The 229,037-nt window shown below is 43.0% G+C and overlaps 3 protein-coding genes across 10 annotated transcripts; all 3 read left to right on the top strand.

Annotated features, from left to right (window-relative positions):
- Positions 1 to 60,885: 60,885 nt before the first annotated feature.
- INF2 (inverted formin 2) lies at positions 60,886 to 142,349 on the top strand. 4 transcript variants are annotated; one of them, XM_043517743.1, is made up of 24 exons: positions 60,905 to 61,190; positions 104,251 to 104,659; positions 106,150 to 106,265; positions 106,914 to 107,073; positions 108,546 to 108,579; positions 111,765 to 111,906; positions 112,043 to 112,184; positions 113,254 to 114,138; positions 115,649 to 115,794; positions 115,883 to 115,944; positions 117,202 to 117,304; positions 117,394 to 117,479; positions 118,631 to 118,731; positions 120,544 to 120,614; positions 120,769 to 120,876; positions 122,713 to 122,783; positions 124,052 to 124,172; positions 124,564 to 124,728; positions 125,909 to 126,011; positions 129,462 to 129,623; positions 130,741 to 131,553; positions 132,898 to 132,957; positions 138,753 to 138,860; positions 139,003 to 142,349. In XM_043517743.1, the coding sequence occupies exons 2-22, from the start codon at positions 104,263 to 104,265 to the stop codon at positions 132,954 to 132,956; spliced, it is 4,047 nt and encodes a 1,348-aa protein (XP_043373678.1). In that variant the 5' UTR covers positions 60,905 to 61,190; positions 104,251 to 104,262; the 3' UTR covers position 132,957; positions 138,753 to 138,860; positions 139,003 to 142,349. The 4 variants fall into 4 exon arrangements, with proteins under 4 accessions (XP_038261608.1, XP_043373678.1, XP_043373679.1 ...); XM_043517744.1 differs by having other exon boundaries at positions 60,907 to 61,190; positions 132,901 to 132,957; XM_043517746.1 differs by lacking the exon at positions 132,898 to 132,957 and having other exon boundaries at positions 60,907 to 61,190.
- An 8,342-nt stretch (positions 142,350 to 150,691) lies between these two features.
- LOC119857161 (inverted formin-2-like) lies at positions 150,692 to 173,409 on the top strand. Of its 5 annotated transcripts, XM_038405672.2 has the most exons (17): positions 150,692 to 150,850; positions 153,056 to 153,169; positions 154,841 to 154,896; positions 155,252 to 155,767; positions 156,705 to 156,847; positions 157,398 to 157,459; positions 159,442 to 159,544; positions 160,395 to 160,477; positions 161,569 to 161,669; positions 162,436 to 162,506; positions 162,667 to 162,774; positions 165,463 to 165,533; positions 167,032 to 167,149; positions 168,060 to 168,224; positions 168,853 to 168,955; positions 170,855 to 170,995; positions 172,636 to 173,379. In XM_038405672.2, the coding sequence occupies exons 4-17, from the start codon at positions 155,278 to 155,280 to the stop codon at positions 172,689 to 172,691; spliced, it is 1,815 nt and encodes a 604-aa protein (XP_038261600.1). In that variant the 5' UTR covers positions 150,692 to 150,850; positions 153,056 to 153,169; positions 154,841 to 154,896; positions 155,252 to 155,277; the 3' UTR covers positions 172,692 to 173,379. The 5 variants fall into 5 exon arrangements, with proteins under 5 accessions (XP_038261600.1, XP_038261604.1, XP_043373682.1 ...); XM_038405676.2 differs by lacking the exons at positions 150,692 to 150,850; positions 154,841 to 154,896 and adding an exon at positions 152,310 to 152,771 and having other exon boundaries at positions 172,636 to 173,380; XM_038405678.2 differs by lacking the exons at positions 150,692 to 150,850; positions 153,056 to 153,169 and having other exon boundaries at positions 154,732 to 155,157; positions 172,636 to 173,380.
- A 3,519-nt stretch (positions 173,410 to 176,928) lies between these two features.
- ADSS1 (adenylosuccinate synthase 1) lies at positions 176,929 to 216,452 on the top strand. Its single transcript, XM_038404851.2, has 13 exons — positions 176,929 to 177,193; positions 191,755 to 191,857; positions 194,270 to 194,332; positions 195,124 to 195,174; positions 195,564 to 195,630; positions 195,952 to 196,059; positions 196,410 to 196,491; positions 197,340 to 197,466; positions 201,395 to 201,549; positions 203,839 to 203,963; positions 207,400 to 207,497; positions 211,028 to 211,177; positions 212,951 to 216,452. The coding sequence occupies exons 1-13, from the start codon at positions 177,011 to 177,013 to the stop codon at positions 213,001 to 213,003; spliced, it is 1,365 nt and encodes a 454-aa protein (XP_038260779.1). The 5' UTR covers positions 176,929 to 177,010; the 3' UTR covers positions 213,004 to 216,452.
- Positions 216,453 to 229,037: the final 12,585 nt, after the last annotated feature.

The following is a 229,037-nucleotide window of genomic DNA, read 5'->3' on the forward strand; positions in this document are numbered from 1 at the left end:
GGATACATAACATCAGCAAGCTGCTACATATATAACCCCCCACATTCCCACACCATAAGGGTCCCCATGCCCCCAAACTATCTAAACTATCCAAGATTGGCTGTTACATTCCCCATCACAGGATCTGACCACCATTCAGAGAGGGCCACAGGGCAACAGAGTTGGCAAGATTACACAGACAAAAACCTTTAATCTGTGCAATTGTCACTTCTTTGCACAAACTGACACACCTCCTTATTCCACATGGGAAGAGCATTCTATTAACTGGCTCCAACTGGCTATTGGAAACATTTTACAGCCAAGTTCTTCTCAAACCCACACCCTTGCTAAGCATCAGGTGGGCACTACTGTACTTGTGGCACGTACCACAAGTGAAGAATGGAAAGTGGCACGCAGAGCATCACAGGATTGCATTTGAATTAGCACCAATCTACTGTATTTGGCACTGTCATTTCAATCCAGAGATATAGATCTGCTCTTTTTGCTGTCAAGATTACTAGCCTACATTTCAACAGCCCATCATCTTTTGTAGGCACCTGAATAAAGCAACAGCACTGGTCAAAGTGGCTACCCCTTCCCATATTAAAATAAGGAAAGCTGCAGTCCCCTGGACATATTTTTTGTCACCCAGTCTGAAGGGAGAGAGATACAGATCTCCACCTCAAGAGAGGGGACAGCCGGGAAACCTAAAACTTTAAGTGGGTGCCCTCAAGGAAGACCAGGAGGGGTGTCAGATGCAGTTAACACTGAAACTGTGACAGTTCATTTTCTGTCTACTTGCCCACAGACTGAGTCTCTAGGAGTATGGAAAGCACCCGGCACACAGTGGATGTTACTGAGAGTAAATAATAAAATAAATAATGTGGTCCTAATGACAGTCAGATAGAATGGACAGCTATGGAGTTCACCAGTCCCTCCTCAGGCATGTTTTAACTTTTCCTCTCTACATGTTGATTACTAATGTTGGAAAGAGGGGAAAAAAATCACTTTGGGGATGGAAGAAGAAATTGACAATTATCTGCATGTATTTTACCAGTTTCAGTGGAGTCTTGCCAGGGTCCTTATTGCCAGAGATGCTCACTAATCTGTCCTCACCACAGTGACTTGGCAAGTGATATGTGGTATGCTTTGAATGGTACCAACCGTTTCGTGTGAAACCAGAAGTCCATGAGCTACCCACTCCCTTTGACCTCCCTGAGCCTAGGGGGAATCTCTAGGGTGGATGTGTTGGATGCCCTCTTCACTAGCTCTGCCAATTACGCTAGACAGACTGGTGCTTTTACTTTACTAATTGACCCAGCAAGTCCATAATTAAATGAGGCTCCCTGCTGCTTTGCAGTCTTGCCTAGCAGTGTGGCCACATGGGGCCCTATCGTGTACCCTTACTCTCACCCTATGATCTCACTTTTACACCTCCAATTCACCCAATGCCCCCTTCCTCCAGTATTCAGATGATGACTGCTCTGCATAACAAAAATTGAAAGGTCAGACTCATCCTCTGCAAAATTTTCCAGGTTCATCTGATTCAGCAGCTAGATCCCTAGTTGTTGCTGCCTGCTCTGACCTACTTCCCCCCTCTTGTCATCTGTCAGATGAATCTCAGGGGCTTCTGCCTTAACAAGACAGTAGGAATGGTATTCCTGTCCACACACACCTCCTCCTCCTTAACCCCTTCTTTTCTGGAAGCTGGAACAGCCAGCACTGGGTCAACAGAACACAGGAGGTTCTTCCCTACAAAAAGCTTGTGGTCTATGCTAGAATTGCTACCACAGCACACCTGTACCAATGTAGCTGCGCCACTGTAGCGCTGCTAATGCAGATGCTCTATGCCGATGAGAGGGAGCTCTCCTGTCAGAATACTTACTCCACCTCCCCGAGCAGCGATAGCTATGTTAGTGAGAGAGCAAGGATTGCTGATGTCAGTTCATTCCTTTGTCACCTCCAGCTGAGGCATGTACAGATTGCAGCAGCCCACCTCTATAGGGACATGATGTGGTTATCATGAACACATTGCATCCATGCTACATTCCCAACTGCTTCCAGGGGCAATTCAAGATGCTTCACTAAGCCCTATAAGATTCAGGAGTTGGCTGCATAAGAGAACCCCTCTGTCTGATTGAGCCAATGCAATGGTGGAGATCAGCTAAGCTTCTCCTGAGGCTAGTCACTAGAACAATGAAAGCAGCACATCTCTAGGCCAATGATCCCAAGCCATGGAGTTCAGTCCATTCTGGAAAGCCCAAGCTTCTAGGCTTTCACAGCACAATATTTTTGGCCAGCCTTTCAGTCATTTTGACATGGTCAGGCGAAGTATTTTTCGTTTCGGTTTTGCTGGAGAGTGGATAGTTAAAATGGTGTTTGTTGACCTGGGTTCATCTTCTCACACACAGAGAACAAAAATAAATGATCAAATAATTAACATGCATTTCTAGATAGTCTGGGGACTTTTGCCTTTGCCAGTTGATCCATATGGCCTATAACTATGGGCTGCTACTGTGCACCCTCCTCCAAGTCCCGACGGAGTCGGCCCCTAGCACAGAAGCCATAAGACGCCAAAAGCCTGATCGCATTTTCTCAGCCACTGCTCAGATTTTTTTTTTCCACTTTTCAAAATGAAAATTGGAAAGAAAAAAAAAAGTGGTAATTTTCAAAAAAAATAAAAATCTGTTTTTTGTCAAAAAGTCCAGACTTTTATGGAGGAAAAAAAAATCCAGCCAGCCTGAGCATTAGGTTGAATTGCTGAGACAAGAGAAAGGTGTCAAGATAACAGTACAGGATAATAGTAATCTGCTACTTCCACCCTTTTGACATACAGCTTCATTTTTAGGCTAAAGAAGCAAAGTTCATGCCCTCATTTCATCATCCCTGGTTTGAATCAACCTACACTTATTATTGACTCCATCAGAAGAGCTGAGCAAACTATCATTCTGCATATTAGCCCCTTTTTTCTGATTGAAAATTTATCCATGGAAAGACTTAGATTTCCATTATACGGATTCCCAAACTTCAGCCTAACGAGAGCTCCCTAACTAGTCACTGCTTTGAGCCAAACCCCTAAGGCTATGCTGGGACCATTCTGCTTACCTAGAGCTCCTAGCAGCAGTAAAGCCCAATCTATTGTTTCATATCATCTGTTGAGCAGAATGATCCAGTCTGTTCAGTTCCTTTTAGCTGCAAACTTCTACTCCTGTGATCCTTCAGACTAACCCTAGAGGCTGGTGCCTAATGTCTGCCATACACCCACAAGGGTGGAGTGGCCTATATCCTCAAAGGTATTGAGACTCCTAACTTCCATTGAAATCAGTGGGATCTGGGCCCTTGACAATGGCAAAGTACCATTCACATATCAGCAAGGCTGAAGTGACTTTAAAATTAAAATCTTCATGGTCTAGGGAATGAATCTTCCCCCTTCAGAAGTTTCACCACATGGAAGTCCCAGCAAAAATACAAATTGGCTGACAGCCCCCTGGACTGGCCTGGAGAATTCCTCCTGGCAATTCTGCCCAGGACTAAAGAGGACAAAAGGTAAAAGCAAACTGCATTCGCTTGAAAGTGCAAATCATCCTTCACAGCCATCGAAGAGTCCAGGGCAGAATTTGGACAAGGAAACTTACTTTGATTTCTGGAATGTAGTTTTCTATGCTAAAAGTGAAAGAGCTCTCTAGTTCTGTTGCTTTCAGTGCAGCCTCTAGAAGCGGTTGACTTGTAAATTTATCCTCCTGCTCCAAATCGATAATTAGCAGTCCTTGAATGGAAAGTAGCACGTAATACACTGCATAAGGATCCCATGGATATCACTTTTGTGAGCGCTCCATGAAGGCCTCTACTGACCCACATCAGAGCATGAGCAGAACCCCTGAAGGTCATTGTGATGTTTGAATGTACCCACTATTGCATGGAGTGACAGAGTTAATAACCGGCAAGCTGTTGCTACCAGGTTATTGCCACAGCTGTGTGTTAACTGTGGATCTGGCATAAAAGATCTTTGCTAAGTCTCCTGAGCTCACCAGGTGCTTTTAAAGAGCCTCAGCTGGCGATAGGAAGTGACTGAGGAAGGTAATAATTAAAGGCTGGCCTCAGTCCATACCAGATGGTTATTTTAAAAGAAGCATCAAAGGCACTAAAGAGCTAGGGAAGTAATAGTTGCTACATCTCATACACCATAAACATGCATACTATCCTATACATCTATTGTTTTATAAAGCACTGACCTAGCCATGTCTGTTTTGCCCAGTTTATGCACTGGATGTATTGCTGTGGAGAGAGTGGCATAGAAGCCAGCTGTGCCAGCCTCTCCCTCCCATGGACTATCCCATGCCACGACTGTTGCCAGCAGCATATTTACGGCTGGATTATGTGCCCTTTGCCCCATTAAGGGATGCACCAGGCCAGAAAAACTAATCCATTGCATTGATCCAAACGTTCTCAGCTGGGCAGGTTGACTGAATATGGTCTCAATGTCTGTGGGATGGGGAGTGTTTGCGTTGCCCATCTGTCCACCTAGAGACATCTTGTAAAAAGCAATTGTGTGCTCACAACCTTACCACAGGGGTACAGCTACATGGAAAGTACACTAAGGGATAATAATGTTGATTAATTATATTTATGAACTTGCCAGTGTGGTGGCTGAAATGCTTGCTTCAAGCTTTGCAGGGAGGCTATGGGGGAATATTTTACACAGCTGACTAGCTTCAAAGCGAGGCACATTTGCTGTTGGTTAGTGTTCAGTGCAATGTTCATGAATGGGCATGACAATCAAAAACATCTTTTCACTTTCTAAGGCAGTGAACTTGATCAGGGATAAAAAGAAGCTTCCCCACAACACTAGCTAGTTCAAATGTAAACAGAGAGCATACGCAGCCCCTTTAAAAGCCTGCATATTTTATAAAGCCTCCTTTCATTAATAAGTTTAAAAGGGAAATTTTATGCCCTCCCCCCCAAAAAAAAATCAGAGGCACAATCAGCCTTGAGACAGAAATGCAAGGCTGCAGATGCAAAAAACTAAATGTATGTAGGTATTTTAAAGGCAAACGTTTTCATCTTGTCACAAGTGTTTTGTTTGCATCTTACCCAGAACTGCAAGGAATCATAACCACAAATACTTCACATGGTACTTTCAATTTAATAGCTCCCATGGTCTGTCTGAATTACTGCCTTTTATTTTATGACTAAATTAATATTATATACACAAGAGCACATTTAAAACACCCAATAGGGTAAAAGAAATGATTGTGGTGTGGAAAAATAAATTTTTATGCACAGGAGTTATTAGTAAAGCCACATTCCCTTGTCTGTTTATGTGCATATATTTACATTTCCCTTTTTTTTTTTCCTTTTGACCTTTATTTTCAGACATCCTGGCTGTTATCTTAAAGCTTTAATAAAACAGTAATTCACTCACACTTCTTATGCCCTACTAATTTGTCTGTGTTCCCATATACTGGGTTTCATAACTTTTATATGTAAATCAATACAAAAACCCTTTCATATCTCATTTAGATTATTGAATCCCAACCCCCAACTCTGCTCAAATGTGGAAGCAGAAGCTCACCACTCACCCGAGTTAAACTAATCATGATAAGGAAACCAAATGCACCTTAGAAAGAAAATAAGACTCAAAAAAAATCCACCTTATTTACAAGAAGCTAGTTAGGAAAAATCACACCAATAAGAAGGAGAAAATCTTGCACTTGGAAAAAGGAATTCTAGAATTCGTATGCAGCAATTCTAAAAGGTAGGGAAAAAAATTAATTTGAAGCCCAAATTAATTTGAATGTGATACTAATTTTCTAATAAAAGGAAAGAAATTCAAGTTAAATCTCTCAGCTCCATCCTGAACTCAATCTACAATATTTGGGTCTTGGAAAGAACACAGAAAGAGAATGACTAGAGTATACAGTGGTGAGCAGCATATTATTACGTCCATGATGAGCTCTCTGACACCTTGTGACAGGCTTTGTTATCCGTCAAACAAAGCCATGAGATTTGCAACAGAATCCACCTCTTCATGCATTACTGTGCTGCAAGCTCTCTCTCTCTTTTTTTTTTTTAAATTATGTCTCTAGCCCTTGGGATTGTGAAGCATTGATAACATGAACCAACTTTAACCAGTGTAGTGATGTCTTAGTCTGCAGACAGCCTGAAACAATAGCTCTGGAGGATGAAAACTGCTCTATTCCTCTTGCCAGGATTGTTTGAGAATCTCTCTTAGTCCCTGCCATTGCAACAGGCCTTGGAGACTGGTGTACCTCAGTCCCTCCTATTCTCTGTCTGTGATACATAATAGTCTAGTCTCCTGTGGGTTGTAATACTTTGATCTAATTTTGGCTGTGGGGTTTAGTGTGGATGTGGGTGGTGCTGGTGGGCTGTGATACCCAGGAGATCAGACTAGATGATCTAGTGGTCTTAAATTCTATGACTATCTGCTGGTAGCACACTACAGAGTGAAGCAGTCTGTCACAGTCAAGTCTGAACAAATCCTGTGTTAGCTTAAGGTACCCAATGTGGCACAGAGCCACTACTATTGCTGCAAGCCCTGAAACACGGCAGCACACAGTGTTACCAATACTTGAAACATTTAGTGTTTTTCTTAAAACCTCAGCTCCTGGAGTCATGTGATTGGGTAAGAATCTTGGCTTTCATTTAAAAAAAAATAGTTCCTTTTTAGCCTTTGAGGTTGGAAATAAATATTTGAAAAAGTAACTTGAGTGCACTCTGAAGCAAAACACAGAAGTCAAATAAAAAGATCCAAAATGTATATTTAAAAAAAAAGAGGAAAAATAAAACCAAAGCTCATGATTTTGGAGGGAGCAAGTTGTGATTTTTGGCATTTGATTCTAAGCCATTCAAAAATGTGTCTTTGTCCCTTGCCACAGACACCCATCCTAGCCCCTCTTTTAGGGGGGAAAGGGGCATTTCTCTACCTTTTTTTGTTGTTTGAAAAATACTCTGTGTGTGTATGTGTATAAATAATTTTAATACTTTCAGAAGAATAAGGCCAACAAAAATTAAACTTAGGAAAAAGGAACTATAATTTAACGACTATGCTTCATCACTGCAGCTTCCCTTTTTTATCTTCTGCTCTGCTGTGAGGCTTCATAAGGTTTCTAGAGGCACAGAATCTCCAAATGCTTCGATACAACCTAAGGCAGGCCAAAATGTTTTCCCTCCCCTGAGGGCCACATCGGGTTTCCAAAATTGTATGGAGGGCTGGTTGGGGAGGCTGTGCCTCCCCAAACAGCCAGGGGTGGCCCAGCCCCCAACCCCATCCGACCCCCCCTGCTTCTTGCCCTCTGATGGCCCCCCTGGGACTCCTGCCTCATCCAACCCCCCCGTTCCCTGTCCCCTGACGACCCTCTGACCCATCCACTCCTCCCTGTCCTCTGACCCACCATCTCTGATTGCCCCCCCCACCCTATCCAACCCCTCCTCTCCTTCCTGACTGCCCCCCAAGACCCCGACTCCATTCAAAGCCCCTGTTCCCCACCCTCTGGCCACCCCAACCCCTATCCATACCCTACCCCCCGACTACCACCCTGAACTTCCCTGCTCTCTATCCAACCCCCCTCTGCTCCCTGCCCCCTTACTGCACTGCCTGGAGCACTGGCGGCAGGCAGCGCTACAGCCGCGCTGCCCAGAGCACCGGGACAGGCATCCATGCTACCTGGCTGGAGCCAGCCACATCACCGTGCAGCACAGAGCACCGGGTCAGGCTGTAGATCTGAAGCTGTGCTGCCCAGCCCAGCAAGAGCTCACAGCCCCACCACCCAGAGCATTGCGCTGGTGGCGCAGTGAGCTGAGGCTGCAGGGGAGGGAGGACAGCAGGGGAGGGCCAGGGGGCTAGCCTCCTGGGCCAGGAGTTCAGGGGCCGGGTAGGAGGGTCCCGTGGGCCGTAGTTTGCCCACCTCTGACCTAAGGTATCTTTGAAACACCATACATGGACTGAAATGCAGTGATAATACACAGCACTTATATGCTTATATGATGCCTCATTGTGTCAGTCCACAGTACACAGACCTTAATAAGTAGGTCTTTGAAACATACATTGGGCTAATCCAAAAATCAGTAAGTGGAATCTTGATGCCATGCATGACTATACTGTCAGCTTGTATGAACAGCATGATTAGAAAGTGTTCTCTGCAGGTACTGGACAGGATTTGGTGTGTAAGAAAGCCATATTCTAAAGAAGAAAAGAGACCATCAAAGGACCAGATCAAAGGAAGTAGGGCGATATTGTCCCCTCCACTAGCCAGACTTCAAACGCTCCAGTATAAGAGGAATCTCAGGTGGCACAGAGCTATCCTAGCTGCTCAGATGTCAGCCTCTTCCCCAGCAGCTGATGCAGTGGCCAGGGAAGAGGGGGCCTGGCTGGGGGCCCCCTGCACTCTGCTAATGACAATTAGCTGGGTGTAGAGTGGCCTCAGTCTGGGGGGAGCACAAAAGTCTGAAAGATCTAGGGCCCTGATCCTGCAGGCACTTCTGCACACGCTTAACTTTACTCCTGAGGGAATTGTGTGTCACTCCACTTGGGCAGAATTCATGTCTCCTGCAGATTTCTTTGCCTCCCCACAGAAAAATGTCTTCTGAAGGGGAAGCAAAGGGAAGCCTCAGGAGTGCCCCTCCCCAGCAGCACAGGCCGGTCAATTTGGAGCAGCTAGCAGAGATGCAAATTACCACCATGGGAGTGGGGGCTGGGCAGTCTTGCGCATGAGAGAGAAAGACCCTCTGTCCCTTTCACATTCTATTGTGGCATGCTCAGCATGGAGGGGCAGGGATTTGAGTTGTTTCTGAGGCGGTAGATGTGGGCAGAGAGAATGTAGCAGCCTACCTGCTTAGTGAATTGTTCCCTTTGTCTTTGTGAATCCCCCAGGAGTGTAAAACAGGTGTAAAAGTTTTAAGGCTCCTTTACATTGCCAGAGTCGTGTAAAGGAGTCTTATTTTATGGGACAGTATGGCTTATATATGCTTATGGTGCTTTAACGATTAGAACTGGTCTAAACGTTTGCACTGAAAACTTCCTATCAAAATATGCTCCATGAACCGTTTGCTACTGATCTTTCTGGAGATGGTCAGTAGCCAGTATAAATTGTAAGTTTAATTCCCAAGCCCTCATTTGCTCTTCAGTTACCTATGATGTAACAGTGAGCAAATGGCTGCATATATTTGTTAACTAATAACTAGAAATAAAATGTCAAACCTAGCTACATTATTATTAGACAAAGGAGATTTGGGGATTTCTTCCAATGCTCTTCTCTCCCATTCTCCATCCACTGCATTGTAGTTTAAATAAATTACCAAAATAATTGAAAGCAGAATGATTTTATTGTGTTATTTTGACAAATAAAATATGCAGAATTTTAAAATACTGTGTGCTTCATTTTTAATTTTTTGGCTCAGAATTCCCTCAGGAGTAATTTTATAGCCTATGTGCAGTCACTGAGTCCCAATGACATGGGAATGAAAGGAATTCCATAACATAGAATAAGTTAGCATTACAAAGACAAGATGGATGAGGTAATATCTTTTATTGGATCAACTTCTGTTGGTGAGAGAAATAAGCTTACACAGACCTGAAGAAAAGCTCTGTGTGAGTTCAAAATCTTGTCTCTCACCAAGAGAAGTTGGCCCAACAAAAGCTATTACCTCACCTACCTTGTCTTCCTAGAATCCTGGGATCTACATGGTTATATCACTGAATTCACATTACTACACATTTTAGGGTTTCAAGTTCTTGCTATTTAATCTGGTGCCATGTGTTCCAGGCTACACATGGTCTTGACTATATTATGTGAACTTGTAGTCCACTAATCAGTTATGCTCTAGGTACCAGGATACAATTTTGAATCAATAAGTGATCATCAAGGATACTGAGACCTTGTAAATTCTCTACATTTTGAGCCCAATTCTCTGCTTTTTAACTGACTTAACTTTCTAACTTAGCTGTAGAGTGAAGGAATAATTGACAGAAAAATATATGTAGAAAGTAGCAAAGGTTGTTTAAATTATTCAAGACCTGAAAAACTACATTAAATTGTCATCCTTTCATATGCTGAAACAATTGTTTGGAGCACCAGACTAATAATTATAATACTAAAGAATTTTCTGTATATTTATGCTAATTTAAACAAATGATAGAAATAACCATAAGCTAAAAGATGAGTTGTATATTGAGTGAGATTTTCAAAAGCACTCAATGTTGGCCTCTCTCTATTCCCATTGAACATGAGAGCTTTACCATTGATTTCAATGGGAGTAGAGGTAGACCAACACGTCGTGAAGATCTCACCCAGAGAATATTATCTATAGTTTCACTCAACTGTGAATTACAAAATCAGACAGCAATTTTAAGGACCTGATCCAATTCCCACTGAAATCAAAAGGAGTCTTTCTATTGATGTCAATGCACTTTCGTTCAGACCTTAAATCATTAAGCACACATGCCTGAGGTTGAGAGTCTATTATGGTGTCTACCTGCATATTCATGTGTGTGTAAGAAGTGAGATTGTCTGTGTTTATCATTACATGGTGAAAGGATTTTGAATAGCTGACATTTATGCAATTCAAATAAGCATTTCTAACTATTTTACAGTTCTAACTTCTAAATTAATGTTGCTTAAACTGTCACATAAACCATTCAACTAGGCTCTGTATTGAAAGAGCCATAATTTCAATACTAATTTAAAAAAAAAATCTTCATTGCATTCAATTAGTTAAGACTGCCACTTTGACTTTGATTACTTTATAATAGATTCTTTAGGCTTTATTATTCCTGATGAATTCTCATAATTTCATATTAAATTCATACATTTAACTTTATTGTGCTCAAAACCATCTTAATTTATTTTCTGCATCTACTTATTTATTCTGTGTTTTAGTTAAAACATAAATTGAAAGACAGTCTGCTGTTTGACCAAAGTAATACCTTCAGTCAAATGAATCTATTGGGTTTGGGGCCTGTGTTATGCAGATGATCTGGGGAAAGCTTGTTATGGTTGACTTTAATTAAACGTGTTTTACACCCTATCATTCTCAAAACAGGTAAGAATTCTTTGTGTTTAAGATATGGTTTTTAATCTGACGGTGTCCCTTTAATTAGGCACAGGTTCAAGTGAGAATCTTAGTCACAGTAGTGTATCAGCTTTTGTCAGTTCCCAGGCACTTTAAAGCCTGGATCCTTCAAACATTTACACACGTGTTTCCCTGTAAGCCCAGTAACTAGTCTCGGTGACTTCAAGCTGGTAGGAACAGCAGACCATGGGGCCAGATACATCACCGGTGTAACTCATCAATTGAAGTCAAGGATTTATAGCAGAGATGAAGTTGGCCCATTGTGTTTTAACAGGTGCCTCCAATAATTAACCCTATAATTGCTGTTATGTGTTTTTAAAGCAGTAAAGCACATATCTAAGAACAAAAGCAAAAATCATACTTCTGTTGTGCACTGTGGTAATAATGCTTGAACTTTTACAGAGTCCCCAAAACACCTCATGAACATGCTTTGTAAATGCTAATGGATTAAGGCTGTGGGGGAGGGGATGGGCTCCCTGGGTTCCCCTGTCCTTTGGTTACACTCTCTTCTCCCGCCAGTTGGCAGTCTTTCCGGGAACCTCTCTGCAGGCCACCACCCACAGGCCAGGGTTTGGCTTTTGTTCCTTCCCATTCCTTTGCAAGGGGAGGAAGGAGATCTGGATGGAACAAGGACCAGTCTCTCAGGCAGCCCCTAGAGTCATCTCTAAGGTCTCAGATCTACCGAGTCTATTGCCCCTTCACAGGATTTACTTTCTATCCTCTTCCTGGGGCATATTGTTTACCGTCAGTCAGGATGGCTTCGAGAGCAGCATGTCTCACATTTATCTCCTTTCTGGGTTGGATTCCTTCTATTATCAGCAGTCCCTAAACAGAGTAACCTTTCTCCTATTCACCACCCCCTTCCTGTGGTAACTTTCCCCCTTTTAAGCTCTTCCCCCTCCTGGGTGAGCAAGCCTTGCAGGTGTGTCTCATTGGCTCGGAACAGGCCCAGAGGAGCTCGTTAGCCTCCTTCACACCAGAGTTAGGGTGTGTCCTTCACAAGGCTCAACACCTTTACAGATGAGGAGAACTGAGGTGCAGAGAAGCTAAGGCCAACACTTGCAGACATGGCCACTGATTTTTGGGAGCCTACTTGAGACACCTTGGGCCTGATCATCAGAAAGCACTGAACTTCCACAGCTCCACATTAAAAGCGTGGGAGTAGTTTGTATTCATGAGTTCTGAAAGTCAGATGCAACAGGCCACAAGTTGGGAACCCCAAAACAGTGACAACTTCTGAAAATTGGAGCCTAAGCCCCAGATCTTCAGAGGTGTTTAGATGCCTAACTCCCATGGGAGTTAAATTCCTTTGAGGCTCTGGGCTTTAAGTGACACCAAAAACTGGGCAGCAAAGTCTCTTGCTGAACCCAGAATAGAGCTGGGATTGTCAAAGAAGCCTACTGAAGCAAGGTACTCAAATCCCATTGAAACTGGACACCTAACCTCGGTCTCCTCTGACTACCCTAGCCAGACACTGTATGGCCTGATTCTAACTCCTTCACACAAGGTTTCCTCTCTAGTGATGACTGGTTCTATTTTTTTTGTATTTGAAGCTAAAAGTTTATGGATCCTCAGCTCTTCCCTCCGTCCTATTTTATTCTCACCTGCTCCCTCCCTTACACAGCCATTGTCGCACTGTTTACAGCAGTCAGTACTAGACTGACACACAACAGAAGCATGTCAGGCAGTGCCCATTGTTTCTTTCAGCACACTCTTCTCGCTGGCTGCCCTGACTAGAAAGATCACCAGCTCTCTGCAAAGGTTTGAAATTAGTCACAAAATAACAAACAGCTATCCATTTACATACCTCTGCCTTCATGGAAGCTTTGCAGACATGTGCACTTAAGCCATTAAATATCAAGTAACCACTAAATTATCAGCTACACCGGCCAAATCAGCTGATCTAAATGATTGTTGCTATTGAAGTCAATGGAGCTATGCCAATCCACACCAGCTGAGAAACTGGCCTGCTATCTTTTCTTGTTGGAAATCAGTCAAAACTATGAGCAATAATGTACAATTAGACATTGCTATAGGCCCCCACTTTACTCCCCCCCATCCATCACCAAGCTTAGCCTACAGGTCTTCTTTCATGGGGGGAGGGGGAATAATTCACAACCACTAAGGACAACGGGGATCAAAACAAATGCCAGATTAACCCAGGGTCCCATTCTAAAATATTTTGTAAATCCCTTTTGATCAGAGTCCCAAACTGAGCCAGTTCTCCATCTAAATGAAACAGTTTCTATATATCTATATCAAAAATAAAAAGCATTTTGAATTTCTATTAAGCTTTAATTAGTAATTAATATTTATGAAGCCATTGGATGGAATTGCTACAAGCTTAATAAATAAATATTAACCCATGAATATGATTTTGTTTTTTTATAAAAAGCCTTGCATCTTAATAAACATATTTGTGTAACTATTATTTATTCATTAATTCATGTCTAATTCCAATTCCTCTTTGCTCCAGATGGAGGGGGCATGTGGGAAGGGCCGTCAAGGGACTGACACACATCGTTTTAATTCTCATTTTAGTCTCTATCACTACAAATTAAACGTTTACAAATCCTAAACAGTGTGTCTAGCAAATCTGACATGTTGGCTAGATTAATTGGTCCATTAGAATCAGTGTTTCTTTGGTAAGTAAAGGGACAGGTTTGAAACCCAACTGTCCTGTGCGCCTGCCTATTATACATGCTGTCGGACAGCACATAGGTCACAGTCCTGTAGTCCTTGTGGACCTAACACTCCCATTGACTTCATTCACTAAATATGGCAGGCGATCAGCTTGGCTTAACAGTGAAATCCTTGTTGATCTTAAACACAAAAAAGAAGCTTACAAGAAGTGGAAGATTGGACAAATGACCAGGGAAGAGTATAAAAATATTGCTCGGGCATTCAGGAGTGAAATCAGGAAGGTCAAATCACATCTGGAGTTGCAGCTAGCAAGAGATGTTAAGAGTAACAAAAAGGGTTTCTTCAGGTATGTTAGCACAAGAAGAAAGTCAAGGAAAGTGTCGGCCCCTTACTGAATGAGGGAGGCAACCTAGTGACAGCGGATGTGGAAAAAGCTAATGTACTCAATGCTTTTTTTGCCTCTGTCTTCACGAACAAGGTCAGCTCCCAGACTGCTGCACTGGGCAGCACAGCATGGGGAGGAGGTGACCAGCCCTCTGTGGAGAAAGAAGTGGTTATTTAGAAAAAGCTGGACAAGCACAAGTCCATGGGGCCGGATGCACTACATCCAAGAGTGCTAAAGAAGTTGGCGGATGTGATTGCAGAGCCATTGGCCATTATCTTTGAAAACTCATGGCGATCGGGGGAAGTCCCGGATGACTGGAAAAAGGCTAATGTAGTGCCCATCTTTAAAAAAGGGAAGAAGGAGGATCCTGGGAACTATAGGCCAGTCAGCCTCACCTCAGTCCCTGGAAAAATCATGGAGCAGGTCCTCAAGGAATCAATTCTGAAGCACTTAGAGGAGAGGAAAGTGATCAGGAACAGTCAGCATGGATTCACTAAGGGCAAATCATGCCTGACTAATCTAATTGCCTTCTATGACAAGATAACTGGCTCTGTGGATGAGGGGAAAGAGGTGGAAGTGTTGTTCCTTGACTTTAGCAAAGCTTTTGACATGGTCTCCCACAGTATTCTTGCCAGCAAGTTAAAGAAGTATGGGCTGGATGAATGGACTATAAGGTGGATAGAAAGCTGGCTAGATCATCAGTCTCAATGGGTAGTGATCAATGGCTCCATGTCTAGGTAGCAGCCAGTATCAAGTGGAGTGCCCCAAGGGTCAGTCCTCGGGCCGTTTTTGTTCAATATCTTCATAAATGGTCTGGAGGATGGTGTGGACTGCACCCTCAGCAAGTTTGCAGATGACACTAAACTGGGAGGAGAGGTAGATACGCTGGAGAGTAGGGATAGGATTCAGAAGGACCTAGAAAAATTAGAGGATTGGGCCAAAAGAAATCTGATGAAGTTCAACAAGGACAAGTGCAGAATCCTGCACTTAGGATGGAAGAATCCCATGCACCGCTACAGACTAGGGACCGAATGGCTAGGCAGCAGTTCTGCAGAAAAGGACCTAGGGGTTACAGTGGATGAGAAGCTGGATATGAGTCAACAGTGTGCCCTGGTTGCCAAGAAGGCCAATGGCATTTTGGGATGTATAAGTAGGGGCATTGCCAGCAGATCAAGGGATGTGATTGTTCCCCTCTATTCGACATTGGTGAGGCCTCATCTGGAATACTGTGTCCAGTTTTGGGCCCCACACTACAAGAAGGATGTGGAAAAATTGGAAAACATCCAGCGGAGGGCAACAAAAATGATTAGGGGACTGGAACACATGACTTATGAGGAGAGACTGAGAGAACTGGAATTGCGGAAGAGAAGAATGAGGAGGGATTTGATAGCTGCTTTCAACTATCTGAAAGGGGGTTCCAAAGAGGATGGATCTAGACTGTTCTCAGTGGTAGCATATGACAGAACAGGGAGTAATGGTCTCAAGTTGCAGTGGGGGAGGTTTAGGTTGGATATTAGGAAAAACTTTTTCACTAGGAGGGTGGTGAAACACTGGAATGCGTTACCTAGGGAGGTGGTGGAATCTCCTTCCTTAGAAGTTTGTAAAGTCCGGCTTGACAAAGCCATGGCTGGGATGATTTAGTTGGGGATTGGTCCTGCTTTGAGCAGGGGATTGGATTAGATGACCTCCTGAGGTCCCTTCCAACCCTGATATTCTATGATTCTATGATTGGATCAATAGTGCACTGTGGATAGTGTATGCCCAGTGAATCTGAGCAGCTTATGTTCAAATAAATTTGTTAGTCTCTAAGGTGCCACAAGTACTCCTTTTCTTTTTACAAATACAGACTTACACGGCTGCTACTCTGAAACTTGAGCAGTCATGGTTCCACTGACCCTGTCAATCCCACAGGGTGTTCTCAGTACCCATGCATACATCTTCTATAGCAGCTCAGAAGTAGCCTGTGCTCTGTACCATGCAGACGCTCTGTACCAGCCTATCCAAGCTATCTGCGGCCAGCCCCCTAACATATATGTGGAACCACCCCAGTTCTGCTGCGCTCATTGCCTCATAGAAGAGGAAGGGAGAGACTTGCCTCTTAGGGGATGTCTACACTGGGAGAAAAAAAAACATGGCTGGCCCAGGCCAGCTGACTTGGGCTTGGACTGGAGCCCAAGCTCTGGGACCCTGCAGAGGTGGAGGGTCCCAGAGCTCAGGCTCCAGCCCAAGCCCGAAAGTCTACAAAGCAATTTTTAGCCCTGAAGCCCAAGCCCTGTGAGTCCAAGGCAGCTGACCAGAGGTCTTTTATCCCTGTGTAGATATACCCTTACAGGGTCCTGGTCTATTTCCTAGAGGCTCCATTGCTATACAGAGAGAGAATCTCTTTCATTGCAGCACCATTCCTGCAAGCCTGTTTCAGCGTGTTTGGGTTGTGGATGCACTGAACTTGATGGTAGTATAGTCATAGACTCTAATAAGAGTAGGATTTAGCCCTTAATGAGAAGAGAAGAGAAGAGAAGAGAAGAGAAGAGAAGAGAAGAGAAGAGAAGAGAAGAGAAGAGAAGAGAAGAGGCCCCATAAATGGGGCGTGCTAATAATATTGTTTAAATGGAAAGCAGACACCAGGACTGCAGAAAGTGTCTGAGTTTGCTAAGCACATTCAAGGATTTTATTGGGCTTTTAATTTAACATCACACCAAGCTCTTCCATGACTTCCCATCCCAGTAGCGTAAGCAGCCTGACCTGAAAATGCAAGGTCACGAAGGCCAGTGCATTCCTGTGCACAGCCACTCTGTGTGCAATGCCCTGGGAGCCCGGCGAGCACACATGCACAAGTCCCTGATTTGTGCACACTCTTTAGCCATCACATGAGTTCTCCAGATCTATTTAATTGCCCACTGATGTAAGTATAAAGATTCCAGTGGGCTTTGGATCAGACCCTCCATGAATATTTGGCCTTGAATCAACTTAAACCTAAATTACAGAGGTGGATCACCGGTCAACTCTCCCCATAATCTGGATGACTCCCCGTTCTCCCTCAAATCGTGGCTGAACGGATTAATCTGCTACTCTCTTAAATGTGGGGTGGAGAAAATCTGGTGGGTGTCTGAAATTTATTCAGTGGAGAAATTTTCACAAAGCATTTCTCCATTAAACAACTGTCTCCCTGGAAAATGTAATCTTTTACAATCCCACACTGTATGTAACTGCAGACAGGGGAAGCTGGCACCGTTCAAACAATAAGGACACATGTTTGACACATGCTAGAAGTATGGGGAGTGCTGTTGTTGATGAATCATGCAGGAGGTCCATAACTCACGTTTTGCCACTTGAACTTCAGTTATTTCAGGCTCTGCTCTAAATGTAACTTTCAAGAGGGTTCAAATGTGGGGACATTCCAGACTCAGGCTCTGACTAAGCTGTGAAGTTGCTACGTCATGGCTTGAACCCTGGCGACTTTGTTCTCTGACTGGGATGGGATTGTCCTGTGGGACTGGCACACAAAGGGGGCTCTCGGCATCTGGATTCCCTCCCCCCAGGCAGGTGGAAGGAAGGAGGCAACAGTCTTTGCGCTACCATCACCCCACCCTCAAACTCCACAGAGAGCCCCCAAGGGGTCGGAGATCCACGGACGGGTGTGTACACGTCATCCCACCCAAACCCACAGGGAATTATCTACGGTCATTTGAATTTTCCCACAGAGCCCCTCCCATGTCAGGACATTCCTCCTTTAAGGGAGCTTCCAGGGGCAGGGATGGCCTTGGTAGCTCATCTCAGTTGGCAATTCATGGTCAGGGAGCTGGAGATGGCGAGAGCGAACCACAAAGTCCGTGAGAAGCTACAGGGCCTTCATGTTACTGACCCTGGCCTCTGCAGATCCCCCCACCCAAAACCTAACCCACAGAGAAGAAACCACATTTCTATGTACCCTATAAAAGGTAGAAACTGAAGCAGAGGGAGCACTACCTGAGCCTGCTGGGAGTTTCCTGCTGCAGTGATTATAATCCTGGGACACGTCTGAGCAACTAGAGCTATTCTCAACTAACAACAACAGTTCCAGATGTAGCGCCCACCTCCACGTAAGGCCTGCAAGGTTGCCGGGACACTTCAGGAATGTCAGGCAAAGCAATCTGGCAGCCTCTCTAATGCCACATTTTTAAGTTTGGCGGGGAAGGGTTCTCCTTGGGCGTTGCCTCAAGCAGGTTTGCTCACCACCCTCTCTACCTTGCAGCTTTACACAGGCATTGGTAATTTCTTCCTCTTAGCAGTTTCCATAATATCCAGAGTATGCCACATGTCCAAGCTCCCCCTAATGGTTGTGGAATAAATCATATGCATTAGAAAGAAGAATGAATGGTTAATTGTGACAACGATTAATTAAATATAGGGCACCTGCTTGTGGTGCAAAGGGGCTTATAAAGTTGACTTACTGGGCTCTGTAACCATCCTAATAGGTCTGTGTCACTGGCATGGCTGAAATGCTGCAGGCACCCTGGTGATCCCTAGCTAGCATAGCGTCCCGTTGGGTTGAACCCCAGCCATTGCAGGATAAGGAAGCTGTAACTTGCACCAGGAGGAGAGAGAATGGGGGAACCAGTCCCCAGCTATTTACAGGATCAAGAGAAGCAGAAAGGTGGCATTCGGCAGCCTTTCCCACCGCCCTTTGGTCCAGCATTAAATTCAGGTCAGCCAGACCCAAGGACTGGACTCTTTACAAATAAATAGCAAAGTCTATCATTCTTTTTGAATTACATTATGGGAGATACAGTTATTTCATGGCTCCTTGGAGAGTTATGGAGACTTCTCTGACCTCCAGACATCCATGAGCTGGGGTTGTACATTCATTATGAAAGGGAGTCTTCTTCTGATTTAATCTCCAGTGAGCAGGTTGCATGGTGATCATGCATCATCACTGTTTATAACATCAGACATGGGGACAGGGATTCAGCAGCCTTCATGGAATTAGCAGGCTGTCAGAGAGAACCCAAGAACATGTCTGAATTTTCAGACACATTCAGGATTGAATATTAACATTCAAGCTCAGGTATTATATAGCTTCTGGAGATCAAATCCTACAGCATCTAAGGCACAGTCTCCCCATGGCTTTGCACCTTGACACTTCCCTCTTCTCTAAAGGAAACAGAGAAATACATATGCTGATTTGCACCTGAGAAATCCAAAAACCATCAGTCACTATCTCCTCTCTGGTGACTACGAATGATCACAAGTCCCTAATTCTTGAGGCTTCTGTCTTCTGAGTTGATGTTTCAGAGCAAGATTTATTCAAAATAGTGGGAGGAAAGTCAGAAGAGTGTTAGTGGTAAAGAATATGAGCACCTGAAAGTGATTTATTTCAATTAATGGGTCACTGCCCAGCATACTTAGAATTTCCCATCTCATTGATTCACCCAGCATGTGTCTATGCACATGCTCATATTTTCAGATTTTCCATCCCATTTCATCGAGACCACTAATATCTGGAAAAACTTGTTAGCAGCACAATTTCTGTCTGGCACTACCTGAACTCCACTGATAAGATTAAGCTGTAGCCAAAGACCTTATTGCTTTATATTTCACAGTGACCAGATGGCTTCTAGAAAGCGACAGCAAAGCTATATGGATTCCTCTATTACAGCTGGCTGCCAAAAAAAATGCAAAGTTGTCTTAAAACAATGCAATTTGAGAGAGATGTCAAAGAAATTCCATCTAGGACCTAGAGAGGGTTTAAACATAAGGGGGGTGGGGGAGAAGCTAGCAAAGTAGCAGTATTATTGAGCCATTTTCAAGTAATATGTGCCTATTACTGCAGACAGGCCATATTAATTCTGAATTTCATGCTAGAAGATAGAGGCACTTTACCTTCGAACAAGACTTGACAGAGCAGCGCAGAGAGCTTGGAAGTACAATGAGGCTGGGGATGTATCAGCTGACCTTCCATCTCTACATTCCACAGAGTTTATGCACAGCGCTAAGCAAGGCTAAGATAGGAGTTGTCCCATCCTGCACTGCATCTCAGGGACACCCGTCCCTACTTTCTCCTTGCTCTGGAAGCAGGGAAGTAGTCATTTGCTACCAGTCTACACCAGTAGCATATTTCCACAGCTCCTCAGCTGTTCTGGCTGATGCACTCGGGGACTGAGACTCCTTCCACACGCTACTTCTTCCCACCCTCCTGCTTTGGGGGTGGGGGTAAGAATGATGGGTAGAAAGCCCATGCAGGAAGGTAAATAGGTTCTTACTTCCCAGACAGGAGTGTAGCCCAGTGGGGTTCTCTGAGTCTGTGTTCTTTCTCCTTTCTGCTGACAGTGCTGTGATCTCAAACTGGATATTGGAGTTTTGCTGAATATGTTTTTTTCCCCTTCAGAAATTCTCGGGATAAATGCTGTTCCTTCACATAGTGCAGTAGAATTTGGTTCGTCATCCACAAAGGATTTCAATAAGAAACATATGCAAAAGCCATGCCGTTATTTAAAGGCCAAGAACATGCTCAGCGCTGTGCAAGAGCCAAAATGACCCAGCATGCCAAGGAATTTACAGTCCAAGGAAACAACATTAGTCAAAAGGGCGATGAACTGGGAGCCAGAAGAGCTCAGTTCTGATTCTGCCACTGACCTGTGCTGTGTAACTTTAGGCAACTCAATCTCCTTCTTTGTGCCTCAGTTTCCCCATCTGCTTCTTTGTGCCTCAGTAAAATTGGGATGCTACCTACCGAACTGTGCAAAGGGCTTTGAGACTGACAGATGAAAAGGGCCCTGAATAAAGTAACTCACATGCGGGAGCATTTGCAAAACTGGGCCCTCGGAGACAGGGAGAAGCTGGGAAGCCCAGAGAAAGGGTTAATTTACAGTCTCTACAGTACATCAATTCACAGTGCCTAGAACATTGTCAGGAACAGGAAAAAGTATTTTTACCTCTAAATCACTTTTTAAAAGAGCATGGCAGCTAAGATGTGCCATTTGCAACCAAAATACCAAGGGTTCATTTAAGCACCGGATAGAGAGACAGCTTTGGTTCTGACATTGATGTGTCACAGAAGCTCCCCTTGTAGGCAAGCCAGCATACAACACTTCACCAATCATTTCCTTTAGACAAGCACAATCTTTGAAGTTTGCCCTTTGCAGAATATTTAAAGTCATTTCAGCAGTTCCTGTCACGCAGTCACATCAGCTTGTCTGTTGGTGGACCTTTGTCTCCCTCCTGTGTTCAAGGTGGGCTACTGCCATCACCCCACACTGAACAAGCCACTGGGCTCTGCTCAGGGGTAACTTACAAGAGAAGAAAGAGGCATCAGAGTAACAACGGGAGGAATATGTTTGGCAACAATAGCGTTCAGAGGCCAGATACATGATTCTGTTGAAGTCATCTGTACTGCCACAACCCCAAAGGATATTGCATACTCATTTGCAGTCCTGGACATTCAGGTGAAGAAAATACACATGCTATAAATTATTTTAAAGAAAATATTTGCAAGACATGCAAAGTGGGGGCTACATTCTGCTCTCACATGTACTCTCGCAATTCCACTGACTACAGGAACTTTCCATGGGTGTCTATGTGAACAACACTAATACTAGTAATATTTATTAGGATGCTCACCTCTTGCTGCATTAAACAGTCTGATCCTATAAGACATATTGCAGCATTCTGCCAAGCAGCAGCACAGTTTAGGGGATAATATAGTGGTCTGGGACTCAGGAGAACTGAGCTGTATTCCTGGCTCCAACACTGACCTGCTGTGCGGCCTTGGTCAAATCACGTCCCACCTCTGTTTCCTCTTCCCTGTCTATTTAGAGCTTTAGGGTCTTTGGGGTAGGGACTGTCTTACTATGTGTTTATTCAGCACCTAACATGGCAGGAGACTGTTCTGACTTGGGTCCACTCGTGTAGTAAAAATAATCTATAGTAATAATCTGCGCCAGTGCCAGACGAAGTAGTGCTTTAGATCATAAAATAATGCAGTATAATCTTATGCATCTTGTTTCACAGAGTTGCAAAGCTGATTCTAGCTGTAGGATTTGAATCATTCTTTCAATCATGCTCCTCTCCAAAATCAGAAAAGCTGCCCCATTGCCCAGCCGCTGATGCCCCATTGCTCATTAAGTAAGGGGCACTAGGTCAGGATGTTTGAACTTCTAGCACAGATCTGTGCTGCCCAAATTTCAATCTGCCCGGGTGCTCTCTCCATCAACCCAAACACCTTCTGCAGACATGAAATGCAGCAAAAGAAGATTCTATCATTCATAACACACAGTGAATTGAGTATGGATGAAATTAGCCTCGTTTCTTCCTTAGACAGATTGATATGATCTGAAATTACTTCCACATTTCAAAAGTCCCCAAAAAATTACTCTACAAATGCAGCTGTTTAGTTGTCATAAACTCTAGCTCTGCATTTAATTTCACAATGAGCTAAAGTTGTTTAGCTGAACACACTACTCCCCCCACCCCCCTAAGACTGATATATGCCATCATGTGCCAGCAATGCCCCTCTGCCATGTACATTGCTCAAACTGGACAGTCTCTACATAAAAGAATAAATGGACTCAAATCAGACGTCAAGAATTATAACATTCAAAAACCAGTCGGAGAATACTTCAGTCTCTCTGGTCACTCGATTGCAGACCTGAGAGTGGCTATCCTTCAACAAAAAAACTTCAAAAACAGACTCCAATGAGAGACTGCTGAATTGGAATTAATTTGCAAACTGGATACAATTAATTTAGGCTTGAACAGAGACTGGGAATGGATGAGTCATTACACAAAGTAAAACTATTTCCCTATGTTATTCCCCCCACCCACCCCCCACTGTTCCTCAGACATTCTTGTCAACTGCTGGAAATGGCCCACCTTGATTATCACCACAAAAGGTTTTCTTCCTCCCCCCCTTCCTGCTGGTAATAGCTGATCTTAAGTGATCACTCTCCTTACAGTGTGTATGATAAAACCCATTGTTTCATGTTCTCTGTGTGTGTATATATAAATCTCTCCACTGTATTTTCCACTGAATGCATCCGATGAGGTGAGCTGTAGCTCACGAAAGCTTATGCTCAAATAAATCTGTTAGTCACTAAGGTGCCACAAGTACTCCTTTTCTTTTTGCAAATACAGACTAACATGGCTGCAACTCTGAAACCCCCAAGACTTTATTAGCTTAAACATTTTCCACTATGATAGTTCCAAGTAAACCCAAAACCGTGGGCCAAATTGAAGATGATGGGAGCAGTCTGATCCAACAAAGAGAGCGCTGGGCCATGAGTTAGGAGTACAGCTGAGCTCATAATTAATTTTTAGGTTTGGTGGACAAACCAAAAAATAAAAAAAAATGTTTTTTTAAATCAGTTCATTTCAAACCAGAACTGAGTTTTGGGGAGTTTCAGAGGGAAGCAGTTTGTTTCTAAAATATCAGAACAAACCATTTAGACTTTTTTACTTGGCCAAATTCTACCAGAATTCAGGAAGAGTTTTGGTGGCCCTGAAACTGCATTTTGGGGGGAATTTACTAATTAAACCGAGAAATTTCACCCAACTCTCGTTAGGAGGCCTGGGCTGGGCTGCAAGGAGCTTCTGCTCTTAGTTGGGTAGTGACTGAGTCCCTGAACACTCTGGAGTGCCATCCAGCCCAAAAGAGATGTGCAGGGAGGCAAAACCATGGCCCTGAAGGGCTGTACAGCAGCACATGGGTGCATGCTCCCTGTGTGGATGCACAATGCCCCTAGTGCTCCCACTGGGGGGGTGCAGCTACGCATCACCCCAATGCAAGACTGAAGCAAAAAAAAAAAAAATACCACCCCACAACAGACTTCTATACTAGCAAATCAGAAGCAAAGCAAACAAATACATGCATGCCGTTAGAGAGAAAAGCAGTCTCTAAGCAAGTTATTCTTGTTCATTTATTTATTTTCTAGATTTACACAAAAGCAGTTGGGGAGGAGGAATTTGATCAAATAAAGTGAGCCTCTTTAGAGAAACTATCACTGCCTGAAATATGGTAATCCCCAAATTTTCCTGTGTGTACAACCTGCAGAGTGTGTTGGGATTTTCGTTATATTTCAAAGAGGCAACTCTCACCAAGGTCAGTGCAAGCAACATGCATAAACATCCATGTATTGGTCTGAAAACATAGGGATGTCTCCTAAGAACAGATTCGCATAATGTACCTCATTGTGGGGTATACAGTGCTGTGGACTGGATTAACAACAAGATGGGTGGCAAGGGTATATGAATATTATTCCATGTTTGTATCAGAGAGAATCTGTAAACCAAATCTTCAAAAATAATCTGTCAAACTCTGGTCCTTATCTGACCCCATTACCATAGTATCTGAGTGCTTCACTATCCTTAATGTATTTATCGGCTTAACAGCCCTGTGAAGTAGGGATGTACCATTATCCCAATTTTACAGCGGGGGAATGGAGGCACAGAGAGGCTAAGGTCAAGATTTTTAGAGTGATTAGTAGTTTTGAGTACATCAATTTTTGGGTGTCCAATTTGAGATATCTTAAAGGGGTCTCATTTTCAGAGTGTGGGTTGCTTTTCACTTTCTGAAAATCAGAGCCCTTCAAGGCACCTCAAGCTGAGCACCCAAAATTTGAAGCACTTAAAACCACTAGTCACTTTTGAAAAACTTGGCTTAAGTAACATGGCCAAGGTTACACAGAGGAAGTCTGTGGCAGAGCAGGGAATTGAAATGCTGCCTGAGTTCCAGGCTAGCACCGTAGCCATTGAACCATCCTTCCTACATGGTACAAGAGCACCCTGAAGGGCGCATTTGTGGTGTCAGAGATGCACTGAGCCATCAACCTCATTACTCACCACTAAATCTGGACTCTACCTGACTTCTGAATACAGCATGATGGTCTGAGCTATTGCATGGTTGGTTAATTTATCATTGGGCTGTGATTTTTCAAAAGGAACCCAAGAGCATTGGATCGCTGCCACCTTCCCTGAAAATCATATTTGTATTTTAACAGCTAGTAAATTTTGTCAATGTTTATGTACTAATTCTGTGTCATTATTTACACTAGCACTTTTGGGCCTCAGCTGAGATCAGGGACACGTTATGCAAGGTGCTGTACAGACATATTCAGAAACAGACCAGAGTTAACAATCTAAACAGACCGTAAGGGAGGGGGTAGAGTGAGGCAACATGACTTTTCTAAGGTATAGAATCCAAGTTTCCTGAATCCCAGTGCTCCACTATCATGCTGCCTACCTTAACAACAAGCATATCTGAGTTAAATAGCAGTTAAATTTCCAAAGAGTTTTAAACCCATTTGGACTGTATCTATCATGTAATTGTGTTAATACATTGAAGAGTCTGGGCCAAATCCTACCCTCCATTTTACTAGTACAACCCTGCGCAGACTTCAATAGCAATAAAGTCAATAAGGCTACACATCTGGAAACAGGAACAGAATTTGGCCCAGTTAAAAACATATTTATTCATGTTCGACAGCTGTCAGGACCAATTCTGCTCTGAGGCCTTGTGTGCATTAAGGATACTTGCATCAGCGTATCTACATAGAGTTAGACAGAAATCAGTGGACTCCATAAATTCATAGATTCCAAGGCCAGAAGGGATCAATGTGATCAGCTAGTCTGACCTCCTGTGAGCACAGGCCAATGTCAAAGCCAGTAGAACAACTTGAGGAACTGCTGAGGGTTGCAGACTCTGGCCCTTCATTAATTATATCCGCTAGTTGTTTTCTAATTAATTCATGCTTGGAGATGGAGATTAATTCTGGGCCACCATATGCCCTTTACAATCCCGTGGACCCCAGCTCAGCCCTCAGTGTGAGTGTGATGCTATGGAGGCCAAAGGGAGCTGCCCCCAGAGTCAGAATCCCCAGATCCAACTCAGATGTGGTGCAACTCAATGGTGATCAATTCTGCTCAAACTGACAAGGCTGAAATGCCATTGACTTCAGTAGGGGTTAAGTCTACACTTCTGCATATAGGTCTGTGTAGGCATGTGTGGCCCTCCCTTGCCACACCTCTTTGCTACAATCTGTCGGAGCCAATAGTATAAACCTCCATTTCTGTAAACTCTTGCATTTGGCACTCGTGAAGCAGGGACTGGAGTCAGGCACAGTACAAGTGACCATCATCACACAGCACTGCCATACCCAGTCCCAACTTTAAACAACCTGCCTATCCAGGCACAGCCTTCTTTTATGCACTGACATCAATGAAGTTGCATATGCATCTTGACACAATGTACAAGTACCTTCATGGGGAACAAATATTTGATAACTGGCTCTTCCATCAAGCAGAGAAAGGTATAACACGATCCAATAGCTGCAAATAGAAGCTAGACAAATTCAGCCTGGAAATAAGGACACATTTTTAACAGTGAGGGTAATTAACCACGCCAAGAGTCATGGCGGATTCTTTGTCACTGGCAATTTTTAAATCAAGTTTGGATGTTTTTCTAAAAGATCAGGTTCATAATGTATTTAGGAATTGCTCTTCCTTATTCTTTCTGCTGAATTCCAACACAAAGCTCCTATTCCCTTTCTTCTCTTTGCCTGTTTTAATTTTCTTAATGAATACTGATGCTCGAGTTATAGCTGAAAGTTATTGACTGAAGACTTCCTGTTATTGACTATCTCTTTGCTGTGTCATCCAAAGTTGACCTTGAGAAAGATACCTAATACATATTCATATCTCCATTTAGTTTAATCATTAGCTCATCTGTATACCTAATTTATCACCATAACCATGTCAACGTATGAAACCTGCAATTTTCCTTTCCACATACTGTTGATGTAGTAATAAGACATCAACTTCATGGTTACTAATATGCTATTCTAAATTAATACCTCCCAGTCTTAGCGGTGGATATAAAGGAGGATGGGTTTTGTCTTTATTTCACACACTGCCATACTGTTCTATTAGCCCAGCCATTATTCATAGCAAATTACTCCATTTGTTCCTTAAAAAAATTCATTAAAAAGAGGCAACAAAGCAATTTTTATCATAAATCCTATGAATTAGATAGGAAACGAAGCCAGAAAGGGCCTGATAGAAAGCTCATGAAGGACTTTCACAGACATCAACAGGGTTTGATTCTAAAAGCGCAATCCTGCATATAGTTATTAGTGGGTGTCGTTCTTACTGTCATGAGTAGCCCCACTGAAGTACAAGCAGTGATAGTAACAATGCCTAGCTGTTATATAGCACTTTTCATCACTACATCCTAATGCTACTTGCCTCCTTCGTAAAGTGCTTTATCTCCATTTTTTACAGATGGGGAAACTGAGGCAGACAGTGGTGCTATGACTTGACCAAAGTCATCAAGCAGGTGAGCGGCAGAGCTGGAAATAGAAATGAGGTCTTCTGAATCCCTGTACACTGCTCTGCCACTAGGCTGCACTGCATCCCAACAGCTATTATGCCCAGGAATATTTACAGGGCTGAGGCCTGAGTTGGATCTAAGCTCAAATATGTAAGTCATGAAGATGCTTTAAGGCTGCCTGCTTGACATTTGAGTCAGCAGGGATTTAAAGGAAGGTGTGTGTCCTTATTCTAGGGGCAGAGGTACAACGGGACAGGCCTCTGGGACCTTGCAGCTGGTGTTCATGAGGGGAGAGCTTTGTTCTGTGTTCCTTTGGGAGTCTGTGTTTGAATTAATAAAGCATGCCCTGAAGAAAGGGCCTGAAAGAGACTTGGGTGTGGCACTGGTGAGGGAGCTCACCAGCATACAGGGTCATATGCAATAATTGTGGCAAGAGAAATCATTGTCAAAGCTTGCCGACAAGGAAAGCAAAGAAATAAAAGCACCATACCGAGGAATGCTATAGCTTAAATATTCACTACAAGAAAGGAACAGAGATGTACATAGCTGCCAAACTGAGGCAACAAGCAGTAGCTCAGAAGATGATGCCTTTGCATGTATCTGATGTAAATGTAGAGCAAAAACCACAAACATAAATAGTTTGAAAGGCTCAGACTAGCACCAGATGCAACATCAAGGGAGCAGCACACAAGGTTACAATTACTTCCTCAGCATAGGCAAGAAGAAAGTGAAGTTGAAACCAAGCAAAGCCAAATTAAAATTATATGACAGCACAATCATAAGATCACTGGGACAACGTACAAGCAGAATACCAAGGAAAAGTACGCAGGATGAAATTTCAGTATTACAGACAACACAGAAGTCAGTGCTGTCAGCTAAAACGTGTGAATTCATGAACATAAAGACACTAGACGTGGAACAAACAATTCATACAATAGATCAGTGGTCCCCAAACTTTTGAGGGTTGCACCCCTCCTTACCCCTGTCTGTGTCTCCTCATTCCCCGAGCCAGGGCTTGGAGCAGGGCCGCGTCTCATGCAGGGGACCACGGACGGGGTAAAGGGGCCAAGGCTGGGGCTGCAGCTTGGGGTGGGTCTGGAGCCGCAGCTGGGGGCAAGGGCGGGAGTGGAGCTGCAGTGCAGGTGCAGCCCCACTCCGGCCTTGACCCCAGCCTCAGCCCCAGGCTGGGAACAGAGCTGCAGCCAGCAGCCGAAGCTGGGGACGGGGCCAGGAGCGCGCAGGGCCAGGAGCCGGGGACATAGTGAGGGGCCAGACCAGACCAGAGCTGGGGGGTGGGGAGGGGCTGGGTGGTGCTCCCTCCTCGCCCCCATGGGGGGTTGGCCCTGGTCTCATCACACCCCGCTGGATGGTCGTCCATGCCACCCTAGCGGGGTGCGCCACATACTTTGGGGACCTCTGCAATAGACACACAAGCAAAATAAAAACAGGGCTAGAGCAGACAACGCACTATGGTGTTCCTGCAGCAAAGCTGCTGAAAGATTAACAAGATGTTTCTGAAGGACTGTGGTGTCTTCCCAGGCACGTTGCGCCCAGAAATAAATAAAACAATTATGCCACTACGGCACCTGCCTCTCAGAGTATCCATTTCACGAAGAGAAAAAATACTGGAAGCAATAGAGCAAGGGAAGGGAAAGAAGGCATTACTGCTCAAGTCACAGAGCTTGCAAGCTGGAGAAGCAGCATGGTAGACCTTGAGAAGCCACACACTCTATGTATTTACATGGACCCAAGCAATTTAAATAAAGCACTTAAAAGGGCTCACTGCCAAATGCCTACAATTGAAGAAATATTACCTGACTTGGCAAAAGCAAAATAGTCTCAGTACTCAGTGCCAAAGATAGATATTGGCAAGAGCTACTGGATAAGGAAGCTGCTATTTCACCACAGTTTGGACAGCAGCATTTTGGCGGAGAGTGCCCACATTGAAAAGGAATGTCTTGCAATAGTGTTCCCATGTGAAAAGTCCAACCAGTATGTTTAAGGACAGGAAACCTTTGAGTAGAAAGTGACCAAAAATCACTATAGTGTTTTTTAAACTCAGCTGCTAGCAGCCCCAAAGCTGAACACCACTGAAATTGCAAAGTTGCAGCTTAAATGTACACCACAAGAAAGATACTGAGATGTACACGGAGATCTTCTTTATCCAAAGCAGCCTTGCAGTTTGAAAATATGGCAACAGAATAAGCATGAAATCTTCAGACTAATAGAAATACAGAAACACAGAAAGACATGGAAAGCATCCTCCATGGCAGTTATGTGCCAGTTTCAAGGCAAAGGCTGGAAAGAATCTGAGAACAAATCATGCAGGACAAAAGACTGACAAGTGCTAACATCTGTCATTCCATCAGAGTGGCCAGACCACAGAGAGAAGCCCACCTGCCTCTCAAGAATACTGGAACTATCAAGAAGAGAGGAGTGTATAAGTTACCATCTTATATAAAGGCAGTCCAAGCATAATACCCAGATAATTGAGACTAGAAACTTTCCCAAGAATACTTTGGAACCATTCTGAAATAGAAGCCTGTATCTAGAAAACCAGAGATGCCGTACACCGGCCAAACATGAACAAAGATATCCAAATCCTGGTGAGCCGCTTTCATACATGTGGGGAAATGCAGGCCAAGCAGCAAAAAGAGGCAATGAAAATACACAGCATTCCCAGCAGACCTTGGTGGAAAGTAGGAATGGATCTTTTCATAGAATCCTACAATCATAGAATATCAGGGTTGGAAGGGATCTCAGGAGGTCATCTAGTCCAACCCCCTACTCAAAGCAGGACCAATACCCAACTAAATCATCCCAGCCAGGGCTTTGTCAAGCCTGATCTTAAAAACTTCAAAGGAAGGACATTCCACCATCTCCCTAGGTAACGCATTCCAGTGCTTCACCACCCTCCTAGTGAAAAAGTTTTTCCTAATATCCAACCTAAACCTCCCCCACTGCAACTTGAGACCATTACTCCTCATTCTGTCATCTGCTACCACTGAGAACAGCTGAACTCCATCCTCTTTGGAACCCCCTTCAGGTAGTTGAAAGCAACAAACTACCTCATTATTGTAGACTAGTATTCAGACTTCTGGGAACTAGACATACTATTAGACACTATCGCAGGGACCATCCTAGACAAAGCAATGAAAGCATGTTATAACAGCAGGCATGTCATATAGACAACAGGACCCAAGTTCACTTGCAGTAGGTTTGTGCAATTTACCCAGGAATGGGAATTCACTCATACCCACATCATTACCAGTCAAGTAGCAAAGCTGTATCACAGTTAAATCTGCTAAAGTTCTAATAAAGAAAGCCACAACAAGCAAATAAAATATACGGCAAGCCATTCTTAAATGGAGAAGTGATTCCACAGAAATCCATACTAGCAGCCTCGGTACAATGTTTGATGTCAAGATGCACATATACCTGGGTGCCTATAGCCCGAGCATTGCTACAACTTGCAGTAGTGGAAGGAGTAACAGACAAAAAAGGAAGAGAGACACACAAAGGCTAAAACCTATTAGGCCTACAATCTAAAGTCCTCCCAAACTACAACTGGAAAACCTTGTCAGGATCAAATTATTTCCCTAGGACAAGTTATGCACTTGGAAGCAATCTATGTGTTGAACAACTAAATCCTCATTCATATAACATAGCAGCAGAAGGGCATCTCCAAAACCACAAATACATTCACCCGCTGCAAACACAAGACATAAGCGTGGACAGGAGGATGGTGAAATACTCACTCTGCTGAGACTTGATCAGCAGGACACCAAAGGAACATAGATCAATTAGCAACCAACAGATATTAGAAAACACTCTCAAAACACCATACCACCAAAAGAACCAAGTGCACAGCAGTCTCCTGTCATCACAGGAAAAACTTGCACTCACTCCAATATCAAGCTGTATGCAAGGTACACAAGGTATACATATATAACCGCGTCTTTTTGCATAATGCAGTAGTGTGAGAAGTATGTATAAAGCAGTAGCATAAAACTACAGGCTGTAGTTATTGGTGTTTAACAGGCTGCTGCAAAAATAGTAATTTGGAGAAGCAATACCCCTCCTCTCTTAGAAATTTATTCCTCATTAACTGTATTGCACTGAATGAGCCAACAGAGCTGGGCAGATGTTGCACCTGAACAGCCAATTCTTCAGAAAAATTGCTTGGCCCTAAAAAGCCCAGTTCTTCATTTTAAAACAGCTCACTGTCAAACGATGGAAAGCCAGAATATGGAGACCCAGTGATTGGCCTATGCTAATTCCCTCCTTCGTCCCACTGCCTTCTCTTACTAGAACAGGGCTTTCAGCTCCTGTATATGAGAGTTCTTTAGCTAACTGCTTACACTGAACCGTTCAGCGGAGGAGGGATAGTCCAGTGATAAGACAAAGAAATCACAGACCATGCTGATGTGATGGTTGCACATACAGTTCAGAATCCTCATTGGCTAATCAGATGACTTCATTTGGTTATCATGTTACACACAAGGGTCCCGATCCTGCAGGCAGTGAGTGCCTCCAGCAAAGTACCCGCAGTTCCTGGTAATCAGCTCTTTGCAAGAGGCGCTCACACTTTTTGAGCAATCAGCCCTGACATAATAGGATCTACTTCTCCCTCAGTGTACACCTATAACTGCTATTAATGGTAATCCTTTGCTAGTGCTACTGACACACATTAGCTCCCCAAAGAGAACTTTTAATTGTTACAACCTTTTTCCACACACGTAGTCCCAAATCACAGGCTTAGTCCCATTGATTTCAATGCAACACAAAGGGCCAAAAGCAATGGGAACTCTGTGTTGCTGCTGCCCAGGGAGCAGGGAAAGAACCTGCATCTTCTTGCATGCTGCAGCGTTCCATGAAACAGCTGCACTCTGGGAAATTCCACAGGGATAAGCAGAAGGAACCTGCAGGCCACAAAGCAGGAGTTATACCCCACTCCATCAGTGGGGTGGGGAGGTAGGCGGTGGACCCATGTAAATGACAGCTGCAATGGAATGGCCTTTGTACCTCCCCCAGTATGCTGAGGTGCACCCTCACAGAACACAGCTCTACAAGGGATGCCAGGCCCTTGTCTGAGGTCCCAGCAGACTACTCCTCTTCTTCCACAGTGGCACTGCACTGGCTATTCTCAGGCAGGCTCCTCCACAATGTTGGCATGTGCACAGGACTTGCAGCTCACCAAGAGGGAAGGAACACGGAACGATGTGGTCTGGAAAGTCAGTCTAAGATGGCTGCTTCCTAAAATGGATCCAGGTTGCAATTAAATGTGCAAACAGATTCTGGCTGGAGCCAAAAGAATCCCTGCTCCTAAATGGTGTCCCTGTGAATCTGCCAGCAGGAGATGCCGCCTTAGCAATGTTTCCCCATTAATTTTATTTCAAGGAGTGATCTCAAAGAAATTGTGGGGTTTTTTTTAAATTATAGGCAGCTGTTTAATGTCAGTGGGCCAGATTCTGAGCTTAGCTATGACAGCTTTACTCCCCGGAGCTCAGCAGTGCTACTCCTGTTTCACACAGATGGAACTGAGATCAACATTTGGCCCCCCTATCTCAGCAGCCATCTGCGCTCTTTGCTGGTGCTTTCACATGATTGGAAAGCCCAGAATCTCAGCTTTCTTGGGATGCCAGGGCAGAGCTGAAATCCAAGGTGGTCACAGAGATATACACACATTGAAATGGCACTCTATTGTTTGCAACTGAATTTAGTGCTCACAAAAGGGGCAAACCTGACAGGCCTGAAAGCTGAAATCCTCTGTCTATGCAAAGCAGGAACATACAAGCTCATCAACATTGCCTTGGAATCCTCCCTCCAAACTGTTCATATCTCCAGTGGGAAGGAAGAAATTCAGCTTCCCTAGCCACTGAATCTCTGGCCCCACTACTGAAACTGCAGGTGCCATCAATGCCAACTGTTGAGGGTTGGGTTGGGTTGGGTGGTGGATGCCAGTGCACCAGGCGTTGGACTGAGACTCACAGCGAAGATAGTAACAACCTTCAAACACCACCCAGTCTGGCTGGTACTGATATTTATAATAAATTGCTGTGTTTCTTTAGGAGTATAGGAATTGACCGAACTGATTAGATCAGTGATTTATCCTGCACAATCTCCTGCACAGCTGGTTGGGAAATGTGGGGTTTTTTTCTGTAGAAATGTTGTGGTAAAACCAAAACCTTCTGTTTTGGTGCCAGAAAACTGAATAATTTCCTCCCCAGATCACTGAAAACTGCAACATTTCTGGCTTTTGGTTTTCAGGTGAAAATGTGAACATTTTTGACAAGAGCAGTTACCCTCTGCAAAATCTTTCATTCTGTGGAAAATCTAATTTCCCTTTGAAAATAAAAGGTTTGATGGAAAATTTTCAAGCAGCCTTAGTCTCCTCTCTGTGAAAGTGGTCAGCAACGGGTCTGCAGGAAATAATTGTTCCATTTGATGCTGTCCCTAGCCTCTGTTTGCCAGAAGCTGGGAATGGGCAACGGGATGGATCACTTGATGATTACCTGTTCTGTTTATTCTTTTTGGGGCACCTGGCATTGGCCACTGTCAGAAGACAGGATACTGGGCTAGATGGACTTTTGGTTTGACCCATTATGGCAGTTCTTATGTTCATATGAATCATTCAAGTTTCCTTCTTTTTCTTTTCAGAGGAAGGATGATCTAGTGGTGAAAGCACTAGATTTGGAGTGCCACAGTCTTCCTCAGTTTCTCATCTGTAAAGTGGGAATAATACTGCTCCCTTTCTCCTGCCTTTTGCCTCTCCTGTCTCTATGTGGAGACTGTCTCTACCATGTATACAAAGCACACAGAGGGCCTTGATCCAAGCTGGATCTATGTGGTGCTACCACGATACAAATAACAATCATGATTTTTTTTTTTAATCAATCATTTGAGAGGAGGAAGGGAGTGTGGGATAGAGAGAAAGACTGGAGTGATCTAGAGTTTACCCTCACTTACACTTGGGCACACCCACTGGAATTGAATGGTATGTGCAAGGGCAGGATTTGGCCACGTGTATGTAACACCAATTCCTTATCTGCAACTGCCGTGCAGCTGCTGTCATTCATTGCTTCTGCTACATAATTACACATGGAGACACACAAATCCCTGATGTCTACATGTAATCAAGCTTCAGGGCAAAAGGGGTGATTCCCACCAACTTGCATACATAACCACAGTGTTCTCATGTCTAAATCCCTCTCACCTGCTGCTCCCTGCCAGTGTGAAACTTATACTAGGCATATGCCTGGGCAGGCCAACTCCCTTCTAAACATTCAGTAAGGAAACTGTATCATGTATCTGATACTTAAGAGTCAGATTATACCATGCTGATTAGCAGCATAAGCCAAGAAAGTCCCTGTGATTTCTCTGCGAGCAAGGGGATAAGAATACGGTAAACTGGCAATGTACAGTAATATATCAGCCTATTTTTCCCTCAGAACCAAGAAAATAGTTTCAAACTACCATCTATAGTATGATGATCCTATACGTGAGATTTATAGAACCAGATTAAGAACATCTTGGAAACAGCTAATTATTCAGATTCTAGAACATTTAGAGACTGAGCCAGAGTCTGACCTTGGGTACATCAGGGTATATCCATTACAATGGAGATCAGAATTGGCCCTGCCACATCAATAACATTCTTATTCACACCAGTGATGAGCTGCCAAAATCTCACCTCCGCCTCCCTGGGCCTGAGCGGGAAGCCACCACCTGCTTCTCAGACTGCCCCGGCTTCCCGCGTGAACAGCTGATTCGTGGGAAACCTGCGGGGGTAGAGAAGCGGGGCAGGGCGGTGCGTTCAGGGGAGGAGGCAGAGGCAGAGCGGAGGTGAGCTGGGGCCGGGGGTGGGGCGGGGAGCTGCCAGTGGGTGCTCTGCACCCACCAAATTTTCCCCTTGGGTGCTCCAGGGCTGGAGCACCCCTGGAGTCAGCACCTAAGACGCCACTTTTGGTCAGTTAAATTTAGATGCCCTTTTAGAACCGGCTGTCCCTCGCGGAACAACTGGTTCTAAAAGGTCTTCTAAATTTAACAACCAGTTCTAGCAAACCTGTGAAAACTGGCTCCAGCTCATCACTGATTCACACCAATGGAAATCTGGGGTAACTCCACCACACTCAATGGTGTTACGCTGGTGTGAAAGTGAGGTTAGAATCAGATCTTGCTCTGATATTCCGCCCCATATTCCATTTGTTTTTACATTATTATTCTATGTGTCAGTGTTAAAAACTGATTTCCTGTAGATGGAAACTGCATACTATACCAGTATGAAAGCAAACAGTCCTACCAGGGGCTTAGATTAAAATAGCAAAGCAATGCTGTCTTCGATATCTTCGAAATCCTAGAAATCAGCTACACGAGCTACCCCACTGTTGTACAGTCTCCAAAATGGTGATGCAAGAATCTGAGGCTAGATATACAGTGTAAATTTCTAACAAAGACCCACAAGTCGAAGAAGAGAAATCACTAAAATTGTAGAAATAAAATAATTATAATGGAGTGCTCAGAAGCACTGATGGGCTACAGCCCATCTGACAACAGAAGCTTCTCAGGGCAGCTAATACCTGCTACTCCAGTTGCATTCAGCTCTAAAAATCTGGACCTTCATTTTCAGCTTTGGCTACTTTCAAATGTCTTCAATTTTCTCTGCTGACAGCAAAGATAAGGACTAACCCCGTGTGGTTTGAAGGCTCAGTGTATCTCAGAATTAGGCCCATCAGTAAAGTTAATTTGACTTTTGGAACATTTCGTCTCAGTTGAGGAAACAGTCTCACCTGATCTTGAATACACACTGCAGGGCATGTTGGGTAAACATCTGGAACTGCTTTAACTCCCTTCCTCCCGGCAGCATTATGTTATCCAGGGGGTGAAAATTATCATTCAATCATCAGAGAAAAGCCAAACATCAGACCCTGGCCTGCTTCTGGGTCCCCTAAGCAGAAGTGTTGTTAGACCATGGCTGGACTGTAATGGCAAGTCACATATTAGTTCAGAGGAACAGGTCATCCTTAGGAAACTAAAACACTGAAGTAGTACTAAGTAGTACCAACCTTCCACACAAACTTCCTCGTGGCTGGACTTTACAAAAACTAGACAAGCCATTTACAAAACACACTTTGATTCTCTACAAAAGAAAAAGGACACTAAGCTATCTAAACTACTATATGCCACAAGGGGCCACAACAATGGTTCCAGTAACCCACCCAGCAATATTGTTAATCTATCCAACTATACTCTTAGCCCAGCGGAAGAATCTGTCCTATCTCGGGGCCTCTCCTTTTGCCCCTCCACCCCCACGAACATGATACAGTTCTGTGGTGACCTAGAATCCTATTTTCGACGTCTCAGACTCAAGGAATATTTCCAACACACCTCTGACCAACATATTAACCCACAGAGACCTTCCTGCCAACACTACAAAAAGAAGGATTCTGGGTGGACTCCTCCTGAAGGTCGAAACAGCAGCCTGGATTTCTACATAGACTGCTTCCGCCGACGTGCACGAGCTGAAATTGTGGAAAAGCAGCATCGCTTACCCCATAACCTCAGCCATGCAGAACACAGTGCCATCCACAGCCTCAGAAACAACTCTGACATCATAATCAAAAAGGCTGACAAAGGAGGTGCTGTCGTCATCATGAATAGGTCGGAGTATGAACAAGAGGCTACTAGGCAGCTCTCCAACACCACTTTCTACAAGCCATTACCCTCTGATCCCACTGAGAGTTACCAAAAGAAACTACAGCATTTGCTCAAGAAACTCCCTGAAAAAGCACAAGAACAAATCCGCACAGACACACCCCTGGAGCCCCGACCTGGGGTATTCTATCTGCTACCCAAGATCCATAAACCTGGAAATCCTGGACGCCCCATCATCTCAGGCATTGGCACCCTGACAGCAGGATTGTCTGGCTATGTAGACTCCCTCCTCAGGCCCTTCGTTACCAGCACTCCCAGCTATCTTCGAGACACCACCGATTTCCTGAGGAAACTACAGTCCATTGGTGATCTTCCTAAAAACACCATCCTAGCCACTATGGATGTAGAAGCCCTCTACACCAACATTCCACACAAAGATGGACTACAAGCCGTCAGGAACAGTATCCCCGATACTGTCACGGCTAATCTGGTGGCAGAACTTTGTGACTTTGTCCTGACCCATAACTATTTCACATTTGGTGACAATGTATACCTTCAAATCAGCGGCACTGCGATGGGTACCCGCATGGCCCCACAGTATGCCAACATTTTTATGGCTGACTTAGAACAACGCTTCCTCAGCTCTCGTCCCCTAATGCCCCTACTCTACTTGCGCTACATTGATGACATCTTCATCATCTGGACCCATGGAAAAGAAGCTCTTGAGGAATTCCACCATGATTTCAACAATTTCCATCCCACCATCAACCTCAGCCTGGACCAGTCCACACAAGAGATCCACTTCCTGGACACTACGGTGCTAATAAGCGATGGTCACATAAACACCACCCTATATCGGAAACCTACTGACCGCTATTCCTACCTACATGCCTCTAGCTTTCATCCAGATCATACCACTCGATCCATTGTCTACAGCCAAGCGCTACGATATAACCGCATTTGCTCCAACCCCTCAGACAGAGACAAACACCTACAAGATCTCTATCATGCATTCCTACAACTACAATACCCACCTGCTGAAGTGAAGAAACAGATTGACAGAGCCAGAAGAGTACCCAGAAGTCACCTACTACAGGACAGGCCCAACAAAGAAAACAACAGAACGCCACTAGCCATCACCTTCAGCCCCCAACTAAAACCTCTCCAACGCATCATCAAGGATCTACAACCTATCCTGAAGGACGAGCCATCGCTCTCTCAGATCTTGGGAGACAGACCAGTCCTTGCTTACAGACAGCCCCCCAATCTGAAGCAAATACTCACCAGCAACCACACACCACACAACAGAACCACTAACCCAGGAACCTATCCTTGCAACAAAGCCCGTTGCCAACTCTGTCCACATATCTATTCAGGGGATACCATCATAGGGCCTAATCACATCAGCCACACTATCAGAGGCTCGTTCACCTGCGCATCTACCAATGTGATATATGCCATCATGTGCCAGCAATGCCCCTCTGCCATGTACATTGGCCAAACTGGACAGTCTCTACGTAAAAGAATGAATGGACACAAATCAGACGTCAAGAATTATAACATTCAAAAACCAGTTGGAGAACACTTCAATCTCTCTGGTCACTCGATCACAGACCTAAGAGTGGCTATACTTCAACAAAAAAGCTTCAAAAACAGACTCCAACGAGAGACTGCTGAATTGGAATTAATTTGCAAACTGGATACAATTAACTTAGGCTTGAATAGAGACTGGGAATGGATGAGTCATTACACAAAGTAAAACTATTTCCCCATGGTATTTCTCCCTCCCACCCCACCCCCCACTGTTCCTCTGATATTCTTCTTAACTGCTGGAATTAGCCTACCTGCTTGTCACCATGAAAGGTTTTCCTCCTTCCCCCCGCCCTGCTGTTGGTGATGGCTTATCTTAAGTGATCACTCTCCTTACAGTGTGTATGATAAACCCATTGTTTCATGTTCTCTGTGTGTGTGTATATAAATCTCTCCTCTGTTTTTTCCACCAAATGCATCCGATGAAGTGAGCTGTAGCTCACGAAAGCTTATGCTCTAATAAATTTGTTAGTCTCTAAGGTGCCACAAGTACTCCTTTTCTTTTTTTGAAGTAGTACTAAGACTGCTAAATCATCTGTTATAGAACTAGAGAGAGAATGTGTTGTGATCAAAAAGAAAAGAAGTACTTGTGTCACTTTAGAGACTAACAAATTTATTTGAGCATAAGCTATCGTGAGCTACAGCTCACTTCATCGGATGCAGTCAGTGGAAAATACAGTGGGGAGATGATTTATATACACAGAGAAGATGAAACAACGCATGTGATCACTCTCCTTACAGTGTGTATGATAAAACCCATTGTTTCATGTTCTCTGTGTATATAAATCATCTCCCCACTGTATTTTCCACTGACTGCATCCGATGAAGTGAGCTGTAGCTCACGAAAGCTTATGCTCAAATAAATTTGTTAGTCTCTAAGGTGCCACAAGTACTCCTTTTCTTTTTGTGAATACAGACTAACACGGCTGCTACTCTGAAACCTGTGTTATGATCTGCGGTTATGCACTTATCTGTATTAAAACAACAATCAGATTAATTAACCCCATTGTCAGTTTAAACAATTTTTTTCATTAGGCCTATACACTTATAACTAAGAGTGAAATTCCCATCACATGTATAAAGATAAGATCAGAAAATAGTTGCCTCTAGCCATGGAAGGTTCAAAGATATAGGATCTTAAAATCACCACTTCATTACAGAATATCTATGGACAAGCTAATTCAGGCCAAAGACTTGATATTTGCTAGTTAGAATTTCTCTTTTCTTCAGTGATCTGAACAGATGGACTCATGCTATTGAGTAAAATATTGCAAAAAATTCAGCACAAACTTTCATTCAAAAAACCTCAGGGTGATAGTATTTACAGACTTGATTATTCACTATCACAGAACATTTGCACATGAGAAAGTGTTGCAAATCCTAGTGAGAATTTGAATTAATGGGAATGTTCTCAATGAAAGCATATTGGAGGTTTAGGAGTCATCCAGGCAAGAAGTAGAAACAGCACTTATTTTAATTCATTATTCATGATTAATCACTAACACATTCCCAAAGCAATAGGATGACCAATGTTAACAGGTAGCATGGTCCAGTTGTTACCAGTTTTGCCCGTTACTTTGGGCTACGCTCATTTATCAGGGTTACTCTTCTGGCAGGGGGGAGGGTTCTGTACTTCTATCAATGTACTATTTGTGTTTTCATATGGTTGCTCTACTTCTCCCTTCTGCAAGTTCCCGCGCAATGGAGCTATCCTGCAGGACCTGGGTTCCCCAGGGCTGGGTTCCTCCAGCCCCAGAATCAGATGAACACACACACATTAATAGAGCGCATCTGAGTGGACCAGGTCCATCAGCACTCCCAAGCTGACCCTTTATATGGCCCTGGACTCCGCAGGTTGGGTCAAGCAGCAGTTTCAAGCTGCCACTCTCCTATGCCACAGGTTCAGCATGTCCCTATCCCCACTTTCACATTACAATTGTTCTGGTAGTAACCCACTTGATGAGCAAACCCCACAGGATTTTTGGGTGCTACAGGGATCTTTAGCTTAGGTAAGAGGAGAGTTGCTGCAGAGCAAATGGGGAAGCCAAAAAACACAAAAGAGGGGGAGAGGGAGAGAAGCAACCAGTTTAACCATAAAAGTTATTTATTGCCAGGTAATAACCATACAACGAGAGAAAAACAGACAAAACAGTTACAATATTAAATCTAGCTTAAATTTGATTACAAAAGCCAGGTTTATAAAACTATACCTGATCACACAAGTCAGGGTTAGAAAGCTATACCTAGAGTAGAAAAAAAACAGAGAGAGTTGGGTTCTCACCACTCTGTGAAGCTTGAATCGAGGGTTCAGAGTGCTGGAGACAGGCAGAGCCCCCAGCATGATCAGTCAGGAGACAATGAAGTCCCAATAGAACAGATTCAGATTTTGGATCCAGGCATCAGAACACTTACTTGAGCATGAATAGGAGTACTTGTGTCACCTTAGAGACTAACAAATTTATTAGAGCATAAGCTTTCGTGAGCTACAGCTCACTTCATCGGATGCTGCTCTAATAAATTTGTTAGTCTCTAAGGTGCCACAAGTACTCCTTTTCTTTTTGCGAATACAGACTAACACGGCTGCTACTCTGAAACTTGAGCATGAGTAGGGGTTTTTTGTAGGGAACCAACAATAGTTCAAGGGAGAACACTAGATTTGTTTATGGGTAAACTGATGAATCAAAGGAGTATAGCAAAGTTCTTTTGTTCAGGCTAGACAATAGGAGCTGATCATTCCTGGCTATGGGCGGTGTTCCTTCGAGGGAGCTCACAATGCAATTAGGCAGCTTCAGTATTTTGGATACCAATAAAGGATTTATTACTAGAATTGGTCTGATAACTACTGAGATGGGTGTGTGCAGGCGTGGGTTCATTAACATCTGAAACAGAGATCACCCATCATGCAGTGCTTCCCTGCTTTTCTGGTCCCAGAGTTCAGTGCGGTTCTTACCTTGGAATCTCTGTTCTACATTCTGTATGCTAATAGAGATGCCTCCCTGTCCCATCTTCGATGCAAATGAGGCTAGGGGAGTTGCCTTAATCCTGTCACCCTTGTCCGGAGAGGTTTAGGTAGGTGTCCCACTGCCTTTTCATTGCCTTTTGTAAGTCTTTCTTCTGATCAGTTTTGGTTCAAGCAGAGGCTGGCGGGGGAGAGGGGGCGCATGTGTCCTTCGTGAGTCAGACAGGCTGGGTACTGCACCCTGGTTCCCTCAGAACACAGAGCTGACTGGTAACACAGTAGAGAGGGCACTGGATTAAGACTCATGAGAGTGGGATTCTAGCCCCAGCTCTGCTACTATGTGACCTTGGGCAAGTCATTTTCATCTCTGTTTTCCCTCCCAACTTTTGTCTCTCTTGTCTCATAAAATTATAAATTCTTTGGGGGCAGAGATGGTCCCTTTGTGTGTTTTGTACAGCACCTAGCACAATGAGGCCCTGATCTCAGTTGAGGCATCTGGGCATTGTTATATTATAAACAACAACAACGTAGGTCCTGAGCATCCATAAGCTAAAATATATTTGCATAAACCATTCATTGATAATTCCAAATAAAAACCAAATATGTAAAAATTAAAATCTGTTCACAGATAATTTATGAACAGAAAAGGGGACTTAAATATTTTAATAAATATATTGTTTGCTACATATTCATAGGTTTTAAGGCCAAACAGAACCAATGTGGTCATCTAGTCCAACCTGCTGCTCAAAACAGGACCAATCCTCAATTTTTAGCCCAGATCTCTAAATGGCCCCCTCAAGAATTGAACTCACAAGCCTGGGTTTAGCAGGCCAATGCTCAAACCACTGAGCTATCCCTTCCATCCTGTATCCTATATAGCTTTTGGGATCTGGGTCCGAGAGTTTAAGTGATTTTCTCAAAATCACACAGCAAGTCAGAAGCAGGACTAGAACTCAGATTTTCTGACACCAAAGCCAGGGCCCTATTTACTGGATCACATGGCCCTCTTGTATCGGGATACTCTGATAGCATCTGGCTGAAATGAAAGCCAAGCAGTCCAGCTCATGCATCTTTCTAGGAGAACTGTGTATCCTGGGACAGAGCATCCTGTATCACAGAGGCATATTGTTGACAATATTCCAAGACCAACTATGTCCCATGACCATCATCTGTCTGACTCTCTTGCTTCTGCCATTTGCTTCCCCTTTTCACAGGGGAATATGTTTATTTGTTTGTTTTTAAACAGGGCCTGAGTTTTCTCCTTCTCCTAATGTGTTTTATGCTTCGGGAAGTGGTCAAAATCACACATTGCTCTTGGATTTTGGGAGCCAGATTCTAATCTTATCTACAGCTGCATCAATCTAGAGTAATCTAATTAACATCCGTGGGACCCCTACAGATTTCCACAGTTGGGCCACATCAGAATCTGGCCCTTAACTTTCTGTGTTATGTTTCAGACACTTAAATAAGAGTCAGTAACTAAAATTTATTTTTAGTCACTTGACACAGATTAGAGCCTCTCCTTTTTATTACCTTGTATTTTTCCTTTAAGATTCAGTTTGGGGGTTCAGAGCACAAAAAAGCAGCATGTTCTCCTGTGGATTCTCTTCATTCCTTATATATTTATGTGTTTATCATCAATCCTTTCGGGTCTGTCAGACATGTGAGAATCTAGCAAATACATATTTTCTATAGTCTTTGTACATTGCAGTTGAATGACACATTGTCGCAGCACCGAGTATTCAGACCAACCACAGTACATGGGAAATGTTGTCAGCCTTGTCCATTGTTTTAAAATGTTTGCCAACATCTCCCTGCTCTGCACATTAAACGTCAGAAGCCCCAGTCAAACCTCAAAAGCAAACAAAGCTTTCCAAGGGCCTGATCAAACACCCATTTGTAGTCCGTGGAAAGACACCAATTGATTTGAACAGTCATTGACTCAGGCCCTACTTTTCCTGTGTCAACGAATTACAAGCATATCAGTTGCGCCAAGGTGCCAGCATTACACGTTGGTCAAACCACAAAGTTTGTGTGTTGGACACATTTTCACAGGTATCCATTCAAAGCTCAATTCCCAATTTACTACATTTGTTTAATAGTTTCATCCTAGCTGAGCTGAGAGTCAAGGAGGAGAACTGGGTGTTTCCCAGCTACAGCTGGACCAGTGCTGTGCACTGATATTTTCACCCAGGGGGTAACTGTGTGGTTCACTGTGTTGTGTGTTTAGCCAGTTCCATGTTTGCAGAGAAAGCTGAATATTTACATTTCACTCTGATCTTTATCTTTTGATCAGACACAAGAAAACTGATTTCTTTCTTCCATTCCTTTACTGCTGCCCTGAAAGAAGCACAGCTGAATACATGGCATAGATTTGGGGAAAGGGGAAGGTAAATTGTATTTTTGAGGGTATATGAGGTTGCACTGAAATAGATCACTCTGTTGAAATTTACAAAATAAATATCTCAGGGGCACTGAGTCTCTCATGACTCAAGTTATTCTTAGCTTTAGGTCACTTGGAAATGAAACTAAATGAAAATTATATGCTCATTTCCTATGGGAAACTGTATTGAAATGTCTGCAGTTATCATCCTGCTTCAGGAAGTGATAAAAGACTGCAAGTTTCATGGTATTTCTATAAGAAACAGTTTGGGTCATATTCTCCACTAGCTAGAGACTTCTGTAGTCATTTGCACTTGTGCGAAGTGGGTGTAAAACCATGCTTCTATTCTGATTTGGAAGCATTTTGCACAGGTGCAAGTGGCTACACAAGGCACAGCACAGCAGAGAATCAGGCTCTTTGTTTAACTGAATCAGTCACACTTAGGTGAGGGTCTAGCCAGTTCCAGTGCAATATTGCTCCTTTATGAACCTGAATAATGTCTCAACACCTACAACTCCCCCAGTGCTTAATTTGTAATGAAAGAGGTGCTGGGGCTCAAGCAATTTTTTTTACATTCATAACTGATGCAGCAAGCCCAGAGGTACCGGGGCTATGAACTGCCAAGCCTAGAGGTGCCGGGGCTAAGCCCTGGCAAGCCCTGGCACAAATTAAGCACTGAACTCTCCCTAGTTTTACAGGCTCTGAGCTAGTATCACCAAGGCTGTTTTGTGTCCTCTCTGGGTTGTGCTCATTATGAAGTCACTTAAGATTCTCAGATCTGAAATGAAAAATCAGGGCACCATATGGTTCTTACCTCTTTTTCTACTTCTTTGGCATAATTGTGTCATTCCATAGGAATAAAATGGAAATAATATTTATGATACATTTGAGGGCTAGATCACATGCCTCTCCTCCCCCCCGATTGTTTGTATTGGCAATACAAAAGGAGCTCATAACTACACCATCCCCAGAGAAGGACCCATAGTTCAGGGAGTCACAATTCCATCAACCCAGAGGTAGCAATTTGCTGTGTACGTATACCAGCAGCAAGCTATTACCCACCCCCCTTACACTGGTCATCTCAATTGACTAGTGAATTGGGGCAAGACTAAAGCTTTTCCCATTCCCCTGTGCCTGCTAGAGGAGGAATGAGTAACAGTCAGGGTGACCCAGCTGACCCCTGTGCACCCAGACTCAGGAGCAGGATATCCCATGCAGGGACATAAGGAAAATTAAGTACTGTCTTATGTCCCTGCACAAGGCCACTGTCCAAGGCACAATGTAGCCTAAATAATTATAGGACCCTGAGTGTTAGAAGCCAGAAGTTTGGTGGCTTGCCAGCACAAAGACACGGCAAGAACCCTTTTTGCTAAATTTAAATGACTGGCCCTGTAAGTTCTTCTCCTCAATCCACACTGTGGATCTCTTAGCTGAAGCACGGATCTGTACTACACACATGCCCTGAACTCCTTCCATGCATGAGACAGGAGTTCCCAGTCTTCAGTCATAGTGGGCCACTGAGGGGAAGTACAGGTGCAGTCTCGCTGAACTGTGACGCCATCTTTATTCATTATATTACTGTAGTGCCTGGAAGCTCCGGTCATTGACCGGGCCCCCTTGTGCTAGGGACTGTACAAACACAGAGCAAAAAGACTGTGCCAGCTCCAAAGAGCTGGTACAATAAATCTGACCGAGCATCTGATGAGCAAGCTCCCTTTCAAAAGGAGCTGAGTATGGCACAACCCTAAGCCTGTGGGAGGCGTGTTATCCTGTGGATAGGACCTTGGACTGGGAATCAAGAGACCTGGTTCTGGCATTGACCTCTGTGTGACCTTGGTAAGTCACTTCCCCTTGCTGTGCCATAATGTGTCTATACAGCAGCCAGCGTAATGGGGCGCTGATCTTATGTAGGTATATAATGGGAATCTTACAATCAGCAGGGTATCTCTGCAACAAAAGATGCTAGAAGCCATGGACTTGTTGTCATCAGGCGTGTGCAATGCCCATGTGTATCCAGGGATGTTTGGAATGCAGAAACGTTAGGCATGGATTGTGGGCTTCAGCCTCCACAGCATTATCTTGTGTCCTGTCTTTGTCAGGCCCTGATCCTTCTCCCAGTGAAATCAATCACAAAAGTCAGAGTTAGCCCCAGATCCTCAGAGGGATTGCGGTGCCTAACTCCCATTGATTTCAACAGAAAATCAATGGGTGTTAGATGCCTAAGTCCATTTGAGGAGCTGGGCCCCAGTCCTTCTAGTGCTCGGGAAGAAAGAATGTAACATTTGGCATCTACCTGTGCTTCTCTCCAGCCCACCCCTTCTCTCCCCGCTGGACTCAGTCCTGGTCTTTTCCATGCAGAGTGTGCACAAGCAAAACATTGCCATGCGATGATACACAGAGCAGAGGGTGGGCAGTTCTGACTTGCAACTCCTCCATTACGGCTGGCTGTGCTGAGTTCATCTGCATGTCAAGTACCCATCCTGTAACATGGTTTTGTAGCTGCAGATATGAACCCTCCCAGGAGAGACTAACCACTTCTGCTTCTGCAGTGTGCTAAAGTTGAACCTGGCCTTTTGAGATGAATGGCTAAGCAGTAAACAGAGGGCTAGCTTGTGACTTTAGACACTTCGTTGAGCAAGGGACAATACATAAACTGCCCCACTATAGGAGTAGCCCTGGGAGGCCTGGTGACTCAGAGATTCACCCCTGAGTCTCAGTTCCCTTCCATGCTTCCTCCTTGTTATAGGATGAGGGAAGGGAGCAATCATGCACTGCTGGCTTATATCTACAGTAAATTACAACACCCCCACATGGGTTGAGCTGGCCAGTGAAGGAGGCCAACGCTCATCCCACTCACTCTATGCTCACCTGCTCTGGACAGAGAGCAAGCAGGCATGTGGCCCTATGTACTCCTGAGTGCTGACTCACTTAAGCTGGCATGTGGTCTGAGTCACCATCTAGCCTTGAGTAAAGACCCTGCCATTCCAGTTTAATAGAGACCCCCAGACCCAGCCCTGAAACACTCTCAGACTGGGTCCAGCAAGTTTTTATCTGAGATTATTACATTAGTCAAGTCCTTTTTTTTTTTTTTTCTTTTCTTTTTCTTTCCTTTTGGAGCTGTGAAGTTCCAAGAGTCACTCACACCGGTAACTGAGTCAGAAGAAGCCCAGCAGTGTCTAGCCAGAGCATAGTTTCTACCTCACACATGGAAATTCCCAAAGCGCATCAGCTGCCATGACTGCAGCATTCTGTGTGGACAGGACCCACAGCATCACAGCTACACTACAATTAGCTCAGCAGCAGCCATAGGATAGGATAGGATACGTTGTTTTGACAATGTAAGAAAGCACTTAGAAAAAGCACTTAGTGTCATCTGATCAGGACCAGCCTTGTAGATGAGTGACCTGGGTGCTATGATTGGGGGGGACACTCTGGTCAATAGGCTTCAGAAGGGCCATGCCCACCCAGGAGGCAAGGAGGGGATAAAGGGGACTGCAGGGTAGGAGCCAGGCGCTCACACATGTCCCCTCTCCGTACTCCCAGCAGCATGACACCTGCAGCTCCGCTGCTCCTGCTCGGCTTGCTGAGCCATCACCCGCTGCTTGGGGAGCAGTACTTAATGGGCGCCAAGAAAGTTCACCCAGGACACCTGTCAGGGTTCCCTCCCCACTCTGAACTCTAGGGTACAGATGTGGGGACCTGCATGAAAAACCCCCTAATCTTATTTCTACCATCTTAGGTTAAAAACTTCCCCAAGGCACAAATCTCTATTTGTCCTTGGACTGAGGTGTGCTGCCACCCCCAAGTGATTTAACAAAGAACCAGGGAAAAGGACCATTTGGAGTTCCTCTTCCCTGAGCAATCCCCCCAAGCCCTTACACCCCCTTTCCTGGGGAGGCTTGAGAATAATATCCTAACTAATTGGTTACAAAATGATCAAAGACCCAAACCCCTGGGTCTTGGAACAATGGAAAATCAGTCAGGTTCTTAAAAGAAAGATCTTATTTAAAAAAAGAAAAGAAAAGAAAAGAAAGGTAAAAATCATCTCTGTAAAATCAGGATGAAAAATACTTTACAGGGTATTCAGATTCAAAACACAGAGGATTCCCCTCTGGGAAAAACCTTAAAGTTACAGAAAACAGGAATAAACCTCCCTCTTAACACAGGGAAAATTCACAAGCAAAACAAAGATAAACTAATCTGCCTTGCCTGCCTTACCTGCAATATTGGAGACTTGGATTAGGATGGGTTGGAGAAGATGGATTTCTGTCTGGCCCCTCTCAGTCCCAAGAGAGGACGGCCACAGAAACAAAGAACCCAAAACAAACCCTCTCTTCCCCCGCCCCAGATTTGAACGTATCTTTTGTCCTCATTGGTTCCTTTGGTCAGGTGCCGACCAGGTTATTTGAGCTTCTTAACCACTTACGGGTAAGGAGGAATTTTACGCTACCCTTATGGTTTTGACAGTATCATTTTCCCTAAGGCCGGTCCTGTGTATGGCACAGGAGCAGCGTATAACACCGCTGTAATAACCACTCATGGTCTTGGGTAAGGCCCTGGACAGGAACTCAAGAGATCTAGGCTCAGTTCCTTATTCTGCCAGACTTCCTGGGTCATCTTGAACAAGACACCAGGGTGCAGATTTTTGAGGGCTCAGCACCAAATCTGAAACTAGTTTTTTCAAAAGCGCTTGGCACCCAATACACTGAACTCTGCTGAAAATCTGGACATTTCATTTAGGTGTTTAATGGGGAGCAGAGCTCTGTTGAAAGCCTGGCGTCAATTGGAAGTGCCAAGTTCTTTTGAAAGCTAGCCTTTAAAAATCGCTCTGTGCCTGTTTCCCATCAGTACTTTTGAGATAATATCTTTCTCCTGCCCTTTATCTGTGTTTTCTATGTAGATTCTTCGAGTAGATCTTCAGGACAGGGGCTGTCTCTTCCTTTGTACAGTGCATAGCACGGGAGGCACTGACACCACTTGAGCCTTTTGGGCACTAGTGCAAAACAAATCAGTGATAATAATTAACTATAAGTTGAGTGATGGGAACTGCAGAAAGCTGCAAGGCAGGTGCTGATGAATTCTTGAGATACGCAGAGGATATTCCATACTCTGTAATATAAGCGATCGGCCATGCTTCTAGAATCATAGGACTGGAAGGGACCTCAAGAGGTCATCTAGTCCAGTCCCCTGTACTCATGGCAGGACTAAGTATTATCTAGACAATTCCTGACAGGTGTTTGTCTAACCTGCTCTTAAAAATCCCCAATGATGGAGATTCCACAACCTCCCTAGGCAATTTATTCCAGTGCTTAACCACCCTGACAGTAAGTTTTTCCTCCTGTCTAACCCAAACTTCCCTTGCTGCAATTTTAAGCCCATTGCTTCTTGCCCTAGCCTCCGAGGTTAAGAACAACAATTGTTCTCCCTCCTTCTTGTAACAACCTTTTATATACTTCAAATCTGTTATCATGTCCCCTCTCAGTCTTCTCTTTTCCAGACTAAACAAACCCAATTTTTTCAATCTTCCCTCATAAGTCATGTTTTCTAGACCTTTAATCATTTTTCAGAGTAGCAGCCGTGTTAGTCTGTATTCGCAAAAAGAAAAGGAGTACTTGTGGCACCTTAGAGACTAACAAATTTATTAGAGCATAAGCTTTCGTGAGTGAGCTGTAGCTCACGAAAGCTTATGCTCTAATAAATTTGTTAGTCTCTAAGGTGCCACAAGTACTCCTTTGCTTTTTAATCATTTTTGTTGCTCTTCTTTGGATTTTCTCCAGTTTGTCCACATCTTTCCCGAAATGTGGTGCCCAGAACTGGACACAATACTCCAGTTGAGGCCTAATCAGCGCGGAGTAGAGCGGAAGAATTACTTTGCATGTCTTGCTTAAAACACTCCTGCTAATGCATCCCAGAATGATGTTTGCTTTGTTTGCAAACAGTGTTACACTGCTGACTCATACTTAGCTTGTAATCCACTATGACCTCCAGATCCCTTTGCGCAGTACTCCTTCCTAGGCAGTCATTTCCCATTCTGTATGAATGTCCTCTTTGTTCCTCCTGCTTAAATGAGAAAATATGCACAAAGATTCTGTTGCAATAGGAATCGCTCTTCTTTTCTTTCCTGACACCTCCTCAGCATGAGAACATTGTTCCTCCACAGGACCTTCTGTGCCATACATGAGTCATATGATTATTTGACTCATGTCATACACTGATGGCCACAAAAAGAAGGCTGATTTTCACTTAGCCCCAATCAATTTACTGTCTGATCACAATTTTCACATAAAAAATGGTTTTACCCAATAAAACACCAGATAATTTTAAAAACACCAGTATTATTTGACTTTGTTCAGCAATCCAGATAACCATTGACATGAACAAGAATTCATGTGTATATGCTGCATATGTAACTATATATTAGGGATTTGTACAGATGCCATCACCATAACATCTGAGCTCCCCACAATCTAAAATGTAGTTATCCATATAACACCCCGTGAGGTGGGGAAGCTCTCTTAATCCCATTTTACAGGGAGAACTGAGGCACACAGAGACTAAGCAACTTGCCCATGGTAACACAGGACATTTGTGGCAGGGGGTGGGAATTGAACCTACATCTCCTGAGTACTGGGCTACTATCATAACAACTGGACCATCCTTCCTTTCCTGAGTGTTCATTTATAATCTATATACATCAATGTATATACTATAGATTAGCTCTAATGGAATCACTCATCAGGGCACCTGACCTTAGCTTGGCATACCTGAGGGATAGAGTGGAGACAGCAGAGATGGTATTACACCCTTTTTTGTCCCCTTGGGTTGTCAGGAGGCCAATGTAACCTCCAGTGTAAACTTAGAACAACCTCAGGACTGCTCTAAATTTACAAGAAACAGGAACAGTTCTGCTGTCTGAGGAGTTGCCAGAATGCTGTGAGTGTTCCAGCTATGCCCCTCCCACAGATCCCCTCCATTTCCCTTGTGATGAGGGATGAAGCAGGTGGTGTAAAAGCAGGCTTTGCACCTCCTTTATCTGGGGGAATCCACAGCTACTCATTTAGGGGATTTGGAATCCAGGGTCCTCTGCAACCCTAGCAAGACTAGGCATCAGCTGGGGGAGAGGGATGTAAAGACACAAGAACAGCCACCTTTTCTGAACACTTGTTTGCAGAAGTCTGAGTGTGATTAGGAAGTCTGACCCAGTTGTAGGCCTGTTCATTTACAATGAAACATGATGTATGCATGTAAAGCAGAGCCAAATTCATAAATATTCCAGGCTATTAGCCACTCCAGATGAGAAGCAAGGTCAGCCTTTGTTCTGATGAATGCATTAGCTTTGAAAGGGCAACCCTGTATGTGAAAAAGGATTGCTGTTTGTATCAGTTCCATCCCCAAAATGAGGGGGGGGGAAGGGTTACATTTTTCCCCAAATCACACACTAGGCCTAAGTACTGCACACACAAAGGGGTTCTGTTCAGTTGCCTTCATTTAAAACACTGACTCAATTTAGCAAAACTGGGCAAGAAATACAGTGACATGTTGATGGCTCAAAGTGCAGAATGTGCTGCTTCTGCTTCATCTCAGCAAACCGAGATGATGGGAACAGATAGCAATCTGAAAAAAGGGAGGCTGTTCCTTTATTTCAGATGATACTTTCTTCTTCTATCACCTTGGTTAAACTGGTTAAAGCCAACCATAGTCTGGCACAGATTTTTCATTGAAAACATTAGGTTTGGATCCAAGGCTTGTCCATACACCAATTGCTTTAACTACTCTGGTGTAGTTAAAGAGGTACAATCCTCGGTGTGGATGCAATTATACAGTCCAATTATACTTTCAGTAAAAAAGTGCTTTGCTGGATCAGAGTTGGGAGTGCTTAGAAATTTGCAGGATTGAGCCCTTGCAAAACGCTTTTCATGAAATATAATGCAGTTTACATTTGCCCATTTCTGCATCCCACAACATTTTGGGAAAGTTGTGTCACAAATATGGTATTTTGCCCGTAACCCTGTTTTTTTCACACCCCCAAACTACATAAATTATATCAACAAAAGTGATAGGGTAGACATGGCCCTAGTGACATCAAGGGTCTGGCTATGTGGAGATAGCCACTCTCAGGTTCCTGGGTTATCCTTCAACAAAAAAACAGACTCCAATGAGAGACTGCTGAATTGGAATTAATTTGCAAACTGGATACAATTAACTTAGGATTGAATAGAGACTGGGAGTGGATGAATCATTACATAAAGTAAAACTATTTCCCCATGTTATTTCTCCCCCCCCCCCACTGTTCCTCAGACGTTCTTGTTAACTGCTGGAAATGGCCCACCTTGATTATCACTACAGAAGGTTTTCCTCCTTCCCCCATCCTTCCTGCTGGTAATAGCTCATCTTAAGTGATCACTCTCCTTACAGTGTGTATGATAAAACCCATTGTTTCATGTTCTCTGTGTGTGTATATAAATCTCCCCACTGTATTTTCCACCGAATGCATCCGATGAAGTGAGCTGTAGCTCACGAAAGCTTATGCTCAAATAAATTTGTTAGTCTCTAAGGTGCCACAAGTACTCCTTTTCTTTTTTGCGACTACAAACTAACACGGTTGCTACTCTGAAACCTGTGGATATGATTGGAGCCTTAGTGTGACCATTTTGTAAAAACAGATCCAGTTTCAAATGTATCTGAAATTTGAAAGAGGAAGGCAGCTTAGGTGAAAATGATCATGAAGTGGTAGAGTGCATGATTCTAAGGAATGGTAGGAGGGAAAACAGCACAATAAAGATAATGTATTTCACCAAGTCAGACTTTAGCAAACTCAAGGAGTTGGTAAATAAGATCCCATGGAAAGCAAGTCTAAACAGTTCAAGAGAGCTGGCAGTTTTTCAAAGAGATGGGTAGTGCTGGGCAAGAAGGGTGACTGGCAGATGTGCATCCCCTCAGCAGCATTCATTAGCAGGGCCAGTGCTTAATTTGTAATGAAAGAGGTGCCAGGGCCCAACCAATTAAGTGCCGGGGCTCAAGCAATTTTTTTACATTCATAACTGATGCAGCAAGCCCAGAGGTGCTGGGGCTACGAACGGCCACAAATTAAGCACTGAGCAGGGCTCTTATGCAGGAACTAAAGATGCCATCCCAGGAATAGCAACACTGGAAATGCTGCCTGCCCTCTGGAGTGGCCTTTATTAGTACAAAATATCACAGTTTTCATCTTCTTGTGCCAGCGGTCATCAATATAGCCAAGGACTGATGACTATCACAACTGGCAAACCAGGTAAATATTAGCTTTTTGTCAGCTTTGCATAAATACAGCACGCGTCACTTTCCACCAGGCCGATTTCACAGAGCGTATCACCAATGCTACCACAAGGCGCTTTAAGTATTGCTTGAAAACTGAGTGCAAATATGGGCTCATAATCCTTGCCCCTGTGCTCTTTTCATACCAGAAGGATGGGACTGAATGGAGATGAAGCCAGGTGAGCATTGTCTATACTGGGAAAGGGCATCATGTTAGAAAAACATGTTAAATTGACCTATGTTGTTAAATAACACACTATAAAAACACACAGGCTGAAATTTTCATTGCTGCCTAGGAAATGTGGATGCTTAATTCCCATTAAAATTAATAGCTGAGTAACCAACTGAGGTGATTTTATACACAACCGTCCTGGTCTATGCCAAGTACTAAGTCATGTTTACATTGTGTTAATTAATGAGTTTTCTAAACCAATGGATTTTCCCAGGATAGGCTTGGTCTTTCATTACTAGGCTTATGCTTTCATAAACCTCTGGGGTGAAATCCTGGCCTGGGATAATGGGGCAAACTCTCATTTGAGTTCAATGAGACCAGGATTTCACCCCTAGTTTCAAACACAGGCTCTGGTTTCTTGGAGGGTCATTTAAGTGCAGATAAATGAATTGTCTGAAGCCAAAGAGTCACTGAATAATAAAGCTCAAACAGTGAATTATGAAAAAGAGAACAGGCAAGCCACAAAGCATGAGAACAAATGTATTAGCAGCGATGGGTGACCTTCAAAAGGATTAGAGTTCAGGTTTCTTTCAGATAAGCAGCCAAGAGTTTGGAGAATCCAATCTTGCCCCTATTTAACTCCGTGGAAGTTTTTCCATTGATTCCATTGCAGCAGAAGCAGAGCCTTGGTGCTTATTCAAACCCTATTAGTTTGTAAAATTGGGCTACCGATATTATGAGAACAAGATTTCAGGTCCCATGTTGGAACAGAGACAGTATCACTCTAGGGTCCAGATGTGGGGACCTGCATGAAAACACCCTAAGCTTATTTTTACCAGCTTAGGTTAAAACTTACCCAAGGTACAAACTATTTTCCTTTTTCCCTTGGACTTTATTGCTGCCACCACCAACAGATATATAACCAGGAAAGAGCCTGCTTGGAAACGTCTTTCCCCCAAAAATCCTCCCCAAACGCTACACCCCCTTTCCTGGGGAAGGCTTGATAAAAATCCTCACCGATTTGCATCAGTGAACACAGACCCAAACCTTTGGATCTTAAGAACAATGAAAAAGCAATCAGGTTCTTAAAAGAAAATTTTAATAGAAGAAAAAGTAAAAGAATCACCTCTGTAAAATCAGGATGGTAAATACCTTACAGGGTAATCAGATTCAAAACATAGAGAATCCCTCTAGGCAAAACCTTAAGTTACAAAAAGACACAAAAACAGGAATATACATTCCATTCAGTACAGCTTATTTTCGCAGCCATTTAAACAAAACAGAATCTAATGCATATCTAGCTAGATTACTTACTAAGTTCTAAGACTCCATTCCTGTTCTGTTCCCAGCAAAAGCATCACACAGACAGAAAGCCTTTGTTTCTTCCCCTCCCCCACCGTTTGAAAGTATCTTGTCTCCTCATTGGTCATTTTGGTCAGATGCCAGCAATGTTATCCTAGCTTCTTAACCCTTTACAGGTGAAAGGGTGTTTCCTCTGGCCAGGAGGGATTTTAAAGGTGTTTACCCTTCCCTTTATATTTATGACAGCATCCAATTGAAAAATATCATGTGACCTAGAAGCTAGTATTGCTAGCTGTGGTATGTCTTGAGTGGGGTTGCTCATGTGTAAGCATGGGAGAGTTTGGCCCATGTCATTTCATTCCATTTGCAAACATATGATGCAATCAGCAGTGATGTGTTTTGTGCTAGCAAACCAGGTTGTTTTGAATTCAAATCCTGTCCTCCAAAGTGCTTGCAACCCCTCACAATTTGGTGTCATCCTTAAATTTATTAGCCTGTTACTCCCCATTTGGTAGTCGTGCATTTGATTTTTCCTGCTTAAGTATAGTACTTTGCACTCATCATGATTGAATTTCATCTTGTTGATTTCAAAGCAGTTCTCTAATTTGTCAAGGTTGTTTTGAATTCAAATCCTGTCCTCCAAAGGTTGCTAGGTTGACAGCAAACCATAAATAACTAAAAGAAAAGGAGTACCCGTGGCACCTTAGAGACTAACAAATTTATTAGAGCATAAGCTTTCGTGAGCTACAGCTCACTTCATCGGATGCATCCGATGAAGTGAGCTGTAGCTCACGAAAGCTTATGCTCTAATAAATTTGTTAGTCTCTAAGGTGCCACGGGTACTCCTTTTCTTTTTGCGAATACAGACTAACACGGCTGCTACTCTGAAACCATAAATAACTACTCTTTGAGTATGGTCTTTCAACTAGTTGTGCACCCACTTTACACTCATTTCATTCATCATGATTGAATTTCATCTTGTTGATTTCAAAGCAGTTCTCTAATTTGTCAAGGTTGATTTGAATTCAAATCCTGTCCTCCAAAGGTTGCTAGGTTGACAGCAAACCATAAATAACTACTCTTTGAGTATGGTCTTTCAACTAGTTGTGCACCCACTTTACACTCAGCAGGGAGAGAGGGAGAGGTGCTGATCAGCGGGGCTGCCGGTGGGTGGGAGGTGCTGGGAGTGTGTGTTGGGGAGGGAGAGAGAAGCTGTTGGGGGGTTGCTGACATATTACTGTGGCTCTTTGGCAATGTACATTGGAAAATTCTGGCTCCTTCTCAGGTTCAGGTTGGCCACCCGTGGCATAGAATCATAGAAATATAGGGTTGGAAGGGATCTCAAGAGGTCAAGTTCAGTCCCCTCTGTGGAGGTAGGACCAAGTAAACCTAAACCACCCCAACAGGTGGTTTTCTAAGCTGTTCTTAGAAACTGTCAATGCTGGCGATTCCACAGCTTCGTTTGGAAGCCAATTCCAGAATTTAACTACCCTTCTAGTTAGAAAGCTTTTCCTAATGTAAAATCTAAATCTTTGTTGCTGCAGATTAAGCCCATTACTTCTTGTTCTTCCTTCAGTGGAGCTGGAGAACAGTTGATCACCATCATCTTTATAACAGCCCTTAACATATTTGAAGATTTTTATCAGGTCCCCACTACAGTCCACTTTTCTCAAGACTAAATATGTCCAATTTTAACTTTTTCCTGTAGGTCAAGTTTTCTAAAGCTTTTATAATTATTGTTTTCTCCTCTGGACTCTCGCTAATTTATCCACATCATCCTGATGTGTGGCACCCAGAACTGGACACAGTACTCCAGCAAAAGCCTCACCACTGCCGTGTAGAGTGTTTTACATATGACAATCCTGTTGTCACCCCAGATTGATATTACCCCTTTTTTTTTTTGCAAGTGCTTCACATTATTGACTCATATTCAGTTTATGAACCACTATTACCCCAAGAGCCTTTTCATCAGCACTACCAATTAGCCTGTTACTCCCCATTTGGTAGTCGTGCATTTGATTTTTCCTGCTTAAGTATAGTACTTTGCACTCATCATGATTGAATTTCATCTTGTTGATTTCAAAGCAGTTCTCTAATTTGTCAAGGTTGTTTTGAATTCAAATCCTGTCCTCCAAAGTGCTTGCAACCCCTCACAATTTGGTGTCATTCTTAAATTTTATAAGCCTATTCTCTGCTCCGTTATCCAAGGAGCCACATATTAACTTCTGAAGAGCCACATGTGGCTCCAGAGCCACAGGTTGGCCACCCCTCTTCTATGCTATTATTGAATGAACAATGCAGGACAGAAGTCAACTGCATAGTCATTCTAATTTGATCAACACTGAGAAAACAATAACAAAGGTATGGGAAGTAAACTGATTATGAGTGCTTCATAAACCTAGTGAATTGTGTTTGACAATGAAATGCAGAAATGAAAAACAAAAAAATGCACACAAGATCTACACCCTTCTATAGAGTCTTGTGCAGACTAATCGAGGCATAGGTGGAGATGAAAATATGACCCTGTACTCTTTTTGGGTGTAAAATAATAATAAGAAAGGCAAATGCTAAATAAAATTACAGAGGAGCCCAGAGCTCAAATAGTACATTTGCGTGTAAAAAGGAAACAACTTTTCCCCATCCTATTCACTCACTCTCTCTCCCTTTCTCATGCACACAGTACTTTATTTCAATAAATTAACATGGAAACCTGTGTTCTTTCCAGTTCCTCCTTCTATTTCACTTCAGTGGGACAGATTTTTGTAAGGTAATGGCCAAGGCTGTTGCAAAGAGACACAGCTCAACTTCATAATTGTCATAGTCCTTACGTCTTTTTCCATTGCCTGCTATTGGTGAGCCTTGCCCTTCATTTCTACATGACAGAGGTCCTCTCACAGCCCAGAAATTCTTCTGCATGGTGTCACTTTTCCTCTCATTCCTAACTGATGCACTGAGCTAACTGGTGTGCAATGTGCACCTCAAATCCCAGATGGGAAGCAGCGTTGCCAATATGAACTTTAGAGTAGGATGTGTGAATTAAGAGCAGCTGAGCAGGAAGCCAGGTGAGTCCCTGTTACAGCTCAGAGAAGCTCCAGATACACCACTTTATTCAAGGGCTCCAAAACAGCTAGGCCTCCCCTTGCCCCCTACTTCAGCGATTCCTAAACCCCAGGAAAATCCCCAAGAAGAGAAGAATAAGAGATCAAACAAAGGAGAATAAACATACTGAAGTATGAAATATCTGGGATTTGTCTTTCTTCAGCCACTGAAGCAGCCAATACCTGAGGACATAAAGCACTTCTATTTCCTGGGTAACAGTTAGCCCTTTAAAAATGAAGCTTAAAACCTATTCATTTCAGAAAAACATTCTTGGGGGCCCATCAGTTTCTTTTGGTGGGGTGTCTATGTTTATTGCATTGGGGTAGGCAAGGAAAGAACCACAGCAATTAAAAGGATTAATTTTTTAAAAATAACAATAGAACTGTGAAGGTTAAGAGCTGTTCCTAAGAGATGCAGTCTCTTTCTCCCCTATTCCCTCCCCACCAAGAACTAAAGTTCTCCCCTCCCACCCTCAAAAAACCCTTGTGTTTTACAAGCAAATAGTGACATCAACATCTCATAGGTCCACTTTTGCTAGTCAAGTTTTACAGATTTCCCAAAGTTGCATATTTATCCTGTAATCATCGCGTGACCTAAATCAAGTGTCAGAAGGCTTGGCTATCCCCAGCCCACAGCAATGGTATTACTGTTCAGGCATTGCAAAACAGCTTCATCCTGACTTTCAGTTCAGCTTTTATCCCTCTCCAAAGTCTGTTGGGTGATGTCACTGGCAGATTCGCTGAATAGAATAAAATGCTCATCAGCTCTTAGCCTGTGGCTAACAATGCTATTCACTGAGTGAGTCAGCCCCTCCATATCTCCACCGGTGAAAGGAGACAAAAGTCCTGATCCCCTGTGGCAAGCAGAAAAGGGCCATGCATACCCTTTCCTTCTTTTTCCCCCATCTTCCCCCCTTTGATGATGATAATAATGTTTAGAAGGTAAATGAATCCTTATTCCTATTTTACAGATGGAGAAACTGTGGCACTGAAGTAACTTGCCAAAGGTCATACAACAGGCCAGTGGCAGAATTGGCCTAAAATCCTAATCCATTGATCTACTCCAGGGTGGCCAACCTGAGCCTGAGAAGGAGCCAGAATTTACCAATGTACATTGCCAAAGAGCCACAGTAATACATCAGCAGCCCCGCCGATCAGCGCCTTCCCGATCAGGTGGGAAGGGATGGAGTGGGGGCAGGGCCTGTGGCAGAGCCAGGGGTTGAAAAGTGAGCACCCCCCAGCACATTGGAAAGTTGGCACCGGTAGCTCTAGCCCCAGAGTCGGTGCCTGTACAAGGAGCCGCATATAAACTTCTGATGAGCCGCATGTGACTCCGGAGCCACAGGTTGGCCACTCCTGTCCTACTCACTGGGCCTCACAGCATCTATTTAGCCTACTCCGATCTTCCCCAACTTCCCCCTCACCTCCTTTTTCCTCTCCTCCATAACCCCGCTCCAGCAACAGAATAAAGGACTTGGGCTCCAGGCCCCACAGTCAGAGAGAGCCCGATAGAAGAGAGAGTCAGTGCCAGGGTAGTGGGTAAGCACACAGATACAAGCCAGCTCCTCTCTGATGTGGGCAGTTTCACCTGGGCGGAAAATGAACTGAGCAGGCAGAGAAGAACAGATCATTGCAGTGGTCCCCTGTCACTAGGCTCCCATTCAGTAGTAGACCCAGGTTTAGGTCCTTCACCTTCAAGGCTCTCAATATGCTCAGGAGCAACTACTGGGGATCGCGTCTCCCTCTGCTCTATGTGATCAACAAGAATACTAGTATTGATGGCACAGAGATGAGCTTCCTGAGCAGGGGACAAGGTCTCTCCTCTTCAGTAGGATTCTCTGCTGCATGTCAAGCTGTGCTCAGGTTGTCTCCCCTCCTTCAGCTCAGAAGCAAGACACGACCCTTTCTCCCAATGGAGGCAATACACTGATCAGTACCAAAACTGCACCGGGGAAAAGGAGAGGCTTTATTCTAGACACCACTGCCAGAGGTGCACTAGACAACTGCATGGGACACGCAAAGAGGACTAGAAGAAATCCATCCTCCCGGCTTTGGCTCTTATGTTGTGTTTGCTTCCTAAAACATTGGGCATGTTGGGTTGTAAGTGAGGTGACATCTCTAGAGAGAAGCTAACAGCCAGAATTATCCTGGCTATGGCCAGGGAGGCAGAGACACTGGCTCCCCAGCTCGCACTCTGTGCACGCTACAAGTTCCACATCATTTTCTGCCACCTGTGGATAAGGTTTCCCCATCCTCCCTCACCCACCTCCCCTCCTCTTCCACCATCTCCCTTCCCCTTCATCAACTCTCCTCCTTCCCCCATCTCCCTTCACCCTCATGCACCCTCCCCTCCTCTTCCACATCTCCCTTCCCACCCTCTCCACCATCTCCCTTCCCCTTCACCCACCTGCCCCATCCCTTCCACCATCTCCCTGCACCCTCCCCTACTGTCCCCCTCACCCACCCACCCTTCCACCATCTCCTTTCCCCATCCCCCTCCCTCCCCATCTCCCTTCCCCCTCCTCTCCTCTTCCACCATCTCCCTTCCCCTTCATCAACTCTCCTCCTTCCCTCATCTCCCTTCACCCTCACCTACTTCCCCTCCTCTTCCACCATCTCCCTTCCCCTTCACCCCCGCCCCACCCCTTCCACCATCTCCCTGCACCCTCCCCTCCTCTTCCACCGTCCCCCTCACCCACCCTTCCACCATGTCCCTTCCCCATCCCCATCCCTTCCCTCCCTTCCACCATGTCCCTTCACCCTCATCCACCCTCCCTTCTCTTCCACCATCTCCCTTCACCCTCACCCTCCCTTCCCCTTCATCCACCCTCCTCCTTCCCCCATCTCCCTTCCCCATCCCTTCCCCCATCCACCCTCCTCTTCCCCCATCTCCCTTCCCCATCACCCTCCCTCCCCTTCCCTTCCTCTTCTAGCACCTCCCTTCCCCGTCACCCCCCATCCCAGATACGGGCCAGGGGGGTGGGGGCCGAGGTCTCTCCTCCCCCTGCTGCAGCGCCCCGCAGGGCAGGGAACGGCTGCCCCGGGGCTGCTGGGGAGCCGCGGCCCAGGCTGGGCGGTGCCTGGGACCCGGCGCTCCCTGCACACGAGTCTCCGGAGCTGCCCGGGCAGCAGGGACCCGCCCAGCGCGGGGCCGGATCGGCCGGGCGGGGTGCGGCTCCTCCACGTGGGACGCTGGCCAGTGGCTGCCTGTCCGGACCTGCCCCGCGCCCGCCGGCGGCTCCCTCCCGGGCACGCACTGGAAGCGGGGAGAGGCTGATCTTTGCTGCCTCGCCTGCCAGCAGCAGCTGCCTGTGAAGGAGAGAAAAACAAGCGCAGGAAGAGCTGAGTAAGACCGTCCTCTCTTTCCCACTGACCCTGGGGGGGCTGCTGCGGGAGACAGGGGGCGGCAAGAAAGTGTCACCGGTGGCTTTTGATTTCTCAAGAGCTCGGGGCTGCGGAATCGTTTCTGGGCAGAGGCAGGCGAGCTCCGCACGCGTTCGGTAGAGAACAGGGTCCCCTGCAGCAAAGCCCGCTGCGTTCAGCTGGAGGAATTTGTTTTCCCTTTAAAAGAATTGTGAAAGATCTGATTGTCTCCGACTCCGCTATGCAAAGAATTTCAGCGTGGAGGGTAACAAAATCTGGGCTGGCTCATCCACCTTAATTCACGGCGGTGCCCCCCCCCCAAAAAAAAGAAAAAGGAAAAAAATCGGATTGAGGGCTAGTCTGTACCTTCAGTCCTAGGCTGCTTTTTAGCAGAAATATGGGAAGAAAAAACAGTATTTTTAGACTTGTGTATGGCAGGGGTGTTTTTGTAGGTATGTTTTGTAAAATGTTACTATATAGAAGGCCAGATTCTGACACCCTACTCTTACTCTGCTGGGGTCCCATTGATTTCAGGTTAAAATCTCAGCATCTGCCCCTTACAAATGCCTTCATTAGCTGTGATGGGCTATAGTGTAATTACATGTTTTAAAATATGATCATAATTTACTTAGAATAACAGTTAAATTGACCTATAAACTGACTGATATGCTCTCTCTGAAAGATGCAGTCCTTCTGGATGAGGGAAAAAAAAGGAGTACTTGTGGCACCTTAAAGACTAACAAATTTATTTGAGCATAAGCTTTTGTGAGCTACAGCTCACTTAATCGGATTCATCTGTAGCTCACGAAAGCTTAAGTGAGCTGTAGCTCAAGAAAGCTTATGCTCAAATAAATTTGTTAGTCTCTAAGGTGCCACAAGTACTCCTTTTCTTTTTGCGAGTACAGACTAACACGGTTGCTACTCTTAAACCTTCTGGGTGAGGCATATTGGTGGTGAAGTCTGGGGAAGTTTCTACTTCTGCTTCCTGTGCTAGATCTAGAGACATACCACATCAACTATATGCTTTTAAAAATTGCTTTTGAAGGAAAGGTTCCAGAGTAGCAGCCGTGTTAGTCTGTATTCGCAAAAAGAAAAGGAGTACTTGTGGCACCTTAGAGACTAACAAATTTATTAGAGCATAAGCTTTCGTGAGCTACAGATGAATCCGATGAAGTGAGCTGTACCTCACGAAAGCTTATGCTCTAATAAATTTGTTAGTCTCTAAGGTGCCATGAGTACTTTTTTTTTTTTTTTTTTTTTTGAAGGAAAGTATCCTGTCTGGCATTTTTCAGCAAGACTTCCCCATATCTTACCCCACCCATTCCTGAGTGCACACAGGTGCACACACCCACTGCCATTTCTCAGAGAGCATTTTCACTGACATCCTAGCAATGCTGTGAAGGGATAACTTCATCAGCGCATCAACAACCTCAGATGAGTTCCAGAGCCATGAGGAAAACCTAGGAGCTCTTCTGGCATCCTGGCCATAGTCTCAGACAGGAGAAACTCTCCAAATCCCGCCCGAGGTTCTAATTCCCAGCACTGTACCCATTTTATGAGACACATAGTTCTTGCCACGGATTCCTTGGACTCAGCGTACATACATGCCAAATGATCTGATGTCGCAACTCCTCTGGGTGGGCAAACCCCAATCTGAGAAGCATATCAAACCAAATATTTTGTAGCTTGCACCGCACTGAGGGGTCAGACTGTTGGCCAAATTCAAGCCTGGTGTAAAGGAACTGAACTGAAGTGAGTAGAGTTACACTAAGGATGAATTTAGCCTACTGCATTTGCCTGGACTTTAACTTCTGTTTCTCAATAGTCAGACTCAACCCTATTTGATCCTTGACTTGATTTTCCATTATGCAGAGGGAATGTAGGTGCTGTCAAATAAGACCTAGAAACATATGGTATGCAGAAATTTATCAAAATATCTGAAAAGTTATTTCTGTCTTGTAATAAATGGATAGTTCTATCAGACTCTCATCAAAGGATCTCACTTTACAAATGTTAATTTTAAAGTCTCGCATGACCATTGTGTATAGGATAATAGATGAAGGATTTCTCCCACTGCTATATAATAGAGCCCTGTCTGCAGGAGAAGATGGAAGCTGTTGATGTAAAAAGAAAACGGTACAGAGTTTAGGCATAGAACTACACAATGGATCACATCAGGAATAAACAACTTATCCAGTTAAAGTTGGCCTGATGTTTTAGGAGGCAGAATGTAATTATCTGAGCTGCCGTTCAAGTCTGGGACCATGCTAGGGGGGAAAGTCCCAGAGCCCAACCTCCAGCCTGAGCCCAAATATCTACAGTGCAATTTTATAGCCCTGCAGATCAAGCCCCCCCCCATCCCCACCCACACCAGCCTAAGTTAGCTGACATGGGCCAGCCACAGGTGATTTATTGCAGTGTTGACATACCACAGAGCCCTAGGAATTATCCATGCTTTTTTACATTTATGATCTTGTTACTTTTTACTTGATTGAGTAAAAATGTTAAATGTATTGTAAATTCTAGCTGTAGTCTTACAATGTGATTTAACACTATTCTGACTTTGCCATGGCAAGGAGCTCACTACTTAACTCTTAAAACATTATCAAAGTATTTTCCTAGTCATTTTCACAGCACACTTTATTAGGAGTCTCTGATTCCCAGCTAGAACCAGAACTCAGGTTTATTTACCTGTTTTATGGAATCACATACATACAACAGATTATTATAGGGATGCTTATAAGTGCTGTGCTCCCAACATTGACTTTATCTTATAAGGTGAACAAATGAACACTGAAAGCACAAAGTACAACATGGATTTTGCAAACATTTATCTTTTTAAGATACTTGGGAGGCACTCATATACTACCGTGTAAAGGGCCATGCAAATACTTACATAAAACGATTAGATCAAATCAATAAGGCTGAGATTTAGACTATCATCCTTGATTATAGTTTTTAGCTGGCATTGTTTCTGTTAGTTCTGCTGTGGATTTGGTTTCAGAGTAGCAGCCGTGTTAGTCTGTATTCGCAAAAAGAAAAGGAGTACTTGTGGCACCTTAGAGACTAACAAATTTATTAGAGCATAAGCTTTCGTGAGCTACAGCTCACTTCATCGGATGGATTTGGGCGTGGGCTCTGACGCAATGTTCTAGTAGTTGTTCCAGTTTAGGAGCGTGCTGGAAGAATACTAAGGAAGGAACAATTAAAAGAATCTTGCAAAAGAAATGAACCAAATAGTTCTGTGCCTTAGCCAAGCAACTAAACTTTCTAATCAGAGGCAGGGCACTGTCTGTTTTCCCTGGGAAAGTGACTGCTGTATAACAGACAAATTTTGTAATTGCTTCCAGATGTCGACAGCTTGGATGAGTAGCCAATTTTATGGAACTGAATGTGAAAATAAGTACAAAGAGGGTGTATGTATTCATGTACTGTTGAGCCATAGCGTATGCATATAAAGAGTTATTGCAGTTGAAAGTAACTAGTTTTATAAATGTGACAGCTGAATATTGGTTGTGATTTGTCAGCATAGTCTTTTATTCCCACAGAAAGTTTAAAGTCAGAGGGGTCTTTGTTGATTAGCAGTACAATAACTTTTCCATTTGACATAATGATCAATATTGTTTCCAAGTTCAGCTATTTCCAACAGCCTGGCACCTTACCTGACATTTCAAAATGTTTCAAAATAATGAAGTCAGAAATAAATGAAAACATGGGATTTCATGATATACTTAAAGTGACCTTAGAAAAGCTGTGAATGAATAAAGGGCCTGACAAATAAAATCAATGGAATTATACTGGGCAGGAATTGGACCCAAATGATAAAATCCTGGCTCCATTGAAGTCAAATGGAGTTTTGTCATTGACTTCAGTGGGATCAGGATTTCATCCAAAATGTTAAAACCACCTTAAAAGTGAGAGCTGCCTTCAAAAGAGACATTAGACTAGGAATAATCTAGTTTAACAACAAGCAGCTGTAGATCTGTCAGATTTTGGAGTTGAAAGGGTCCCAAGTATGGTTCTGCTCACTATGGTTATAGTTATGGCAGTTGTCACCAGGTGGTGCTGTTAAACATCATCTCCCAAGTTCTTCCTCTTAGTGCAGTACTTGAGCACATTTTTAGACTGGGAAGACATGCTCATGGTGGTGTTAGTTTGGGGGTTTTATATATGAGGTTCTGTGCCAGGAGATGGAGAGTTTATTCTCTGCCTTGGTGTCCAATTAGAGTCATAGGCCTGGTCTACACTTAAAAGTTAGGTCAAAATAGGTATGGTGCTTTGGGGTGTGAAAAATTAACACCATTGAGTGCTGTCATTAAGCCAACCTACTCCCTGGCGGAGGCACGGTTAGGTCTATGGAAGAATTCTTCTGTCAACCTAGCTACTTCCGCTCAGGGAGGTGGAGTTCCTGCATTGACTGAAAAATTCCTTCTATCGCTGTAGAAAGAGACTACAGTAAGGTGCTACAGCGGTATACTTGCAGCATTGTAGCTGTGTGGCTGTAGCACCCATGATGTAGACATGGCCATGGAGTTTAAGGCCAGAAAGGATCACAAGACCACCTACTCTGACCTCCTGTACATCACAGACACTTAAGGCCCACTCATTCACCCTTGTACTGAGCCCAATAACCTGGATTAGACTCGAGTCCGTTCTTCAGGTAGAATTGCTCCCTGAGAAACTGGGCATTGGTGTTGGGATGAGATTCCTGAAAGAGAGGAATACAAGAAGGGAAAGTCTGATATATGTGTAAATAAAGCAGTTACAGTTACACTTAGAAGATATCCAGATGTCACTTCATTGATTTTCTCCTTCACTGGGAAGCCAACCTGAAAGGCCTTAGACATCTGCTACTGCCTAGCAAAGAGACAATGCTGTTATCAGAACAGGAGACTGGGGTCAGGAGAAGGGGCAACAATAAGTACCTCAAAGCATCTGAGCTCCACAGTGGTTTTGCTCACTTTAGTGTCTCTGGCTTGGAAAGCTGAACCATGTTTTAGTGAGCCAGGACATCAAAGCCCAAGGATAGAAGTCACGAGAGGAGAGTTGGGCAGAATGCAGTCCAGCTCCATTCCGTGCAATGCAGGATGCTCGATATACTGAGCAAGACTGTCCCCAGCCCTTGCACAGGTCACAGTGGGTAAGAAGGGATGGAAGTAGACTTCCTTCCTTGGTAGAACCTGTGGCCAGAGTAGCACAGGAACTAATCCCTTCCTGTACTGCCAGGAATATATGCCACTTCCAAAGGGCCAGGGAGGAGGTGGGGCCATCATACCCCCCTCTTTGTACTAACCTTCCTAGCACACTAGCAGAACAAGTGGCATCTTCCTAAAGGATGTTCACCAAGGTGAGCCCATGCCTGCTTGAAGCACATTCCTTCGCTGAGCTTCTGCGTCTACGTGCAGCCTTGTGTCTCTGCACCGTTACCAATACAAAGCTGTGCAGAGACGCCCCAACCTTCACAGCTGTCCAACAAAATGAATGAAGATGACATCGTTTTTAACTTAGCTGAGCCAGGTCTGTTTGTCTTGATATAGCTGGGACGTAACTTCATTACAGTCCAATCACTGGCAATTAAACTACATTATTTTTAACAAGGCAGCTCTCTCTGTGCTTCTTATTCCACATTGGTTTTATCTATCTGCAAGCTGTCTTCTGCTTATCCGTTTGGATGGCATTCTCTTCTGTTAAGTCATGCACATCCAGCCCAAAAAGGGATGTGTTGTATTTTCTTTCGAAGATGTTTGCACCATCCGTTCTTAGGGCCTCCAGATGGAAGCACAGGCTTATCTAATACAAGGTAGCTTAGTTTTGTAAATAGATTTTCTTCTATAGTTCAACACCCAAGGGCCTAATTTTCCATTGCCTTTGTGTGGTCGTGCACAGCAGCAATAAAAAGCCACCATTCTGAGGCCTTGTGTACACACCAACTTGCCCCTGTTTAATTCAACTGGATTAGTTAAACTGGTGCAAATCCCTGTGTGGACACTCTTATTTCAGGTTAAGAGTGTTTTATTTCAGTTCAGTTTAAACATCTTCATAATCAATTTAAGGTAAACCACAAAAATTCTGGATTACAGCAAAATTAGTGTCCACACAGCTTTTGCACTGGTTTAATTAAATTAATTTAAGATCATACCTTAAGTTGAATCAGTGCACCACTGTGTAAAGACAAACCCTGATTGGGTAGCATTTTACACCCGTTTTTCACAGGTGTAAATGACTACAGAAGGTGCAGGGCATTGGAGAATCAGGATTCTTTCCCTACCAGATCCAGACCAAAATTTTATCTTCCAGAAGGCCAGGATACGCCCAGATACTTTGCCTTGCATCTGCTTCCCAGATCACTACTTCATCTCTGTGAACTGTTATCTACTTGGTTCCACCCCCTGCCACTCCCAGTAAATTATGAGAAGCTATTTTGCTTTCAGTTGTCAGTAGCTTTCTCTCCTGTAAGCATGGCTCTCCCGTTCTCCAATGGCATGGAGAATCATTTAAGTTTCAGCCATAGCTAGAATGTAGACATAGTGGGAATAAAAAGCTTGTTGGGAGAAAGAAAAGTAGATTGCAATATTTATACAGGATATTAGTGATTCACACTAAGATATTGTGAAGCAAACATTGACTTGCCTTGTTCGTGTGAGCTAATGCACTGAATCAAACCTTCCCCGTGGCTAAACTGCAGGAATAAAGACACCTAATGTTATAGACTAGAAATAGCTAAATCTTTCTCTCCATTTTAATTAGTGAAGTGTGGCTTTTAGCTCATTCAGTTTCAGTTTCTATAAGTAGCAAGGTTGAATTACTCAATTTCTCTCTATTACATTGATTTCCTAAGGGCCAAAACCTGATCCCACTGAACAACAGGACTCCAAACTGCAGAACATAATGTCCAGTATTTGTGAGCTGTTTAGTGTTTATCCACCTCTGAAGAGCACTTGCTGCTTTTGAAAGCCTGGGGACAAATTCTACTCTTCTCCAATTTTACTATTATTCCTATCTAGATATTGGAGTTACATTGGATTTACACTACTGTAACTGAATGCTAAATGTGCCCCACGAGGTCTATAAAGGTATGTTTACACTGCAGTTAGACACCCATGGCTGGCCAGTGCCAGCTGACTCGGGCTTCCGGGCTCAGGCTGAAAGGTTACTTAATTGTGGTGTAGACTGTTGGGATGCAGCCTGGGTTCTGGGATCCTCCCACCTTGCAGGGTCCTAGATCCTGGGCTCCAGCGATTAAACAACCCCGTAACCCAAGCCCCACTAGCCTGAGTCAGCTGGCACGGGCCAGCCACGGGTGTTCAATTGCAGTGCAGACATACTCTAAGACAGTGGTTCTCAACCAGGGATCCGGGACCCCCTAGGGGACCTTGAGCAAGTTTCAGGAGGCCTCCACGCAGGGCCAGCATTAGACTTGCTGAGGCCCAGAGCAGAAAGCCAAAGCCCCACCACATGGGGCTGAAGCCCAAGTCCCTGAGCCCTGCCACCTGGGGCTGAAGCTGAAGTCTGACCAATGTAGCTTTGTGGGGGCCCCTGTGGCATGGGGCCCCAGGCAATTGCCCTGCTTGCTACCTCTTAATGCCAGCCCTGGCTTTTACATGCAATAACCCAGTTGCTATGGTACAGGTGGGCCATGGAGTTTTTATAGCATGTTGGGGGGGCCTCAGAAGACAAAGGTTGAGAATCCCTGCCCTAACAGCGTGAAAGGAGCTCTATCACTTGGCCAAATTGCTTAAACTTTCTCAGATTGGTTAGGAAGTATGCAAGCCCCAAACTGTTGTTCTGGGTGCACTCATAAGAAAGCATTGGAACAATTCATATGTGTAGAGCTGGACTGCTTTAATAAAAAATGTCATTATATTTATTCATTTAAAGATATTGGACAAGTCTAGTGTCTTCTATATATTAGGCCAGGCAGTGAGAGACAGCTCCTAAGCTGGTGTAAAGTGGTACAGCTTCTTAAACTTCAGTGGAGCTTTGCTTGTTTACAACAGCTGAGGCTCTGGCCAAGGTAACTTAACCCACTTTTCTGTTTATTTGGAAAGACAGAGTAAAATAAAACTTAATGCCAACAAACTGTTTATGAAGTTCTTGAGATCCTTGTATGGAAAGCATTATGGAAGAGCAAGACATTATTACTACTAATGGAAACACACCGTATATAACTTTAAACAATATTTATAGCAAAGGCGTTTTGCTACAAGCAGAAACATAAATATTACTCATAAAACAATTTGCTTTCAATCTACCCTGTATATCACTTCAATTACAAGACATTGACTAGATTTGAAAATAAAAGGTTTGAGAAACACAATTCTAGGCCCCCAAAACTGATGTCTGAAATAATTGATACCTCATTGATACAAATTCTGGAGCAGAGCAATGGAAAGATTAAAATTGGCCAAGATGTTTTAGAATTACAGAACTGCAACATGAATAAGTTTTTTAAACTGGCTTCAAACTTTTCTATAAAAAGAAAAGGAGGACTTGTGGCACCTTAGAGACTAACAAATTTATTTGAGCATAAGCTTTCGTGAGCTACAGCTCACTTCATCGAAAGCTTATGCTCAAATAAATTTGTTAGTCTCTAAGGTGCCACAAGTACTCCTTTTCTTTTTGTGAATACAGACTAACACGGCTGCTACTCTGAAACTTTTCTATATGGCTCTAGAGCAGTGGTTCCCAAACTTGTTCCGCCACTTGTGCAGAGAAAGCCCCTGGTGGGCCGGGCCGGTTTGTTTACCTGCCGCGTCCATAGGTTCGGCCGATTGCAGCTCCCAGTGGCCACGGTTCGCTGCTCCGCGAACCGCGGTCACTGGGAGCCGCAATCGGCCGAACCTGCGGCCGCAGCTTTCAGCAGCTCCCATTGGCCTGGAGCAGCGAACCACGGCCACTGGGAGCCGCAATCGGCCAAACCTATGGACACGGCAGGTAAACAAACCGTCCCGGCCCACCAAGGGCTTTCCCTGCACAAGTGACGGAACAAGTTTGGGAACCACTGCTCTAGAGAAAGTAATTGGATTAAATTTAAAAGCATTTCTGGAGGGGATTAGTTTCTAAAGCACACTAAGCCCCTTTTCTACTTTATACAATAAATGATTTTAAACAGCTCAGATGCTTAACTTTTAAAATTAGTGATTGAGTATGCTCAGTAGCAATTCCTCATGTTTATTGGAAGCTTTGTTTGCATACAAAGTACAATAGAGAGGCACAGCCACAGATTGTAAGGTGGGGGAGGTAAAAACTTTTATTGGACCAACTTCTGCTGACAAAAAAGAAAAGCTTTTGAGCTTACACAGAGCTGTTCTTCAGGTCTGTGGAAGCTCAATATCTTGTCTCTTTCGTCAGCAGAAGTTGGTCCAATAACAGATATTACCTCACCCACCTTGTTTCCCCAGTATCCTGGGACCAACCCGGCTACAACCCGGCTGCAAGCAATAAATTGTGTGGAAGAGAGAAAGGATCCAGTAACTTCAAAGAGTGGGTGTGTTCTGGAAATCCCAGCTAAGGTTAGTTTTGTTAGAATAGGGTGTGTGTACATATCGGGGGTGTGAAATTAGGCCGCTTGCTGTGTACGATAACCAACCAACCTGGTTCAATATAATGCCCATAAATATTCATTCAAATTGTGAGTGGCTCTTTGGTTGAGCCCTGTTTTTGCCTCATTCATTTGTGAACATCCATACAAATATTTTTTGTTCTCATGGATGTTTGGGAAGTGGCTATTCTATGTATGAATGTTCGTCTTCTTGTGTGAATATCCATCTTGTATTTGTGCACAGGACTGGTCCAAAAGTTTTGAATTAAACATTTTCCATCGAAAAATGCAGTTTCATTAACATCAAAACTTTCTGCTTGAGAAGATCAATTTTGGTGGAATTTTCTGTTGGTAAAATCAAAATGAATCTCTATCTTCCATGAGGCACAGCAGCAGTTCAGGCACAGGGAGAAACTTAGGTGCATCATGGGAGATGTAGTCCAGCCAAGAGTAGGGCCCATAGAGAAGAAGGTATATAGGAGGGGCCTAGAACTACATCTCCCATAAGGCACCATGGTGGCTGAGGCAGACTGAGAAATAAGTGTCAACCTAACTCAAAATGAAACATTTCAATATTTCTGAATCAAATTTTTTCTGAACAATGTTTTGATATTTAGACCTGTCATCCAGATTCAGGATGAAAACAAATGTCAAAATATCCCAATTTCCTGCAAGACAGAAATTTTATTTTATATTAGCTTTATATTCTTTATCCTCCACCTGCCATTCACTGTGTTTGAGAAGTTTCAGGCTTCCAGTCAGGGGGCAAGAATAATACCATGTGATTTAGGTTTCAAATCACACACCAAAAGCAGTATGAAAAACAAAGTGAACGGTCTGTAAACAACCCGTAGCCTGAAAATTTTTCCACCAGACTCTTTGGTGAATACTCATGCCCACGTTAGCAAGAAAGCTGGATTGGCTTGCAAACAAGTTGTAAACACAACGAAGGGATACCTTGGATAATTTATTCACAGTAAATAATTTGGCCAGCTCTAACAGAAAAACCCATTTTGTTACGCCAAAGTAACATTATTATTAATTGTTCATGTTACAGCAGCACCCAGAATGCCCTAGCAGGATCAGGGGCCCATTTTGTTAGGTTCTATATAAACACATAGTAAGACAAGAAAGTGAAAGTGTGGGACTCTTACTGAATGGGGGAGGCAACCTAGTGACAGGTGACGTGGAAAAAGCTGACATACTCGGTGCTTTTATTGCTTCAGTCTTCACAGACAATGTCACCTCCCAGACTGCTGCACTGGGCAGCACAGTATGGGGAGGAGGAGAGCAGCGGTGGTGAAAGAACAGGTTAAGGACTCTTTAGAAAAGCTGGACATGCACAAGTCCATGGGACCGGATACAATATATCCAACAGTGCTGAGGGAGTTGGCTGATGTGATTCCAGAGCCATTGGCCATTATCTTTGAAAACTCGTTGGTGATCGGGGGAGGTCCTGGACGATTGGAAAAAGGCAAATATAGTGCCCATCTTTAAAAAAGGGAAGAAGGAGAATCCGGGGAACTACAGACCGGTCAGTCTTAACTCAGTCACTGGAAAAATCATGGAGCAGGTCCTCAAGGAATCCATTTTGAAGCTCTTGGACACGAGGAAGGTGATCAGGAACAGTCAAGATGGATTCACCAAGGGCAAGTCATGGCTGACAAACCTGATTGCCTTCTATGATGAGAAAACTGGCTCCTATGATGAGATAACTGTATATGGGGAAAGTGGTGGACGGGATATACCTTGACTTTAGCAAAGATTTTGTTATGGACTCCCACAGTATTCTTGCCAGCAAGTTAAAGTATGGATTGGATGAATGGACTATAAGATGGATAGAAATCTGGTTCAATGGGTAGTTATCAACGGCTCGATGTCTTGTTAGCAGCCAGTATCAAGTGTAGTGCCCCAGGGGTCAATCCTGGGGCCGGTTTTGTTCAACAACTTCATTAATGATTTGGATGATGGGATGGATTGCACCCTCAGCAAGTTTGGAGATGACACTAAAATGGGGGGAGAGGTAAATATGTTGAAGGGTAGGGATAGGGTTCAGAGTGACCTAGACAAATTGGAGGATTGGGCACAACAAAAAAATCTGATGAGGTTCAGCAGGGACAATTGAAGAGTCCTACACATAGGACGGAAGAATCCCATTCACTGCTACAGGCTGGGGACCGACTGGCTAAGTGAGAGTTCTCAGAAAAGGACCTGCGGATTACAGTGGATGAGAAGCTGGATATGAGTCAACAGTTTGTCCTTGTAGTTAAGAAGGCTAACAGCATATTGGGGTGCATTAGTAGGAATGTTGCCAGCAGATCGAGGGAAGTGATTATTCCCCTCTATTTGGCACTGGCAAGGCCACATCTGGAGGCCACATCTGCATCCAGTTTTGGGCCCCCCACTACAGAAAGGATGTGAACAAATAGGAGAGAGTCCAGTGGAGGGCAATGAAAATGATTAGGGGGTTGGGGCACATGACTTATGAGGAGAGGCTGAGGGAACTGGGCTTATTTAGTCTGCAGAAGAGAAGAGTGAAGGGGGATTTGATAGCAGCCTTCAACTACCTGAAGGGGGATTCCAAAGAGGATGGAGTTCAGCTGTTCTCAGTGGTGGCAGATGACAGAACAAGGAGCAATGGTCTCAAGTTGCAGTGGGGGAAATCTAGGTTGGATATTAGGAAAAACTATTTCACTAGGAGGGTGGTGAAGCACTGGAATGGGTTACCTAGGGAGGTGGTGGAATCTCATCCTTAGAGGTTTTTAAGGCCTGGCTTGACAAAGCCCTGGCTGGGATGATTTAGATGGGATTGGTTCTGCTTTGAGCAGGGGGTTGGACAAGATGACCTCCTGAGGTCTCTTTCAACCCTAATCTTCTCTGATTCTAAGATCCTTCACCTAAAGAGCTTACAATCTGTGGCTTTGGTCTTGGAAAGATGTACACACGTGCTTAGAGTTAAAGAATGTAAAAAGTCTTTGCAGGATCATGGCCTAATTTTAGGACACAATAAAAGCATGTTACAAACATTAGGCAGGAAGGTGGGTAGGAGGATGAGTGTAACAGAAATACAATCAAAGGGTTAATTAGGCAAGTAATATGTACAGTTTGATGGCTCAAAAATCTCATTATTTATATATGATAATAAAAGCTGGTTGAAATTTCTGAATATATTTATGAATTTTTTATTGATATTTCAAATTTTGATGAAATAAAGACTGAAAAATCATTGTAGAAATGTACACAAACATTTTTATGCTGTTTTGACCAGCTCTTTCTTTCTCTCCTTATAGGAGGAGCCAATAGCTCCATCTAAAGTTAAGCTTGCCTCACACTTTCAGTTATAAGACCTAATTTTCAGTTGTTTATAACTTTGCAAAGCTTCAACTATTCAGGCTGAAATTTTCCATGCCGGGTGTCTGCCTCAGGCTGTACTTTTTTTAAGGTTAAGTAAAAGTGATTCAATTCCTTCCAAGATTAGGGGGAAATCCATTGTTTTGCCCATGTTAAAAGAATTGTATAGCTGTTTCTTTGAGAAGCTTTAGCCCCTTCATGGGTTTGAGCAGAGGCTTGAAATCTGGCAGGACTATTGCTTGGTGCCAAGCATGTGCCTTTTATAGATCCCAGGAAAAGGGACCAAATTTGGCCAAGCTATAAGCCTTTGCAAATCTCAGATTGCACACGCTCATTAGACACTAGTTAGAGCTTCGAAGCTTAGATCTCTGGAGATTCAGTCTGCACTGAGCATTCACCAACCTAGGGCTGCAGGACCAAGCAGGACTTCCCTTGCAATTTGCACCTCCCAGTTGCTGTGGTGTTGGGCACTGGAACTGTAAGCAGAGAGACTGCTTTTCCTGTGCTCACAATAACTCCCATGCTGGGCCCAGACTATGTGGTGGAGGAAGAATAGCATGACTCAGATGCAGAGGGAAAAGACCTGGACCATAAGGAGTGATGAGAAGCTAAGATCAGATGAGGAACTGAGATAGGGAAAGACTGGAACTGGCTGGACATGGAGACTGGACCTGGGAGTTGAGGGTGAAGGGGACTGAGATCTGAGGAGGAACCTGAAGGAAGGGACTTGAAGGCCAGGAGACTGGTACAAGGAGGACAGACCGGGATGAGTTGCCCAGAGATGGAAAGTAGGACAGAGCACTGGGTGAGAGGAAGACTGGGACTCAAATGGGCAGCCCAGAGTGGGAGACAGACTGGCTAGGCAAGGAGAATGGGACAAGGAGCCCAGGGGTCGGGGAAGTGACAGGAGTAGGACAAGGATAGGCCAGAGGTGGCAGGGGCAGAAGGATCTGTGACCACTAGCGAATAATCTCTTCCCGAACCTAGGGTGACCAGATGTCCCAATTTCATAGGGATATTTGAGGCTTTTTTTATATGGGTTGCTGTTACCACCCACCCCATCCCAATTTTTCACACTTGCTATCTGTCACCCTACCTGGAATAGAACCCAAGACTGCTGAGCTCAATGGTTCCTCTGCTGTCAGCACATGCCTATGAAATGCCAGAATTAAGGTTGCCTGTGCATTGTGATACAGTCTTTAATTACATGATCACATACCTTTTTTCCAGAAGTTCCCTGCCTCATTTAGTGCACAGGGTGGACATGCCTGGGGATGAATCAGGATTGTGCAATGAAGGAGGCTGTGGTCTGTAGGACCCCGTCTCGTTTCTTGGAGTAGTTGGAAAGTGTGTAGTGAGTGAGAAAGGGGACTGAAAGAACAGAAAAGAGGATGGCCTCATGGTTTATTTAAGCAGTTGAATGCTGTCCTGCAGAATTAGATTCTGTCACTACCTCAGCCACTCCTGTGTAATGCTGGGCAGCTCACTTGAAACAAACTTTTCACAGGTAGCCACTAATAGCATGTTCTTCATTTCCTGGGTACCTAACTTGAGACTCCAGGGGTCTGATGTACAGAAGTGCCTAGTCCTCACAATTGCAACTGAAGTCAGTGGAAGCTGTTTTTTGAACATTTAAAGTGCCTTATAATGCTAAGTACTTTGAAAAATCAGGACTGAGGCTTCTCAAATTGGGCACAGAAAATTTTGGATGTAACATATATGTATTCAGAATAAATAAATAATAAATATCAGTACTACCCCACTGGTTCTCTGTATTGGCATTAGTAGTTGGCATAAGCACATCTGTTTGAAAATAATTTGTAAATGTTTCCCATCTATATTAGTATTACTGTGTTCATCACTCAATATGACAGGTTTCAGAGTAGCAGCCGTGTTAGTCTGTATTCGCAAAAAGAAAAGGAGTACTTGTGGCACCTTAGAGACTAACAAATTTATTAGATGCTGTTTTTTATTTTGTAATCTCCGTTCCAAGCTGAACAAAGCCCAAAGTGTTGCGCTGAAGCAGAAGATCCTTCTGTACAGCTGCATGTACCCTCCTGAAAATAGGATGTCTTATCTCACTATGTTTTCCTAGTTAAAAAAAATGCTGATATTTTTAACTATGTATCACATTTAAAGAAGACATTAAATAGAAAACCTCTGCCAAGAAGCAGGCACGTTCTGGCAGCAGTAAAGCCACTGCAGCTAGTCCTAATTATCCATCAGATAAAGAATTTTCCCAATTTGTTCTTATAACGTTCCATACATACAGAGTATATTTTATGCAAAGGTGGTAGGAGAAATAGTTGTGAGGAGGAGAGGGCTGTAGTGTTACCAAGGTACAAACACATCCAGAGGTCGGAATCTCCTTGCTTTCCATGGTTTTCATCTCCAAGGGAACTAGGGAAGTGAAAGTAGGTAGAGAGATTCAGGAGGTGGCACAGAAAAGAATTGGCTTTCAGCCCTATGTGTTCCTCCTTGAGGCTTCCTATTCCTTATGTGTTCAGAATGCATTGTTAAGACTATGGTTATGTCATGAAGGTTGCGGGAAGTCATGGAATTCGTCACTTCCAGAGACCTCTGTGACATTGGGTCCCGCAGCAGCCCAGCCACCGGATCCTCCCCCAGCTCCCAGGGGACCCAAGAGCTTTCCAGTTGCCACGGGCAGCAGGTGCTTTCCCCGCAGCTCCTATCTGCCGCAGGGGGATCCTGGAGCTCCCCAGCCACTGTGGGCGGCAGGCTCCCCCGCCAGCTCCCGCGGGCGGTGGGCCATCCCCCCAGCTCCCAACCACTTGGCAAGGTCGAGGAAGGGGCTGTAGCTCTCAGCTGCTGCATCAGTGGGGCAGGGTGCTGTACCGCATTTTGTCAGGGATGTTTTTAGTAAAAGTCTGAGACAGGTCACGGCATCCGTAAATTTTTGCCCATGACATATCCCTGACTTTTACTAAAAAATATTGATGACAAAATCATAGCCTTATGCATTGTTCATAAATGAAGAAACAAACCAGACTGATTTTAGATAGCCAGATATCAAACCTAGAAAATACTTCATCTTCACTATTGCCTCATAGGCCATTCCCCATCTATCACCCAACCAACTACTCTAAGGAGTTTCCTGCCTTTTTGCCAAGTAGGTACTGTGCCAAGAAAACCATGTTCCTTCCCTTCTTTGCAGTTAGCAGGAGTTATACCCCCTCAGTTTCCTCTCCATGCACATTTGGAGAGAGGACACTTAATTTAAATAGCTCCTCTTGTACCACGGCTGGCCCTGATTGCTGAGGCATTGGTTCAGTGCTCAGTCAGAGGGAAGACCTGACCATCTCCTGAAGCGCCAAGATTACTTCTTGCAACACCCTACAGCTTTTCCCTAGAACTCTCTTAAACAAGTACTGACTCAGTCTGACCTGGCTTCCAGCTTAAGAGACAATGATTAACATTCCTGTGCCATTACTAAAGACTGGGTAGCTTACCACAGAGAGGGTTATGGAGATATATATTGTAACTCTCTGGTGCTAGTCTGTTCCAGTATTTCACAGCAAGTCAGTCTTCTGCCTAGATCACCCAAACAGAACACTGCTGTTGCATTTGCCGAGTTATTGGCCTGGGCCAGCTGGAAATGTGTTGTGCATCTAGTTTCTAAAATTCTTAACACTCAACCTACAAGAGCAATCTGAACCACTTGGATGGTGCTGATTAGTCACATAAATCTACAGTTGCAAGACGACACTGATTGCTAGAATTCAGAATAATCCAATTTTTAAAGGCAAAATTGGCTTATTTATATTTAAATAGTTTATTTCATTTCATGTATCCATTGTGTAACCAGAGAATACAGTAAATTATGGAGGCAGCAGTGAAGATGCCATAGTTCAGTGGTTCTCAAAGCCGGTCCGCCACTTGTTCAGGGAAAACCCCTGATGGGCTGGGCCGGTTTGTTTACCTTCCGCGTCCGCAGGTTTGGCCGATCATGGCTCCCACTGGCCATGGTTCGCCGCTCCAGGCCAATGGGGGCTGTGGGAAGGGCGGCCAGCACATCCTTCGGCCCATGCCACTTTCTGCAGCCCCCATTGCCTGGAGTGGCGAACCGCGGCCAGTGGGAGCCGCGATCAGCCGAACCTGCAGAAGGTAAACAAACCGGCCCGGCCCACCAGGGGCTTTCCCTGAACAAGCAGCGGACCGGCTTTGAAAATCACTGCCATAGTTAAGGATGCACTGGGCTTTTTGCTTAAAGCAAGATTAAAATCTCTCCAGTTCACACAGCAGTGAATGAATTCAAATTACCAAAACTTACCATAATTATTGCTCAGAGAAAGTACATTTTCTGCAAGAGATTTTGGAAAAAATATTTGCTAATTATTCCTGAGACAACAATTAGAAATGAGTCACTCTTGAAATTTAGCCTTGATCATCTCACATTTTTGGCTAAACAACCTCAAGCTCAAAAACTTCACACACACACACAGACACAGGTCCATCCTCATCATCATACATTGGAAGAGACATCTGTAGCAGGCAAATTTGCCTGACAAACAGTTTGAGCAGCTTGCAATCAGGCCTGGTCTACACCTAAAACTTAGATTGACTTATTTATGTAACTTAAGGCTGTGAAAAGTTCATGTCTGAGCACTGTACTTAGGTTGACCTAACCCCTGGAGTAGGCAAAAGAATTCTTCTGTCGATCCAGCTGCTGCCTCTTGAAGAGGTGGATTAACAACATCAACAGAAAATCTCCTTTCCATCAATGTAGGAAGTGTCTACATTACAGTGCTATAGACTGACTATGGGAGAACTGAAAGCACTAGGGCAGGGGTGGCGAACCTGAGCCTGAGAAGGAGTCAGAATTGACCAATGTATATTGCCAAAGAGCCACAGTAATATGTCAGCAGCCTCTCATCAGCTCCCCCACACATACACTCCCAGTACCTCATGCACACCGGCAGCCCGGCTGATCAGTGCCTCCCCCCTCCCTTCCTGCACCTCCCGATCAGCTGTTTCATGGCATGCAGAAGGCTGGGGGGGGGGAGGTAAAGGAGCGAAGGCACCGCAGGCTCAGGGGAGGGGATGGGAAGCGGTGGAGTGGGGGCAGGGCCTGTGGCAGAGCCAGGGGTTGAGCAGTGAGCACCCCCTGGCACAGTGGAAAGTTGGCACCTATAGCTCCAGCCCCGGAGTTGGTGCCTGTACAACGAGCCGCATATTAACCTATGAAGAGCTGCATGTGGCTCCGAAGCCGCAGGTTGGCCACCCCTGTACTAGGGGTATGTCTACATGTATGTCTATACTACAAGCCGTACTGTGGCACAGCTAGACCACTGTAGTGATGCAGTGTCGACACGTACTATTGCAACAGCAGGGCTTTTCCATCACTGTAGTAAATCCACCTGCTGGAGAGGCGGTAACTAGCGCGATGGAAGAATTCTTCCATCGACCTAGCTGCATCTACAGTGGAGGTTAGGTTGACCTAACTGCATCACACAGGGTGCTGCTTCCAGCCCAGCTACCTCATTCGCAGGGTCAGGGTGTGGATGGAGTTCTACGCAACCAGTGGAGTTGGAGAACCAAGGCAGCAGCAATTTAATGTTGAGCTGAGGTTTTCTTCAGCAGCCGGAACATGTCATAGAATTTACCAGTAGGAGTGGGCCCCTTTGTAAGCAATGTTAATCTTGATGAGGTCATGGCTTCAGTGTGATTTTGAGCAACGGGATCAGTGCACTGTGGGAGACTATTGCCTATCATTCTGACCAGTATTGTCTCATTGATGCCTGGTACGCTCTTATCTGTCTAGATCTATCTGTTGTCTCTGGCCTTGTACTTGGACTGGAAGCCCCTTGGGCAAGGACTGTCTTTTTGTTGTATTTGTACAGCTCTCAGCACAGTGGAGTCCTGGTCCATGACAAGTGATCCTAGCCACTAAAAGAATACAAATAAATAATAAAATAATAATTATTATTATGTTGTGGAGCTAAGGCTTGCATAAGTTCAGGTAGCTATTATGATGCAAGACCTGTAAATTGAATTTGGTCTGTATTTTAATGTTGTCTCAACTGGTGATCTCTTTGACGACTGTTATTAGTATTTTTTTTGTATTGCACTAGTGCCTCGGGGACACAGTGAAGAATCATGGCCCCATTGTGCTAGGCTATAAACACAGAAAAACAGTGCCTGCCCCAAAGAGCTTGGAAACCATGTATAAAACAAGAGACGAGAGGTGGATACAACAGACAGATGGCATAGCAATGAGATGACTATGATCAGTTCAATAAGCAGTGATCACAGCACACCAGCTGCCTCACCCGTATTGAGATTTTTGTCAGCATCACAGCAAAGGTGAGTTTTAGAGGGAAATTTAATTGAGGACATTAGGTGGCTTTGACTGTTAGGCCTTGTCTACACTAGAAAGGGGTTGCTGGTATAGCTATGCCAGTTTTGCTATATCTCCAAACCCTCCTATGGAGACATACCTTATACTGTCAGAAGGGTTTGTTTGCCAGTATAGCTTATACCTGTTCTCTGAACAATAAGACTTTTTTTTTTTTTACAAGTATAACTGCATCTACAGCCAGGCGTTTGCTGCCACAGCTATGTCAGTTGGGGTGTGATTTTTCCAATCCCTTAATTGACAAAGCTATGCAGCAAAGCTTTGAAGTGTCGACCAGGCCTTAGTGACTGTGCTGATAGGAAGTTCACTAGGGCAACTGTGATACATGGGGGGCAGAGGGGAAGTAGCTCCCTTTGATGGACAACCAGCCAGGCAGTTAGCTGTAAAATCCCTCTTGGTAGCTGTTCTCTACTTGCTTTACCTGTAAAGGGTATAAAACTCCCCCAGGTAAAGAAAAAAAAAGTGGGCACCTGACCAAAAGAGCCAATGGGAAGGCAAGAACTTTTTAAAATTGGGAAAGAAACTTTCCCTTTGTCTATTGTTCTCTGGGCTGCAGGGACATGAAGCAGGAATGCTGTGTAAGGTTTGAACCAGGTATGAAAAGGTATCTTCCATACCTAGAAGAAATAATTTGGATAGGGAATGTTTAGACAGACACAATCAGGTTTACTTCTTATTTTGGCTTTTGGATCTCCTCTATGCTAACCGCTGATGCTTTTGTTTGCTTGTAACCTTTAAGCTGAACCCCCAAGAAAGCTAGTTTTGGTGCTTAATTTTTGGAATTGCTCTTTTAAAATCTAGCAAAAGCCTAAATTCCAGATGTATTTTCTTCCTTTTTGTTTTTAATAAAATTTACCTTTTTTAAGAACAGGATTGGATTTTTAGTGTCCTAAGAGGTTTGTTGTTTGATTAGCTGGTAGCACAGCTAATTTCCTTTGTTTTCTTTCTCAGTTCTTCCCCAGGGGGAGGAATTCCCAAGTGTTCCTTCCTGGATCCAAGGGTGGGTTTTTTTGTTGTTGTTGTTTTTTTGCATTTGGGTGGTGGCAGCGTTTACCAAGCCAAGGTCAGAGAAAAGCTGTAACCTTGGGAGTTTAATAAAAGCCTAGAATGGCACATATTAATTTTTAGAATCCTTGCAGGCCCCCACCTTCTGCACTTGAAGTGCCAGAGTGGGGATTTAGCCTTCACAGCAACTTTAACTCCAAGCTAACTAAGGTCATGTCTAGGCTACAGCTGCTACAGTGGCATAACTACAGTACTACAGCTGTGCCATTGTAGTGTAGATGTTTCCTACATTGACAGAAGTAGTTTTTCTATCACTGTAGTTATTCCATCTCTCTGAGGAACAGTACCTGGATTGATGGAAGAATTCCTCTATCAACCTAGCCATGTCTATATCAGAGGCTAGGTCGATCTAACTATGTCAGGGGTGTGAACTAGGTCAAACTAATTTTTAAGTGTAGACCAGAGTGGAAATTCCCCTGTTTCTTTTAAACAGGCAATACATAATACAAGTAAAAAAGGGATTGGGGTGTAAAGTCTGCAGATGAGAAGATTTTGCTACTTTTCCATCACAGATTAAAATAATGTTAAAAATGGAAGTTGCTTGAAACTGCCATCATAGACTCATCACAGCAGACAGAGCATGGTCAGTGTACTCACAGCCAGCAGCCATACCAGCAGTGTTGGAGACACCTGGAAGGAATGTGTCTGACTGATGAGCCACAGGCTTGGTGTCAATTTTTTAACTCCTGCCCCGTCCCCTCCATGTCCCTTCATTGGCAATGTGATCCTGTGCAGGGAGAGAGAAATTCCAATCCATCCAGTGGCAGTATGTCAGCAGCCAAAGAGCTTTTGGATTAATTTGTTCCCCTCTGTGCATGAACACAAATGGTTTTGGCACGATCACACCAGTTCAGGATTAAACTGAGGTCTCCTGGCAGTTGATATCCCTTTAAATGTCTTCTTGCAGCAGTGAGGGATGGAATTTGAAACATCAATATCCTTTTCCATGTCTTTTTTTTGTCAACATAATCTACTGTGAAACTAATTCTGCTTTAAGAATCGGCTCAGCAGCCGACATTGTCAGGATTTGTGGATTACACCTCTGGAAGGAGCCTAACATAAAACGAAAATGCATTTACTGATGTGAAATCCATCAGGGATTAACATTTCTCCTCTGTTATATAAATAAAGCCCCAGACTGTTTCCTACAGCAGGATGGAATGCTTTGCAAAGTCATTTCCCTGTACAGTGAATTATAAGGGTGAAACTGCTAATCTTAGAAAGTGCCTGGGCCAAATTCAACTCTGATTAAAATAAGATGAATTTAGCCTAAAGGGCCAGCTCCTCAGCCAGTGTAAATTGGTGTGTTTCTATTGAGACTTGAATTCATTTTATATCAGCTGAGGATTTGGTCCTTCATGGAATATGAGACAGATGTTTGCAGTACGAGATCAGCAGAATTTATATTATGCTCTAATTTCTGACTTTTATCATTCAGTGGTATGGGTTAAATAGGGGCACAGAGGGGAATAGCACTCAAACTACAATCACAGTCCATAGCCCCAGAGTAGCTGGAGGCTTCTGCTACACTGTTCAGTCAGTAGTGAAACAGTTAGTGTTAATTCCAGTGGCACCTTAAAGACTAACAGATTTATTTGGGCATAAGCTTTCGTGGGTAAATAACCCATGAAGAAGTGTTTTTTTACGCACAAAAGCTTATGAAGTGTTAACTTTTAAATAATCATTAGGCTTTAGTTAACACCTTGCAGTGAAATCACAGAATCATAGGGTTGGAAGGACCTCAGGAGGTCATCTAGTCCAACCCCCTGCTCAACGCAGGACCAATCCCCAATTTTTTTTTCCCCAGATCCCTAAATGGCCCCTCAAGTATTGAACTCACAACCCTGGATTTAGGAGGCCAATGCTCAAAACACTGAGCTATCCCTCCCCCCCCAAAGAAAAAAGTAAGAAACTTTTCAGTAATAGTGTGCTGTGACACATTTGTATTTTTATGTTTGAAATGAATGGGTGCATTCCATACCTTTAAGAGCTATTGTTCCAGACTACCTCCAGCTACACCTGCTCACATTTGGGAGGGTTTTGTCCGCAGCCACAAGGGGCTAGAAACTTTTTCTTTCAAAATTAGACATTAATTTCTGCAGAAACTGATTGGACTACAAAACAGATATGAGCATACGTTCAATGCATTCCAGCTCAGTCTGACTCCCATGTGTACAGAAATAACTGTAGGATTCCAATATTCATGTACCTGGCTAATATGCTCATTGTCTAAATGCTGGATATGTTTACATGATGTTTCTAGCTGCAGACTCCAGAGAAAGTGTCATAGTCAGCCATCATCATCACTATAATACTCTGCACATAGATTCATAGATACTAAGTTCAGAAGGGACCATTCTGATCATCTAGTCCGACCTCCTGCACGACACAGGCCACAGAATCTCACCCACCCTCTCCTGCAAAAAACCTCTCACCTATGTCTGAGCTATTGAAGTCCTCAAATCGTGGTTTAAAGACTTCAAGGAGCAGAGAATCCTCCAGCAAGTGACCCGTGCCCCATGCTACAGAGGAAGGCGAAAAACCTCCAGGGCCTCTTCCAATCTGCCCTGGAGGAAAATTCCTTCCTGACCGCAAATATGGCGATCAGCTGAACCCTGAGCATATGGGCAAGATTCACCAACCAGATACTACAGAAAATTCTTTCCTGGGTAACTCAGATCCCACATCATCTAACATCCCATCACTGGTCATTAGGCCTATTTACCATGAATATTTAAAGATCAATTAATTACCAAAATCATGTTATCCCATCATACCATCTCCTCCATAAACTTATCGAGTTTAATCTTAAAGCCAGATAGATCTTTTGCCCCCCCCACTGCTTTCCTTGGAAGGCTATTCCAAAACTTCAGTCCTCTGATGGTTAGAAACCTTCATCTAATTTCAAGTCTAAACTTCCCAGTGACCAGTTTATATCCATTTATTCTTGTGTCCACATTGGTACTGAGCTTAAATAATTCCTCTCCCTTTCCGGTATTTATCCCTCTGATATATTTATAGAGAGCAATCATATCTCTCCTCAACCTTCTTTTAGTTAGGCTAAACAAACCAAGCTCCTTGAGTCTCCTTTCATAAGACAAGTTTTCCATTCCTCAGATCATCCTAGTAGCCCTTCTCTGTACCAATTCCAGTTTGAATTCATCCTTTTTAAACATGGGAGACCAGAACTGCACACAGTATTCCAGGTGAGGTCTCACCAGTGCCTTGTATAATGGTACTAAAACCTCCTTATCTCTACTGCAAATATCTCTCTTGATGCATCCCAAGACCGCATTAGCTTTTTTCACGGCCATATCACATTGGCAGCTCATAGTCATCCTATGATCAACAATACTCCAAGGTCCTTCTCCTCTTCCGTTACTTCTCATTGATGTGTCCCCAGCTTATAACTAAAATTCTTGTTATTAATCCCTAAATGCATAACCTTACACTTCTCACTATTAAATTTCATCCTATTACTATTACTTCAGTTTACAAGGTCATACAGATCCTCCTGTATGATATCCCGGTCCTTCTCTGAATTGGCAATACCTCCCAGCTTTGTATCATCTGCAAACTTTATTAGCACACTCCTACTTTTTGTGCCAAGGTCAGTAATAAAAAGATTAAATAAGATTGGTCTCAAAACTGGCCCTTGAGGAACTCCACTGGTAACCTCCCTCAAACCTGAGAGTTCACCTTTCAGTAGGACCCGTTGTAGTCTCCCCTTTAACCAATTCCTTATTCACCTTTCAATTTTCATATTGATCCTCATCTTTTCCCATTTAACTAATAATTCCCCATGTGGCACGGTATCAAACGCCTTACTGAAATCTAGGTAAATTAGATCCACTGCGTTTCCTTTGTCTAAAAAATCTGTTACTTTCTCAAAGAAGGAGATCAGGTTGGTTTGGCATGATCTACCTTTTGTAAAACCATGTTGTATTTTGTCCCATTTACCATTGACTTCAATGTCCTTAACTATTTTCTCCTTCAAATTTTTTTCCAAGATCTTGCATACTACAGATGTCAAACTAACAGGCCTGTAGTTACCCGGATCACAGTTTTTTACCTTTCTTAAAAATAGAAACTATGTTAGCAATTCTCCAATCATACGATACAACCCCTGAGTTTACAGATTCATTAAAAATTCTTGGGAATGGACTTGCAATTTCGGGTGCCAATTCCTTTAATATTCTTGGATGAAGATTATCTGGGCCCCCCAATTTAGTCCCATTAAGCTGTTTGAGTTTCGCTTCTACCTCAGATATGGTAATATCTACCTCCATATCCTCATTCCCATTTGTCATGCTACCATTTTCCCTAAGATCCTCTTTAGCCTTATTAAAGACTGAGACAAAGTATATGTTTAGATATTGGGCCATGCCTAGATTATCCTTGACCTCCACTCCATCCTCAGTGTTTAGCGGTCCCACTTCTTCTTTCTTAGTTTTCTTCTTATTTATATTGCTATAGAACCTTTTACTATTGGTTTTAATTCCCTTTGCATAAATAGAGCCATTCATCCAAAGATCTAAAAGTACTCTAAGACCTGGTCTACACCTAAAATTTGGGTCAACCCAAGACCCCTGAGAGATGTAGTTAAGCCGACCTAAGCCCCAGCAACCTAGATGTTACGTCTGAAGAGAGTGGATTTACTACAGTGACAGAAAAACCCCTTCTATCGCTGTAGCAAGTATCTACTCTACAGTGGTGTCATTGCAGCGCTGAAGCTGTGCTGTTGTATTGCTTGTAGCATAGACAAAAACACCCCTGTATGGTAGGTATTATTTTTCGGATAGGGATGAGGCAGAAAGGAATTTAAATGACATTCTGATGTGGATCAGAGAGCAAAACTGAGCTCTTCCTGTAGCTTACATGAAAGGCATGTGCTTTCTTTCATCAGAAGCTTTATAAGAATGAGTTGTAGCTCACGAAAGCTTATGCTCTAATAAATTTGTTAGTCTCTAAGGTGCCACAAGTACTCCTTTTCTTTTTACATAAACATCGACATCCTGTCAAGCTTTCTGATACAGCACAACTTTCAGACACATTCAGGGATTAAGCCTTTATTAGCAAAAGGTTGCTTGGCACAGAGCAAGAATGATGGAGGTTTGGATGTGAAAGTTTACACAGCTTTTTTAAAGGAAGCTGATTTGCTTCAGTGTAAGAAAAGACTGCAGAATGCTTTGGCTTCAGCTATTAAACTCATGAATTCCCTCCTCTCTGCCAATTTTACCATCCTCTTTTACAAGGAGCAAAAATGCTACCAACGATGCTCTGTGGCACTAGTTTTCATAGCTGTCCTCCAACAGCTTCCTGCTGAGATATTAATATAATTGTCTTAGAAAGTTACAAAAGCATTTTCCATGTTGCTGGGTAACAAACCATTTCTGTTCTTCAGCTGATTAAAAAATTAACTGTTAACAAGTTGCATCTTGAAATGCCAGATGGCTTAAACTTTGTTACATGTAAATTAAAATTGTCCTGGGGGTGAGGGAGGAGAGAGAGAAGGAGTGTGCTGGGAAGATGGGGGGTGTGGAAAAGAAGGAAGAAATCAGATTATACCCAGCCTCTAGGGATAGAAGGAAGGAAGGAAGGAAGGAATGTCTTAAGGAGTTAAGGGGTGTGTGTGTGTTAATGAGACAAAGGGTGTGTGTTTCATTTGTGTTACTTCAATCATCATCTTCTCCTTCTTCCAACACCAAGGTTAAGTAGGGCCAAGCTTGTTTATTTTGTTGGTTTCGTGGCTTGAGTAAGTACCTAGACTGCCAGACACCTCAAGGGTGTGCAGTCCCCTCCTATTGGCTACCCATTAAGGGTATCTGGGTTGCACTACAAGGAGGTTGGGATGGAATGTTGGGTTTGTGGACTGATTGGTTGGTACCCCGCTCCCACTAAGGTACCATGAGTTTGACCCTGCCAGTATTTGAGCCTCCAGCAAGATCAGCTAGCTGGAAATCCACTGACCCTTTGCAACTCTGTTCATTCAAGCGAGCTAGTTTAACACAAGCCCCTTCAAGATAACACATTTGAAGCCCTGTTAGCTAGCCAAGTTGCAGGCAGACTCTTCCAAATAGACTGGGAGGAGATTCAGGTCCATCATAGAAGATTAGGATTGGAAGAGACCTCAGGAGGTCATCTAGTCCAACCCCCTGCTCAAAGCAGGACCAACACCATCATGCCTGAAGAAGTTGTTTTCAGAAAGCCTAGAGCCATAATTTATTTTCCTTTAAGTGACTAAGTAGTCTGGCATGCTGAAAAAGAAAAGGGCTTGGCCTCTTTTCTGTGGCTGGATGAGCATGGGGTTTGCATAGAAGAAAACCATATAATTAAAATTCATTTAAACAGAGTAGTATTCTGAATGCTCTCAATACGCGTAGGAGGACATAGCAGGAAAGATCTGTGCCTTTAAAAGGAGCTGCCACTGTTCTCAGTTCAAAACAAGAGGGAGCAGGAATGCTCTGGACTGAGCAGGGAACAGAACCAAGAAAAGCAGCACTTAGGGTTAAAATCCACTGATCAAGACAAGTCAAACCTTGTGGATCTCAGTGCAGAGCTTCTCTTTCCCTGCTCACCTCCCAATCCTCCAGCACAAGAAGCAGCATGGCTGGCAGTGTTGCTTTCTGTGCTGCCCTGGCTTTCTTAGCAGAGCACATGGCCCCTCCTCCTATGTGGTTCACAGATCCCCAGAATGACAGTCACCACGGTGGGTAGTTACAGCCGCCTGTAGCCACAGTGCTTTGGGCCAGCAGTGTGCTGGAGGAGGCTCTGATGGTTACAACGGCATAGTGCAGCATGTTACACCCAAGGGCCTGTTCCAGGTTATGCTGTACTGGCAAACTCCAGGCCCATGGCTGTGGGGATTGTGGGTGGCTTGTGGGGTTGCATCCACACTCCAGTTAGACTTTCTGAACTGGGGGGTTCAGACCTGGCTTTCAGGGAATGAATCAGGACCAAGAAACAAGTAGACCAAGTTTGGCCTATAACTTCCTATCCCCATCAGTTTATATAGGAGGGGTCCCAGCTGCCCTTCTACATGACTTTATTCAGCTGTGACATCCCTCCCCCCATCAGCAGAACGTGTAATTATTCAGAGCAGATCCTCTGCTACGTAGCTCCACTCTCCCCAAGTTCACAACCAGAAGGAAGTGTTTACTCCCCCACCCCAGTTACCTCCCATAGACAGACTTCCAGTGAGTCACTGGTTCATATTAAAGAGAATGTGTATTAGCACAGTACACAGAGGATTCCTAAGTATTAGTCAGAGGGGAAGAACAACAGGGTAGTTGGTTCAACAAGCTGGGTTGGATGGATTCAGAGCACACTTAGCATCGCCTAATGGCTTTGCAGATCCCACTGCTTAAAGAGACCGTCTGGCACCATGAACCACATCACCATCCTAGACAAGTGCAGGAGGAGGAGCACTGTGATAGCTTGGCCTTTCCCCAGGGAGGTTCTTTACATCCTAGTATTTCTGCACTGACACTTCCCCTGTGAGCTTCCTCGTGCACGCAGGCCTAACCAGCCTTACAGAGCGAGACGTGAGATCACGACAACTGCATTGATCAGAATGGAATATTCTGGGGCTGGCTAGAGGTGCTCCAGAAGGGCAAAGACCCTAGTAGAAAGCTTCCCATTGTATATAGTGTTCCTCACAACCCCAGGCACCTGCTGCCAGATGATAGCAGTACGGAGTGTGGGCTTTTGGTGCACTAACCCTACCCTGCTTGGCACCCAGGAAGCACTACTGTCCTCATCCTGCCTGGGTCCACACTGTGAGGGGCAGGAAGGAAGGGATGAGCCTCCTCTCTCCTCCATCCCCTCCTCCACACAGAACAAGGCAGAACTGAGTGTGGTACATTGTCTCCTTTCACAGGGAATCTCCTTGATCCAGCCAACACAGAGCTCAGTTTCTTCTCCCTAGGACATGAAAAACATGTACTGCCCTGTAAAGGGGCTAAGCCAGGGCTCAGCCCTCTCCGGGGCGGCGGGGAGCCACACCGGCTCGCTACACACAGTTAACTTTGGGGCATTTGTCCAACCACCGGAGTCTCCCTCAGCAGCCCTTGCGGTAACTGGACTGAGCACCGTAGGTCCGGGCCCTGAGTCAGGGCGGGGCACCAAATGGTCAGTAGCTCAGGCCCTCAGGTAGGGGCTGAGCAACACAGCATGTGTGAATTAGCCCAGGCCTCCACAGACCTGGAAGAGGCGGAGACGGCCACCCACGAGTTGGGTGGCAGGGGGGACGCAGGCCCTCCCACTCCACTGCGTCCCAGCCCGGGGCCCTAGCAGCAGCAAACGACCCACTGCTGGGTCAGTGGGGATCCTGACCGCAACACACTGACATGGATTCTGGCAGAATTACAGCCAGACTAGGGTCGGCTGCCCCCGGGCTACTTCCTAACTCCCCTCCTTCTGGATCTGGGTCCCAGCGGTGTTCTCCAGGGGGATCCAGCACCATGGATTCCTCAGGGCAGTGGACAAGCAGCTGGCCTAGTAACTCCCCTGGATAGCCAGCGCAGGGCAGGTCCGGTAACTCCCCTGGATAGCCAGCGCAGGGCAGGGCAGGTCCGGTAACTCCCCTGGATAGCCGGCGCAGGGCAGGTCCGGCCAGTCTTGGTGTGGACCTGGGACCGTGGGGTTTTCCCAGTTGCAGGCTAGGCTGGCTACATCTGGCCTCCCCAACAGCTGGTCCTCTAGTGAGCTCTGAGGGAGGGGCCCCCTTTATACTTCTGGGCCGCGCCTTTCTACTTCCAGGTCGCCACCTGTCCCTCTGAGGGGCGGGCTCAGAGCTTCCTGGCTCCGCCCACTATGGTGTCTGGAGGGGCTCAACTCTCTCCAGGGCTGGGGGAGCCATAGCGGCTCGCTATACACATACACCCCCCCCCCCAAGTCTGGCTCCCGCTCATCGGGGCCTGACTCTTCCATCCCTCTTAGGCGGGACAGGAAGTCTGTGTTCGCATGGTCCTTACTAGCCCTGTGCCGGATGGTGAAAGCATAGGGCTATAAGGCCAGATACCACCGCGGTAATCGATCGTTGTTATTTTTCATTTTCGTTAACCATTGGAGGGGAACATGGTCCGTGACTAACGTAAATGGAGCCCCAAGGAGGTAATACGGCAGGGCGTCACAGGCCCACTTCACGGCGAGTGTTTCCTTCTCGATCATGACATAGTTCTTCTCGCGAGAAGAACTGTTTTCAATTGAGGTATAGGACCGGGTGGTCATCTCCATCCACGTCCTGGGACAGGACAGCCCCGAGCACCACCTCCGAGGCATCAGTGTGGAGGATGAACCCCCGTTCAAAGTCCGGACTGTATAGGACTGGCTCCTGACAGAGACACGTCTGGAATGTCCGAAAGGCATCTTCATGGTCTTGGGACCCATTGCACCCGCCGGGGACTGTTCTTCTTCAAAAGTCCAGTTAAGGGGGCTGCGATGGAAGCAAACTGTGGAATGAACCACTGATAGTAGCCGGCGAGCCCCAGGAACTGTCGTACTTGGTGTTTCGTAGTAGGAGGCAGACAGGCTGCCAGGGCTTGCACTTTCCCCACGAGGGGTTTCGCTTGTCTTTCCCCTATGGTGTACCCAAGGTACGTGGCCTCCTGCCACCCGATGCGACCACTTTTTCTGGTTGGCTGTCGGTCCTGCCTGCTGCAGTGATCTCAGGACTGCCGCTACGCGTTCCAGGTGGTCCTCCCAGTGGTGGCTGTATATCACGACATCATCCAAATAGGCCACCGCATAGGCTTGATGGGGTCGCAACAGGCGATCCATCAGTCACTGGAACGTCGCTGGAGCCCCGTGGAGGCCGAAAGGCATCCAGGTAAACTGGTAGAGTCCCGAGGGGGTCGCGAATGCCGTCTTCTCCCTAGAGGTGTAGTCGAGCGGGATCTGCCAGTACCCTTTACTGAGGTCGAGGGTAGTAATGAACTGGGCTTACCCCAGGTGGCCAAACAGTTCATCTACATGGGGCATAGGGTAGACATCGAACCATGAGATGGCGTTCACCCACCGGAAGTCTATACAAAAGCACCGGGTGCCGTCGGGCGTGGGCACCAAGACCACCGGACTACGCCACTCACTCTGCAATGGCTCAATGACTCCTAAGGCTAACATGGCCTGTACCTCTTCCTCCACCTCCAGTCGCATTCGGTATGGCAGCGGCCTGGTCTTCTTCCGGATTACCTTCCCCGGCTTGGTCTGGATGGAGTGATGAACCAGGGTCGTATAACTGGGTAGGGCCGTAAAGGTTCTCCGGAACGCCTGTAGGAGACATTGAGCCTGCTTGCACTGTTCCTCCGTGAGGGTATTGCTGAGCTGGGGGCTGGCAGGGTTCTCGGTCAGGGGCTCATGGAGGTAAGGGTTAATCAGCAGACCCTCCCGCTCTCGCCACGGTTTCAACAAATTCACATGATACCGTTGGGTCTTCTTGCGCCAATCGGGCTGGTGGATCTAGTAGGTGATGGGCCACCTCACAGAGTCCCTGCCAATGGGGCAAGCAACTTCGATTCGCTCAATGCCAGGAGGAGGACCCGATCCCCTGGTTCAAAGGCATGCACCTGTGCATCCTGGTTATAGGTTTGTTCCTGTGTCTCCTGCGCGGCCTTCAAGTTCTCACGAGCTAGGGCTCCAGCCTGAGCAAGATACTCCTGCAGCTGGAGGACATATTTCAGGAGGCCCTGGGTTGGAGAAGGGGACTGCTCCCATGTTTCCCATATGAGGTCCAACAGGCCCCATGGATGGCATCCATATAGCAGCTCAAACAGGGAGAACTTTGTTGATGACTGGGGTACCTCTTGGATGGCTAGCAGCAAGGGAGGGAGCAGCTGGTCCCACCAGCGTAGCTCCTCTGGGGGGAACTTCCGCAACATCTCCTTTAGTGTCCTATTGAACCGTTCTACCAGCTCGTCCATCTGCAGGTGATAGACGGAGGTGAATAATTGTTTCACCCCTAGGAGCTCGCATACCTGCTGCAACAACTGGGAGGTGAAATTGGTGCCTTGGTCCGTTAAGATTTCCCGGACCAGGCCCACTCGGGCAAAGGTCTTCACCAGTTCACTGACGATGGTCTGGGTGGTGGTGTTCTGCAGTGGCACGGCCTCCAGGAGCCGGGTGGCATAGTCAACGATGATCAGGGGTTCTCAAACATCATTGCACTTCTGACAATAAAAATTACTGCATGACCCCAGGATGGGGGACCGAAGCTTGAGCCCACCCAAGCCCCATTGCCCCAGGTGGAAGGGCCAAAGCCTGAGCCCCACCACCGGAGGGCTCAAGCTTTGGCCCCAGGTGGTAGAGCTTGGGTCTAATGCCAGCCCTGGTAATACTCTTAAAATGGGTTCACGACTCACTTTGGGATCCCAACCCACAGTTTGAGAACCACTGGATTAGATCATTTACCTGGTAATCTATCCTTGTGGTCAGGAGATACAAGGAAAATGAGGAGCTCTTTAAAGATGAGGCTAAATGAACTTAAAGAACTACTGGTGCTTCACAGAAAATATGGAAAGACAGTCTGTTTATAACATCTCACCAATGCTATCTGTGTTAACATGTTTATCACATCATTGGTATAACAGTATCATCTTTTCCTCTCTGTTTGTTCTCTTCCCATTTATGTAGCACATTTTTGGATATTTATTCCCTTCTTTTTATGACTAAAGATGTTTCCACAATAATAGGCACTTTCTTGCTTATGGAAAGAGTTTATTCTCCTGGTAATATACTGCAGTTAAAGATGAGAGTTTATTTTAATCAATCCAGACTTTTCAGCTTAATGCACAACCATGAGCCTTTATTCTTTTCAGATGCACCTGTTTGGAATTGTGCTGAGCGCGTCTTCTCTGCAGATCCGTTTAGTGCAGGTGGTGTGGAAGGCAAAGTGCTGATAAACAGGAAGCTGTAATCAGGATTTCCTGTCTGTGCTTGGAGCTGATTTAGCTTCAGATATTAACTTGAAAATATACCAAAAAGGCAGCACAATTCTGTTATCGTCAGACTTTTATGGATGATTTTTAATTGATTTTATAACAACAATATATTTTGATTAGGGCTGTCGATTAATCACAGTTAACTCACGTGATTAACTCAAAGAAATTAATTGCAGTTAAAAAAATTAATTGTGATTAATCACAATTTTAATCATACTGTTAAACAATAGAATACCAATTGAAATTTATTAAATATTTTGGATGTTTTTCTACATTTTCATATGTATTGTATTCTCTATTGTAATTGAAATCAAAGTGTATATTATTTTTTATTACAAATATTTGCACTGTAAAAATGATAAACAAAAGAAATAGTATTTTTCAATTCACCTCATACAAGTACTATAGTGCAATCTCTTTGTCATGAAAGTGCAATTTACAAATGTAGATTTTTTTTTGTTACATAACTGCACTCAAAAACAAAACAATGTAAAATTTCAGTCTACAAGCCCACTCAGTCCCATTCGTATGCCCCTTCATGCTTCGGCCACCATTCCAGAGGACATGCTTCCATGCTGATGGCGCTCGTTTAAAAAATAATGTGTTAATTAAATTTGTGACTGAACTCCTTGGGGGAGAATTGTATGTCCCCTGCTCTGTTTTACCCGCATTCTGCCATATCTTTCATGTTATAGCAGTCTGAGATGATGACCCAGCACATGTTGTTCATTTTAAGAGCACTTTCACTGCAGATTTGACAAAACACAAAGAAGATTATGAAGATAGCTACAGTACTCGACCCAAGGTTTAAGAATCTGAAGTGCCTTCCAAAATCTGAGAGGGACAAGGTGTGGAGCTTGTTTTCAGAAGTCTTAAAAGAGCAACTCTCCAGTGTGGAAACTACAGAACACAAACCACCAAAAAAGAAAATCAATCTTCTGCTGGTGGCATATGACTCAGATAATGAAAATGAACATGCATTGGTCTGCACTGTTTTGGATAGTTATCGAGCAGAACCCGTCATCAGCATTGATGCATGTCCTCTGGAATGGTGGTTGAAGCATGAAGGGACAAATGAATCTTTAGCGCATCTGGCACATAAATATCTTGTGACGCTGGCTACAACAGTGCCATGAGAACGCCTGTTCTCACTTTCAGGTGATATTGTAAACAAGAAGCAGGCAGCATTATCTCTTGCAAATGTAAATAAAATTGTTTGTCTGAGCAATTGGCTGAACAAGAAGTATGACTGAATGGACTTGCAGGCTCTAAAATTTTACATTCTTTTATTTTTGAATGCAGGTTTTTTTGTATATAATTCTACATTTGTAAGTTCAACTTTCATAATAAAGAGATTGCATTACAGTACTTCTATTAGGTGAATAGAAAAATACTATTATGTTTTTTCACAGTGCAAATACTTGTAATCAAAAATAAATATAAAGTGAGCAATGGAAACTTTGTATTCTGTGTTGTAATTGAAATCAATATATTTGAAAATGTAGGAAACATCCAAAAATATTTAAATAAATGGTATTCTGTTATTGTTTAACAGTGTGATTAATCACAGGTTTCAGAATAGCAGCCGTGTGAGTCTGTATCCGCAAAAAGAACAGGAGTACTTCTGGCACATTAGAGATTAGCCAATTTATTTGAGCATAAGCTTTCGTGAGCTACAGCTCACTTCATCGGATGCAAGCTTATGCTCAAATAAATTCGTTAGTCTCTAAGGTGCCACAAGTACTCCTTTTCTTTTTGCGAATACAGACTAACACGGCTGCTACTCTGAAACCATACAAACTGTGAGAGGCTAATTAGTTAAGTTTCAGAGTAGCAGCTATGTTAGTCTGTATTCGCAAAAAGAAAAGGAGTACTTGTGGCACCTTAGAGACTAAGGTGCCACAAGTACTCCTTTAATTAGTTAAGATGAGCTATTATCAGCAGGAGAAAAAAACTTTTGTAGTGATAATCAAGATGGCTCATTTAGACAGTTGACAAGAAGGTGTGAGGATACTTAACTTAGGGAAATAGATTCAATATGTGTAATGACCCAGCCACTACTAGTCTCTATTCAAACCCAAGTTAATGGTATCTAGTTTGCATATTAATTCAAGCTCAGCAGTTTCTCATTGGGGTCTGTTTTTGAAGCTTTTCTGTTACAAAAACCTCTCCAGCGCATCATCAAAGATTTACAACCTGTCCTGAAAAATGATCCCTCACTCTCACAGATCTTGGGAGACAGACCAATCCTCGCTTACAGACAGCCCCCCAACCTGAAGCAAATACTCTCCAGCAACCACACAACAAAAACACTAACCCAGGAACCTATCCTTCCAACAAAGCCCGATGCCAACTCTGTCCACATATTTATTCAGGTGACACCATCAAAGGACCTAACCACGTTAGCCACGCCATCAGGGGCTCGTTCTCCTGCACATCTACCAATGTGATATATGCCATCATGAGCCAGCAATGCCCCTCTACCATGTACATTGGCCAAACCAGACACTCTTCTAAGAAAAGAATAAATGAACACAAAGCTGATGTCAGGAATCATAACATTCAAAAACCGGTAGGAGAACACTTCAACCTCTCTGGCCACTCAGTAAAAGATTTAAGGGTAGCAATTTTGCAACAGAAAAACTTCAAAAACAGACTCCAACAAGAAAAGGAGTACTTGTGGCACCTTAGAGACTAACAAATTTATTTGAGCATAAGCTTTCGTGAGCTACAGCTCACTTCATCGGGTGCATTTGGTGCATCCGATGAAGTGAGCTGTAGCTCATGAAAACTTATGCTCAAATAAATTTGTTAGTCTCTAAGGTGCCACAAGTACTCCTTTTCTTTTTGCGAATACAGACTAACACGGCTGCTACTCTGAAGACTCCAACAAGAAACTGATGAACTTGAATTAATATGCAAACTAGATACCATTAACTTGGGTTTGAATAGAGACTGGGAGTGGCTGGGTCATTACACATATTGAATCTATTTCCCTAAGTTAAGTATCCTCACACCTTCTTGTCAACTGTCGAAATGGGCCATCTTGATTATCACTACAAAAGTTTTTTCTCCTGCTAATAATAGCTCATCTTAACTAATTAGCCTCTCACAGTTTGTATGGCAACTTCCAACTTATCTGTATGTGTGTGTGTGTGTGTGTGTGTGTGTATGTATATATATATATATATATATATATATATATATATCTTCTTACTATATGTTCCATTCTATGCATCCGATTAAGTGGGCTGTAGCCTACAAATGCACTAATAAATTGCAAAAAGAAAAGGAGAACTTGTGGCACCTTAGAGACTAACAAATTTATTAGAGCATAAGCTTTCGTGAGCTACAGCTCACTTCATCGGATGCATTTGGTGGAAAAAACAGACTGTTTAAAAGCTTATGCTCTAATAAATTTGTTAGTCTCTAAGGTGCCACAAGTACTCCTTTTCTTTTTGCGAATACAGACTAACACGGCTGCTACTCTGAAACCTTAGAGACTAACAAATTTATTTGAGCATAAGCTTTCGTGAGCTACATCTCAAAGCACTTTACAGATGCTTAGGAATTAAATCTCAAAACACCCCAATGAGTTAGGAAAGTATTATTATGGTATTTTACAGGAAGTGAAACTGAGAATCAGAAAGATCACTGACTCAACCACAGACACACAGAGCAATGAACAGGGCTCCTTATTGCTAGCCTCTGCCTTGGTCATTAGACCATTCTTTCCTCCCAGGAGAAATGCTATGTGCAGAACTAGACGTAGACAAACATTAAGGTGTGGGTAGCAATTACTGGTGCCAAGACAAAGTTGCTCACATAACAGTTTGAATTCTTCCATGGATTCACACACCTTGGCTCCAAAGCCATTCCTCACACCCATCCCCACCCAAAGAGACACTGCAGCAGGAAATGTGCCTGAGGAAAACAATAGCCCATTAACATTACTCTGCAGGCAGAGGTGGCAGTCTTGCTTTTATCTGCTTCGGTATAAAACACTGACATCATCTGGCAATATAGAGAGGTGCTTTTATTTATTTATTTCCTTTAGCCGCCTCCTCCTCCTGTAAAACTAGAGGGCCCTGCCTGCAGTGGGCACCTGGTCTAGAGCTCATTGAAGTCAGCCAGCTGGATCTGGCCTTCACGTGGGCTTGGCATCTGACCCTGGAAGGAGTGTGGTTTTCATGCAGAGCATAGGGCAGGATTTGAGGCACATGGGAAATGGGTTTGCTGCATCCCTGCCTGCATCAGAGCCCTGCTTCCTGGGGAGTTCCTTTGCAGGAAGAGAACAGGCGGTGACATTAAATCCACTGAGCAGCAACGCCACTGGTAAGAGGGCTACTTCTGCCTCAGGACTCTAGCAGGGACTGCACATAGCTCCACAGCTTTTGGGGTGGGGGAGGATTTTTTTTCTTCCCCTCCCCCACAGATCACTGCTTTGTGCCAAGCCCAGCTTCTTGTTCTTACTACAGCGGTAGAGAAGCTTCATCCCAGTGAATTTAATGAGGCTTTTGCACAAGTTAGGACTACTGCAGAATTCAGTTGTTTAATGACAGATCATAAAAGTCTGGCTGCACTTGGAATGGATTTTTGTTTTGTGTATTTTTTAGCTGTCCAGTACGTGCCTAAATGGCTCATTCGCTGCTTCACATTTTCCATTGTGACAAGTTTCAGAGTTGCAGTTGTGTTAGTCTGTATTCGCAGTGGAAAATATCCACTGAATGCATCCGATGAAGTGAGCTGTAGCTCACAAAAGCTTATGCTCAAATAAATTTGTTAGTCTCTAAGGTGCCACAAGTACTTCTTTACATTTTCCATTGTTACTGTCATTTTTTCAGTCAAACAGAACTGAGAGTGAGGGGGACACAGACTAAGCGGTGCTGAAATTTTCTTTGTAGCTTCAATAAACATTTGACATCAGGAACTTTTTCTGTAAAACTCCCCAGAGTGACACCACCCCTTTTGACCCCTCACCCAGTTTTAAATCAGTACCCATTGACTTTAGTGTGGCTGGCAAACTTGCATGATCAGAGCTATTCTACTGAAAATAGCAGTCAATCCAAATGCAAAAGTTCTGAAAAGCTAAAGTAGTTACAAGTTTAGTACATTCCATTCCGATGACACATCCGTACTGCAAGGAGACACACTTTAAAGCAACAGCTCCACATCTTAAATGCCTGGTTTCAGACTAGCAGCCGTGTTAGTCTGTATTCGCAAAAAGAAAAGGAGTACTTGTGGCACCTTAGAGACTAACAAATTTATTAGAGCATAAGCTTTCGTGAGCTACAGCTCACTTCATCGGATGCATTTGGTAGAAAAAAAACCTTTTTTTTCCACCAAATGCATCCGATGAAGTGAGCTGTAGCTCACGAAAGCTTATGCTCTAATATTTTTCTACCAAATGCATCCGATGAAGTGAGCTGTAGCTCACGAAAGCTTATGCTCTAATAAATTTGTTAGTCTCTAAGGTGCCACAAATACTCCTTTTCATCTTAAATGTCTGTGGCTGCTGAATAGACACATATATGCATACGGAAGGAAGGGGAGAGTAAATAAAGTTCCCTCTGAATCTCAAAACCTGGCTGTATGTACAACAGCAAATGGACACAGGGGTAATCACTGCTATTGTCCCAAACATTCAAAAATCACAAGTCAGGCACCAGAAAATTGTGAGATTGGCTTTAAAACCACGACACTATTTTGGAACAATTATAAATGTGGGTTTCTTTTCATTTGTCTTCTGAACCTTTTGATACACTCAGTTCATGCTTTCAAACTTTTCTCCACAACCAGAAGGGCTAGAAACTTCCTGCTTCAATGGGGTTATGTTAATGGAAGCTGAGATTCTGATATAATCACGTGACTTCAGGAGCTGGGACTTTTAAGAAAAACCTCAAATATTGCAGGACATGATAAAAATCACAGGAATAGGCAGTCCTGTGTTACTGTTATAGTTCAGCCATTTTCTCATGGGACTGCGCTGTTTCTTGCTGCCCTGCAGTTTACGTGTGCCCTGTGCTGCAGAACATTAGAGAGTGAGGATCCAGAACGCTAATTACTGTAACCCATGTGACTGTTTCATCCCTTATTATAGAACCGCTAGGCCACTGTTGTCCTGCCTTTGGCAGCGGAAGGGATGAGCTCCTGGTGGACTGAAGCAGGAGCAGCATAGACAGTGGTGCTACCTGTGTGCCGTCTTTCTCTCTACTCCCATCTATATGGAAGCCACTCTTTCAAAGTTGCGCTGAGTTGATGCTCTGTGGCTGAAGGGAGCTATCAGAAATTAGAACAGGGGAACTCTCTTCACATCAGTCCACCCTTCTCCTATTTTGTGGGCCTGACTCCACTAATTTAGCTTGGTTTCCTTTGTCTGTATGGAATTCCTCATCCAAGAGAGGTGGGATTCTGGGAGCTGTAGAGATTCCCTGGCAGCACAGCGGTGTTCTTAAGGGAGCTGGCGGGAGGGGAGGTGCTCCAGGAGGCCAGGTGAGGAACCAGAAGCCAGCAGAGTGTTGAGGCTCAGGGCCTCTGCGTGGAGGGCTCTAGTCTCTGAGATCAGCTGAGTTTAGGGGCTGAACTCTGGCCTCTGCTGGTTCAATCGTTCCTGACCTCCAAGAGCAATGCCAGAGAAACTTTATAAGGCAAATTTTGGAGCTTGTAGCGACCTAGATGGATAATTCCCTTATTATTTTGATTTGAACTGTCCTGTTAAAATGCAGCATAACGACATAAACCCGCTTGACAGACCGTCAAGAGTGACTTGACTCTAGTTTGACATTGCTTTCAATCCCTGTGCCTCCTTGCTGCAATAGAATGCCTATTGCATACTAGGTCCTCATGGTAGAGGGGCCTTAAAATGAGGTACCTCATAAAATGTACTGCTGTTATAATAGCCTCACACCTCAGTTCTTCTGCACACAACCCATCACACTTTCACATATGCAGGACCGGATTAAGACCTTTAGAGGCCCTAAGCACTGAAAAGATTATGGTGCCCCCCCATATGTAATTCAAAATAAAAACAATACATCTCTACCCCGATATAACGTGACCCGATATAACACGAATTTGGATATAATGCAGTAAAGCAGCGCTCCGCTGGGGCAGGGCTGCGCGCTCCGGTGGATCAAGCAAGTTCGATATAACGTGGTAAGATTGCGGTAAGATTTTTTGGCTCCCAAGGACAGCATTATATCGGGGTAGAGGTGTACTATACCGTAAAATAAATTTTTATTTTTCGAAATGACACAAAAATTACATGTATGCTGAAATTAAAATAGCTTCTTTCTAGATTTTCTGATTGCAAAATTCTGGATAAGTTCATCGAAGCTGACTCGACGAAGCATGTCCCCTTCCATACACAATAAGGAAAGCGAATCAAGTCTGTCCTGACACATTGTTGTTCTCTGAGGGTTTTTTATTCTTTTCAGTTGAGAAAAGATTTTTCCCATGATGATTACTTCGATGTTTTTTCTGAAACATCAAATATCAAATTTTTGAAAAAAAATCTCTTTTTTTTGGTGCCCCCTGCTTTGCTGGTGCCCTAAGCACGTGCTTAGTCTGCCTATTGGATAATCCAGTCCTGCACATATGATATGCAAATAGCACATTTTGCAAGTGATGTCCTATTAGAATGGAAGAGGAAGACATTAGGAGGCTGTTACCAAATTAACCTCCACATCAATCAAAAGGAAACAAAAGAAAAGAAAACATTTGTGATAGGATGTGCTTAGGAATGGGATTTGATCAAACTGAGTTCAAGAGCATGTTCTGAACACTTAGAAATTTTAAAACAGTACAGCTATGGTGAGATCTAAAAAAACAATTAAAGGGAAACTCTCAGATGCCATAATCGCATATTTTTAAACACATTATTAATTATACATGTCTGGAAATAAAGCCAGAGATTTGTGCAACTAAAAGAATTTTTAGAAAACTAATTTACTCTCCCTTGTTTATGAATGCATGGACAGACAGAGGATAGGTCTTTGTCAATTGTTTACGTTGCGTGCTCTGTTTAGCTTGAACAATGAAGACGGGTTTATCAGGCTGACTGTTCTTTCTGGCAAGAAAGCATGAACCTTTCAGGGTTAAAGATTTTGAAAATCTTTAGTTGATGTTCACAAACCATTCCCCGCCCCCCCATAATTTAAACCATGGGGCTCAGTCCTCTGCTATGTCCAATGTCTGCTGCCTGCCGCAGAGGTAGGGAAGCCGTAAAGGAAGTGGTTGCAACTCCCCAGGCATGGGGCAGCTGAGAGCCAGTTTTGCCCTCAGCGTAGATTAGAACAGCCATGGAGTTGCCCTAAAGTATCTCAAAAATATAGTGACCATCAGACCACGGTCTGCCACACCACAGCCAGCCAGACACACTCCCCCTTGCCCTAGCACATCCCCAAGAGATCCACTTTGCACCATGCAGATGTTCTTCCTACATCAGGAGAATCCCTGGCTGGCAGTTTAAGCAGAATGGAGCTGTTCTGAGTCTCAGGATTCAGTCCATGTGTTTCCCAAGTGTGGTTCAATTAAAAAAAAAAAAGAGGGCAAAAGAATGTTGCTCTAGCTGAAGGGAAGCCTGTGCTAGGTGTCAGGAGGCAGGGCTGGATTTACACCTTACGTGCCCCTAGGCACAGCATCTTCCGCGCCCTCCTGCCCAGAGACCCATCCACAGATCCCCCACCACAACTGCACAGAACCCTGCACACCACCACCTCCCACCCAGCGCTCCCCTGCCCTCAGACCCCCCCACTGCCCAGCACCCCCCCACAGCCCCACCACCACAACTGTCCAGTGCCCCACACAGACCCCCCACTGCCCAGCGCCCCAACACACACAGACCTCCCCAACCCCCCACTGTCCAGCACCCCCCACAGATCTGCCCACTGCCCAACACCCCCTCCACGGCCCCACCACCACAACTGTCCAGTGCCCCACACAGACCCCCCCCACTGCCCGTGCCCCAACACACACAGACCTCCCCCATCCCCCATGGGCCAACACCCTCCACAGACCTCCCTACTGCCCAACACGCCCCCCACACACAGCCCCACAACCACAACTGTCCAGTGCCCCAACACACACAGCCCTCCCACACCCCACACTGTTCAGCACCCCCCACAGACCTCCCCACTGCCCAGCACCCCAACACACAGAGACTTCCTCCACTCCCTCACTGCCCAGCACCCCCCACAATCACCACACTGCCCAGCATCCCCACCCCCTCACTGCCCAGCACCCTCCCACAAATGCCCCCCAGAGACCCCCTTTCTTGTGCCCTACCCCTCCGGCCACATTCACCAGCCCCGCTGGGAGGTGACTGTTTCTGCCGAGCTGAGCTGGCAGCGCGGCCGGGGCTGGCGGGGATTGCTCTGGCCTCTCGGGAGCGGCATGATCAGCCATCCCCAACAGGAGCAGGGCCTGCCCAGGCTGGGCTCCCTCGGACCCACTTACCCAGCAGGGCCCCCGGCGTTGGACTGCTGAGCTCTTCCCCGTTGCTTCGCCTTCCCTGCCATCAGGAGCGCTCCAGCAGGGTTGTGTGGGGGCCGTCTCCCCCTCAACTGGCCCCGCACCCTGCCCGGATCTGCGAGCGGCAAACTTTGAATTTTTAGGCACCCTTAGAACTCGGGTGCCCCTAGGCAAGAGCCTACTGTGCCCAATTGGAAATCCAGTCCTGTCAGGAGGAGAACTCCTTCTTCAGCACGTGTCCTTTAGAGGCAGTGTATTTAGTTTTTCATTAGAATGTTTCCATCACTCTTTCTCTGCTCCTCTTTTCACTGTCTCCTCTAAGGAGAACACGAACCCCCTAATGTCCAAAACTCATGATGCTCCATATGAGGTACAATAGCTTCACCCCTCTCCAGTACCTACCTGGCTTCATTTTTCATTCTCTTGCACCATGCTGCAATGCTGGGGTTGGAAACACCCCAGGGGGATGTTTAAATCCATACACTAAACCTCTGTGTATATTGAATTAAGAAAAAATTAATAGAAATTATTATTAGCTTTTGAATTTTTCTTTTCTTTTTTTTTAAACAATGTAGACAAATTCAACAGGAGGGCTGGTCAGATTTTTGCCATCCAAGTTATTTAATGATGGAAAATTGGGGTTTGACCAAAGATTTTTTTGGGGTTGCAAAAACAAGGGTTTGTTTTTTGTGGAAATTTCTGATTTTTTGTCAAAACAAAAATCATCCAACCCCAATAGTGTTTTGCTTTTCTGCCAAAATCTTTCAGTATTTGATTTTTTGCCAAAGAGAAAAGAAAATTTCTGTGGAAAATTTAGATGAAACATTTTCTGGATGGAGGGGTAGGAGGACCCAAACATTCTTCAACCAGTTCTGTTCAACAAAACCTAGGAGACTGCCTGATTTAATCTTCTTCAAGCACACAGAGCTGAAGGAAAATACCAAGCCCACACCTGATTATACAGCACTTACACCACCATCCTTTCCATTGTGTGAAAACTAGCAAGTGGTTATTGAGTGATGTAAGTTAATTACTTTTAAAACTATGGATTCCTGTTCTAATGGTTAAACCAGTCTGGACAGATTGCAGTGATTGGTTGTGATGCGAGTGGATTAAATGCAATGGTATCTTCTTTCAATAGCTGGAGGGCTACTCATCCAGTTGATCAGAGTACCTGCTGGGCGAGACAGACCTTCAATATCGGTGATTTAAGTCTCTGATCACTATGGGAAATGCCCTTTCATTTGAGGAGATGTTGCCAAATCCAAATATTTCTCACTTTACCTTTTCGTTCCCTTTAAAGGAGAGATTATTCATGATGTCTGTCAAGAAGGAAGGTGCCCAAAAGAAATGGGCTGCCGTAAAGGAGAAACTTGGGCCCCTAGAGACTGACCAGTCAGAGGCCAACCTGGAAAATGCAGAGCCAGAGCTATGCATTCGCCTCCTACAAATGCCCTCAGTAGTGAACTACTCTGGTCTCAAGAAGCGATTGGAGAGCAGTGATGACACCTGGATGGTCCAGTTCCTTGAGCAGAGTGGCCTAGATCTGCTCTTAGAGGCCCTGGACAGGCTGTCTGGAAGAGGAGTATCTAGGATTTCTGATGCCCTGCTTCAGCTCACCTGCATTAACTGTGTGCGAGCTCTCATGAACTCCCACAAGGGGATCGAATACATTGTCAGCAATGAAGGCTATGTCAGGAAACTCTCTCAAGGTAAGAACGCTTATTGTTCCTTTTAAACACACACAAGTCAGCTTCGCAATAAGGCTTCTTGTTGCTTAGTCACCAGCTCCACTCTGAACATATTATTTCACAGATAGATATTAAAGAGTTTTTTATATTTTCATCATGCTGTTTTCTTTTAAATATCATAGGGCTTTAGCAGCTTTCTCACAAGGACATTAGAGGCTATTCTTATGCCTGCTCATTTAATAAAACAGGGATTTTTTACTCTAAAAAAACCTACTGCTTTTAAATGCCACTTCCCCCAATTTTTGGCATATGACAGAGAAGAAATATTGGACCCGTTTCCACACTGAAGTTTTTTATGTTTTGCCATCAAAGTGTAAGACATTCTCTGTCTTAAGATAGCATAGGAACTACTGGTTCCTTACCGCTCTGACTTCACTTTGTAGACAGATATCTGTCACTTATTGTTTGTCAAGTCAAAAAGCAGAGTGTGGACAGTTAACCAAATGGACATCAACAGCTCAATTGACAAAGAAGAAGGGTGTCTCTGTGGTTAAGATTCAGGACATCCCAGTTCTATACCTGGTGCTGCCACAGATTTCCTGTGCGACCTTGAGCAAGTCATTTAATTTCTCTAGGCCTTAGTTTCCATCGGTAAAATAAGGCTAATGCTGCCCTCTTTCTTCCATCCTTTGTGTGTCTTGGTTGTTTAGATTTAAGTTCTTCAAGACATCTCTTACTATTTGTATAGTGCTAACCAGAATGAGGCCCTGATCTTAGCTGAGGTCTCTAATGTTACTCAATGCCACATGGATCAGCGTTCATGTCGTGCTCCCCATCAGCACCTGGCCTGGGCCGGGGAAGCTAATGATCCAACCAGTGGACCAAATTCAATGATGAATCCTAGTCACATGTTGCGCATATACTAAGAAGAATTGCCATATCTACAAACCCATTATTTATAGCTATTTAAACCCTCCACTGTTTGATAAGCTTTTCTATTTTAAAGTGATCTTCCTTTTTCTCCTCCCAAAAAAGAAAAGACTTGTCTTTCCTAACAGCAATAAAATATAGGAATGGGCATTTTTCACTGCGGAAGTAGGAGCATTTGTAGGGTTATTCAGTAATGCAATCTCTTTAATTCAATGTAAAAGATCAATATGGTATATCCTGGCCAATGCTCTGTGGAACACACAGGGAAAGGAGAAGCAGAAATATAGGATGGCTGATGAGAGCAATTCATAATGCACCCATTTAAACTCAAAGAATAAGACTGTTCAAACAAAAACCTGCAAAGTTTCTCCTGCTTTTCAAGAAACTGAACCGTTTTTGTGAATTTGCAACAAAATGTGTAATTCTTAAGTGTCCAGGTGTTTGAATCTCATTGCAAATACTTCCTGTAACACTTGCACACATACAAGCCACAAGTACATTGCTTATGTACGTCACAGACTATGGATGTTGATGGAGTTTCAGAGAAGTATACACTAATATACATTTTCTCTGTTTGGCAGCACTGGACACATCTAATGTCATGGTCAAAAAACAGGTGTTTGACCTGCTAGCTGCACTCTTCATTTACTCACTGGATGGGCATGCCATGGCTTTGGATGCTCTGGACCATTATAAGGCAAGTGCATAGTCAGAGTACTATATAGTGTTATTATCTAGTTCCCTGCATGATAGGTAGACCAGTGTGCTCTATTATTTTGGCTCTGATCCTGCAGCTGGATGCACATGGGTGCCTCCCTCCACCTGGGGGCACAGCACAGGCATAAGGATCAAGTTGCACCATTCTGGTAGAGAGTCAGGGACTTAAAGACAGAGCTTTGTAGCAAGTAAAAAAAAAATAGATGCCTTGCTTGTCAGCAGAAGTCTGAGTGGCTGCACAATGACTCAGCTAGAGGCAGCTGGCTGGCAGCCGTAAGGATCTTTGTGGCAGCCCGACCAGCATCAATGGAAAACTCACAAAAATCAAAGGTACCATGCCTGTGGGTTTCACAGCCCTGGATGGCTGCACCACGGAGCAGGAAGAAGTCTCAGGTCAAAGAGAGAACCTTTCCAATGCAAGTGATCAGTTTCCATTTACTTTCCCTGCTGACTAGATGTCTGCTCAGTGATTGAAGGAGCTGTCTCTAGCACACATTTTTCTTTCTCATGTTTAGTGAGATATGCTGATAAGGAGTTAAGATACTGACTTTATTTTAGAGTCTGTTTTTAAAAGGGAAAAAAAAGTTTCTGAACTGGAACGTCTGCGATATCACTTGTGTGTTAACAGACTGTGAAGAACCAGCAGTACCGATTCAGTGTCATAATGAATGAGCTCTTCGCTACAGATAACGTGCCTTACATGATAACACTGCTAAGTGTTATTAATGCTGTGATCCTTGGGACTGAAGAACTAAGAATCAGGACGCAGCTCAGAAATGAGTTTATAGGTAAGAAAGTTGGTTGGATCTAACCTTATCAAAGGAATTAAATTCTTGAACTCAAGCCACTTCTGTGGTAGGTTTTCAAAATACCTAAGATAGTTAAATGAAAAAAAAAAAAAAGTTGTGCAAATTGCAATGTGTCATACCTGAGACACCAATAATGAGCCTAATTTATTGCTAGTGCAGTAGCCTTTGACTCTTGTTTTATATTTGATAAACTTTCTTTAATCCCATTATTTCAAGCTTTGTTCTTCTTTTTCACATAAACTTGATCTTTTCTTCTTGTATGCTAACAGAATTCCATCTTCATCTACCCTAATTATACACTGTAACCTCTATTCCATGAGCTAGTTTAATCAACTCATGTCTGTAGCAAACCAGTCTTTATTCAAGCCTGATCTACACTACACAGTTATGTCAATGTAAACTGCCTTACATTTATCTAGTTGTGAAAGTGTCTCCACTTAAATTTGGCTTGCACCGATTTAGTAACAGTACCCAAACGGCATAGAGTCACGGTTGATATAATTAGGTTGATGCAGTGGCAGTGTAGATACTGCGTTGCTTATATAGACTGTAGCTTTCAGGAGCTGTCCCACAATGCCCCATACTGACCATACAGTTGATACAAGCACTCCTGGTGGGACACGCACCACCCAACACAAAGAGCCAAGTGTGCACACACCCAAGCGATTTAATAACTGTGGTGGCTGTATGCTGATGTAAATTAGGTCAACATAATTTTGTAGTGTAGATATGGCCTCAGTAATCCAGGGCCAAACTGAGATCTGTTGCAACTCCTCTCACAGTTAATGGGAGTTGTGCTTTCTTTCACCAGGACTCAGTTTTAGCCCATCCAATGTAGCACGTGATTTAAGAAAATAGTAGTCTCTAATTCCTTGAACATAAGGAATGTTGGGGTACAGCGAGACCAATGTTCAAATATTCCATTTTAAGAAACTTCATGTGCAGTTGAGGATAATACACCTATGTTTTTCGTAACATTGTAAACTAAAGTCCTGATCCTGCAGATATTTAGCTCAAGGGTATTACGCACCGGCACAAATATTTGCCAGATTGGGATCCAAACTCTTTTTAATGAGCATTCTCCTTTCTATGTCCCAATCTTGCAAACATTTATGCATATGCTTAACTTTACTCATTCTGAGTAGTTCTGTTGAAGGCAATGGAACTGCTTGCAATAGTAAGTAGTACTAAGCATGTGCATAAGTCTTTGCAGAACAGGGGTCTTCATTTTTTTTTTTAAATTTTTTGTACAGCCTTGCAACATACAATAGTTCAAGGTTCCAAGAGGAGAATTAAGTCATCTTGGTCATAATAAAAAAATGTAACTTTAAATAGCAATTTAATCCTTTGCACCTGGGAAATGTTAGATGTAATGCATATACAAACTCCTTACAGAAGTACTTAACATCTAGTAGATTAGAATGACAACAGTTTTTATTTTCCTCTGTCAGGTCTTCAGTTGTTGGATATTTTAACCAAGTTAAGGTAAGGTTTTCTTCTTTTAAACTTTATTTTATAATATGATTCATTTTGAGACAATTGTAAAAATACTTAGTGCTTATTTTAGCAATTCTTTCACTTTATACAAATTGCTATTTTTATTTTATTTCCTTTTTTAAAAACATGTTTGGCTTATCTATATTTTTTTACTGCTTCCTTTCTGAGTTCTCTCCTGGTTAAAAATTAAAAAAACATGGTATTTCACTGCACTTTTTCCTGTGGTATCTCATTTTTTCTCCCTTTATTTTAACCATGGGCCAGAACCAAAACACAAGAACCACACCCTCTCCCCAAACTTTTGCAGTGTTCCGAATCTGAATCGAGATCTAAATTTTGTAAATAGCTCCTTTTTCCTAAACCAAAACCTAGGATCCAAGCACCCCAAATTCTGGAGTGTTTGAAATCTAGATCCAGATCCAAATTCTGATGCTTGAGCCCATCTCCATGTTGTAAGGCCCTGATCCTGCAAGTATTTGTGCACATACCTAACTTTCAGCATGTGATCATAGTCCTGTTGAAGTCAAGTGAACTACTCCATGCTTAGCTTTAAGAATGTGTTTAAGGGTCTGATCTACATAGCACATTGATGTCAAAGTGAATCTTTCCATTGACTTCAACGGACTTTGGATAAGGCCTGATGTGTGTTATTGGACTGGAGCTAAAGTGATCAGCACCTTTCAGAGTAAGCAGGGCCGTCCTTATCCATACACAAATTATGCAGCTGCATTGGGCAGCAGGAAATTTGGGGCACCAAATTTCCTGGTGCCCTGCGCAGCTGTGTGCTGCTCCAGCCCCTGCTCTGGCTCCACCCCAGGCCCCCGCCCCCAATTCCCACAGCTCTGCAGCAGGGTTGGGTCTGCACTCACTGGCGGCTGGAAGTGCAGCGACCCGGCCCCAGCCGCACCGCCGATGATTGCCGGGGGTAGTTCCTCCCTGCCCCCCAAGCCAGTCCCCCGCCCCGCGGAGGCCTGGGCCCCCCCACCCCCCGCAGGGGCGCTGCGTAGGAGATAGGAGCCCAGAACAGCTAGGGACAGCCCTGAGGGTAAGCCCTAAGCGACAGGAGGCAGATGCATCAATGTTTTCCATGTGACAACTGGATTCTTGCTATAGGCAGCCCTTGACATATATTTGTGTTGCCAAATAGTTAATCAACAGGATGGATTAAAAGATCAGGTCCAAAATCTGATTTCCTTTAAAAGATTTCCCCCTCCCACACACACACTCCAACTCCCTTTTATGGCTTGTTTCTAATTTATCAACACAGTTGTGCTTTAAAACACAGTGGAGGTGCCAGATTCAAACTCTTTCAGGTTTCCATGGCACAGGAGAACTAAAATCAGTCTCGGTGACACAGAAAGCCAACAGTGGTAGTAAATTAAATCTTCGTTTTACCATATTTTTTTTCATTTCTGGAGGCTTTTGGAATCCATTTTTTAAGCAACAATTTCATTTTAGCATTGTTGAAAGATAAGCTAAAAATCACCACCAGACACAGAATTACCAACTAGCTGGGAAGTGAAAATTCACAGTTGTGGGTAGGGTGAGAAATGTGTTTTTTTCCCCAGTAGGTCTGTAATACATCTAGCACATTGAATACGAATGCTAATGCTACTACTACTACTACTAATAATAATGTAAAATCCATATATCCAAGGGTTTAGACCAGGGGTTCTTAAACTGGGAGTCGTGACCCCTCAGGAGGTCATAAGATTATTACCTGAGGGTCATGAACTGTCAGCCTGCACCTGGTGGGGTTCGGGCTGACAGCCCCATGCCCACATTAAATTAAATTAAAATTAAAATTTCCATTTTTAATTTATAAGGGGGGGGTCGCACTCACAGGCTTACTATGTGAAAGGGGTCACCAATACAAAAAGTTTGAGAACCACTAATTTAGACTCTTCCTATAGATATCTGCAATTCTCTAGACTGGAAGGCCCATCCAACAGCTATCACCATGGTCAAAAACAGTTGTTTCTGTGGATTCGGTCACCCTGACTGGAGTGTACAGGAATTTGTAGTCAATAATCATATAATCCGGGGCGTGGGTGGGGGAGGAATCATATGGTATTAAATGCTCTTTCAAACATCTTTAATCTCTAGTAACCATTTAAACATGGTTTGTCTGGGTAGTGTAGAAAGGATGCAGCTGTTTTAAAATGAAACTTGAGAAGTTTTAGGCTGACATGGCTTAAAGCCTCGCTCACGTGGCGTTTTTGGTTTTTATTTTGGGTCAGGGGACACATTAAACAAAACAAGTTTTGCACCATCCATACTGACCACCGCTTTAACTGGGGCAGTTTTCAAGATTGTTTTTTGCAAAGAGTTTGCAGACTTAATCCAAACAGATCATTGTGGATCAAAGTGCTGTTGTCTTGTTGAGTCTGTATCTCAGCTCAGTTTACAGTATCAATAGCTTCTGGTCATTGAACAGTTTGAGGACATTTTACCATTTGATTGCTGATTCTTGTCCCAGAAACATCCAGCTAAGACACATGGCTGGACGTGCCTCTCTGAACAAATTGTTCATTTGGAAGGACAGTCCATGAGGAAACCATGCCAAGTTTTAAGATATGTGCATAATAAATGTCAATTATTCACACGGTTGGGATGTATGCTCCAGTCCTTTAAAAATTAAGAGATAAGTGATGTTTCCATTGCCATCAGCTAACAAGGGTTGGATGCCTGTTCTGTGACTCCTGCAGACTGTGATTCCCAATTAAAAAAAAAATGTTTTTGAACAGGGAGTTGAAACAGCAAATAAATCATTTGAATGATCCTCCTTTGTCTGAATAAATAACTAGTGTCAAGTGAAGAGGGAAGAATTAAAAATGGGAAATGCCATGATCCTGTCAAAACTCCCAGCAGATTTTTCTTTACCCTGCTTGCAATCATCCGGGGTCAGGTTCGGCCACACTTCTTTAGCTTGAGTAACACCTTCTCTGGAAGCTGTCCCGTTGATTTCAGGGAGTTACTTGCAGAGGAAGGTACTCTGCAGCAGGGGAGAGGATGGTGGGATTGGCTCCTTTATAAATAAGAAGGAAAGGGTCATTTCAGCAGTGAATAGTCAGGTTAGTGGGTGAAGACGTACAAGCGACACCAACACAGAAGTTTTAACTGGAATTGGTGCTAAATGCTTTCCAATTAAAATGGGTGCTGTGATATTGTAGAGATATTGAGGACGATGACCTGTTTATCCAGTGTGAGACATTTGAGGAGTCCAAGGCCGAAGACGAAGAGGAATTGTTAAAGATATGCGATGGGATTGACATGAACAATCACCAAGAGGTCTTTTTGTGTCTTTTCAATAAAGTGAGTAGGACCTACTTTGGGGATACCATTCTGCAGTGGGAATGACAGCAGCCAGCCCTGGAGACCAGAAGTGGGTGCTGCAGTGATGTTTGAAAGGGAAAGGATGCAATTAATAGGAAACTGTCTTGTATTTCAGGTGAGCAGCTCTCCGGTCGCCATCCAACTGCTGTCCATTCTCCAGACTCTTTTGCATTTGGAACCTTCTCATCAGTCCAACCTGTTGTTGTGGGAATCTTTGGAAATCTTAATGAACAGAGCCATTTTGCTTGCAAATGACAGTAAGAACTTGTCTGCTACTTCAGGTTTTGCATGTCCCCCACCTCCAACTTCCCCAAATCAAAGGTACATAAATTACTTCCATTATTGAATCCACTCAGAATTAAACAGAACCCAAGGAAAACAATCAATATGTAGTCTGTGCTGAAATCCTCGGGTGAAACGCTGACCCTATTGAAGTCACTGGGATCAGGATTTCACTCCTTGGCCTTGTCTACACTACAGAGCCGTTAGCTACAACAGCAGAGCCCCTTACTGGAAATATGGCAGAAGTCAACAGAAGGAGTTCAGCCAGCATAGGCATAGCACCTCCCTGAGATCCATTACCTTAGCCGCCATTACCTTAGCTTAGGTGACATTACCTTAGCTAACACAAGCACTCTTCTGTTGGCACAATTGCATCTACCCAGGTTTTTTGGCTGGCATAGCTATGTTGGTGAGAGGGCATGATTTTTTTCACTCTCCCAGCTGACGTAGCTCCACTGGCAAAACATTGTAGAGTAGACTAAGTCCTTGTCTCTACAAACGAATCCCAGGGTTTATTCTGATCCAAAACCTGTTGAAGTCAATGGGAGTCTTTCTGTTGATTAAAGAAAAGGAGTACTTGTGACACCTTAGAGACTAACAAATTTATTTGAGCATAAGCTTTCGTGAACTACAGCTCACTTCATCGTGAGCTGTAGCTCACAAAAGCTTATGCTCAAATAAGTTTGTTAGTCTCTAAGGTGCCACAAGTACTCCTTTTCTTTTTGTGAATACAGACTAACACGGCTGCTACTCTGAAACTTTTCTGTTGATTGCAGATGGTATTGGATCTGGCCTGCATTGCTGGGCAGGGCAGCACCATTTACATACGCAAAGGTGTTGTTAACGTGTGAGACCCAGTTCCTGCGGCGAGCTCAGCAGGAAAAGCTCACTGCAGCAGAGATCAGTTCCAGAGGTTTCTGTAACATAACCGATGAAACCTGTGCGATGCTCATGTCGCTGCTGATCAGTTGCTCAAAAGGGGATCTGGATAGTCTTTAATAACGTTTAGTTTACATTTGTTTTCCCCTCATCTGATTGTTACAGTCCAAGGGAACAGCATTGAAGAAGTCCTGGAGAGACTGTTATCCATAAAGAAGTGCCCAAACCAACAAAACTTAGAACGAAAGCTATCAGCTGAGAGAGTGAACGAAAGCACTCAGACCGACACAGATTTAGGGGAGTCCCTGAGTGCAGCTCAGAGCTCTGCTATGACAGCCTTCCCTCCGGTGACAGCAGCACCTCCACCAGGGCCACCAGGAGCCACAGAGAACATCTCACCCTCCCAGCTACCAGCCTCCTCCACTTCACCAGGGCAGTGCATATCCCTGCCTGGTGCTGCTCCTGCTCCTCCTCCTCCCCCACCACCACTGCCCGGCACGGCAGCTGTGCCAGCCCCTCCTCCCCCACCACCACTGCCCGGCACGGCAGCTGTGCCAGTCCCTCCTCCCCCACCACCACTTCCCGGCACGGCAGCTGTGCCAGCCCCTCCTCCCCCACCACCACTGCCCGGCACGGCAGCTGTGCCAGCCCCTCCTCCCCCACCACCACTGCCCGGCACGGCAGCTGTGCCAGCCCCTCCTCCCCCACCACCACTGCCCGGCATGGCAGCTGTGCCAGCCCCTCCTCCCCCACCACCACTGCCCGGCATGGCAGCTGTGCCAGCCCCTCCTCCCCCACCACCACTGCCTGGCATGCCTCCGCCTCCCCCACTGCCTGGCCTGGGAGGCATGCCTCCACTTCCTCCCCCACTGCTCGGCCTGGGAGGCATACCACCTCCTCCCCCGCCAGGAGGCAACGTGGAGAAAGTAGTGGTTGCCCACGTTGACTATGCTTTGGGCTACGCCAGGCCTTTCCCCAGGAAGGTGAAGACTCCGACCCTGAGAATGAAGAAACTCAACTGGCAGAAGCTGCCCTCCAATGTGGTGCGAGGTAGGTGTGTCTAATGCTGCGCTCAGTCATTGTTTTTGTAGCTGCTGTAGCGAGATGCACACACACATGGCTGCCCCAGTGTGTCCTACGCTATCCATTTCCACTGGATTTTGTTGGGTTGGGGGTTGGGTGTATAGTGTTTTCCTTATATCTCCCCTCTCCTCCCCTCCCCAAAACAGCCTGAGGTGCCCTAGCACTGAGTCTTCCCGTCGGCTTCATTGGGTTTTGGCTCCAGTCCAGGGGTGCTGAGAGCCATTGAACCAAACTGTAAACCCTGTATATGATGGAAGCCACTTCAAGCCCAGGGGTGCTGCAGGACCCCTAGTTCCAGCACCTATGGTCCAGTCTTCAGAACTAGTTACCCCACAGCGTCTATTGCTGCACATTTAAAAAGAAAAGGAGTACTTGTGGCACCTTAGAGACTAACAAATTTATTAGAGCATAAGCTTTCGTGAGCTACAGCTCACTTAGTCTCTAAGGTGCCACAAGTACTCCTTTTCTTTTTGAGAATACAGACTAACACGGCTGCTACTCTGAAACCTGCTGCACATTTAGTAATTCATTGTGACAATAGCCAGAAAACGAGATTAGAGAAGCAAAATGGCCAGACTGTGGCCGGTGCCTGTGTATGCATGTGAGGAGATGGGCAGGGTGCTAGCCACAAAGCCATGCCTCCCCCCCACCCTACCCCACAGCCCCCCCAGTCACTCTAACCCAGCCAGCTACGCAGGAGAACACCATCTATATCCTTTAAGGAACACGGCTGTGCTGCCCCTCCATGCCTGGTAGCTCTTGCCCTCATCACAGTACTTTGGTGTAAAGTCACAATTTAGCCCCCAAACAAATTAAGCTTCCCCTTCCGGCATGTAGCAGAATTCTCTCTAGTATAACTAACACTGTGGATAGTTTCACATACTGGGGAGCCCAGGAGTTATTTAGAGGGTTCCTAATGAGTCTAGCGGTGTTACTGACCTTCGAGAGCCCTTACGAAGTAGGGCTGTTTGCATCTCTGTAGGCAGAGATGATAACCTAACCGGAGCTCAGTGTCCCATGCAGACACCTGTGACTTTGCAATACATAGCCGATCAGCTAGAGCAAACAGACGTTAGTAAATCCCATTTAGCTCGGCTGCTGCCTTCAGCTTGGCTAAATTGCTGACAGCTGTAGATTTCCTGGTTTAATTCACCTTCAAACCTTTGGGATCCTGTCTGTGGGAGAAGCCACTCTTAAATAATTAGCACAGGTCCAGGGCTAATCTGTCTCTTTTCTTATTTATTGCATTCATCTTTCTCAGTGTTTCCCTTTTAGTAAGTAGGGTTGCCAGTTTTGGTTGGACGTATTCCTGGGGGTTTCATCACATGAGCTAATTTTTAATTAACGACTAATCTTTAATTCCTGGGGACTCCAGGACAATCCTGGAGGGTTGGCAACAAAAGTAGTGAGGAGCATTACCTTGATGTGTTGAGTTTTCAGATGCCTCTGTACTATCTTAGTGCCTCATCTCTTTCAGAAAGTCACTCCATGTGGGCGTCAGTGAGCAGCAGCAGCGATGAAGCTATAGAGCCTGATTACATGAGCATTGAGCAGCTTTTTTCTTTTCCGCAAACAAAGCCCAAGGAGAAAGCAGCTACCCCAGTGAAGGTGGAACCAAAGGAGGTAATGGGCTATTTCTCATCATTTGAAGATTATGGTAAAAGGCCACTGCACATGGCTTATCTAACATAAATTATTATTTTTTAAACAGATCACATTCTTAGACTCCAAGAAGAGTCTCAATCTGAACATATTTTTGAAGCAATTTAGATGGTAAGCTATGAACTGGTTTCACGGTTGTTGAATAAAGCAACAGTCTGGCAAGTGAAATTAGCATAGCAAAAAAAGTTTTTTTCCACCAAATGCATCCGATGAAGTGAGCTGTAGCTCACGAAATCTTATGCTCTAATAAATTTGTTAGTCTCTAAGGTGCCACAAGTACTCCTTTTCTTTTTGCGAATACAGACTAACACGGCTGCTACTCTGAAACAGGGCAGTATATTTCCCACAGTTCGAACACATCCTGGATTCTAAGACATAGAGCAAGTGACTGACCATCCAAGGAGTGACTATAAAATGACATGCCTAAATACAAACAAGGAAAACAGCTAGTTCAATCTTATCTATTTTATAATTTTTCTATATTTTCTGTAAATACATATCTATTCATGTTCACAGTTACTGATTTTAAAGCATCTTGCTTATGTTCCACGGTGTTAAAAATAATGGAAGGTAAACACAAGAGGGGAAAATAGTAATTTTATTTGAGACAGTGGCCACTTACTCCTACATTATCAGTCCCTCTTATCTTCAGTTTATTATAGCTATCTACTGAAGATAAATTTATAATTTTTTTAAAAAAATTAATATATTTATCATCACAACAACCCAGCAGGGAAGGGCAGTGCTATTTATACCCCATTTTACAGGGGGAAACTGAAGCACAGAGAGACAAAGGGCCAGATTTTTAAGTGCCTAAAGATATAGACAGGTACCTGATGTGTAACCTTTGGTTTTTGTGTTCCCAACTAGTAGTGTAAAGATAATAAATAAAACCAAACTGAATTCTGTAAGGTTTGAGCTTTCAGGGCAGTTGCAGATAGTTTAATTAAGTGGAGGCCTGTGAATGACACGAGTGATAACATTTAAAACTTGTTAAAATAAACTGGTTGGTTAAAGCAAACAGGTCTTGCAATATAACCACGCACTGCGCTGTTACTCACCGGCTAAGGTGGAATGATGCCTCCCGGGGTGATCAGTACTTGGATGGGAAGAATAGCCATATCTCTTTCTCTAATGGTACCCCGAGAGTGAATGGGTGCACCCCATCTAAAACCAGCATGCTACCCTTTTATAATTCTGAGTGCCAGGCTACTGCACTAATCCAGGGAACAGTCTGCCTGTCAGTAAGGCCTAATTATGCACCATTCACTAGAGTTTGTAGGGCCTAACCAATAGCATATGGTCATAGGGAGCTGGCCAGTGTTGTTGTTCTGTTGTTGCTTCTAATTACATGCCTATTCTCTGCAGCTCAAATAAAGAGGTAGCTGACATGATTCAAAAAGGGGACAGGACCAAGTTTGACGTGGAGGTTCTGAAGCAGTTACTGAAGCTGTTACCTGAAAAACATGAGGTTAGATAGAAAAACTCTTTTCATTCAATCCACAAAGGCTGCAGATATGATGCAGTTCTGGGGTCTTGAGTCTTGTGTTTTCTTGTTAGATAGAAAACCTGAAAACCTTCAAGGAAGAAGAAGCCAAGTTAGCAAGTGCAGATCAATTTTATCTTCTCCTGCTCAGGGTTCCCAGGTAAGGCAGATCATTAGCAACTTCAGCCTGATCTTTTGCTTGCATATTGTTTTCCATAACAACAAGCTTCACTTTTTGATCCAATTGGATGTAGCACTCTGTGTCATTTAAAAGGATACTGAAAGGACTCTAAATTAGAGCATTATTCTGCAAAACATTCTGAATGCCAAGACGTTGGCTGCACTTAGGGAAAGTCAGCTTTAAAGAGTCTCTTTTATTGTGATAACACTATAGAAAGGCCATCTTAAAAAAAAAATCTTTCTTTTAATGGATTTGTTGCTTTAAAACTAAGCCTTTCTTAAAATGCTTTTAGTGTACTCCATAGTTGTTGGGTTTGTTTGTTGGCATTCATATTATAATATTGCACTTGTATATTTATTTGCATTTCACATGCCTCTCCCATCAGAGACTCTCAAAGTGCTTTACAAATATTAATCATCATCACCTGTGTCAGGTAGAGGAGTAGTCTCTGTGTCAGAGAGGAGCAGACACAGTGGTACAGTGAAATGTAAGTTATACATCGCTGGGCCAACCTGGCCAGTTACTCAAGAGATAGCACCAATGCCCTTCTTCTGGGTTTGCAGCCAGAGGAAACAGTCGTAAGGCAATCGGAATTCCTGCCAGCAGATCATGATGAGAGGATGTGATGGCCATACCCTTCCACAGTTAGTGCTGCCTCTTTTTTAGGCTGAGGGGGATGTCTGTGGCCTTGTAGAATGTGGCTGCTCCCGCACAATCTTCTGAAATGAGATGGCAGAAGCTGGCATAGGCCCTGGGTATGGCCAACTGGTTAAGTAACTTGCCCCGTCACACAGGAAGGCTTTTGGAGTGTCAGGAATAGAATCCAGATCTCCCAATAGCCATGTGGCCATCCTCCCTCCCCACGGAGATCAGTGTATCCTCTACTGCAGGAGACACCATCTCCGTGCTGCCAGTTATGGCCTGCTATTGAAAAAGAACCGCCCCAAGCCACAGACAGAGCTGTGCAGTATCAATGTGATGCAGATGTGGTAGCTGGTCATGAGCCTGGAAGTGGCTTTTGGCAGAGGTTAGAGTGTGATAGTTTGGGGAATGGGAAGGGGGAGACTCTGCTGGCAGGGTCAGGAATCTGTTAAGCATAACTGTATATTTGTGCCGACTCCCTCTCTTAGCTACCAGCTGCGGATTGAATGTATGCTGTCATATGAAGAGACTGCTGTCATGCTAGATATGCTACAGCCAAAAGCAGAAGCAATCAGGAAAGCCTGTGAAGGTAAATGGGACAGTGTCACCCCATAGCACGTTGTGTTCAGAGCCATGTGAGGCCTCATTTCGGCTTGTAGTAGTATATCTATCTTACTTGAGAATTTAAGGAAGAAGTGGCCTTTTGTTGTCTCCATCTCATATATATGCAAATCTGCAACTAGCCAGAAGATTGCACCCTCATCCTATCAGACACAGACCTGACCAGGATGGTCCATTCATTCATGGCCACCAGGTTCAAATTATTGCAACTCATAGCTAGGAATAGAGCCACAAGCCTTGAAAAACCTCCCAACAGGTACAAAGCTCAGCAGCCTGTTTGCTTAACACCATTGGCTATTATAAACACATCACCCTAGTTCTCCACTCTCTGCCCTCGCTCACCAATGAACATAGAGTGTAGTTCAATCTGTCTTTCCTGATGTTCAAAGCCCTACTATGGAGCTGGCACTGGGTACCAGAGAGAGGACACTTCACCCTCTATGACCTCCCAGGATACAGTACACTTGAACAATGACTTCGTCAATCAGTCGGAGGCTTGTTAATGCAAGTGACACAGCTTTCAGAGAAGCAGGTTTTAGATTATAGAACTCACTCTTGCATAGGGTGACCAGACAGCAAATGTGAAAAATCGGGATGGGGTAGGGGGTAATAGGAGCCTATATAAGAAAAAGACCCAAAAATCTGGACTGTCCCTATAAAATCAGGACATTTGGTCACCCTACTCTTGCAGGAGTTAAGAATGACCACATTTAGAAGTTAATGCTAAACAAATTCATTCAACTGAGCTTTCCCTCAATAAATTCCTCACACACAATCCCACCTCACCTCACAAAAAATCCCACTACCAAATCCTCCTATAAACTAATCAAAACTCGAGATTTTGGAGGACGAGAAAGTTTGTTATGTTTGCTTTTCTAAATAGGAAGTGCTTGTATACAGCAGCAATGTAGGCCGTCATGGATATACCTTGGTAGATCACGTGGTAGCCTTCACCATATGTTATGCTTCCTTTTTTGGAGTACGTGAAGTTGTTTAGGGAGCACAGGGCTGATATGAAAAGAACAGAATGGGAAATGCTTCTGGAAATAAGGTGGCAGGGGAGGAAGGAAGAAATAAAATGTATTGAGCGATTCTTAGGGTAGGTCTAAGATCGGCGAGTAGCGATGGATATATCGGGGGTCAATTTATCGCGTCTAGTCTAGACACGATAAATCGATCCCCAAGCGCTCTCCCGTCAACTCCGGAACTCCAGCGCAGCGAGAGGTGCAAGCAGAGTTGACGGGAGAGCGGCGGCAGTTGATTCACTGCCGTGAAGACGTCGCAGTAAGTCAATCTAGGTACGTCGACTTCAGCTACGCTATTCTCGTAGCTGAAGTTGCGTACCTTACATCGACTCCCCCCGCAGTACAGACCGGGGCTTATTCAAGATCTCCCGCTAGTGGAAATAAAGTCACTAGCTCCACTTTTAGGGCACCTTCCAGGCTAGAAGCCCCAGCGTCTTCACCTCCTAGCTGTAAGTGGCTGCCCCATACGTGGGGGTGGAGACAGGCAGCCCAGATATGCCTACCTTTAAGACGCAAATACTATATTGTGCCTATATTGCTTTTTTGGGGGGGGGGAGGGTGTCTCTGCCGCTGCCTGTTTGGTTACTTCCAGTTTCACATGGTGTCTGCTTGTCGTCCATAACTCTGGTGTTTGCGGGTCTTTGAGGTTCTACTGTATGGAAATCCTGCCTTGATACAATGGAAATTCTGATCCAATTTGGGAAACATTCAGTTTTGAAACTGACCCTTATGTAAAGGATAACTTTATTTTTCAGATCTTCTAACGACCCATCGCCTGCCAGTTTTCTGTCAACTGATTCTCAAAGTTGGAAACTTTCTTAACTATGTAAGAAATCTTTTTGTTGTCGTTGTTAAGAGATCACTACATTTTATAGATGAAAAGAACTTTTCTCCTCTCTTTTGCGTGTATAGGTTATAAATATAGAGTAAGTGTTTGAGTTTGACATGGGTTATTCCTGCCTCTTCTTTCTGTCTTTCAGGGAAGTCACACTGGAGATGCTGATGGCTTTAAAATTAGCACTTTACTGAAACTAACTGAAACCAAAGCAAATCAAACCCGTATTACTCTGCTCCACCATATTCTGGAGGTACTACTGCAATTTCCTTTGGGAATTTTGGTTGGACATGAACTATTTTTCCAGCCATAACTTCGGTTGATGTTATGTACATGTGTTTATATGCTCCTCACTTGTTTGTGTAACCCACACACCTCCTGGGTGTGCTGCTTTGTCCCATCTAGTGGCACCGAGACCACCTAGAGAGAGATTAATAAGTCTGCTCTTCAGCCTTAGCTAAGAGCCATATCACTTTTAACTCATGCAGTAGAGCAGTGGTTCTCAACTGTGGTCCGTCGCTTGTTCAGGGAAAGCCCCTGGCGTGCCAGGCCGGTTTGTTTACTTGCTGCTTCCGCAGGTTTGGCCGATTGCGGCTCCCACTGGCTGCGGTTCACTGCTTCAGGCTTCACTGTGGGAAGCGGCGGGGGCCAAGGGATGTGCTGGCTGCCGCTTCCCGCAGCCCCCATTGGCCTGGAGCGGTGAACCGCGGCCAGTGGGAGCCGCAATCGGCCGAATTTTCGGACACGGCAGGTAAACAAACTGGCCCGGCGCGCCAGGGGCTTTCTCTGAACAAGTGGTGGACCACAGCTGAGAACCACTGCAGTAGAGGCTCAGGCATTTAGCTCCAGAGGACCCAGGTTCGATCCCGTCCGTTGATGATCTGGGTCTGTGGGTGTTACATTTGCATAGTCCTGGAGAGATTGCTTGATTTGCTCGGGCTCATAATACTTGGGCTGCAGGTGCTACCTAGATTTAAAAGAATTCTAAACAAAGAGTTGAGAAAGCAAAGAATCTCATCCAAGCCTTAATCATTTTCCACCTTGATTTCTGTAAGTTCCTCCTCTCTTGCTTCCTTGACGCCCATCTCACCCCCATCCAACCCATACAAAATGCAGCTGCCAGGAACATATTTCTGGCCTGTAGCTCCAGTGAAGTCACCTCCAGTGTTGGCACGTTGGATCTCCCCTTTCCACCAGATCACATTCAAGCTTTTTGCCCAAGCGTTAAGCTCTTTCATAGCTTTCTCACTGCTGCTTAGCTGCCCTTATATTTATTTTTTGTATTATCATAGTGGCTAGGAGCCCTAGTCATGGACCCATCGTGCTAGGCACTGTGCAAACAAAGAACCAAAAAAAATAGTCCCTGCCACCCAGAGTTTACCACTTCTCCCTCTCTTCTGCCAGGGATGCCAGTCTTATTGCCCTGTTCATTGAGCTTTCCCTTTGCCAATCCTATGATTCAAACCCTTTTTTGGAGTCCCACTTTTACTGTGACACCTAAAAAAAAATTAGCCACCTCCTAATTGCTATGCTGAGGTGCTCAGACACTATGGCAAAGATGGTTGTATAAGTTAGTAGATAGATAGTTAGGCAGGCAGATAAACTAGAACACAGATATTCTTAATGCATAGACAGACCCATCAGAATTGCCGATTGGATCAGACTAGTGGTCCTTTTAGTCCTATATCCTGCCTTCAGCAGGGGCCTGGACCCTGCACTTCAGAGGAAGGTGAAAGAAACCCCGCAGTAGGAGATTCTGGGATAATCTACCCACTGGGAAAGTTCCTTCCTAACCACCCATCAGTTAGAGATCACTCTCCGCCCTGAGGCATGAGGGTTCATACCCCTTTCAATACTCTTGTATATTTTTTTAATTTGTACTCTTATAATTCTGGATAGTCTTGGCAACCATAGAAACGGCTGGTCCCCCTTTGAATCCTGCTAAACAAACAGTGGGGGGTGGAGTGGGAATGAAACATTGCGCACACAAGTCATTCCCTCTGTTTGTAACCCTTCCCCTCCTCCCCCCCACTGTGCACCAGCTGTGTACGAAAAATAAATACAAAAATAACAAACGTTTCTGTTTTAGGAAGTAGAGAAAAGTCACACAGACCTCCTGCAGCTTCCCAAGGACCTTGAATGTGTCTCAAAGGCAGCCGGGTAGGATTGTGAACCTGATACTTTAAATAAAAAAAAGAAGAACCACTCAGATTCAAGAAATTAAGACATAAATGGCTGTTATTATAATCCATACATTAACTGGATAGAGACTCAATTAGTTGTAACCAAAGGATTTCCTTTTGCAAATTCTGAAGCCATTTTAAAATGCAAATTAGCTATATGCACAGTTCAGCAACAAGCAAGACAGTAACTAGGGTCAGAAATAGTTCGGCATTCAATTAATTCTGCTTTGCAGGAATTCACAGAAATGGTATGGCGTTCAATGAGGCTCTGTCTTTTTAATCCTAGCTACCTATAAGCAGTGCTGAAGTACCTGTCACTGCTGTATTCAGGGACAATAGCCTAGCAGCTTCAGAAGAGCCCTGAATCTGTAGATTAGGCTCTCTAGTGTGTTAGTGAAGCCAAACAATTAAAATCCGTATGTATCCATTTCCAAATGTACAATGCACAAGATTCCAGTTAGACCTGGCCCTCTCTTCATAAGTGCTGCTGGGGGATGTTCTCATGGCCAAACAACTGGCTTGTTAACAAAGGTGTTTGTGTTGTTGCTTGAAGGTTTTGGGGGGACTGTTTGGATTTTTCATGTCTTACACTAGTGACCCTTTTGCTCTTGAGAACAAAACATTAAGCACAAAAAGATATGTGTGGACAAATGTCCCCTGAGAATTTGCACAGCCAGATAATTTTGAGCAAATATTAGCATGATCCATTCTAGCTGGTGATGCTTTGTACTATCAGGGGATTTGAAAAGTCCACCTAAAGTGTTTAGTGACTTAGTAGCACAGCCCCATTGAAACACAAACGCTATTGAAAGTGAATGGAGCTGTGCTCCTAAGTCATTGAGGCACTTTGAAAATCCCACTCTAAATTCATGAATTATTTGCATCACAGTAGTACCTGAGGGCCTAAAATGAGAGCAGGGACCCTTTGTGCTCAGCGATTGGTGGGCCAGGCAGTGAGACAAGTGAAGTGATTTGTCCCAGGTACAGCAGATCAGTGGCAGAACTAGGAATGGAACTCATGTCTCCTAACTCCGTCCAGTGTCCTAACCACTAGGCCATGTTGCCTTGTGGTGCTACCTAGAATGACACAGGCATAGTTCTGTGCTTAATACCATAGAGTCACTGGAAAACAGAAAAGGGGGAGGAGAATGGGAAATCATTGCTGTTTTTCCTCTCTTTTAGTTAGCCCAGCTCTCCGAGAAGTGAACTGTGTTTAATCTCCTGCGGCTTTGTGTTCATTTTCAGAATTAACCTTGAAATCATACGTGCGGAGTCCAGTTCCAATTTAAAGAAGTTGCTAGAACTTGAGCGAAAGATTTTGTCATCGAAAGACGACGTGAAAGCCCAGTATGAGATGCCCATCCAGGTCAGTGAAAGGAGTGCCCTCCCTTGAGGAGAGAAGAGCTGAGACTCTGCAAAAACAGCATGTTCAGGGAGGAGTGAAGGGTGGAAACATTTGTCCCCTCATTGCCTCTCATATTTGAAAATGAATGTAAATGCCACACAACCCTTTTGTGTTCATTTGCCATGACCAGCAGGTACTGACTAGAAAGGCAGAGAGCAGGGATAAGGGAGAACCCAAGCCATCTTTGCACTTCTTCTCCTAACTGCTCCAGGAGCTCCTGGGTCACAGCCAAGGATCTGGGCCTTGGAACTGAACTCTGGTTACATTGTCATTCTAACTATTTTTTTCCATTAGTCTTTCCTTGCAATGTCTGATGCACAATGCTTTGTAACTTGGCCTAAATGCATTTCAGGACAGCATAAACGCATCAAAGAAGTTGGAGGAGGAGTTTGAAATCATTGAAAGGAAGAAGGGGGAACTTGCAAATTATCTCTGTGAAGATGCAAACAAGCTGTCATTAGAAGACATATTTAGCACCATGAAAACCTTCAGGGATCTCTTCATCAGAGCACTAAAGGTTTGCATTTGTGAACATTATGCAGTAGGATCCAGGTGCTGGAACACATGCATCAGTTCAGATAGTAAATAGGACCTGATTTTCCCTTACATCTGAGCTCCATTTGTTGCAGGGGGCAAGGGCAGGGCCATCAAGGAGATCATTATGGCCCTCTGATTCAGCACTGGCCCAGCCCTGGTTTTCATTAGAGCAACCAAGTGGCTGCTCTAACTTCTCCACAGGCATAAGGTCCCTGAGGGACTATGTGCAACTGGAGAACTGGTGTAACAAAGCTCTGCTCCGCCATACCCTCAGCTGACCCCCACCATGCTCCTTGCCCTATTCCATCCATCTCTCAGGATGTCCCCTAAGCCAAGTGGGCAGGATTGCAAGAAGTGTTCTCCACTGGCCATTTCCAGCTGGAATCTATCCACTTTGAACCATCTGATCACATTGGAGGATATGAACCTGAGGGTCAGATCCTGAGCTAGGGTCTTCCCCTGCTAAAGTCCATGGGATTTTTGCCACTGACATTACTGGGCTGTGGGTGTGGTCCTGAAACAGCCAGCTTGGGGATTTGACTGAGATCTGCAGGGAGCTTTCAGATTGTGATATGCACTAATGAAGGAACCTCTTTGCCGAATGAGGATGGAGAGCTCAGTGAGCTTTGCACCACCAAGCTAGAGCTGTTAGGCTAGAGGTTGGCATTAACCCAGAGTTTGAGTGATGGACCCTGGACGCTCTTTCTTCCAGGATAAGTTTGTAGAAAAGTTGTGGATTTATAGTGGGTCAGAAACTGATCGCTGAGTCCAGCCCAAGCAACCAGGTTTGACTCAGAGAGGGTTTTGCAGCAGCTTGGGAGGGTTGCAGAGTCTATTGCAGCCAGTCGGGGGAGAGTTCTCAGCCTGCTGTACATCCCCTGTATGTGGGGCATCTGGACAATGGATCCAGTCACTGCCCGTCCCCACGGCACACTGAGGGATGGGGATGGAGCCCCAGCCAAGTACACTCACTGCCTCTCACCCCCACAGTGGAAGAGCACACAGCTCCCAGCTACCTATTGGATCTCTCTGGGAGGGAGGAGCCAGGATTTCCCCCTTGTTTTGCACAAGCTGTGAATAGATTGAACCATCTTCCCTTTAGGTGGCTTTGCTACTAGATATTTAACCAGACATCCCCTGTGACTCTTCTCTGGCTCCAGGACAACAAGGACAGGAAGGAACAAGCTGTAAAGGCAGAAAAAAGGAAGAAACAGTTGGAAGAGGAAGAGGCTAAGAGACAAAAGGGAGACAACGGGAAGATCAGTGAGTATTTGAAAGGGTTTCTTTAAAAGGAGATGTACATACCTCACCCAGCTTGTCTCTCTATGGATTGTAATACAGTATCTTTTATTGGACCAACTTCTGTTGGGGAGAGAGACAAGCTTTCAAGCTTACACAGAGATCTTCTTCAGGTCTGGATGGAGAAGTTTACTGGACTAGACGTTGGTCCAGTAAAAGCTATTACCTCACCCCCCTCTTGTCTCACTAATATCCTGGGACCAATATGGCTACAATAACACTGCATACAGTCTATATAGGTGAGGACTGATAGAAACTCCAAACTCTTCCTGTTTTAATGTTCCAATAATAATCATTCAGGGTAGATTTCTGAGTGTTCGATGGTTGAAGACTTTTGGGTGCTTAAAAAGGGTCCCTACCACAGTGCAGCAGAGAACAGCAAAGGAGAGAAACAAGATTACCCCTCCCTCACTTTCAATAAAATTCAAGTTTCAGAGTAGCAGCCGTGTTAGTCTGTATTCGCAAAAAGAAAAGGAGTACTTGTGGCACCTTAGAGACTAACAAATTTATTAGAGCATAAGCTTTCGTGAGCTACAGCTCACTTCATCGGATGCATTTGGTGGAAAAAACAGAGGAGAGATTTATATACACACACACAGAGAACGTGAAACAATGGGTTTATCATACACACTGTAAGGAGAGTGATCACTTAAGATAAGCCATCACCAACAGCAGGGGGGGGAAGGAGGAAAACCTTTCATGGTGACAAGCAGGTAGGCTAATTCCAGCAGTTAACAAGAATATCAGAGGAACAGTGGGGGGTGGGGTGGGAGGGAGAAATACCATGGGGAAATAGTTTTACTTTGTGTAATGACTCATCCATTCCCAGTCTCTATTCAAGCCTAAGTTAATTGTATCCAGTTTGCAAATTAATTCCAATTCAGCAGTCTCTCGTTGGAGTCTGTTTTTGAAGCTTTTTTGTTGAAGTATAGCCACTCTTAGGTCTGTGATCGAGTGACCAGAGAGATTGAAGTGTTCTCCAACTGGTTTTGATCCCACTGAGAGTTACCAAAAGAAACTACAGCATTTGCTCAAGAAACTCCCTGAAAAAGCACAAGAACAAATCCGCACAGACACACCCCTGGAGCCAGGACCTGGGGTATTCTATCTGCTACCCAAGATCCATAAACCTGGAAATCCTGGACGCCCCATCATCTCAGGCATTGGCACCCTGACAGCAGGATTGTCTGGCTATGTAGACTCCCTCCTCAGGCCCTTCGTTACCAGCACTCCCAGCTATCTTCGAGACACCACCGATTTCCTGAGGAAACTACAGTCCATTGGTGATCTTCCTAAAAACACCATCCTAGCCACTATGGATGTAGAAGCCCTCTACACCAACATTCCACACAAAGATGGACTACAAGCCGTCAGGAACAGTATCCCCGATACTGTCACGGCTAACCTGGTGGCAGAACTTTGTGACTTTGTCCTGACCCATAACTATTTCACATTTGGTGACAATGTATACCTTCAAATCAGCGGCACTGCGATGGGTACCCGCATGGCCCCACAGTATGCCAACATTTTTATGGCTGACTTAGAACAACGCTTCCTCAGCTCTCGTCCCCTAATGCCCCTACTCTACTTGCGCTACATTGATGACATCTTCATCATCTGGACCCATGGAAAAGAAGCTCTTGAGGAATTCCACCATGATTTCAACAATTTCCATCCCACCATCAACCTCAGCCTGGACCAGTCCACACAAGAGATCCACTTCCTGGACACTACGGTGCTAATAAGCGATGGTCACATAAACACCACCCTATATCGGAAACCTACTGACCGCTATTCCTACCTACATGCCTCTAGCTTTCATCCAGATCATACCACTCGATCCATTGTCTACAGCCAAGAGCTACGATATAACCGCATTTGCTCCAACCCCTCAGACAGAGACAAACACCTACAAGATCTCTATCATGCATTCCTACAACTACAGTACCCACCTGCTGAAGTGAAGAAACAGATTGACAGAGCCAGAAGAGTACCCAGAAGTCACCTACTACAGGACAGGCCCAACAAAGAAAACAACAGAACGCCACTAGCCATCACCTTCAGCCCCCAACTAAAACCTCTCCAACGCATCATCAAGGATCTACAACCTATCCTGAAGGACGAGCCATCGCTCTCTCAGATCTTGGGAGACAGACCAGTCCTTGCTTACAGACAGCCCCCCAATCTGAAGCAAATACTCACCAGCAACCACACACCACACAACAGAACCACTAACCCAGGAACCTATCCTTGCAACAAAGCCCGTTGCCAACTCTGTCCACATATCTATTCAGGGGATACCATCATAGGGCCTAATCACATCAGCCACACTATCAGAGGCTCGTTCACCTGCGCATCTACCAATGTGATATATGCCATCATGTGCCAGCAATGCCCCTCTGCCATGTACATTGGCCAAACTGGACAGTCTCTACGTAAAAGAATGAATGGACACAAATCAGATGTCAAGAATTATAACATTCAAAAACCAGTTGGAGAACACTTCAATCTCTCTGGTCACTCGATCACAGACCTAAGAGTGGCTATACTTCAACAAAAAAGCTTCAAAAACAGACTCCAACGAGAGACTGCTGAATTGGAATTAATTTGCAAACTGGATACAATTAACTTAGGCTTGAATAGAGACTGGGAATGGATGAGTCATTACACAAAGTAAAACTATTTCCCCATGGTATTTCTCCCTCCCACCCCACCCCCCACTGTTCCTCTGATATTCTTGTTAACTGCTGGAATTAGCCTACCTGCTTGTCACCATGAAAGGTTTTCCTCCTTCCCCCCCCTGCTGTTGGTGATGGCTTATCTTAAGTGATCACTCTCCTTACAGTGTGTATGATAAACCCATTGTTTCATGTTCTCTGTGTGTGTGTATATAAATCTCTCCTCTGTTTTTTCCACCAAATGCATCCGATGAAGTGAGCTGTAGCTCACGAAAGCTTATGCTCTAATAAATTTGTTAGTCTCTAAGGTGCCACAAGTACTCCTTTTTTTTTTTTTTTTTTTTTAATAAAATTCAAGATACAGAACAGGAGCCATTTAAAGGCCTTGGCCTGCAGGGTGCCACAAGCGTACTTTGGCAAAGGGCAAAGCGGAGAGACTACTAGAGGCACCGACCATGGCTGGCAAGGGCTCTGGGCCAAGTTCTTCGCTGCCCTTCACCTTCCATAGTCATTCACACCGGTGCAGTGGGTGTAGAATGGTGCCAGATCAGAGTGGCAGTGTTTGACACCCACTTTGCACTGGAATAGATGATGCTGCAAGGGGCAGGGCAATGGAAGATCAGGCCCCGTCTCCCCAGCATATACCCTTGGTGGTAACCCCACTGCTTTCAACTATCACTGCCTATTCCCCCGGAGTGCAACGTTAGCCATTTCCCCATTTTTGTTTAAACACTAGTTAAGAAAGGGGCCGTGAAGCAGGACGAGGTGTGTGTTATCGATGCCCTGCTGTCCGACATAAGAAAAGGTTTCCAGTTGCGGAAAACGGCTAAGAACAAGAGTGCGCCGGACACTGCTCCTAAAGCCTCACCTGCCGAAACGCTGAAGGAGAGAGAGCCTGGTAAGACCAAAGACCCAACCATACCTGCAACCATTAACCTCCAGCCTGCTGCAAATATTGTAGCAAAACAAATACATATGTAACCCATATATCTTCTGGGTGTGGTATTCTGTCCCATCTAGTGCCACCGAGACCACTTAGAGATAAAATGAGTCTGCTTTACAGCCTCAGCTAACATTCAGCTGGCTTTTAGCTCTTGCAGTCGAGGCTCATGCACTAAGCTCTGGAGTCCCAGGTTCGATCCCGCTCGCCGACGACCGGGGTCTGTTGGCATTACACATACAGAGGAACTTCTCTTCTTTGAATTGTTGAATTGATCAATAGACAAGGGGGACCATTTTCAAAAAATTGTGCAAGTGACCGAAGTCCCATTTTCCAAGGGACTTGGCACTTCGGGAAATGTTACCCCAGAGATGTTTATTTTCTAAATTTGCACCGTGAGCTTCCTTTCCGCTTTTGAGGTGGTATCCTCCATTCCCAGATGCAAACCAGCCAACAATCTTGTTGAAGGCCATCGCCCTGGCCTGCCACAAGAGATAACTTGCAAATTGCAGCCTTCCTGCAATCCCTTTAAAAAGCAGGGTCGGGCTGGGTTGGTACTTGGATGGAGAAGCCCAGACGGGGGGGCAGTTCTGAAGGCATGTCTCAGGCAGAGCTATTTCCTGCAACAAGACTTGGACAGCAGGATCAGGCCCATGATGCCAGTTGGGAATTCATTGGCCCTTAGCTCCCCTCAGGTAGGCTCCTATGCAGCATGTTTAAGTTCCATTGACTTCACTGGGAATGAAACTGATTAACGTCAATGGGAGCTAAGCACAAACTCAAAATTAAGTATGCGCTGAAGTGCTTTGCGGTGTTGGGGCCTGGGTTATGAACCAAATGCCCCCATGTGATGTTCGGGGTTGCTGAGCTATGGGAGTGGCTAGTTTTTGGAGTAGACATAAAAAGCTCCTGACCACGTCTGGCCATTATAAATCCCTTGGCCCCTTTGCCCTGAGCCGTTAGCCCGGGGTACATTGCAGGTGGTCAGATTACACTCAGACGACCCATTGTTGTTGGTTGACAGTCACACGCTAGACTGAACAACTGTGCCTGATCCCGTGTTGTCCGTTTAAAGGAAAGAGTGTTGATACGTCAGAAGCAGCAGCAGTGAAGGAAAGTGCTTCTGAGACCCAGCGAAAGGAAGGCAATCAGCACACAGAAAACACTCCTGCCTCAGAAGCTGCTGCCACTGTGAAGGCTACCGGTAGAGTTGTCAAAGAGACACCAGCTTCCAACGAAGTGCTTCCTAAAGACAGAGCTGGAGGAAGTTCGCCACAACAGCCCTGTACTGACAGGAGCGCCTTACCTTCAACTGAAGTTGAGGGAACCCAGCAGCCCAACAATGGAGTGAGTATCCAGCAGATCAACAGCTCGTGTAGCTTTCAAGAGAACGTGGAATACAATGCCATTGTGTTCACGCCATTGAACCCAGGAACAACTACAAAGTTTGCAAGCAGCTATTCAGGCCACTGTATTGGTTTAGAAGAGGAATTGAATGGATCCCTCTCAGGAGACAAAAACAGTGAATCTGGACTCACTCAGTTAGAAAGAGGCCTGGTGTCTAATGTACAAATGTCACAACCAAGTGATGCAGTTGGGAACGAGGCTAAAACCAGAGTTGAACTAGCACCTGGCGGTGCTAAAATGACTCCAACCAATGAGTCGAGTTCTCAGCATACAGAGTTAAAGGGGACAGAGAAAGAAAATGACGACCTCGCCGCAGACTCCTTGCTGGACACCTCGCAGGAGAAATCCTTCTCAGAAGAGCCAGTGACTGATTCTTCTTGCTCAACAACAGTCCCTCCGGCGCAAGCACTTACTGACAAGGAAGGGCAAAGAGGGTCTGGGAAACGGAGAAAGAAGAAACGACACAGCAAAACCCAGTCAGGTAACACATTTCAGTGCGGCATATGGAGATTAGGAACCCTTTAGCTAAATACGGGAGACTGAAGTTCTCATCTTCAGCTCTCTAGGATTTTTTAATTAGAAGTATTCCTTCCTTTTTTAGGGTCCAGCCCTGCACCAGTGAAGTCAATAGGAATTTTACCATTCTCAGGAAAAACACTGTTTAATGCAGATGTCCTTTAAAATCGGAGACTGGTTAAACAATGCAAAAACATTGTCCCCACTAGCAGCATGTATAAATAGTTTAGAAAGGGTTAATGATTAATGGATCAATAAAAAGATGTTGCACACATGAATGGAGTACAGTACAGATGGTGACAAGCACATCTGTCAAAGGTGCTACAGATAGTTGTAAGTTAAAGTTAGATGCAACTAACTGGCCCATTGGACTCTATAAGCAGTAATTAATCATGTACTATAGTAGAGACTAACCATTCATTATAACATCTATTAATCATTTGTTAACCCATATAAACTATTTATAAATATAGCTTTAATATAACTGTATTAAAATTCTTCCCCATACTCTCATCACCCAATTTTTATGAGGTTTTCCCCAAGACATCAGTTACAAGAGTATTCTGCACACGAGAATTAGTGTCACTGAAGTATAAAGTTCTGGTGTATTTCAGTGTGACCCTTCCTTAGTGTTAAATATTCAAGCACACAGCTTAGGGGGGAAAAAAATCACACTGATGCTTGTGCAAAAGATCATGTTCTTAAGGCTAGAGACAGCTTTTAGATTTAGCCCTGACTACATGTAACTGTGCCGCCCCAGGAAGGACTGGGGGACTCTCTGGCACCGTTCCTCCAGAGCTCTCCGTCTCACTTGGGATTCATGGGAGATCTGCTGTATCTTCTAGAGGGCTGACACAATGTATTCCCATTGCTCCCCAAACCTGACATGTGCCCCACTAGCTCCAATGATCACCAGACGGGAAGGACAGTAGTAGACCATGTCTCTTCAACTCTCCATCCCTTCTCCTCCCTCATGAGTAAAGGGGAGAAAATATTGGGCATGCAGCTCCTGCTCTTCCCACCTCCATGGCTGGAGACATGATCAAATGGTGTGTTTCCCATGCAGTGGGATGGGGCTGGGGCTTTTACTCCACTTTACTCCTTGGGTGGCCACCATAGGCCCCAAGCACAATTTAATCGTTTAAGTTTTCAGACTATTTAGCTATTGACTAAACTAATAGTTTTTAGTCCCAAGAAATATAAACTAGTCATGTTTCCAAGAGGACAGTCTCTATCCTATGACGTTCCATGTTGTTACCTTTATGTCACAGCGGTCAGATATATTTAGTGTCTCTCTTTTATTTAAAAGCAGAGGTTGACATTGATACTGGAGATAATAAAACCAAAAATCGTTGTGTGATACAGTGAGGTATGTAAACAGGCAACATTGCTTTTATGTGGACTAACCCCAGCACTGGGACTTTACACTTTATGATGCCATCAGTAATCATTACGGCAACTAAGCTTTTTGCCTTAATATCTGATTATGTGTGTGTGATTTTTGCTGTCCAAGGGCTTGATCCTGCCCCATTGGAGTCAGTGGAAATACTCCCAGTGCTGCAGGATCAGGTCCCAAATGTCTGTCTTTTACGTCAGCAGCAGCCAATCAACCTTTCCCAGCAGAGATCATAAAGTCTGGTGTTAATTACCTTAACCACTCAAACCCAGTTTGCTAGGATAACTGGAAGCCTTGCTTTTGTCTGATTATTATTTTTTCCAAAAATTGTAAAAATGTAACTTCAGTACATTCATCCTTTGAAAGAGGCGACTGCTTCTCCTCTAGGCTTCCGGTTGTGGGTGGGGCTTATCAATTACAGAGTTGTTTTAACAGGTTTATTGGAATTATTTAAGCAGAATAGTGGACCAGGGAAGAAATTCTGCTTATATAGGACTACCAGCCCAACTGAAATCCAAATTTCACGTGCTAGTCAGCACTAAGGTCTTGGTGTTCAAAGACATGTGCATGTACTTAAAATTAGGCTGATGAGTAATCCATGGAAGTGAATGGAGCATGCAGCTGCTTACAGTTAAGCGCATGTGTACATCTTTCCAGGGCCATGTCTTCACTAGAGAGCTTACAGCAGCACAGCTGTACCGATGCAGCTATGCCACTGTAAGATCTCCCGTGTAACCGCTGACCACAGAGAGCTCTCCCATTGATATAATTAAGCCACCACCCCAGCGAGCGGACGTAGCTATGCTCGCAGGAGAGCATTTCTCGCTGACATAGCCCTGTCCACACCGGCGCTTCTGTCAGTGTAGGTTATGTTGTTCACGGGAGGATATTTTTTCACACTCCGAGTGACATAAGTTTTACCAACAAATGTGCTATTGTAAACATAGCCCAGCACTGGGGCCTAATTTTGCTTTGTTTGAGACACCCAGGCAGCTATGGGTAAACCCAGTTTTTCTGAAACTCTCTATCAAGTGCCCCTGCACCTCCCACCTGATATCAGGGTATTGTATGTTCTTGACATTTTACATTCCAGTTTTAAGAAACCTTTGGGTGACCCCCCCACTAAGATTTTCATTTTCCAAGATTTGTCTTTATTTATATTAAGGGGGCAGGGGGGAAATTGCATAGTTACATGTACTGAAATTGCATAGTTACATGTTTTCCTTTGCATTCTAATCATGAGCAGCCATAATTAAATGAACCAATAATCTGAACTCTCTGAATATCTGATTTCATGAACAAAATGTATTTATTCTACAGAGTCTGCAGTTTCTTGCTATGCAAGAATATTGGGTATCCCTCCCTAGTGATCCCCGGGAACTAATATTCCTCTTAGCCAGTCATCTACTGGTGGTGACATAGAAGCCATGGGAACCTCCGCTAAGACTTTTTTTTTTTGGTATTTTCTGCATCAGTAGCCTGAAGGCTGCTCTAATTTACCATGACAGGAACCAATCTCTCTCAGCCATTTTGGTAGCCAAGGATTAGCCAGAGAGCTATGTGTTCTGTAAGAAGGCCATTTGGTCCTCTTTTGGGGTTGTCTGTCCCCCATGTGGTACTGAGACAAAACCAGATGTGGTTGTCTCCAGTATCATACCGAGGGTGCCAAAATGAAGAGTGTGCTTCTCTGCCTTCACCACCAGCATTAGTGCAAGGTCACACCAGCGAGATCTGGGCAATGTGCTCTTCAAAATGACCCCTCCCATGTGGTGCACACAAAGCCATGCTGAGGGAACGGAGTTGTGCGACGTTCCTGGTAGTGCCGGAACGTCCGGTGTTCTGGGCATGTGTGAGTGACCATCTTAGTGTTCCGACTCATGGCTCCTCCTGCACCAGTCAACCCCTTCTCTACAGCCTCCCACCTGAAAGAGGTGGGCCGCTGCTGTGCTGCCTTTCAGAATCCAGTCGCCAAAGATTGACAGGAGCAGCAGCAAAGAGCAGCAATAATTCACATTTGAGATAGAGGTCAGGGACTGAGCCCCCCTATGTCAGAAGTGTAGCGTCAAGAACATTAAAGATGTTTGGAGAGAGATGACCATACGTGAGTTTATAACATCCCTACTCAGACAAGACCTGAGGCACATCCAGGTTTTTTTGGACTGGCCTTAGAATACACAAGAAAGCCACACACAAGAATTTACATTAAGGGTCTGATCCAAAATTGGTTGAAAATCAATGGGTCTTTCCACTGATTTCAGTGGGCTTTGAATCAAGCCCTGTGAGAGCTGTAAAGGTCCTGAAAGAAAACAGTAAAAGTAAAGGTTCCAGAGTAGCAGCCGTGTTAGTCTGTATTCGCAAAAAGAAAAGGAGTACTTGTGGCACCTTAGAGACTAACAAATTTATTAGAGCATAAGCTTTCGTGAGCTACAGCTCACTTCATCGGATGCATTTGGTGGAAAAAACAGAGGAGAGATTTATATACACACACACAGAGAACATGAAACAATGGGTTTATCATACACACTGTAAGGAGAGTAAAAAGAAAAGGAGAACTTGTGGCACCTTAGAGACTAACAAATTTATTAGAGCATAAGCTTTCGTGAGCTACAGCTCACTTCATCGGATGCATGAAGTGAGCTGTAGCTCACGAAAGCTTATGCTCTAATAAACTTGTTAGTCTCTAAGGTGCCACAAGTTCTCCTTTTCTTTTTGCGAATACAGACTAACACGGCTGCTACTCTGAAACTGTAAGGAGAGTGATCACTTAAGATAAGCCATCACCAACAGCAGGGGGGGGGGAAAGGAGGAAAACCTTTCATGGTGACAAGCAAGGTAGGCTAATTCCAGCAGTTAACAATGAGAGCTCATTCTTAATCTTTCCCTGTTTGCTGTAGAGGATGTTGATCAGGTGGTTCCGCAGTTTCTTTGAGAGTGTGTGGCACAAGCTGTCAGCATAGTCTGTATGGTATGTAGATTGTAATGGATTTTTTACCTTCAGTCCTTTCGGTATGATGTCCATCTGTTTGCATTTGGAGAGGAAGATGATGTCTGTCTGTATCTGTGCGAGTTTTTTCATGAAGTTGTCCCACCCCACCCCCCACTGTTCCTCTGATATTCTTGTTAACTGCTGGAATTAGCCTACCTTGCTTGTCACCATGAAAGGTTTTCCTCCTTCCCCCCCCCCCTGCTGTGGGTGATGGCTTATCTTAAGTGATCACTCTCCTTACAGTGTGTATGATAAACCCATTGTTTCATGTTCTCTGTGTGTGTGTATATAAATCTCTCCTCTGCTTTTTCCACCAAATGCATCCGATGAAGTGAGCTGTAGCTCACGAAAGCTTATGCTCTAATAAATTTGTTAGTCTCTAAGGTGCCACAAGTACTCCTTTTCTTTTAGTAAAAGTAAAGGCAATTCCACAGCTGAGGTTGTCCTAAAATTCTAGCTATGATAGGGTCCCACCTTAATGTCTGTCTGTCAGTCAGTGCCCCCTGGTGATCAAGTATTGGAAGAACATGCTACAGTGAGCCCCTAACTGAAATTTTGTCCTTTCCTTTTTTATCTGGTGTCTTAACATTATTTGCTTGTGTGAATTAAAGAGTAGATGAGAAAAGCTCTTTACTTCTGTTACCCTACAGCCTCTAGCCACAGCTTTTTCCTTACCAGTCTGTCTGTAAATCCAATTCATGGTTCCCACCTATCAGTACAAGCAGCAGCACTGTTACTTCACTAGGCAATGAACTTTCGCTGTAAAAGAGAGTGGGAACAATCCTAGTAAAACTAGGAGATGAGTTGTGCTATTAGTCACCGTCACCTTCTGGAGGAAAAGTCGCTGGATTTCCATCCCCCCTTCCTTTCTACCGGAATGCAGCCTTTTAGTTTGGAACCCTAGGAAGCACAATTTGCAGGGAATCAGGAGAACAGATTTACATTTGGTAAATGGTCATTTTTTAGAAGCCTTTTGCGGGATCTTGAAGTCACGGCAGCTCCCCATGCTCACCCCGGCCAAATCCAGTTGGAAGATCAGAGCTGAACCTCTCGCAGTTTTTAGCATGCTGTGGGTCTACAACAGCAGTAGAATAAAGACAGGCTTTGATGTGCTCAAATTTACCTTGTTTCACAGAACCATAGATTTTAAAGCCATCTAGGCTGACCACCTGCATATTACCAGCCATAGAACCTGATTCCTGCATTAACCCCAATTTTATTGAAATAGCTGTTTGTAAAGGCCAAATGATGCTACTTTTGTTCTCCCCTCATCCCCAGAAGTACAGTTTTGTTCTTCAAAGAGTAAAAGATGAGTGCCTGTGCTTGGCACTTCTTTCTGTTTGAACAAAGCAGTGTGATCACAAAAGGGAGGAGGGAAAAAAGAAAATAAATCAGGGACGAAGTAGATTTCAATTTATCAAGGGTTACAACGAAAAGTAAAACAAAAAAGTCCCACTCTATATATTATCTAAAAAAGAAAAGGAGGACTTGTGGCACCTTAGAGACTAACAAATTTATTTGAGCATAAGCTTTCGTGAGCTACAGCTAAAGCTTATGCTCAAATAAATTTGTTAATCTCTAAGGTGACACAAGTACTCCTTTTCTTTTTGCGAATACAGACGAACATGGCTGCTACTCTGAACCTATATATTATCTGTTACATATACACCTTGACCTGCTTTTTTTTCCAAAAGGACTGTATTTCTTCAGTCTTAAAAACAATAAATTAGGATAACTTCCATGTTGGGTCATTTTTGCTTTCTAATTCTAGGGGGTTAACAACCCATCTTGTCTTCTACAACAGATTCAGTGCTTCTTATGGTCTTAAATTTTCTCATCTGCCACTATAATCTAATTATTCACTCTTGTGGGTGTGTATATCTTTAGCCATGGTGTCCATATTTGTAAATATTCATGGGATCTGGAGGAGATTTTGTTTGGTCAATGAGCTAGACAGCACCTTAACATTTACAGATTAAGGCTCCAATCCTGCAAACACTTCCTGAAGTGCCTAACTCACATGAGTAACCTCATTGTCTTCAATGGTACTGCTCACCTGAATAAGTCTGTGCAAAAGTAGAATTTCTCGACACTGGAATTTTGGTGTTTTCTTTCTGGAAATTGACACACTGGGAAGATTCAGTTAAGTCCATGCTAAATGTCTTTCACCACTACTATGCTAAAACTAAAGACCCCACTGTGCTCCATTTACAACCCCATTTATGCAAGTTACTCCGTCCTAGAAGAACCCTATGCCTGCGTGCAGCTCTGTGTGAAGGCAGTGGGATGTCTGTCTCCTCAGATTTACTTGTGAGATCAGTGCCCAAGTCAATGGCAATACTGCCAGCTCCTGCAGAAGAAGTAATATTAGTCCTTAAGCTTGGTGTGTCTAACTAGCATACAGCTGAAAACCTAGTATTTCCAACATTCAGCATGGAGAACATGACATTTATTGTTTCAAGTACTGTGCTGAATTATTAGCAGTGACTAGCTCCAGAACAAAGAAGATGGTTAAACTCTTCAAATAAAGTTAGAATCTCAGTGCATGAATGAAATCGAGTTTTCAGAGTACATACATTAATAGTTTTACCATTTTTTTGTTTTTTCTTCCTCTCGCCTCTTTTTTTTTTAAAGTGCATTGGGGCACCTGGCTTATTTGATGGATTTAAATCCAATTTTCCCAACAAGTTTATCATGTACAGGATACGCACACACACACACACACACAAACACCTGACCACACATTTTTGTTGTTGTAATTGTTTTATGTTTTCTCCCACAGGTGTCACAGCAAAGCAGAAGAATAAATAACAAGGAGTCAGTGAAACACTGACAAATCCATATAATGCTGCCATACTCTAGGAAGCACGTTCCACAGTGTTGAAATTCCATTACTGATAATGCATCCGATGAAGTGAGCTGTAGCTCACGAAAGCTTATGCTCTAATAAATTTGTTAGTTTCTAAGGTGCCACAAGTACTCCTTTTCTTTTTGCGAATACAGACTAACACGGCTGCTACTCTGAAACCTGAATTACTGATAATGTTTGTAGTAATATCTTGGGATGGAAAGTTTCTTCTAAAATGGTCTTTCACTAATCCTTCCTTGGGGATTCTGTGTATCCAGCAAATAACCGCCAGATGCAAGAGACTTAAGCACCTTCAGAATGTGCCTTATGTGAATGCTGCCAGGGTCTGATGCTGAAAGCACTCCATGCCCAGAACTTCTGTGGAAGCTGATGGGAGTTCCATGTGTCGAGGGCTGATAGGAGCAGGCCACCCAAACTTCACTTGGGGTCAAATCCTGCAGTCCCTTCCTAGGCCAAACTCTTACTGAAGACAATGAGGGCATGGCCTGGGTAATGACTGCAGCATTTTACCCCATGAGTCATTTTACAGACAGCAGTGCCTCCAAAACTGAATTTTGGGTAAAAGTAGGCACTGTCATCAGCATCTGATTGGAAATCTGTTACTTCCCATTCTAGTGCCCTACCAACAATTGGAAATGATGGTGGACCAAATAAAAGACCCAATTTAGATGAACATACTTTCCCTTGCTATCATTTTAGACAGGGGATATCTATTAAAGGAAAATGTATTGTAGTGAACAGCTGGCTGTTTGAACACTAAGGACTTGTCTATATGGAGAGTTAGTTTGCATCAAGTTGGAGTTCAAATGTACAATGAACTGGCCTGCTGCGCACTAACTTGTCATGTGAGCCCTGGTACCACACACTAGAAGTTTTACGTTGCACTTTGATCTACTCCAGTTTCAGTTTGGGGCAGTATTCTACCTGTTTCAAATGGGAGTAGATCAAGGCACACTACAGAACTTCAAGTGGGCATTCGGAGGGTCCACACTGACAGGCTGGGGCACTACACTCCAGCTTGCTACACACTAACTCTCCATATACACAAGTCCTAAGGCCTGGATCCGGCAAAGACTTAAACACACATTAACTTTAAGTACATGAATAGTCCTATGGAGTTCAGTGGAACTTCTGACATGCATAAAGTTAGACACATGCATAAACCTTTGCAGGTCTGGGGCCTAGAATATCTATTTTGTTAAAGAAACAGGAAGAGCTTTTTCTAGGGTGATCCATTCAAAATATTTTAAACTAATATTTTTGGCAAATCTCTGGTTCTGAATATGTATTGCCCGCTGCATGCACTCAAAGGCATTTGGACTCAAACTACAGAATGTTTAGTCTGTTTCAGTTTAAAAGATAGTTATGCAATTTGTGCTTTAAAACTGGGAACCTGCAGTATTTGTGTTAAGAATTCAGAGTTTTATTTCTGAATTATGTTTTATAATAATCTTGTACCAGGTAATTTTGTACGTAGCTGTCAATTTAAAATTCTATATGTTTGTTCAATCTGTATTGCAGTATTAGATTGTAGTGGGAACTGTGTGGAAAATCATTACTTTTAGCAATCATGCCAATATACAGTAACTTGCTGAGCATATATAATAATCTTCAGGCTAATTTAGACTTGATCAAGGATCATTTACTAATGAAGTTCAGAATTAAAACAGGGGCTACCTTTAACTAAAAACTTTGCTTGGAGTGTAGTGAAAATTGGTTAACTACAGCAATTACCAGTTTAGAATGGACCGCTACCTTTATCAGATTCGGCTGCGGAAATCCTCTGTAGCAGTGTAGCAAAGCTGCATTTGAAATCATGTTCACCAGTGGCGTAAACATGTAGAGGTTCATTAACTTCAGTGGAGCTGCACGGTCAGCAATGAATGTGACCCTTTGTAATGAGAAAAAACACATACACATACACACACAAACAAGAGCTTAGGGGTCAATCACCATTGTAATGGTCATGGCTGGAGGGCTAGCTGTATCCTGTCCCCTTTTTGGTCTCTCTGAATGCACCCCTTCAAGTGTCAGGCCTAGTGTCTTTACCTATCCCAGGCTGGAATTCTATAGTTCTCCCACTCAAACTGGTACCTGGGCTTCAGTACCCAGGGAATCAACCATGCTAACCCAGAAGGTCTGACTGGGTTCCGCACTTATGGTTCTTCCCTTCGGGAGCCTGTGGCCGATGGTGTATAGTGACAAAACTGCCTTATTGAAACCGGAGTATTGTTCGTTCTATGTATAGTAACAAAGCATGTAGATAAAAAGCATTTTAGGACAACAAACAGTCCACACTTGTCCACCTTACCCAAAGGCTTATCATCCCCTCAGGGTCACCTAGTCAGCCCTAATTTCTTCAGACAATCCAGCCAACGCCTGCATCTTAGTCTGGTTCCCCCAAACAATGACTCGTCTCCGCAGAGAGCACCCCTTCCTAAACTGTCAGAGTTGCTTTGTTCTCACATTCTTGGGCTTTGTCTTTGGACAAAACTAGTTTTGCAGGTTGGCTTGGGAGGAGGTAAAATATTGATGCTATAAGAGTATGAGCATTGCCCACCGAACAACACTCCTGAGCCATTCTTCTTCCCTTCCTTCTTGTTTTCTTTATAGCCACCTACTAAACTAGACCAATATATTCATACAATAAACATCCCAAAAGCCAGGTCAACACTCACTGTTTATAAATCATGACAGAGCAGTTCCAGTTTTGTCACAGGAATAATTTAGCAAGAATACAGATGACTGAGACAGGGTGGGAAGAGTGGGATGTGCAATTTTGGGTAGTATTTTACCTGTGATCTTTGCGAGAAGCTCCCATTGATTTTCTCCCAAAAGAGCTAACTATTCCTCATGATTTCTTAGAAGTCACCTCAGAGCCAAATTCAGTGCTGGTGTAAGCAATCCTAATTTGTTTCAATGGAGTTGCATCACTTATGCCAGCAGAGCAATTAATTTGGCCAGAAAGAAACTCACTTTTCCTTCAAGAATTTTAGTAAAATTACAGCAAACAAACAAATTAGAGTGCATTAAACAAGCAAGCCTGTGAAAGCTACAAGCTTCTAGGTATCAGGTTAACTGTCCATGTTCATTTAGCATTAAGCAGCATCTGCATGATTAATCTATGGTATAAATGAATTCAAAACACCTTTTTTTTTTTCCCCAAGGTCCTTGCAATAGAGGTAGGGGTTTTTTCCTTCTTCATTTCAACATTTTGAAGAAATTTTTTAAAATTTAGAATTTAAAAAAATGGAAAAGATGAATTCACAACTTTCCTGTTTGTTGCGGGGGAGGATTCCACTCTATTTTGTATGGTTACAGATATTGTTATGGGGATTATAATTATAAAGTTAACATATTACATTGTAGACTAAATAAATATTCCTACCGGAATCACTTATTTAACACACTTTTATCCCAGAGAATCTCAGTCCTTCCCACAGTGAAAAGAAACAGAAAATAAATCAAATTGTGAAACTAATAGTACATTTCACATTTCAGTTGCATTCCTTTTCATAGATACTAAGGTCAGAAAGTACCATTCTGATCATCTAGGCCGACCTCCTGCACAACACAGGCCACAGAATCTCACCTACCCACTCCTACAAAAAACCTCACCTATGTCTGAGCTATTGAAGTCCTTAAATCATGGTTTAAAGACTTCAAGGAGCAGAGAATCCTCCCTCAAGTGACCCATGCCCCATGCTACAGAGGAAGGCGAAAAACCTCCAGGGCCTCTTCCAATCTGCCCTGGAGGAAAATTCCTTCCTGACCCCAAATATGGCGATCAGCTAAACCCTGAGCATATGGGCAAGATTCACCAGGCAGATACCCAGGAAAGAATTTTCTGTAGTAACTCAGATCCCACCCAATCTAACATCCCATCACAGGCCATTAGGCCTATTTATCATGAATATTTAAAGTTTAATTAATTACCAAAATCATGTTATCCCATCATACCATCTCCTCCATAAACTTATCGAGTTTAATCTTAAAGCCAGATAGATCTTTTGCCCCCACTGCTTCCCTTGGAAGGCTATTCCAAAAATTCACTCCTCTGATGGTTAGAAACCTTCCTCTAATTTCAAATCAAAACTTCCTGGTGGCCAGTTTATACCCATTTGTTCTTGTGTCCACATTGGTGCTGAGCTGAAATAATTCCTCTCCCTCTCCAGTATTTATCCCTCTGATATATTTATAGAGAGCAATCATATCTCCCCTCAACCTTCTTTTAGTTAGGCTAAACAAGCCAAGCTCCTTAAGTCTTTTTTCATAAGACAAGTTTTCCATTCCTCGGAGCATCCTAGTAGCCCTTCTCTGTACCTGCTCCAGTTTGAATTCATCCTTTTTAAACATGGGAGACCAGAACTGCACACAGTATTCTAGGTGAGGTCTCACCAGTGCCTTGTATAATGGTACTAAAACCTCCTTATCCCTACTGGAAATGCATCTCCTGATGCTTCCCAAAACCGCATTAGCTTTTTTCACAGCCATATCACATTGGCAGCTCATAGTCATCCTATGATCAACAATACTCCAAGGTCCTTCTCCTCGTCCATTACTTCTCATTGATGTATCCCCAGCTTATAACTAAAATTCTTGTTATTAATCCCTAAATGCATAACCTTACACTTCTCACTATTAAATTTCATCCTATTACTATTACTCCAGTTTACAAGGTCATAGAGATCCTCCTGTATGATATCCCGGTCCTTCTCTGAATTGGCAATACCTCCCAGCTTTGTATCATCTGCAAACTTTATTAGCACACTCCTACTTTTTGTGCCAAGGTCAGTAATAAAAAGATTAAATAAGATTTGTCCCAAAACTGATCTCTGAGGAACTCCACTAGTAACCTCCCTCCAACCTGACAGCTCGCCTTTCAGTAGGACCTGTTGTAGTCTCCCCTTTAACCAATTCCTTATTCACCTTTCAATGTTCATATTGATCCCCATCTTTTCCAATTTAACTAATAATTCCCCATGTGGCATGGTATCAAATGCCTTTCTGAAATCTAGGTAAATTAGATCCATTGCGTTTCCTTTGTCTAAAAAATCTGTTACTTTCTCAAAAAAGGAGATTAGGTTGGTTTGGCACGATCTACCTTTTGTAAAACCTTGTTGTATTTTGTCCTATTTACCATTGACTTCTATGTCCTTAACTATTTTCTCCTTCAAAATTTTTTCCAGGACCTTGCATACTACAGCTGTCAAACTAACAGGCCTGTAGTTACCCGGATCACTTTTTTTACCTTTGTTAAAAATAGCAACTATATTAGTAATTCTCCAATCATACTGTACAACTCCTGAGTTTACAGATTCATTAAATATTCTTGCTAATGGGCTTGCAATTTCAGGTGCCAATTCCGTTAATATTCTTGGATGATGATTTTCTGGGCCCCCCGATTTAGTCCCATTAAGCTGTTTAAGTTTCGCTTCTACCTTAGATATGGTAATATCTACCTCCATATCCTCATTCCCGTTTGTCATGCTACCATTATCCCCAAGATCCTCTTTAGCCTTATTAAAGACTGAGGCAAAGTATTTGTTTAGATATTGGGGCATGCCTAGATTATCCTTAACCTCCACTCCATCCTCAGTGTTTAGCGGCTCCACTTCTTCTTTCTTAGTTTTCTTCTTATTTATATGGCTATAGAACCTTTTACTATTGGTTTTAATTCCCTTTGCAAGGTCCAACTCTACTCGACTTTTAGCCTATGTTCTGACCTCAATAAGGTAGCTTTCCTTGCTGATCCCGCCCATCTTCCACTCCCTGTATGCTTTCTGCTTCTTCTTAATCACCTCTCTAAGATGCTTGCTCATCCAGCTTGGTTTACAACTCCTTCCTATGAATTTTTTCCCCTTTCTTGGGATACAGGCTTCCGATAGCTTCTGCAGCTTTGATTTAAAGTAATCCCGGGCCTCCTCTACCTTTAGATCCATAAGTTCTTCAGTCCAATCCACTTCCCTAACTAATTTCCTTCATTTTTGAAAGTCAGCCCTTTTGAAATAAAAAACCCCAGTTGCAGATTTTTTTTTGTTAATCCTTCCATTCAGTTTGAACTGAATTAGCTCATGATCACTTGAACCAAGATTATCCCCTACAACCATTTCTTCTATGAGGTCCTCACTACTCACCAAAACCAAATCTAAAATGGCATCCCCTCTAGTCGGTTGAGCAACTACTTGATGAAGGAATCCATCAGCTATCGCATCTAGGAAAATCTGAGCCCTATTATTATTACTAGCACTGGTCCTCCAGTCTATATCTGGGAAGTTAAAGTCTCCCATGATCACACAATTTCCATTAGTATTTACTTTATTAAAAACATTAAAAATGGCTCTATCCATATCCAAATTAGATCCCGGAGGTCTATAGCACACCCCAAGCACTATCGTAGGGGAGTCTCTACTAGTTTTCTTCCCCAATGTAATTTTTGCCCAGACAGACTCTGTCTTATCCATTGCATCGCATCTTATTTCTTTACATTCTATCTCATCATTGATATACAATGCTATTCCACCACCTTTACCTTTATTTCTGTCTTTCCTAAACAGCACATACCCTTCAATACCTGTAGTCCAGTCATGACTACTATTCCACCATGTTTCTGTTATCCCTATAATATCTGGTTTCACTTCCTGCACCAGTAGCTCTAGTTCCTCCATTTTGTTACCTAGGCTCCTCGCACTGGTGTACAAACATCTTAATTTTTGTTGTTTGGCCTCGCTCACATTTTGTACCCTATTAGGCACAGTCATTCTACAGCCAGTATAACCTATTAGACTGCTATCCACACTGCCCTTCCTCCTTATATACATTCTCCTACCCACGGCTGTATCCTTTCTTATTTCGTCTTCTTCCCTCTCAATGCTAAAATCCAGCGTGGAGATTACCTGGACATCTCCCAACCATCTCCCCCAAATTCCTAGTTTTCCACCCTCCTCCCACATCTGTACAGTGCCTAAATCCTTCATCCTGCAAAGGCTATGCACATGCTTAACTTTATGCACTTGAGTAGATGCCACAGAAGTCAGCAGAACTTCTCATGTGTCAAATTAAGCATGTGTGTCGATCTTTGCAGGATGAGCGCCTTACATTGCAAGCTCTTTAGACTTTGTCTCCTACTTGGCTATAAAGCACCTAAGCACACTGTTGATGGCATACACATAGTAATAATTTTCACATAGTTATTTTCTCTCATAGACCTTGTCTATGAATTTACAATAGTTTTTGACCTACAGATAGTGCTAACAATTTCCACATTCAGTATAATGTCAATGGGAGTTGTGTGTAGAATGGGGCTAGAGTGGCTTTTGTGTACAAAAGTTATGCAAATACCTGTCTGCCATGGTCTCTTCGTTATTTGATTCACTTGTTATGTGCTATTTGGGAGAGAAGATTAGAGAAGCACCAAAGGAAATTTACAATAAATGTAAAAGTTAACCAATTTTCATCCCCTCTAAATGTAAAGTCTAGTTCTACAGTTAATATTTCTGGATTTCTGTATGTAAAGGATTGGTTTTCTGTACACAGTACTCTATTTGGAGTGCAATATAGAGCTTACCAACAATAAATCAGCACTATATGAAATCTTGCCTTTTTTATTGGGTATTAATTCATCAAAAAACAAATTCAGTCATGGAGTAGTCTGTGTTCTACCCGCTCTCAGTCACGCTTTGTGTAACGGTATGAAAAATGGTTGGTCCCGTCTAGAGCCTTGACTACTAGGTGGAAAACTTGGACCTGTAATTTCCCATGAGGGGCTGTAAAAATGGAGGGTGTAATACAGATAGGGCTCTAGTGTTTTTACAAGTGTATGATGACAGCCTGCTATGGTATGCGATTACACTTTCGGGAGCAACAATGCAGCTGTACTTTTGTTAAAAAGTGGGTACTAATTTTCCTGGTCTAGACAAGGTACCAGAGTTTAAAGACCAACAAAGACGAGCCCTTGTAACGTTCTGCAAGCAGATCAGCACATGAAAGAATTATATACACACACAGTTGTATATAATAGTGCATGATATATCTAGCTATAGAGTGATTATACATGTATTTGGGTGTGTATACACACACACACTATCCATATATATTACACACTCACATACACTTTGATCAGTACTAGTACACAAACTAACTCACAGTAGACTCTTAAATCCTTACAGTGTTTGCCATGAAAATCTTGTGTAAAAACGTGGGTAAAACTGCATCATGCAGAGCCAGACAGAATAGAGCAAAACTCCCTAACTATGCCACTGTTAGGGCCCAACTGGGCAAAAGCTCATCATCTTTAAAATTCAACTGGCTTAGAGAACTTATTGACCAAAGCCTGCAAAGAGACAACCTCAGACACTCGGGGCTTAAAACCAGTAGAAAATATGTAATAATGCTGTGATGGTGATAAAACTTTGCACCATGTGTCAGGATTCTACTGAACATTTGGCGAGTGCTGCCTTGCTGAACCACAAGAGAGAAAAACTCCACAGTGAGCCAGGAAACTACCACCTCTGGGGGGAGCGGTAACCCCAAAGCTAGATCAATTGCCTTTCAGGAATTAGAGTAAACTTCAGAGGATATCTCCACAGTGAACTAAACCAGATGCTAAAGTGAGGCATATTGACAACCGGTTGAGGCCACTGAAAGAAAAGTTTTCAAGCTTTTGCTCTCTCATTTCAAACATGCTTCCTACAGAGTTATCAGAATGGTTTGGCCTGTATACACTCCCAGATGAGGAGAGCCAGGGTGGACCTCTGGCTGACAAGGTTTCATTTTCTAGGACAAGCCAGGATATACATCAAAAACCTGTTCTGAGATGTTCTCCTGCAGAACTTGGAGACATTGGGGGAAGAGGAGAACTGTTGTTTCCCTTATGTGGCATCCATAATAATCCAATCAGTCCCTACTGAATTGGTTTGAATATAGTTATTAAGCCCCCTTGGTTGGATGGCTATCTATATTTACCAGTATCTCTTGGAAGTTTGGTATCTTTTGCTGACAACACCTACATACTGATTAAGGCTGGTTCAGCCAGTTCTGGGCACACAGAACCCTTTACAGGTTTCAGAGTAGCAGCCGTGTTAGTCTGTATCCACAAAAAGAAAAGGAGTACTTGTGGCACCTCAGAAACTAACACATTTATTTGAGCCTAAGCTTTCATGAGCTATAGCTCACTTCATCGCTGTAGCTCACGAAAGCTTATGCTCAAATAAATGTGTTAGTCTCTAAGGTGCCACAAATACTCCTTTTCTTTTTGCAGAACCCTTTACAGTTATTTAGCATTCAAAGAGGTCAAACACTTATTTCAGAATGTAGCCTGATTTGAGTGGGTTAGGGCTTAACTACAGGATAAGGCAATTTAGGAAGTCGGATAGAGTGATTACAAAATGAAAGTCATGAATACAGCTGAACTAGGTAGGCTTTTGCCATAGTGACGAATGAACACTCATACACATACACACACAGAGACAAGAAGAATAATGAAGGGAATCTACCGTTCTTCTAGCTACATTCTTTCCAAATCTCACAGATTTACTTTGAGACGTAAGGCTAGACCCACTCCCCCTGAAATCACTGGATACTCAGGCCCTGAGCCTCAATTTAGATATTTTAGCTCCTAACTTCCACTGAAATCAGTGTGTCCCTTTGATGCACTATGCACAGTTATACAGTACCTCTCTTGACAATTTTGGGTTAGGGTCAAATCAGTGGAAGTTAGGACCATAAATACCTTTGAGGATCTGGGCCTCAGTGCCTTGCAGGACAGAGCCCCCACTCACTAGGCAAACCCATTGTACCATGCTCTGTACAGCTGTTCCTTTGAGAGCCACTGGACTCCATCAGTATCTTTTCCCCTACTTGTTTTGCCACTTACATGACTAGCACCAGATGCAAGAGCTGCAGAAAAGTCGGTAGCAGTCATGAGTCCAGAGGTCCTTTCAAGAAGGTCACCAGGATCCTAATCCTGAAAATGGTCACCAGGAACGTAACACCCAATGAAAAGGAGGAAGGATGAAAAGTTGTGGGTTTTTTACCATGTTCAGTGAGCGTATTTCTTGTGGAAGTTGCCACACAGCCAGCTCTGGAGATAAAGGCTTCTGCTATCCACAAGGCAACTACAGCATAGATACAAGTGGTTCAAGTTTTTCCCAACCATCTCATGGACGTGCTGTAGCAACCCTAACACTTATAAAGGCAAGAGGGTAGTTTATGTATATTCAGCCCTTGGCCTCTCTGCAAACATGGGTGTGAGGGAGTGCCAATTGGAATTGTGGATTTTCAATAAATTGTGAGGTCATAAGGGGTCATTATGATTATCAAGCCTGACCTCCTGCATAAAAGAGGCCTGGTTTTGTGACATGTATGGCTGTCCACAAAGATCTGGACAAAGACCACAAATTCCTTTCACATATGCCACACGATAGCAAACACATGGTAAATCTCTTCAATCACTACCTGTCTGGAGTCCAACAACCATCCTAGAAATTGAAGTGTTTATAGTCTGTCACTAAACCCCTGAGCCATACAGTCCCCAATGAAGTTACTGAAGAATCTTCTTTGTCACAAGCATTAAGAAGTACAGTAGTTTTCTTTATGAATGTGCACAGTACCAAGGCTACCTGATTGGTATATGACCAGTCTCCCAGAACTATGTACGTGCTACTCTTGATTTATCTTTCACACTCTTCGGCACACAGTAGCTCTGTGATAATTCTGGATTAGGGTCATGGATATTTGCCAATGCAGGGTTCCCGCAGGAAACAGTTTTAAAATAGCTAACTAATAAACTAACAAAAAAACAGGATTATCATGGAAAAGCTGGCAGACCTTAAGGAAAAAAAAATTTGTTTTTAAATATGGATTCTAATTTAATCCAGCGCTGATATAACAGAGAAGCAAAGAATGATCGCTCACACATTGGTATAGAATAGACCTTGAACGCCTGTATATCATGAGCAATTACCTGGAATTTATCAGGGCTCTTATAGACAGGCAGCACTCAACAAAAGGAAAGACAATATTACAGCAGATTTGCTAAAAATTAGCATTACCTCTTTCTCCCTTTCTTGTTCCAAGTGTCTCTCATAAAACCTAGACATTATGTTAACTAAATCAGAAATAGGTGAGTAACTTAAAATATTGGTAATAAACAACACCATTCACAGCTCCTCTTGTTTTGGTGTCTTAATACAAATTTGTTGTTCTAACAATAATAATGTGCATACAGTCACAAACGGAAGTGTAACTTTAAAGTTGCTGCTGTTCCTTTAAAATCTATCCAAAACCAGAGCCTAGTGAATCCTTGAAGACCATATAACTTTTGCTGACATTGTTGAGAGAAAAGACTTTTGAAGGTAGGATGTTAAATAGTTTGCTTATTGGATAGGAATTAAGATCCCTGATTTCCTTTAAAACTGTGTTTAAGGTTTTCTTGAACATCTTTATCTCTTTATAAAGATCTCAAACAATAATGGGAAGACAAAAAAATTGTGAAATCACATAAATTAATAACATCACTTTACCAAATCCTTGACACAAGCAAAATACTAAATACCTGTTGTAACAATGTTGTTCATTGTGAGACAATCAGAAGTATGTACTCTCCAATGATTGGAAATGTGCTATATATGCGATTGATTAGCTTCCTGTCTGGTTTATTTATCTATCTTATATTTATATTTAGTTGGCTTCTATTTACTTAGTGAACAAGTCATTTTATTGCATTTCCAGAATAACTGATTTAAGTCCTACAATAGTTATATATTTCACATTTAAAACAAATACATTTGGATTCACTTTACTTTCAAATCGGCTTTTCAGATAAAGCTTCTGAGCTAGTATGTCTGCAAAAAAGGAAATGTCAGGTTTTTGAAGTGTCTCTATTCAGCAGATGAATGGGCTCTCAAATATCCACTACAGATAATGAGATCTGACATGATAATGTAGCTACCTATCTTCAACAACTCTAGGAACTGAAAACTGAGCTGTACAAAAACTCTCAGAAGTTAGAGGTAAGACAGACTTTTAAAAAAAAAATCTAACCTTTTAAAAAGTAAGAATTTAAATCCTAACTTGGGGAAATTGTGTGCTTCTACATCACATGTTTTCAATCAATTGATAAAATAGATGTATGTGAAAGAGATACACAGCTTGCCTTCTGTCATACAGACATCAGTAACTCTCCTAGGATTAGGCTGATTTAGCAGCGTATTGAAAAAAAATAGCCACAATATTGGCAGTTGTAGGTAAATTTACTTTAACTGGATTATCTCAGTTAGGACATCCTATTTCAATCAAGCTCTGGCTCCTTGCCTCTATGCATGCTAATATGATTGCTATTCCTTAGCTAGCCACCTGCATTCCATGAGATAACTGGTTCATTTTCACAGATTTCTATAGCAAGCCAGTCCTTGCTCTGTTTATTAAGGTATAGCTAAGAAGATTTAATTAGAATGATATGAGGACTCCTCTTAAATGCTTGAAGATAGTGAATTTTGTATGTAAAGATGCAGATATTCTAATAGTAAGAATCTTCTTGTGCAGCTTTTCTTTAAATATTCCTACAGGCTCATTTGAACACTAACTGCAATGCAAGCTAAAGTGCCCTTTAAATGATAATACTAAACTCTTAAGCTGTCTAACAGCATGGATTTCTCTAGAGGTTTTCAAAATATAATTTATGGTGGAACTTTGTTATAAATCCCTTTATCATTCAAAGCATATTAATTATAAGTGTACATAATTTATATTCACATTTATACAGGGGTTTTTTTTAAAAAAAGTTGCTCTACCTGTATAAGAATCCTACAGTAATCACTTAAAACCGTTCTCTGAAAAAAAAATAAAGCTTCCTAATTAAGTCTTACTGATTCCACCAATAGCATAATTAGCAAGCGTAACACTAGAAGTTTAGTATGATTATTTCTAATATGATATTTATCATCTCGTTTTAGTCTTAACACTTATAATACCAATAGGATTATTTCTCATTAAGATAGTTCACAGTAATAAAATTCTCACTTACCCTGCTAGAGTAATTACAAACATCTGTACAACTTTAATACAAAGATTGTAAGATCCTAAAGGGGATACATTAAGTTGCTTGAATAAAAGAAATCAAAATCTATTTTACCTTTGGGAAAGCATTAGTGATTATTTGTACAAAAATCATTATGGAAAGTCACTGTGAGAGACTTCAAGTAGACAGCAGATATAAATAATGCTCATTTGCTATTTTAGGTCTGTAGCTGTTGCCTATCTTAATCAAACTAAATTTTGAAGTGACTCTATTTCATACCTAAATCAAATGTAACTTTGACTGATTTGATGCTTTTGCTGGTTTCTAATGAAAAGCTCTTGTTCATAAATTAAGATTAAAAACCACAAGCCAACAATTTTACCACTTTCTTTTAACGTTGGTGCCATTGTTCCCAAGTTTACTGTGAAGATATTATAAGATCAGTGAACACATTGTTATCAGTATAAAAGGTACTGGCTTTTTAGGATGAGAGTTGATTGGATTACTTTAGAATTGTTAGGGCCTTAGAATAGGACTGGGAACCGGTAAATTTCTGGGTTCTAATCCTAACTCTATCATTGACTTGTGTATCCCTTTGCAAATTAATTAATTAATGTTAATCCAGAACTTTGGAAATACAAAGCATTATATAAATACTAAGTCTTCAGTCCAACAAACATGCCTGAGAAGAACTTTACTCATAGTGACATTAAAGTCAATGGTGCTACTCACATGTGTGTTAAGCCTGTGCATAAGTGCATGATCAGAGCCGTTGTTATTGCTGCTACATAAATTATTTAAAGGAGTAGATGTTTACCTGCAATCCTTAGAGAAGTCTTCCTACTGCCTACAGATCTCGCTTCCTTGCCATTTGAAGTGCAATAGGCAGTGTTTCCACCTGCTTTCCTCTTGAGGTTAGTGATGAAGAGGACTAGTAAAGTTTGTTCTAAAATGTCAGTAGGTAGCTAAGGAAACTAGGAAGCATCTCCACGCCTTTTTTCTTTTTCTTTTTTTTTGACTTAGGTAATTCTTAATGCCCTCTCCCTACCCCACCAGTGGCCTTCCCACATCTTTTCACAGAACATTTGCAAGGCAGTAGGCTTTGTCTCTCCACCACTTTCATGTTGGTGGTTTACTGTGGGGGACACTCAAATGTTCTGCTAGATAGCTATAACATTGTTTCATATATTCCTTCCAGTCTGCCATTGAGACAGCTATGTTCTCTAGGTGAGAGAGGCAATAGGGATCAGTGGATAGGCCACTAGACTGGGAGTCAGGAGACCAGAAGTCTACTTTCATTCTGCTACCTCAAGTAAGTCACTTATCTTTCTGTCTATTTTCCCCATCTATGAAAAGAAATTAATGTTACTCAGCCATCTTTTGTACAATGGTTTGAGATATGTGGAGGAAAGGCTTATATAAGAGCAGTATTATTGTTTAGATGTGGTAGACTGCCTTACATCTCCGTGGGTAAGTCCATTGTCTGATCAGATATTATTAGTATCCCATGTAGACCAAATGATATAATAATAAGCCCATAGGGTTGTCAAAAGCAAAATGTTCTTTAGATATTGATCTTATAGACTAGTATCAGAGGGGTAGCCATGTTAGTCTGTATCCACAAAAACAATGAGGAGTCCGGTGGCACCTTAAAGACTAACAATTTTATTATGAAAGCATAAGCTTTCATGGGTAAAAAATCCACTTCTTCAGATGCATAGGCTAGTATCTTTCACAGAATTCTAAGGTGCCAGCAAACTTCCTTTCCCAGGCATTCTAGCAGCTTTTTGATCAGTGGTAGTTGTAATGGAACTGAGATTTACTTTATGCTAGTCACAGAAATGGATGCCATTTTAAAAAAAATCATTACTAAAGGATTGGACTACGTGCTCTAGGAGATCACCGTGATATAAGCAGTGAGAAATTAGGTCCTAGTCCTACAATTTGGTCCATGGGGGCACAAAAGGCTGCTGGTTTCCCTGAGACCTCTTTCAATTTGTCCATCTCTACAACTTCTCCTAACTAGTTCCTATACAGGACCTACATCAGGTTCTTCCTTGCAATTGTCTTGCTAGCAAGGGATCTTTCTGATCATCTTCCCATTCATTCCACACTTCAATCAAATATGGTGGGGGGAAGTTCACAGGGACTTCATTTGACCAGGCATTCAGAACTTGAACCTCCGTTTGCAAACACTTATGCCTGTGAGAAATCCCACTGAATTCAATGGGACTACTCACTCGTATAAAGCTAGGCATGTGTATGCAAGTTTTCTGGATTGGGACCCCTGTTTAAAGCTGTACTAGCCTTGTTCATTTCTCCAACCTTAGCCACTATGTTGCTAATTAGCTAGTCACTGAGTGTAGGAAACAGTAATATTTTCTGGCCTGTTGACAGTACTAGTTTTTAAAGCATACTGACACAACCACCTCTTTGAAACACTGAGGAATGTGTTGTGATGTGTTTGGATCAGCATGGCTACTATAAAGGAGAACTATGCCTCTCCAACCTATTAATATTCTCTGGGAGAATCCATAGAGTAGTGAGTGAGGGAGAACCACTGGATATGATTTAGCTGAACTTTCAAAAAGCCTTTGAGAAGATCCCTTGCAAGAGGCTATGAAGGAAACTAACCAACTGCAGGATGAGAAGTAAAGATCTATCCTGGATTAAAAATTGGTTGAGAGAAAAAACAAAAAGTAGGAATAAATGGCTAATTTTCAAGCTCGTCTGCAGTTTACTCATGCCATATGTAGGCTTCTAGGGCAATGAGTCAGCCCAGTCAAATAACTCTGGGCTATCCCCAGGTGTAGACTATTTACTCATATTACCTACAGCTTCTTTCAGGGGCCTCTCATTTCTGAAATTTAAGTAATTTCAGTGGTAATACTTAGGATCATTGGATCTCAGGCCTGGGTGACTCATTCTAGGTGTGGCTTCCCCTGGGTTCTATCAGATTTCTGTCTGGTCTTTTCCCTCACAGGTGAATGACTCTGGGAAGGGAGAAGCGTCTGCACTGGCTTCCTCTCAGTCCTTGAAGTAGGTGAAACAGCCCAATGAACATATGAGTGATATGGAAAGAGAGCAACAAGGAAAGCAGAGTGATTGTTTCCCATTAGCTAGTACTTGCTGCTTGTTGCAAGGGTGGGGATACAGTGGAGATGGTGCGTGGGTCTGTGGTCTGGGCTTTGCTCTCATTGATGCTGGATTATTCCCTGACATGGACATGTTAAAACCATGTTTAAAATAGAATTTGCTTGTACAAAGCAGATTTAAACATCACCAGGTGAAATATTTCAAGTAAGGCCTGATCCTTTGTATTTCCGGATGGAATTTTGCACTAACTGTCAGCACTGGAGAATTTTGCTAATCCATAGGCCTTATTATTTTGTAGAATAAGAAAACAACATTGAGGAAGCCATGGAGGGACTTCCAGCACACAAGAAATGTCCAAATAGTAACAAGGTGGCACAAAATAAATTGGTGCAAAAAGTGAACAAGTGTATTCAAGTTGATGTGGACTTAGAAGAAGAGTACCTCAGTGAAGATCAGAACACTGCTACAACTATCTACCCTCCAGAAACACCAACCCTTTCACGGCAGCCACTAAGAACTTCAGAGAACTCTCTGTCTTCCCAGCTACTGGCCTGTTCAGCACTGCCAAGGCAGTGTGCACCTCCACTTCCTGCTCTGCCACCGTCACTCCTGCCCCCGCCACCACCTCTGTGGCCTTGCGTTGGGCGAAGTATGGGACTCATGCCTCCCTCTTATCCCCCATCATGCAGTAATACTGCATGTGATGGTGCTTCTTCTGGACATGAAAGCCAGCCTTGTCCTAAGAAGGTAAAGACACCAACATTACGAATGAAACCATTTGACTGGCAGAAGCTTCCCTTGGATGTGGTGAGAGGTAGGTGCTTGTAATGCTGCATTCATGTACTTGCTTTACAACTCTTTAAGAAAAATGTCACCACTAAAGGTTAGGCCCTGATCACCGCAAGCTGCTCCATGTGGGTGGCTCTTTACATCTGCTCTGAGTCCCCCTCTGCCCAGAAGCAAGCATCCCACTGCACAGTGGGGCTTGAGAAACTGGGCTTTTAGTTAGTAGAAATATTTGCTTGAGTCAGAGGCCTTGTGGGAGAAGCACAGGACTGGGAGTCATAAGATCTGTGTTCTGTTTCCGGTTCTGCTAAGTGAGGCCTTTGACATGTCACTCAACCCCCCCCCCCCGCGCCTCAGTTTCTCATCCATAAAATGGGGTTAATACAGAGTCTTTACTAATGTTTTTAAAGCTTTTTGGATAAAAGGGTTTATAGTACTACAAATTCAGTTAGAGAGCACAATAATGCTTTAGCAATGAACTTCACCAATGTGTGGAGTTGGCTTTTTTTTTTTTAACTGACGTTCTGACATTATTATTTTTGATGGAAGCAGCGAAACAGACCTTGCATTGCCAGAAAACATCAGTCACCTGCCCATTTCCAGGATTGTTTATGTGGCCTTGGGAGTCCTTAAGTATTTTAGGCAGAGATATTAATCTAATTTGAGCTCAACGTCCTGTGTGTACACACTGCTACTCTGCAATATGTAGCTGATCAGCTAGAGTAAACAGAGGTTAGTAGAATCCATTTAGCTCGGCTGCTGTCTTCAGTTCATTTAATTACAAATGGCTGTAGTTTTCCTGATTTTAATTCACCTTCAGACTTTTGGGATATTGTCTGTGGGAACTGCTGCTCTTCGATAATTTCCCAGTGTTTCCCGTCTAATAAGTAATATTGTTTTGAACGTGATGTGTTGAGTTTTCAGATGTCTCTATAGTCCCAGTCTTATTATCTTGTCTTTTTCAGAAAGTCGCTCCATGTGGGCTTCAGTGACCAGCAGCAGCAATGACTTTATAGAGCCTGATTACACAAGCATAGAGCAACTCTTCTGTGTTTCACAAACAAGCCCCAAGGAGACAGCAGTACCCAAAATAAAGGAACCAAAAGAGGTACTTGGGCATGCCTCACTTCTGGCTATGGCAAAGATCATGGAAATGGCTTTCTTAAAATGAAAGACTTCTATTTTTGGTCATCTCCTGTATTTTTATACCATAGTTGACTCTTTATTCTTATTAGCCTTTAATAATGCAGTAAGATGCTAAGGATATATTCCCTCCCCATGCCTTTGATAGCATGTGGCTTATGCTTTTAGGGTACATGATGGACAGCTTTACAGTAAACAATATTTCATCAGTGTCAATGAAGGTTAGATGCAGTCTTGTGGTGGGTACTGGCTGGAAGTCAGGCACGCTAGGGTACTCTGCCACCTTACAGTCTTTGGACAAATGACTTCACCTTTCTGTGCCTCAGTTTCCTCTAGCTATAAGCAGGAGATGATACTTGCACTCCTTTGTGAATTGCTTTGAGCTTAACTTATGAAAAGTGCCATCTAAGTAATATAAACCTGATACACTAAAATCAAAAAGCCCTTGCCTATATTTTATTAAAATCAAGGAAAATGTTTCTTCTCATCTGATTGATTGCTTTTTTTTAACACAGATCACATTTATAGATATGAAGAAAAGCCTTCTCTTGAACATATTTTTGAAGCAATTTAAATGGTAAGATTTGATGAGTATCTCATTGTTTGAATAAAATACAACAATGGTATACAAATCAATTCAACAGAAATATTTTAGATCTGCTAAAATATCTATAATAGGGAGTCAAAATGTGTTTTTCTTTTAAAACAGTAAAATATGCCTGGCAATATATTCCTGGACCAAGTCCCAGATTGTGCTATAGGACCCAAGGGTGAATGGGCTAAGCAACCAGACTGGAAATATTGATACATAATAACAAAGGAATCTTTCAGATTGGTGCATCTGCTGGACATTAGTGACATAAATGTTAATTGCTGACATCAAATGTGCATGGAGATTCCTGATTGGAAGTTCTAAATCCATTTAATAATTTAAAGAAACACTTCAAGTAATTTAGACCCAAAATATAGTCAGTGTCTTGAGTCATCTTTTCTTTCAAGAGGAAAATACCCTACTAATTAATAATAGAATGTTGTCAAAATCATGAGCTGAATTAGCCCATGGGATGGCACGAAGGGGAGGCAATCGCAGCAGACCCTTTGCCAAATCTCTTCCACAGAGATTTCCCCATGTGATCACATGGTGAAGGTGTACTTTCTCCCCACACACACACACATACCCACCATGTAACAGGACATCTCCACTGGAGCCACACTGCCATGTACTCCCACCTGGCCATGGCTGCTCCAGGACCCACCTTTAAGAAGAAATCCATACCTTGGAAGGAATGTCCCGGAAAAGATAACTCCGCGCCAGCCTGTATTAACTTAGTATAAATGCTGCTTTCTGTGTGTGATGTAGGGGTGGAAGGATGGAGAGAATGGTATGTAGCCCATCCGGTCACTGCTTCCTCCCTATGCATGGACCCCTAAATGTAGAGAGAGGCTCACGTGGGATCAGAGAGAGGTTGGAATGGTGTTGCAGAGCTGGCTGAGCCTGCCCTTCCATTTGTGAGTGACGAGATCCATGTAAGCGTGACCTCCTCTGCTCTCAGCTTGGTGGTCATGCTCCATCCCAATTAGTATAGCAGTTGTAGTTTTGCAGAACCAACACCAGAATTTTTTGGATTCATGTCAAATGTATCTTGTTTCACCAAGTTTGGGACAGCAGGGAGAGGTCATGAGGGGGTTCAGATAAAAATTCTGGTTTGGGCCCATTCCAAACTAGTGACATGTCTTCATTACAGCAGGAAGAGAGTTGTCTTTTGCTTTGACTTCTCTGAAAGGTGGGGTGGGAGGGAGGAAGGGGAGAGGAGGAAGCTGGTGGGGGAGAATCTTTCCCTATGATACTGGAAACTCAACCAAACTAAAAACTGAGCCCTTTAGGTGAGCTGTAGCTCACGAAAGCTTATGCTCTAATAAATTTGTTAGTCTCTAAGGTGCCACGAGTACTCCTTTTCTTTTTGCAAATGCAGACTAACACGGCTGCTACTCTGAAACCTGTCTTTAGGTTCAGTGTGCAAGTCAAGTGAAGTTCAAAATGTTGCCAAGAAACATAAACAAACACAGTGACAACTACATTAGTCTTCTAAAATTCTTCCCATTTTAATAATCTAAGGGATATGGACAAATGGAAGGTTTGCCTTTTGCACAAGCTGAAAAACTGGATGATCATAAGGCTCATTAAGTAACTTTAGGAATGGTTCCGAGTGAATAGACGTCATTTGAGGTGACTATGGGCTGCTTGTCGAGCCTGTATCTGCATGTGACTGAGTGATAGCAGGAGCTGCAGATGAACAATTCTTCCTTTCTCTCTCTCTTTTTTTTTTTTAAAGATTTGTTTCTTACCTATCTTGACAGTTTTCTTTCTTAGTATCATCCTATTTTTCTAGCACACCTATGATCCTAGAAGTAAAGGTAGGTAAACACATTAGAGGGGAGAAAAGCAGTAACTTCCATTTGACCTTGATCCATTACTGATGCAATGTTAGTAGAATCAGTTCCTCTTATTTTTGGCATGTTGCTCCTAGTTCTACTGCAGCTTTTAAGTCTTTCCTGCAGCTCGAATGAGGAGGTTGCTGGCATGATTGAGAAAGGGGACAGGACCAAGTTTGATGCTGACACTCTGAAGCAGCTAATTAAGCTACTGCCTGAAAAGCATGAGGTATTGACACTATTTATTAATTCTTACACGTCTGCAGTGTGCTTGGTTCTGTACAAAATACAAAGTCCCAGTCCCAGCTCTTAAGATCTCACATTGTATGGGACAGATTCTGCAACTGGATCCAAGGGTGCTCTAAGAGATAATGTGTCTTCCTATCTGGAGCTGATTGCAGGATCTGGCACTGAGACAAAGATTAGACAACATCACACTGGGAGATTCAGAGTGGATATCGTTTAAAACACTGGGTTTAGCACAGTGGTCCTTTTAAATTGGCTGGGTGGTAGTCTAATGTTAAAATATGTTAGCACAGTGGTTTTCAACCCTTTTTCATTTGCAGACCCCTAAATTTTTTTGAATGGAGGTAGGTGCAGACCTCTTTGGGAATCTTAGACATAGTCTGCAAACCCCCAGGGGTTCATGGACCACAGGTTAAAAACTACTGTGCTAACATATATAGGCTTCTCTAGAGAAGCCAGATTTCCAGATGTACTTCAGTAATAAGGAGGAAACTTAAGTTCAGAAGTGGCTGCCTAACTTGGGTGTATATTAATACTAATTTGTCTGTTGATAGATCCTCAGATCCCCCCCCCAGTCACAGACCAGGACCCCATTGTGCTGGGTGCCGTACAAACACAGAACAAAAAGATTGTAAGCTCTTTAGAACAGAGACCATCTATGAATTTGCACTCACAAAACAGTCCTTGCATGCCCAATTGCCCACCTTGTCCATGTAAATACTCACTGACATGTGCAGCATTAGGCAGTCACTTTTAAAAAGTGGGCCCTGTATGAGTATGGAATGCAATTACCAAATGCAATTATTAGTGTTAACGGATTTATTCCTTGTTAGATAGAGAGCCTGAAATCCTGCAAAGAAAAAGCAAAACTAGCAAATGCAGACCAATTTTATCTCCTGCTCCTTGGGATTGCTAGGTAAGGGAAATCTTCACTGATTTCAGTGTGTGTGTGTGTGTGTGTGTGTGTGAGAGAGAGAGAGAGAGAGAGAGAACACTATCAACATGGATCGTCCCTGGGGACTAAACCCACAACACTAGATGCCTGTGCCTCTCCTGCTTAATCTTAAATAGCAACTCCTCTATTTGCAGCTGTAATAGACTCCTTTCTTCTGTGCACCAGCCACTGTCAGGGGTCACATAATACACACTAAATAGTGGATTATGTATGTGCAAGGCAATGTTTGACCAGAGGAGCAGCCTTCCTGAATTAACTGGGCAGACTGGCAGACGTACAGTCATCTTTGTACTATTTATGAGGACACTGTGACGTTGTAAATTATAGTGGTATTCTACAAAAAATCTGAAGGTTTGACTATTCTGCATTCACAGAGAGACTGTTTTTAACATTCTGCAAAATGCTGTAGAAATGTAATTTATATCGGTCTCAAACTGCATTTATTGCTTTAAAATAACCCTTTTAAAATGCTTTCTTGGCTATTCTAACATTTGTATACGTTACTGTGGATCATTGTGCATCACTGAGAAGGATTCAGGATTTCCATGCATGCCTCTCATTTAAGAGGAGAAGTACAAACCACAGCCAAAGCTATATAACAGGAAGCAATGTGGTTTAGTGGACTGGGTCTCGGGAAACATGAGTTCTATTCCCATTTCTGCCACTTGCCTTCTGGGTGACCTTGGGCAAGTCATTTCACCTCCGTATGCTTCAGTTTCCCCATTTGTAAAGCACTTTGAGATCTACTGATGGAAAGTGCTAAGTATTATTATTTTATTACCATAATTGCAATGATGTGTTTTTCTTGTGTAGGTTGCAATATGATGTTGCCTACGTGGGTGTTCTGGTAGGAGGGGGTATGTTTATAGGACACTTGTCTAAATGTCTCGGAGAAGGTTTGATTTATTTGTAATCTAATCCAATGAGGGAAATGTCTCACGTGGTGGCATTAAGAGAACAAGATAACACTTGTGCTGGTCTTAGTTCAGCAATGTGTTGCTGTCATGCTAGACATGTTTCAGCTTATTTCTTGCATTGACTTTCTCTTTTAGCTACCAGTTGCGAATTGAATGTATGCTGTTATGTGAAGAGACAAGCAGTCTATTGGATTTGCTGTGGCCCGAAGCACACATGATCAGGAGAGCCTGTGAAAGTAAGTGGGATGCAATTGTATCACTGCTTTGGGCTCAGAGCCAAGTGAAAACTCACTGTTAGTTGAAATTAAATGACACCTACAACCTAGGCTGGATGAGTCTCTTATTATCTAAACAGGAAGCTCTGTGGGAGCACTAGCCACAGATTTCCCATTTCTGGAATATTTGATGCAGGATTGCAATTTGTACAGTTCAGCTGTGAGATGGAACACACAGAATGGGGGAATGCTTCTAGCAGATTGTGAGTAAAATATAGGTGTGCTGACTAACTCCTACCAAAGATCTCCACTAGTGAGGGGGAAGGTCCCAAATTCTACATATAGACCACTTATTTTTTGTTTTAATGTAGGCTTATTTTTGTGTGTACCTTTTTTTTTTTTTTTTTTAACCAGTGGGAACATGCACAGCAAAACACCTGATGATGACCCTTTTGGCCTGATCCACTTCAGAAATTGTTCAAGCAGTTCTTCCTACTATTGATGAATTTATACACAGACGTATTCTAAACATAAAGGGAAGATCAACTTTCCGCACAACTATACAATCAAAGCCTACTTGGGCCACTTTTATTCAACTTATTTATTCCTGTTTCTTTTTGTACTGGACAAACAAATCCTATGCCTGGCATGTTTCCAAAGCCAGAATAATACTGGCCTTGCATACTCTGAGAAAAGATCTTGGGCAAGCCCTATTTAAACTTCAGGAAAATCCAATTTCCATGTCTTCACTGAATTTATTTAAATCATCAATTTTTAATTTTTTTAGCTCTTCTTACCAGTCACCGGCTGCCCATTTTCTGTCAGTTGATTCTTAAAGTTGGAAATTTTCTGAACTATGTAAGTAAGGTTTTTAAAAATCATTACATTTTTATAAATGGTAAAATATCATTTCAATCCAGTCTCCTGTGTGTGTATAAAATAAAAATAACAAAAATTGAATAATGGAGCTTTATTTATTTTAAGCTGAAACAAGGATTTTATTTTATCTATCTTTTAGGGGCGTCACACTGGAGATGCTGGTGGTTTTAAAATTAACGCTTTGCTCAAACTAACTGAAACCAAAGCAAACCAAACTCGTATTACTCTGCTCCACCATATTTTGGAGGTACCATTGCAGTTTCTTACTGGGAAGTTAGTCTTGCATGTAACATATTTTCAGATGTACATTCAGCTAATGTTAATGTGCTCTAATTTAAAATGTACCTCATTTATCTTTTAAGATCTACCCCTGTACCTGTTGAAGACAGTGGGAGCTTTGCCATTGATCTCAGTGAGGACAGGATCAGATTCATACACAGTGCCGTCTAAATTATACCGATGTCCTGTTCTTGACTTAACGTATAAATGGCCATACTAATCAGACTATCTAGCCCAGAATGCTGTTGTATGACAGTGGCCAGTGCCAGATACTTCAGAGGGAATTAACAGAACGGGAATTTATCAAGTGATCCAGCCTCTGTCGTCCAATGCCAGCTTCTGGTAGTCAGAGGCTTGGGGACGTACCGGAACATGGGGTTGCATCTCTGACCATATTGGCTAATAGCCGTTGATGGACCCATCCTCCATGAACTTATCTAGTTCTTTTTTAACCCACTTATATTTTTGGCCTTCACAACATCTCCTACCAATGAATTCTACAGGCTGACTGTACGCTGTGTGATGAGATACTTCCTTGTTTGTTTTAAACCTGCTGCCTATTAATTTAATTGGGTGACCCCTGGTTCTCATGTGAAGGGGTAAATAACACTTCCTTAGTCACTTTCTCCACCCATTCATGATTTTGTAGACCTCTTAAAATATTGCCCCTTAGTCAGGGGTGGATTAGGGTTTTGTGAGGCCCCTGAGCCAGAGCAAGTGGGGGCCCCTCCCCACCCCTTCCGCTTGCAGTTCCCTCCCCCCTGCGCCCGCTCCTGCTGAGGAGCGGGGGCTTGCAGGAGTGCTGGATGGGCAGAGTGGAGCAAGCCCCCATGCCCCGATCCCACTCCCCGGCTGGAGCGCTGGGCAGGCGGAGTTAGGCAAGCCCCCATCCCTCAAACCTGCTCCCCGGCAGGAGCACCGGATGGGTGGAGCTGTCAGGGTGCAAGGGCAACCATTTTTCTGGGGGGCCCCCAATTGGCCGAGGCACCTGGGCATAGGCCCCATTGGCCCTATGGCTAATCTGCCACTGCCCTTAGTCGTCTCCCTTTTTCTCATCTGAACAGACTCGGGTTTTTAAACTCTCTTCATATGGAAGCTGTTCCAGGCCCTTAATCGTTTTTGTTGCCCTTCTCTGTACCTTTTCCAATTCCAATATCTTTGTTGTTGTTGAGATGGGGTGACCAGAACAGCCCATAGCATTCAAGGCATGGATGTGTCATAGATTTATATAGTGGTTTTATGATCTTTTCTCTTATTTTCTATCCCTTTCCTAATGGTTCCCAACATTGTTAGCTTTTTCGACTGCTGCTGCACAGTGAGCGGATGTTTTCAGAAAACCACCACAATGACTCCAAGATCTCTTTCTTGAGTGGTAACCACTGATTTAGACTCCATCATTCTGTATGTATAGTTGGGTTTATGTTTGCCACTATGCATTACTTTGCATTTATCAGCTTTGAACTTCATCTGCCCTTTTCCCAGATCATTTATGAGCATGTTGAACAGCTTTGCTTCCAGTACAGCTCCCTGGAGTGGGGGGACCCTGCTAATTACTTTCTGAAAACTGACGATTTATTCCTACCCTTTGTTTCCTATCTTTTAACCAGTTACTGACACATGTGAGGACCTTCCCTCTTATCCCATGACGACTTAATTTGCTTGAGACCCTTTGGTGTGAGACCTTGTCAAGGCTTTCTGAAAGTCTAAGTACACTATATCCACTGGATCACCCTTGACCACATGCTTGTTGACCCACCCAAAGACTTCTAATTTTCTTGGGAGGCATGATTTCCATTAATAAAAGCTTTTTTAATGTAATATATCCTTGCTGCTCCTTTTGTCTCCTCCTCCTATCTTTGCACCTTCATTCATGCTATTCCTATGCTAGGGCCAATCTGCCAAATTAAATGAATTTTCTGTCCTCTATTAGTGAGAGACGAGAGGTCAGGTTCTTGCAGCGCACGGGCCAGCTGGTGTACATTGGCCACAAACCCTGGCGAGCACCACGCCAGTGAAAGGTGATTCTGCAAGTGGTGTAGAGCTGGAACAGAGGCTTGTATGGCCCACATTCTCTCTGGTGCTGGCGAGGCAGGAAAAGGGGGTGTGGTTAGAAGAAAGGTGTCTTCAGGATGTTCCTTTGCCATGCCATTCCTGGGTTGTATTTTTTTGTCCCCTTGTAGGTGTAATAGGCCAGCGCAAATCAGCACAGTCATCAGGTTGCTTTGTCGACACAGTGTAAATGGAGAGCATCTATAGGAACATACTGGGGTCAGAGCAATTCAAAGGAAACTTTACTCACACACCTCTGATTTGACTTCTGTGCATTTTGGCCCTGCCCAAGAATCTGTTTCAAGAAGAGTTTCTTGTTAGGTATGTGGAGGGTCTAGCATGTAGCACTTACTATAAGATGCAGCATTTACCCTATATGTACCAATGATCAGATTTCAACATAGTAGAGTCAGATAAACTGATACTCCCCATGTGTACAATGTGTATGAGACTATTTAAGTCAATGGTGTAATAACAGGGCTAAACTTACCACAATACGTGTAAACCGTACTTTCTTAGTTCTCACTTTTTAAAATTAAGCGTCTCGGTGCACACATGCATAAAGAAAGGCACTATACAAAATAAACAAATTTCACTTTCATTTTAGGAAATCGAAAAAAACCACGCGGATCTACTACAGCTTCCCAGTGACCTTGAATGTGTTTCAAAGGCAGCAGGGTATGACTTTTTTTTTTTTTTTTAAATCTTTAAGGGTGGGATCCACAAAAGTACTTGGGCACATAAACCCCAGACTTAAGTGCCTAAAACAGGCACTTAAGTTCCAGTTTGGGCTCTACCTAAATCCATAAAACTCCTGTCAAATCCTGTAGGCACCTAAACTTGCTCTGAGTCTGTTTCCAGAGTCAGAGGTCCTGAGGTGCCTATAGTTCTGCCTCTGAGCATGTGCATTGCTGCAGACTGCCTAATTGCTCGGTGTGATTTCACAAACCAATGGAAGCTGGGCATTCAGCTGCATAAGTCATATGCAAGGCCTGATCTGACCAGTATGCATGCTCAGAGGCATCCTGCTGGATCAGGTCCAATTCAAAATCTGGCTGGATGAGGAGCCGCTGCCATCTGCCTTATAACTTTGTAGCTCAATGGTTGGAGCACTTGCCTGGGATATGGGAAAGCCAGGTTCCATTTCCCCCTTCTCAGGCAGAGGTGGAGAAAGGATGTGAACAGGGGGTTCCCACCTCTCAAGAGCAGTGCTCCAACCACTGAGCTATGAGATATTCTGCGGTGGGGCTCCCTCAGTTTCTCCTGCTAAAGCTATTCCACTATGGATAAATAATGAAAGAAAGACAGGACCCAGGGTCTCCCACCTTTTAGGGGGGGTGACCATAATCACTGGACTACAGAGTCATTTTCTTTCTCTTTTGCCTAATGACTAAGTATTTATCCACAGAAGAACACAGTAATTGAGGGAACACTACATCAGAATTAACATTATAACTAGTGCTGATTTATGCTATATGCATTCACAGAAACTCTGTGGTATTCCAGGAGTCTTATATTTTCCTTGCAGCTAGTCACTGAGAGAAACTGTAAATCTGAAGATGGACTCATCTGGTCAAGCAGTTGCTAAATAATTAAATGCAAAGAGCGTATTGATTTTAAGAAAATAGGTTGCATTTTGGCTTTAACTTAAATTCTGAAGAAGTAGCTTGCTAATGCTGTTGGAAGGTAAAAGTATAAATATTCCATTGCCTAAAGTTCAAATATGAGTATTAGTATAAACATGCTCATCATATATTTATGAATGTACTGGTACTGGGGTTACCCACTCCCTGAGAATTTTCAAAACAAATTTGCAAACCAAAAACCCTGTTGATTTAAATAGATATCCAGGTTTTTATTTGTAAATATGAAAGGGGGGATGGCTTTAATGCTGCTTTAACGGTTTACATTTGGATGTACAGTATAATTCTGCCTCACATTATGAGGATACAATGCTTTGCCTACCATGAAGGGATAATCAGAAACTGGAAAGTATGTTGGGGCCCCTATGCTGCAGCCACATATGCTTTTGCGGTTCCCCATGAGCGCAGAAGTCCACCCACTGGGATGCTATTGCAGGATTGGGATTTTACATCCTTCCTCTGTTAACAAACCAGGCTAGTCATTATATTGTTTGCAATCCTCTTGGTTTACTTCCTTCCTGTGGAATTTTCAGAACCAACTTTGAAGTTATGAAGGCAGAGACAGATGCCCATTTAAAGAAACTTTTGAAAATTGAGCATAACATGTCATCAATAGGTGATTTAAAAGCACAGTATGGAAAATCTATTCAAGTAAGTAACATAGGTCTGATCCATCTCACGCTTCCCTCTTCCAAGATGTCCCATATCTCTAGGAGGTCACAAACAGGTCAGAAAAAGGGGGGTGCCTTAATTCCTAGATGGGAGGAGGGTCCTGAACACTTTTTCAGAGTTCATGTGCGGTCGCAGTATGGAAATGGTTGAGAACCACTGGTCCATTTAATCCCCCCCCAAAAAAGCTAAAATTAAGATGTACCACTGCGGCATGACATCTTCTAGAAATGCCAAGGAGTTATTTGTGTTGTTTACTTGAAAAACTGTTCACCTTTCTGAAGAACAGCAAGGTTCTTTTGTATGCATTTATAAGCATCGATTATCACAGGTCCAGTCTTACTCTCCTTAACTTAACATAACAGGATCAGGCCCTTCCTATGTTTAGAAAGTAGGTGCATCTTAAACAAAACTAAACCCTTGTGTATGTATTGCATATCTCCAAAGTAAATAATTCACTATCACACCATCCTTCAGAGTCTGTCATGTTATGAAGAGATACTCTTAAAGCAGGATAATATTAATTAAGGGCATGGAGGCAGTCATGTTCCTCACCAATCTTCTGCTGAGCCATGTAATGCTGGCCAAGAACGCCAAGTGATCATGTTGTGACAGTGACCATACATGATGTGTTGCGGGTAGGTAGAGTTCCCCAATAGTTGCATACTTCTGAGGAAAACAACAATTATAAGTAAAGTAGCATACTGTAACCAGTTTTAACTTTCTATTAATTGCTGTGTTTCCAAAGCAAGCAGTACTTAAGAGTTCGGTCTGATTTTCTAAAAGCTATTGCACTGATTTGTTAACTACTTTGCCCCTACCCTTGAGACTTCAGAGTAATTGAGATGCATGTTGCTTTTAACTTGAATAAATTGCATTGTAAATGTCTCAGGGCCATATAAACCTTTCAAAAGAACTGGAGGAGGAGCTTGGCACCATTGCAAAGAAGGCGGCAGAACTTGCGGATTACCTCTGTGAAGATCGAAATAAATTGTCATTAGAAGATGTGTTTAACACAATGAAAACCTTCAGGGATTTATTTATCAAGACACTAAAGGTGGTTTACACTTGTGAATAATTAGGGCTAGATTGTGATTTGAACTTATCACCCATGCATGGAAGTGTGAATTCCCCTTCTCTTCTAAGCCCCTTTACACAGATATATGGGCTAGCCAGACCTTGGATCTGAGTGCATAGGAGTCAATGGGGCTGTTCACCTGCTTATGTCCCCTCCCCCCCATCCCCTCTCCAGCAGGTGTCCAGAGAATGGGTGAACAAACTAACACAAAAATCTATTATTTGTAACAAAGAATTATGGACGCTCCAATCTCTTGGGCTCTACTTAAAATGACTGGCTGGCCTCAGTGAAGTAAAAGCGAGTGATGTGTAAAAGTGAGTAGGCAAAACTGATACATTTTTAGAAGGGAGTGAAGATCTTACTGAATAGCAAGCCTCAAAACACGTTAGGCAAGGCCTACCAGGTGTTTACTCTGAAGAGCCTTCATTCTACCACTCATCCCACAGCCCAGAATCTGAGTGACTGAGTCACAGCAGTGGGTATCAAGTGAAGAAGCATGTTTGGAATAGCTTTTGCTTATAACTGCAAATATCTCCATCAGCTCTTCTCCAGTTAACTTTTCTCTTACATGTTTTATTTAACATTCTATCTGGATGTTTGGATGTAGGAAAACCAAGAAAGGAAAGAACAAGCTACAAAGGCAGAGAAAAGAAAGAAATTACTTGAAGAGGAGGAAGCTAAGCGTCAAAAAGGAGAATATGGAAAGATTAGTAAGTCTCACAAATGTATTTTGGAATTATTTGCACTTTTAAAGAGAATGTATGTCTGTATAGATGTAGATGATCTGATTTGTGACTGAAAAAGCGTTGGTTAATTTTCTAAGTCCTTGGCATACTTATTCCATCAGATATGAGAGAAATTTAAAAAAATACTAATTCTGAAGCCCTTTTTTCACACAAGGATGATAAAAATGTACACGCCTCTTTTCTTGCATCCCTCACAATGGGGCTAGAGCTGAAAATAATCACTCACAGTAAATAATGCATTAGTAGAAACAGAGACTAATTTCAGTTTGGAGGCTTCTAATTTCTTTGTATTTCTTTTAATGCTCGTTTGCATCTTTTTAGGATATGACTCCGTTAAGGAATATTTGAAACTAAGCTGTGTTGGGCAAAACACATGTTACTCTTCCCCTTCTCCTCCCCTTTTCTGTCCTGATTAGGGCTTTGATTCAGTAAATGTTTAAATTTAAGCACATGCTTTGCTGAATAGGAACTGGATGAGTTGTGTTCTTAAAGTTAAGCATGCACCTAAGTGATATGCATTTTTAGTGTAAATGTATGCATGTGTAAAGTTAAAATTCCATTTATATTTTAAGTTCACTTTACATGAAGGTTTGTGCCAGTAAAATTTGATTACTTGATTGTTCAGAGATTGAATGTAAAAGGAGCATTAGCACAGCTGAATGGGATTCATGTAAATGATTGGATGTTCACACACACATATTTTGCATTTTTCAACAAGCTCCAAGTAAGAATCTGTGGCCAAAAAAAGCTCAAATCTTCTTTAGCCCTATTGGTTTTAACATCTATTCCAGTTATTGATCTTTAGAAACTTCTACAGAAAAATCTGAATGTTGTGGTTGGTTATCAAGAGGGCCAAGATTGTCATTGGATAGTCTGTATTTCCAATATGTTGTCATTAGCACGTAACAGTACATTTAATGTAAGCTTATATTTAATGTAGTCTTGCTAATTAGAATAATCTACATTTTACTGTAAATACAAAAAGTAATTTAATATATTGGAAAGTTACTTAAATATAAAATTAAGAGTGAAATTTACCCCCCATGCAGAGAAACAGCACAAGGCCCTTCACCATTTAAGCTTTCCAACTTGGGTTTAAGAAGGACTCAAGTGGTGTTGGCCCACTGCATCCGGGTGAATCCCATCCTATATGGGTATAACTCAAACGTGAGTCGGGAATCTGGACTGAAGTTTCTTCCTCAATATTTATTGCAGAAAACTGTGCACCTAGCTACTTCAGCATTTGTGGCCATTCTTAGCTGCAATTCCTATTCACACTGAGTTTTATTAAAGTAAGCTTGGGAACTATCAGCTCTGATAAAGTTAGAACCTGGGTGTTTGTCTTATTTAAGCTCCCCTGAAAATTCTCATCCTATGTATACAACTCAGATATTTTAGAATCATGGTAATGGTGTTTTTAGGTTTTTTGTTTGTTTTGTTTTTTTAAGTAGATGAACTAGATTCCATTTTTAAGGAAGAAAAACTGGATGGCAATGGATTAAGTGAAATCCTATTAGCATGTACTGACCAGATTCTTAGGCCTTGGTCCAACAGAGAGTTAAGCACATGCTTAATTTTGCTCAGTGAGTAGTTCTATTGGAGTCAGTGAGACTACTCATATTGTATAAAGTTAATTAAGTGCATAAATCTTTGCAGGATTGGGACCTTAATCTTTAATTTACTGACACGAATGACTGTCACAAGATCCTTCAAGCCAATATCTGGTTTCTGTATCTGTGCATATAATTGAGGATCACATATCTGCAGATGACAGACAGGCCCTTAGCTGTAGCTGTCTCTCAGGATTTCAGAGCACACTGCATCAAAGTATTTTGATATGTATTATAATCTCATTCTTTATAGTTCAAAAAGGAGATGTGAGACCAGAAGCATGTGTCCCTGATGCCTTATTAGCAGATATAAGGGAAGGCTTTCAGCTATGGAAAACTACTAGGAACAAGTCTAAGCCAGAAATTGTTCCCAAAACCTCACCTACTGAAACTGGTAAGAGCACAGATCCAACTGCACTTGCAATGTGGCTACAGCTATTAAACTCTAGTCTTCCATTAAACAATGCTAAAAAGATATAGGTTAGGATTTTCAAAGAAGCCCAAGAGAGTTAAGAAGCTAGGTCCCATTGAATTTCAAAGGAATTTAGGTACCTAGCTCCTTTAGGCTACTACTGAAATCTCAGACATAAGAGATTATCTGCATTATTTTTGATGCTTTATAATGGACAAGAGATCATTTTTCTGCTGCTTCATTTTTCTTTAGCTTCTGTTACTTCAGCTTCCATTACCTGAAGTTACCAGGCAGTTACATTGTTGAAGTGCATCACACCAGCTTGCTTCCAGAAACTAGTCTATATATTATGTGTGCGAGATGCTGAAATATTTGTTTTGCTTTAGTTAATCAAGTGAGAAAGATGAGCTTATTTTAATGCAAACATGCATATATACACTTTCGTATTGTTAGAATTTTATATGAACTAATCTAATTACATGTCTTGTGTCAAGGTTCCTTCCCCACTCTGAACTCTAGGATACAGATGTGGGAACCTGCATGAAAGACCCCCTAAGCTTGTTCTTACCAGCTTAGGTTAAAAGCTGCCACCACCAAAGTGTTACACAAAGAACAGGGAAAGTGCCCACTTGGAAACTTCTTCCCCCCCCCAAACATCCCCCCCAAGCACTACACCCCCTTTCCTGGGGAAGGCTTGATAAAAATCCTCACCAATTTGCATCAGTGAACACAGACCCAAACCCTTGGATCTTAAGAACAATAAAAAAGCAATCAGGTTCTTAAAAGAAGGCTTTTACTTAAAGTAAAAGCATCACCTCTGTAAAATCAGGATGGTAAATACCTTACAGGGTAATCAGATTCAAAATATAGAGAATCCCTCTAGGCAAAACCTTAACTTACAAAAAGATACAAAAACAGGAATATACATTCCATCAGCACAGCTTATTTTATCAGCCATTTAAACAATACAGAATCTAACGCATATCTAACTAGATTGCTTACTGACTTTTTACAGGAGTTCTGACCTGCATTCCTGCTCTGGTCCCGGCAAAAGCATCACACAGACAGACAAGACCTTTGTTTCTCTCTTTTCCCCCTCCCCCCCCGCTTTGAAAGTATCTTGTCTCCTCATTGGTCATTTTGGTCAGGTGCCAGCGAGGTTATCTTAGCTTCTTAACCCTTTACAGGTGAAAGGTTTTTCCTCTGGCCAGGAGGGATTTAAAGGTGTTTACCCTTCCCTTTATATTTGTGACATCTTGTATTGCCAATATTGAAAAGATGTCTTTCAAATTGGACTGTCCAATGACAAGTGTAAGCAACACAGATACACACACAAAAGAGGAGGAGTAGGGGTTGGTTTAAACATCTGGTGTTAACTTATATTCATCTTATTTTTATACAAAAACTAGTAGCAGAAAGTAAAATTCTGTTAAATTGATGAAAAACAATACAGAGTTCAATGTATGGTACAGAAGTTCCACTGAATTAAAAGGGCCTGTCCTGCCGTCTTTGTGATCTCAAACCAGTCGCTGACTTCTAGAGCTGCAGAAGCAGACCCCAAAACCAGTTTCTTAAGCAGTGTTAATTTTTAGTGAGAGCCAAATTCTGCAATCCTTTCTCAGGTAAAATTCCAATTGTCTTCAGCAAGAAAGTACTTCAGCGTTTGGTCCTTAAATAATAAACTCGGAGATGTCAAAATGGTCAGCATCAATTGGAGAAGTGTGACTAATTGTTCACCCTTATCTACTACTTACAATGGTGGAAGATTCGAAGCTGCAAGTGAAACCAGTTGAAGGGAAATGTAGTTTTGTTGTTTGCTTCTTCTTTTCTCTTTGATCATTGATTTGCAGTGATAAAGTGTAATAGTGGTGAACAAGTACAAAGAACAGGCTCCAGGAAACAAGATACAGAAACTGAGTGTCTGATCATTAGTACTTTGAAATATAATGTAAAATTGAATCTTGACTGTTTATTAATGGAGCATCATTTAAAAATAGGTATACATTGTATTGTTTTCTATTTGTACTTGATGCATATTTTGTTCTTGTCTTTGTTCATCTCAGTACAATGCTAAAAAAAGTTGCCTGTTGTGTATGTTTTGTTTTCTATTAAGAAAAAATGGTCATTCTTTTACTAAACTGAGCCCTCCTGGTCTCTCTAAGCATACCCCTTAGCTCTCAAGCCTCTAGAGGTCACCTGTCTCTCAGGATGCAATCACATGATTCTCTCACTCTCAGACCTGGCTCTGGGTTGCAATCCCTTGGTACTAACTGTGATTATCTCATCAGGTCTGACCTAGACACAGACCCTGCAGTCCTGTATCTTCCAGGGCAATGACCGTGATAATCAGTGACCAAACAGCCTTCTGAAAGCAAAGTATCATTTATTTACAACAAAAGAATTTCAGAGAAAACATACATTGAAAACAATGAACCACAATATATAAAATGTCTGTTTATGAAGTGTCTAACCATATCACGTACAGGGACCCTGGAAGGACTAATTCTGTAGACTCTTCCACAGAGCCCTCTCTCGGTCAGCGTGTGTCCCTGTCAGAGTTCACTTGCAACACCCTGCACAGCCCTTGGCAACTCGCCCCTCTCCTTTTCCTCAGAAGGCTTTCTAAGAGTTATTTTGATCTCTAGCCTCCAAGCCTGATACAACAGCTGTGTCACTTCTACCTAGAGTCTGGAAACCTGCCATTGTTTGCAGGCCGGCTCCAGCTTTTTTGCTGGCCCAAGTGGCAAAGAAGAAGGAAAAAAAAAACCCAATTGAGCTGCTGCTGAAGAGGAAGGGAGAGAATGAAGGACCCACCGCCAAAGACCCAGACATGCTACCCCTTTCTATTGGCTGCCCCAGGCACCTGCTTCCTTTGCTAGTCCCTGTAGCCGGCCCTGATTCATTGGTAACTGCCCCCCAGTGTTTGCTGGGAGGTTGTTTATCTGAAACCATTGTGTTGCCTTCCTGTTTATTCTTCCCACAGTCCCCTATTAGGCATTCAGACAGGAAAGTCTAGTAACCCTAATATACAAGACCGTCCTTTCACTGACCAGTCACATATCATGTTCATCAAATGATTACGTCTCAGTACATCATTACGTATCAGCTCCATGTCTATTACACTCCCTCTCTTCTTTTCTTGAATGCTTTGACAGGTAGGGAATTAATTTAAATCTTAATTTCTTTAACTATTATCATTAGGCAGAAGACTTTGAGGAAAAATCTCAGTGTAGACAAGAGTGTGTATGAGCCTAAATAGTTCTAAATATACTAGGAATCTTGTAATTTCTATAGAAAGTGTGAAGATTGTGTGCTCCAGCTCTTACAAATTCATATGGGTCTATGTGACCAAGAAAGTTCAGTATTCAACACACAGTGAGACATTCCCCTTCTGGTGTTATCTGGACCGGTGATCTGCCAGTTCACTCTAATCCTTGACTCTGGAAGCCAGCCTTACTTTGCTCTGCTGTGAGAACCCCCACTCCTGGGCTGTTCACGCACAGTCTCTAGCATGTAAGCTGCTCCTTGGATTGTGCTACCGAATGACACTAGCCAATATCTCTGGTCCCAGATTCAACTCTAGGAACCTCTGTCTTGCAGTGTCCAGTTATGCCTGCTGGATGCTGCAAGCTTATATGAGTTTGTCAATTTAACAAAGAAATTGATATGTAGAATCATAGAATATCAGGGTTGGAAGGGACTTCAGGAGGTCATCTAGTCCAACCCCCTGCTGAAAGCAGGGCCAATTCCCAATTTTTGCCCAAGATACCTAAATGGGCCCCTCAAGGATTGAGCTCACAACCCCAGGTTTAGTAGGCCAATGCTCAAACCACTGAGCTATCCCTCCCCCCCAGGTTTGTTATTCCAAGGGGAGTCTCTGACATGCTTCAAACCAAATGCACTGCTTCAGGTAGAATAAACAAAGATTTTTTTAACTATAAAGATAGATTTTAAGTTATTATAAGTCAAAGCATAAGTCAGATTTGGTCAAATGAAATAAAAGCAAATGGCATTCTAAGCTGAATTTAATTCTTTCAACGTCCTTACAAACTTAGATGATTCTCACCACAGGCTGGCTGGTTGTTCTTCAGCCAGGCTCTCCCCTTTGATCAGCACTTCAGTTGCTTGGTATGGTGTCTGTAGATGTAGGTGGAAGAGAGAGCGGGAGCATGGCAAACATCTCTCCCTTTTATCATGTCCTTTCTTCCCTCTTGGCTTTGCCCCCCGCTTCAGAGTCAGGTGAGCATTACCTCATCACAGTCCCATACTGACCAAAGGAAGGGGGATGACTCACTCGAACAGATCCTATTGTTGCTGCCTAGGCCAGTGTCCTTTGTTCCTGTGAGGCTAGGCTGGGTTTGTCTCATACCTACCCTGATGAGGTATGAACTGAATCTCTGTTCTTGGAGAGTTTTTTTCCCTAGGCTTATTTTAAGCCATGAGGATACATTTTCAGCTTCATAACTATATGCATGAAATTAAAACCTATAACATTACTGTAACAATTACTATAACATCCCTATAACAACAACGCTCAGTGCATTGTGAGCCTTCCGAAGACACCCAACATGATAAACTTTGAATTGGATACCACACAATCATTGTATAAAGATGACCATGGGGTGCTGGGTGTTTCCCCAAGGTACAGAGCGTCACACACATCCACACAATGATGGAGAACCATGTGCGTGAGACTGGAACATGTTCTGTGACCTTCCATCCAGCTTTCCCTCAGCGACACAGCCCCATGTGTCTCAAGCCAAAAACCGTTGTGTCCATTCCATCCCCACCTACACACACGTACACTGACACAGTTCCTTAGGTCTCAGGTATTAATGTGCATGTGTGACACCTCCAGTGACACAGCTCAGTTCAGGGGTGCTGGAACAATTTGTATAGCAGGGGTGTTGAGAGCCATTAAACCAAACTGTAAACCTTGTATGTAATGGAAACCTCTTCAAGCCAGGGGGGTGCAACAACACCCCCCACAACTCTAGTTCCAGCATCTATGGCCCTATCTACCACAGGTTGGAGTGTCTGTCTGTCCCCAGTCAGGGTTGTCACTTGCTATGGGGAAAAGGCAACAGTTGCCCTTCTGACATTTATTCCCCCCCACCCCCAACTTTTAATACGTCCATATGCTCCACTTTTTGCTCCACCACCACTCCAGCCTTTTCAAGATATAATATAATCACGTATAACGTTATATATGCTGACACACCCTTGCTCCCCTCCTCACACAGACAGAATTTGCCTGAAATAATGCCCCTATCCTCAGTGACACAACCCCACTGCCTCAGGCTGGAGTGTGTGTGTGTGTGTCTAGTGACACAACCCCAGTGCCTCAGGCTGGAGAGTATGTCCGTCCAGTGACACAACCCCGGTGCCTCAGGCTGGAGTGTGTGTATGTGTGTGTCTAGTGACACAAGCCCGGTGCCTCAGGCTGGAGTGTGTGTGTGTCTAGTGACACAACCCCGGTGCCTCAGGCTGGAGTGTGTGTGGGTCCAGTGACACAACCCTGGTGCCTCAGGCTGGAGTGTGTGTGCGTGTGTGTGTCTAGTGACACAACCCCTGGTGCCTCAGGCTGGAGTGTGTGCGCGTCCAGTGACACAACTCCTGGTGCCTGTGACTGGAGCGTGTGTTTGTGTCCATCCAGTGACGCAACCCCTGCTGCCTCAGGCTGGAGAGGGAGTATGTGTGTGTCGGTATAGTGTGTCCAGTGACAGCCCCCCCCCGTGTGTGTGTGTGTGTGTGTGTGCGCGCGCGCGCGCGTCCGCTCCGGCTGGGGCCGCTCTCAGAGTCCGCGTGCCCCGCTCTGCCCGCCCCCGCCCCTCCCGCGCTCCGGGCTGGCCTGGCCCTGGGCCGGCGGCTCGCGCGTCAGCGCGCGGGGCGGGCTCGGGGCCCGGGGCCCGGCTAAAGAGGCGGCGGGCGCGGCGGGGGAGCGCGCACCCAGCTGGGCTCCGGGGCGGGCGGCGCTGAGCGAGCCAGGCAGGCCCCATGGCCGCCAGCCGGGCGCCCAACGGCCGCGCCGCGCACCCCAGCGCCGGGCTCAAGCGGGCGCGCAGCGAGCCGGGCGGCAGCCGAGTGACCGTGGTGCTGGGGGCGCAGTGGGGGGACGAAGGCAAAGGGAAGGTGGTTGACCTGCTGGCCACCGAGGCGGATATCGTCTGCAGGTGCCAGGTGGGTGCAGGGAGGCGGCGGCGGGGGCCGAGGTGGCTCGCAGGGGGCAGGCTCCGCGGCTCTCTTGAGCGCTTTGGCGTCTTGCTTGTCTCCTGGCGTGGTTACCCTGGTGCCTTTCCTCCTTGTTATCATTTATTATTCTCTTCGCCTCGCTTGTCTCGGGCTCTGGTGCGGTTCTTTTCACCCCTCCGGCATCTTCTCTCCTCCCCTTTCCCCGGATCCCTTTTCCTCTTTCTCCCTTACCGCTCTCTCGCGGGTTCCCCCTTTTCTCTTTCTAGCTCCAGGTTTTGTGTGTGTGTGTGTGTGTTTGTTTGTTTTAAATCTAATCTATCTATCTGTCTGATCTCTGGTATCTTTCTCTTTATTTGTCTATTTCTGATCTCCCTCTATCTCTGCTATTTCTCTTTGTCTCTGCCTCTCTCTTTCTCGGCCCTCTCTGATAGGTCTATATCTCTGGTTTCAGAGTAGCAGCCGTGTTAGTCTGTATTTGCAAAAAGGAAAAGGAGGACTCGCGGCACCTTAGAGACTAACAAATTTATTAGAGCATAAGCTTTCGTGAGCTACAGCTCATGCATCCGATGAAGTGAGCTGTAGCTCACGAAAGCTTATTTCATCGGATCCGATGAAGTGAGCTGTAGCTCACGAAAGCGTATGCTCCAATAAATTTGTTAGTCTCTAAGGTGCCGCGAGTCCTCCTTGTCTATCTCTCTGATACCTTTCTCTTTCTCTCTCTCTTTCTGCCATCTCTCTCCGTCTCCCTTTACCATCTCTCTCTGTCTCTGCCATCTCTCTCTCTCTCTCCCCCCCCTCTTTTCTTTTCAGGCCATTCGCATTGTTTCTCTCTCCTCCTCTCCCCCACGCTCTCGTCCCCTGTTTTACTGTCTCTCCCTTGCCTCTGTGCTCGAGGAGGAGGCGTGATTCTTCCCCAGGACCGGGCTGGGAACCTTCCCCCCTCCTCTGGTTGCAGATTGAAATGTCACTCGGAAAGGGGAAAAGTCCTGAACTATAAATATAAATAGCTGAGCGTTTATGATAAGAGACACAAGATCCCGCTGTCCAGACAGGCATGGGCCGTGACTGAGCAAGGCGTCTGCTGCCGTCTGATAGCGGCCCATCGGCTGGCTGGGGACGCGATGCATGCGGCAGGTGGCAGATGATTGCCTCTTGGAGAAAAGGTTGCCTAAGGTGACCAGAGGTCGGAGCAGTTCGCGTTTCCCGGTGGCCTGCCCTCTCCCCTCCTTGCACTACGTCCTCATGATCGATGGATGCTTGCCCCTTTCGGAAATTAATCTGTCTGGGTTCTGCAGGACCTTACATTTCTGTGATTATATGTAGCAAGTCCCAAGATCTTCCGTTTAGCAGCCGTTTCCACTCAGTCGATCGCTTGCACTTAATACTACTCCAGTTTTGTTACTGTGTAAGGGAGAAATTACTAAGTAGTTCAAAGACTGGTCACTAATCAATCTTAGTTTTCTTCAGTTTTGCCACCACGTGTTTTGGATTAGCAGATCTTCCCTGCAGAATTGCTTGAAATTTCTTTTAAAAATATTTTGAAATAGAATATGTATAGTGAAAATAGAGAAAGGAAGTATTTTTGTGTGGTCATGGAACTTATTACACTGCTTTCCTTAGATCTATTTCTGATTTGGTCTGAATACTAAATATAGTTCTAAGAGGCTCAAAACAGACTTCTTTAGTATAAGCTAAAGAATGTGGACATATTGTATCCAATATACATACTTTTAATTACTTAAAGATAGTCAAAGCATGAATCATGAAAGTGCTTATGCAAATATAGTTACAATGCTTATTTGAGGAAGACCTCTGTATAGATGGAAAGCTTGTCTCTGGCTCAATAAGAGCTAGTACCTCACCCATCTTGTCTCTTATCTATTAACTGTTATAACCATTTCTATAAATTTTATTCTAATTGTATTCATACAAGTTTAGCTCAGTTAACTGGTTATATGAACTGTTTGTTTTAAAATGCACAAGGGCAAGCAGTGAAAAGTATTGATATCCTTGAAACTGAGAACCCCAAGGACATTTCCTAATTAAATATGTTAAGTAAATAAACTTTGACACAAGTTAAATATTAAGAATATGGGTAAAGTATTTTCAGTTGGCATGGATCTTGAATCCCCTTGGCAGGTTTTCTCTACAAATGGAGACTAATGAATGTGCATTCATATGCCTATACTTAAGGTTCCTCCACAATTTTCTGTGTCAACTTTCATAGGCAGCAGTATATACCCTGGTTTTAGAAACACTTTAGGAGACTGGGGCAGGGAATTGGCTTGCAAAGGTTAAAACTGGATCCGGACACACTTTATTTAGGCCCTAATCCTGCAAATTTATAAGCATGTGCTTAATTTTACTACCATCAGTAGTACCACCGCAGATGGTAATAAAGTTAAGCACAGTGTATATGTGGCTGGAGGATTTGGGTCTTAATGGGTGGTGGTTGAGGGAAGACTTTAATCATTTTGAAGGGAAAAATAAAATTAGAATAGCAATTTTTTATATTTGAGTGGCAAAATGTAGAAGTAGACATCTTAAGGTTTTAATTTAAAAGTGGTCTTTTTCCAAATAAGATATTTGAAGTGCTAATCTGGATTATAAATTTGCTATTTAGAGGACAACATTTTAAAAAATTCTGTCAACTTAACCATATTGTGAATAAATCATTGGAGCTTGTGTTACTAGTAACAGTATAGATTATTAAAATGGAAAGAATTTTAAAAATGTTTAATTTTGACCATCTTGTTTCTTTACTATTTGCATGTCTCCTCATTGAGAATGAAAATCAAAGTAGTCTTTCACTTGTTTATAGTCAGTTTCACATTCAAGGAGACAGTTTTGTGAACATATAAGCATGTGTTTAACTTAAGCAATTCCCTCTGAATTCTCATGAGTTATGGCAGTAAAATTATACACGTTTAAGTGTTTGCAGAGTCAGAGCCCAAGTTCTCAGTATAGCAATGTTTGATTTTCAGGCTCTGGGTATAGACAATTGGGACTTGGATTGTTCAGGATTGCATTAGTAAATAAAGCAAATACTGAATTTGGAACAGAAGTTCATTAAATGTGTTTATTTGTAATAAACAGAGATAAGTTATGGCACAAAATGCTCATTAAAGTGATAGTCAGCTTGTTGTATATTATTGTTGTTTAACTTTAACCCCCTCCCAATAGAAAAAAGCTGCTTACTTCCCTGACTGCAGAGGAATGTTTATTTCTTTTAAACCAGTTGTTTCTGCTGGAATCAAATCTTTAAGTCATGGGAACATATTTTCTGGTCTAAGGTTTGTAAAGTATTTTCCTTTTAAGAGAATTTAAATTTGGGGCCAAACTTTTTTCAGGATCCCCTTTAAAATAATTTAAAAAAATTAATGTGGATTCCAACTGGAATTTTTAGTATGTGGATTTATTAATGCAAAATCTGAGACAATCCAGATTCTCACAGGTCTCAGCCAGGGAAATAAAGCAGAAGTCACAAGGACTAAATTAAAAGTGGAAAGCAGGGATAGTCAGGAACTCTGGAGGTCAGCTGGAGAACATCTAGGATCTTCTTCCCCATATCCATGTGGGAAGTCTACAGTCACCCGGGTAGAAAAATCTGATTGTGCATTGGCCAGCTGGATTCTGCAATTCTGGCTGTGTTTGCAATATTAAATTTTGAAGGAATGGCGGATTCCCAAACTTTTTTGGTCACATTGTTTCAGGTGAGTTTTTTTTTTTTTAAAATGCATACTTAAGGTATCTGCCCTGTAATTTCCTCAGTTTTACAGCAAACAGAGCTCAAAACTTTAGCTTTAAAAAAAATGAAATTTTAGGATAAATCCTGATCCAATTGAAGTTAGTAACAAACTTCCAATGAAGTTAATAGGGCCAGGATTTAATCCCTGTAGTTCACAGAATACAGCAAAATAAATCCTTGCTAGTATCTTCTAGTTCAGCAATTACTTGTACTTCTATAAAGATGAACGTATGTTACCTAGCTATAATCATGGACAATTCTACAGGCATGTTTTCAATCTCCATTAATTAAAATGCCTGCCAGATATGAGCAAATCTTTTATATGCAAACCCACAGAAACAAGCTCAAAAATAGCATTTTATGTGCAAATAAGTTTAATGACCCCAACTACAATTAGCTTTGTGTAAGCATACAAGTGGGATTACATACACATTCAGAAACCTGGATTTGTGTATTAGAGGTGGGCAACAGAAAATTTGGCCCCACAAATTTTAACTCAAAGCAAAATTCAGAAATAAGAATGGCCATACTGGATCAGACCAAAGGTCATCTAGCCCAGTATCCTGTCTTCCAACAGTGGCCAATGCCAGGTGCCCCAGAGGGAATGACTGGAACAGGTAAGTGATCCATCCCCTGTCACCCATTCCCAGCTTTTGGTGAACAGAGGCTAGGGATGCCATCTTACCCATCCTGGCTACTAGTCATTGATGGACCTATCCTCCATGAATTTATCTAGTTCTTTTTTGAACTTTGTTGTAGTCTTGGCCTTCACAACATTCTCTGGCAAGAAGTTCCACAGATTGACAGTGCATTGTGTGGAAAAAACTGTTTTAAACCTGCTGCCTATTAATTTCATTTGGTGGCCCCTAGTCCTTGTGTTATGTGAAGGAGTAAACACTTCCTTATTTACTTTCTCCACACCAGTCATGATTTTATAGACCTCTATCTTATCCCCCCTTAGTAGTCTCTTTTGCAAGCTGAAAGGTCCCCATCTGATTAATCTTTCCTCATCTGGCAACTGTTCCATACCCCTAATCATTTTTGCTGACCTTTTCTGAACCTTTTCCAATTCTAGTACAATTTTTTAAGATGGGGCAACCACATCTGCACACAGTATTAAAGATGTGGGCATATCATAAATTTATATCTTGGCAATATGCTATTGTCTGTCTTATCTGTTTCTTAATGATTCCCAACATTCTATTTTGTTTTTTTTGACTGCCACTGCACATTGAGTGGATGTTTTCAGAGAACTATCCACAAGGACTCCAAGATCTTTCTTGAGTGGTAACAGCAAATTTAGACCCCATCATTTTATATGTATAGTTGGGATTATGTTTTCAAATGTGCATTACTTTGCATTTATAAATATTGCATTTCATCTGCCATTTTGTTGCCTAGTCACCCTGTTTTCTGGGAGCCCTTTGTAGCCTGTGGAAAAGTGGGCTAATGTTGGCTTTTTCTGTCTAAGAATGGTAGCACCCACAATATAAAATACTGTGCATTGATCTTGGCTCCCTGCAGTAACTACACAGGGTGGAATAAATTAAGGGTTTAGCTGAAAATGTATGATCTTTAGTAAAAAAAAAAAACTTTAAAGTGCAGGTGAGTTTTTTGGGGCATGTCAGGCTTTTGACTAATAGGGTATCAGGCATAAATGATAAAGTTCATTGATTTTTAGCCTTCACCACGTTGCAAGATGCAGCACCTAAGGGTAGGTTTCTTGTGTAAAAACATTTTAAATAGTTTGGATACTCTGCAGCAGTGGCTCTCAAACTTTCCAGACTACTGTACCCCTTTGAGTACAATTTGTCTTGAATACCCCCTAAGTTTCAGCTCACTTAAACTACTGGATTACAAAAATGACATAATACAAAAGTGTCACAGCACACTATTACTGAAAAATTGCTTTCTTTTACCATACATTATAAAATAATTCAAATCTAAATATGGTAGTTACATTTCAGTATATAGAGCAGTATGAACAGTCATTGTCCATATGAAATTTTAGTTTATAGTGACTTAGCTAGTGCTTTTTTACATAGACTGTTGTAAAACTAGGCAAATAGCTAAATGAGTTGAGTACCCTCTGGAAGACTTCTGTGCACCCCCAAGGGTACATTTACCCCTAGTTAAGAACCACAGCTCTGCAATCATATTAAGAATGACAGAAGTTCTCTAATGCCATGGTTACCAAACTGCTGTTCATGGAGAATCTTTGTGGTATGCAGTGAGCTGAATAGTTACATGATGCTGGCTCTCTTCCTTGTTTTCAGGAGCTAAATTTAAAAGAAGCTAACAATACGCAAGACTTCTAAAATTTTCCTTTTTATACATAGTTGCCACAGGGATGTTGCAAGATCTTGAACGGGAGAGGGTGTGCTTTGTACCATCTTGGATGGGAAGAAGTTTGAGAGACTCTTGTAGTATGTGTTTTCATACTGAAAATGTTCATGAACTCCAGCTGTGATGCAGAATGTGCAATTAGAGCTGTCAAATCATTTGACATTTTTCCCAACCAAAAAAGATTGTCAAAATAGAAGTTTCCTCAGTCATTTTCTGATTTTAGGTTTTACTTTGAAAAACTAAAAAGGGTTTTGATTTTCAGTTGCCAAAAACTCAACCTTTTCTAATGTTTTCAAATTTCAGCAAACAATTTTGCCAGATCCACTGAAATGTTTATGAACTTTGTTTTTTACAACCTGTAGAAAAAAGTTGACAAAACAATTCCATCAACATTTTTCATGGAGAAGGAAAATGAGTTGTTATAAGAAGGGCTACATTGCTGATAAATCCTTCATGTGGTCCTCTTAACAGTCAGTAAATGTAATGGATTTTGTGGAACAGACTGATTAGAGTAGCAAAGTATTGCTATACAGCATTTATGCACCTCCCTCATTTCAGTCTGAAAGAGGTATAACATTGATTCAACAATAGTGACTAGTCCAATAAGGTAATAAGATTAAAGAGTCAATCCTCTATTTGAGGCTGTTGTTCCCCTGTCACAGGTCATGCATGCCCTGTTCCCTTTTGGGATGGGGTACAGGTTGTTATAGGCTCACAGGCATATCTGCACAACCCCTCTGGGTTCCAGAGTAATGTGGTCAAACAGCCAATCTACCTGCCTTCACAATCAGGGCTGCACAGCCCAGGTAAGTAGAGCAGCCCTCACAATCAGGGCCCAAGTCAGCAGAGCTGGTGGGGCAGGCTGCCACCCCAGGGTGGGCAGCAGCCAGGATAGGGGGATCCAGGCCCCCACTCTCCATCAGGTCCCAACTCAGTGGCAGTGTTGCCCACCACCAGCTCAGCAGGGATCCAGCCAAAATACATCCAGGTCTCCCAACACCTCCTCACAAAGCCTCCCTGAGTTACTTCCTACCCACTTCTCTGCAGCTTGTGGTCTCATGGTTTCCCCAGTCTCTCCTCCTTCCATGGCACCTGGAGTTAGTGGGTAACTACCATCTAGCTGGCCTCTGCATCATGGAGTGTCAACAGCCCTTCAACAGGAACCTGCAGCAAACCTCCTTCCTCATCTGCAGTCAGTCTCAAATGAACTGGGCTGCTCCCTTTATACCTGGCCTCCAGTCAGAGCATGCCCAGCAGGGCTGAGGGGGCATGGCCTCCTCAGTCCAAAGAGAGGAATTAACCCCTGCAGTCCCAGTGCGGGGCATGCACGCCCTGTCACACCATCCCATCCATGCCAAACAGTGGACTTATGAGATCAATGACATTTCTAGCTTCCGGATGTCTGGAAACAAGGACTCTTAAAGGATTCCTGAAAAATACAACCTGACAGATCATGTCAAAATTCTTTTAGGAATGGGAAGTAGAGATGGAACTCCAGTTTAGTGGAGGTGGCTGCTGTAAGAGTTAGCCCAGTTCCATAAGCAGTGGGGAAAAGTTTGCAAAAATCTATGGCTTACAAAAATCTACCATCAGGGCAAGTGCTATCTATTATTAGTTGTTCTCTGGATATATAGGAAAACTGTAGAGAAATCACCTTGTGATGTTATTAATATATATAGATCATTGTTGCAACCACGGTCATATAGTGGCACCAAATCTTGTGCATCAAATAGTGGCATCATTATACACCTGTATCCAAGTTGGATTATTTTCCAATTAGGAATTGTCTCAGCTTTACAATTAAAGGAATGTCAGGCATGGATAGAAAGAGATAAAAATCATGGGTGATATTAGTGACGAAGGCAAAGTGCTGTACTTTAAACAGATAATGTAAATCCCGTAATCTCTTGTTATTTCTCAGTTGTGACCCAGCAGTTTACAAACTCCTTTGTACAGAAGAGGTTATGAATAGCATATTAAAATAAAATGTATCAGATGTTATCAAGTGAGGTGTTGAAAGGTTATCAAATAAGAAAATCTAGGGGAGAGACTGGGATTCAGATGGAAGTGTAAAGACTAGCAGGACTTGAACCCAGCATCCTCACACTGCCAACAGCTATAACCTGGCTACTCCCTGTAGTCCACAATCCACAGATGTTTGATGCCACAGGAAGTTACACCTCAAGGGGTCTGATTGACAATTGTCTTAGCCATTCCTGATTGGCTCCTTGTCCCTATATAAGCCCATGGAGCATCCCAAGAAGTGTCCAAGTAACAGTATGGATCCTTTACTAGTTACCCTGCTTCTCTGTTCCTGATCTCCTGGTATTGACCTTGGCTCTGACTTGGATTCTGACTCCTGATTGACCCCTGGAATTACCAACACAGACTCTGAGACCTGGTATTGACTCTCAGCCTGATTCCTGACTCTGTTTCTGACCCTCAGCTTACCTCCTGACTCTGACTCTAGCTTTGCCCTCAGCTTGACTCTTGACATTGATACTGGCTGTGACCCTTGACTTCAGTTCCAGAATCCTAAACTCCTGCCTTCCTTTGCCCAGGATCCTGATGGCTTGCCTGGACCATCCTAACCTGTGGAGAAGGCTGTCCCTGTTGGACAGTGAGGCAGGGAGTTGCCCCCTTCCCAACATGTCCCAAGGGACCCTAGACCCAGCTGAATGGGGTGACAGCCTGCAGGAGGAACTCCCCATATTGCAGACACAAGTGGTCCAGCTCTTGTCTGTGAACCAGACCCTGTAAGTGCAGACCACCCAGCTACTTGATGAAAATGCCATGATACGGGCCCAACTGACACAGCATGACACAAGAACCAGATACTGTGAAAGCAGGCTGCCTTGTTGTGGGATGAGAACACTGTGCTAAAGTCATGTGCTGCAACAGCATACCTGGGCCAACAATCCCTTTCCCAGAGCATTTTAGCAGACTACCAAAATTTCAACCAGTGCTGCCTCTGTTCCTGCTCTGCTCCCAGTTCTTCTCCACTGACCAGGCCAAAGTCTCCTGATGGGAGTGGTACTGCAATAGGCTTCACCCTAGTACAACGACGGAGCCCAATATTGCCAAACTGGGACACCTTCCTCCAGGCTTCTCCTCTATTTTTGATGACCCCATCACGTTTGTTTGGTGGAAGGAGCCCTGTGAAAACTATGGCCAGAACAGGGACGGACTGGTCCTCCATCACCCACTTTTGGCAATTCATCTCCAATATAGAATGGAATGAAGCAGCCCAGCTCTACCAATTCCAGGGGAAATTATGTGAAGAGATCTAGGATGAGCTAGCTCATGTGGAAATGCCAATCCACATAGGTGCCTTCATCAGTCTTGTCATATGAATTGATAACAGGCTGCGCAAGCGAAGAGAAGAGAGGAAGTGCACAGCCACCCAGCGGCGTATTAACCCCTAGGCCAACAAGGCGTAGGACGAGGGTGGCAAAATTGCAGGGCGGCAAATTTGTAATAGCAGCCAGAGGCTGCTTTCCCTGGCGCCAGTTCGCGGCCCCCGGCCCCGCCCCAACTCCACCCATTTCCTGCCCCCTCTCTGGCCCTATTGGTCCTCTTTCCCAAATCCCTGCTCCGGCCCCGCCTCCTCTCCTGAGCGTGCCGCATTCCCCCCTCCTTTGCAAACCTGTTTCGCACACAAGCACTGGCAGGGAGAAGCAGGACCTGGCGGCATGCTCGGAGAGGAGGCGGAGCAGAGGTGAGCTGGGGCGGGAGCTCAGGGGGGGGGGGCGGGCGGCAATTATTTCAGGGCCTAGGGGCGGCAAAATCATTAATCCGCCACTGCTGCCACCTCGCTGATGTACCCCAGTAGGCTTACATTGCTACTAAAACCCATGAAGGAGGAGATGCCATCTTCTCTTAGCACTTGTTTCTATAGCTAGCCACTAAAGGAATTTAAACTTTGTGTAAAGAATGGCACACTATAAAAATTTAAAATTCATTCTTTTAGCAGTTTTGGTGCTTGTGGTGATACCCACTCTAAGTCATATTTTCATAGCAGCAATAAATATATATCAGATCAGATCATTTTTGATTTAGAACAACATGGTGACACAGCTATTTTAAACTTATGCCTCTCCTTTGGGTACCAATGAGATCATTTCAGGACCACCTGGATTATAAATACAGAACAAGAACGTCAGGTTTAAAGTTACCAAAGCTTCCTAAGAAAACAAGCCTAATTTCCAGTATCATCTATAAAATCTACTAAATGTATTTATCCAATATAAGCATTAGAAGAAAACAGCTGAAAATTAAGATCAGGTGACATCTGTTTTGTTTCATTTGTTGTGTGACTGGCTAGCCATTTACAGACTTATTTACAGATATCAGAAAAGCAATGTTCATGTCCTTAGGTCATGTTACTCCCCCCAGGAACATCATTACACTTCTGCAGAAGAGACGGGTTAAAGATGAGCAAACATCTTATGCTGTTCTGGTTTTAATTCCTCGGTTCTGGTGTTCTGCTCATTTTCATTAGGATGTCTACTTATCCTGTTTAGGATTTTGAGTGAATGGGCTGTAACCAACTTTGAATATGTTGCTTTCTTCCCATCTTCTGCAGCCCAGTTTTGGGGTTTTGTTCCAGGGGAAGAGGGATTCTATTTACAACTAAGAGTTATTTAACCTTACTCGTATGAAGTATGAAATACAGAGCTGCAATTAAGGATATTAACTTTAGAAATATTTTGTATGTTCTTTCACAGGTCAGAAGCTTTGCTCAGGTCTCGAGCTGTGTGTATTTGTATTTATTTATCATACTAATGATGAGCTCATTAGGCTTTAGAAGATTGAAACATTTTGTTCTGATTTCAACATCTTACAATTTAAAAAAATATATAAAAGTAGGGGGTTGCACACCTCATAGGTTCTGTAGGCCAAGCTCATTGCATGCACCAGGGCTCCTAGCATCCTTCTGTTCCATCCCACACGCTCCCTATGTGTGGCCTCCCATCCCCTTCTGTTTAGAGACTCCCTGCAATCCACTCACATGCCAGGGGCTCTCTGTGTGCCCCCCATCTCTCCCTCCCCCATCATTCTTTCCCCAGAAATTGAGGCGCTCTCTATGTGCCCCCCATCTCTCCCTCCCCCACATTCCTCCATGCTAATATCCCCCATGCTGGGGGCTCAGTGTGCATCCCTTTTTCCCTCCATGCCAGCCAGGGGCTCTATATGTCCTACCCATGCCAGGGTCCCCATTATTCCTGCATGCCAGGGGCTCCATGTACCCACATTTCCCCATGCTCTGTATGCCTCCTCCACTTCCCCATTTCCCTCTTTTCCCCAAACCAGGAGCTCTGCGTGTACCTCCTTTCCCCACATGCCACGTGCCTTTTTATGCACCGCCATTCTCTTTTTCCTCCTCCATCATGCTTTCCTATCCCCCCACCCCCACATTCTCCTTTTTCCTTCCTTCTTTCTTTCTTTCTTTGTCAATATTTTAAAACTGTATTGGGAGGATGAGAAGAGCTAATGTGAGGCATGTTGTTGAACTGGAAATAGCAGAGCTGGTTGAAGCTTGACATGGGAATACAATATCACAGATAGGCCTAAACTCCAAAATCTTTAAAACTGGAAAAGTTTTAAATAAAATGATGTATTGAAGAAGGCAACAAGTTTTATGAGGTAACCCAAGAGACTTCTTATACTGTGTCCTTTGCAACCTAGGCACTACAAGGATGGGTGTTTGGTAATATATTGTAAAAAAAAAATCTATTTATCAATGTATGCATTCTTTTAACGGAAGCCTCACCATGCAGGGACTCTTGTGCAATTGGTAGAATGCAGCAGTCCCAAGGAATTCCCCTTGTTTAAAATGAGAAAGTTAGGCTTATCTACACTTAAAAGTGATGTCAGCCTAGCTCCATTGGTCAGGGGTATGAAAAACCACACCTCTGATTGAGGGCTTGTCTACACTTAAAACACTGCAGTGACGCACTGCACTGCAGTAGCACTTCAGTGAAGATGCTGCCTACACTGATGGGAGAGGTTCTCCCATTGACGTAGCTCTGTCTACACCGGGGGGTTAGGTAAGTTTAACTCTCACCCCTGAGAAACATAGCTATCCCAACCTAATTTCCTAGTGTAGACCAGCCTCAGATATAATGGAAGAGGGCTTCTGTCAATGTAGCTAACATTGTTTAGGGGGTGGAGTTCCTGTACCATCAGAAAAACTGGAGCCCTGTTGGTGTGGACTACGTCTATCTTAGTGGGCTGTCCTGGCATAGCTCTACGGATATAGGCTCCATAGTGTAGACTTATTCTCACTTAGTGCAACTTCCCCCCTTAATGTACACTAAAATCTGTTTTTGAGCCTGGAATATGACATGCATCTCAGGCTGCACTAAATTTAGACCACATTGTTGGAAAGGGTTTTAATGATTTAGAAGAAAGACGGTATGATTTTAAAACAGCACAGGAACGTAGAAAAGTTAAATAGAGCAGCCTTTTTCAATGAAGCTTGATACAGGAATACAATATCACAGATAGGCCTAAACTCCAAAATAGAGCAGCCAATTTATTGAAATTCCACATAACATACAAATGAAAACAAGTAACATAACAGTAACATTATGTACATACTAATGTACATAAAGCTTATGCTCTAATAAATTTGTTAGTCTCTAAGGTGCCACAAGTACTCCTTTTCTTTTTGCGGATATCCTGTTCTAGGTGCCTGACTTAGATTTGAGGAGTTTATCACCTACAAGATCTCTATCAAACATTCTTACAACTACAATACCCACCTGCTGAAGTGAAGAAACAGATTGACAGAGCCAGAAGGGTACCCAGAAGTCACCTACTACAGGACAGGCCCAACAAAGAAAATAACAGAACGCCGCTAGCCATCACCTTCAGTCCCCAACTAAAACCTCTCCAACGCATCATCAAGGATCTACAACCTATCCTGAAGGATGACCCATCACTCTCACAGATCTTGGGAGACAGGCCAGTCCTTGCTTACAGACAGCCCCCCAACCTGAAGCAAATACTCACCAGCAACCGCACACCAGAACCACTAACCCAGGAACCTATCCTTGCAACAAAGCCTGTTGCCAACTGTGTCCACATATCTATTCAGGGGACACCATCATAGGGCCTGATCACATCAGCCACACTATCAGAGGCTCATTCACTTGCGCAGCTACCAATGTGATATATGCCATCATGTGCCAGCACTGCCCCTCTGCCATGTACATTGGTCAAACTGGACAGTCTCTACGTAAAAGAATAAATGGACACAAATCAGACGTCAAGAATTATAACATTCAAAAACCAGTCGGAGAACACTTCAATCTCTTTGGTTACTCGATTACAGACCTAAAAGTTGCAATTCTTCAACAAAAAAACTTCAAAAACAGACTCCAATGAGAGACTGCTGAATTGGAATTAATTTGCAAACTGGATACAATTAATTTAGGCTTGAATAAAGACTGGGAGTGGATTACACAAAGTAAAACTATTTCCCCATGTTTATTTTCCCTCCCCACCCCCAACTGTTCCTCAGACGTTCTTGTCAACTGCTGGTAATGGCCCACCTTGATTATCACTACAAAAGGTTCACCCTCCCCGCCCCGCTCTCCTGCGGATAATAGCTCACCTTAAGTGATCACTCTCCTTACAGTGTGTATGGTAACACCCATTGTTTCATGTTCACTATGTATATAAATCTCCCCACTGTATTTTCCACTGAATGCATCTGAGGAAGTGAGCTGTAGCTCACTAAAGCTTATGCTCAAATAAATTTGTTAGTCTCTAAGGTGCCACAAGTACTCCTTTTCTTTTTGTGGATACAGACTAACATGGCTGCTACTTTGAAACCTGTAATTAATTAAGATAAGCTATTATCAGCAGGAGAGAAAAACTTTTGTAGTGCTAATCAGGATGGCCCAATTAGACTGTTGACAAGAAGGTGTGAGGATACTTATCTCACACCTTCTTGTCAACTGTCTAAATAGGCCATCTTGATTATCACTACAAAAGTTTTTTTTTCTCCTGCTGATAATAGCTCATCTTAATTAATTAGCCTCTTTCAGTTTGTATGGCAACTTCCACCTTCTCTGTATGTGTGTATATCTATATATATCTATATATATATCTTCTTACTATATGTTCCATTCTATGCATCTGATGAAGTGGGCTGTAGCACACGAAAACTTATGCTCTAATAAATTTGTTAGTCTCTAAGGTGACAAAAGTACTCCTGTTCTTTTTGCGGATACAGACTAACACGGCTGCTACTCTGAAACCAATCAGACTATAGTTCTTGAGAAAGCTGGGAAAAACTCAAAAACTAAAATAAGGTGGAAAACATGGGGACCTGACCAAGACATGGATGCAGAAATAATAAAGATCAAACTGCCAAATCTTTAGCTGCAATAGTAGAGAGACATAATAATGTCCTTAATCATCAGTTTGTGTCTTTCTTTTGCAGGGTGGGAATAATGCAGGCCACACTGTCGTTGTTGATGGGAAGGAATATGATTTTCACCTCTTTCCTAGTGGCATAATTAATCCAAAGGCAATTTCTTTCATTGGTAAGATAAACATCTTGTCCTGTTCAAAAGTTAATGTTGCATGGAAGGCAATCATAATCAGGGTTTTATACAACTAATAAACAAAAACTTGAAAGGTTGTGAGTAAGGATTCTTTTGGTTTCAGCTGTTTTATTTTTATTACTACAAGCTGTAAGATTATTTGCCACATTTCACACCGTTATTTCTTATTCAATGTTATTTTAATATCCATTATTAGAGAAACTGTGAAAATATAAATCTTCCTTTCTGTATCCTTGCTTTTTTTTATGATATTTGGGAGTTCAACTCTTGTCTTCCAAATGTGCATGTACAAAATTGCATATGCATATACATTTGCCTGATATACATTAGCAGATGCAAACACCTCTTCATACACTAACTGATCCTTTCACTTTTCTCTAGCCTCTCCTCTTTCCCCAAATTTCAGAAATAGGTCCCAAGATTCAGTGCTTTACTTGGCAGAATATCTTCCAGGCAGTCTTTTGCCATCCATACTTCTTGAAATGTGTGCTCTTCTGGGTTGATGTCACATCGCAGCGTTATGATTTTTGGGTTACAAGTGTCATTGCAACACTGATTGCATTCATTGGGTTTGTCGAACATGGTAGCTGGAATGCAAACCAGAAGCTGGATTTCTAAGAATGTATCTAGCCCCATTTCCTACATACTGACCATCACTAGCATGAACTGCATTGCATGAATAATTTTTCAACAGGATATTTACTATAGCTGAACTAAACTAATGGGCCATTTAAAAAAAAATAGAGGCCAATGGTCAGATTTTAAAAGAAGTTAGTGCTTGAGCCAACCCAAGTGGTAACTCTGTAATTGTTTGCAAATTGGTTGTTTTACATGAACAGCCTGGGTTTTCTTGGCACAATTTATGCATCTGAGTTTGACTATTTGGTCCTAGGAAATAAACAAAGTTTTGGATAGTTTGTATCTTGCTTATTGTCCCTAATTATACCACTTGTCAGCAACATAGATATTACAGGGAATATGTAAGACTTGACAAATGTAATTAAAGCTTTTAGAAAGAGTAGATGTCACAGTACACTCCTTATATGAAGTATACCTTACTCTGAGATTTTAAAATGTTGTACTAATCAAAATAGCTGCAATTTTCCTTTAGCATTACACCAAACTCATAAAAGCAACACTAACATACTGTTATAAGTACTCTAAAGGTTGGCCTGAGTCAGATTACTTAGGTTTGGTCTACACCGGGAACTTACATCAGCGTAGCTACGTCACTCAGGGATGTAAAAAATCCACCCCCCTGAACGACATAGTTAAGTCAACCTAACCCCCGATGTAGACATCAAGTCAACAGAAGAATTCTGCCATTGACCTAGCGACCGCTTCTCATGGAGGTGGATTACCTAGGCTAATGGGAGAATCCCTCCTGTTGACAAAGGTAGTGTCTGCACTTGAAATGCTACAGCAGCACAGCCCTTAGATCCAATCCCATATTTTAAATCTTTTCCCTCTCCAAATTTTGGAGACGCTCAGATTTGTGGTACTGGTTCCAGCCTATTTCTAGTTTCAATACTAAAATATATCAACTAAAACTTCTGTTTTTCTGGTGAAAAATATGGTTGGTTCTATTTCCAGTTAGTATGGAAAATAATTAATAACCAATCTAGATTTATGCAGAGAAGCAGGTACTGCATATATTTCTGGTGCTTCCAGGAAGAAGCAAATAGCAGCTGTTTCCAGCCCATGATGTCTCTAATCCTTCCTCATCTCCAGTACACACTGTATTGTTTGTGGAACTTAATTTCCAGCTTTAAAGGAAAAAAAACATTGCTCATGTATCACAGTAGCTATTTTGAGCTCAGTGTAATGATATAAGAACATAAGAGCGGCCATATTGGGTCAGACCAAAGGTCTGTTTAGGCCAGTATCCTGTCTTCCAACAGTGGCCAATGCCAGGTGCCCCAAAGGGAATGAACAGAACAGGTAATCATCAAGTGATCCATCCCCTGTCGCCCATTCCCAAATGCATTTGATAGATGAAGACTTAAGTAATATCAGCCATATATGTCCCTGGTGTAAGTCCACTGACTTCTTTGAGCTTACACCAACGTGGAATTGAGGTCCAAAAGCCATTTCAATTAAAAGACTCCATTGACTTCAATTGGCTTTGAATCAGACCCCAAATTCAGATCTGATGTAAGCAGGTACAATTCTATTGACTTTAGTGGACTTAGCATCTGTTTATACCAAATGTGAATTTGGCTCCAATGGTTCCTAAAACCAATTAATGAAGAGCACAGGGTAATCTTCAGTACTAGGGAAGTTTTAATGAGATTTTTTTCAGTACAAAATATGATGTTTACATGAGTCATTTTGAAGGATGGATATTCTATCTTCTGCTTTTTAAAATAAATCTTTTGTGTTTTCCCAAAGGTAATGGGGTGGTTATACATTTACCAGGCTTGTTTGAAGAAGCTGAAAAAAATGAAACGAAAGGTTTGTGTCAACTAATCTTGTAAATAATTTTTTTATAATGGTAGGTAAATCAAAGTACATTTCAGACCCAGATTTTGACCACTTGCCATAAATAGTCTGTATAGCAATTTTCCAATTTAAAATAATTTAGAGAGAAGTCCTGACCAAATACAGTGTGTAAGTGTCTTATGGACAAGTTTTAAAGAACAGTCTCTGAATTTTATGGGGGCAGTTATTTACTGCAACAAAAGATAAGGTGAAATCCTGGTTCCACTGAAGTCAGTGGCAAAAATCCCTTTGACTTCAATAGGCCCAGGATTTCTGTGTCCCAGCTTCTGTGCAGAAATGTTTGTAACTGCAAATTCTGTGCTTTGGTGGGAACAAATTGTGGGTACAATTTTAAATATTTAGTTAAAGCTTTTTTTCATAGACAGGCAGCACTTTGGAAAAAAAAATTAAAGTATCATCATTAGCAACACAGTCAATAGCTTTTGACTTAATTTATAACATAAATTTATACATTTATAATGGGATTATGAAGAATACCTGATACCTTTATCCATACCAAAATCAGAAAGTATTGTCCAGTTGAAAACAGTTGATTGATTAATAGAAAATGGTAACATAGCCAGCTATGTGTTAACCAAGGTGACTTCTACTCCATTTAAAGTAAACTGTACATCTGGATTTGCAATACATTTAACACGAAAGAGAATTAGAGGAAAGATACAGTAAAACTAAAAGTAAATGCCCAAGTCTGACAACCTCAGTGGAATATATATCTTAAGTCTTTAATGTATATCTTCTGACAGGTTTAAAGGATTGGGAGAAAAGACTCATCATATCAGATAGAGCACACATTGGTAAGTATTTATCAAAGTGAAGATTAAAGCATAGAAAGGACTGATAAGAAAGGCAAATGATAGGCCCAACATATGCATTCAAAACCTACTATTTTACCTTGAAAAGGAATCATGTATTTGTATCTAATATTGTTTCTTCCCATGCTATAGAGAATGAATAAACTTTACCAGTAAGATATTAATAGAATTTATAGTTCCTAATGTGTAGTTCTGTATATTGTTTTCATAATATTCTGTAATACTTCATGTGAGAACAGTGCACATTCAACAATCGCAAAGGCTTTTGGATTTAGCATTTAAATTGTAGATACCAGTGTGTTTTGTTTTTAAAATGTTTTTTTCTCCTTTGGTATCTCATCTTGTTCCTGTGATTTTCCTTTGCTGTGCAGTGTTTGACTTTCACCAGGCAGTTGATGGACTTCAAGAAGTACAGCGTCAAGCACAAGAGGGAAAAAAGTGATTATATATCAAAACCTTTATTACACAATCACACCCCTCCCGCCCTGGGGGTTCTTAGCTGAGTTGAGCCAGACCCAAGGATTGAGGCCTTTTCGGCACACCGCGCATAGTAGCAATTATTATGCGTGTATACTGAAGCAGGAAAACTTCAATATCTGTAATAATAAAAAGTTAGAGCTTTATTCATAAAATATTCATCTCCATTTTGGAACAGTTCCCTAATATGTAGTATAATGAAAAGTTTTGATAAAATTCAGTAGCATAAAATATATTTTTATACACACCTTTAGACACACTTTTTTTTCTTTATTTAATTAGTATTGGTACAACAAAAAAAGGAATTGGACCAACCTATTCTTCCAAAGCTGCACGAACAGGCCTTCGTATTTGTGACCTCCTTTCAGACTTTGATGAATTTTCTTCAAGGTACAATTATTAATAATTCTAAAATAGTCCATCAAGGAATGGTACGTTTTGGATGACAAGTTGGCTTTATAAGGGGACATTTTTAAACTAGTGTGTATGAGTTTGTGTGCAAATCCTTTAAATAAAAAAAAATAAGAGTAAATATTTATTGTGTGTGTGCACAGCTTCCAGTCACTTTAAATGACCAGGGCATGGATAAACGTTGTTTATACTCATATGTGAGTCATATGTATTTTCACTGGAGAACCTTTACTATACTTATTTTATGATACAAACTGAATTGTTGCCAAAGATTTTTAAAACAGAAACTACTGCAACTTCTGCATATACAAGTTTTTGATATTTTGCAGGTTCAAGAATCTGGCACATCAATACAAGTCAATGTTTCCCACTTTGGAAATAGACACAGAAGGGCAACTGAAAAAACTAAAGGTAAAGATTTAATATTGGGGAAGATTCATATAGTCATAGAGTCTAAGGCCAGAAAGGAACACTGTGATTATATATAAAGATGTAAAAAGAACCAAGGTAGAAAAACGTTAAAATCTAAATCCAGCTGAAAATGTCTCTGAATTATTTCTTATAAAAACTGTAAAACTACAAAAATTATATAAGAAATTAAAGCATATTGAGGAAATACATACATACATACATACATACATACATACATCATCATACAACTGATGAATCACAGTCAAAAATATATTTTATAATAGAATGCTCTCAGATAAGGAATATTAAAAATAAGTCCTAATAAAAAGAGATGTTTAAAACATAGTTATTATTCTAATGTAATGTGTATCAAGATAAAATGATCATGCTTTACTAAAGAGATCTGGGCAATACAGACTTGCGGTCACTTTTCTTATCCTTCTGCCCATGACTTAATTCTAGGCTATCTAAGAGACTTCCAGGCCTATTGCAGAACTATTTTTAGCAATTAGTTGTTGAACAGAGCATCTCTGTCTCATCCATATATTAGTATGGTTAGATTATGTTCTATTTAAAATAAGATGTAGCTGTACATCATTGCTGCTACGCAATATAGAAATGGTATACAACATTCTAACAGTAATCGTCTTTTTTTGTGTCTGTGAGTGATTAGGCACAGTTTTTTTATGGCATGATAATGAATTGTTTTGTTTTCCAGGTAAAATGTAGTTTTGAGGTTGGCATTTTAGAGTCATTTGTGAATTTTCACAGCTGACCATATTGTTCATTGCTCCAGCCATTCTGGTAGCATTGTTTGGTGAAATGTACACTTATATTGAAACTTTCAGGGATATGCTGAAAAAATAAGACCAATGGTCCGAGATGGTGTTTATTTTATGTATGAAGCTCTTCACGGCTCCCCAAAGAAAATTCTTATTGAAGGTGCCAATGCAGCACTACTTGACATTGACTTTGGTAAGTTACCCTGTAAAGTACATTTAACTCCTGAGAGATGGCTTGTTTTCATTTGTCTTTGCTAACAGTAGGAAATCAGAAAAAAATCCTTTTATTATATCATTTGGGGATTATTTGGAGAATGGCCAGAACATTATTTCACTTTTCATAATTCTGAACTAAACATTACTGTTCAGGCAAATAGCAGCAGTGCACAAATGCAGTGGCTGATGATTTTACAAGATATGCTAACGGAAGGGCTTTGCCTCTGTGGGCCCTTACACCAAATTCTGTTATCCTAAATCCAACCGAAGTGAAAGCTTTATCAGGTTCAATGTATGTATACTAGCCTGGTGGATAGGGGGAAGTGGTAGATATGGTATATCTTGACTTTAGTAAGGCTTTTGATACTGTCTTACGTGACTTTCTCATAAACAATCTAGGGAAATACAGCCTAGGTGGAGCTACTATAAGGTGGGTGCGTAACTGGTTGGAAAATCCTTCCCAGATAGTAATCATCAGTGCTTCACAGTCAAGCTGGAAGAGCATATCAGGTGGAGTCCCGCAGGGATCAGTCTTGGGTCCAGTTCTGTTCAATGTCTTCATCAATGATATAGATAATAGCATAGAGAGTACGCTTTTAAAGTTTGTGGATGATACCAAGCTGGGAGGGGTTGCAAGTGCTTTGGAGGATAGGATTACAATTCAAAATGGTCTGGACAAACTGGAAAAATGGTCCGAAGTAAAGAGGATAAAATTCAATAATGACAAATACAAAGTACTCCACTAAAGAAGGAACAATCAGTTGTACACATACAAAATGGGAAATTACTGTCTAGAAGGAGTGTTGTGGAAACGGATCTGGGGGTTACAGTGTATCGTAAACTAAATATGAGTCAACAGTGCAACGCTGTTACAAAAATAGCAAACATCATTCTAGGATGTATTAGCAGGAGGGCAAGCAAGACACTAGAAGTGATTCTTCTGCTCTACTCCATGCTGATAAGGTCTCAACTGGAGTAATGTGTTCAGTTCTGGGCACCATATTTCAGGAAAGTCATGGACGAATTGGAGACAGTCCAGAGGAGAGTAATAAAAATAATTAAAGATCTAGAAAATGGGTCTATGAGGAAATATGAAAAAAATGGGTTTGTTTAGTCAGGAGAAGAGAAGATGGAGCAGGGACATAACAGTTTTCAAATACATAAAAGGGTGTTAGAAGGAGGAGGGAGAAAAATTGTTCTCGTTAACCTCTGAGGACAGGACAAGAAGCAACGGGATTAAACTGCAGTAAGGGAGGTTTAGGTTGGACATTAGGAAAAACTTAGGGTAGTTAGCACTGGAATAAATTGCCTAGGGAAGTTGTGGAATCTCCGTTATTGGAGGTTTTTAAAAGCGGGTTAGAAAAACACTTTTTCAGGGAGATCTAGATAATACTTAGTCTTACCTTTAGTGCAGGGGATTGAACTAGAAGACCTCCAAGGTCCCTTCCAGTCCTATGACTCTACTTCTGAGGACAAAAGATTGGTGCACTACAGCTAACAAAGAGAGATCTACTTATGTGTATACTTATGTGTATCACCTATATTTCTATTGGTAGAAATGTGACAAAGTAAGCTTTAGCAATGAGGAACATGAAATGGGCACTCCCTGGAGAATATCATTCTGCTGGCTATGAAATCTGAGTTGGATACTTGCAACGGGTACAAAACTGGCTCCTATAAGTCTCATGCTTGAGCACAGGAAAAAACACCCATGCTTCTTACTCTGGTATTCTGAAATGTCAAGGTATTCCTCTCAGCAGGAAGATGTGTAGAAACCCGGAAGAAATGTATCTGATATCATCCCTTCAAAATGCATGTCCAGCTGAGGAGCCAAATGGAGAGAGTAGTCTTCACAACTGTCAAATACTATGTATGAGGGAGCCATATATAATGATACTTCCAAAACCTAACCTTTAATCTGGTGTGGTGACTGCATGATTAAACCTGTGACAGCTGGCAGCGCTGCAGGTTGGCCTAACTGACTGCAATGATGTTTTGTCTTCAGACTATCGAATCATGGAAATGTAGGGCTGGAAAGACCTCAAGAGGTCATGAAGTACAGACCCCTGCACTGAGGCAGGACTAAATAAATCTAGACCATCCCTGACAGGTCTGTCGAACATCTTCTTAAAAACTTCCTTTGATGGTGATTCCATAACCTCCCATGGAAGACTGTTCCAAAGCCTAAATACCCTTAGAATTAGAAAGTTTTTCCTAATATCTAACCTAAATCTCCTTCGCTGCAGATTAAGCCCATTGCTTCTTGTCCTACCTTCAGTGGACATGGAGAACAACTGATTACTGTCCTCTTTATAATAGCCCTTAATATATTCGAAGACTGTTATCAGGTCCCCTCTTTAGTTGTCTTTTCTCAAGACTAAACATGCCCAGTTTTTTTTTTTAACCTTTCTTCATAGGTCAGGTACTGTTATAGCTCTATATACTTAGCAATCCATTAGATGGCAGAATCGTAAGTCTGTGTTTAATGTAGTAATATTGTATGTGTGGACTGCAGATGGCCATGTCCTCTTTTCATCTTTTATGTTTTGTGCTCTATGGCTGAAACTAGAAGATTCCAAGTGAGATATTCTGCCCTGTTGGTGCACAGAGATCTGCATGCAATGAGGAGGATACATACCATGCATGGGGCAAACCTTCCCTCCTCTTCAAGCTTGCACAGGGGTTACTACTGTCCTTGTACTGTGGAATTGTACTCTGTGAGGGGTTTCTGGTACCCCAGTGTAGAGAGGATTGGGGGTGATCAGCCAATGGTCAGACAGCAACAAAAAATTATCCTTCCCTTGACCTATGCTGATCTGCCAGGTGTATAGCATTGTCATTCAGGCAGTGCACCAGTAACAGAATTTGCCTTAAGAGGCTAGAGGTGAAATCCTGGCCTCCATTTCAGTCAATGGCAGTTTTGTGTGTGTGCATGCATACATACACACACACAGAGGTCTCACTAAAATGCTATTGAGAGTAATTCATGTTCATTGGGAATGAAATTCATCCCAGTGCAGGCAGCCTGTACACTACTCTGTGCACCTGTTATGTTCTAAGATTGATATCCATTGCATCTACATAAAGCCTCTGAGTACTTGGGCTCCATGAGGTTGAAGTGCAGAACAGCAGGGAGGTGAAATCCATGCTCCATTCTAGGGCCAAGGTGTAAGGCAGCTGAATAGCATCCTGTAGACTGGGAAAGAAGCTGAAGCCCTCTGACAGTTGTATAGGACTGTCTGATCCACATGAATGTGACTATGCAGTCCCTGCTCTTTTGTGGCCTTACAGGCCAGACTGAGGGGGCTGATATAGACACATGCAGCTGTTTCCCCAGCAATTCCACATTACAGCCCCTAGGCCTGACTTTGAATGTTATCCTGACAGCCAGTCTTAAATGGGATGCAAGAGATGTATGCATATGACCTTGTGTGGGCCTTCTGCATTGGGATAAATTTCACTGTGAAAGAACTGTGGTTTTCTTAATTTGGAAGAGTTAACATTTTGGGCACTCTGAAAGCCGCCTTATATCACATGGAAGCATCAGTCAGTAAAGTTATCTTAATTTGAACAAAGTCACCTTTAAATTTCTAATGAAACTTTAGAGAAAAAAATTATACAACTGAAGCTACTCTGATCACCAAGTGGGAGTGTTAGGGGAACAGAGCTCAGCTTTCTCTGCTAAATTGCTACCCCTCCTCACCTTGGGGTAAACAGCACTTCTCCCTCCTCCTTGATTGGTGTGGTGAGAGCTTCTCCTAGAGTGTCAATCTAATTTAGCTACCGGTGGTAACCATGTGAAGTTACAAATGTAAGCCCATCTTAGATTAATACAAGGAAAGGTAGCCTTTGTTTTCCATCACCATGGAAACAAGGTTGTGCTGTTTTGTTTTGTTTTTTGGCAGGCACGTACCCATTTGTGACATCATCAAACTGTACTGTGGGTGGTGTATGCACTGGACTTGGTGTTCCTCCTCAGAACATTGGTGAAGTATATGGTGTGGTGAAGGCATACACTACTAGAGTGGGAATTGGAGCCTTTCCCACTGAGCAGATAAACGTAGGTTTAACATTACATTACAGTAACCGAGAAATAAGGTCAATGGGATAGAATGTTGTAACAGGATAATGGTCTCCTGCTGACACATAAATGCCAAGACAATGCCAAGGGACCACATTCATCCCTAGTGTAACTCAGTTGAAGGCAGCCTGAGATGTTTTTTGCAAAGCAGACAACACTGATGTGTTGACATTCTATTACAATCTCTGTACCTGTCATAACAAATTACAGATATAAATGTCTTCCATTGTTGTATGCTGTGTTGTTGTAGCCATGTTGCTCCCAGAATATTAGAGAGACAAGGTGGGTGAGGTAATAGCTTTTATTGGACCAACTTTTGCTGGTGAGAGAGACAAGCTTTCAAACTTACACAACGCTCTTCTTCAGGTCTGGGAAATGTACTCAGAGTGTCACAGCTAAATAAAAGGTGGAACAGATTTTTTTTTTAGCACACCAATACCGGGCATCATCAAACAACTACAACCCATACCCAATGGGGACCCCATCTGGAAAGAAATCTTTCCTGAAACCCCTCTTCTGGCCTTCAGACAACCCCTCAACCTCTTCAAGCTCATCATCAGAAGCAAGCTCCCCATAGACCAGGACACACCAACTCAAAGCGGCACCAGACCCTGCCAGAACAACAGATGCAAAACCTGCAGACATTTCTCCACTGCTACAATGATCAACAGCCCCCACAACACATCTTTCAAGAACAATGGGTCCTACACGTGCCTATCACAATATGTGGTGTATCTTAACTGCCCAAATAGAAACTATGCACATGAAACTAGGCAATCACTACACTCTCAGATGAGCTAACATAGGAAAATGATAAAAGACAAGAATACCACATCACCTGTTTGATGAACACTTTTCACAAAGCAATCATTCTATATCTGACCTTTCAGTGCTTATCCTCAAAGGAACACTCAAAAGACGAGCCTTTTGGAAGCTTAAATTCATAATTTTGCTAGACACTAAAAAACATTGACTGGATAGAGACACTAGATATGGCTTATTACAACAGTCTATAAACCCCTAACAGCCCCTCCCTCCTTTCTTCCGTATGACTGGAGGGGTATTAATGGGCCACTTCATCTTGAGTGGTCCCTTGCAATATGGGTTAGCTACTTATGCTAAATCATCTTGTACTTAGTTGTGACACTCTGCTGAAGTTTCCCAGACCTGAAGCTTGTAAACTTGCGAGCTTGTCCTCTCACCAACAAAAGTAGATACAATAAAAGATATTACCTCACCCACCTTATCTCTCCAGTATAAATGTCATCATTTTATCTCCTGGCTATTGGTGCAGTTTCACTGGCAATTGTTTGTTGTTGGCCAGAATCTCAGCCTTCACTCAGGCAAAATTCGTTGCTTCACTAGGAATTTTGTCTATATAAGAACTTGGGAACTGCAGGTTATAGTCTTGTGTTATTAACAATATGATGTATTCTGAATGATTTATAGAATAGACCAGTTTGTGCTTCAGCCAATCATGCAAAAACTTCTTGATTAAAAATGGAGGGTGGGTAGGGTTTTTAAGTGTATATTGTACCTTTGTTATCAGTAAACTGGATGGCTCAGGAGAATAATAATGAAATATGCATCCATAAACTTCTAGGTCTCTGGTCTGAATCCTCTTTAATGTTATAGTGACTAAATCTAATGGATGCAATGAAATGAATTGGTGGTCTAATTCAGTTCCTCATGGGAAGGTTTTTCTCTTCTTTTTGTTCACATAACAAAAATTGCCATCCCAATTATTATAATGACACTTTTTATTAATATTTATTATTTGTATTATCATAAAGCCCAGGAGCCCCAGTCATGGACCAGGACCCCATTGTGCTAGGCTCTGTGAAATACAGAACAAAAAGATTGTTGCTGCCCCAAAGAGCTTACAGTCTAAGACAAAAAAGGCACAACCCCTTCTGCAAACCACCAGATGGAAACAGACATACTGATGGGGGGAGTGCAAGGAAATAACAAACTCTTAACAGAGAAATCGGGCTGAATTGCTAAGAAGATTTTCTTATCATATGAAGGGAAAATAGGGGCTCCTACAAAATAAGAACCAGTCATACTGAAACATATTGAGGCATATTGTGGGAAAAGTCAAACTGTTGATGCTGTGCTGTACCAGTTTCTGTGGATAGGGACATTAGTTTCAACTGAAGTCCCCTTTTAAGAGAACTAAGCTTTACTTTAAAAAAAATTGATTAGACAGGCTGAGTTTTGTTACCTCTGTTGTTGAAACACCATTGATGTCTCTTTATCTTCCTGTAGGAAATTGGAGACCTCTTGCAGTCCCGAGGCCATGAATGGGGAGTAACCACAGGCAGGAAAAGGCGCTGTGGCTGGTTAGACCTTGTCATTTTGAGATACGCTCACATGATCAATGGATTCACTGCGTAAGCATCACAAATTTTGCGCTACATATGGAACAGATAATTTTGTTCTTCACAGAATAAAATATGTAGGTAACGTTAATATCAGTGCAGTTAAGTGTTACATTTTAAGCAATTTAAAAATTCAATAAAATATTGTCATAGGGAAAATAATCTCAGACTGCTACCTAAATGCCCCTGCAATGCGAATATGTTTATTCTTAGAGCTAGAGACTTTGTGTGATATGATGACATTCTGATACAAATACTCATTTGCTCTGCACCAAATGAATGATGTCGAACATATCAGTGTATCAGAGTTTGCTGCAGCAGTTCTTCAGTCTGTCATTCTTTACCTAGTGCATTCAAGAAAGACTCCCATTGACTCCAGCAAACATTGGATTGGTCCATTAGAGTGCCTGGCAAAGATCCACAGGATCTGTGCGATGTCCCAGCTTTCAAACAGTCTCTTGGCCATCAGTGCACCAGGCCCCCAAAGGTCACACTTTTCCTTAAGGTTAGGCCACGCAGACTCAGCATCTCTAAGACGGAGCCTCTGGGCTGCAGCATTCTTTCTTCTCACTGAGAGCTCTGCCCATTGAGCCCAACTCAGAGAAGCTCCTGTTCAGGGACGTGTACCCTCTTCAGGGGTCAATGCATGAGAATTTGCAGTGTCACCAGGTAGCATTTTCAAAACAGAATAGGATTTATTAGTGAACTGGAACACAGCATTGGGAAATCTTGAGGTTTGCACAGAGAAGCAAATGTTAAGGCATAGTTCAAACTGGCCAATTCCAGGATTCCCTCTTAAGCCATACAACTGTAGGAACCATCTCTGTTTCCTTTCCCTATCTTGGTCCCTTTTTCATAGGCTATATCTACACTAGCAGTTTTATTGGTCAGGGGTGTGAAAAAACACTCCCTGACTGACATAAGTTTCACTGAAAGAAGTGCCGGTGTGGACAGCGCTATTTGGCAGGAGGTGCTCTCCCCCAAACATAGCTACCACCGCTCCTTGGGGTGGTTTAATTATGCCGATGGGAGTGCTCTCTCCAGTCGGCATAGAGCGGCTACATGGGAGACCTTACAGTGGTGTGGCTGCAGTGGTATAGCTGTGCCACTGTAAGGTCTGTAGTGTAGGCATAGCCTTGGTCCCAGGTAGGAGCTCTGAATCTCTCTGTGACCCCAGTTCCTATCATCCCCTCTGGTCACCACCCCGCATTGTCTTCCTGCTGAGTTCATGTGTGCTCCAACCAGTCAAGCTAGGAGCCTCCTGTTAAGTGTCAGTTGTTCAGTCCTTGGGGTTTCCATTCTCTCTGTAGGGCATTCCATTGATATGGGTTGGTCCCAGCCAGTCCTTAATGCGGGACTTTCCAAACTTTTTGCTGGCACAACCCCATTTTAATGAAGTATTTCCTGCTGAGACCCCAGACAGCATGGACAATGCCATTTTGAAAAGCAAAATGGCATCCTCCATACACTAGGGATCACCGCAACCCCATCTGCTGATGATGCAACCCCATTTGGGGTCGTGACCCACAGTTTGGGAACCACTGCCTTAACGATCCATTCATATTATCCCAGACAGCTATACCACTGTAGTGCTGTAGTGTAGACACTTGCTACAGTTAAAAAGGTCATTCTTCCATTGCTGTAGTAAATCCCATCCCCTACCCCCAAGAGGCAGTAGCTCTGTTGACAGAAGAGTTCTTCTTTTGACCTAGCGGTGCCTATATTGGGGCTTAGGTCAGCTTTACTATGTCTCTAAGTGGTGTGAAAACATAGATTTTTATCAGTCATGAAACAAACATGAAACAATCTTTCTGCAGTAACTTATCTGAATGTTTTGTAAAATTAGCGTTTACCCAAGGCCCTATGTTGTTTTCACTTATGCATCTCCATTCTTTGTAGAAGTGACATTGAAGAGCTATAGTCTGTTTCCTTTTCAGTTCCATGGAATTACTGTTTTCCCCATCAGCAAAACTATGTTAATCCTGGGGACTTTGGCTCAGATCCTCAAAGAAACTTAGACTTCTAATTTCCATTGATTTCAGTGGAAGTAAAGAGCCTAAATACTTTTGATGATTTGGGCCCTTGACACCTAAGCAACAATGGGAGGTGTATGCCAGTGGCTCTCAACCTATCCAGACAACTGTACCCCTTTTCGGGAATCTGATTTGTCTTGCATACCCCAAGTTTCACCTCATTTAAAAACTACTTGTTTACAAAATCAGACATAAAAACACGTACGTGTCACAGCACACTATTACTGAAAAATGACTTACTTTTTCCTCTTTACCATATAATTATAAAATAACTCAATTGGAATATAAATATTGTACTTATATTTCATAGTATATAGAGCAGTATAAACAAGTCATATGAAATTTTAGTTTGTATTTACTGCATTAGTCCTTTTTACATATCCTGTTGTAAAACTATGCAAATATCTAGATGAGTTGATGTACCCCCAGAAGACTGCTGTGTATTCCTGGTTGAGAAGTTGGAACCACTGATATATGCCATGAATGAGGCAAAGAACAACAGCCCTGTGCATTTCTTTCCAAATTTTTAATGTCTCCTTCATCCTCCCAAAGTCAATCTAACATTGAAAACATGCGTATGTCTGGCCAGATGATTAGATGATTGATGCAAATATCAGTGGAGCTACACCGATAGCTACCTGCTGAGGATCAGGCATGTTGTTTTTAGAGATATTTGGGTACTATTTTCAAGTGCAGTTCTACTTTGAAAAGTGACTCTGCAAAAACAGCACCTTAAGATTCCACTATTCATCCCTTTATGATTTCTACATGAAATGTATTTTGTAAAAGATAACTAGGCTGTCAATTAAATAAACTAACTCACCTAGGGATCTGAAAGTCAAGCTGGGATCTTTCCTGACTGCATATCATCATCAGTAATAAAGGTTCTGTAGGCCAAATTATGCCACCAGTGGTTTACACAGGGGTAAGTGCTTGGCCCTGTAACTGGAACTTATTAAACAATTCTGTTGAGGCAGAAGAAAAAATAGAACTGAGCTCTTTTTCTCTTAGCCTTGTTAGTTCTGCAAGGATAATGTGAGTAAATAGTAGTACGACTAAGGTAAGAAGATGTGCATCTTAATACAGTGACTATGCCTGATAGTTAAAAATGCCGTTTCACATAATCACTTTTCAGTGCATAATTGCATTTTAAAGGATGTAATTGAACACACTGTTGTTCACCTATATAAGCAGGCAAATGTGTGGAAGTAAAACATGGTAATCTGGTCATCACAGAGGCATGAATTCAATTAACAAAGTTCATATTCTAATATGTCTGAATTTTCCTTTATACTGGGTTGGCTGAGCTTGGTCTATGAGTACAAGAGTAGAAAAAGCAGGTGGAAGGGATTAAAGAAGACGATGATGGAAGGATTCAATTTATGTGTAACTTTATCCAATGTTTTTCTGGACAGTCTGGCATTAACAAAACTGGATATTCTGGATGTCCTTGATGAGATTAAAATCGGTGTTGCTTATAAACTGTCTGGAAAAAGAATTCCATATTTTCCAGGTATGTTTTTTAAAAAAATTCTTGGTGATCACTTCTCTCTTTCTGTTAAGTATTTTGTACTTAAAAGCCAGACCTGATTCTCTGTTGCCCAGCACTTTGTAAGAACTTACACCGAAGCAAAGTGGTGTAAAACGCTTCCACCAAATCAGAATAGTAGAGTTTTACTGTCACTTCGTACAGGTGTAAATGTCTCTAAGGTATAGGACAATGGAGAATCAGGCTGTATATATACATTGTTATTGGATTTTTTGTTTTTGTTTTGGGGTGTGTGTTTGTTACATTTTAATCTCTGATGAATGAGGGCTGCAGTCTCAGGAGCATGTCAATGAAATCATGCTTCGCAAAGGAAAAGTAAAGGGAGTATTGTTATGTTGTAAAAGCTGAGACATGGACACAAACAGCGTTGCTCTCTTTGCAGAGTGCCAGTTTAATTAGCAGCAATTGACATTTTAGTTCATAAAAAGATACAGTCCATTTCAATACATGTTAAAACTTTTTTGACTTTTGTTTAAAATAACATAGGATTTGAGATGTTAGGACTCTTACTGGACTAATGATAGCCTACCCCATAATGCTTTGCAGCTTTTCATGCTCTGATTTTCTTACCCAAATGGTGTTCTCCAAGCCTGAGGATCCCTCCTATTTTTTCACTTTTACTACTCCCTCTCCGAGGTCCTGCATTGTGCCAAAGTATCCTTGGGTAGGGATTTCAAGGCAGCTTAAGGGAGTTAGATGCTCAGCTCTCATTGAATTTTAAGCTGGAGGGCTTCCTCTGGAGGCTCTCTGTTTAACTTCTAAGTTGATTAGAATGGCTACAGTAAGTAGACTCCTTTCCCCCATGAGCTATGTTTACTGTTCCCAAGGGTGGCCAACCTGAGCATGAGAAGGAGCTAGAATTTACCAGTGTACATTGCCAAAGAGCCACAGTAATACATCAGCAGCCCCCTGCCCCCGCTCCCAGCACCTCCTGCCCACCAGGAGCCCTGCTGATCAGCGCCTCCCCCTCCCTCTCCGAACCTCCCAATCAGCTGTTTTGCGGCATGCAGGAGGCTCTGGGGGGGAGGGGAAGGAGCGAGGGCACCACAGGCTCAGGAGAGGAGGTGGGAAGGAGTGGAGTGGGGGCAGGGCCTGTGGCAGAGCCAGAGGTTGAGCAGTGAGCACCACCTGGCACATCGGAAAAATGGCACCTGTAGCTCCAGTCCCCCCACCCAGAGTTGATGCCTATACAAGGAGTCGCATATTAACTTCTGAAGAGCTGCATTTGGCTCCGGAGCCACACGTTGGCCACCCCTGACTGTTCCCATGCCCTGCTGATGTCATGCCTGAGAATAGACAAGACTCACTTGTAGTCAATAGGAACTTGCTATTTTTATTCAGACTGCTGCACACAGTGACCCTGTAGCTCCCCCTGGCTCTCTAGTTGCCAAACTAAGGACTTGGCTACACTTGCAAGTTAGAGCGCATTAAAGCAGCCCTAACTCATGACCTGTCCAGACTGGAAGGCACTTAGAGCGCCTGGAATCTGCAGCTGGAGTGCTCCTGGTAATCCACCTCCACGAGAAGCATAATGCTTGCTGCGCCTTGGCTGAAACGCCCCAGTGTCAGTGTGAACAAGGTGTTGCATTACTGCGCTCTGATCGGCCTCCAGAAAGGTCCCATAATCCCCTTACGTCAAGTGGCCACTCTTGTCATTGTTTTGGAATCAGCTGTAGGAATGCGGATATGCCCTTTCAAAGCTCCGTTTCTGACAGCTGGCTGCTTATCTGCTCCAGGTCAAAGCAACCATTGGTGTAGAATGTTGCTTGCTGTGAGAGAGAGAGGTGGAGGAGAGGGGGGGTCTGCTGCTGTCTGAACTTACAAGACAGCATGCTGTTATGCTCTCAGCCCCCGCAAAACCCATTCTCTCTTCCCCCACATATACACAACACACTCCCTGTCACACTCCCCCCCACCCCCATTTGAAAAGCACGTTGCAGCCACTTGCATGCTGGGATAGTTGCCACAATGCACTGCTCTCTGTGTGTTGCAAGAGCTGCTAATGTGGCCACGCCAGTGCTCTTGAATCTGACAATGTGGACACATGGCAGCGTTTTCCCTACTGCACTTTCCAAGGGCTGGTTTAACTCACAAAGCTCTACATCTGCAAGTGTAGCCATGCCCTAACTAAACAGCCTATGCCTAATGACACAACACATGGTTTCCCTAACTTACGCAAGGTCTCTTACTGCTCTGACTGCTTGCCTACACTGAGCGGTCCTGGAAGAGTCCACTGACCAAACCACAATGGCCTAAGGCTCTGGCAGTGCTAGACCTTTGGGTCAAAAATTTCCCACCATTTCAATTAGTTCAGCTCCATGGGTGGTAGTGATGGAGAGAGTTCTGTGTGGAAGGGGCTGCCTGCAGCTGCCAGCATTTTAACCACTGGGCTATTTAACTCTGTCCTAGAGATGAGACACTGATTAATGTGCTGGTTCCCATTTTTGCTACCACTTGTATAGTTGAACTGATTAAAAAAAACAAACAGACAAAGCTTCTGTAGATAAGGCCTAAAATAATTGTTTCCTTATCTTCCTAGAAATATTAGTCTCATTAGTATAGCTCTATATATAGCATCACAGGGTACTGAGGAAATGAAACCAAAGGAACTGGATCCTTTTAATCAGTCTGTAAGACTGAGGCTTGGTCTACACTACAGACCTAGATTGACATAAGCTGCTAACTATGTCAGTGTCTACATTGCAGCCTTGCTTCCACCGCTGTAAGTGCACTACTACACCGACATTACTCCACCTCTGCGAGGGATGTAGGGCTTATGTTGGTCTAGTTAGGCAATGCAGTGTCTGTGTAGACACTGCGTTCCTTACATCAGCTGTTGGCTGTCCCCAGCCAGGCTGTTACCCGTCTCCGCTCCAAACCGGGCTGCCACCCAAGTTGCTGGCTTGGGCTACAGCCCAGGCTCCCCACTAGGAGCCCTGCTGCCCCACCTCACCGCCCCTGGGTCCCAGCTCCCCGCTGGGGACATGGCAGTCGACCTAACTCTGGGTGGCAATATCCCTGCCAGAGGCGATAAGCCCCAGGCGCTGCCCCCCGTTCTCGGCTGAGAGCGGGGAGGCGAGAAGCCCAGGAGGCAGCTGGGCTCCTGGCGGGGAGCTGAGCTGAGTGCCCTGGCTCTTAGCCCCCCCCCCACACGTTGCCCCTCTTCACTCGGTGGAAGCGCTTCTGGTGAGGAAGGAGGGTAGTGTGGACATCAGCCACCGCATTAATTACTGCTGTGGCTGTAAGTCAATCTAATGTGGGTCAACTTAAGTTTGTAGTGTAGACATGCTCTCAGTTTGTCTTTGGATATACAGTCAACAATATACTAGTAAATAGAGTGAACTGATGGCTCAACGTTATAAATGTTCCTGTTTCATGTCATTATTTTCATTTTTTTAAACATTCATTAAAATTTTCCAGCTCAAGATCTATAGATATCATCTTTTAAAGTGGAGCTATTGTATTCTTACATGTTGCTAACTGTGCTTTCACAGCTAATCAGGAGATATTGCAGAAGGTGGAAGTAGAGTATGAAACAATGCCTGGGTGGAAGACTGACACGACTGGGGCGAGGAAATGGGAGGATCTCCCACCCAAGGCACAGAATTATATTCGATGTGTGGAAAACCATGTTGGAGTGCCAGGTACATGTCTCTTCACCTGTGCTCATGGAGAGGCCATGGGATATACATGAGGCTGTGAATGAATACTCAACTTGCTAGCCAATATAGGGCTTTGATGGGGCCCAAAGCAGTGGAAACACCAGAACTGGGGGGCAAGTGGGAGATCTCAACCAGGAGCAGCTCGGGCAGCATGCTGTGTTCTTGCTCTCTCTGCTCCCCCCTTCCTCCCACTTGTCTTCAGCTTATGCGTGTGAGGGGAGGTTGCTTTTCTTTCCCTTCCCTCCAACTCCCTTCCTTGTGCTTCAGGGTGTGTGTGTGAGAGGGAAGGGTTTCACATACTGAGTCAGGTATTAGAGATTGTCCCACCCATTGCTGCTGCTAATGGTAGTGGGGATGGTAATGGGACCATGGGATTGGCTCCTGGCTGCAGGAGCTGGAGGGGGAGGCAGTTTGCTGTCATCTGCTGCCTAGCCAAGTAGCTATGCTGGGCTACCTGTTTCAGCCCCACCATTCCCACCTTTGATATAGTTGATGGATCTCTTTTGACTCCAGGACTAGGCTGATCGCCAGTTTTGGGGTCTGGAAGAGTTTTTTCCCTATATGTCAAAAGTGGCAAATTACCATATGGGTTTTCACCTTCCAGCCAGCATCCAGGAGGTCGGATTTAATGGGTGTCAATTACTTGTCACAACTTTAGCAGATTCCAGTGCAGTTGTGGGGTGGGTTAGAAGATGTTCATGGAGGTCCCTATAACTCAGTGCGCTGTCTGGACACTGGTTCTGAGAGCAGCAATGCATGGTGAGCAGATATGTCTCCATGGCTCATGCAGATGTGACTCCCCTTCATCTTATATCTTCTACCTCTGACATGGAGGAGGGGAATGTGTTTGGGACGTTAACTTCAAGTCAGGGTCCCTTGGCAACCCTTAGGGTGTAGAGAGGGCATGGCCTTCACACCGACTCTCACGTTTGTAGTACCCAGGGCCATTGGTGCCAGTGGAGAGCTTCACTGGGTGAACTCTACCAGTTGGACGATTACCAGGGCCGCCCAGAGGATTCAGGGGCCTGGGGTCTTCGGCGGCGGGGGTTCTTCCGCTTCGGGTCTTTGGGGCACTTCGCCGAAGACATAAAGCAGAAGGATCCCTTTCGCCGCAGAAGACCCGAAGCGGTGGCGGGTCTTCGGCGGCGGGTCCTTCGCTCCAGGTGTGTTCGGTGGCACTGAAGGACGTGCCACCGAAGTGCCGCCGAAAACTCTCGTGGGGGCCCCTGTGGGGCCTGGGACCTGGGGCAAATTGCCCCACTTGCCCCCTTCTGGGCGGTCCTGATGATTACCCCATCTGTGTAATCATTTTAAAGTAAAGTGACAACCTCCATATTTAACCATGCTATGGTGTTTGTCTCGTGGTTTTCACGTCTACATTGAGAAGACTATGAATTCTTGCTTTAGATTGCATGGGTTTAGCTAGACATCCATCACCCAAGATAATGACAGTTGACCATGCAACTGATGTGCCTCACCCTTCTGTTAGGCTTTCAAACCGCAATGCTTTGTGTTTATGGCATAATTACTCCATGCTTTCAGTGCTCCAGTATACTCTGTGTTGGTGATACAGCAGGAGAAACTATTTAACAGAGACACTTTTTCAGCACTTTGTTTCAGGTTTGGAGTTTGTTGGCGATTTTGTACCAAAACTTCATATTAAAAAACTAAAATGATTAAAATTAATTCATGATACTATTTACTCCCAGTCAGTGTTCTAATGGTTGTTTCTCTCCCCCTTCTCTCCCTCACCAGTAAAATGGGTTGGAGTTGGAAAATCAAGAGAATCAGTGATCCAGCTATTTTAAACAAAGAACTTCAGTGATGAGAAGCACAATTTAATGTTCATCCTTTCCTTACTACTCCCAAGTTAAAATGGAGCTGCTGTTTAAAACCAAAATGTTCTTCTAGGAAATTATTAGAAAGAAATATATATTGTATACTTTACTATTTTCATTTACCAGTAAATGCAAATTGTCAGTGATAAAAATCTGCTTGATAGCTACCATCTTTTTCTCCGACACATATATGCAAAAGCATAAAGAATTCAGTAACTGAATAAGAACTGGAATGAAAAAACAAGTAGTTTTCTTCCTTTTTCTCTGACTTGAGCCATGTTGCTATTCAGAAGTGTTTTACGTCCATATGGAGTTATTTCTTCGGGCTGATGACAATACTGAACATTTTCCCGTAGTTACTGAACGACTGGAAAAGCTGAAGTTATTCTTCAAAGGGAAAAGTTATAATTCCTGTTTCTATGGGTTGGCAGCAATAAGACATATATATTGCATTTAAAATTGTCCTGGTTATGTAGCTCTTCAGTCCCTAAAACACAGTAAAATTAGGTAGGCATTTCTGATTACATAAAGCAAGGCAAATGCGATTAGCTTGAAGCCTGAGATTTTTTTTTACAACCTACTAAAATAAATGGGAGAGAAGCTACAGTGATTGTATAACAAAGTGATGCAAGCCAGTAACTGAGGTAACTTCTGCGGATGAGCCAGACTGGAGATAGCTGAGCTGCCTATGTATTTCCTTCAAATCTCCTGTTTACCAACAGGCACCCCACATGGAGGCTGGCAGAGCAGTTTTCCTCCCCTCTTGTGCAAAATAAAGGAAATCAGAGGAGTGGTGAAGGGTATAAAGGGCCGCAAAGCTACAGAAATGGTGTGTGGGGGAGGGAGGAATTAGAGCCAATGCAGCATGATGCATCTTCTCCCTGAATCTGAGATGTGTCTCCATGCAAACACTACTTCTGGAGCAATCTGGATTTTGTTGGGCATAGGTGGTGAGGCACTGGAAAGTACCAGCTGTATGTTGACATGCTGTCCTCCAAATCTGGTGCATTTTCAAGGATAAATCTATGCATGATTTAATGCTGCTAGTTGCAGCCTTAACTCCCTTTCCCAGCTTTTGACCCCATGCACCAAACTGTAGGGGATGATACCTAGTGCTAAAGGAGGGAGCGTATGACAGCACAGCTCCTGATAGGGCTGAGCTGTTTGGGATAGTGAGGTGCAGCACAGAGGTTCCAAGGTTTCCAGGGATGGATCTGGAATTCCTCATGGATCCTCTGGTTCTGCATGGTTAGAAGGACATGCTCTCTGCCCCCTCTGCATGGCCCAAGCCCCTCTTTTAGAGAGGAGAATGCTGCGGAAACTGAGTTATTCCAAAAGTTATGGAATTTTCAGAGCACATGGACGTTTCTGTGAGTTTTTCCCCAGGTGGGGAGAATATAGCCCAGTATTTTTATGACATTCCCAGATGCCTTGGCACACATCTAGGAATGGCATCACCGGCTCTGCTGGTTCCCAGTGCATTAATGCCATGATTTCCTTTGTGGAAAAAAACCCTTTTTGGGACAGTACTTCCATGAGCGATGGCATCCAAAATGGTGGTACCCTTGGGTACAGAATGGGGAAAAATAAGACCTGTCCATTGACCTGCAAACACTTCCAGATCCAGTTACCTCATGTGCACTCCCCCATGTTGTCCCATCTCTAACAATTATCTAGATATCTTTTAACATTTAAGACCTGTTGTATTTTTTAAAGTAAACATAACATATGAGCAGCCATGGCTTCTATAATCACAAGGTAGTAAAGAAGTTTATATTACCGTACAAAGATGCATTGAGGCTTGTAGTACAGTCCCTCTGCACCCTCCGCTGGTAGCAGTGCAGTCTCTTCACACACCCCTCGAGCACAGCCTGAGGCTTTGTGGATAGGTGCTAGGTTTGTAAAAATTGTGTAGGGGGCCAGGAGTTAGAGCTTGAGGGTGAAACATTCAGTAGGGGTATAAGGAGCAGAACCCCCTATACTTGGTAAGGCATGGCAGAGGGGCAGCTGGGCCAAATTTGAGTGTCATTGTGACCCTCTGCACCAGATCTCAGTGCCACTCAAATTTGGTCCAGTCAGGCAGGTAACCACAGCTGGGGATGGGCCCGCTTTCCCCATGAGTCCTTGTAATCTGGCTCTTATGGCTTTATGCCATCGTCTAGTCCTTTATGTTTAGTGATTTAAGCACAAGAACTCCTGAGTCCTAAACCTGACTTATTCTGTAGCCTAGGGCAAGTTATTTAACCTGTGTGCCTCAGTTTTGCCATCTGTAAAATGGCAGATAATAATACTTACTTACCTACCTCATATAGGTTTTGTGAGGATTAATTAATATGGGCCAAATCCTGTAGTACTTACCCTTCTCTTTTATTAGGCAAAACCCCCATTGATAGTCAATGGGAGTTCTGCCAGTGTAAGGACTGTAGGATTTAGACCTTATGTAATGTTTATAAAGCACTTTTGAAAGGTGCTCTGTAAGTGCTAAGTATTATTATTATTATTATTAGCACTGTAAAATGTAGCTCATTTTATGAGGTATCTTAAGCACAAGCACTCTTGGCAATGCACTACTAATCAAGTTTCATTTCCAATGGGCTCAGTCTCATGTCAGTCATCAATTAGATGGTTCAGATTGATTCCTTCCCTCAGCCCACTCTCCTCAGCACATTTTCATTAGCACAAAGCCATTTTATTTGGGCTTTGTTCAGTTTTATAGGATTAGGTCTGAAGTGAGTAACAATTACTCACAATGTATCAACAGCCATCGGATTAAGTGATCAACCCTAAATAAATTATTTTGGTACATTAAAAATGAAGTTATTACAAATTAATTGTCACGGGATCAATGTCTCTTGCTTGACCTTGATCTTTATTTTCCATGAAGTGCCTTTCCATTTTGCCTTTGCTTTAGGGCCTCATCCCAGCCCACTGAGACCCTTGATTTGCACCACATCAGGAGACCATTATCCTGTGACACTGTTATGTTCCTTGCGTTTAATTTAATTGCGTAGGTTTTTTTAAATTAGATTTCTTCCCCTCCTGAATTCTGGGAATTTTGCCACTGTGTTCAGTGTGAACAGGTTCAGGCCTTTATTTTTAGAAGTTCTTTACAGGCTATGTGATGACACAAACTTTTAAAAGGAACACGTTCGATGTAAACCATACGTTCATCTTGACTGTTTCCTGTGGCAGACTAGTTTAGATTGGAACCTTTGCTTGGAATTTCATTGTAATAATAACCACTGTGGCTAATTTAATTTTTCTTTGTACACAAGTTGAATGTAATTATTATTGAAATTTGTTCATGTATCATATTGTTAGATGTACTGATGGAAGAATAAGGGAAATATCTACTAATATGGTATATTATATTGTGATGGATTACAGTAAAAAAAAATTACTAAACCATTCAGGTAAAACATGTATTTGACAGATTTTTGTCAGACTTGCCATCACATTGCGGCCTTCATAATCCTTCACTTCCTAACATATGCTAGTTTTTTGGGTCGTTTCCCTGTAATTTTTAACTGACCTGTATATGCTCTTACAGCACTAGCCAGCTGCATTTTATAAATTGAAACAAATAAAACAAAGAGTTTTCAAAGTAATGTGCAAAATGTATATACATTTACCCATGCACCCATGTAGATTTTGCAGAAAAACTTTGAAATCTCATCTCATTCTTTTACCCTTAAAGACACATTTAGATTCATTTTAAAACAAATGTTTCTGAGAGTTTGGGGATAAAATTCCTATTTTCAAATCCAGAAACATAGTCAAGTGTTTCCTAAAGCTTTTAAAATAATTATCAAGAAGCTTTGCGTAAGAAATGGATATTTTCTTCCTAGCTATGAGTGGCAGATATTTACAATTGGCATTTCATTCGTATATTCTTAGGAATGGATAGGGTGAGTCTTGGCTAGCAATTCCTGGCAGAAACACTTACTTCACTCATGAAGCAGAACTTTTCCCTTTGAACATTTCGTGACTGACTCCAGTGAGTTCTTTCCATGATAAATTGCTTAAAGAAACTTGAACAATTAACTCTTTACAGTTCTTTATCATTACAAATTCATCCATAACACACCATTGGGGAAAGGAAGGAAAAAATGATCTCACCTAACATAACTAAGGCCAACCCCTACGATATGGCAGGCCTTCAGAGTGGTGGGGGTGGGGACTTTCGGGATCCTATTTTACAGGTAGGAAAATCTCCACTTCTCATTATCTCCTGAAATCAATCTGGAACAACAGGCCTTTTACTTCAGTGTCCATATCCAATGAGCGAGAGACCAGGTCAGTACATCTACTGAAGGAGATGTCTGAAAAGGGACTGGGGAGACTTTTGTGTTGCCAGTTGATAGATCTTGTCTACAAAGGTTGACTCATTTTCTTCCAGTCACATGAAGACACCCTTAGTGGAATGAGCTTTGACTGGTAACTGGCCTCCAAAGCAGTTTCATCACACCACATAAGTAGGGACTTGTGTAAATCACAATTTATTTATTTTTAGAAAAGTAATGACAATGCAAATGGCAAAGTATTGAATTTCACTGAGTTTGCACGGAATGAATTTTACAAGTTAACAGGCAATTCAAAGGATGAAATGAATTTTACAAGTTAATTTAATCAGTTTTACAACTAAAATGTATTCCATCCTGGAAATTGACTAACGTTAGCTTGTAGAATTCATTCCATCCTTCGAATTGACTAACATTCACAGTTTGGGGGCATTTTCATGATTTCTGTATCCTCCATGAAATTGTGGTTTACACAGGGCCCAATCCATAAGGCACTGGTGTGTCTGGAGCTGCCAAAGACAGAATGGATTGTCTGCTGAAGCTATCAATCAGGAGCCCCTCCGTGGGATAAATTCTGCTTTATGATCAATCCAGATGGGCAGTGGAGAATGCTCCCACCCCACTCCAGGTTCAGGCTCGGGAAGAAGGTTAGGCCTGATGAGAAATATCATGTGGAAACTGGATAACCATTTTTACTTTGTAGAAACATACTAAATGGCATTCCTGGTCCTAACCATTTTCTAACAGTAATGATTGTTTATGGGGCCAAATCTCACAGGTTCTACTTACTCCTTACAGAGGGTCTGATCCACAGACATGTGGCCCTGTATGCATGGATCACACTCCCTCTCCTGAGGGAGTATGTGGGGGGGTTCTCATCCCAAACCAACCTCTGCCCCTCTATCTCCCCCCCTCTGCCACCCACAAGCCTTTCAGAGAGCACTCTGTGCATCTGGGAATCTACACAGTGGGTGGGCTGGCGCATCATCTGTCCCTCCCCCACCCCCTCCCAGTGAATCCTGTAGGAATCAGGGCAGAAAGAAAAGACAACTCCCAATTGTTATCATTCTAAAAGTTCCTTCTCTATGGTGTAGGCCCCCATTAAAGAAGTTCCCCAGACAATCATCAGATGCAGAAGTGCTAGCTGTATGGCGCCAGTAAAGCTATACCGCCAAAAAACAGGGGTGCCAAAGACAGTCAGCCAAAAAAAACGAGGAGTCTTTGTGGCATCTTAGAGACTAACAAATTTATTTGGGCATAAGATTTTGTGGGCTATAACCAGAGGTGAAAGTAAGCCGGTCCGGTATGACGTACCGGCAAGAGCCAGTACGCCGTGCTGAAGTGGACCGGCTTCCACAGGCTGGCACTTTAAATACCTTGCCAATATCTTCAAAAGATGAGCCTGGGAGCACAATTTCATAACTTTCTTAGACACTAAAAATCATGGACTCAATAAACACACTGGATTTATGGTTCATTAAAACAATCTATAGTCCATTAACCCTCCTTCCTCCTAGACTGCAAAGGCGTTAACTACCCACTTCACTTTGAATGGTCTCTTAGAATATGTTAATTGCTTATGCTAAACAAACTGTTCCACCTTGTCATCTCTAAGAAAAGGAGTACTTGTGGCACCTTAGAGACTAACAAATTTATTAGAGCATAAGCTTTCGTGAGCTACAGCTCACTTCATCGGATGCATTTGGTGGAAAAAACAGAGTAGAGATTTATATACACACACACAGAGAACATGAAACAATGGGTTTATCATACACACTGTAAGGAGAGTGATCACTTAAGATAAGCCATCACCAACAGCAGGGGGGGGAAGGAGGAAAACCTTTCATGGTGACAAGCAGGTAGGCTAATTCCAGCAGTTAACAAGAATATCAGAGGAACAGTGGGGGGTGGGGTGGGAGGGAGAAATACCATGGGGAAATAGTTTTACTTTGTGTAATGACTCATCCATTCCCAGTCTCTATTCAAGCCTAAGTTAATTGTATCCAGTTTGCAAATTAATTCCAATTCAGCAGTCTCTCGTTGGAGTCTGTTTTTGAAGCTTTTTTGTTGAAGTATAGCCACTCTTAGGTCTGTGATCGAGTGACCAGAGAGATTGAAGTGTTCTCCAACTGGTTTTTGAATGTTATAATTCTTGACGTCTGATTTGTGTCCATTCATTCTTTTACGTAGAGACTGTCCAGTTTGGCCAATGTACATGGCAGAGGGGCATTGCTGGCACATGATGGCATATATCACATTGGTAGATGCGCAGGTGAAGGAGCCTCTGATAGTGTGGCTGATGTGATTAGGCCCTATGATGGTATCCCCTGAATAGATATGTGGACAGAGTTGGCAACGGGCTTTGTTGCAAGGATAGGTTCCTGGGTTAGTGGTTCTGTTGTGTGGTGTGTGGTTGCTGGTGAGTATTTGCTTCAGATTGGGGGGCTGTCTGTAAGCAAGGACTGGTCTATCTCCCAAGATCTGAGAGAGCGATGGCTCGTCCTTCAGGATAGGTTGTAGATCCTTGATGATGCGTTGGAGGGGTTTTAGTTGGGGGCTGAAGGTGATGGCTAGTGGCGTTCTGTTGTTTTCTTTGTTGGGCCTGTCCTGTAGTAGGTGACTTCTGGGTACTCTTCTGGCTCTGTCAATCTGTTTCTTCACTTCAGCAGGTGGGTACTGTAGTTGTAGGAATGCATGATAGAGATCTTGTAGGTGTTTGTCTCTGTCTGAGGGGTTGGAGCAAATGCGGTTATATCGTAGCGCTTGGCTGTAGACAATGGATCGAGTGGTATGATCTGGATGAAAGCTAGAGGCATGTAGGTAGGAATAGCGGTCAGTAGGTTTCCGATATAGGGTGGTGTTTATGTGACCATCGCTTATTAGCACCGTAGTGTCCAGGAAGTGGATCTCTTGTGTGGACTGGTCCAGGCTGAGGTTGATGGTGGGATGGAAATTGTTGAAATCATGGTGGAATTCCTCAAGAGCTTCTTTTCCATGGGTCCAGATGATGAAGATGTCATCAATGTAGCGCAAGTAGAGTAGGGGCATTAGGGAACGAGAGCTGAGGAAGCGTTGTTCTAAGTCAGCCATAAAAATGTTGGCATACTGTGGGGCCATGCGGGTACCCATCGCAGTGCCGCTGATTTGAAGGTATACATTGTCACCAAATGTGAAATAGTTATGGGTCAGGACAAAGTCACAAAGTTCTGCCACCAGGTTAGCCGTGACAGTATCGGGGATACTGTTCCTGACGGCTTGTAGTCCATCTTTGTGTGGAATATTGGTGTAGAGGGAAACTACAGTCCATTGGTGATCTTCCTAAAAACACCATCCTAGCCACTATGGATGTAGAAGCCCTCTACACCAATATTCCACACAAAGATGGACTACAAGCCGTCAGGAACAGTATCCCCGATACTGTCACGGCTAACCTGGTGGCAGAACTTTGTGACTTTGTCCTGACCCATAACTATTTCACATTTGGTGACAATGTATACCTTCAAATCAGCGGCACTGCGATGGGTACCCGCATGGCCCCACAGTATGCCAACATTTTTATGGCTGACTTAGAACAACGCTTCCTCAGCTCTCGTTCCCTAATGCCCCTACTCTACTTGCGCTACATTGATGACATCTTCATCATCTGGACCCATGGAAAAGAAGCTCTTGAGGAATTCCACCATGATTTCAACAATTTCCATCCCACCATCAACCTCAGCCTGGACCAGTCCACACAAGAGATCCACTTCCTGGACACTACGGTGCTAATAAGCGATGGTCACATAAACACCACCCTATATCGGAAACCTACTGACCGCTATTCCTACCTACATGCCTCTAGCTTTCATCCAGATCATACCACTCGATCCATTGTCTACAGCCAAGCGCTACGATATAACCGCATTTGCTCCAACCCCTCAGACAGAGACAAACACCTACAAGATCTCTATCATGCATTCCTACAACTACAGTACCCACCTGCTGAAGTGAAGAAACAGATTGACAGAGCCAGAAGAGTACCCAGAAGTCACCTACTACAGGACAGGCCCAACAAAGAAAACAACAGAACGCCACTAGCCATCACCTTCAGCCCCCAACTAAAACCCCTCCAACGCATCATCAAGGATCTACAACCTATCCTGAAGGACGAGCCATCGCTCTCTCAGATCTTGGGAGATAGACCAGTCCTTGCTTACAGACAGCCCCCCAATCTGAAGCAAATACTCACCAGCAACCACACACCACACAACAGAACCACTAACCCAGGAACCTATCCTTGCAACAAAGCCCGTTGCCAACTCTGTCCACATATCTATTCAGGGGATACCATCATAGGGCCTAATCACATCAGCCACACTATCAGAGGCTCCTTCACCTGCGCATCTACCAATGTGATATATGCCATCATGTGCCAGCAATGCCCCTCTGCCATGTACATTGGCCAAACTGGACAGTCTCTACGTAAAAGAATGAATGGACACAAATCAGACGTCAAGAATTATAACATTCAAAAACCAGTTGGAGAACACTTCAATCTCTCTGGTCACTCGATCACAGACCTAAGAGTGGCTATACTTCAACAAAAAAGCTTCAAAAACAGACTCCAACGAGAGACTGCTGAATTGGAATTAATTTGCAAACTGGATACAATTAACTTAGGCTTGAATAGAGACTGGGAATGGATGAGTCATTACACAAAGTAAAACTATTTCCCCATGGTATTTCTCCCTCCCACCCCACCCCCCACTGTTCCTCTGATATTCTTGTTAACTGCTGGAATTAGCCTACCTGCTTGTCACCATGAAAGGTTTTCCTCCTTCCCCCCCCTGCTGTTGGTGATGGCTTATCTTAAGTGATCACTCTCCTTACAGTGTGTATGATAAACCCATTGTTTCATGTTCTCTGTGTGTGTGTATATAAATCTCTACTCTGTTTTTTCCACCAAATGCATCCGATGAAGTGAGCTGTAGCTCACGAAAGCTTATGCTCTAATAAATTTGTTAGTCTCTAAGGTGCCACAAGTACTCCTTTTCTTTTTGAGAATACAGACTAACACGGCTGCTACTCTGAAACTTGTCATCTCTGTGTCACTGAGTACCTTTCCCACCCTGAAGAAGAGCTGTGTGTAAGCTTGAAAGATTGTCTCTTTCACCACCATAAGTTGATCCAATAAAAGATATTACCTAACCCATACTGTCTCTAGCATTTATTCAGGTATGAAAACATATATTTAAACCAGACACATTTTGTGGTTCATTTCTGTATAATCCTGTATTAAACACTGAACACAGGACCAGATGCTTAGCTGAGACAAAATGACATTGTTCTGCTTACACCAGTTGAGGTTCTGGCTCAGGATGTGAACAAAGGGGAAATATTTAGTACAGAATGTATCATGTTGTCCCATAACAAATACCCATTACATAGCAAAATGATAATAAAAATATATTTTTGCTTTCCTATTATCAATCACTTACTCAATATGTGGCAAAACTGATTGCCAAAGCAAATCATTTTTAAATCTAGGTGTAACAGGTGCACCTGCAAAAATATGCATGACCATAGAGCTAGCATAACCCCATATTTGTATGCATAAACCAGAATTTGTGCACAAAAAGTAGCTGTGGATAAAAATAGTTGACTAAATACCTATTATGTGGACAAAATGGGTTCATTATACATATTTAGTGCATTTGTGCTCACATATTTGCATGCACAACTGCATAGCTAAATTCCCTCTAAGCTGCATGGCCATGCAGCAGCCTATTTAGTGGCGCACAGGTGTTCAGGGCTGTGGTGGGGAGAGATTCCTTTCTCCCAACCCTGGCCCCAAGCCAGCCCAGCCACGGACCTGCTGTGGCCGGAGAAGAGGTGCCTCTCCCGCAGCCCCAACCCAGCTCCAGCACGGACCTGCTGCGGCCGTGGGAGAGGCGCCTCTCCCACAGCCTGAACCCATCCCCGTCCCGGACCTGCCGCAGCTGTGGGAGAGGTACCCCTCTCCTGGCCTCAACCCAGCCGCGGCCTGGACCTGCTATGACCATAGGAGAGGCACCTCTCCCGTGGCCCCAACCCAGCTCCGGCCCAGACCTGCTGCGGCAGTGAGAGGTGCCTCTCCCCCAGCCCAGGTGCTGCTGTAGGGAAGGAGTGCTGGGGGGACTTCTTGCTCCCCATCGCAGCCCCAGGGCATTCTGCATCCCATCCCCTCATCCCTGGCTCCACCCCAGAGCCTGCACCCCCAGCCAGAGCCCTCAACCTCCTCACACCCTGTCATAAATATAAAGGGAAGGGTAAACACCTTTAAAATCCCTCCTGGCCAAAGGAAAAACTCTTTCACCTGTAAAGGGTTAAGAAGCTAGGATAACCTTGCTGGCACCTGACCACAATGACCAATGAGGAGACAAGATACTTTCAAAGCTGGAGGGGAGGAAAAACAAAGGGTCTGGGTTTGTCTAGGTGATACTTTTGCCAGGGACAGAACAGGAATGGAGTATTAGAACTTAGTAAGTAATCTAGCTAGATATGTGTTAGATTATGATTTCTTTAAATGGCTGAGAAAATAAGCTGTGCTGAATGGAATGGATATTCCTGTTTTTGTGTCTTTTTGTAACGTAAGGTTTTGCCTAGAGGGATTCTCTATGTTTTGAATCTAATTACTCTAAGGTATTTATCATCCTGATTTTACAGAGGTGATTCTTTTTACTTTTTCTTCTATTAAAATTCTTCTTTTAAGAAACTGAATGCTTTTTCCATTGTTCTTAAGATCCAAGGCTTTGGGTCTGTGGTCACCTATGCAAATTGGTGAGGTTTTTTACCAAACCTTCCCTAGGAAGGGGGGTGCAAGGTTTTGGTGAGATTTTGGGGGGAAAGACGTTTCCAAACGGCTCTTTCCTAATAAAAAACCCGGTTAGAGGTTTGGTGGTGGCAGCAAAAGTCCAAGGGCAAAAGGTAAAATAGTTTGTACCTTGGGGAAGTTTTAACCTAAGCTGGTAAAAGTAAGCTTATGAGGTTTTCATGCAGGTCCCCACATCTGTACCCTAGAGTTCAGAGTGGGGAAGGAACCTTGACGCACCCCAACCCTCTGGCCCAGCCCTGAGCTCCCTCCCACACTCTGAACCCCTTGGCCCAACCCCCGCCACATGAATATTGTTATGTGTACCAATACGGAGGTGATGTGTTGCACCTCACCTCCATACTGGTGCACATAACAAAATTCATTCTGCACATGGGTGGGAAAAATTAGAAGGATCGCTGCTGCATAGTTCTCTTTTATTAGTTCTACAGCTAGATTAAAATAATCTGGAAGAAAACAAAAGGAAACCACTGTCCATAGTAAAACCTTAAGGGAGACATGTAGAATGTGTAGAAAAACTAAATAAAAAGGCCTCTTTGTAACACCTGTACTTATCCAGCTGCAAAAATCAATGACAGATCTGCAATAGAGTATAAAACCACAATACTGGAAATACCCTGCAGCAGTAGTGAAGGAAAGCACGAATGTTGTTGGTATAGCATAGCTAATAGACTAGTAGCACTCTATGAAATTTGTCCAAGCCATGCTAATTTAAGAGCAAGTGCTGGCTGTCACCTAGACTGCAGCATCTTGGCATAAAACAGCATAGTCTCTAAGTCTGCACTTATTCTTGGTTTATCAAACTTTATTTGATGCATATATTTATTTATCAAGATTAGAACCATGATGTCCGCTGCTAAAATATAAATATTCATTATAAAATAATAATATACAACTTTGTTTTGGCACTTACTATCAGATAATTGCTGAATATATGTAGCACCTTTCATGGAGTTTGTAAACATGTTGACTTGTTAAGGTTGACAGGCTATAATTAGGCTTGAGACAATTCAATTTTTTCTTAAAAATTTTGATGGATAATATTGATGTCTATTTTTAATCATTTTCCAACTTTTATCAATTTAAATATTCACAGTTGTACAAAATTATGGGGTTTAAATTTCTTTTTATTTGTATCCATTTACATTTTCACAGTTGTTGGAAACTATACAGGGGTTTCAGACAATATGGGGGGTCAGGAAAGTAATTATTTAATGACAGTAGATGTTGAGATTCAAAAAATTAAAGCTTATAAACATTAAAACACAAACTGTCAACATCCCATGTCAAAATATATAAACTAAGTATCCTTAAATCAAACTAATACATTCTCAAGCAGCATTTTTCTTACTTGCCTATCTGTCTTTCCTAGATGGAAATTTTTTCTTATTGGTTTGTGTCATAAAGTAAAATTTATGTTTACCAGCTGTGACATTGTCTAATTAAAATATAACCATGCAAATTGTTATTGCTACCCCTGTTATATAATTGCAACAAATCTTGTACAAAATGCAACACATGGCCAGAAAGGGTTAAGCACCCTGCAGGCTAAATGACCCAAAGCCAACCATTAAAGACATGTTAGAAAGTATCTGAATGGTAGTTAGGGCCATTCCCTGCTAGATAGGCCAGAACTTTGAAGTGCAAACCTATATTAAGAAAAGGAGTACTTGTGGCACCTTAGAGACTAACAAATTTATTTGAACATAAGCTTTCGTGAGCTACAGCTCACTTTGAGGTGATACTAATTGTGTGTGTTGACTTATACGTTGTTTAATAATTACCCATGTAAACAGACAGTTCCTGTCTGTCACTATAGCTATTGATTCAGAGATCAAAAGGGAATATTAACACTTAGCTGAATCTTAAGGCAATAATGTCATTGTCTATATGTCTCTTTAAAGTTTGTGATAGACTGCCTAATGGATAAATTATCTTATGTTAATCCATGAAGTTAATTACTGGTGAGGTTTAGGAAACAGAAAGTTACATCAAAAGCCTATTGTTCACCCAGCACTGAATGGTCAGGTGGCTGCTAGAAAACTGCATAAAAGACCCTTGGGTCCTGATCCTGTCATCTCAGATTCTGCTTGAGGCTTCATGCAGTGGAAGCTTAAGCCATAAGGACTGAGATCCCATCCTGACTGGACCACCTTGAATATAAACATTAGACTATAACCTATGAACTAATTCTGAAAGAACTCTTTGCAACTCCTCAGCTCACTACCTCTGTTATGTTTCAGAGTAGCAGCCATGTTAGTCTGTATCTGCAAAAAGGAAAGGAGTACTTATGGCACCTTAGAGACTAACAAACTTATTTGAGCATAAGTGTTCATGAGCTACATCGGATGCATCCGTTAAAGTGAGCTGTAGATCACGAAAGTTTATGCTCAAATAAATTTGTTAGTCTCTAAGGTGCCACAAGTACTCCTTTCCTTTTTATTTCTGTTATGAATCTGAATCTCAAGAATTGTACTCATGACTGTATGTATACTGATCTTTTAACCAATTCTCTCTCTCTTTTCTTTTTTAACAAATTTTAGTTTAGTTAGTAAGAATTGGCTGTAAGCGTGTATTTGGGTAAGATCTGGAATATTCATTAACCTGGGAAGTAATGTGTCTAATACTTTGGGATTGGTAGAACTTTTTTTATATGATAAGTTTTTCAATAATCTTCATCATATTTGACTTGGGTGTCTGGGTGGAGGCCTGAGGCTGGGTTACTTTAAGTGAACTGTGTTGTTGGTTTCTGGATAACCAGTGTGGGATTATTTAAATATTGGAATATCCACCAGCTTTGGGGATTGTCTGCCCTGTTCTTTGCAGTTCACCCTAATTGATGACCTCAGTTGGCTCCCCTGAACTCCGGTCACACCAACATTTACTGATAAAAGAAATGAACAGTTGGTCAAATTTTGCTTTCATTTACACTATTGTAAATCCAAATCAAATATTTAAAGGAATTTGAGATTTATACTGGTTTAAATAAAAATGTATCCCCCATCTTTTAGCAGTTTTTAAAGCTGTCCTGCAAGTGAGAGGGGGAATAAATAATGAATATTTATTACACATATAAGGGGGAAAATATTGAATGAAGAAAAAACTTTTTAGGGAGGTGGAGTTTGGGGTGGATGAAACTGGAAAGAGAGCTTGAATATTTTAAAGGCCCCAATGTTCATGGGAGTCCAATATTTATGATCTTGGAACAGTTCAGAAATCTCGTATAACCTCAAGGATTACAATTTATTAGCCAATTGCAACAAAAATGGAACAAAAATATTTTATAAAGTAGTAACACTTTATACTTTAGGTGGTTGATGGCATTTATGTTGAAGGCATAGCTGAGGTATGCCAGCATTTATAAACGTGTTGTTTGTATTATAGGTGGAGCAGAACCAAAATCATAGATATGAACACCTTTGAATTTTGAGGTGTTCATAATCCCCACCTATGCACAAATGTTGTAAATGACCTTTATTTTCATAATGAACAGAATCAGAACACCAGATCAAACATGCTCACAATTTGGGGGTGTTTGAAAGCTGGAATGTAAATTGTGTGGCATGGGCCTGAATGTGGCTTGCATATTAGATACTGAAACGGTAAAAATAAATAAATAAAAAAAATAAATTGCTTTGTTTTAGGAGTTAGAAAGTTTTCAGTCAACCATTTTTTTCATAATACACTAGATGATTCTTGGAAGAAGAGCACATTGAAAATGGGATTGTCTAATTTTCCTTCTTGCTTCCTAGCTTTCTTTCACAAACATGTTTTCAAAAATAAACCAAATTAGCATATTCCCAATTACTATTGGTAGTCTCTTTTGTTTTTTTCATATTCAGAAGTAGAATAACATAACACAGACTCTCAATTAACTGGGAAATTGTCACCATTAATTTTTGTGAATGTTAGATGCTAGCAAGCTTCGCCAGATCAGATCACAGTATTCTCTTCTGTTTCCAAGTCACCAGTGGATCTTCCTCAAGGCATATTGCAGTGAGATTAATAAAAGTACTCCTGGATCATTCTATTGGGTGAAGAGTCAACAGACGCGCAGATGAATCAACTCTCTCCCTACAGGACACCAAGCCACGTTGAGGCACATGAGACAGAATTATTTTGCCTTTTAGCCTACAAACTGAGGATGCCTGATCACTAGCAGATGTTGTCAAGGATGAGGCTTGTGAAGCAATTAAAGAAGAGATGTCAGCACCTGAGGCAGAATCTAATGGTTGCAACAGAAGAATTCTGTGTTTGCCCTGGAGTGGGGTGATGGCAGCATATTGCAAAGATAATAATAACAGAACATCTTGACAAGATCATATGTCAGCCTCTAGGCAAAATACCCTAAATTCTGCCCTTAAATGAAAGATCCTGCTGTGCAGTTGTAGCACATGCTGCTCACTTTCAACCCTATTTCTAAGATCAGGAGTTTTAAAATCACCCTCCACTACCAGAACGTAACTCTTATTGTTTGATTTCTCATTTCATCTGATGTAGAGAATCCAAAACTCAAGCAGCATTTGACTGAATTATTACACCCTCATCCCAAGTATGCTATCTTAGCAGATGTGCAACAGGCCACAGGTGGCGTGTGACTAAAATTCATCACTGAATTTGGTCCACTGGTTGGACCATTAGCTTACCTGGCCTGAGTATTGGTGGGGAGTGCGATAGGAATGATGATCACACTCCCATTGATCTCATATTTACCCACCTTTGTAAAGCATAGAGACAGCCTAAGAAAGGTGCTACACAAAGGCTCAAGACTGTAAGGTGCTGAATGCCTTCCACGGACCTAGGATCTTATCATGAACTCCCTTTACGTACCCAGCACCTGGCAGGTAGGGGCC

The sequence above is a fragment of the Dermochelys coriacea genome, chromosome 6, assembly GCF_009764565.3.
Source record: "Dermochelys coriacea isolate rDerCor1 chromosome 6, rDerCor1.pri.v4, whole genome shotgun sequence".
NCBI lineage: Eukaryota > Metazoa > Chordata > Testudines > Dermochelyidae > Dermochelys > Dermochelys coriacea.

What these genes read in the sequence shown, in the direction of transcription:
- INF2 (XM_043517743.1), top strand. Translation starts at nt 104,263, where the DNA reads ATGATGTCTGTCAAGAAGGAAGGTGCCCAAAAGAAATGGGCTGCCGTA. An exon ending in TGCTCCACCATATTCTGGAG is followed by an intron (nt 120,877 to 122,712) that starts GTACTACTGCAA and finishes TTTCTGTTTTAG; the next exon opens with GAAGTAGAGAAAAGTCACAC. An exon ending in AGTATGAGATGCCCATCCAG is followed by an intron (nt 124,173 to 124,563) that starts GTCAGTGAAAGG and finishes AATGCATTTCAG; the next exon opens with GACAGCATAAACGCATCAAA.
- LOC119857161 (XM_038405672.2), top strand. Translation starts at nt 155,278, where the DNA reads ATGGAGGGACTTCCAGCACACAAGAAATGTCCAAATAGTAACAAGGTG. An exon ending in TCCCTTGGATGTGGTGAGAG is followed by an intron (nt 155,768 to 156,704) that starts GTAGGTGCTTGT and finishes TGTCTTTTTCAG; the next exon opens with AAAGTCGCTCCATGTGGGCT. An exon ending in TTGGAAATTTTCTGAACTAT is followed by an intron (nt 162,507 to 162,666) that starts GTAAGTAAGGTT and finishes TCTATCTTTTAG; the next exon opens with GGGCGTCACACTGGAGATGC.
- ADSS1 (XM_038404851.2), top strand. Translation starts at nt 177,011, where the DNA reads ATGGCCGCCAGCCGGGCGCCCAACGGCCGCGCCGCGCACCCCAGCGCC. An exon ending in AAAGGCAATTTCTTTCATTG is followed by an intron (nt 191,858 to 194,269) that starts GTAAGATAAACA and finishes GTTTTCCCAAAG; the next exon opens with GTAATGGGGTGGTTATACAT. An exon ending in TTCCCACTGAGCAGATAAAC is followed by an intron (nt 201,550 to 203,838) that starts GTAGGTTTAACA and finishes ATCTTCCTGTAG; the next exon opens with GAAATTGGAGACCTCTTGCA.